This window comes from Podarcis filfolensis (genome assembly GCF_964270895.1).
Source record: "Podarcis filfolensis genome assembly, chromosome: 2".
Classification (NCBI taxonomy): Eukaryota; Metazoa; Chordata; class Lepidosauria; order Squamata; family Lacertidae; genus Podarcis; species Podarcis filfolensis.
Window position 1 is genome coordinate 80,275,460 of NC_139605.1, and position 238,229 is coordinate 80,513,688.

At 44.6% G+C, this 238,229-nt stretch overlaps 11 protein-coding genes and 3 long non-coding RNA genes across 26 annotated transcripts; 7 read left to right on the forward strand and 7 right to left on the reverse strand.

The window, feature by feature from the left end:
• Window positions 1–2,564: 2,564 nt before the first annotated feature.
• On the reverse strand, window positions 2,565–4,547 carry FABP6 (fatty acid binding protein 6). Its single transcript, XM_083597514.1, has 4 exons — window positions 4,203–4,547; window positions 3,475–3,650; window positions 3,238–3,327; window positions 2,565–2,697 (listed from the first exon to the last, which is right to left on the reverse strand). Exons 1-4 carry the CDS (start codon window positions 4,267–4,269, stop codon window positions 2,644–2,646), a joined length of 387 nt encoding a protein of 128 aa, XP_083453640.1. The 5' UTR covers window positions 4,270–4,547; the 3' UTR covers window positions 2,565–2,643.
• Window positions 4,548–31,281: 26,734 nt separating this feature from the next.
• Window positions 31,282–58,212, forward strand: PWWP2A (PWWP domain containing 2A). Of its 6 annotated transcripts, none has more exons than XR_014543978.1 (4): window positions 31,282–32,047; window positions 44,725–45,689; window positions 54,192–54,249; window positions 57,075–58,212. XR_014543978.1 is itself a non-coding variant. In XM_083596906.1 (3 exons), the coding sequence occupies exons 1-3, from the start codon at window positions 31,374–31,376 to the stop codon at window positions 57,086–57,088; spliced, it is 1,653 nt and encodes a 550-aa protein (XP_083453032.1). In that variant the 5' UTR covers window positions 31,282–31,373; the 3' UTR covers window positions 57,089–58,212. The 6 variants fall into 6 exon arrangements, 4 of the variants coding, with proteins under 4 accessions (XP_083453032.1, XP_083453031.1, XP_083453030.1 ...); XR_014543979.1 differs by having other exon boundaries at window positions 31,286–32,047; window positions 44,725–46,419; XM_083596906.1 differs by lacking the exon at window positions 54,192–54,249.
• Window positions 58,213–60,382: 2,170 nt separating this feature from the next.
• Window positions 60,383–72,451, reverse strand: TTC1 (tetratricopeptide repeat domain 1). Of its 2 annotated transcripts, none has more exons than XM_083597487.1 (8): window positions 72,344–72,451; window positions 70,906–71,247; window positions 67,634–67,694; window positions 66,318–66,430; window positions 65,232–65,268; window positions 63,659–63,807; window positions 62,655–62,709; window positions 60,383–60,951 (listed from the first exon to the last, which is right to left on the reverse strand). In XM_083597487.1, exons 2-8 carry the CDS (start codon window positions 71,218–71,220, stop codon window positions 60,815–60,817), a joined length of 867 nt encoding a protein of 288 aa, XP_083453613.1. In that variant the 5' UTR covers window positions 71,221–71,247; window positions 72,344–72,451; the 3' UTR covers window positions 60,383–60,814. The 2 variants fall into 2 exon arrangements, with proteins under 2 accessions (XP_083453613.1, XP_083453614.1); XM_083597488.1 differs by lacking the exon at window positions 72,344–72,451 and adding an exon at window positions 72,171–72,341.
• An 8,344-nt stretch (window positions 72,452–80,795) lies between these two features.
• On the forward strand, window positions 80,796–97,519 carry RTBDN (retbindin). The gene is made up of 6 exons (XM_083596203.1): window positions 80,796–81,215; window positions 89,101–89,275; window positions 90,831–90,915; window positions 91,210–91,338; window positions 92,170–92,278; window positions 95,761–97,519. Exons 2-6 carry the CDS (start codon window positions 89,110–89,112, stop codon window positions 96,061–96,063), a joined length of 792 nt encoding a protein of 263 aa, XP_083452329.1. The 5' UTR covers window positions 80,796–81,215; window positions 89,101–89,109; the 3' UTR covers window positions 96,064–97,519.
• A 2,825-nt stretch (window positions 97,520–100,344) lies between these two features.
• RNASEH2A (ribonuclease H2 subunit A) lies at window positions 100,345–106,470 on the reverse strand. The gene is made up of 8 exons (XM_083597484.1): window positions 106,138–106,470; window positions 104,927–104,998; window positions 104,592–104,718; window positions 103,579–103,666; window positions 103,357–103,494; window positions 102,968–103,055; window positions 101,613–101,736; window positions 100,345–100,741 (listed from the first exon to the last, which is right to left on the reverse strand). The coding sequence occupies exons 1-8, from the start codon at window positions 106,262–106,264 to the stop codon at window positions 100,603–100,605; spliced, it is 903 nt and encodes a 300-aa protein (XP_083453610.1). The 5' UTR covers window positions 106,265–106,470; the 3' UTR covers window positions 100,345–100,602.
• Window positions 106,471–107,296: 826 nt separating this feature from the next.
• Window positions 107,297–117,557, forward strand: PRDX2 (peroxiredoxin 2). Its single transcript, XM_083597511.1, has 6 exons — window positions 107,297–107,441; window positions 112,942–113,050; window positions 113,571–113,724; window positions 114,508–114,630; window positions 115,885–116,015; window positions 117,263–117,557. The coding sequence occupies exons 2-6, from the start codon at window positions 112,948–112,950 to the stop codon at window positions 117,346–117,348; spliced, it is 597 nt and encodes a 198-aa protein (XP_083453637.1). The 5' UTR covers window positions 107,297–107,441; window positions 112,942–112,947; the 3' UTR covers window positions 117,349–117,557.
• On the reverse strand, window positions 107,451–167,408 carry LOC310755161. Of its 3 annotated transcripts, none has more exons than XR_014544193.1 (3): window positions 166,960–167,408; window positions 165,683–165,877; window positions 107,451–108,413 (listed from the first exon to the last, which is right to left on the reverse strand). It is a non-coding gene; the product is annotated as an uncharacterized lncRNA (long non-coding RNA). The 3 variants fall into 3 exon arrangements; XR_014544194.1 differs by lacking the exon at window positions 107,451–108,413 and adding an exon at window positions 143,856–143,954; XR_014544195.1 differs by lacking the exon at window positions 107,451–108,413 and adding an exon at window positions 158,058–161,745.
• JUNB (JunB proto-oncogene, AP-1 transcription factor subunit) lies at window positions 127,776–129,911 on the reverse strand. The gene is given in 3 exon segments (XM_083597478.1): window positions 127,776–129,352; window positions 129,757–129,792; window positions 129,795–129,911. Coding segments are annotated over 3 exon segments (1,044 nt in total). The 5' UTR covers window positions 129,897–129,911; the 3' UTR covers window positions 127,776–128,446.
• LOC310755172 lies at window positions 134,602–149,289 on the forward strand. Its single transcript, XR_014544207.1, has 3 exons — window positions 134,602–135,005; window positions 138,720–138,778; window positions 144,633–149,289. It is a non-coding gene; the product is annotated as an uncharacterized lncRNA (long non-coding RNA).
• A 94-nt stretch (window positions 167,409–167,502) lies between the features above and the next one.
• On the forward strand, window positions 167,503–188,958 carry HOOK2 (hook microtubule tethering protein 2). Its single transcript, XM_083597058.1, has 22 exons — window positions 167,503–167,716; window positions 171,931–172,016; window positions 172,448–172,520; window positions 172,978–173,028; window positions 174,039–174,171; window positions 174,723–174,790; window positions 175,131–175,193; window positions 175,445–175,525; window positions 177,575–177,732; window positions 177,851–177,991; window positions 179,240–179,441; window positions 179,793–179,903; window positions 180,478–180,565; window positions 182,018–182,087; window positions 182,700–182,837; window positions 183,375–183,462; window positions 185,471–185,505; window positions 185,753–185,835; window positions 186,043–186,146; window positions 186,351–186,458; window positions 187,213–187,284; window positions 187,674–188,958. The coding sequence occupies exons 1-22, from the start codon at window positions 167,669–167,671 to the stop codon at window positions 187,842–187,844; spliced, it is 2,172 nt and encodes a 723-aa protein (XP_083453184.1). The 5' UTR covers window positions 167,503–167,668; the 3' UTR covers window positions 187,845–188,958.
• A 1,834-nt stretch (window positions 188,959–190,792) lies between these two features.
• Window positions 190,793–216,019, reverse strand: BEST2 (bestrophin 2). 5 transcript variants are annotated; one of them, XM_083597551.1, is made up of 10 exons: window positions 215,458–216,019; window positions 199,785–199,966; window positions 198,585–198,679; window positions 197,349–197,582; window positions 196,275–196,429; window positions 194,597–194,674; window positions 193,564–193,716; window positions 193,216–193,296; window positions 192,336–192,490; window positions 190,793–191,951 (listed from the first exon to the last, which is right to left on the reverse strand). In XM_083597551.1, the coding sequence occupies exons 1-10, from the start codon at window positions 215,536–215,538 to the stop codon at window positions 191,339–191,341; spliced, it is 1,827 nt and encodes a 608-aa protein (XP_083453677.1). In that variant the 5' UTR covers window positions 215,539–216,019; the 3' UTR covers window positions 190,793–191,338. The 5 variants fall into 5 exon arrangements, with proteins under 5 accessions (XP_083453677.1, XP_083453681.1, XP_083453680.1 ...); XM_083597555.1 differs by lacking the exon at window positions 215,458–216,019 and adding an exon at window positions 215,412–215,432; XM_083597554.1 differs by lacking the exon at window positions 215,458–216,019 and adding an exon at window positions 209,561–209,813.
• Window positions 192,457–216,560, forward strand: LOC310755190. The gene is made up of 2 exons (XR_014544219.1): window positions 192,457–192,528; window positions 216,013–216,560. It is a non-coding gene; the product is annotated as an uncharacterized lncRNA (long non-coding RNA).
• A 102-nt stretch (window positions 216,561–216,662) lies between these two features.
• On the reverse strand, window positions 216,663–229,252 carry GET3 (guided entry of tail-anchored proteins factor 3, ATPase; the record flags this gene model as incomplete). The annotated part of the gene is made up of 7 exons (XM_083597567.1): window positions 216,663–218,136; window positions 219,345–219,542; window positions 224,449–224,556; window positions 224,906–225,056; window positions 226,294–226,442; window positions 227,716–227,863; window positions 229,089–229,252. The coding sequence occupies 7 exons, from the start codon at window positions 229,250–229,252 to the stop codon at window positions 218,005–218,007; spliced, it is 1,050 nt and encodes a 349-aa protein (XP_083453693.1). The 3' UTR covers window positions 216,663–218,004.
• A 365-nt stretch (window positions 229,253–229,617) lies between these two features.
• TRIR (telomerase RNA component interacting RNase) lies at window positions 229,618–235,754 on the forward strand (the record flags this gene model as incomplete). Its single annotated transcript, XM_083597568.1, has 3 exons — window positions 229,618–230,133; window positions 232,430–232,507; window positions 233,500–235,754. The coding sequence occupies 3 exons, from the start codon at window positions 229,618–229,620 to the stop codon at window positions 233,605–233,607; spliced, it is 702 nt and encodes a 233-aa protein (XP_083453694.1). The 3' UTR covers window positions 233,608–235,754.
• Between the last annotated feature and the right edge of the window lie 2,475 nt (window positions 235,755–238,229).

A 238,229-nucleotide genomic window follows, 5' to 3' on the forward strand; every position in this document is an offset into this window, starting at 1 on the left:
GACAGCAGAGTGGTTTCATTTAACTATAGTTGCACATGGCAGTTACGTATGACTTGAGAAACCTGTTTGTGGAATGATTGCTCTGAGTTCTGCGTACATCCTTTGCATAGACTGATGGCAGCAGGATTCCGCAAGGGCCTCTTCCGATGATGCTCCCGCCTATTAATTGTTGAAGTGTGTGAGAGCCTTGGATCTGTGTGCATGTTCCTAGCCCCCGTCAACTCTACTGCCAATGTTAACCAAATGGTTAGCAAGGTACTATAATGTAGAATTTCACACTGGGCAGCCAACTCATTACAGAAGGTGATTATATATGTAGGGTTAGGGGAGACTGTTCAAATATTGGTAGGATCAGCTGGCATAGGTCTTGCTGTCTGTATGCAATGTGCCCTTTGTCATGGCAAGAAGTCAGAACAGCCTGTATCTGTATTTTTTATGATAGCTTAAGACACTTAAAGTGGAGCTCAGCTCAGCAGCTTGGGAAACATGAATGGGAAGAGCAATGTGTCACATTTACTGACTACTTTTAGCTTGCCATATGTTTAGAAGGCACTTGGAGTGGGGGTTATTGCTGATCATCCCCTCTATGTCCCTGAAAATGTAACTCCAGAGGATTTGGGGTTCTCCAAAGTGGGCTTGTGGAAGAGCGGGAAGCAGGAAATACATTACTCTCCTCTTGCCTTCCATTTGCAAGCTGTTTGGCTCTAAGCCCTCTTCTGTGCCATGTCTAAAAAGAGCCCCTGAATGAGCAACTGCTGTCTCGGTGGCTTGTGACAAACTAAATTCAAAGCTGTGTGACTTCTAGAGCTATGGACACTTGGAAGTTGAACATAATTCAGTATCTTGGGACACTCAGCTGTCATGGATTTTAAAATCAGTTACTCTTAATGTTGCAATTGTTTACCTTGCAAAGTTGCAAATGCGATTTGAAAGTGTGATGATGCATGATGAATTATCACATGCTGGCCATCTTTTTTTGCATGCACACAAATATAAAATGCCCTGTTTAAAGACTCGGAAATGGGACTTTGAGACATTTTTAACTGAATGAGCAGCTACACATAAGAAAATCTAGTCATGTGAAGTTGTATTTATTTTTAAACCACCCATTCTAAAATTAATGCTGAAGTGAGTTGTGAATACCATTGTTTGGGGAAGTTTTTAATGTTTAATGCTGTATTGTGTTTTTAATATTCAGTTGGGAGCCACCCAGAGTGGCTGGGGAAACCCAGCTGATGGGCGGGGTATCATCATCATCAGAGTGAATACTTGATGTAAAAAGAGGGAACCTTCTTTCCTATAGAGAAAATATCACTGCTGAATTTTTCTGGCATAGAAGTTGAAGGCTTCTGAGCAAATGCTAAGCAAACTCCTTTTTGGCTTTCAAGTTACTCATATTGAATTGGTGAAGTCCTAGGAAAAGAAGTTCAAATAATATTTTCATCCTCGGTTGCTTTATAATGCCAGGCAGTAGAGATAGTAGATCCAAATTAAATAAAGTGTGCCTTAACCTTAGTCTTTTTGGCTCAGTTGGCCTCAAACTCTGAATAAATTTGTCTCGGTGCCCTTCTGCAGACTGTTTTTCTATTGTACTCATTAGGAAGCTTCCCTTTGGCTGGATGGTGTCTAGACAGTGAGAGCCAGACAAAGGTACTTATTTCTTGTCTGAAATTCAGTGCCATTTCCAAGGAAGGGCAAATTGGTGTGGGTGGGAGGAGGGGTAGCAGCTGTGCAAAGGTGCAGCAGAGCAAACATCTGTGCTTAAGTTTTGGGGGATGAAAGTTCAGCCCCTGATTTCAGATGGAAATGTGGCATCATCTCCCATCAGTCAGCAAGCAGGAGCCTTAAAGGATTTGTGCATTGTGAGCTCTGACTTTGGAACACATGCTCGGGGCTGGTTGCTAAGTGACTGTGCAAGACCGAGCCCCAACACATGGCTTCCCTGTAATGGAGAGCGCAGCATCTGAACATGTGTTCTCTTGTTTTTCCTCCGTGAGAGCTTAAAGAACAGTAGAATATTGTTGCCTGATCCTTCTAACTAATGAGCTTATCTCTTGTTCAAGGAATTGTGTTTGCCATGTGGGAAGAAACAAGCCAAATAAATTCAGCACTTGCAAAATGCAAACATTTGTGAGTGCTCTGAGGAGCAGGAGCCCAGTAACAAAAATATGAAGTTGTCCCCGTAATAATTGAGGGAGGTTTTGCATCACATGCTCGGAAGGCTGGATCATAGGGTATCAACAGACTACTTTTTTCTTGCGGTTGCAACCATTACCCAGTGTGGAAATGTCCCCTGTTTGGTGGTGTTGCCCTGGATAGCAACACTGAGAGCTGCTCTGCATGTCGTAGAATTATAAATAATACCTTCTTTAACACATTATAAAAAATAAGACACATAAAGCTATCAGGTGAGAGTGGCAATTGGCCCTATACTATGCACTGTTGGAAAGTTAAAAATTCTAGCAAGGTAGGAACATAGGAAGTTGCTTTATATTTAGACCCATTCTGCCTATTGCACTTGCTTCCAATCAATAAATAAATACAGAAATAAAGTTCTTAAGTTCGTTACTTTATATTGGTTTTTTTTATTGCTCACTTTTCAAGTATCAGTAAGGCCACAATTATTCCTCCTCCAACGGCTTCTTAGACCAGTCTCTTGCTGATTCTTTTGAAAGTTTCATCACCAATTGTAGAAATCTGCAGTAAAGGATAAAGCAAACATTGCTGATGAAGCTGGAAGCTGGGATTGAAAATATAGCTGTTAACATCCTGGAATGCTTTGTGAATTCCCTTCTTTACAATTGCTAATGATTCAGGAGTACTGTGCCATGAATTTAAGGGAGGAGGGGAGACACAAAAGAGGAAACTTCCAATTCACAATTATAAAATAATCATTAATGTAGCCGAAAGAGTTATTTTTTTCCTAGAGGGCACTACTGAACAACAATTTCAACCTAGTGTGTCTCTGCAACACTGCTTGCAAAGTATTGTGTTTCCTTCTCCCCTGTTATACTTTCAAATGCTTCATAGTAGTGAGTTAGTTTTAGAATTATTTTGTATTTTGAATTGATCAAGTGACGTACCCAGTACGTGGATATTGGTGGCCATTAAAATCATCATGCCTTCCGTCCATTCTTCAGCTAACATTTTGCTTTAATGCTGTAAACACCATTTTACAAGTTTTTTGGGGGGGGGCATCACACATTCAATCTTCAAGGAAAGTTTTTAGGAAATTACCTCAACGAGTTTGCCCCCAGCAATCTCTGCAGTATGATGATAATTAGGGAAGTCAGCAACCACTTTTCCACCTTCCATTTTAACAGTTGTCTGCAACAGATTTACATACATTAGTTGCCGCCTTGGCTGAATACAATTAAGGATTTCATTTCAGTAAAGTGTTGCTAGTGTGCCAACCCAGCCACACCCCTTTGAATCCCAGCTAGTCCTTTGAGAGCAGTAGCTACAATCATTTACCTTGAATTTTTTACCACCCATTGTCTCCATTTCGGATTCCTTGCCAATAACAAACTTATTTGTCATGGAATGCCCGCTTGGGTAAATCTGGGACCAGGTGAATTCATCTCCATTCTGTACCACTTCAGTAACAATCTTGAAATTTTTTCCTTTTTCAATTGTGTCGGCAGGAAAACCTAGCCCAATGAAAAGACAACATTAATGTAAACCTCCTCCAATGTATTTGTTTAAAAGCATTTCTAAATTGCTGTGGTATACAGATTTTCTAAGAGGCGTACAAAAATACAAACCCCAAAGGAGTGGTATAAAAACCAAAAGATTAATAAAAGAATGCAGGAATCTGAGTTGCAATGTCATTCTATCAAGCAGAATACCACTGTACGGCAATCTGCCGGAATGCAGTGGTTTTTATTCTGCTTGCCAAATAATGTTGTGTAAGTCTGAAAGACTGCAGAGTTTCACCAGGAGATCCCAACTGAAGATGCCATAATTCCCATGTTGAGGCTGTTTTCTGAAACCAGCAGCTGACAATCTAAGCAATTCTCTAAGTCAGCTTTCCATAACCTGGTATCCTCCAAATGATTTGGATTGCATCTTCCATTGCCTCTGACTACTGGCTGTGCCACCAGAAGAACTGATGGAAGCTAAAATCCAAAACAACTGCAGGGCAGTCAATTGGGGAATACTGATCTGAGTGCAGCAAACGAGAAGTCTTAATAGATACATACCCATGCGCTTCATAAAACTCTCATAGTTTTCCTCACTTTCCACTTCGTATTTGCCGGAGAAAGCCATGCTGTAGTCTGTGGCACAGGAAAGAGCCTTGCAGAGGAGGGTGTTTGTAGTTTGGCTTGGTAGGTTCAGGTACTGAAAACTCCTGCCTTATAAAGCTTTCTTAGCTCAGGTTATCCACCCTAAATGCATTGCACTTCTCCATCATACCATCTAATGAGGAAGTTTGTTTTTTTACAACAGGAGGGTAATTTTGTATGAATCACTTAACACTGGTGTCATTGACCCTTACGAAAAGCCCTATTCCAATTCTGGCATGTCTCTTTTTATCAAAGACTTTTCCCAAAGTAAGTTCAGGGTGATAGATGATATAGATATAGATATAGATATAGATATAGATATAGATATAGATATAGATATAGATATAGATTGTTACCCTACAAAGGGGGTCTGGAAATATACCGGTCCACTTTAGCCAAATAAAGACAGCAGTGTCATGGAAAGAGTTCATATTTGTTGCAGGCTGCAGCAAGAATAAATGATCCAGAGGAGTTTTCCAAATTCTGGACCCCGAATACAACATTCAAGACACTTGTATAACAATTACGTGCGTGATCACCTCATACACGATCCTTTCCAGCAATATGATGGGATAACTGAATGCATGGACAGCTTGTGGGCCCCTGAAACCTATTTCATTGGTCAGAACAGCCTGCTCCTAATTGCTATGGCAACAGGTATCTTTAAGCAAAGTTCATACAAAATGTTGCTTTTTTTGTTATCTGCTACATGAAGACTTGTCTGGGTCAGGAAAATTTATTGTTCTCCTAGCTTTGATGCCAGCCTTCTGTCTGCTGCCGAAGGCCAGCGAGCTCTTGGCATGCTTTACTAACCTGATAAGATGAAGCGAGAGGCCCATGGTGGGGGCTATCCCAACAAAAGACAGGAATGCAGCTTCTTTCATAGGTGTGGGGGGGTGTCTCTATAGGCCTCTATAGCAAGGTGGGAAACAATCTCCCCTTCCCGCCATAGCTGAATTCTTTTTAGTGAAAGTGGTTGAGGCCCAAGATGCCCAGTGAGGAGGACCAAAACACACCCACACACAAATGCATTACACACATACTCATTTTCAATATCCCTCTCTCCCCTTGCACTTCTCAATTTGGCTTCTTCACTGTGCACCGGGGAAAGGACACAAAGTGAGCTGGCCATGCAGGAAGATTAAACTCCCACTTCCAAGAGCTGACAGAGGAGGTGAATGAACTCGAAGCGTGCTCTTTCCCGGTTTGTGCTGAACTTGCAACCTTGCTTTTCTAGCAATAATGCCAACGGCCTTGAAAAACTTCATCTCATCCAGCAGGTGAAGAAAAGCTACAGAACTGCAGGGAACCAGGTGGCGGTGCATCTGGGCTCTCATGTTTATGTATGGCTCGGCTCGCTCTGCAGAAATTGTATTATAGCATTCCACTTCTCCATCATTCCATGTACAGAAGTCATGGCAACTGAAACTTATTTCAATGCAGGCACTGGTAAAGTATCCTGTACCGCACCTGAAGGCAATAGGTCTGCAGGTCAGTTTGTATTACACAACTCTGCTTTTCCACCAAACGGTACAGTCAAGAGCTGCTGCTTCTACAGTTGCTGCCCAAGATGGCGGCTTTCTTCTGACTAATGGTAGGGTTGGCCCTTTCTACCAGCACTGGTCTTCACACTGAGAAGCCTCTGATAATTTCAAACCTAGGAACCCCAGTGTTCCTCAGGTCACAGTCTGAAAGCCACTGCCTCATAGCACCATTTGCCTGACTTCTAAATTTCAGTTCAGATGTGTGAAAGACTTGTGCAACTAGATACCAGCTCAAAATAGTCAGTAGGAGTCTTCAAAATATGCTGTTATAACTCCATGAGAAAAGAATGTAGACTTCTTTAGGTTTCATTAATCATCCTTAATGAGAACACCGAACATTTCATATACAGTGGTACCTCGGGTTAAGAACTTAATTCATTCTTAACCTGAAACTGTTCTTAACCTGAAGCACCACTTTAGCTAATGGGGCCTCCTGCTGCCGCTGCGCCGCCGCTACACAATTTCTGTTCTCATCCTGAAGCAAAGTTCTTAACCTGAGGTAATATTTCTGGGTTAGTGGAGTCTGTAACCTGAAGTGTATGTAACCTGAGGTACCACTGTAATTGTTAAAGATTAACAGAAGTGGAAAAGGGTTGAGTAAGGTTCTTTTCATTAAAGGGCTGTACATTCTTGTTCTATCATAAATAAGAAATGGCAGTTATTTCTCCTCTTTGTTATCAAGGTTATTATTTTATGACTTGATTATCTCTTTACACTTTTATTTTCTCATGCATATAGATGGGAATTTAATCTCCACTGTAATCTTACCCATATTCAACTATTTATGAGAGAAGGCTTTAGGATTCTCAGGGAGTTTTTGCCATCTTTAGAAGGACAGATAATTTATGGCAAGAAAATAGTCTATTTGTTCAACATATAGCTGGGTAACATCTGCTAATTGAAGCAGCCTTGAAAGGTAGGGGGAATAGGCAAAAGAATTGTGTGTGAAACTTAACCGCCTTGATAGATGGTATTGGAAAGACACTCTGAAGACTTTTTGAAGACACTGATCCCTTCTGCTTCAACTTTCAAGGCTGCCTGGCTGGCTCAGTCTTTTCCCTGTGGCCTTCGAGTGCAGGCATGGATGTTTCCATGTGGCTTATGTTTTCAAATTGAATCAAAGCTCTTTTGGGGGGAAACACATCAAAATGCAGTACTTCTTAAGATTAACGTGGCTAACGTGGATTACGGCTAATGCCATGTCTGCACAGAGTCACAAACTGGCAGTGGAAGTGCACTCAGCGCAGAGCAAATGGGTGTACCTCTGTAAAACTGTTTTCCACCGCTGTGCTCATATAGATTTTTAGGTCGCTCAATACTTTTCATGAAACGACCGTACCACAGTAGCATTTTAAGAACTACTGTACAAGACTCTCTGCCATTTTATTCTATCTTCAGAGGGCCTTACTTCTTTGCAATTTGTGCCCCCAGCCCCCTAACCACTGGTGTGCACAGACAGCAGGTGACTTAGATACACATCCAACTCTATGGTTATGCAAATGCCTTTCTAGGCCTGGCTCAGAATATTCCATACAGTGTTTTGCCTTCCACTTGTCCACTGCAGACCTGGCTGATGGGAGATGTAGCAGGCTGATCTCAGTCACTCTGACACTCACACCCAGGAGCTCCCTCTTGCACAGAGCCTGGCCGCTTATCGACTTATCTCTAACCTACTACAGTGGTACCTTGGGTTAAGTACTTAATTCGTTCCGGAGGTCTGTACTTAACCTGAAACTGTTCTTAACCTGAAGCACCACTTTAGCTAATGGGGCCTCCTGCTGCTGCCGCGCCGCCGGAGCACAATTTCTGTTCTCATCCTGAAGCAAAGTTCTTAACCTGAAGCACTATTTCTGGGTTAGCGGAGTCTGTAACCTGAAGTGTATGTAACCCGAAGCGTATGTAACCCGAGGTACCACTGTATTTCTAGAAAAGGTTGTTGAAAGCCACTCACTCTGCATCTTCAGACGCACCTAGATTCTGTTTAGAGTAAACCAAACACATGAAAGGGGCAGTGGAGCAAGTGCACTAGCTCTGTTGCCATTCCTGTCACCATCCAACACTTAAATTGTAATGCCTGAAGAAGACTGAAGTCCTTTCCAGTCAGGCTTTCACTCAGTATACGGCACTGACATTGCAATTGGCCTCGGTCGCTGCTCTTTGCCAAGAAGTTGACATAGGAAGTGTGGTGTAGTGGTTAAGAGCGGTAGTCTCGTAATCTGGGGAACCGGGTTCGTGTCTCCGCTCCTCCACATGCAGCTGCTGGGTGACCTTGGGCCAGTCACACTTCTTTGAAGTCTCTCAGCCTCACTCACCTCACAGAGTGTTTGTTGTGGGGGAGGAAGGGAAAGGAGATTGTTAGCCGCTTTGAGACTCCTGAAGGGGAGTGAAAGGCGGGATATCAAGTCCAAACTCTTCTTCTTCTTCTTCTTCTTCTTCTTCTTCTTCTTCTTCTTCTTCTACTCTGTTGTCCCCACTGGATTTTGCAGGAGTCATTGACAGCATTGACCATAAAGCGCTAGCGTCGCACGTGTAGCGACTGATGTTCCTGGGTTAGCCTTTGAGAGGTTTTTACAGGGAATCCCAGAAGATAGTTAATGTGAGTTTGCTCAGTGTTCTCCCTCCACCATCACCCTGGCAAGGACTTATCTGTGATATCTTGCAGGATTCCACCACCATTCCTCACTTGATAACTTATAATTCCTGTAAGGCAAAACAGTACTAGTGGAGGAACCAAGGATTCTTCCATGTGGCATCTTATGGTGGGCTCTTAGTGGTGTTCAGGCACACAAGTTTTGCTCAGCATATGCACAACATCATCCTCATCAAAATATTATTTTTCCTTTCAATTTGGATTTGGTGTTTCTGCAGAAAGTGTGATATGTTAGAAAAGGAAACATTCAAATGGTAAATCCAGATTGGGGGTGGGGGGACAGAGCGGCATTCTGATGAGGGAGATGTCAAGTGGACACTGTGCGAAATCTGCATGTGTGAGCGGTATTGAATCCACCAGGAGATGCTGTGTGGAAGCACTCCAAGATGCAGAGCTAGCAGAGACAACAACTGAAAGCTGCTTATTCATCCTGCTTCATCCTGAGATTACCAAAGTGTCCAGATGTTTTCCATATGGCTTTCTGTAAATGGCATTCAACATCCTTCTGATGAGGCAAAGATACGTCACAGAAAGCTAATATGAATCCTAAAAGAAACAGTTTTGTAGAGCTTAAAAGTGCTACCACATAAATGACATGGATGCTCTATTCCACCACAATACTGCGCTCAGGATGCAATCTTAGCTAGACATATCTGCGAGTAAGTCCCATTGAACTTAAAGGGGCTGGTTTGTGAGTAGACACATATATAGGAGTGTGCTATTAATAGAAGAACAGAGCAGTACTTTAAGTACCGTGTTGTTGTTGTTGTTGTTGTTGTATCTTATCTACCCTGTTTCATCTTATGAGCAAGCAGGAGAAATAGGAACACAACTCAGAAACCCAAGTCACAGGTACCTGAAGCCCACAGGTGTTTTTATTTCATAGATACAGCTCCATGTCCATTTCAAGTCCATTGCATGGTTTAGCATCTTTCAGAAGTGAAATGTCACTTCCAGCTATGATGCAATGCAGGTTTTGAGGATACTGTCTCCCCCAGCCCACTTTATTGCACCATCTTTAAGGATGGCAATTACATGTAGATAGCGAAGCCTTTCTAAGACAAACCTTGATTGCTGCTTTTGGGTTAGTTACTCTGCCTATAAAAGCTTCTGTTGTTCCCCCTCTAGTTTGGATTGCACTTCCCAAAGACACTTCCTCTCCTCCCTTCTGAATGGTTCACTACCCTTAACCCCTGTAATTCACTCGAAGGAGGGGTCATCCAGGGCAGACAACTGTCTTAATGGAGCAGACTGGTCTTTTTCTGCCAAGAAAAGCCAGGATAAAAGGAGAACTGTGTCAAAACAACAGCAGTTTGCACAGCAGAATAAATATGTGCTTGCAGACCTAAATACAATGTGCCAAGTGCTAAAACACTCAGGTGAATTATTACTCTCAGTAGGTCAAAATGTATTTTACAAAGCCCATGTTGCTTTTTCTTCCTCTAGTTGAACAATGCTTGTTTTCCCTCCTGCTAATGGATATCTGCTATCTGTTTCAAGGAACTGTGTGTTTGCACATATTTTACAAGCATGGATGCATGTTGTAAATCCCCATGCAATGATGCCATTTCATGTTACTTTCTCTGTTACCAGATCTTATTTTATGTAGCTCTACTGCCCAACCTACTCTTTACAGCGACATCTGTTTGAGAAAAGGAAATGCTTCTTCACACTGCATGGTGACAGCAGTGTTGGGTGCATTAACATGCAATAATGCTGTTGCAGTGAATCAGCATTCGTTGCTCTTTGATGCCGTAGTTTATTTCTTAGAGCAGCACCTGATGGAACTTTGTTTAGACTGGCAAGAACCCCAAGAGAAAAGGTATGGCTCCCTTTAACATTAGTTCAGTATATGTTGATTGATCATAGAATCAAAAAATTGCAGGGCTGGAAGGGAACTCAATATTCATCTAATTCAACCCCCTGCAATGTGGTGTTATCAGTTGTGGGAGGAAAGAAGAAGTAGTAGTAGTAGAAGTAGGAGGAAGGACTGCCCCAAATCCTAAAAATTAATAAATGCTAAGTTTTAGTCTAGTTCTCCAATATGTTAAGGTCCCATTGAATCATGATTCTATCTTTGGTGGTATTAGCTGCCCCTCCCAGCTTGGTGTCATCTGCAAATTTGACCAGCAGACCCTCAATTCCTTCATCCGAGATATTTATAAAGATGTTGAACAACACAAGGCCCAGGCCAGAACCCTCCCAGATCCCACTTGTAACTATTTTCCAGGATGATAGGGAACCGTTTGTAAGCACTGTTTGGGCTTTTTCAGCAAGTGAACCCAAAGCAGCCTGCTGTGTAAATAAAAGGGTGTAGTGTTAGAGCATTTCTGCATGATCTTTTTTGAAAAGAAAGAATTTTTAATTGATGGCCGGCATGTGTTTTGCCCAGATAGTGCCTCTCTCATGGGCCTACTGTATTTTCTGGAAAGTCAAAGCACTATGCTTTGTACTGTGGAAATGCAAAATTTATTTTTAAAAATTCATTTATAGCCTTTAGAACAGCTTGTGACATTGGGGAGAAGTTAACCTTTCTGCAAAATCCCAGTCAGACATATATTTGCTCCGACAGCTGTGCCATTTTGAGAATTTAAATGAGACATGGATGGTGGGAACTGGGAAACCTTACTTGAAAAGCTAGGTTTTGTGTTGTAGCTGTTCAGCCTACAAATCACTAATATAAATGACAACAGCTATATCTCTATTTCCAGCAGAGGGCATAGTGGGATACCGTATTTACTAGAGTCTAATGCGCCATCGAATCTAATGCGCACATCAGTTTTCAGAACCTTGAAACCAAAAAAAGTATTTGCTGGCAAATGTAAACATGCCATCAAATCTAATGCACACCTTAATTTTCGCAACGTAATTTGGCCAAAAAAGGTGAGCATTAGAGTTGAGTAAATAAGGTATTAGACGAAGGTTTTTTTTTTCTTTTTTGGGATTTTAAAAAAAGTTTAATCACTCTCATTTATTAAGTTAAAAAACACCAATTGAAACCAATGATCAGACATTTCATCAAGGACGACGCACTTCCTCCGTCACTAACTCAAATCTGGTAGCAATTTTTTAAAAGGATCTTGACTTTCTTTTTTTAAAAAAGGGATTTGGCACTTAGGGAATTGCAAGACGTGGAAGAAAGACACTGTTATAAGAATTCTAAGGTCTCAAATATAAATTAAATGTTCATAAATGTACAAGGCAAACACATACATAAGCATATAAACCAGGTGTCTGAAATAGTATGGGAGAACAATCCTGAAACCATTTTGACTCTCCCAAATTGACCTCAAATATTTCTCTGCAAGGAGGAAGGAAATGGGAAAGCCTTCCCATTGTCTTTTTGCTTGCAAATCCTGTCTTAAGGACATATTTGTGTAAATAGGGTGAGCCTGTAACCTGGATTCAGGAACTAAAGTATTAACCAACACACACACACAAATTGGACAGACTGCCCAGGTAATGCAATCAGTGACCACTGTCAGGTATCCTGGCAGGCAGGATTTCTGCTCAAGACCACCTCCTTCTGTGATGTATATATGTTTTAGGGGGTTGGTTTTGGGCTACAGGGTGGGCAATTTCAAAAGTCTAGATGAGGGCTTGCGGACCATTGTTCAGGGTTCTCCTCCCTCCTGCGTGTGGGGAGTGGGGACCCTGTTGCAACAGTTTCTTGAATAAAGATCAGGCTTAATAGCTGCTTTGCTTCTCAATATACTCTGGTTGGCCTCTGTTTTCTCCTACCGATAGGGAACCCACTTAAGGACTCTATACGTGCTCTGGAATACCCCATAAAGGGAAAGGGAGCAGTTTTTATTATAACCATATATAAGTACAGTATATAGTGGTGGCTTGTGCCCATTGGGACTGGTGGGGCAGTAGGCAGCAAGTCCAACGGTAGGTGGAGCCAGAGCCAATGACAGGCAGAGCCAAGTAATTCTGGATTTTGGCTCCATCTTTCTGCCTGCTGAGGACTAAGGAAGAGGAAAGTGAGAAGCAGTGCCACCTCTTGACTGATTGTAAGTAGGAAAGAATGTAGGCAGACAGATGCTGGCTGAGGGCACACTGAGGTTGGTGGGGCAGCAGCCCGTCAATATTCTCTGGTTGGCCTCTGTTATTTTTTTCTACCAATAGGAGACCCACTTAAGGACTCTATACGAGCTCTTGAATAAGGGGAAAGGAGCAGTTTTTTCTTATAACAACACATTCAGGGTGGGCCAAAGACCCCCAAGAGATCCCACTCTGACATTTGGTAGATCTGCTCTCTCTCCTAGAGTTTCCTGCTAGCCTAAGAGGGGGAATGAGGTGCAGGGGTGGCAGCCCCAGCACTGGGAGAGAAGGTGCACCTGATGATGGGCTGGGCGTGTCAGGGGACCACGGTGATCCAGCCGAGGATGGGGAGGTAACCACCGTAGGGCACTGCCTTGGTCAGGACCGGGTCCCCTGTCACCGCGTGTTAATACTGGGTGCCAGAGAACAGCCCCAGGGACAGGCTGCTGCCATCATGGGATAGTGCCAGTGGGGCACAGCCAAGAGTGCCAGTCTGTGGAGGAAGTGGTATTTGTTGGCCGTCTCATTAAGAAGTCACTTCAGTCACTTTGACAGAAACCATGAGGCCATGGCACTGTGGTCTAAACCACTGAGCCTCTCGGGCTTGCCGATCAGGAGGTCAGTGGTTCAAATCCCCACGACGGGGTGAGCTCCCATTGTTCGGTCCCAGCTCCTGCCCACCTAGCAGTTCGGAAGCACGTCAAAGTGCAAGTAGATAAATAGGTACCACTCCAGCAGGAAGGTAAACGGCGTTTCCATGCGCTGCTCTGGTTTGCCAGAAGTGGCCTAGTCATGCTGGCCACATGACCCAGAAGCTGTCTGTGGACAAACGCCATCTCCCTCGGCCTATAGAGCGAGATGAGCGCCACAACTCCAGAGTTGTCCGCGACTGGACCTAGCGGTCAGAGGTACCTTTATCTTTACCTATGAGGCCAATAGGCGGCTGCCCCGACTCAGAGCCATTGGGTCCAGCTGCTGCTTGGGAACTGAGGCTTAGTGCTGGGTCCAGAAGAAGAACCTTCAAACTGTGAGCCTGATCTTTGCAGTGAAGCGCAATCCCAGCAAGATTTCTCCAGCTAACTGGTCCAACAAGTACCCTGCTAACATCAGCTTTCTTATCAAGATTAAGTTTCCGTTTATTTGCCACCATCCAGTCCATTGTTATGGCTGCCACTTAGGGACATCCGCGTTTCGCCCAGATTTAAAGAAAAGAAGACATTGGATAGGGATGATGCTGTAAGACATATGTCATGACTACCGTACCAGTGATTTCATGCAGAGGTTGCAAACAGCAATAACAAACATGGGTTATGTGGAAGGCAAAATAGAACCCTGAGATAGCTCCCAGGGCAGTCTCTGTGAGGAGGAAGAGTAGCTTCTCAGCACTGGACCATAGAGCCTTACACTGAGTCAAACATCTAGCTCACTATGGTCTAGACTAGGAGAGGCTTTCCAGGGTTTCAGGGAAGGAGTCTCCCCCATACCTGCCCGGAGATGCCATGAATTCGAAGCTTTGGGCACTTTCAAAGCTCATGTATGCATTCAGCAATTAAAATAAGCGTGTGCTATGTGAAATGGTGCCACCTGGTGGGAAAGCACAAAAACTGAATGGTAAGCTTTAAAAGCAGGCTTCCTTTCTCCCATTCTATCTAAATTTTGAAGTAACTGTTTGGGATCACTGCTTCAGTGTGATTACTCTGGCTTCCTGTGCATGCTCTTGGCTCTGAGAACCTATAGTGAGCTACAAAGCTGAAGGCCTTTACATGCATTTTCATACAATTTAGAAGCTTAGGCTGCCTCTACATAGTAAACCTACACATAAATGCACTTTAATCAGCGACACACACTTGGTTATGTGGTGCAGGATTTCAGATGAGACTGAGTCCACACAACAGGCAATTTTAAGAGTACCATGCATAGGGTGGTAGGAGCCTGCATGTCTAGACTGCCATTCTGGCCACGATTAATGCCCTTTGGTAGATTCCTTGCCTCCTCCTAACTAAAGATAGAACACAATTTACTCATTTCTTTTTATGCTTGCTTCATGTCCCCATCTCTCTGATGAAATTAAGTAACTGGTCAGCTAGGATTGGATGGTTCTTTACCCCTGGCCTCAGTTTGGCTCTTGAAACAAATGTCCAGCTTTCTAACTAAATAGATCCGCATTGATAAGGACTTATGAAGATAGATAAGGGCTTATGAAGACAGCTTTTGGCCCTCCAGTTGTTGTTGAATTACAGCTCCCGCCATCCCCGGCCATTGGCCCTACTTGCTAGGGCTGATAGGCTGTAGTTCAGAAACATCTGGAGAGCCAAATGTTCCCCACACCTGCCTTAAAAGATATATGAGCACAGATCTGTGTACCGCAATCTGCCTTTATTTTATTCTTTTTTTAAAAAAAAGGAAGGAAGGAAGGAAGGAAGGAAGGAAGGAAGGAAGGAAGGAAGGAAGGTCTGAATAAACCACAAGAGTTGCAAGTACTGGCTCCTGCTCTCTTGTTAATAGGAACCAGAGAGGATGGCTTCTCCGTGGTATCCAGAGTCGAATAGAAGATGGGTAATTAAATAATAAAAAGGAATGAATGATAATGATGGAGCTATAATGAGTGCCTGGTGAAATGAACAGCTGAAGCTGGCTCTGAGATGAGTTCTTTCTACCCACACAGAGAGGAGTCTGAGCTGGGGTTTGGTAGTGTGGAGGGCAGCCAACGCTGGGAAGCCAGGAAGAGGAGCCTTTTGTATACAACGTCAGGCTCCCTCTGCATTTGATGAATGAGGGTATTTTGTGATGTAGGCGGCTGGGCTGAGCCAGAAACTGCAAAGTCCTGAGGACTAACCCGTCTTCCTGAAATCCGCAACAAAGAACTTCCAGCAGTCATGGTTTCATCATCAATCTTCCAACCGTTTTCAGTTGCTAACCAAACTCATTCTCCTCTCTCACACAGGGCGGTGGACTGTTTTACTATTGTACGCTGCAACTGGGGCTGGATAATGGGTTTGGCTTTTTGAGACTGAAGAAAAGTGTTTGCAAGGGCAAAGCGGGCACATGTTTGTAGAGATTCACTGGCTATTTCTTTCTTGACCATTTTGTTTCCTGTGACTGACATATAGGAAAAGGAATGCATTGTTTCCAGCACTAAGTTTGCCCGTCTCTTTACGTTAAAACAAACACCTGCACTTTGTACCTGGCCTGTTTCAAAAGGTTTACTTTTGCTTGGGCATTGCCAGTGCTGCATTGCTTTGAGTCACTGTGACCTACATACAGGGATAATCCAAGCTAACCCCTCTCTCTCTCTCTCTCTCTCTCTCTCTCTCTCTCTCTCTCACTCTCTTTTTTGCTCTTAATTTTTCATACCAGCACTGGTGCTTAAGCTAATTTCAGCCCTTTGGTGGCCTCCATTTTAGCTCTTCCTGTGGGGATTCAGGAGATTACATTTGGGTTTTTAACCTGAGGAAATAAAATGAGAACAATTTTTAAAAATCAGTTGATGCTTTGCTTGGAAAATTAGAATACAGGATTTTTTTTTTTTTTTGTGAGCTGCTGTTGATCTCATACAAACAGAGAAAAATGAAGAGCACACTTTTTTCCGTCATAAAAATACAACATACAGGGACTGAAAAGACTTGGGCGGAAAAGGAGATTATTTACAAAATCATTTTTCAATAAGGGCCAACGTGTTCTTTTGACTTGAATTTTATGGAACAGCAAAAGGAGATGCAATAAGAAATAGCATCAGAGGACACAAAGCTTTGGGGAAAATGGGCTCTACCTTCCCCTTCCTCTTCGCAGCTATACAAAAAGTCAGCTTGAAAACTAGGACCACATTATGCATGTTTGGTGGCCTGGCCTGGCTGGAACTACAACGAAAGATCAGTTTGAGAACTATAAAGAGTTTCAGCACATATTGGGAGGAATTCAATATTGCTCTATGTTGCACATCCCACCAGCACAAGAGCGATTCCCCTTCTCACCTGTATGCTGTTCTGGGAGGTTCTTCCAAACCCACACAAAATCATTTTGGGGAGACCAGAGAGAAATACATGATGCACTGGCAGAAGTCTTTGTGAGGGATTCTGCTGATGGGCCTTATTGGTTAAAATCCCTACCACTGTCCATAGGGATTTCAATTTGGAATTTTCTCAATTGGGAAGGGCCATATTATTATTGGAAAGGGCCATATTATTTCAGCTCTGGTTCCAATATAATAGGCCACTCAGGTACAATCAGATCCTGATTTGTAGGTAGCCCTTAAACCAGTTTCCAGACTTGGATGGCACTGGAAACTGATTAAAAAATCATAAAGTCTCATCCACAACCAAGCATGTATGAGGAGGAAGAGACAGGGAGAAGTAGAGTAAACTGGACTTTCTCATTCAATCATGGGGAGGGGGGGGACCTGTGGTTTGTTGAAATGGTCCTGCTGTACCTGAATGAGGCCTTTTGTCTGCTTTGTGTTCATTTTACGAGAGATATAATCTGCTGTATTGTATCTGCTATATTTACCTTTCTGCTATATTCAACTTTGAAACAGAAAAGGCAGGATATGTGTTCTCAGTAAAATGAATTACACTTGGGTCTAGGTAATTCATTTTGATTAAATTGACCATCCATTTGCCTAGGCCAGCCATAACCTGTTGAACAAGAGGAACCTCATTAAAACTGGCAATTCCTCTAATATTCTTTGACATCTTCATTCCCAGACACTTAAGTTGCACTGACTGCAATTTAAATGACCAATTCAAAACCTGCTGCTGAGAGATCAATTGGTCTAATCCCAGGAATTCTAGTTTTGACCAACTGATCCTGCATTTTAGCAGCATGTACACCCTGAAAGCTTTAATTGCTAAGAGCTTTGAGACGGATTGTATACTATGAAGAAGACACTGCCCACACACAACTGAATTTTACATTCTTAGACTTTTGTCTTTATACCCAAAATCTCAAGATCCTGCATAGGTATACAAGTATAGAGCTCCAAAATGATGCCAGTCAAAACTAGGAATAACAGACAACTTTGCCTGTACCTCTTTGTATGTTAAGCACTGAGTTTTTGCCGATCAAGCAACCGTGAAAGGCAAAGCACCTGCACCAAGAAGAAACAAAAGTTTTGTCTTTCTGGCCCTGCAACTCAGACCACAATGCAGAAGAGGAATCTGCAAACAAGGTGCAAGAAGGCTCCGAGAGGCACTGCTGGCACACAGAACTGTTCCATAATAGGATCATAGGATTGTAGAGTTGGAAGGGACCACAAGGGTCATCTAGTCTGTTAAGTATTGAAGTTCTCACCCTGGCCACCAGGGGGTATTGTATATATAATTTTCACTAAGGTCCACTAAGCTAATTTAGGCAGGAAACCCTGGGTTGTTGCTGTTACAATGTAAAATATAAAATATAAAAGCAGGCCGGCTGAGCTGTTCAGTTCAGTTCAGCTCCAGCTTACTATAAAGAACCACTTGGAGAAATCTCTGTGTTGTCTGCTATGTCCACTCACAACTTAATATAGTCCAACCAACCACAATGCAGGAATCTTTTGCCCAACATGGGACTCGAACACATGAGCCTGAGATTCAGAGTCTCATGCTTTAGCAACTGAGCTATCCCTGGTCCAGTATCAAGTCTCTTGAAGAAGCTTTGTGTACATCCAACAGGTTCTAGAAATTACGGTGGTGTGTGGTTGCCTGCCGATTAAAAAGTGCTGCCTAAAGAAGTAATGGAGAAACTGTTGCCTTCCAGATGTTGTTGGACTACAGCTCCCACCATCCTCAATAATTTGCCACTCTGGACGGGGCTGAGGGAAATACGAGGCCTACAATATCTTCTGGAGCATCACCAGTTCCCCATCTCTGACTTATGGTTGCCAGGTGGTAAGCTCAACCCTGAGTATCGAAGAGGGTTGGGTTCCAGTTTTAAACAAACTTCCTGTGTGTCTGACTCTTGCTTATACAGTGGTAGAATCATAGAATCATAGAATCATAGAGTTGGAAGAGACCACAAGGGCCATCGAGTCCAACCCCCTGCCAAGCAGGAAACACCATCAGAGCACTCCTGACATATGGTTGTCAAGCCTCTGCTTAAAGACCTCCAAAGAAGGAGACTCCACCACACTCCTTGGCAGCAAATTCCACTGTCGAACAGCTCTTACTGTCAGGAAGTTCTTCCTAATGTTTAGGTGGAATCTTCTTTCTTGTAGTTTGGATCCATTGCTCCGTGTCCGCTTCTCTGGAGCAGCAGAAAACAACCTTTCTCCCTCCTCTATGTGACATCCTTTTATATATTTGAACATGGTACCTCAGGTTAAGTACTTAATTCGTTCCGGAGGTCCGTTCTTAACCTGAAACTGTTCTTAACCTGAAGCACTTTAGATAATGGGGCCTGCCGCCACGCCTCCGGAGCACGATTTCTGTTCTCATCCTGAAGCAAAGTTCTTAACCTGAAGCACTATTTCTGGGTTAGCAGAGTCTGTAACCTGAAGCGTATGTAACTTGAAGTGTATGTAACCCGAGGTACCACTGTAGTGGCTTGTCACCTTTTCTCAATACAACGCCTTACACGGAAGTATACTCCACACCCCCACATTCAAAAGTGGTCCCTGAAGTTGTGAAGGGGGAGAGACTTGCTGAAGCAGCCATGTAGCAGCCATGTGCTCATAGGGCTCTGAGGCTTCCTCTCTGCTTGCTTTGTGAATTTAACTAGAGAGGCTCCTTTCCCACTGTCAGTCTGACACCTCTTGCCAACAATACATTACTCAGCAATTAGCAGAGAGGAAACAGCAAACATTTCAGCACTACAACTGAGAAGCGGATATTTGCAAAATAAAAGGGAAGGCCAGGGAGTGGTTAACATCACTATGGTAACCATGCTGGCTCACATCCTTCTTTTTTTTTTGTGCTGGGGGAAAGCTGTATCCCTGTATCCTTTTGCAAATGATCACGCTTTGTGCCCTTCAGAATTGTTCCACTGATTCCTCTGTCAGAAAATTCCCCTAAACTGTAATATGATTGTGCTTTATTATTTTCCCTCTCTTATTTTTTTAGCCCTGAACAGGATGTCCTCTACGTCAGAAATGAAAATGTAAGCTGGCAGCAGTGTTTCTTCAAACTGCAGCACCTAGAAAAAGAGGAGGTGACTGAAGTACCATAAAGTAAAACAGATCTCAAAAGCTTGTTTGTTTGTTTGTTTGTTTGTTTGTTTGTTTGTTTGTTTGTTTGTTTGTTTGTTTGTTTTAAGGAAAATAACTCTTTGCACTTCATTTTTTTACACACAAAAATCAAGAGTTTAAAATGGCTGATTTCCTGCTGGGAAGGATAAGAGCTGCCTTGTTGTATCTGACTCATCCCAGTACTTGTGTAGAAAGATGTTTCAAAGTACACAGTGTTAACATGAAAGACTGCCCGCCAGTCTACTGCTTGACAAGTACAGGACGTGAACTCATATTTCTCCGTGAGGCACAGACCGGAATGAGGCATCCTCTAAACAAACTGATCTCCTGCCAACCCCTCCCCTTAGCACCCACAATTCAGGTTTCAGCTCTGTATCGGGGCTGCCCATTGACTCTGCTGTACTTTGCACCCATCTCTCAAACGTGGCAGCTGTTTACACATTGTACTTATTAAAACGCAAAACTTCCAATCCAGGGAAGGCACTAGACTAGGTCATCTCTAATTCTTGACTGCTGTACGGCCGTTTTGACATTTTTGTGAAGTCAATAATTCTTGAAATACTATTTTGTTAGGGACGCGGGTGGCGCTGTGGGTTAAACCACAGAACCTAGGACTTGCCGATCAGAGGGTCGGCAGTTCGAATCCCTGCAATGGGGTGAGCTCCCGTTGCTCAGTCCCTGCTCCTGCCAACCTAGCAGTTCGAAAGCACGCCAAAGTGCAAGTAGATAAATAGGTACCGCTCCGGCGGGAAGGTAAATGGCGTTTCCATGCGCTGCTCTGGTTTGCCAGAAGCGGCTTAGTCATGCTAGCCACATGACCCCGAAGCTGTACTCCGGCTCCCTCAGCCAATAAAGCGAGATGAGCGCCGCAACCCCAGAGTCGGCCACGACTGGACCTAATGGTCAGGGGTCCCTTTACCTTTACCTACTATTTTGTTGGCACATGTAAGGCATAGGAAAATGCCTTGCACTGAGTTAGGCCATTGGTCCATCGAGCTCAGTATTGTCAACACTGAGTGGCAGCAGCTGGACAGACTTCCAAGCAAGGGACTTTCACAGTCCTACCTGGAGATGCCAGAGATGGAAGCTGGAGCCTTTTGCATGCACAGTACGTGTTCTGCCACTGCTACAGCCATCCAGATGCGGAGGCAAAGGGCACATGGAATTTCCTTATATGTTGGTATGGGAGGTACCGACATTCTGACATTAAATTATCATGGTCAACATATACACAGGAGGTTTGCCTCTCTTTTTTTGCAAATCTGCTTTGCCTTTAACAGCTGTGTGGTTTGCAAAACAGAAAGAACAAGTGAACCTTTTTCTGTTGTTTTTTATTGGTTTTCGGAACACAGAACAGGTCCCCTCCCCAAATGCAGATGAAGTTTTTTTCACTACTGCATCTCCATGCTATTGAAATCTCCACCTGTTGAACTTCTTTGCCTCTGGTGTGCTGTTAGAGGCACACAGCTCTGCTTAAAAACTTATTCAGATACAGTTCTTCAGGCTCTGCCTGTCATTGGCTCTGGCTCCACCTACCATTGGGCTTGCTGCCCACTGCCTCACCTGTCCCAATGGGCACAAGCCACCACTATATACTGTACTTATATATTGTTATAAGAAAAACTACTCCCTTTCCCTTATGGGGTATTCCAGAGTCTGTATAGAGTCCTTAAGTGGGTTCCCTATCGGTAGGAGAAAACAGAGGCCAACCAGAGTATAATGAGAAGCAAAGCAGCTAGTAAGCCTGATCTTTATTCAAGGAACTGTTGCAACACGGTCCCCACTCCCCACACGCAGGAGGGAGGAGAACCCTGAACAATGGTCCGCAAGCCCTCATCTAGACTTTTGAAATTGCCCACCCTGTAGCCCAAAACCACCCCCATAAAACATACATACATCACAGAAGGAGGCAGTCTTGAGTAGAATTCCTGCCTGCCAGGATACCTGACAGTGGTCACTGATTGCATTACCTGGGCAGTCTGAGAGAGAGAGAGATGGTTAATACTTTAGTTCCTGAATCCAGGTTACAGGCTCATCCTATTCATATACAAATACGCCCTTAAGGCAGAATTTGCAAGCAAAAAGACAATGAGAAGGCTTTCCCCATTTACCTCCCTTCCTGCAGGGGAATATTTGACATTATTGGGAGAGTCAAAATGGCTTCAGGGTTGCTCTCCCATACTATTTCAGACACATGGTTCATATATTTAGATATGTGTGCATTTATCAATATTTATTCTATATATGAGATCTTAAAATTCTTATAACAATATATATAGTAACCAATTTTAATCTATGACTAAAATATATGCTCCTGAAATAGAGGGCTGCATGGTGAGCTCCCAACAGACATTGGAGGAGGTATCTAATGCACTTGTTCCGACAGCAGAATGGAATAGAATTTCTGCCTCCTCTTCCCGAATCTGCTACGGAAGTTTGGGGGATTCTCCAGAACAGATCTTAGAGGCATGTGGAGAGAGAAGGAGGGGGAGTTTCATTGCCCAGCCTTGTCCTGACAGAACAAATATGTTGTATACTGCACAAGGTTTCTAATGCCCACTTTCCAGAAACAGCACCCCCTCTGCCGCAATCTTGAGACAGAAGAATAGTGTCAACTCATGAGCCTCTGAAGATGCATAAAGGACTCTTTGGCTCACACCTGTGGCTGTAATCTTATCTTGAACAGAATATTAGCCAAGTTTTTTCTTCTTATTTAACTCAAATGCAGTGATCTAAAATTTGTAACAGAAAACCTTGGGTCCAGCAATATGTTTGAGCTATAGCTCACATCTTCCCTGACTAAAGGCTAAACTGGCTGGGGATTATGGGAGTTGTAGTAATCTCCAAACCCAGTAAGGATGCTAATTGGGAAAAATAAGCCTAAACGGAAATGTTCTGCATATGATAGATAACATTCCCCTCCGTTAAAACACTTAGTGGGAGAAATGGAGAAACTTTGTAGATCTTTGTACATCTTACAACCCATCAACCTGAGTTCAGCTCCATAGGTGTGTGAGACCCTATTTTCTGCCAGTCACAGACAGGCAGCAAAAGCAGGGGACAAATTGAGTCCCCAGTGGTGAACTACAGTGGTACCTCAGGTTAAGTACTTAATTTGTTCCAGAGGTCTGTTCTTAACCTGAAACTGTTCTTAACCTGAAGCACCACTTTAGCTAATGGGGCCTCCTACTGCCGCTGCGCCGCCGGAGCACGATTTCTGTTCTTATCCTGAAGCAATGTTCTTAACCTGAAGCACTAATTCTGGCTTAGTGGAGTGTGTAACCTGAAGCGTATGTAACCTGAAGCGTATGTAACCCGAGGTACCACTGTACCACACATAGCTGGCAATGTGCATCTAGGACTACATTAAAAGAATAGGAGTTCTGTGGGGCCTCTGGTACTGGTATCCTAGATGCATTATTTTGTATGGAGCAATGTGATCATTTTTGCGCTTATAACTGACATCCTCTCTGCCTTCTTGGTTTACAGAATGTTCTCACTCCCAACAAACTCCCACGTTAAGAGAGTTTTCCCAGATTTTTAATGTGGAACAGTTGTTCTGCCCCATACTGCTGCCAGCTGACAAGGGTGGGTGGTGGGGATAGCCCCCTAATCAAACCTGGCCAACTCTTCTACAGAAATGTGCAAGGGAAACTCTTCGCTGCATGGAGATAATAAACATCACCTGCCAACATGTGTACATCCAAGCTTCTGTTAAAAGCACAGCTTTGTTGGCTGCCTAGGTGAAAAGTTGGCCTGTGCTGTCTGCATCCTATTAGGCTGGAGAAGCATCCAAGGCCATCAAGCATTCAGGTAATTTACATGTCTGAAAGTACTTGTCAGCCATTAGCTGCAAAATTACATCAGAGACAGGAGGGCGCATCCCATTTGTTATCCTTCTTGAGTGATCAATTGAGGCCTTTCTAGGTAAAGTATAAGAGGGATATGGCTCCAGGCTCTGTCACTGTCATACAGCAGAGTAAAGGTCTTTTGAAAAGGGGAGTCAGACTACATAACACTCCATCTCTCATTCTCTGTCTATCAGCCCTTTGGCTGCCCACCCACCTACTCCTGAATCCTTACAGTGCAAAGCAGGGTTCTCATTAAGCTATGTAAATACGATGTACGTTAAGATATGCAAATATATACTAACAACACTTTGAGACTGTGTGTGCCCACCCTCCTGCAAATGATACATGACTAGCTTCTCTACACTGAACAAAAATACCTCTGGAGATGCTGAGAGATTATGGTGTGAGTGAATTAGCTTTGCTAGCCACACAGTGTCTTTTGCACAGCAAAACTGGTTGGGTTTTCAGTGATATATGAGTGGATCTACAGAGCTGTTAATGATAATTCACAGAACATTCTGGAATGCTGACAGATAAAATGTTTGGGTAATAGCATTGGAAGGCTGAAGGTGCTATACCAGGCATAGGCAAATTTGGCCCTCCAGATGTTTTGGGACTACAATTCCCATGATCCCTAGCTAACAGGACCAGTGGTCAGGGATGATGGGAATTGTAGTCCCAAAACATCTGGAGGGCCGAGTTTGCCTATGCCTGTGCTGTACAGTCAAAAAGTGAGATACTAACTAAGGCAGTCTTGGCCAAAATGGTGATGTTCTGATGTTCTTGGACTCCATCAGACCCAACTGGAGATCTTTTGGGTGACCAGAGGTATGGAAATATGCCTGTAGTCTCTGCTCCTGTTTACTATCTGACACTTTATTATCATTTTACAAGTGAGGCTGAGAAACAGTGGTCCCATTTATATGCCACATTCTAGGGCTTTCCCCCTTTCTCTTCCCTGCCATGAACCTCCTGAAATTGGTTTGGAGGGTTTCAGGAGAACCCCCAGAACAGTGTGAGGGTGGGGGGAGACATGGAGGCGTCATTCCATCAGCACAAGCTGAAATGTTTGAGCTGATGGAACTGGAAGAACACAATGTTGAATTTCTCCCTACCCAATCTAGTCTGAGTAGAACTTTGTTGGGTACAACCCTTTATTTCTAATTTTGCATATAAACTAGCCTGTACAAATTGTATGTAATTCTATGCCTGCTTCCTCTTTTTTGGCAATGTATAAGTGGCCAACCTTTGTGAAGCCCACAGCACAGCACCCTTTCATGCACTACAGTAATATAGGTCAGAATCCAAAGAACAATTTTAGGCAAGGCCATGTTTTGGGCATACTCAGTAGGACTGCTGACCTTTTCTCTTCTTCTCTGAACCACAAGCCCATATCCATATGGCTATGCTATATGGCAAGATGCTTTTGAATCAGCTTCAAAAACATGGCTTGCCATATGGCATGGAGGGCTGCAGTTTGAGAAACGGGAACTCAAAGCTGCCTTGAGTGTGTGGAGCCAATTGCAGACTTTGTTACAACCTGGCCATCACACATCCGTTTAACCTTACAATTTTTCAAATTCATTTAGAGATTCTGGCATATGTGAGGCTAAATTTTACAGTTTCATGAATAAAGTGCAACCTTAGCAAAACAACGAAGGGAAACTGAACACAACACAGGCCTGGGGTTATCAGCAGGTGCCATGGCACACTTGAAGACTTTGCCTGGCACCCGTGAAGCCTCTGAGCCCTTTCCCTTCTCTTTGTCCGCTTATTATCATGTGGAAAGAGCCATTCCCTTCCCCAGCTCCTGAAAAGCTGATAAAGGTGAAAGAGGAAGTGGAAAGAGCATCTTTCTCTCTCTGCCACTTCCTCTTTTAGCTCAATGTGCTATTCAAGACACATCCGCACCTGAGAAGCTAAACAGAAAATGGAGCAACAGTAGGAAGGAAAGAGGGGAGGAAGGGAAAGGGGGAGGAGGGAAAGGCAAGTGGTGAGTGGAGGGAGGGAAACAGAATTGCCAGAGGGGAACCAGTGGGATGCCACAAAACTCAGGGGGGAGGGGGAGAGAGAGAATGGACTAACTCAGGCTTCCTCAACCTCGGCCCTCCAGATGTTTTGAGACTACAATTTCCATCATCCCGGACCACTGGTCCTGTAGGCCAAAAACATCTGGAGGGCCGAGGCTGAGGAATCCTGGACTAACTCCATCAGGTGTATCTCTGTGAATGCAATAAATATTACTGTGAAGGCCGGCCACACTGCTTATTCATCTGATTTTCGTAAATAAGAGAAGGTGTTCAAGATCTTCCTGCAGAAGGAAAGAGATAATAACAGATTACTAAATTAAAAAATAAATAAATACCTGTGTGTGTGTGTGTGAGAGAGAGAGAGAGAGAGAGAGAGGGAGAGAGAGAGCGCGCTAGAGGGAAGAGAAACAGCCTTGCAGATGTTTGCCGCTTTAAAAAAGAAGTGTGACTTCAGCATGCTCAGTCCCCCAGGTGCACCTTAGTGGGGAATCACTCAGGCTACAAAGATGAAAAAGATGTGAGGCACCTTGAGCAAACAAAGAAGTGGGATAAAAGGACTTAGATAAATAGAATTTTATAAAATGTAACATTTTTTGAAAGTTTTTAACATAATGGCACTATCATGGAATGGGAAGGATTTGTGTCGTTCATCAACAGTGGTGAGAAAGGCATTGTCCAGTAAATGCCTCCCACTCGCACAGTCACATTCCAAAGTGCACTCAGGCTTGCAATAAACTCACACCTTAAGAGGGAGGAAAACATTTTGCCAAGGATAAAATTAGTGATGTCCTCATAACTGAAGTACAGCCTTGGGGAAAGGCATTAAGATCCCATGTAAAGCTGATTAACAACTGCATAGTTATTAAACAAGGTAACAAGATACATTGAACTAGACTAGATGAACCTTGGGGTCCCTTCCAATTCTACAATTCTATGATTCTAACTCCATCGTCTGGAAGAACTTTAGTATGTATTGGCCCCTGCTCTGTCATGGCACTACAATCTTGTTTTTCTTTGGCTTTCAAATTACACAGATACCCTTTCCTGGACACAAAAACATCTTGCCTGCCTTAAACTACCAAAATGTAGAATATAATCCCTTAATTCTGCAATGAAGAACAGCAAAAGAGGCTTGAGCGAAGGAGTCAACCTCTTTTCTTTTGGCCTTAGGCCCACCCCCGGCCAGCCGTCCATTGTCCTCCCTGGCTGAGGGCGGGTCAAAGGCCAGCTCAAGCAGGTGAGTAGCATCCGCCCAGGTGAGCCCCGCTTGGTGCCGCAAACCCCTCCCACCTGTGGGGAAGGGAGGGCGGATATTGTTATGCTAAACACAGGTGTTACATCTGGGTCTATGGGTCATTGACAGTCAATTAGGATCTTTTCATTATAACAGAGTCAGCATTCTGAAAAGAATTAGTCCTTTATCAATCATGATTTAAAGGACCACAGTCAAAGTATAATCTGAATTTTTTGAAAAGCTTGCAATACTTTTTTGACAAAATGTAAACAAAATAAATAAAAGGGTAAAGGTACCCCTTCCTGTACGGGCCAGTCGTGTCCGACTCTGGGGTTGCGTGCTCATCTCGCTCTAGAGGCCGTGACCCGGCGCCGTCCGAAGACACTTCCGGGTCACGTGGCCAGCGTGACGAAGCTGCAGCTGGCGAGCCAGCACCAGCTCAGCACACGGAAATGCCGTTTACCTTCCCGCTATAAAGCGGTCCCTATTTATCTACTTGCACTTAAGAGTGCTTTCGAACTGCTAGGTGGGCAGGAGCTGGGACCAAACAACGGGAGCTCACCCCGCTGCGGGGATTTGAACCGCCGACCATACGATCGGCAAGTCCTAGGCACTGAGGTTTTACCCACAGCGCCACCCGCGTCCCATTACGATCCCTTAATAGTCATAGGAAAGCAAAAGCTTTAGAAGCTTTGTGGAGATTAATAGTTTTGTTTTAATATTTGTCTATTGCGAAGAAGTAAAGATTAAAAGAAAGGGAGCCACAGGAATGCTACATCCAGTAGCCAGTGGAGTGCAGTGGCTCTTTCTACTCAGACAGCTTCTTGTGGACTCAAAATGGATGGTCTTCCCTGGCTAGCTATGAGAGCAATTCACCAAGCACTACTGCCATGAATCCCACCTGCATGTCTGTGGTACTAAAAACAGCATTTTAAGGATATATACAATAAGGCCTTGTCTACACAAAGATGAATTTTAATACCAGTGAAATATCTCCAAGGCAGTAAATGCTGTTAGACCAAGACACATCACTGCAGCTGAAAATTTTAAATCGCTCACTGAAAAAATCTGTCTCCTAAAACAATTTAAATCAAAAATCCTAACTACTTATCCCATGGCCAAGAAAGCTGCATATGTTCCCCATATATATGATCCAAAACAAGGAAGGGTATATTTCTTAGTATACAAATGTGGTCTTAAATTCAGTCTGAAGTTCAGAGTCAGGCATCTCACATAAGGTGATATATACCTACCATATGGTTCCTAGCCAAAGGGCAGAACAGTTGGATAAACAAGGGCACAGCAGCTGCAAAAAAAGACAGGTACTCCATTGGAAATATTGAATCACTCCTTTTCTCCATGTATCAAATAGCTGATCTGATGATTAAGAAAAAAATACAAGCAAAAATCATGATAGTCATTAGAGGCACATATCTTGCCATCTAGTGCTTATTTCTTGATTGACCCAGAGATTAAGCAATGTAACAAATGTTCTCTCTGATGTTTGTTTACTTTTGTCATGAAAGATGCACCAGTGATGCATATATAAGCTCTTGCTGGTGCTGTCTTCAAGGGGGATGGGATAATAGCAGAAACTTTGCAGGTTGGAAGCTATGAGACTGTTATTGTATTGTAGCTCTATTACAACTGGAGTACTTAGATAGTATTAAGAAATATGGCATTGAGTTGATATTATGCTTCCTGAACATTTTAGTGTGTTATATTAAACTGTCACCAACCATTACATGGCAACAGCCATTCCATCAGGCTGTCGCAGACGAGAGAAGATAAGAAATGCAGTCAGAGCCACCATCTGCTCTGCTGAGAAGCCAGGCTCTTCCCCTCCATTAACTGTCATCTAGTAGCAACCATTACAGAAGGCTGCAGTTGGGAGAGGGAAGAGAAGGGATGCATGAGCCCTCCATGGAGACACAGCTGAGAGACCAGCAACATTTGGTGCCTCCTCTCCTTGAACCTTTCCACTACAACGGGTCATTTGAAGAATTTGTAACTCGGAAGTATCCAAGTTTGTTCCCCGACTTCCTGCCTCCCGAGTCCTCCCACCCCCATCATAATCTTCCAAGCAAGTCTTATAAAGTACATCCACCATCTGATTACATTGCATGCTCTTGCCATTATGTAGGGTGGTGTTGGTAGCTGCTTGTCCATCTTATCTATGCAATGTCATCAGGTAATGCTCTTTTGCAAATGCCATGATGTGTAAGAACAATAATCTCAAAGGGCAACATCTCTAATGTCTTCATCTATTTCGAGACAGCTAAGTAACCTGGATCAGCAGGGGCTCCTTACAGGCTGAACACAGTGAGACCACAGTATTCTCTCCCTCTGTTTAACACACAAGCCTATGGCATTTTGATTCCAGTTGTCTGAATTCATTTTCTTTGGTTGATACAAGTTCTTTCAGTGAAACATGTGAAAGCATTACATGCGTTAATTTTGTTGTGGGTTAGTGAGGGCCCTTTGATGTGTGCTATTGCGGGAACGGTATATGTGCCTTTTATTTCATTCTTGTGTTCCCATTTATTAGGCTAACCAAAATGTCATAAAATAGTAGCTAGACCACGAGTAGCCAGGATGGTGCCCTCCAGACATTGCTGGACTACAACTCTCATCAGCCTCAGCCAAGCATGGCCATTTGTGAGGGCCAATGGGAGTTATAGATTGGGACACACTGGCTGCCCCAAACTACCGATAGATGTTAAAAAGGATGGGGAGACTGTTGGTGTTACAAGTCTGTATATTGAAGCATGTGAGCAGCTAGCAGATACTCAGAAAGGAATCTTTTGGATAGCTTATTATCTACCTTTCTCCTCAGTGGGTGAGAGGAAACAAAAGGGAAAGAGGAAGGGAAGAGGAGGAGCTGATAAAACAATTACATAAGAGTGATCAGGGTAACAAAGGAAGAATGTAAGCAAATGCAGCATCAAAATGCCATGCTGGGTACAAGAGGATTAGCAGGAACAGAGTTTGGTTTCTAGTATATCACATGGAGATTCTTTTAGGAATGGAGAATCAGGACATTGTTGTGCAAAGTATCCTCATCAGCTTCAGCTTCTTTCAGGCAGAAGGGGGTCTGGTTATGAGCAAATTGCTCCCAAAATTTTGGCAGTAGGGCAGGAGTATTTGTGTTAACTTTTCCCTCATCTGTCTCACTCCACCTCTTCAAACATTTTTATGAACATGAACAGACAACCCATTTATACCCTTGTTCATAATGTGGATGCTGTTCTGCAGGCAGTTGTAATGGTTTAGGAGGCATAGCAGTGTTTTCATGAGAACTATTTAATCCCTCAACTTTGGAGAAGCAGAGGAAAAAGCAGTTGCATTAGGATTCAAAAAACGTAAGAGAGTACCCCACAAAATGAAGCAGCGGACCAGAATATCACTATTAGACCTGAAGATGTGTGTGGGTATGAAGGAATATACCTACCTGCAAATACTCATGTGACCTAAAAGGCTTTTATTTTAACTAACCCCCCTACCCACCCCAGTTCCTGTAGCCAACCTTTCAAACTGCAGATTCTAGGAAAAGCTTGAAAGCTGGCCCTTACAAAATGACATTTTGAAGGGGGCAAGAAAAGGAACGCTGCTTGCGTTTTATGCTTAAAACTTAAAATTTTTGAACGTGATTATTTTTTTAAAGGATTTTATTATTGACAGGTTGCCTTCCTTTCTGCATAAATACCACAGAATTTAGAGTAAGATCTTTCCGTTTTCACTTTCTCCCAGAACCAGCTTTCCCCAGTTCCAGGCAGCCTTCCTCGAGGAGGCATGGGCAATTTATGAAGACCAAGATTTTATCTCACTTTTCTTTCTTTTGCCATACTGGTTGCTGGGAAGCTGACGCTACATGGCAAGCCCCTTTCCAATTAACTGGTTGGTTTTTGCCAGCACCGAGGATAGATAGCACAAATTCATGATTATTATTATTTTTTATGGTTTCGGGGTTTCTCTGCTCCCCTTTCAGTCTCAAGTCACGTTGCGTGTTCCCTTTCCCTATTGCGCTGTACTTTTGTTAAAAAAAAAACAAGAAAAATCCTGCCTGCTCCAGGGACAAAAATAGGCACCGTCAACTGAGCGAGTGGACGGGAGGCTCACCTCTATTACCTCCCCCGAGCTCCTTAAGATGCCCCACCAAGCCCCTAAACCCACGACTTCTACCTCGCTCCTAACCAGCATTTCACCAGACATTCTCCAGAACCAATGAGCAGCTTCAGCGAAGTGGGAGGGCCTATATTCTACCCCCCGCCCCCACGAATACGCGAAGAGCTGCTCATTAACCTGCCCCTTTTGATCTTTGTCGACACAGATACCAGTAGCCCCACCCCTAATTCCTCTTCCTGCCCTCGAGATCAACGTCCCCTTCTCGCGGCCAATGGGAAGTTCCTCCTGCCCTTGATGGACACCCCCTGCTTCCAATAAGCGCTTTCGAGCGGCAAGGTCCTCGCCCCCCGGTAGGCGGCGTCCCCCTCCCTTGCCAGGCGGGCGAAGAAGGCCGCGGTTATCGATCCCGCTGCTGACTAGAGGGAGGAGGAAGCATCAGCAGAGAAAATGGCGGCCGTGGCTGCGACTGCGGCGGTGCCGGGTGATGGTGGAGCCGGCGAGGCCGAGCCCATCCCGGGCAGCGAGGCCGGCGCAGACCCGCTCCCGGCTGGCACTCAGGCCGCCGTGGAGTCGGCGGTGCTCGACGCCCGGGAGGAGCCCGAGCCAGCCCCGGGGGGAGAGGCCGAGGAGCCGCCGCCGCCGCCGCCCGGGAGCCCAGCGGGGACCCGAGACCTGCCGCAGGCCCAGCCCAGCCCGGAGCCCGTCGGAGGGTCGCCTCAGCCGCCCTGCCCGCTCACCGCGGAGCTCTCCGAGCTCCCCCCCGGCGAGGAGGCGGAGGGACAAGGCGGAGGGGAGCAGCCGCCCTGCTTGCCGCTGTCGCCGCCGCCGCCTGCAGCTGGGGGCCCCGCGGGGCCGGAGCCCGGAGAGGAACCGCCCCGGCCGGAGGAGGAGGAGCCGGATGCTGCCGCCACGGCCGTTGCGAAGCAGCCGGAGCTCGCTGCGCCCGCGGAGCAGGCGGTGGCCGCTGGAGGAGAGGAGGAGGAAGCAGCGGCGGCGGCGGTGCTGCTGCCCGGCTCGGAGGTGCTGGTCACCCTGGATCACATCATCGAGGACGCGCTGGTGGTGTCTTTCCGATTCGGGAAGAAGCTTTTTTCCGGGGTCCTCATGGATCTTTCCAAGAGGTGAGAGAGAGCCTGTCCCGTCTTTTACAGGAGGGAGACCCACCCTCCGCCGCCCTTCTCAGTCTCTCCTCCCAACTTTCTTTCTGAAGGTGCTGCCCTCTCGGCATCTGGGGGGTGGCTACGTTAGATGAGGAGATGGGTGAGCCACGAGGTGTTTGGTTTTATGGCTCCGCCAAGAGGGCGAAAGTGCCCTGTTGCAAATGGCCTCGTGGTCTGCTTCAGAGCCCTGCCTTCCTCCCTCTGATCCATGCAAGCAGGGAAGAGGTTTTCCCTCTCCCTTGTATTCCAGCGTGATCTAAAGCCTACCACTACAATATTCTTTGTCTTTATTTAGGTGCCCCCCCATTTTGATTCCTCACGAAGTTTAGAAGGTGGGTTGGGAGGGGAACAGGCTGACCCGTCTGGACAGGGATAAAAAATTGGGGAGATGTATCCTTCTTGGTAGCAAAAAGTTGGACCATAGTTCCTATTAGTTTGCTACCGATGCATAAATATGCAGTGATTTTATTTATACAGTACTGTAATGTGAAAATTTCAAGACAATGTGGTCCTATCCATAATGGCTTGGGGCTCATATTTGTTTTCCAGTTACTTTAGATATTTGAATTCACCTTCACCTTATTCTTCTAACTTCAGAAGCAGTCAGCCTTCATGCTGGAAAAAAGTTGTGTGACAAGGTTGTATGTTGCTACAGCTTCACATATTGGGAAGTCACAGTGAGAATTGGCTAAATGCTGCATGGTTCCATGCTTTAAAATAGTCACCCTATTCATAAGTTAAAAGGCACACTTTTTCCCACTACATACTGTGTATTGATTTTCCTTCTGGGCATAGAGAGAGGCCATGTAGAACAGGCTTTATGTAGAGGTTGTATCATAGTTTACAATCTTGGAGTGAATTTCTAGACACATCTTCATTATGGCTTTCCTGAGGGTGAATTAGGACAGGGGAAATGAATGTCCAGCCTATAGATGGTGTACTTGCTCGTAGAGAATGTGCTAAAAGTAAACCTAAGTAAACCTCAGCATACAAAGGGGGGGGTGTAATTCTTCGTATTCTACTTCTGTGAGAGGATAATATTTGGGTGTGGCCTGGCCAGGGGGCTGACCTGCTGAACTGGGACTTTAACTTGGTTCCAAATCTAGCTTTGCCCATTCAAATACATGTCCTTACCTTAAAACAGAAACTCTAGAATTGCCTTACCCAACATTATGCTCTTCAGGTGTTCTGAACTACAATTCCTATCAACTCCAGCCATCATGTTTAATGGTCAGAGATGATTGCAGTTGTAGACCAAGCATTTGGAGAGTAGGTTGCAGGAGGCTGTTCTAGAGCAGTGTTCCTAACCTTGGGTCTCCAGCTATTTTTGGACTACAACTCCCATCATCCCTAGCTAGCAAGACCAGTGACCAGGAAGGATGGGAATTGTAGCCTGAAAACAGCTGGAGACCCAAGGTTGGGAAACACTGTTCTAGAGTGTATGTTTTAAAGTAAGGATAAGCATATGAGAATGTTGTGAAACATGAAGTAACTAACTACCTGTACAGAATTTCATATATAGATTAGATAAAACTTTCTTGGATTTCATAGAATTTTTTGCTGCTGGTTAGTAGGCTGTTTTGGTGTAGAATTTACCCGTTTTTATCATCTTCATATAAATAATGATACAGTGTGTGCACTTAACTGCTTCTTGAGTAGATAAAGGGGGCAATTTACAGTAGCTCTAGCTCAAAACATGAGGAGGGCACCATTTGGCAAAGGCATGGTGGCTGCTTGTACACCAGTTATGGGATACATGCAGCCATATGGAGGACTAGTTGCACGTAGTGTTTGGCTGTGGGGGTGTAATCTCCTCTCCACTGTGCACATTGCCAATAGTTTACAGGGTGTCTTTAAAAACATATTTGCTGTGGAAAATGTGCCATGCCTTGCTACAGATAACCAGGTTGCCATATGGCTTTATGTGTTTCATGATGAATTTGCTGCATGGTGCTTGCTTGTAAACAGTCTGTTTTATCCAGTCTACCTTGGTAGAGATGATGTGCTTGCTCATAGTGAATAAGCTAAAGGTATCAGTCCTCTAATGCTTTAATTTGTTTATTCTTGGACTTTGAATATGTGGTTGGGTGTCTTACCTTACATTTTCTTTTTCAGGTATGGAGTCCTGATATGCTGAAAGAGTCAAGTAGGGGTGGAAAACAAAGCAACATCTATGTTGGCTTAGTTTAGATGGAAAGAGCAAAACACAAACCTATAAAAGCAAGAAGCTGAAATTGTCAGCAGGTTATTTCACAGTAATTGTATATTGTTTACGTAGTATTTTGATTGCCAGCTTGTTTACTCTGGTATATTTCTTCAAGTACTATTGACATTTTGTTTATTATTTTAACAACGAAATAGAATAGTTTGCTCTTTGTTGTGGAGAGCAAACTAAAGTGGTATGTTGGGTGGGTTATAATAAAGAGTAGAGGTTCAGAATAGATTTGGTAGGGATGATTAGTTCATTCAGCCCTTTCTAAAATTTATTCTCTTACAAGTTAAAAAGACCTATAATAGTTAGAATTGTAATGAAACTTTGACCCAGTTTGCATGTGACACTAGAACAAAGTTGTAACAGTACTGTACGTGCACAAGCCTCCATGAGTTCAGGCAAAGCATGGAGCTAATTTCTCTCTTTCTCCACCCCACACAGCTATGGAGATGGCTTCTGCAAATTTGGTTTCATGGTTAGTGTTACATAAGAACCAGGAATCCTGGGTTGTTGTTTTTTTACAAACAATGGTTAGTTTCTAAACAAGCCAACTTCAAACCATAGGTTAAGAATATAGTTTGTTTGTTAGTTAGTTTGTTTAATTAACTATCCATTGTTTGTTGTAAAACCAGCATCCCTGGTTCTCTGAAAGATTATTTGAAAGTAAAACTAAACTTAGCAGATGCCTGCCAACCCTATCCCAGGCTTCATCTGTGGAATACATGAGTACTGTACTCACTTGGTTTAGCGTTATCTGTGAATGCAGCCATTAACTCTGCATACAGTTATGGAAGATGGTGTAATGAAACTCAAACTTTATTCATAGTGCATCTTTCAAAGCTAACATTGTGCATCGCTTATCAGTGCATTTATTTATTTTTATTCCACTTTTTGGACTGTTGTCTTCTAAAACCACTCACATGGTTATTTTTTTTTTAAAAAATGGGTCCATCTATCAGGCTTATAAACTAAAAAGACAAGATACAGAAGGGAAGGGGAGTAGAAGAAAAAGGTACAGGAGAGATCAGTCTTCAAGGCCAGAACAAAGTGCAGAGCTATGAGCATTTAGATGTAATCCAGGGCAGGCTGATCTTCTCTTGCTGGTGTTCTTGCTTGAAAGCAGCTGGTGGATCTTGTTCCTTTGACCAGAGGATGGGAGGGAGAGTCCTTTTCCCTTACTCTGCATTCCATTAACAGCAGGCAGTTGAAGCAAAGTGTTCTTTCTGAGAGGAGGAAGCAAGCAGGCAAGCTCCCTGCAGCTGCTCCTTCTCTGGTTAGTGCCTAAGAATTGACCAGGTATATTTGGTTATCTTGATCTGGCACTTTACTGCTTTTGTGGGTTTGAGATACAAAAAACAAAACAAAAACTGCACAGCAACTAAAACAGTTGAATATTCTGGACTTATTCAAATCTCTTTGTTTTTAGTGTTGCCTCCTAAAATTAATAGATTTAGAGTTGCCCTCCCTTCTTTCCTATGTATGGTTCAGCAGTTTAGAATAATGCAGATAAATCATTTTCCACCATAACTTTAAGGGTGCATAAAACCATTGTGTGGGGAAATCAAAATGGGTAATAAGGGACAACCTTACCCTCAAAAAATACTGTGGTATCTACTTTTATGATCAGGGTGAGACCTGAACATAATTTGAATTTAAGAAATAATGTTCCAAAGTACAATTAACTCAGAATTTACATGTGTTTGTTGAAATCACACAAATTAAATTCATGGAAGGCATACAGGTTAAAAGTTCTTTTTGTACAGGATTTTTCTGGCACAGAAATTGCTTTTAAGCTGTCTGCCTTGCTTACCAGGCTCTGCGAGGCTCTTGCGAGATCTCAGACAATCCTGCAAGATCTGTGCAGGGGGTAGCAGCCGAGTACACTTCCACTGGGCCTCAGAGAGCTAAGCTGGCTAGCGTGCCCCACCAGGGTCCAGCTGCCTTTTTGTTTATAACTTCATTCTAACAAGACTCCCACCCCAGGCCTCAAACAAGCTCTGCACAGTTCTGGGGGTAAGACCTGTTTGGCATGCTGAGTTTGGAAGGTAAGATTGCTCGCGCAGTGGCAGTTTCAAGGGATGGTTCAAGTATACAAGTCTCTGCGTATTCACACCATCCCTGAAACATAACCTCCGCGAAAGATGGGAGTTACTTGTATATAGTTTACATATAATCATGCAGATTAAATAATTCTGATTTGCAGGGGACGCGGGTGGCGCTGTGGTCTAAACCACAGAGCCTAGGGCTTGCTGATCGGAAGGTTGGTGGTTCGAATCCCTGCTACGGGGTGAGCTCCTGTTGCTCAGTCCCAGCTCCTGCCAACCTAGCAGTTCAAAAGCACATCAAAGTGCAAGTAGATAAATAGGTACCGTTCTGGCAGGAAGGTAAACGGCATTTTCGTGCGCTGCTCTGATTTCGCCAGAAGCGACTTAGTCATGCTAGCCACATGACCCGGAAAAACTGTCTGCAGACCAACGTCGGGTCCCTCGGCCAGTAAGGCAAGGTGAGCGCCGCAGCCCCAGAGTCGTTCGTGACTAGACTTAACTGTCAGGGGTCTTTTACCTTTTTTTAGCTGCATGCAGAGTTAGCTTGTGACGGTTATGCTCAATTTTAATGGTGTATCCCTTTGTAATCATAGATAGCATCAAACGAATTAACTGGTTCATAAAGGAAGCTCAGCTTCCACCATTGGGCATCAGAAATACATAGTGGTTTTAAATGGAAGGCTCGTTCTCACTTATGAAAGTGATGCAAGTCTTCAAGTCAGCGCATCAAGGATGAGAGATGTTGTTAGTCACCATCCGTGGCCATTAGTCATGTTGGCTGAAGCTGATGGGAGTTGTACTCTCAACAACATCTGGAGGGCCACAGGTTCACCTTTCGTGCTGCACTTCATGATTTTCTTCAACAATAACTTATCTAGATACACCATTCATAAGCTTACACTTAGCTGTGTTCATTATGTCTGAAAAAAGAATCACCGCACAAGTGGGGAGCATGGGGCATTGCTTCATTCCCTCCCACATGAGTCCCAATCTGACCTCTTTTTGAGTGGGAAAGCTTGAAGGGGAATTCTGAGCATGTGTGGTTGAAAGTGTTTAGAAACTTCTTTGCTACTGGGAACCCTAAGGGGGTTCAAGGATGCCTTGACTGAAAGCTTTCAGAGCTCACCTTCAGACCCAGCTGCTCAGTGGGGCAGCATAGAGAAGGGAGCAGGGAGTCTGGCATATGTAGGAGCATTAGGGTGTGGGGCTGTCATGCACAACTCCATTTTCTCTGTTTATGGTTTTTTCCTTTTCAAGAGTAACGCCTCAACGGTGCTAAGATGGATGCCCCTGTGACAGCAATATGGAGCCGTTCCAGTATTGCTATCTTCTTGAGCTATTATGAAACTAAGGGATTCGTGTTGGCGCTTATCTCTCAATAATGATTAATACCTGCTTGACCGCCCCTGGTCTTTAGCATCCTTCACTCTTACTTCTTCCTTCCTTTCATATGTTGTTTCTTTGCAGTTGTGTGAGGCTTTTAAGCTGGGGTGGTCAATTTGTGACGTTCCACATGTTGGCCTACACTCCCACCCGCATGGCCTGTAGTCAGGGCTGATATCTGGATGGCCATAGGTTAGCCCACCCCAGCTTTAAGCCTTAAGTAGAGCAACTAGGGCATGAGATTTACATAGGACGGGAACTGAAAGCAGGCTACAGATTAGCAACAACCCTACAAGCTTATGGCTTACTTTCCTGTGTGTTATATTTCCTAAAGCATCCAGTTTCTAGCATTGCTGGAACATTGGTTCTGGTTGTCATGGCTCCTAGCTTGAGAAGCTTAATTCATTTTACGTAAATTGAAGGATAGAGGAAAAGATTGGATATTTTAAAAAATCAGACTGCATTTGACGAAGTTTGCTTCTGTCAAAGCACAGAACTACATAGTAAAGCTGAAAGATATGTCAAATATAATTTAGTCTGGTTGCTGGCAACTAATGTTTCCCATAACTAAATCACTGCAAATGGATGCTTATTGTTTCCCATATTTATTAACCAAAAATAAATAAATAAATAAATAAATAAATAAATAAATAAATAAATATCAACTTGCTAAACAGCCTGTTCAGATCCTCTTAATTTTGAGTGGCTTCCATTGTATCTGGCTTAAGTCTGCTATGATACAGCTGAATTGCTGCTTCCTGCCTTTCACTCGGTGATCCTGGTGAAGGATTATTTATTAAAACAAAAAGCTGACATTTAGATGCTTCCTTATTCTCAGACCTTTCTGCTAGGCCAAACATGTTAACTTCCTTTAGTTATATATGTGTATTTCAGATACATTTATTAGTTCTCTGAAACCTTTCTTTAAAAGTATGTTTGCCCTTCAAACATGATGAGACACATAATACAATTCAAAAAATCAAGAGTTAGAATTTAACCCACATTCAGTCTTTGGCTAGTGATTTCCAGGCATCAGGTCCTGCTGCTGCTAACCCTGCCCTGTGCAACAAATGTGCTGGTGCCAAGTGTAAGCCATAATCCTTAGCTTCTCTTATTGGAGAAGTTGGGAGTTCCCTACTAGATTTTTACAGTATGCATTCCTGTCAGAAGCTGTGGAGGAGAAATAGTCATGTCAGAATTGGCTGACATGTACAAATCTGATTAAAGGTTGGGTGTGTGCATTTTACCTTCCTGAACTTAAAAAAAAACCTGTATATCTGCTGAAGGGACTGTTGGCACCATTACACTTATGTAGCCATACAAGAATGCCACCAGGGCCACATGGGACCAATAGAGAATTCCACAAGGGAAAAATGAATTCTGTTGCATCATTTGGTCCAGCAAACCTGTGTTCTGCAGTGGCAGGCAGATTCTTTTGAGAAGTCCCATGAGTAGAGCGTAAAGGCAGTGATAGCCATCAGTAGACTTGTTTCTTCAGAGCTTCTCTCGGTTCCCTTTAAAAGCTATCAGTCATCATCACATATACAGTGAATTTATAAGCTAAGAATATGAAGTAATTTTTGGTCTAATCAATATTGACGGCCACCCTGGATTGGTTACTTGCTGGAAAGAGAGGAAAAACATCCCTCCATACGATTCATAATTTTATAAACATTAATCACCATCACCATTTATTATTGAAAAAGACTGAAATATAATTACTCTCTCCCTGTTGAGGTAAAGTGCTGCAATCCTTGGATTTTGTAAATGTAGCTCCATTTCTGCACCTGTTATTGTATGTGGTAAATGGAGGCCTCAAGGCCACTGTTTGAATATTCAGGGGAAATGTGTTGCTTCCTCCCCCTCACAATAGAAAGCCACAAGGGTTCAGTGTACTGCAGACCAGTATGATGCAACCTGTCAAGTCACAGTGTGTTTATATGTGGTTGAGAACTGATGTGTCGGCCTTGAACAAGTCGTTCTCAGGTAGTTGCCTCTGTACCCTAGAACAGTGTTCCTTAAGATGTTATATAGTAGGGTATTGTGTGTTTGTGTAGGCTTAACTGTAGGGAGGTTATGAAGCCAAAATGTCTGTCTTGAACTCCTAGGTGAGAGCTGAAGGACATGACTAGAGTGAATTCTCTTAATATGTTTGTGAAATTTGGATTTGCCCTGGACTTTTCGTTAATGGTGCTTAACAACCAGTTTGGGTTGCAGCCAACGAAGTTGTCCTGTTAGTACAAAGACTTCTTCCTGTGCAACAGGACTTCCTCTCCCTCATGCCTCCCAAATCCATTATGGGGGTTCCCTCAACCTTCTGGAGCATACCACTCATTGTTAAAACCGTGTTTATACAAGACAATCTACGAGTGATCGCCAAAGAAGAAGAAGATGGGAAAGGAAGAACCTTTGCACAAAAATAAGACATTGCGCTGATTGGACGACTTTGTTGGATACAACCATCTGTCTGTTTACAACATACTCTTTGACTTGTAGCATGCATGTACAAGAATCTTGTTTTTGGTCCTTGCATGACCCACTGGTGGTCTTGATCCACAGTCTCAAGATCTGTGACATAAGCCACAGATACCCAGGATATGCCTTAAGAGTAGATTTGGTACCTTCATGGTGATTTTGCAGAAGTGGCCACTTAAATAGCACACATGCCACGATTTTTAGTTTTCTTACTGAATACCATATTGCTGTACAGTGGCACCTTGGGTTACAGATGCTTCAGGTTACAGACGCTTCAGGTTACAGGCTCCGCTAACCCAGAAATAGTACCACGGGTTTAGAACTTTGCTTCAGAATGAGAACAGAAATCACACGGCGGCAGTGGGAGGCCCCATTAGCTAAAGTGGTGTCTCAGGTTAAGAACAGTTTCAGGTTAAGAACAGACCTCCGGAATGAATTAAGTTCTTAACCCGAGGTACCACACTGCTGTTAAATAGAAAGTAAGTAAGGTATGCCCATTTTGTGTTTAGCTTCTCTGAAACAGACCTTGGTCAGAGCTAGATCATTCCTATTTTGACTGCAAGAGTAGGACTCCCAAGGAAATGGAGTCTATTGAAACACAGTGGTACCTCAGTTTACGAACTTCAATCTGTTCTGGAAGTCCGTTCTTAAACCGAAACTGTTCTTAAACTGAGGGGCACTTTCCCTAATGAGGCCTGCCAGTGCCCTTCCTCCGTTGAGATTGTGTTCTTAGACCGAGGTAAAGTTCTAAAACCAAGACACTATTTCTGGTTTTGCGGAGTTTGTAAACCAAATCGTTCTTAAACGGGACTGTTCTTAAACCAAGGTACCACTGTACTATGTTTGTTGCATAATCTCTCCAGGTATATAATAAATTGTAAAGTCTGTGAAGGTGTTCTAAATAAAGCACTGCTGAGGGTTCAGAGCTCAGTATAGGCACATCTAGTATATTGATTTAAGTTTTTATATATTTCTGTTGCTGGTTAAAATTGCAGTGGTCTGGTTAGCATAAAATAATGTCAGAAGTGGGTGCTAGACATAGGCTTCCATTTTACCTTCGTATTCTGTTTCATTTAAGATAAGAGTTGAGCTAATATTACTGCTTTCTTGCTAGTTGGTATAAGACAGAGCTTTCCAAACTGTGTGTCGGCTGCATGCCTCATGAACGCTCCCGGAGCTCCTCCCTAGGTTGGAAAGGGGTTAGTTTAACCCCTGGTTTGCTAGTAAAACCGATTTACTGTGTCACGAAATGATACATGTCTAAAAAGTGTGTCACCGAAATGAAAAGTTTGGAAAGCTCTGGTATATCTTTACTTTGTTTGGGTCATCTTTCGTGCAACACAATTGTCCACCATTGGGAATTGTGCAGCTGTTCATAAGCTGAACTGTCAATACTCTTGTAAATATGGTGAGATCATACTAAGAACCTGTTGTTCCTTTTATGCTATTCAGTTAAGCCCAAACCTTCCCCCAAACTCACAGTGAATTATGGCTTGAGTACATTGCATATTTTATCTTGCTCAAACTAACATGGCAGTATTGCAAATGTAACATTGTTTTATAGAAACCACTGTAGCTAGTTCATATTTACTGGATGAGCATTGTTTATATGTGAAGTCTGAGTCAGTACTTAATTGTTGGCAAATGTGATTATAGTTCAGTCTGATTTATGAAAAACATGATTACATTTGCAAAGTGAATTTAAGACTATTAGGGATATGGGGAGTAAGTTGCTGGTAAATATTAAATTGGTGGGGTATGCCATCTAGAAATCTGAATTTCTAATCTTGGAAGGCTGCTGAATTTCTGTTTTTAGAAGGCACAAGCTAGGCAAAATGAAGCACTACTAAGTCTGGTTCACTTCAGTGGGAGTGGTAAGCACATACCTGCATATCTTTCCTTTGAATCATTGGGACTTGATGTGCTGAACTTTGTCTGGATTGTTCCCAGAGTTTTTGGTGTAATTTCTAAAGATTAGTTTTGAGATACTCTCTGTCAGCAGAACAGTGTCTTATTGTTGAAGGAAGTATACTTTTTTATAATAAAAAAAGATAAAAGTTGGACCTGGTTTATGGTGCTTTGGGCTAAGGATTTGATAGTAGGTATAAACTTTGATAGTCTTTTGGAGTTGTTAAAATCAGCAGCTGGGGAGTATTGGAAGCAAGAGTCCACGAACAGTGTCAGTAGAGACATTTGCCAGGAGGCAAAGCTGTGCTAAATACTTTTAAGTAGCCATAACCAGGCTGCCTAAAATTGTTGCAAAATTGCAACAAAATCCCCTACTGAATAGGGAGTTTAAAAGGGAAAGCTGTGCAAGTTGTGTGGAGCTCAGGAACTGGAAGGTGTCTTGATCTCTCATTGTGCAGTTAGAAAGCTCCAGAATCTGAAACCCCAGGACTTTACAATAATTCACATTATGCACAATGAAGTTATTGGGAGGTCCGTGCAAGCTAGAATGGAACAAGCTGGCTCACTGTAGAACAATAACATGTTTCTGTAGATTCTTGGTGAAGCAAGAGGTGCTGCTAAGTATACAGCCATCCTTTAGGTATTTCATTCATTCATGCCCACGATTGTATGCCTAAGTAGGGAGTAAATAAGCTTGCCTACTTATCCTTAATAATGTGATCCTCATCTTTGTTTAATTCTAAGGACTTACTGTACAGATTAAGAAAAATAGATCAGCCTACGTTCATTTTGTTTGCAAAACAACACCCACCCACACCCCATGTCTTATAGTTGAGGGTAGCCAGAAAAATGCGTGGGCGAGGTGGATCTGGTGGACTTTTTCCTTTCCTTACCCCCAGCAGTAGAAGCATACAGTTTACCCTGATCGATGGGCACCTTCAGGCAGAAGTTTAAAGTCTGTTTAATGAAGTGGAAGGGATTGGGGAGGAGGAATGATTTGGTGTATGTACCATTTCTTACACATAACTGATGTCTGTGTAGAAAAACACCTTTATATGTGGCATAAAGTTACTCTTTAGCAGGCAGGAGGAATGACAACAGTGTGAATCCAAGCTTTTTGAATTGAGCAGCCTGGTCCCACACTTAGACTTATGTTTGTAATATATAGTGGGGTAAGGCTGTAGAAGCAGGTAACATGCTACCCATTTGAGCCCTTGCTTTCACCTAGTCATAGCCATGCTGAACGATGCAAGGCCTATGATGCAGGGCATCATGGACAGCACTTACTTATGCTGAAATGCTTGCTGCTGAATGTGTACAAAAAAGCCTTCAGCCTTTTTTGTGTAAGATTGCCAACTCTAGGCAATAAGACCCTCTCACTTTGAAATTGATAGATTACCTCTTCAGGCTGTTTAAATAGGAAATGCTAGCCAAAGACTGCATTGACTGTTAATCACATCACATGTATCTTCAGCGATACAGTTAACAGAATTGGCTGTGATTAAGATGTCTGTACTCTGCACCTGAGCTATCTAGCTGGGAGGATTTGAAAGTTCTAAAGGTGACCTGTTCATACAAGGTCTTGATTTCCCTGACTAGTTGGAGCTAGCCAATACTTAAAAGATTATAAGATTAGCCCAGTCTAAAAATTATGGGGACATGCACAGATGAAGTGTGGTCTGCACAATTTGGCTGGCTGCGCACTCTTTTTGGTCACCTCGGCCATCTGGCACAGCAGAAAATTTTGCAGAGGAGAAGGCAACGGGCCTTTCAATTTGCACAAAGCCTTGTTCAGATGCAGCTGAGTCTTTCTCATACCTTCTGACTTGGCCTGGGAGACTGACTCCTCCTCTGTACATGTCAGGTGATGGGTGGGTATGCTTGGTCTCTTCTCCCCAAATGGCGAGGCCCTTCCAAGTTCTCTGTGCAGAGAGCTCCAGGAGAAGGAGGGTTAACGTGTCATGCTGGAATTAGGAAGACGGTTGCCAGGGAGAGATTCGTGGTTGCCATTCAGGAAACCTTGGCACCAAGCTCCCCTAAAACCAGAACAGCTAGGCGATTACAGTTCTCTACCTTCCGATAGCCAGGTATGCACTGTATCTTCTACAAGATTAGCCTCCCTAGACCATTTGTTTCTAGAACATTTCTGGAGAAACATGGGGTTCCTCAAGAGAAAGAGGGGTAATAGGAGGCACAACAGCCTGCCCATTTCCAGTGCACTCTCAGCTTACATGGCTATAATAAAGCCCAACAAGCTTAGGAAGTATCCTCTGCCAACTGAGTATTTGCCTCCAGAATATTTTAGGAATTCCATGGCAGGTGAGTCACTGTGGACAAAGTCTTGAAACCACTGCACTGCCATAGAGGAGATTCTAAATGTGTCTGAGAACAGCAATGAAAGGGAAAGAAACCATTTTGCTGCTGGCACACAATTCTTGTGACCCTTGGTAGATTGCTTTCTAGTCAGTGCTGAAATTTTCTAATTCACGTGATTGTGTATTCTGAAATGATAAGCTTGTTTTCATGTGGTGTGAAATGTTAGCTACTTATGATACTGAGAAATCTCAATTAAGCAAAGATTTGCAGTTAACTCTGTGTTTTTCTCTCTCATTAAGGTTTGGACCGCACGGAATCCCTGTGACCATATTTCCCAAAAGGGAGTACAAGGATAATCCTGAAGCGATGGAGCTCCAAAGTAAATCATTCCAAGATGAGACCCAAGTGAAGTGTGAAGCCAATGGTGTAGTCACAGACTCTTCTCCCATCCAGCCATCAGAGCCTAGCCTGGCTAAAAGCCTATGGACTTCCAAGCCACCTCCCCTTTTTCATGAGGGAGCACCATATCCTCCTCCTTTGTTTATCAGGGACACATATAACCAGTCAATACCTCAGCCTCCGCCTCGGAAAATTAAACGGCCCAAGCGGAAAATGTACAGGGAGGAACCCACTTCTATTATGAATGCTATCAAACTACGACCCAGACAGGTCTTGTGTGACAAGTGTAAGAACAGTATTGTTGCAGAAAAGAAAGAAATTAAGAAGGGCAGCAGTACAAGTGATTCCTCAAGGTATGAGGATAATAGAAAGCGAAGACATGAGAGCGTAACTACTGTGAATAAAAAAATTAAAACTGATCATAAAGTTGATGGGAAAAGCCAAAATGAAAGCCAGAAAAGGAATTCCGTGGTCAAAGTTGCAAATATTGCTCATAGCAGAAGTAGAGTAGTCAAAGTTACCACTCAAGCAAATACTTCAAAAACGCAGTTAAATACTAAAAAGGTTCTCCAGAGCAAAAACATGGATCATGCAAAAGCTCGGGAAGTTTTGAAAATAGCCAAAGAGAAGGCACAAAAGAAACAGAGTGCAACCTCTACTTCCAAAAATGCACATTCAAAGGTCCACTTCACACGGCGTCTTCAAAACACCAGCTCAGGTTCCCTGCCCCCACGATTGCGTCTAAAGCCACAAAGGTACCGAAATGAAGAAAACGACTCCTCTCTCAAGACAGGGCTTGAGAAATTGCAGAGTGGCAAGATGGCAGCTAAGCCTCAGTCTCGCTGCTCCTCTACCCGCTCAGCAGGTGAGGCCCCTTCAGAAAATCAGAGCCCCTCAGAAGGCCCTGAAGAGGCCAGCAGTGAGGTTCAGGACACAAATGAAGTGCATGTACCTGTTGATCAGGATGAACAGCAGACACTGGGCAAGAAAGGCAGCAAAAGCAATATAACGGTTTACATGACCCTTAATAAAAAGAAATCTGACTCTTCCAGTGCATCAGTGTGTAGTAGTGATAGCACAGATGACTTGAAGTCCACCAACTCTGAGTGTAGCACTACTGAAAGCTTTGATTTTCCTCCAGGCAGCATGCATGCACCTTCCTCCTCCTCCTCGTCCTCTTCAAAGGAAGAGAAAAAGCTCAGTAATTCCTTGAAAATGAAAGTCTTTTCAAAAAATGTCACTAAATGTGTCACACCAGATGGCAGGACCATATGTGTAGGAGACATTGTTTGGGCCAAGATATATGGCTTCCCATGGTGGCCAGCCCGTATTCTTTCTATAACTGTGAGCCGAAAAGATAACGGCCTCTTAGTCCGACAGGAAGCTCGTATTTCATGGTTTGGGTCCCCAACAACATCTTTCCTTGCTCTTTCACAGCTCTCCCCTTTTTTAGAAAACTTTCAGTCGCGATTTAATAAGAAGAGAAAAGGTCTTTACCGCAAGGCCATTACAGAAGCAGCCAAGGCTGCTAAGCAGCTAACTCCTGAAGTTCGGGCCCTGCTGACACAGTTTGAAACATGAACATGAGAAGTAAGGTAGGCAAGAAATGTGGAGGCTCCTTGAAATGTCTAGCCTAGTTAAATGCTATGAAGGACTTAGCCAATTAAACACAAAAATTGCACTCAGTTGGCTGCTTTTTTTATATACTGAAATTTCCATTTGTAGCAATGTCTTGACTGAAAGTTATACTTAACAAATTGTACATGCAATCAAATTAACCTAAAGCGAGATCTCAGTATTTTTCAAGAGGACTCTTACATTTTTTTGGTAAAAGTAAAAAATTCCTCTGACCACCCCATGCACAGGAGCCATAACCTCAGCTGAAGAGCAGTTTATTTGCAGGGAATTTTTACTAGTTTCTACCCACTATATATACCATTTCAGTGTATGTGGGGGGAGGGGGGAGGGAACAAATGAAATGGAAGTTTTAAACATGACTTGTATGGTCCACCTTAAATGCAGAACCCTAGGCCCTCTCTGAGCCTCAAACTTGATTTCAGTGTTTCCCCTTCCTCGTCCCCTGCCCAGAAAACCTAATTTACAATAGTGTGATGGGCCCAAAGAGTTCAGCCTTTGCCTAAAAACACTTTCTCACTGGCCACTTTAAATCCTTTTAGAAACCAATTTTAATCTGAATTCAGTTAGAAAGGTTTTATCATTTGTTAGATAGGTCTTGTTGGTCACCTTTTCCCAAATGCTTAGTTATGCTATGCACCCAGGGACAGCAGCATGAACTTCAGGTTTTGGCAAGTTAAGAGGAAGCCAGTTGCTCACAGGCGGGTCTGGATAGTACCCCAGCATTTGGGATCAGAGGCTGTTAATGCTGCATAGGTGTGAATCATAACTTCCAAGGAGGGTGGGGTGGGATGCTCCTAGGACAATTGTCTTGAGGGTTTAGCTTGAGAGAGTTTGTGTTGTATAAATAATTGGTCAGATTTCTCCCCCCTGACTACTTGTTCTTAAATTCTTAGGATGCGTCCTAGTAAATTACACTTTGTGAACTGTCAGATGTGTAATTATTGCATTTGGATGTACCAAGCGGCATATTTTTTTTAAACTATTTCCATTTAAGGTATCTGTTTGCAGGTCAGAAAATATGGAAAATGTAATTGTGTAATGCTCTGAAATGTACAAAAAAACTGTAAATAAAATTGACTAAATCTAATTATTTGTGTGTGTTTCTCAAAAAGCTTTGAAATAAAATCAGGAAACAGGACTGTTTTCTGTTTACACAATATTTAGGAAATAATTTTCTTGCTCGACACTCTCTAAATTAGTATCACTAACTGCGTATCAAAATAACATTGGTGTTGAAAATATAAATAAGGTTCTAATTTTGGCAAATTATTCAGCTATTTATTTCCCCATAGCAAATCCTTGTCAGTGCTTTAAAAAACCACACGCCTTTCCAGTGTAATTATTTCCCCCCACCATTTTATGTTACTTTATCCCTCATGTCCATTTGCTCCTAGATCTTCTGCAAGTCTGATGCTCTGCATTGGACCTTTTTATGCAGTTGATTTGCTTAGACATTACACTTTCTAATGGACTCATATAATTTGTACTTGGTTTAAGTTTGCAATGTCGTAAAAGGTGCCTAATTTCATTCTCCCCCAAAACACATTACAATTTTAGGAGTAGGCATTTAGGAAAAAGGGGAAAAAGCTTGAAGCTAAATTAATTGTGTGTATCAATTCTCAAAGAATTAATGACCAAAGGCTCTGTTGTGACAGTTTGATTCTAAGGTATGCTTTTTCATAATACTCAAACTTCATTTTATTCCCAAACATTTTACTTTAAATCTGGTATCTCTGATGCTTTATAAGTGGGCTTGAAATCGGCTCCAAATAGTTTTCATCCTTCCTTGATGTAACACTAGATAAGCATAAATTTCTAAACGTGTAGACAAATAAACTTGCATTCAGTCTGTCAATGCTTTTTGAAATTACAAAACACACAACATTAATAGCATGCAATTCTGTTTCACTCCTGTGCTGTGTACAGTATTCTCTTTCCTGCAAACAGAAACAAATGCAGTGTTGAACTATTTTGTTTTGTTTTTTTCAGGCAGGCTGTGCCTAAGGTTTTTAAAAACAAAAATTCGCAATGAAACAGACAACTTTCAGTGCTTTCTGCAAAGTTAAAAGCTCAGCTTGGGGCTAGTGTACACATTATGAGATTGATAGGTATACCTGAGTGTACCTGCTGATTTCCTAATTCATGACCCTACCTTCAAGGGAGCCTGTGATGAGTGCTTGATTGGGCACGTCTTCTAGGGTTTTGCCATTTTGAATAGACAGTCTTCTACATTTGAATTCTACCAAGAGTATAATTTGATTCTGGAGCCTTTGCTCCAGTTTGAAATAAATATAATTGAGTCTTGTCTTCAGTATCATGCTTTTTACAACACCGTGGAACAGTTCTGTTCCCTACTCAGGCCATAGTTTGCAATCGGGCATGCCATACATGACATTAAAAGTGTTGAGTAGAAATTACTCTCACTTTAAATTTAATTACTACTTTTCTCTGCTTGCCTTGATGAGAAATCTTCTCTTTGCTTCCCTTTTGAAAATACTTGTTTGATTTTTTTTAATCTCTTTAATTTTGGAGTTCCTTAGTGACATTTTGATGTCACAGGCAATGACTTAATGTCGTTCATTTCTGTGTAGAGCCTTACTGCAGTTTGATTTTTCAGTTCAAAGCATGGAGATGTCATGATATAATCCATTTGCTGCAAGGCATTCAAGAGATTTTGGATGTTGTATCCAGGCTTGGAGGCAAAAGCAGCTGTTCAAGAGGCACTAAACTACAAAGCAAATATTGGCTTAGATTCCAGGGCCTTCTGCCTGAGCAGGAAGCGCTTCTAGTGCTGTGGGGGTGCATTTGCTGACTCATCCATCTGCACTTTCCTGTGTCTTTCTCCAAAATAAATGACTTGGGATTACTGAACCCACCGGCATAGGTTTTTGGGGGGAAGGTGAGGGGTGGATGATGAGGGTTTGATGGAAATTGGTGACACACCCAGCCTACGTGAGCAGGATGTTTGTATCCAAGCTGTTGAATTTTGGACAGAATACACAAATTGTTTGTCAAACTTTAGGCAAAGGTTTTCACCAAACACCTAGGTTTCGTATATTTTCTTTCAAGTAGTTTATTATTCCACTTCAACCAGCTGTCTCTTCAGTGAAAGACACCGAGAATGCCCTGGTGCATGTAGCTAACCCTGAGTTGCCTTAAAACTAAACAGAATACTTCATTTAAAATCATCATGAATTGCATCCAATTAAACAATTGCATGCACAGAACTTCTGCAAGCATAACAAAACTCTCCCCTCCAGATGGTCTCTGAAGGGTTGAGGGGAACTCCAGAGCAAATTTGGTAGATGCACAGGAGTAGTCCTAGGGAGGTAAGGGAAATTAGGTAAGCACAATAATTTAGTTGAATACATCCCTGTTGGTTATTAATAATAATAATAATAATAATAATAATAATAATAATAATAATAATAATATACCCCCTATACCCGGGGGTCTCAGGGCATTACATTCAATGCTTCATACCTCAAAGGAAAATGATGGTATAAATTTTATCCTGTCGTGGAATGAAATTGGTGAAAGAACAGGTGACTTATTTCCACAAGCAAAACAATTCCAAATAAAAAGCTAGTAAACCGTCATGCCTTACTAACATGTTCTACCTAATCTGTTTCCATTGTTATAGCCCTGCACAAGTTGTGTGCTCCCATTTCCATGGTAATCAATTACACCGACCTGTGTTGAACTGCAGTTAGGATTTCAGAATGGCTGTCGTGATAATTTTGCTTTAGAAAATGCATTCTTTGTAGCAAGAGTAGTCTTAGAAGAGCCATGACCCTCTTTCTTGCATAAAAGGAAATGCCTCTTTTAAGATAGGACTTGCCACTTGTAATTTTTAATAAGTGCAGTGTTAGTCTGTCTTGCAAAAACAGCAGTCTTGAAGGTGCTACAAATGCATTATGTCAAAAGCTTTCCTGGGCAAAAGTTCCAAGTTCACAAAGGCTTTTGCTATAATGAAATGTTAGTCTTAATTGCTGACACCTTTTTCAGTCTTATCTATGTTGTATTGTGTTGCTGCAGCACATCTTAGCACTATTCAGATCTAGCACTATTAGTAGCGTGTGCTAAGGTCTAAGTAAATGATTCTTTCTGCATGACCAGCACAGGAAATTCAGAATGAACAGTTAAAATGAGATGCATACATGGAACATAGGTACATGCCCCAGTGGATTGCATCCAGTGAATCTGCCCACAGAAACATTTTAACAAGGACTGAGTAGCATGTTATTTTATCATCCTTCTAGTATGCGTTACTCTGTTCTGAGACAAGTCCCCCTGCAGTATGGTAATGAGCCAAGTGCATGTGTTTGAGAGAGATGGGCAGTACTTTAAATGATATATCATAGTTTCAAGGAAGTGAGAAATCTCTGCTACTTCCAAGCTCATAAGGCAGTGAAAAGAATGTTCTGCATTGCAAAATAATCTACATAAGCCTTGGCTGTGCTGGCTGGGGCTAATGGGAGTTGTAGTCCAAAACATCTTGGGGGGGGGAAGGTAGCAGGTTGAGGAAGGCTAGGCTACAGGCAGGTGGGCAAGAAGTCACAAGGCAAAAAATATTTACCGTATGTAGCACAGGAAGGGTTGCTGCAGCTGTTTGAGCTGAATTCACACATGCTCCTCCACTGGTGACTTAGGGCAGAATCTAACCTCACAACAGGACTCTTCCTCTCTTGTACCAGAAGGGTCCTTGGCCCTCCTGCACACATTTCAGCTTGTCAATATCCTTAAATTGTGGTGCCCAGAACTGGACACAGTACTCCAGGTATGGTATGGTCTGGCCAAGGCAGAATAGGGTGGCACTATAACTTCCCTGATTGGGACACTTCACTCCTGGTGACAGCCTACAATAGCATAAGCTTCTATCTTTCTTTTGCATCTTATGCACTACTAAGATCCCTAGATCCTTTTCTACATGTACTACTGGCAATCCAGGTATTCCCCATCTTCTATTTGTTCAGGTGGTTCTTCTAGCCTAAGTGTAGAACCTTACATTTGTCCCTATTGAAATTCATTTTATTAGCTTTGGCTCAGCTCTGCAATCTGTTTAGGTCATATTGAATCCCAATTCTGTCATCAGTGGCACTGGCTACTCCTGCCAGTTTGATGTCACCTACAAACTTCCCCCTAATCTCCATCCTTGAGACTGGGTGCTCTGTCCATCACATAGAGGGATCCTGCAGGAGGTTGAAATGTGTGTTTGTTGCACAGAGCACTGCATCCCTCAGGGGTCTTGAAGAATACATCATTCTCTGCCCATACATCCCATCCACCACTAGTCCATGGTAAGCAAATTCCAAAGATAGATGCTGATAGTATATTTTGCTAGTGTTCATGTCTTGCATATTGATTTCATGGGCTGGTTCATACCTCAGCTTTTATTCAGTGTAGTTAAATATTACCGTATCAGAATTGATATGGCTTATTTGCTCACAAAGACTCTTCAGGTGATACATTTACTGAATTGCAAAGCAGGCGCTGTATAATATGAAAACATCCATTTTGCTTGGTTTCAGTTTATAACTTTATACGTGGAGATTACAGAGATGATGAAAAAAACAATGTCCATCAAATCGAACAATAATAAGAAGGACTAGACTTGCAACACTAGCTAGAAAAATTAAAATCAAATATCTATTCCCTATGTGGTTTTTGGTTTTCAAGTTTCATAGTGCTTTGACATCAGACTTGAAAAACGTTTCCTTTTATATTCAAGGGTATTGTGTACAGCAGTGATAAGAGTAACATGGAAAGCAATTGTAATAAATATATTTTAAGATTTAAATTTGTAGCTTTAAAAGAAATTAATAAAAGTATTAAAAATACTTTAAAATGTATTTTCAAAAAATAGATAAAAACCACTGTTCAAAAGAAGAAAGCACCAGAGATTTACATATATTTTCATAGCTACTTTCAATACAAACGTTTATAAGAAAGTAGTTGTAAGTATGTTGCCTGCGTGTCCTTCTAGGCATCCTCTATGTATAGCTAGCTATGCAGGGTGAAAGCTAGCCTCACTTTGCAGCAAGGATGGGAAACTTAGCCTTCACAGTGCTGCAGGACTCCCATTGACCATTGGTTATGCTGACCAGAGCTGATGTGAGTTGAGAGGACCACAACCGTTGGAGGGCCACAGGTTCTCCATCTCTGTTCTGCAGCTTATTTTCTCAAACCCATCAACTTTGTAGTATCAGATAATTATAAACCTAATGGATTCCGTTTGGTTCATCCTTCCCTTTTCGTTCTGGAACTCAAGTTCTGGTGACTTTGATATGCTTTTGGCCTGTGGATTCTTTTATTAATTCCCACATGTCCACACCCTTCCTTTAGTTTTCCATTTTTCTTTTCCAGCTGACACTTAACATTCCTTGGCTACTGAGCATGCTCAAACCTCATTATGTTGTTTGTTTTTACACCATGTGTGCGTTTAAAAGATTTTCTGTACTTTTGGAAACCTCGGCATTTCCCCCAAGCACGTCAATCAATACCTCCTCATTTGTCAGTGGTTCTGTTTTGGCTGCAGCTCTGTCAGCACTCATCACATGAGTTGGCTCTTAGAGGGAGTGATAAACAAATGGTGAAATAAGTGGTCAATAAATTGCTAGGACCCAAAGAGCTACCTGGTAGGATTTTCAAGAGCTCATGCCCAGTGGGATTTTCAGCTTTCATTGTTTCAACAGTAGCTTTCCGTGCCATATTAAATTGCTCTGAAAGGTAAGTTGAAATGCTGTTTGGCCATGCGACGGGATGACAGGGAGCTGCTTTTCAAGAGAAACCATTCTCACCTGCCCTTGATCTGCTGAAACAGCTGTCACTTATTGGATAATGGGTATAATTCAGCAGAAATATGTTGCACGGCCAAGTCCTATTGAAAACAATTAATTACAGTTAATGCCACATAGATTTCAATAAGATTTAGTTGTGACTAACATTTGCTGGGTTGTGCCAGGCATTATAATTAAGCTATGTTTTTTCTATCTTCACGAACTGGATCTTCTGACATCTTTCTTGTTACTTTTCACCAAATAAAAATGTCTAAAGATCCAGTCACTGAGTTGGATCATGTTAGCTCTGTGTCTTACCAAAGGACTGTTAGCTGATATTCTTGATGTTTTCCTGTTGCTTTTTGGATATCCGTGGGTCTGTTTTGTATCGCGAACAAGAAAATCCCAAGTAGGGGAAGTGAGTAATTGGTTGTACATTTGTTTCTTGTAAGGGAAGTTTGCTGACAGGATTATAAATACGTTCCGTGTAACTTCTTAAACTAAGGCAGCAGTCCTGTACCAACTTTCCTCAGAACAAGCCCCATTGAATTCAGTGGAATATACTTATGAGTAGACCTGTATGCTGTTAAACATACACAAGAACAAGAAAGTTTTAGCTCCTGCTGCCTTTTGAAAATATTCCCAGTTTGGGAGCTTCATGGGTGAACTATAGTTTGAGGCTGGGAAATTTAAACTGTCAGATGGGATTCCTTTCACAACTGAGCTCCTTAAAAGATGGTGTTGGTATCCATGAATCGAATGGTAGATAGTACCAGTACAAGACACCCCAAAGGTGGGTACTAAAAATTGTGATTGGATGCCCCGAACCGTCTACTCATTGCTCATCAGCATCCTGTCATTTCACCACTATTTGCTGTGGAGGGTATCTTGCTGGATTCTTAGGTATATTGTCTTATGGGCTGGTCTTCTAACACCCTCTGTGTTTGCAGCCTAGGTTTTCCTCATTTTCATGGCTTCAGTCCCTTGGAGCTGTGGTGCTTCCAGAAGGTACGAAGAACCTCTGCCTGAATTTGTGATACTTCATGTCATTCGGAGCTCTACTCTTGGTTCCACACCTGATCCCTGAGCCTGACCTCCTTTTGCAGGGGGCAAGACAGAGTGCATAAAAAGTATAGGAGTCCTTGAGTCTGTGGCTAATGGGGAGCAAAGTAAACATAGCTGTTTTTCCCACATTGAGCAGCATGGTGGTGGCATGCATGCAGTGATAACAGCTGCTGAAGGATCCCTAGAATATACTGTCTTTGCTCTTGACAGTTCCCTGCATGGAGTGCTCATGCCCATTGTCCCCCCAAGATAAGATTCTCGGGAACCTGCCTTTCAGTTGTTTGTTTCCAGCCCACCCTTCCTTGGCTGATAGTGGTGTTGTAGCTTAGTAGCTCATTAGCTGTGGCTCACTGAATGCAGCGTGTTATGGGAATCTTCTCTTTATGTTGCACAAGTCCAAGGCACAGGTCTCCGTGGTTTTTCTAGAATAATAATAATAATTATTATTATTATTATACCATCATATACTTGCAGATCTAAGGGTGGTTCACAGAATAAAATCAGAATATAAAACCACAAAATACAGTGGTGCCCCGCAAGACGAATGCCTCGCAAGACGAAAAACTCGCTAGACGAAAGGGTTTTCCGTTTTTCGAGCTGCTTCGCAAGACGAATTTCCCTATGGGCTTGCTTCGCAAGACGAAAACGTCTTGCAAGTTTGTTTCCTTTTTCTTAAAACCGTCAATACTGTACAGTTGCGACTTGACTTCGAGGAGCAACTCATAGCAAGTGGTGTGGTAGCCTTTTTTGAGGTTTTTGAAGACTTTGGTGATTTTTGAAGCTTTTCCAAAACTTCTTTTGCAGCCATTTGGTAAGTTAAACTTCTAAAACTTTTTTTGGGGTTTTTGGATTTTGGGTTGGGGTGTTTGGAATTCAAGGACTTGGTGTTGGGGAGGGGTTTGCAAGAATCTGGAAGCTTGTGTGGTTTTTTCCTGCATTTTTATGATTTTCTGTGACCATTGGGCCACTCTGCTGTTTTTTTTAAAAAAAAAATCTGGGTTTGAATTTCTGTGTGCTGGGTGACTGGGGGAACAGTTGGGGAGGGGTTTGCAAGAATCTGGAAGCTTGTGTGGTTTTTTTCCTGCATTTTTATGATTTTCTGTGACCATTGGGCCACTTTGCTGTTTTTTAAAAAAAAATCTGGGTTTGAATTTTGAAATGCTCTTTACAGTATGTGTGACTTTAAAGAGCACTTAATAAACTCTTGTTGTACCAAATTTGGCTTTGTTTGGACTTTTTTTGACCATAGGAACGCATTAATTGAATTTCAATGCATTCCTATGGGATTTTGTGCTTCGCAAGACGAAAAATTCGCTAGACGAAAAAACTCGCGGAACGAATTCATTTCGTCTTGCGAGGCACCACTGTACATAATCAAAATGAAAAGAACAACCCAATAACCCATCCCAACACATTTTAAAAGAGCAAAGGGCTACTAATAGCCCTGTTCCAAGACTTAGGATGGGATACCTCAGGAGCGATAGTGTTATAGGGACAACATGAAAACATTCCAAGCAGTTTCTGGCGCAAGTAATTAAAAATATAAGTCTGTTAGAGATGGTGTTTTCCTAGCACGTTTGTGGTCTGCAGTAGCTTTCCTCTTTTCTGAGCTCTTCATTTGAGCAGTTTGATACTGGGAATACTGGATTTGGTCCCAAGACTCACAAATGGGAGTTCTGCTCAAGCAGCAGAGCTTCCCAGCTCCTTTCTCCACAAATCCTCAAAAATCTGTTCCTGAGTGGTAGAAGGATGGGAGATGGAGAGCATGTGCATGTAACAGAAAGTGCAAGTCTCAAATACGGGGGAAATGGAAATGCCTTTCCATCACACAAGCCCCCTGTGGGACCCAACCCAGTTTGGTTCATGGGCAGTGGCCAACATTTTCTCCCATCCGTGTTGCCCTAGCCCTGCTTTCTCTGCTGTTAGAAATGATTGGGTAGGGGTGTCCCTATATAACATGATTGTGCTTACCTGTCTTGTGCTAACGTCTGATCCTTCCCATAGAGATGGGTTAGTGGAAGAGGCCTCTGCTGAGTAAGCAAATGCTGCTGTCCATTGAATGTTAGCTTCTATCCTTGTCCACCCCACCAGCATTTTGTCCCCTGCCCTGCCTAGAGCAAAATTCTCCAAAAGCACGGTATTTTCAAGTCATTGAGTTGTATCCAGCTAAAGCTAAGCTATATGTACAGTAGACCCACTGAACTTGATAGACACGAGTCCTATGCAGAGAACACCCACTGAGATGAATGAATGCAACCCTTTGTCTTCCTTTCCCCTACCTCCTGCTTGTGTCATTTGAAGATGTTAGCTCTACTCACTACTTGTGGCCTTTAGGTAGAGAGAGTTGGAGTAGGCGGCATTTGGGTATACTTTTAAACTGTGGCAGTAATAAAGCTGACAAACATCAGCTGGTGTAGCATATGGTTAAGAGACTGTTGTGTATGCATGAGGAAGTCAGATGTGCCATGAATTCACAAGGTGGTCTTGGATAAGGCAGACCCTAGTATGCATTATGGGGATAATAGTAACCAACATTACAAGGTTCTTGGAAGGATGATGTTGAAAATAATTGATATACTGTTTCGGGCTTGCTGCGTGTTAACCATCACATTTATCTGTATGGGCTTGCTAAGACTTTCTCCTCAACTACTTATTTTCCCCATTAAAGATTGTCTGATTAACCCCCCCCCATATTAACTGTTCTAAAGTCTTTTAAGGACAATTATGCATTCACTGCTAACTCAGAATTTTTTTCCTCTCTTTTTCAGCACAGAGACATTAATCGCCTGCTGTATTTATGGAACCTCCCTACACTGCCATGAAGAAGGTCAGCTGGCCAGGCATGATATACAACTGAAATCTAGATTGCAGTGTATACTGGGAGAGAACTTTTTACAAAAACCACCACACCCCTTTTCCAGGGCATCTGTACTTACTGTAAATTTACTTTGGAATTTGAAGTGTTAGAAATATTTTATAAACTTTTTTTGCAATAAATAAGGCATGAGCCAAGGAGCCTGTTCAAGATGAACTTGCAAGGAACCACTTGAATTACTAGTATGAAGAATCACAAAGTGTACTCTTACTCTTCAAATGTGATAGTCTGAATAGGCCCTAGCAGTGGAGTCAAGACCTCTGGAAAGTTGGCTGTAAACTTCTGAACATTTACTTTTGTTCTTACTGTGTGTTATTTCACATCTTAACAAACTTTAGTATTTGGTGCAGGTGTTAGCAGAGCTGCAACCTATTTCTGGAAGCACGTCCACATTCAGCTGTGGTGTTAAGTACTGACAGTCCTGTTTGGAGGCAAAGGTTTCCCCTAGAGATGGTGGTAAGGGCAGCGACAGTGAACTCCATGTAATTCTTGAATAATTATGGCAAATCTTTGCTGTTGTGGGAAATGTTTCTTGGATGGCCACGAAGATCATTCTGTAAAATGCAGGAATCACTGACAATACACAAATGTCTGTGTCCTTGTGATTCTCTAGCAGTAGTCACCCTAAAGGACAGCTACAGCTAAGATAGGGTAGTAACTGGTATCCAAAGTCATGTTTCCTTTCTAATGAAGGAACATATTGCACATTAAATTAGTCCTGACTTGGTTGTGACTAACTTATTCATAACAGCCCGCTGTTAGATTGGGGTTTTAGCATTTCTAAAGTTAGTTGGTTTACAAGCCCTCTCCAATAAAACAAGTCTTAACTCTTATCTGCAGGACTTGAGTATTTAACTGCCAGATGGTTCCACATTTCAATGGAATTCAACCTAGTTTCCCACAGGATTGCACTCTATTAAAATCTGCTTTTCATATTACCCAGGTATAAAACCTTAACTTGCATTTAGTTTATTAACAGCAGATCAGGATTCCCCAGGAAGGCTGATGGGGTTAATAAACACAAGTCAAAATGAATGCACAATCTGATGAAGTACAAATATCAAGTTCTTTTTAAACTATGACAATGCCATCTACACAAGAGTTAACAAAATATCTCTCTTTTCCAAAGTTACCCATACCAGCAAATACAAGCTGAAGTCTTGGCTTCATAATTTCCATGCATGTTGTAATTATACAAGATTTTCCCTTGGCTTTGACAGATTTATATTTTTAAATAGCATTCTAAACATGGGAAAGATGTATGAGTTAGTATATTACAATGCAATTCTATATTAAATATTTACTAAAAATGTCTGTGAAAACATTTAAAATTTTATTTATAAAAACAGTTCATAGCACCTTTTTAAGAGGTTCAACTGTACCAGTTTTCTTCAGAAATTAGAGAGGATGTTTAAAGGACAACAAGCAATTGCTTTGCGGTAGTCTTTCTACAATAGTCAAAGCAAAAGAGAAATAAAGTATACTCTACAATTTTCCAGCAAGATTAGAAGCTTATTTGGGCAAGGTAAAAAGGTACTGCAGCGAGTCAGTGCAGTGTAGTTAGACAAAAATAAGCATCCTTTTTATTTAAAAGCAGGGTTGGGTGACTTCACTGGAGAAGGTGCACATACCTTAGGAGGTAACCATGGCACAAAATGATAGTTTTGACTCAGGAAAATGGTGTTGGCTGTACAAATAAGGGTACATATCTGGATTGATGATGGGTGGAGCCAGTAGTGCCTGCATAGACATCTTACTTTTAGCCTGTGCTCCTATTCCTTCTCCTTCAAGAGCACAACCGCTGCCCATTTACATCCATAACACTGTACGAAGTGGTAGAACTACAGGTTTATGGGCAAAATAAAGACAGCCAGGTTGGAAAATGGACAAAATGGCTAGTTGGTACTTACTCATGAAGAATTGAGAAACTACAGCCACCTTGTTTTTCACTTTGAAATGATTGTCAGGGAAAAATTGTAGTGGTAGAAGTAACGTATTGCTTTTCACCCTTTTGCTTTAGTTGCTTAATATTTAAGCTTTGCTCCATGTTACCTTTTTGTCTGTTTGCTATGTCACTACGCCTCCTTCATTTGGTAGACTTGAATGAGGAAAAACGATTCAACTTTTAAGGGTCACTTGAAATTAATTGTTCAAGAATATTGTGTACCATCTATTCAATAAAGCCTTGATTTTTTTCCTGCACTTTTAAAAAAGATAAACAAGCAGTCGGTTTCTGCCTCTTCCTCTGGTTGCTTATTTGACAGTAAAAGGCTAATTAATATACTCAAGCTGCAATCCTAGACATACTCACCTGGACATAACTATGCCTTCTGTGTAATCACACATAGGATTGCAGGTTGATAAACAGCTAACACTGCAATCCTATGTGTGATTACAATGTTTCTGTTGCTAGCACAAAGGACTGGGCCTTCATTTTGGTGTCCCCTGCTTCTGGAATGTTCCTCTACAGCCAGCGCTAACTTTTCAGCACTAAATGGAGAATTTGTAAGTGTTTTTTAAATTATCATGGTGTTTATATCTGCTTTCTTTATTTCGAATATAGATTTTTAATATGTTTAGTTAACTACCTTGAAAACTCTTGTGAAAGGTGGGTGGAACATTCTGAAATAAAAACAGAACACACACTTGTGCTGCAGGATATTTCCAACCAAATAGGCTACAAGGTTTCTTCCTCCCCCTTGCAGCAGGCTCATTCTGTACCAGGTTTGCAAATCTGCTACTTCATTAGCAGCTGTAATACTGCCAACAGCTGAACTGTTGTTTATGTTATGGAGAATTAAGTATAGAGCTTCTTTGCCTGCCTTAGGAGCTCGGACATGATTATCTCAAAGTGGTGCTGGGATACGAACAAGCTGTAGAAAATGGTATTGTAAGTACAGCAGATGCACAGTCAAGAACTTGTGCCAGCATTTTTTGTATTGATATTGCCACAGGTTGTTATAGTTTGCCAACTGCCTCTGTCACTGCCCCCTCCCAAAAAAAAAACAAAAAAAAAAACCCCAAGCACTAAATGGATAGAATTATCAAGTCCTTGATTCATTTACAGAGATAAACACCAACACAATTGCAGCTTTTGATAGCTGCAATTACACCCAGGCTATTTTATACAGTATACTACATTTATAGGAAAAGGATTCATATGTTCCTTTGAATAAGAAGGCAACAGAATGCAGACCACAATACCATCAATGCTTTATTACACTTAGCAAAAGTGTCCTCTCTGAATAGAAAGGGATCAGCCCTCTCATTCACGCACATAGGCTGCAAACTCCATGAACACACAAAATGGTTGTACTTTAGTTACAGGTATGGGAACACTGGATTCTTCTATTTAGCAAAGCCAAACACTCCTCCCCCTTCATCACAAGGGAGGATAAAGAGTGCCCAAATAAAGTGCATCTAAGATGGCAGCGGAAGTCAGACCACTTCACTCTATTCACCCACACCTGTAAAAAGTACCTTATAGAAGAGAAATGCATGAGACTATGTTCAAATCTTCATATTTAGATAAAGATGTTAGGCCTTAAAAGTTTTAATTCACCCTCTTTCTGCATTCATTGAAACGCCACAATTCCAATGCCACACTTTTTACCAGGAGTGGGTTGGCTTATGTTATCGGTTGTTGTTATTTGGATTTTGAACAAAGTTGATAGAGTACGAGCCAGTTGAGGAATCCTGTTTCACCTGGAAGTTCTCTGTTGATAGGCCAAAAGGGCGCAGAACCAAGTTGCCAAGATCTTTCAGTTTGCCTGCAATACACACACAAAAAGAAATGTACTTCCCAACATGTACAAGGTCAGTAATGAAGCAATGTTCCTTGCTGCTTGAACACTCCACAATGAATTGGCTGCAAGCATTCCATTGTTCAAGAATGCTAACACAGGAGTGATTATGTTCTGTACAGCACCTGCCTCATGACACTTAAGCAACAGTAGATGGTCTGTCATTTGGAAAGATTGGCTCCACATGCTTGAAACCTTGTTTAGTCCTCTGTCACAAGTTACCTACATTAGTGTTAAGCACTGTGCCTATTCAAAGCTTATCTAGTGTGCATGTATGATCATTTTGTCTCCAAAAGTAATTAATCTTTGAGAACAGTGTTTTCCTTATAGCTAATAAAGTAACTTTCAAACTTGCTAAGAAGTTGTAGTAACCCTAAAAAAAGTGCTGAAACCAAATGGTTCTTAGGCAGAAGTTACAGAGCAAGTAAAAAAAACCCCAAAACCTAAATAAAGCCTGCCTGAAGACCATGAACTATCAACATGAAACAAAACACATGGGTAAGAGATAAGAAGGCACATAAAAGTTTGTATAAACTGAACACACTGGCCCGGGACCAGAGGCTTAAGAACTGGTTCAAATGAACAGCTCTTGTAGATGCAACTTTTGAAGAAGCAGCACAAAACATTTTCCTTCTGTCATATTCAAATGTCAGCTTTACTGCTAAAACTGAAAGAATAGTTGTATGGCATTTTGGGGTTCAGTATTATGTTCAGAAACTTGCTGCCTTTCAACTGCTGTGCTACAGATAGTGAAGCAAATGTTAGCCATGGCAGTTGAAATGTAGGAGAGACTAATTCATATTTCTGTTTGCTTTGCCTTTCATTCTAATAAGCATTATCATCTACACCCTACTGCCTCTGATCAGAATTTTAGATTATAAATCGACATAATTTCAAACTGAGCATGCAGCATAGTGTGTAAACATTGGTGTTGAGGCACAGCATCTTACTAAAAAGGAGATTGTGACCAGAACCACATGACCAATCAGGTCAGACTCCTGGGGACAGGAATTCTTCACTGACTGCCCTTTCTTCTCGCCAGCACAAGAGGGAAGGGAGATTCTGCACTCAGTATCCTGCTCAGCTACGAGAGTGTGGCAGAAATGAACCTGTCAACTGTTTCTCTGATTCTGGATGGTGGTCACTGTGCAATCCAGAGGGGTACTCTCTAATATGAATCTATTGGGAGTTTGCCTCTCAGAATGCGTCTCCCCCACACACCCATTACCCACAACCTGCATACCTACTGCGACATTCATGAGCAGCTGCCACTGCTTCCCCTGTTGGGCTCAAGAAGGCCCAGTGCAGACACTCCCATCCCAAAAATCGGGGGGGGGGGAATGATCCATACATACTACAACACCCATAGATGTCTAGATCAGAACAAATATATCTGATTGCCCATTTTCAACAACAGTTGTCAAATCAGCAGCTTAAAAGTAACATTCAATAAGCCTTGATGTTTGTGGAGATGGGATGGTCTGAGATGGGGCATCAGTGTTGTGAAAAATGAGGATCTCTGAAACCCAGAGATTTCAGGGGTAAGTCTGTCCTAGAGTAGTAAGAGAAGTCATTAATTTGTCTGCAGGGATGGTTGTGTAAGAAATTCATGTTTTATACCAATGTATGGAAGCTACCACACAACCAAGCTGGATACCAGTGCCACTTACCCAACATCTCTTCCTTAAGCTTCTCATTGCGTTCTTCTATTTGTCTTGGCAATCGCTAAGAAAAACAAACAAGAGAATCAATTCTTCAAAGTTGGCTTTGACAACCTGTTTTTTCACCCATGACACATACTATGCATGGCTTGAGGCACAACTTTGCATGAAAAATCACAGGGGACACACTCATAGCCAGAACTCACTGGAGCGCTGCAATGCTACTTTATACCTGAAGAACTACTTTGTAAGTCATTTTATGGTGCAGAAGTGTTTGGTTGAGTAAATGCTTCCAAACTGGAAACCATCCAAAATTTCTTTTGGAGATCACTCTTGAACTTCCCACATGGAACTCCTATCGTCATTGTGAGATTTGAGGTTATTTTCTATACTGTCCACAGTTCACTGTGTCTTGCTTCTGTACTGGCTAAAATTACAGCACATGCCAGACACAAGGTTGCCCCTAAAAACATTACTTTGGAGCAAATTTCTGATAGATCAACGTTGGGTCAATACATGTGAAACCCTTATTAATGCATGGTCTGATTGTTGCTGTCCTCAGGGTTACAAAGTAGTGTACTGAAAGTTGCAAAGTAGTGTACTAAAAATAAACTCAAAGAGCAGTACCTTCTGTTAGAAGGTGTCACCTCTGAACTAGACAATTTTCATTGTTTTATTACTCCCTGAAATGTTATTATGGTCTTCTAGATTACTCTCTTGAATTATCTGTTGAAGCAATGAGGAAGGGGTTTACAGCTTTGAGATTTTAAACTATGATCAATGGTTCCAACTCAAAAAGCTTACTGTAGGTCAGTTCTTCCTTCTTAGAAATGAAGTTTCATTTTGGACTTAAATATGGGAATAAAGTAATCTGATCATACTTTTTCCAGTTTTAAAAGTATGGTAGGCTGTCATCCTGGTAATGCATGCCTTTACCTTTAAGATTTAATACTTATGTCCAACAGTTACCAGGAGCTATTCACTCCATTATTTGGGGAGGGAAAGACGCTTACCACACAAGCTTCTCTTGCTTGATGGATTGATGGGTCTTTTTCCAACAAGTTTTTGTAGTCTTCTAAAGCTTCATCCAGCTTTTCTGTTTTTTCATATAGTTCTGCTCTCCTGAGCAGTGCCTTGATATAGTTTGGATTTAATTCCAGGGCTATAAAACAGAATTAAAGAAACAGCAGAAAAACTGAGGTAGGAAACTTTTTACTTCAAAGCCTAGGGCATCTGCAGCATGTTCTAGTTTAGCTAGCCTCAGGCTATAGGATAGTGCTGGCAGTAGAAGCTATGATCTAGTGTTAACCATACGCAAATGGGTTAATAATCATTTTATTGTTTGCTTCAATGTACAGTTATAGCAAATATAAGTGATCAAAACCCTTTGTGGACCATCTTGAACTTGATTTACTTTCTAAGTGCAAGATCAAGCCATATACACAGCATGATTTCATGCTACACATGCATGTCCATGGGGATCTTAAAGGAAAAACAAGCAGCTCTGCTCTAGCAGAAGTGAGGCTAGCTGGATACTCCATCACTTAGGACAATACCTGATGACCAGCTAATCGTTGGCACTTTGCACGCTGTGCCTTTGACTGTATGGTCTGATTTCAAACCATGCTGGCAAAAATGGGTCGTCTGCCATCTTAAGACACCAGTTAATTAACAGGTGGGCAGCACCCACCCATCTATCAAATTTGGCCTGCAGGGGTCAGCCAAATGCAGCTCCCCAACCTCACTCATTCCATGGGCCAGGAACCACCTGTTGGTCTCAATCTGCTTTCAAGTGGGTCTTAGTTCCACAAGCTACCCAGTCTCTCTGCCTCACATCTCTGTACATGTGATAGCTCTTTGGTTAGACCAATGCTAGTGCCAGCTGAATAAAGGTGGTTGGAAAACCACTGGAGACCCCTCCAGTGGCGGGGGGGGGGCTCCTTCCAAGAGGAAAGGGGTACAGGAGATGTTGAAGAAAACTAGAAAGTGATAAAAGGTGAATAATTTAAGAGAGAAAACAAACAAATTTGGAATAAGAAGACAGGAGGTAAGAGAGGAATGTTGTTCTAGGAGGGAGAAGGACATGTAAAAGGAGCAGGGAGGAGGAATGAAGGAAACTGACCATTTTAGGGGTGATAAAGTACAAGTGTGAAAGGAGGACAGAAGAAATCACACGACATGAACAAAAGCATTCTGAGAGACATGTGGGCAGGGAGGCCGGATATAATATACAGTAAAAGCTTCACACAAAAAGCCTCCAGATAATAAACTTTTACCTAAAATAAAAGTGGGAATGCTGAATCAATAGTTCCAGAAGCAAAAACCTGTATTTGGCTAGTGGAAAACTGAATTATGGAACTCCACAGAAAATTGCTATGACAAAGAACACAGCAACTTCCAAAGAGATATTAGATGTCAATAAAAGAATGTCAGTAACTGCCAACTGTTTAGAGCAAATTCCACCTCCATCACCATTTTTAACTGGGTTCATCTCTATACCTCCGCTGGTGGGGTGCCTCTCAAGTAGATAACAGTCTTACCAAGACAACATGCTTTTAACAGAGCACAAGAACAGGAAAACAGTACCTTTGCTGCAGTCACTTATGGCAATTTCCCTCTTGTCCTGTAAAAGAAGAGGTGGCATTAACATTTAACACCAAATAGTATTTTTATAGAAATGCTAAATACTTATTCTTTGTGATAGTTATTCACATATTTTAATGTTTGCAGTGTAACAGAATATTCTGGATGACTTATTCTAAAGCTGTGAGGGGACTAATTTGGCTAAACTACTTAGAGGCTAAGAAAAGTATGATCAGCATTTGTTGGCGAGCTCTTCCACAAGGGGACTTACGGCATGCAAATGTACCAAACTGCTGTACATGCTGCTGTACATTCAGCAATAAGTAAAATAAAAGCATACTAGGAATACAATCAAAATTGTTGATGCAATAGACCGTGTTAACATTGATTTACTCTCTTGATTTAAATAGTTGGTATGGTAGAGTTTTTGGCTGGCTGGCCTTGCTGGTCATGCCAAATATTGCAGTTTCCAGTGAACATCCTTGCTTAGCAAGCCCCACCACCCCAGCATCAGCATCCAACACCCCCTTCTCAATGGAAGGACCAAGGAGGAACGCATCAGGTTGTTCACTGCTGCTTGAAAGCATCCCAAACACCTTCAAGCAGAAGCATGGACCACCTCCCTGCCCAGCTCACTGAAGAGAAGAGCCATTAGGAAGCACGCCTGGTTGAGCAGCAGCATTCAACCTTCCTTGCCTGCCTTTCTTGCCCTGGGGGCCGAGCTTGGATGAGGATCTCCAGGCAGCCACAACTCTGGAGCTGGCAGGGACTGCTGTGCAACTGCCCAAGCCCCATCCATCTCTACCGCTTCCCCAAGTGAGGAAAAGACTGGTCACTCATGAGTCATGACATGTGCCAAAGGTCAGAGGAAACCTCTTAAGTCTGGAAGTAAGACTGTGCTGATCTGCCTGCTTAACAGAGGTCCCAGTTTTACTTTTTCTACTCAGCACTGTTCCCGTGTTCTCCCACAGTGAGAAAAAAGTCTAAGAAAACAAAATGCCTTCAGCTGTCAAGTTTATAGCTGAAAGGGAAGATGAAAACAATAATCACATTCATTCATTCTTGCTACTTCACTGTCTTGGGCATTACCTGTTTCATTCTTGCTGCAGCTCTGTTTGAATACAAAATGGATCTGTCTGTGTTACAGCAGGCTGGACAAACCTGCAGAGCTCTTGCATAAGCATCTTCAGCTTCTTTATATTCTGCAGTTTAAATGAAATGTCAAGATCGAAGACAGTAAGTGCACACACAAGAATTGATGCCTTGAAGGCATGCCTAGCATCACATCCCGCCCCCGCCCCCAATTTAATTTTTCAGAAAAAATACACTGCTAAAATAAACAAAAAAGCAATGTATCCCAGTCCGAGCAACAGTCATCAAGGATAACTAGAAGGATTAACTAGAAGCGTTCCCAAATGTTCAGACTCTCATACCAACCCTTTCAAGGGCTTAGGGGCCAGTAATAGCACATTACAACACCTTTAACAAAGGTGAGGAGCTGCTCATGGTAGACAGGACTACCCCAAGGCAATTAGGAGACATCATTAAGGAAGAGGAGTTAAGAGTAGGGCAAGGCTCCACAAATACACTTTGTTTTAGTTGCTAAGGCAACTAAAATATAATTCTGGCAACCTGGAATACAGATACTGGTAGACAAGGTCTATTCTCCTGACACCGAGCCTTGGAGATACTGGAGAGGCAAGAAGACCTTTCTCCTTTTGGACAAGCACTGTGATTCAGCAGAAGTAGTATGGCTCCTTACCCTGCTTCCCAGCACTGAGCCAGGGAAGTGCGCAAGGGATTCCCCCCACCATCAAGTCACTGGGCCTAGAGCATGGTGTGATGTATTTCTTCAGAATAAAACAGAGTGATGGCAAGCCCATCTATTAAGGTCAAACAAAATGTGAAGACCCTTGCTGAAAGTGCACTCATTCTCTGAGTGCCAACCTTTTTGCGCCCCAAAATGGCACCATCCAAAGACAACAAGAAGACTTTCAGCAGGATATGGGGAATCCCGAGGTTTGCAGAAGTACTAAACATATTTAAGAAAATGTCAACAACTCGCTCAGAGCTGTTTTCCAAAGACTGATTGAAGGGGGGCGGGGAATCAATGGCACAGTTGCCTCAAAATCTACAATGGATTTAATCCCAAGTAAGCACAAGTATGACTGCAGTTCTGGGATCTTAACTCCCAGAACCCTTAAAAGAGAATTCCCAAATACAATGGTAAGGTATAATATGAAGTCTTCTCCAGGGGTATGTATTCCAAATATGGCTGGTCATAAGAAGACTACATAAACACCTATAAGGACCGCATCAATCACCTGCACAGATGACAAATTCTACATAGCATTTGTCTTTAGACTGACCACAATTTGGGTATTACATAGTTGTAATTCACCCACCTCCTTTCTTGAACTGTTCATTTCCTTCTTCTTTTAATTTTGTGCTCTCATTTCTTCTCCTCTGTAATACAAAGAAGACCACATAATAAATATCTGAAGCAAGTAAGCAAAATAGCTTATTATTTGATATCACAATGGAAACTGCAACCTGAAATATGGAAATAGCTATCCAAAAACCCATCTATTATTTAGTATTTTGCCTAGCTATTTTGTACATACTTTTTAATGTTCTGATTTCTAAAAAGGAGACATGTTTCAAAATTTGAGTGAAGTCTTCTCCCCGCCAAAAAGGCCCAAGAGTTCTTGAGGCTTGGCTATCCACAAATGCAAACAGTAGGCAAACCATAACCATAGCAAATTTCATTTTCCTAGCTTAAATGGTAGGAGGCTCTTAGGCAAGGAGAACCTACCAAGTGCTTGTTTATGACAAATCCTTTACATTAAAAATAAAATAAAATTATTTCTTGATCTCTGAATCCTGTGAAATAGAGGTCACTTTGCATTTTACAGATGAGGCACTAAGGCCAATAGAGACTTCCCCAAACCAAGGCTGGAGTTGTTTGTAGTTCCAACCACAAAAACTATTCACCCACTTGGGAGGGGAAAAAAGTGAATGAAGAATTGACCTAAGGTACATAGAAATTGTTTATTGTTTATAATTATTTCTGCTATATGTTCTTTGGTAAAACAAGGAACAGTCAACTTTTGTGGAAGAATAAGCTTTCAAGAATTACAGCCCTCCATCTCTTTTCACTAACTACCACATGCTCTTCTGTTCCCAAATCCCATTTAAGACTTTCCACCCTGGACTACCCTGTGACATAGGAGCTCAACCAATGTCTTGTGGAGGCAGGAAGATGTCTAGCCACCAACACCTTCTACCTCTTTTACTAATTTCTCAACTTTTTCAAACCTCTGCCTCTCTATCCATTCCTTCCCTTGGCCCCCTCCTCCCCCCTTAATCCTCTTTTCACTAGTCTCTAGTTCCTCATCTTTTCTGCCCTCTCCCCATTCCCTAAGGCCCCCCCGCCCCACAATAGTTCTTTCATCCTCACATCCATGACAGCCAGCATACTACTTTCCTGGCCGCTGAGCCAATTTCTGCTTCCTAGTTCAGGTCCTGTGACATCATAAGAGCTCAGCCAATAAATAGAGGGCTTGAAAGGCAACAGACCCTGCATTTAACTTGAAATCAAGTGTAGCAACACACACACCTACCTCTTTTTGTTCATTCTCTGCTTTAATGCATACTACTTAAAACTGATTGCCCAACACACTCAGGATTTAGCTTGCTACCACAGTACAGAAAGGAACTGTCGTAAGATAAATTTCATTTTATTCTCTGGATTTTTTGAAGTGCCTTACCATGGAGGTTTTCCAATTTTTTACTGTGGGAAAAAACTTCCTTTTTAAAGAAAGGAAAGTTATAATCTTTCAAATATATACAGCCAAAAAATGCAGAAATCAGGGCCAACAACATTTTCTACTACCCAGCCATACACCTCCAAATTTTAGTAAGCATTCATTCGATGAAAATAAAATGTGTTTTGTGGTTTTGCTGGTAATTGATGGGAACTAAAAATTTGAATGTAAGGGAAAATATTACAGGTTAGGAAACATACATTTGAACAGGAATGCACTTCCTTGATAATATTTTTCTGTCATTAACCATGGCTGAAAGCTAAAAAGATACAGTACATGGAGCAAGCAGTCCAGCAGTAAGCGTGTAAGTACAAGCAACCTTGCTCATCTAATGACTAGCAGAAAGATAACTCTGCAAAGTAAATATTTACACAATTTTAATATAATAGAGAATTTAGCTTTACTAGACACGAGTTGTATGTTACCCAGTGAAGAATCTGATTTTGTTTTTAAATGCAAACAGAGGCCTCGTTGTTTATATACTGCTGAGTCACTGTTGCACATCTTTCTTGATATAAAAGGAGAAATGACTGTGTCTGAACCCTAAAAAGCAGCCTTGCTTGAGGAATGCATTTTAATCCCTTTATTAACCTTAGTTATCCAGTCTTAGAATTCCCCAACCTACCCTTTGTTCATTGCACATAAACTGATTGACAAAACCACTGTTGCTTTTGTTGAATGATAAACATAACAAAATAATTAAAAGATTAACTTTTATTTTAGATGAATATTCTTGCTACTGAATAAGCATTGCTTGCAAAGGTGAAAAGCCCAAATCCAGACAATCATGTCACAAACAAGCAAGATCATATGTGTCTTCTAGCAGTTCTGACATTAGGAATAATCTCACCCACCACCAACAAGCACAGCTTTTTAAACTTTTAACAGTTGCCTTTTCTAAATCCTGAAATGAATCAGACAACTCAGATAAGTCAAACGACACTTAAAAATCTAGAAGAGTCTAACACAAGATTTTTTTTTTAAAGTACAGCCTGCACACAATTGTCCCGCAGGCACACACTGCACATTTCTGTTTTAAGATGACAGAGAGCAAGTGGAACAGAATAATCAGAAGACAAACAAAAACACAACAAAGGAGTGGTAAGGGAAAAGTCGGTGTCTCTGACAAATATGGATAACGCAGACAAAAATGAGCAAATAATGAGTCTGCTTGCAATCACATGTAGCAACATTCCCTAACTTGGTGCTGTGATGGCTAGGGCTGATGGGAGGAGTAGTCCAAAATATCTGGAAGGCATCAGGTTGGGGAAGGCTGACATATAGGAAAACAAGAAATGTCTCTGTGGATTCCTTTATCTTGACAAATGACACTTATGCTGTGGGTGGGGAGAGTCACAGTGCTGGAATTTAATCACAAACCCTCCAAACCTCAACCATAAAACGGGGTGGGGGGTGAACCTGTGCCCTGAAAAGATTGCAATCCAACTAAATCATTGTGTGCATGGAATGACTTCCAAGAGCACAATGGATTCATTTAAGTAGTTCTGCATGCACAATGATTTCATTGCACACTTGCCAATAAGCCCCACTAAGCTGAAAAGGATTTACTTCCGAAAAAGGATGAACAGGAATTGGCTGCTGTAGGTGGCAGTAAATTTGACTGAAATCAACAAATGCTATTTCCAATTAAAAAAAGAGCAGGACTATGTTGAAAGATTTCATTTTTTTAAACATACAGTGAATACTAGAAAAGCTAAAATTCAAAACATACTCCTTGGAACTTTGTTGCACTGAAATCAATGGGACATATTTCCAAAGAAATATCATTAAAATCAGAGTGCTAATCAACACAATGTTAAAGAAACATTTGTAGTTTCATTAAAGCATACCTGTTTTTCTTCCTCAGACATATTTTTCTCTAGTTCTAATAAGTCCTTTTCATCTAGCTCGATTTCATTTTCTAAAGGATCTGCCTTATTATTGTGATTGTCTTCTGCAACTCCTGCTTCAAAAGAGTCATTACAGTCATGGAAGAGGTCTTCGTCTTCTCTGGACTCAGAGTGAGGCAGCTGACTCACTCCTTCTTTGGCAATTCTGGGGACATGCACATTATTACAATCTGGCTGTGAAGGACTGCTTTGTTCCTCTGAGAGTTTCAAACCCTCAACTAATTTTTCAGGAGAAATTGAATCTTCAGATTCCATGTTGAGCTTACAAAGTTGATTTTCTGCCTTCAACAAACAAACACAGAAAGAAAAATTACATATGCCAACAGATATGAAATCTTTATACAATGCTGGCAAAATCTTAACACATCTAATCACAGAATCAGCTATAAACTGATAGTTGTATCTAGAGATACTTCCCCTCCACCATTTTAGCTTCATCATTCTCAAAGCAGTACTTTCCCAAAGCAAGCTAAACTATAAAATGGGATTTGGTACAAATTTATGCTATTGTAGTTTGAACAAGATTATAATGTATTTCAACAGTAATCCAGTGCCTTTAGCAGCAACATGAGAAACTGTTCCCAGATGCAACTCCACTAGTTATTGAACCTACTAAAATATTGACACATGAAACTGCCTTATTATTTAAAGTCAGATCATGAGCCTACATAGTCCACCACTGTCTTCTCTGACTCTCCCCAGGGTGAGCCTTGCTACCTCAATTTTGTATTTTAACTGGAGACACGAGGGATTAAACCCTGGACTTCAATGTGCAAAAAAATGTGCCCTCCCAATCGATTATGGCTCTTACCCCAATATTCCCATTTATTTGTTTTACAGGTTTATGTCATGCCTTTAAAATATTAATAATAATAAAGCAACTGAAAGAAATTTCAAAAAACCGTGCAACCTCCCCCTCCCTTCCTCTTCTCCCACCCGCGAGAACAGGCTTGGCTTTTGAAGTAATCCCGGCAACTCCTCACATTCAAATCATGCCCGTAGACACCCAAGCCTCAAACGTGACTGGCAACTGAACCCACGACCGCCCCACCAGGAACAGCAGCTATGGGCTGCCAGACCAGTGAAGCTATAGAGACATTTTGCAAATTCCTCCTCGCAGAGCTGCTAAAGCCGCACACCAAAAAAACCCCACACCACGTCCTTATTTCACGAATTCGAGGCGGTCCCTCCTCGGTCCTCTTCACCCTTAGTGCTGACAGGAGCCAGTGATCAAGAATTGGGGGCCCTTGGATAAGCAAGGTCGCTCCCCGTAGCTTCCCCGCCCCTGAAGCATATCCTAAGGCAGGTAACCCAGGAGCTACACCCCCGAAGCCCCACTTCACCCACTGCCCCGTTTCTTTCCCTCAGAGGCCCGTACCTATCACGTCTCTACCCGCAACTCCACTACTTCCTGACGCCGCGTTGTTCACGCGCCGCGCTCCCCCTTACGTCACTTCCTGTTTCCTTTGCAGGAGCGAAGCCAAGACGCTTGGAGAAAGGAGCGTCGGTGACGTCACGCCCTCGTCTCGGAGGGGTGGACGTCGAGCCTCCCCGGCCAATCAGCGTGGCCGTGGCGCCAAGGGAGGCGGGCGGGAAGGCATTGGCGCTGTAGGGTTGGGGTTTGCGTAGAGCGGTGTTAAGGCGAAGGGGTTCCGCGTGCTTGTTGGCGGGGGCAGTGGCGTAGCGTGGGGGGTGCAGGGGGGGGGGGCGGCCGCATCGGGCGCAACATCTGGGGTTAGGGCAAATCCACGGGTTAGGGGGCGCAAATCCACGGGTTAGGGGGCGCAAATTACTTGCCTTGCCCCCGGTGCTGACAACCCACGCTACGCCACTGGGCGGGGGAGAGGGATCCCTTACGTTGCCATGTAAGGCAGTCTTATGGCTGATTGCTTAGAAGTCATTGTCACTGTTTCTCCGTAGCAAGTGGCTTTGTGGCTGCAGGCAAAGAGCCCTGCAGGGATGGAGCGTGGCGCTTCTACTGCAGCGCGTAGACTAGGGCAGTTCCTGATGAAATAAAGGGGGACAGAAGTTGCCACCCTAAACTTTTACTTTCCTGTTAAGTGATTGAGGAACTGGAATAATTACAGAGCAGGAAGAAATTCAGAGCACCATCTTTTATTTTTTTAAAAAATGTAATCTGGATTGCATGTCCTCGAATATGGGCAAGGTTTCTCTCCATGGACAAGAACAAAAATAAGAATAAACCTCCTGCAGTGTGTGCTTTTTCAGGAAGGAAATGTTCTGGTTGGCGAAAGATGGTCCTGCATACATTAGAACCAGGATCTCCGAGCTTCCTTCTATATTGCCTAGAGGGCTGCAGTAACCCCATAAGTACAGTACTGATCTAGGGGCTGGCGAGGCCGCCATTTTTAAATAAATCTTTAAAAAATAGAATTTTATACTGCAGCAAGTTGAGAGGAAGTCAGGAATATGCCCAATATCGGTTTTCGCAATTCCAGAAAGCAAAGCTCAAAATAGATTCCACTAGAGGGCCCAAAATGCTTACTGATAGGCCCACTCATCAGTTCCCAAACTACCTTAAAAAGACTTAAAGCTGCTTAGAATTATGTCAACACACATGAATAAGCTTTAAAAAATCTGAAATGCAAGAAATAAATTTGATAGGACATACAGAAAGGAGGCTTGCTATTTATTTGTGTACCTAGGAAAAATTACTACTTACAGGATAACTGGTATTCTGAGCCGAAGCACTTTTAGAAAATCCTTTTGGTTTTAATCCCTTTGATTGAAATAAAACTTTTCAAATAGGTGACCCTAAGCATGCTTACTAGGAAGGAAGTTCCACTGAACTACACGGGATATGTTTAAATTCAGGCTGAAAACTAGTAAAGGTATGCAAAATAAATAGGGTGCCTTTAAGCCACAGCTATATGCTATATAGGGATGCGGGTGGCGCTGTGAGTTAAACCACAGAGCCTAGGGCTTGCCGATCAGAAGGTCAGTGGTTTGAATCCCCATGACGGGGTGAGCTCCCATTGCTCGGTCCCTGCTCCTGTCAACCTAGCAGTTCGAAAGCACATCAAAGTGCAAGTAGATAAATAGGTACCGCTCCGGCGGGAAGGTAAACGGTGTTTCTGTGCGCTGCTCTGGTTCACCAGAAGTGGCTTAGTCATGCTGGCCACGACCTGGAAGCTGTATGCCGCTTCCCTCGGCCAATAAAGCAAGATGAGCACCGCAACCCCAGAGTCGGTCACGACTGGACCTAATGGTCAGGGGTCCCTTTACCTTTTATATGCTATATATCAGTTGGAATGTGAACTTTATTAAAAGATCCCTCGGTAAACTTTCAGGGCACAGGAGCTCTCACAAAGCAGTGTATAAAAATAAAGACTAAACATAATAACATTAAAAACAACAGTATCAATAAATTCCAACAATTAAGAAAATTTAGTTTGAAATGAAAAACAAGTAGTTGCTGGAACCATGTCCTGAAAGTAGTGCTAAAGAGATGCTAGTTTTAGCTGAGGGCCCAGTCTTCAGTGCCTTCTCTTGATAAGCAAAGGGGGGGGAAATCAAATGGAACTAATTTCTCATAAGCAATAAGTCCTTTGTTGCTGCACTTTTCACTTTTGAAAAGGTATAATGACAGACAAAGCCATGCAAGCTTGCATATGTTCAGACAATGCCTAGAGACTTGCAGATGTATGGCCACAGAGTACCATTTTCAGCCCCCTGTATTTGAAGATACTCATTGGTGCCCTTTCGTTATGGAACTTGTTCACCTTTGTTAATAGGGGGGAAAGGACATGAAAGGCACCAGTGTCTAAACTTCAGCTTCAAAATCATAACACACAGGAGAGCATCGTTGGCAGAGATACAAGTGCCTTCGTCTGAATCAAATACAGCCAGCTTTTGTTGTCAGCTGTACTACCAATGTCCTAGGCTCAGGCTAGGACTGTGAAGCAAATTGCAATCCCAATGGTTTAAATCAGATTAAGATTTACAGCCTGAGCAATACCTTTGCTACGTGCTGCCTCAGACTGCTCTGTGAAGTCATATGTCAGGAAATTTTCCACTAAGGACATTGAGATTCCTGCATTGCAGGGGGTTGGACTAGATAACCCTCAGGGGTCCTTCCAGCTCTACAGTTCTATGCTTCTATGACTTTGCAAGTCATACACTTAACAGTGATACTATGCCAGCTCTCATTTAAGGACATTTACTTCACAATTTCAGCACAATTGGAGGCTAGCCTCAGCTAACAGCTGGCAAATTTAAGGCAGGGATAGGCAACCTCAGGTGCAGGGCCCAAATTTAGGCCTCTAGGCATCTCTGTCTGGGCCTCAGAATTCTCTACAGGCCAGAGTTGGAAGGGACCACAAGGGTCACCTACATAGCTGTCAACGTTTCCCTTTTTTTTAAGGGAAATTTCCTTATTCCGAATAGGATTCCTTGCAAGAAAAGGGAAAAGTTGACAGCTATGGTCATCTAGCCCAACCCCCTGCAATGCAGGAATCTTTTGCCTAATGTGGGGCTCAAACCCACAACCCTGAAATATGCAGCCCATGGTTGAAAATGGTTCCCACTTCTGATTTAAGGCATGGATAGTGCCAAAGAAAAAAAGCATTTGCATTTCCACTATTCTGATCCCAGTTCTCCCAGAAAGGGGGTCCATTTTTTCCAGGTGCTTCTCACACATAAGGGAATGCAGGGGTGCCAACTTAAATAAAATATTAGGGGGGGAAGCATTCCCCACCCCACCTAATCAGTCACGAGACACAGCACACACATTATTTGAGTGGCAATGCCCATCGACTTTGGGGGGCAGCCCCCTCCAATATTTTATTCGGGGGCCCAAGGGACCTGAGCCCCTAGGAGTTGGATCCTATGAAAGGAAGGTAGGTGAAAAAGAGGCCAGCGTAACTGACATCGTGAGGATTAGCCAGGACTGCAGTTTAGCTAACAAGCTTGTCTCTTCCCCAGCCTGTTTAGCTATTTAAAGCATTGTAAACAAAATAATCAATGTGACAGGGGAGAGTCTGAATCAGACACTTTCTGCTCTGATATCCCAAATATAGAAAAGCTGCTTTCTCGGGCTATCAAGTAGCATGCAAAACATTAACATGTCAAATAGCAAGGAAGATAAATAATGTTTCATCTTTGGAGAAGGGAGAGGGAGAACATTGCCCTACAGTGCAGCTTGTCAAAAGGCATAGGTGGCACAAACACCCAAACCAGGAGCTTCCCCCTACCTGCGTCTCCCCAATGCTGGATTCCTGTCATTAAAATAGATTGTTATTTTTCTTTCAGGGAGCTTAATACATGGGACACACCTCACCCACATAGAAGTATATTTTGCCTCTTCTGTGCCCTCCTCCAATCTGGTCAAAATATAAGGAAGGAACTTTCTTCTAAGCTACCTGGTGGGCACAGAATACTAAGCACAAGTCTCTAGTGGTTTATGCAAAATTTCTAGCTAAACCTGCAAAATCTACATGGCACCACTGCAGGTCCTGCCTACAAAGTATCACTGAGCAGCTCCCTACATGAAGGAGTCTCGCATGCGTCTTCACTAATTATGTACTTAAGAGGTACATAACAGGCCCATCATGCCATTGGCTGGATTATGGAGCAAATCCTTTATTCCAAGCTAATTCTAGTGCTCTGCGAACTCCCTGGCCCCAATAGTGGCCTCTCACCCTCTTGGCACATTGACACCAACCTAGATTCTGTCACCTGTTTGTACCTTCTAAGCAACACTCAAGCCAGCCTGTGCTTATGAAAGGCAGCGGGAAAACATTTGGTATCCACACACAAAATGGGCAACACAACTGCACACTCATTTCAATGTAGATTAATTGTCCAGAAAGGCTCTTTGCATGTACAGAAGCCCAATGACCTTGGATGCTTGAGCCCAATGGTTGCCATTAATCTGATTGGAATTAATTTTATAATGAAATGATTTTAGAATGTTTTATCATTTTACTGTTGTTAGCCGCTCTGAGCCCGGCTTCGGCTGGGGAGGGCGGGATATAAATAAAATTTATTATTATTATTATTAATGGAATAAAGTCAGAGAGAACACTAAATAGACTTTACCAAAAAGGAAATGAAAGGAAAAAAGTAATAGTAATACTATAGAAGCTGAAATGCAAGGGTGTCATAAACTAGCTGACTTAAGAATCTGAAGAAGTGACAAACAAATCAGGACTGGTTTCAGACCCTTTTTTCCAAACTCTCTCCAAAATAATACCTTCCATCATGATTGAATGAGGGCATGCGTCCAGAAAGCCCAGGCACAAAGACTGGCTCAAGTTCCCACCAATCCAACCTTCTTCAGTTGCACATTATAACCGCCTCCCTTTTCTTGCCTCTGAAGGACTGAAAGGATGAAAATAGAACGTGGTCCTTGCTTCCTGTTCATCGCTTCTGCATTTTCTAAAGACATGCAGTCCTTGCTGTTTTTATCTGCACAGTTCAACAATGCAATAAGAAACTACTGCGCTTTATGCAATGGTTATTTTTAGAAGACTGCTTGGTTTGGCTTAAGGCAGGTTTTGCACGTGGAGTAGAGGAGGGAAGGGTCTGTTTGCATCTTTATGTCTTTTGTTTGAGGGATGTTGTTGTTATTGTTGTTTTATCATTGTTGATTCCTTGGCCCCAGGAACAAACACGCTTTGCAAATCAGACTCAGAAGCAGTCAGGTGCCATCACCTCTCTGGCACCAAGGAGGAAGCAGTACAGTGGACTTCCTCTAAAGATGGAGCGAGAGAGAGCAGGGATGGCTTCACTCCATAATAGATTGCAAAGAGAGGAAGCAAATTTAAGGATGGTCACTCCATTAGGAGCCTCAGAATAGAACAGAACCAGGCCTCCAGTGTGGCCAATCAATAGAATTTGATAGTTTAAAAATATCCTTACTATTTATATTACACTAGCAGCCTCGTACGTAGTACAGTACTGCTCAGGAATTCTAAGGAAACTCAGAAATCAGTGCAGTTTTGAAAACAGCAGTTAAAATTAGTGCAGTTTTGAAAGGTTCAGTCTGGCATCTTGATTCAAAAATGGCATCCAATTTTATCCAAAAATAGATGAGAACCTGCTCTTTGACCTCAGGAACTGTCATGCAAAATGTGGTTACAATATTTTCAGAGGGGGTCCAAATGTGCACAAACAACTTTCAAAGCTATATAGTAAAGGTAAAGGGACCCCTGACCATTAGGTCAGGCGTGGACAACTCTGGGATTGCAGCACTCATCTCACTTTACTGGCCGAGGGAGCCAGCGTACAGCTTCCGGGTCATGTGGCCGGCATGACTAAGCCGCTTTTGGCGAACCAGAGCAGCACACAGAAATACTGTTTACCTTCCCGTTGGAGCAGTACCTATTTATCTACTTGCACTTTGACGTGCTTTCAAACTGCTATGTTGGCAGGAGCAGGGACCGAGCAACGCGGGAATTCGAACCGCCAACCTTCTGATTGGCAAGCCCTAGGCTCTGTGGTTTAGGCCACAGCGCCACCCGTGTCCCTTTGACCTCAGGAACTGTCATGCAAAATGTGGTTCCAGTATCTTAAGAGGGGTCGAAATATGCACAAACAACTTTCCAAACTATATAGCAGAGTTTACAAATTATTTTCCATCTTTATTGTGTTTCACATCAACGCTGTGAGGCAGACCACTGTTGCTAACATTTTATAGAAGGATAAATGAAACAAAGCAAATATCGGTGTCCAACACCACACAATAAGCCTTGTTGGAGGTGGGACTTTCACTGCCCATCGTCTTCTGTCTTGTTTCGTTACTCCTAGTTTCTTCTGCCAGACTTCAGCTCCCACTGCCAGCAGCTTGAAAACACAACTCATCCACATAAAATTCCAAGGATCCGTGAGTCCTTACGCAGCTCAGAATCACCACCCTAGAGTTCATAGAAGATAGAAGCATCCTGAGAATTTGAATATAAGAGCCCTGCTGGATCAGGTTAATGCTTCATGTAGTCCAGCACTGTGCTTTCTACAGAGAGCCCCAGGTTCAGTCTTTGGCACCTTCAGATAGGACTGAGAGAGACTCTTGCCTGAAACCCCAGAGAGCTGTTGCTGGTCAGTGTAGACCAGGGATAGGCAAACTAAGGCCAGGGGGCGGGATGTGGCCCAATCGCCTTCTCAATCCAGCCCGCGGACAGTCCAGGAATCAGTGTGTTTTTACATGAGTAGAATGTGTGCTTTTATTTGAAATGCATCTCTGGGTTATTTGTGGGGCATAGGAGTTCGTTCTCCCCCCAAAAAAATATAGTCCATCCCACCACATGGTCTGAGGGACGGTGGGCCAGCCCACAGCTGAAAAAGGTTGCTGACCCCTGGTGTAGACAGTACTGAGCTAGATGGGTCAAGAGTCTGACTTAATATATAAGGCAGCTTCCTCTGGTTCCTTATGATATGAGAGCAATAGCCCTCTCCTGCTTGTAATCCCCAGCAACTGATATTCAGAAGCATAAATTATTCCAGTACTGGGGGTAGCAAACAGCCATAATGACTTGTAGCCATTGATAGCTCCATCCTCCACAAATTTCTCGAATCCTCTTTTAAATCTGTCCAAGTTTGTTGACATCCTCAAATCTCATAGAAGTGAATTCCATAGTTAAGCTATATACTGTGCGGATACTTTTTTTTTGTCTGTCCTGAATCTACCATAGTTCAGCTTATTTTAGTGCCAAATGTGGCAACAAAATTGGACTGGCATTCTGGGCAAATTGTGTTTGAAAAGCAGGGGTCACAAAAATTATGGGGCAAGTGTATGATCGCGTGTGGACAATCATCTCACTTTCAGGCTGAGGGAGCTGGCATTTGTCCACAGACAGCTTTCCAGGTCATGTGGCCAGCATAACTAAACCATTTCTGGCACAACGGGACACTGTGAAGAAAGCCAGAGCGCACGGAAACGGTGTTTACCTTCCTGCCACAGCGGTACCTATTTTTCTACTTGCACTGGTATGCTTTCAAACTGCTAGGTTGGTAGAAGCTGGGACAGAGCAACAGGAGCTCACTCCATCAGGCTGATTTGAACTGCCGATCTTCTGACCAGCAAGCCCAAGAGGCTCAGTGGTTTAGACCACAGCGCCACCCACGTTCCTGCTGAGTAACCACAACTAGGACACACACATTTGTGACTCAGAAAAGTAGCTTCCTAGCCTTAGGGCAGGGCAGGATTTCCTTGTAGGCTTGAGCTGTGTGTCACTCCTTTTAGAAATCAATCACATAGTGAAGGCTTATTATTTTCAATAAATATACTGCTGATTGAGCAAGTGTGTTTACTTTGACCCACTTTCATGCATTTCTCATTTTCCAATAACAACTGAATTTATGTCCCAAAGCTGAGAAAAACTCCGTCCACCGTGGAGAGGAGTGTCTTGTAGAGTAGCAAAGCCCTTCCTTCCATCCTCTCTCTCCAGTAATCCAGTGGAACTGAATGGCAGTAAATACAGATGAATGGGAACCTGAAATACTTCCACACTACATAATCCGCACTCATGTGGAACACATTTCCAGGACATGTTCTGATGACCACCATGAATTAAAAACAAAACAAAACTGGATTAGACAAAATTATGGAACACAGCTCTCAGTCTCTAAACTGAGCCTCTGTATTAAGGAATAGTATACCGCTCTCTAGTATACCTCGTATACCTTGCAAATCACAAAGACCGGTTATCTCTTCCCTGGCCTGTTTGTGAGCGTGTTGGGGAGAAGGCACGAACTGTGGGTCTTCTAAACATTCCACAGGGAAAGTCACCATCAGTTTGCCCTGCCCCGTGCCTAGCCGCTCAGTGTGGCTAGATGGCCGGTCGCTTTCCCCGTACAGCGCCTTGCACCTTCCTCTGATGCGCTGCAAATGCGACCTAAGCCTCTGCAGCAGTGGCCGGGAGAGCAGGCGACCCCCTTGCCCGGCTGGCCCCGCTCTCCTCCCGCATCTCCCTCTGGGCGGTCCCGCTCTTTCCCCCCCAGCAGACCCGACGGCTGGCTGGCTGGCGTCCTGCGCACCTTGGGGAGGGGTGGGGGAAGAGAGCGAGCGAGAGGACCCGCGTTATTTGCTGCAGCGGCAAGAGGAGGCAGCGACTCCTCAGCTCCATTCCTCCGGAGCAGCGCGTGGTGGAGACAGCGACTGCGCCGCCAGCTCGCCCCAGAGTCCTCCCAATCCGGGATCGGGGCACGCTTGCCTGAAGCCGCCAGACTAGCCGATCCGGACAGCCCTCGTCCTGCAACGCCTCTGCCGACTGCAGCCTCGCCGCTTGCAGGTAGGCGTCTTCCCCAAGCCCCAGCCGTGCACAGCAATGTTGCTGCGGCTGCAGCCTGTCTGCAGGCGGGATGCTCGGAGACGCGGGGTGAAAAGCGGGTCAGAGGCAGTGGCCCCGGCCACGCGTCTTCTTGCAGACAAAACAAGGCGACGGTGGGTGGGCGCCTCGGGACACCCTCGGGGCAGTAAAGAATCACTTCTATCTCGGAGTAAGGAACCTCCCGACGTGCTTCAGCCTTATACTCCCCTTGCAATCCGGGTGAATTAAATTGATTTCACTCCCGCGCCTTTTGTGATTGCAACACGGGGGAGGGGAGAGGGTTAATTGGTGTTTGCGGGTTGTGAGGATAGAAACGGGTGCAGCTTCTTCCGCGGTCATTATTCCGGAGTAGAAGGACGGGATATTTCCTCTTAGCCTCAGGAGACGTGAGGGATTTCAGGGAACAGAAAACGAGAAGCTCTTGTTTTTCTTGTCGTCGTTGGGTACCAGGCGTCTTGTTTTTAATTCTGCCGAGCTCCGGTTCAACTTGTTCACATTTTGGGTAGCGGGACTGGGGGAAAGAACGGCGTCGCAGAGTCCACGGTTTTCCTTTATGGTAATTGTAACCAAGGTTAGGAGGGCTGCTCATGGGTGTAATAGTCCTTCAATAGGAAAACACACAGAGAGAAAGATTCGCTAGTATTTGTAACGTGTGAATGCTGTTGTGCAGTAGTTCCATCATTTGGCATATAGAGTACTACTAAAGTGGAATCCAACTATTAATTGTATCTGCAGTTTTTAGTGAATTGATTAGCTTAACTGAGTAGACACCTCTTGATCAACCAATTAATTAATTACTTTTTTTAAAAAAACACCTTGCTATTGTAAATTGAGGTCTGCACCTTTTTAAGCCTAGCTTTGTATTAGCTTTACCCCTCAAAACTCTCCTTTATTGCTCTTGTGGAAATGCACTAGGGTTGGATAAAAGAGGATGCTTCTGCAATTATGTGAATTGAGAAGAGAGGTTCTGGAGGGGTTGGGGCATACGTAAAAATTAACTCTTTGGTGACCTGGCCCCTCCTTCAACACACTGGGTGCCTGCTGTCACTCCGATACCTAGCCACCTGAAGACAGACTCTTGGAATGTGCTCATTATTTGAACCATTTCGTTGAACAGCATAATCGCAAGATACAGATGGACAGGTGTCTCCCTGTTTTTAGTTGCAAAGAATAAGAGTAACAAGGAGAATTCTGCAATCCATATTTGGGTAGTACCTTTATTTGGCCAACCAAAATGCCAGAAAATAGTGTGCAAACTTTCAAGTTCTGCAGAATTTCTCATCAGGCTAGAAGATGGTAAGCAAAGCAAATTAGGGGAAGAGGAAGAAGAAATAGCTGTGGGTGAAGTGTCTTAAGCTAGATGCAAATCCATGGCTTCTTCTCCACCAGTCATTTTTCTCTCCCTTCTGTATTTATCATCAAGCCTGATTAGGAGTTCTGGAGAATTAAAGAGTTTGCATACTGTTCTGCCATACCTTGGTTGACCTAATAAAGGCATTGCCCTAATATGGATTGTGGAATTTTCTTTGTGGGATATCATGCTTTTTGTTAGAATCAGCACAATTTCATTTTATTGGATCAACTTCTGATCATGTCAATAGTGTGCAAGCTTTTCAAAGTAGCATTGAATTCTTAATTCATTCTGCATATTACATATTCTTACACACAGTTGGTTCATTCACAGGGCAAGCCATTATTTGTCTACACAGAAGTATGTCCCTTTGAGTTATTTTCTATGTACCACACATGAATATTTACCAGTACATATATAGGAACAGAGTTGTGGTTTCCAGATGCATTGATACATACAATTTGAAAGGGTATGTACTGCAGTCACATTTTGTATAGTTTTGCTGAGTATACACATGTGAAGCTGTCTTGAGTGAGAATAAAATATCACACCCTTAAAAAAATACTGGGTTTTATGCTGGGATGAAGGCAGTTGAGAGTCAAGCCTGCTCCATAATCCTAAATATTTATGGAATTATTCTGGTTACCCAATATGCAGGAAAGCCAGGGCTGTATTCTGATACTAAAAGTGGCTTCTGGAGTTGAGTCTCAGCTGAAGTTGAGCCCTGTCTTCTCCTTTCCAAAGCTGTGGATAGAACTCACTGAGGTCCAGTTAATTTTGTTTTGTTTTGTAAAAGGCTAGTGGTAATTTGTTCCCAATACACTCCATAAAGAGAAGAATTTTAGACTCATAGGATTGTAGAGTTGAAAGGGACCCTGAGGATCATCTAGACCTAGTGCCGGATTTACGTATAAGCTAAACAAGCTATAGCTTAGGGCCCCACTCTCTTGGGGGGCCCCAAAAAATGTAAACAAAAAAACTGGATGTACATTTCCAAAATATAAGATAAATTCAACAATTACTTTGATAAAATACATATTTTGTTATGTGCAAATGGCTTTAGGTCCATAAATTTCCATATAGCATATATTCAACACAAAAACCAGCGACAATTTGTTGTTGACAAAGGACAGTTGGAGATATAAAGGGCCCCGTTACCTTCAGTAGCTTAGGGCCTCATCAAACCTCAATCTGGCCCTGTCTAGACCAACCTTCTGCAATGCAGGAATATGCAACTGTCCCATATGGAGATCGAACCTGCAACTCTGGCGTTATCAGCACCACCAACTAAGAGTCTCATGCTATTATTCTTGAGATGTGTGTACTGGGTGATTTTATACATAGCAGTTGCATTCTTCTGCTCTACAGACTAGAACTAATTATGGCAGGGAGGGGAGGACAGGAAGCTACTTTCTTTGGGGCCTGTCCCTAATCTGCTAGGATTGAGGCCACCAGTATTTTCCAGGCAGCTAGCCAGAGAATCACAAGGATAAAACAGAGTGAGGCCACCTGAAAGTCACCATTCAATGTCAGTCAATTAACACCGGATGAGACCTTTATGCTGAAGGATTCACTAAGTGTTCAGGAGTCTAACGCAAAATTGGGCTGGGGTTTCTAGAACAGAGCTTGAGAAAGGCAGAGGCTTTGGGCCAATGGACACAATGTTGACATAGACCTGAAATAACTACCTTCAAACTGATGACCTGCTAAACAAAATAAATATTGCACATTATAGGTGTTGTTAATTTATATTTTACGGAGCGAGGCTCATTGGGCAGGCTCTGAGCAGGGAGATGAATGGGTACTATAAATACAATCTGCAAGGAATGAGCAAAGCTCTCTTTGAAGCTACCAAGTTCATCTGAGGTGGTTCCATACTAAAGCATTTTCTCTGAAATTGACATCACGCATTTTCATAGTTATTACACAGAATCCAGATGACGTTGCTGCCAGACTGTTGTGTTCCAGGATTTCTCCCATCTTCTCTGTGTTATTGTGCCCCCCCCCCCAGGTGCAGCCCATTCCTAACAAATTCCAATGCAATTTCAGCTCCCGACTTTCAAATGTGAACTTGCAAGATATTACGGTGTAAGATATTATGGATGAACCTTGTGGAAGCAGCAGTCAGTGATGAGACAGCTGGTGAAACCTTCCTATGTTACTTGCCTTGCATACCCAGCAGAACCACCACCATTACAGTACTAGTCTTGCCCCCACAGAGCACTTTTGCAAAAGTTAACATTCCACAGTTATCTGCTTGGGAAAGAGAACAGATAATGTGATTTGTCCTCCTCCCACACTCCTCTCCCATCCCAGCCAAACAGCTTATCAGTGGTGTTTTTTGCTTAAACAGATATTAATCTGCCACCGTTTCATATTTTGCAATACAATTTCTTCCTCCCATTCCTTTTCCACAGCTTGCATTTGAGTTTTTCTTCAATTTTTTAAAGGGGTCTTTTTTTGTGCTAAAGTGCAAGTGCACTAATAAAACTTAAAACACAGTATTGAGAAAATGTTCACACTTTCTTGTTCAATTTTTGCTTGATTTTTCCAATGGTTGGTGCAGTGACACACTGCCCACTTTCGCCTTTGTTATGGGAATGGGCATTGCAGGATGAGGGGTGATATGGCGCTTGATTATGAGTGCTGTGTGGAACCCTGAGGTGGATCTGCTTCCAGCTGGTCCGAAATGCTTCATTAACACTAATTAGCCTTTGTAGTGTAGCACTAAGAGTATACGTAGCTTCTTTTATTTTGCCACCACAAAATAACATTAACTCGGTTCCAATGAGTTCCGGCTGAAGTCTGAGTGAAATGTTTTCTTATTAGAACTACAGATGAACCTTTCCAGATGAACAAGATTTTAAATTCTGCTTGATTGGCACTTTGTGGGGTTTTTTTAGGGCAGGGATGGGGTATGTGTTACCCTCTAGATAATGTTGGACTCTAATTCCGATCAGTTCCAGCCAGCATGGCCAACAGTCAGGGATGATGGGAGTTGTAGTCCAACATTATCCGAAGGGCAATCCCTGCCTTAGGGGCTTGAAGGAATATGTGCAGAGTTTAATGCAACACTGTTTTGACTAGTTTTTTTCTGGGAATATGACCTTTGCATGTCAGGAATTCTCCCCCTTAAAAAAGAAAATGGAAAAATTGCACGCGTGCTCCCCACATTTGGACACAGGTGAGACTACACTGATGGAGCCACTCTGTTGGGGGAAATGTTGACTGTGTGAACTGGGGCAATGGTTTATCTGATCTGCAAGCAAGGAGAAGAGAATACACCCTGCAGCCTCCAGCTATTTGGACAGGCCTGTTAGCATAACATAAAACGGGAACATTGATTCACTTGACCGTTTTGTGCAGAAGAAGATACAAAAAAGACACTTACCTGGAGAGTGGAGCTCTGTGTTCATTTTGTTTACTTATTAATATTCCTTATTATTTGTTTTGCATTACTGTGAGTTTTTGAAACTAACTAGCTAACTAACTAAATATAAACATTTTAAAAACCAAAAATGTTAAGTAAAACTGCAGAGCGAAGCAAAATCATATGAGTTTGAAGAATATTGGGTGATAACTAAGATTTGATATTGGATTCGGCTTACAAGCCTGAGAGAATAAAGTGAATTTAGTCCTAGAGACCATGTTACATAACGACTGGGCCATTTCTCTTTACCCTTCTATATAAATGTAATTTCCCCACCCCTCAGAAACCTGCAACATGCATGAGGGAAGACTTTACCTGTCCCAGACTAGAGGCATTAAGGAGCATAGCTCCATTGATTGGTCCCAAATTGATTTTGAGAGGAAGGTCTGCTGTCAAATTTCACTTGGCTACCTGCCTCCTAGGACCCAAGGTGACTCCCTCCTCTAGGGACCAGATGATTTAGTCCTGCATCTTGCTTCATATTGTTGCAAATGAGGCCGCATCACTGAAATTAGACACAGCAAAGGAAAAGGAGGGGTGTCACCTTGCCCTGAAAGTACTTTCTGTGGTGAGATTTTGCCCTCTGGTACATTTTGCTCAAAGGCACAGCAGTGAAGGCAGCCGTTTGCCTGGATCAAACGTATTTCACTCTCCATCATTTCCTTCTCTAATAGAAATCCAATATCTTCCCTTGCACTGCCGGGATTCTTTGCACCCACAATTTACAATAAAAAATAAGGTCCTCAATTCTTATTGTTTAGAGGGGATTAAACCCCCCTCTTGGTGGCTACAATGCTGGGACTGTAGGAAGCACAAGAGAGATTTGAGGGAGGGGTCTGGAAGGTTTGTTTTTGAAGCCAAATCTGAAGGACAACAACAACAACAACAACTTTTTATTTATACCCCGCACATCTGGCTGGGTTGCCCCAGCAACTCTGGCCAGCTTACTAAATACTCACCCATCCACCCACCCCAGACTATGCAGGGAGTTAGAAGCCAGGACGGATGTGCTCATTCTACCAACCATTAAAGCATCTTCCTTTCAATCCCTTCCCTTTTTCTTAGTCTGTAATACAGCCTTCCCCCAACCTGGTAACCTCCATATGTTTTTTTGGACTCCAACTCCCATAATCCCCAGCCAGCATGGTCAATGGACAGAGATGATGGGGATTGTCGTCCAACATCAACTGGAGGACACCAGATGGGGTAAAGCTGGACTACCCTATAAAGCAATCTGACCTAGCTTCTATAAGCTTCCATACACTTATCTACCCACCTACCCTTTGTCTAGATTACTGTACCAGTTCCAGGCAGCCAGCCAAGCTGGTTCCACAGTGGTGATGTAGGGTAGCCAGGCCTCACTGATGCTCACAATTAGTGCCAAGCTTATTGAGTTACCCTAGTTCTTTCCAACCTTCTCTCTCTCTCTCTCTGCTGAGCTGCTAATGACCTTTTTGTTCTTGCTGGTGTAGGAGCATTCAAGCTTCTGAGCTGCACAGGATCCTTCATGGGAATGGAAAGGTCCAGTGCATTCTGGAGGAGGTGGAATAGCCAAAGTGCAAGAGATGTCATGTGAAAAGCTAGGGTTGCCCACTCTCATTCTGAAGAAAAAAGCAACTGTGGAGTCCTGATCTGGAATGTGCTCTCTGATCCAGATTGGGGCCTCCTGACACTTTTCTGCTGAAAATGAGTCAAGAGGGCTTGGTTTTCTGTGCATGTGCATGCACACACACATACACACAGAGGGACCTTATCCTGATTGGAATAATATCCTGGATCAGGGCCCCAAGGCTGCTTTTTCTCCAAGCTAACAGTATATTCACATTAGCAGCTTAAAATGCAGAAAGGTAACCTTCTGCTAAATTTCCCAGCTGCATTTACACAGTTCTGCTCACCTCCAAAAGGGGATGGAGATGTCTTAACCCAGCACACATGGCCTTGTTGGTTTCCCTGCCCCTGCAACTCCCCAGGAAACTCCAATTCGTGAAATTCAACTGCACATTTGTGATGGCTGTTAGGGTATATTCTCATTACTGCTTACCATTTTCTACTTGGATTAAAGTTTGTTTGAGGAAAACGTATCAAACGGCAGTGTTTGTGAAGCAACTACAGGATCAATATGGATTGTGGCTATCGTCATGTGAAAACAGCTTCGGGAAACTAGGGGCAGGAGTCAGTGGTAATGTGAACATACCCTCAAAGTGGCCAGTTTAAGCTTGTTTAAACACATGACATTCCTGTGAGGCTTGGTTCTTAAATACTGGCTTGGTGTGCAGCAATTAAGTATGGAGATTTGTCATCTACTAATTGCTGCGGACTGAGCCACTGAGAAAGGCTGGCTGAGAACTTTTGACACCCTTATACAAATCTTACCTGTCTGCAGGTGCATTCTACCCCCCCCCCCCCGGTACTCTTCTTGGTTATAAAAAGGAAGATTGGTATACAGATTTTCAAATTGTTACATAATTGGCATGGATCAATCAATTCCTCTGTTTCATGGGGGGGGGGTTCAGCCGGAACTCACTGGAACTCATTTCCAGCCCCCCTCAGGTGGGCACCACTGCATTATAAGAGAACAAAGGAGGCGTTCATGGTGAGTTCTGGCACCTCTTGTTCTAGAAAAATAGCACTGGTTTCATGAATGAAGCCCTAAGTTTAATCAGGGAGCGTAGGAGCTGCTTGTGTTTCTCAGGCTAGAGTTGACCCTAAACTGAGGTGTTGGAAGAGTTGCCTGCAGCTGGCTTGCCTTGAATTACCTGTGGTGATGGGGAGATAAGAGCAGTTGCTGGACATTTTCTCCTCACTCGAGTCAAACAACGAACAAAGGGAAGGGTCCAACTCTACAGTGGATTATCAAAGCAGACGGGGGGGGGGGGGCGGAATAAGGACATTGTTGGAGTGGAACAGAGATGAAAGCATGCTGTGCATAGGAACACACTGGGGAGAGGGGAGCTAGGACTAGGTGGGAGTCCATTTTGTGTAATCTAACTGGCATGCTTCAAGGCGGCAGTGAAGCTAGGCAATCCAAACTGATTTAGTAATCCTTTCCCTTCCTCTTTTTTCAGATAGTCAAAATGAGCAGCGGTGGTGGCACTGTCTGGATAATGGGTATAGCTTGGGCACTGGTCGTGTCATGGACCAGTGCTACAGGCATGGAGGTTCGCTGCTTGCCTGGAGGAAAACACAAAGCCAGCCCAAGCCCAGAAGGACAGCTTGGCATTTGCCAGATCTATGCAGAAAGTGAGTATTGGTTAAGGGCACGAAGGCAGCAGGAGGGAGAAGCTACAAGGCTTGAAGAGCTTTGGGCAAGCAGGAAGTGGAGCTCTGAAGCCAAGGTTCCTCTCAGCATTTCCCCACAGGTTTGAGGAGAGATGAGCAAACCTCCTTATGGTGGTTGATGAAATAAATGAGATGATCAGATGCAAAGTAGACCTGTACCTTTAACAAGAATTGGCATAGAAGAGTTGTCTAGAAGCTGGTAATACTTATCTCTGCCCTATATTCTGGGCACTAACCTGTAGGCCTCCAGATGTTATTGGACTCCAGCTCCCATCAGCCTCTGCCAGTATGGCCAATGGTCAGGGAAGGTGGGAGATGAAGTCCAGCAGCATCTAGAGGGCCTGGGCTTCCCCACACCTGACACAGTGTCATCACTTCCTCTAATAGTGAATGAGCGGTCTAGTTAGCCTTGCCCCTTGCCCTATACGAATAGCTGCATCTAAACATGTAATGGGAAAGTTTGACCCATTGATTCAGTGGCATTTTATTCCACATGGGATTGTTTTATTTTTCTTTTAAAAAACACACAATCTCAGACAAGGGAAATTGAGTTAACCTTTATATTGTCCTATAAAGGGTGGTCTTGCTTTAATTTAGTATAGGAATTTACCAGCTTGATATTTTGTCTTGTACTAATAAGGTCATATTTTGCATAATACAGTGCTGTCAATCAATCACAAAAATACACGAAGAAAGCTGAAATAGCAGCCCCCAGCTAACTATGTTCAAGGAAATCAATGTTGTATGATTATTTTACTATATAACAAAAATGTCTATGCAAACACATTTGATATGGACCATCAATTTTTTACCTCAAAAATCTTGGGAATACTGCTACCAGGCAGAACTTACACATGACTCTGCTGAACAAAAGAGCCATATGATGGCCCTTCAACTTCATGTTCCTCAAATCTTTCACTTCAGAGTCCAGGACCTGGACTTTCTCTTGGTTCAGGACCGTATCTCAGGAGGGCAATGCTCCAGACAAACAGATCAAAAGATTCACTTTTTTAAAGTTAACAGATCTTTCTTCTACATTTTCAGCCTCGGTTGTTTTTCAAGAAAAGAGGAAGGCTAGTGAGAATAATATGTACTGTATTTCATTTTGAGGCTGCAATGATCTCATAGCCCTGGCTGATCAAAATTTAATGTGTGTGAGTAGCATGCACTGCTATGCACAGGGTGCAAAGGAACTCAGCAGAGGCAACCCCTGGTGCCTGGGGGAAACTTTGGAGGGTTGTACACAGAGGCCACAGAGACTGTAGGGAGCGGGTGGGGAATGGGACATGGGTATAGGAGTATAGGGTTCTTATCATGCCCAGAATACCTGCTAGGGAATTTATGTATGCATTGGCTCATCACATGGTAACTGGTGGCAATTTGCATACTTCCAGCTTGTTAGGCAATACCTGCAGCTGTTGCAATCAGACGGCAACATGCAGGGTTGCCGGAATAACAACTGGTTCATCTCAACACAAAGGAAGGGGCTGCTGACAGAAGGATTCTTTTCCCACAGATGCCTGTTGCTCACCGGAGGTCACCCAGGACCTTTCCAAAGCCAATGACATCTACTGGAACCGCTGTGGGAGCCTTAGCAGCAGGTCAGACAGAGAGGCAGCCATGCCTACTCCAGTCTTTTGTGTGTGTGTGTGTGTGTGTGTGTGTGTGTGTGTGTGTTTCCTTTCCTACAAGCTGGGCCTACCAAGAGGTAGGAGTTCCTGCTAAAACTAGTCTTGGAAGTTACCAGACAACTGGGATGGGGAAGATCTGCTCCTTGGCACGACCTTTCTTCACATTTTTTTATTGTTCCCCCCCCCACCATGGGTAGCCTTTTGCTTGCCATTTTAGGCCTGCTCCGCCATCTTTATGCCCTAGTGCTTCTTTCTCCTATGCAGATGTGAGGGCTATCTACAGCAGCTGGAATGTTTTTACCGTTGCTCCCCCATCGCTGCCCAGTGGCCTCATCCTCAGCGCCCCACAGCTGTGCTGGCTGTGCCCCTCTGCCAGAGTTTCTGTGACCAATGGTGAGTGAAGTCTCCTTGTCCCAACTGGGGAAGGAGGGGACCCTGTAGGAGATGAAGAAACAGGGAAAGAGCATCGTCTCCTGGAGATAGCAGAAGAGGAGAAAGTCATCACATTGCTAGTGTCCTGTTTAAATGAAATGCCCTGCCATTTTAAGACAGACAAGCAGTGAAAGGCATACCAGGTTGTTGTTGTTTTACACTTAAAGGCCCTTTATAAGTCATTTCCCCGCAGAGATTCAACATGCTTGGGGACACTGTATCTATGACACCTGCATCTCGCTTTCGGCACACCCAGCTCAATTTTGGAATAAGTCAGCTGGATGTGGGGAAGCTGAGTCAAGTGCAGGAGCTAACCTGGATATTGAGGGAAATCCACAAGCTTTTTAAAGGGCATCTCCACCCAACACAAACATACTTCCATTTCTTGGGCCTCAGGCAGTGGACTGGTGGAAATAAATGTATGTAATTCTATTGGCAAAAAACGTTGAATTGGGTAAAGGTGGGGGAAAGGAGGAAGTGCTTAGTGAGTATTGACCCTCCATTGGGACTGAAAAAGATAGAGAAACTTGGGTTCATATCTCCATAAAACTTAGTCATGAAACTAACAGAGTGACTTTGAGCTGGGGATTGTTATTCAGCCTAATATACCTCACAGGGTTGTCTGTCGTAAGGATCAAAATGGTGTGTGGACCTTGTGCACCAACTTGAGCTCCTTGGAGGTCTGATATAACAAAAATAAAAGGTCTGGTCTGATATAATAAAAATGGTCTGATATAATAACAATTAAAGTTCAACTGCTTTCCTTATTGCCACACCTTCTTATCACCTCAGGTATGATGCTTGCAAGGAAGACCTGACGTGTGCTCGCAACTGGCTCACTGACTGGCATTGGGGCCCTGAGGGAAATAACTGCAGCCAGGACTGCCTGTCGTATGGCCAGGTGAGGACACTAAAAGCCCCCAGATGGATGCAGCCCTCAGCCCCAGAAATCACATGAGTCATGAAGAGATGCCTGTACTGAGTCATGTTTGGGAAAAGCAGTTATTGGAGGAGAAAGAGGAATTACACCATTCCTAGGAGGCCTCAGCTTTAGCACAAACCAAGCCAAGTCTTTCAGTATTCCTGAAATCACATAAATTATGTGAAAGGGCTTTGTCAACAACTTAAGGTCTTTATTTCAACTTGTGATGCCTTTTTAGAATAAGGTTCCCACTCTTCAAGGGGGAAAAGCTTAAAAGTGAATGTGCCTCCAACTTTAGGTGGAAGTTGTTGGGGTTTGTATTCTTCTCTTAAAACAAATAGACCTAGCTTATGTGACTACTCACTCATGGTTCATCTTTTCAAGGACCACTGTTCCACAGAGGGATGGTAATCTGAGTTGATGTTAGGCTGGGACATTTTCAGAACTATTGTAGGAGCCATGAGTATAAATGCTGACATAATATGCTCTTTGGCATTTTTTAAAACTGTTGTGCCACCAGCATTCTCTGTCAGAAACTGCAAGTCAAAGACAAAGAAAATGCCTGAAGAGATCGGTGCTTTTAATATTTCTTTGTAGCTGCCTCTGTATTGCCAGTTACACAATGAGGAATTGTTTCCCACAAGCTTAGCTGAATAGGCAAGGGGTTTCCTCCCATCTCTTAAAACCAGGTGACAGACATCAAGAGAGCACAGTGCTTCCCAAATACCCAACTTTATCTCTCATCATGAGGACTAAAAGCCTAATTGTTGGAGGAGGGAATTGTTTGTACTCTTAATGTTAGCAAGAGGCCAGAGACTTCAAACGTCTTAAGGTCAATCCGATAGTAAATGCTCCAACATCTCCAAGGTTTAACAAAACAGAAACATCTCCAAGGTTTTCCTTGGATGTACAGGGCACCCAAGGGGCGATCTTGGTCAATGAAGCCTCTTCTGTGTCTTGCTTTAAAAAACCACACACACATACAAAATCCCAGCTGCAGTTCAAAAGGCAGGTGCTACATTACCCTGAAGGTCGGCAGAAATTGAAACCCCTCATATTATCTAACTCTATATGACATGTTTCAGCCTTTCCACTGGAGGTGAAGCTAATTCCTGCTGACTGCTGGTCGGCTTGCACTGAGACAGTCATTTGAACCTTCGGGCAGCTAGCAGAGTTTGTGTCCAGTGACAGGCAGGCAGGCAGGCAGAGAGCAACAGCTTGGCAGGATGCCTGTCAGAAGAAATGGGCAGTATATGACTGACAGTGTAATAACGTCAGCACCATACAGCTCGTCCCTTCTTCCCCTGCAGTGTTTGCCCAACAAAGATGACAGACAGGATTGCTAGTAATGTGTGGTGGCTGCTGCCCTTTTGAATTGGTGGAGTTGTCATTTGAGACCCACTCTCTCCCCAAACTGAGTTTTTTTTACTGTATTTTAGAAAGCAAAATAGTGCATCTAATTGTTATGTACTGAGTTGCATAGGATCCAAAATGCAGCAGTCTGATTGGTCCTAGAAAAATAGGATTCAGAATGCAGCAGTCTGATTGGTCCTAGAACAATAGGATCCAGAATGCAGCAGTCTGATTGGTCGGCAGGAGCCACCCAATCCAACTCCGGGTTGGAAGTGAATCCGCAACCTGATTGGCCTACAGGAGAATCCCAGAATTAGCCAATCACATGGGACCCATTGTGTAAATAATGTATATAAAGCAGACATTTTGGGGGAACTTCCATTCCTCACTACTCTGAGCTGAATAAAGAGCATGAAATCCACACTCGACTCAGAGTATATTTCACTAATCATGCGCAGAACACAATGGTATCCCCACAGAAAAATATCAACCATTATCTCAAAGCATCAAAGGATAGGGGGAATGGTGTGCAAGGCCCTGAGCATGATATCCTGACAAAGTTCTTGTTTAGAAATCAAGCCACATCAAATGGCATAAGCAAGCAGCAGGCCCAGTTAGTCTGCCTTTCTGCCATGTGGTAGCTATTGTGTTGGTCTTTTGGGAGAGGCAGGAGCTAACAAGCAGCTGGGATTCTATGAAGCAAGCCCCTCTCACCCCATGCGGGAGGGACTGTGCTGGTGACACAGCTCAAGTCATCAAGATACTCACTCTGCTGCAGGCCCCCCAAAATGTTGTCTGTCTTCGGCTTCCTCCAGCCCCAGCCAGCATGGCCAATGGTCAGGGTTCATGGGCGCTGGAAGTTCCAACAACAGTCTCTCACCCACTTTGGGTATCTTGAGTCTGCTGAGTGACAGATTAGTTTGGAAAACTAAAGCAAAACAAGGTAATGCATTTGTCTTTCATATTGTGCTGCTCCTTCTTCTCTTCCCACCCATCCCCTTGCTCAGTGGCGGACTTACATTTGGGGGGGGCACTGTCGCCCCCCTCCTTTACAGCCAGCAATGAGGTCTGAGTAACCAGTATTCTGTTTTTCAATGGGGTTGTTCCACAACAGATCACCACACCTTTATAATGTCTTTGTGGGATGGTTGAAATATAGGCAACAAAAAACTAATCAATTCGAGTCACGTGACTCAAATTGGGTCTACTAGACCCAAAATGTTTAAGCAATGTGGACTGAAGTTGCTTCTGGGGTCCCTCTGGGATGAAGGGCCCTTAAGCTTCATTGGTTTCCTAGTAGATCTGCCCCTGCCCTCACCCCAGATTGGTTTGTTTGGATGGTACTCTACCCTTCTGCTCATAAAGACACAGCCACCCCTGCTGAAAGTCTCTTGACATCCCTCTGCCTCGGCCCAGTATACCTGAAGGAGCGTCTCCATCCCCATCGTCCGGCCCAGAAACTGAGGTCCAGCTCCAAGGGCTTTATGGCGGTTCCCTCACTGCGAGAAGTGAAGCTACAGCGAACCAGACAGAGGGCCTTCTCGGTAGTGGCGCCCGCCCTGTGAAACACCCTCCCTTCAGATGTCAAGGAAATACAGTGGTACCTCAGGTTACAAATGCTTTGGGTTACAAACTCCGCTAACCTGGAAGTAGTTACCTCGGGTTGCGAACTTTGCCCCAGGATGAGAACAGAAATTGCGTGCCAGCGGCATGGCGGCAGCAGGAGGCCCCATTAGCGAAAGTGCACCTCAGGTTAAGAATGGTTTCGGGTTAAGAATGGACCTCTGGAATGAATTAAGTTCATAACCTGAGGTACCACTGTACAGTAAACAACTATCTGACTTTTAGAAGACATCTGAAGGCAGCCCTGTTTAGGGAAGTTTTTAATGTTTGATGTTGTTGCTTTTTTATTATTGTTATTGGTGTTCTGTTGGGAGCTGCCCAGAGTGGCTGGGGAAACCCAGCCAGATGGGCAGGGTATAAATAATAAATTATTACTATGATGATGATGATGATGGAGTATTGTTCAAGCCTTAACTTCTGCACTGAGGCTTCTCAGAGCAAGAGCGCTTCACATTCTCAGCTCCCCACCTCTCTCTCCCCCTCAGATGTACAAGGACGGCAAAGAGCTCTGTGAAACCATCTGGGATGATTCCTTCGTAGCCAGCACTGATCCTTGCGAGTGCCTGACGCTGACGGCCTCCGACTCAGCCCTCTCTGCCTCTTATTTGCGTCTTGAAGACAGTGACAGCATCGAGGAGCCAGACACCACCAAGGAAGGCATTGAAAGAGGCCGCGCCAGCCCTGGAGGGCCCTGCCCAGGCAACCCCCTGCTCCGTCGCCTGCGGAGAAACATGCAGAAGCGCTCGGTCTTCATGGAAGATGTGGAGGGTAGTGGGAGCGGGTTCTGATTGGAGACAGCCAGCCTCCCAGGGGAAAATAACCCCCTCCCCTGTGATTTTCTGAGGCTTGGGGGGGATCGCTTGTGATCTATGCAAATCCTTCATGTCCCGTGTCACCAGCTTCTTGCCATCCTGTATAGCTCTGTGCAACCTGGGTGTGGCCGTGGCAGAGGAAGCAGGTGTGGCAATTTAGCCGAGCACTCTGATTCCCCATGCCCTAGAAGCAGAGTTTACCCCACCAGAGCACCACCTTCTACTCCCGGTATGCCTGCCTGTGGCCGCTGCTTCCCCTACACATGTCTTGTACATCGAATCATAGAATTGTAGTGTTGGAAGGGACCACGAGGGTCATCTAGTCCAACCCCCTGCAATGCAGGAATCATTTTGCCCAGTGTGGTCAATGGTAGTTTCTTCACTCTCAACACCCTGCCTTCCCTCCCAATGACTAAAACACCCATTCCCACACACCCCCAGTGGTCCTCAAATCTGTCTCCTCTAGCACTATGGGGGAGGGAGCGATGTCTGTCTTTCAAAGGCTCTGGCCTGAAAGAGTGAGAGGTTGCATAGACTAAGAATAAATAAGTTAATGAGATCATTCTGCACTTACTATTAACCCCAGCTACTAATAATAAGGCTTTAGGTATGTTTGCCTGTAGAACTGAGCCAAAATGAAATAGCCTTCGCTGTTTGCGCTTGACACAGGCAGCAGAAAAAACCACTACCTAGGAAGTAGGATCTGAGAGTTAAAAGGCCGGTTACAGTTCTGTAGCAAGGAAACTGCAGATCTTTGTAAACCAGTAGCTGCTGCTGCAGTATTAAAATGGCCAGTGCTTCATAGTTAGCTTAAATTTGTATACAACCAAACACAGAAGGGGAAGGAGAAAGAGATTGTGCCACTGATGTGGCTAGATTTAGATTGGTTATCATTGTAATAATTCAATGTGTGTATCATGGAAAAGTTTAAAACATCCATTTTAAAAAATATACAGAGCCTCCAGTCTGAACTGGTCAGTGCCATGTACTAGTTTGTCCTAGGCAGAAAAGTAGTTTGTGAACCAAAAAAAGAAAACAGCATCTCATCTTGAGTGGGTGAGTGGACAGAATAGTAAGATCCCTGGAGTTAGAATCATAGAATTCAGTGCAGGAATCCAGCCCTCAGCCGTCCCTGGGGGGGCTGAAACCACCAACCTTCTGGTTAAAAGCCGGTTCTTACCTGTGTCCTCCATATCTTATGCAGCACTCCTTGAATTTCACCACATCAATCCCTGTATTACCATGTGCAAACTTCCTTTATAATATTGTCCACCTTCTGTCCAAAGCAGATCTTGTGTCACAAACATGCACTGCTTTATCAGCTGCCTTGTCATGCTCTTGCTTGTTCACCCTTGTCCATGTTTGTTGCAAACTGCACACTATGTATTGGTTCAAACCTATTACTTGTGGAGAAATTAAACAACAACAACGACTTGCGTGGGTCGGCATTTGTGGAAAGAATCTGGGGGGGGGGGCCAGAGTAGGTATCTCTGCAAAGAACAGTCCCTTTCTTAGCTTTCGACACGTCAGGCTGAATGGCAAAATGAACTTGGACGAAAAGGGAGAGAGCCCACTTAGACAGAAATTTTCTGTTAGTGGCTCAAGCTGCCTGATTTACTTGTTTGGTTTGTGTTTAGAGTATTATGTATATGGTGTTATGGGTGTTAGTTGCCAAATCGCAAGACAATACAGTGGTACCTCAGGTTACATATGCTTCAGGTTACATACGCTTCAGGTTACAGACTCCGCTAACCCAGAAATAGTGCTTCAGGTTAAGAACTTTGCTTCAGGATGAGAACAGAAATTGTGCTCCGGCAGCACGAGGCCCCATTAGCTAAAGTGGTGCTTCAGGTTAAGAACAGTTTCAGGTTAAGTACGGACCTCTGGAACGAATTAAGTACTTAACCTGAGGTACCACTGTACTTGTGATCAGTGAGGACCGCTGGCTTGCTTTCTCCAAAACAAGAGACCTCTTTAGGCACTGTTGCATTTGAACCCTTCCTTGGTTCAGGATTTTAATATAAAAGTACTCATTAGCCTTACTGAGTGCTGCTTACCAAACAACCATCTAACACTGTTAAACAGTGCTGAAGCAAAAGTGACCTGGCCCAAAGGACAGGTGTGGTGGGGAGTCTGTTAGATGAGGATAGTATAGTGGGAAAGCAGGTAAGGTAACGCTGAGCTGGAGAGGGATTGGTAAAGAAGCATTTCTTGAGGAAGCTCTTGAAGGAAAAGGAAATTGGCTTGATAGAGTGGAGAGGCTCTTCTTAAGAGAGCATGCTACATTAGGCAGGAAGATGGGAGAGAGATGAATGGATGGAGTTGGAGCTGACTATAAAGCAGCATGAGGAAATGAGAAGGGGCATGAGAGCCAGAGGAGGGGCACAGCTGAGAGAAAGAGAGAGCTAACTTTGTTAAAAGCTGTAATGGTTATATGGGGTTGCTCATGCGTAAGTTGCCGCCACTCCTGGCTAGGTTGCCTGGTTAAACCTTTTCCTGGCTGGACAGCCCTTCACTTCGTGGCTGTTTCAGTCGCTAGCAGAATCCGTCAGTGGGCGTTTCTTGAACTTCTTCCAGCAAAGAAGTTCTTTGACGCCAAGTCTACGCCTACTTTCCCTGCGCGGAAGTCTTCTGCGCAGGGTGGGTGTGGGTAGCGGAGGACCTGTGCTCTCCCCGCTGGTCTCCGGCGAAGAGTCCTGGAGCCCCCTCTCCGATTCCCCCATCCGCCCCCCTTTATCCCTGGTGTTACGCTGATTTCCTTCCCCAGCTGATGAGTTCCCTCTCTCCCTGCTGTGCCCTTCTCCAGCATCGCTTGGGAGCCTTGCCTCCACTTCTGGCTCCGATGTCAGTTCCCTGACAAAAGCATTTGCTAAAAGAAATAAGACTCTTCTCCACAGAGGCTGCTTCATCCCTCTGTCAAGCAACAGCAACTGCAAAGTTTTACATTTATTATTATCCCTTTGATTATTCCAAATGTCTCACACATATTCTCTCAGTAATCTTTGCATCAATGCAGAAAGTAGGTAAATATAATTCCCACAGTACAGTGGTACCTCGGTTTAAGTACTTAATTCGTTCCGGAGTTGCGTTCTTAACCTGAAACTGTTCTTAACCTGAAGCACCACTTTAGCTAATGGGGCCTCCTGCTGCCGCTGCGCCACTGGAGCACAATTTCTGTTCTCATCCTGAAGCAAAGTTCTTAACCTGAAGCACTATTTCTGGGTTAGCGGAGTCTGTAACCTGAAGCGTATGTAACCCGAGGTACCACTGTATAGATAAAGGACTGGCTAAGAGGCCAACTGAAAAGTTAATGACTGAAGAGAGATTTCAGTCAGGGATTTTCCAGGACCCTCACTCTCTCAGCCACTACATTTGTGCACTAGATTGCTATTTAACCATCTAGTCCTGCCCTAAAGGTGAAGAAATTCTCCCACCCCCATTTCTTCCTGACACATGAGAAACACTTGCAGCTAAAGGTGGAACACCGAGGGCACTGGTCAGAATGGACTGAAGTGAATGGAGACAATAGAAAATCCTGATGTGAGGACGCATTACTGACAGCACTTTAATGAAAGCTCCAGACCAGTCTGAAATGTGCAGACACACATGTGGACAGGACTAGAGCCCATTCCATGGCAACAGCACAGAACTGCTTCCCTACCTGGCTTGATTTCTCCAGCTACTGACATTCACTGGGATTGCCACACTGGAGTAGATAAGAAGTTCTCTGACTCAGCCAGGAGCTCAGGTTGGTGTTGGGGAGATTTTGCCTGGCTCTGTGTGGCCCCATTCATTACTCAAGCTGCCAACTCACTAAAAAAAAGTAACCCTTCAGTTGCAGACACTATCCCTTTTTGGCCTGCTTTTTTATTTTATTTTATTTTATTTTATTTTTTGGGGTTGGCCTAGGGTGTGGTTATTCATTTGTGGTTGGCTGTGGTGGTCTTTGTTTTCATGTGTGACTGGGGTGGGTGGGTGGGTGTTTTGGATCAGGTTAGCCATATTGATTAGCTGTTGGTGGATTTTTGTCATTGTCTTATTGGGCTGTGTAAGTGATAAAGGGGAGCGAAGGTGTCTTCTTCTATTTGTCCCCATGTCAGTTTCAGTTTATTGGTTATTTTTTCTAGTAGGGCTGTTTCCCATACTATTTGGTACCATTGGTCCATGCTTACTCCTGACAGGTCTCTCCAGTGTCTGGCTATGATGCTTTTGGCCTGCTTTTATGATGCCCCATCGGTCAATTCACACACCACAGAATTGTTGGTTGTTGTTGTTTTAAATTTATTAGCAAAAAAAGGCGGGGAATATACAAAGGCTTCCAGAAAGAGAGGGATTTGATCAGACCCTTTCTCTTGACAGATCCTGCGCCTGCTTCTGCTCCAATGTTCTCTTTGCAGCTGGGACTCAAAAGGATTTACAACCTCCAACGAAAAAACAAGCTTGACAAAATTAGAAAAGTTTCTTGTGTAGATAAAGCAAGATAATCCCACCGAGAAGGGAATAATCTGCTGCCCCCTACAGGCTGGTCACGGTCTTAAGCTTTCGTTCATGAAAGAAACGGTGGGGAGGGCGCTTGCTGGAAGTTTCCTTCCTGGCAAAGTAGCTCAGCAAGGACTGAGCGTTTTTCTGGGCTGCGTCGTCTTCCGTGTCATCCCTGTAGAGAGGAAGGTAAAAGATAAGGGGAAATGAGGGATCTGGGTACAGCATTGTTCCTCCGCTGGCAAGCTATGCTCGACTTCTACTTCTCCTTGAGAGTTGCGCCCACTTATCTTGGATTCAGACTTCTTCTACCTGCTACAACCACTGACCTTCACTGCCTTCCAAGAGCCGAGATAGAAAACAGGTGCCCTGGCAGGCAGCCCTTCTTCCCTCAACAGAGACAGTACCGGATTCCTGCCCCATCTATCCAGGGGAAAGTTAACTGGCTGCCTCTCAAGCTCCTCCTGCGGCATTTGCCATAACTGCCAAGGTCAGCCTGAGATGGGAGGCAGCGGAGAATCAGCCAACTCCCTAGACTCAAGCGGAGGAGCTGCTCCCTGGATTGAGCTGGGTTCCAGAAAGCTGTGGATATCAGGGAAGGCAGCCACAAGCATCTTTGGGCATCAGCAATTCAGCAACTCTGTGCAGTACTCTGCACGGCCCACATAAGCACAGAGCAAGGCACAGGGGAGTTAGCAGAGCAAGCCAGCCACAAAAGGGGGGACCCTCCTTACAGCTGATAAATGAATTTAAGGGAAAGGGTCCCATAAACACTCAGCAGGCCCATTCAGCTCCAACGATTGCCCTCCCCAGTGCCACTATTTAAAAAGCATCCTGGACTGCCAATCCACTATCTTCCTATATAATATTTGTGTAGGGAAGTCATCATGCTGCATCGCATGTGCAAAACCATCAGAAGGAATCTCTCACATGCCTTTATCAGCAGCAGCTTTTTCCTCCTATGCTCCACAGTTCCCTCAATATCCCTTCTGAAGGTGCATCTACCGGTCCCGGATCCATCCAACAGTTCTTCCGTCCCCACTTACCAGCAAACGGGCACAGCTTTGCTCTCCAAGATGACCTGAGCTGTACTCCAGCTGAACCGTACAAACTGTGGGTAGCCAAAGACAGGGTCCAGATTTTGGGTGAGCCACTCTTTAGTCTTGGGATCTGGGCCGGGGAAGGGGTAGAGAGATTAGAGGATAGATGGCCAAGTATCCTGGCATATTAGTGCTCAGTATTATCTCTACTTCTAAGACTGAGCCGTAGCCTGGAGAATAGTGGATGGGAAACATGACACAATAGGGGTTTGCAAATCTCCTAAGTACGGTACTGTCTCCACCAACTCTGCTGCTTTCTCGGTGTGTAGTATCTTAGAGGTCATTTTACACATATACACACACAGACACTCCCCTTTCATTTCAACTTAATGCAAGGACATGGCATTCTGTCCTAGAGGTCAACCCGAGCACAAAAGCCAATAAGGTCCTACTCACCCTAAGAGAGGGGAGATGGGAGGTATAGACTCTATACTATACTATAGAGGATCTAGGACAGCTAATGGCATCTAGTGAGGGCTGGGAAAAGCCCACATTGTTGCCAAGTAAACTAAATGTGTAATTCAAAGATGAGAGTGGGGAAGAACATTCACAAATAATAAATGTGGTTCTTAGTCACTGCCAAAGTAATGACTTGGCTTATTCATCTGAATGAAGCACTGCACTCTTTGTGTGCCTCCACAGAAACGCAAGAGCCAAAGGTCCATCTTGCCTACCCTTTTGTTTCCCACATTAAGGCAACAGCCCTCTTCCAGTGTTATCCTCAGCAGCTGACATATTGCCTTACAACATGGAGTTTGCCTATTTCCATCCTATATGCTAATAGTTAAGACGTTATCAAGGTGCGACACCTTATTCAGAAAAACAGCACCGTACATGGGCAAGAAAGAATGGAAGAAGGCGGCTTGGGGGCACTCCCAAGTACAAACAATATCGGGGGGGGGGGGAGAAACCTAACTGGGGGTGAGGGGAACCAGAAACAGATCCGTGAGAACTGAAAATGATCAATGGACACAAAATGCCGACTGTTGTGGGAGGAGGGGGACAGAAAACCAGGGAGGAAAAAGGGCGAATGGGAAAAAGGGCAAAGAGCCTGGCAGGCTGGCACCCTTGACATTTTGTTGCAGGTCCCTCTGATTTTGACTACCCTCTCATCCATGTGTTCATTTTCTTTTAAATCCACCTAAGCTAGAAGAAGAAGAAGAAGAGTTTGGATTTGATAAACCGCTTTATCACTACCCGAAAGAGTCTCAAAGCGGCTAACATTCTCAGCCACCACATCTTGTGGTGGAAATTCATGTGGCTGGTTCTGTGCCCAAGCTGAGGAGAAATACTGGGATTACCATTAGGATAGCCAGAGCCATAATCCAAGTCCGCATCTTCCAGATCCTCCAAGAACCTCCAGTTCTTTACCACCCGGTCCCTTGCCACCTATGGAAAATGAGAGATAACCAACAATGGAATTGCCTTCCTGCATCATTCCCATCTATGTCCTGATCCATCTAGCCTAGTGGTCTCGAATAGTAGCCAGCCCCTGTCCTAATGAATGATGGCAATAGTCACCCCCTATTGTTTGGCCCCAGCATCCAGTATTCTGCTCCAGCACATGAAAGCTTATTTAGCTGTTTCACGGTGGAAGCGGTTAGAGCTTCACAGTTTAATCGTACATCTCTCCAGATACCAGAGAGCACAGTGAGCCAGGAAACAAAGAGATCCTATGTCTCGCATTCACCTTGGCACAGATGCTGGCTGCACTGACAACAGGGAAGAGGGAGTCTGCTTTGGGTTTCACTGTAACCTCCAGGTCTGGGAAGTGCTGCTTGAGTTTTTCTTGGTACTTCTCTGCTGGTCCCACAGTATCCACAAAGACCTGAAGGAGGGAGGAACCATAAAGCACTGAAGAGGTGGGATTTCTTGCCACTTGCTACAGGTATGGGATGCTGAGCTGGCTCACCTTTGCAACCTGCACTCCAGAGTCCAACGCCCTCTGGATTAACCCAATGGCCGTATCATGCGAAAGCGCATTCAGGTTGTACTTAGCTCTGCAACAGAAAGGAAGCTATGTTTTTCACTCACAAAAAAACCTTGGCTCTGAGGCCCAAATGTCAGAAAAGGGCTGGTTGGAAAAGGTGTTGTGGAGACTGCACCCTGGACCAGCTTATGCCACCACCAGCCAGAACAGAAAGGTGTCTCCGCCAGTACATTACCAATAGAACAGCTGCCCTGTCCACACAGCAAATAGGAGCTCAAATCTCACATAGTGTTAAGAGTGCAGTGGGCTGTTTGTGCCACAGCCAGTTAACACAGCAAACAACATCACAGCAGTAAGCATCATTCTCAAGGATGAGCTGGCATGAAGGATGAAAACAGCTCAGGGGGAGAGACACGGCCTCCCTTCTCTGAAAGAGGTCTGTCTAACTTTTCTGATAAACTCCAAGGTGAGAGGCCTCGTGTTCCAATTCCCTTCCCCTTGCTCTGTCCTCTTTAGCCTGCAGCCACTACACAACACATCCAGTGTCAGCAGCACTTTTTCATTTGCCAGGTCGAAGTGATTTTATTGAAAACTGTGATTTTTTTCTGCCATGTCAGTCTCTGTTATGATTTTATCATTGCAGTTGTGTTTGGCTATTGTGGCTTTAATGATAGTTAGCCACCTTTGGAAACACGTATGCATTAGAAAGGCAGGGTATTAATCTTTCTAACAAGTACACGAATAAACAAAACACAACGATTCCAGGCAGAGAAGCGATCTTGGGAGAAAAACCGCCACCCACTCAAAGCTGTGGTTCTAGCGCAGGGGTGGAGAACCTGCGGCCTTCCAGGCGTGGCTAAACTACAACTCCCACCACCCCTGACCACTCTTGCTGGGACTGATGGGAGCTGGAGCCCAGCAACATCTCGGGGTGGGGGGGGGGAAGAGGTTCCCCAACCCTGTTGCAGCGACTTCATCTAATATTGTCTGCTTACCGTCTCTGCATGCTGGTGGAGATGTAATTGGGTGAGAGGATGTGCAGGGCCCACCCAACAAAATCCTTCGCTGCACCCAGTTTCTCAAAGAGCTGTTCCCGCTGGGCCTCCGTCAGAGTCTTGGAATCTGTGAAGGGAAAGCAAGCAGGGAGAGGAGGACACAAACTCAAAAAAGATGTGACCTAGGATGAATACAAGCTGGGCAGTGCTTTGACAGCGGTTAGGGGAAACACTCCAAGAGGTACAGCATTGCCCCCTTTAGTCCAGATCCCATTTCCTGCCACGCCAGCATTACATCACAGTCCCAGTCAAGCACACCTTTCTTTCCTTTTTACCTGCTACCTTCAGTGCCTCTAGGTCTCCCTGCCGATCCACAGGACAGTAACAGATTCCATAAACCATGGGACCTGGGAAGAAAGCAGAAGCCAATGCAAGCTACTCTTTCAAGACTCAGAGCTCCACCTACAGATACAATACTGCAGGTGTTTTTATAACAACATTGTCATGTGAGAAATGCTCTGAACTAGCAACACTAAGTATAGTTATAATTACCGTATTTTTTGCACCATAACACCCACTTTTTTCCTCCTAGAAAGTAAGGGGAAATGTCTGTGCGTGTTATGGAGGGAATGCCTACGGGTGGCATGCCTACGGATTTTCCTCCTCTAAAAACTACGTGCGTGTTATGGTCGGGTGCGTGTTATAGAGCGAAAAATACGGTACAGCCCCAGGACAAAACTGGTCCTGCAATCAGGAATCCTCCACAAAAGACTCCCCTCCAGCCACCATCACAGGACATTATTCTATTTTAAGGGTGGGGAAGTTCTGCTCGGCAGCAGGGGTGGGGTAGGGGAAGTAAAAAGCAGTCGTGGGACTGAACAAACTTATTGGCACAGAACTGGAACAACGTTATTTGCAAATCAGGACTGGATTAATTGTCAATTCTACAAGAGAGTCATTGTGGTGTAGTGTCCGACTAGGGCCTGGAAGACCAAGGTTGAAATGCCCACTCAGTCACTCTCTTGCAGCCTATTCTACCTCACAGGGTTGTTGTGAGGATAAATTGGGAAGAGGGTCATGTACGCCACTTTGAGCTCCTTGGAGAAAAGGTGGCATACAAATGAAATACTACTACTACAAAAATGCTCTATATCCTCACAATTTATCCTCATAATCACCCCTCCTGGCGTTATTAAAGTAGGTTGGCCGATAGCAATAGGAATCCTCTAGCGTCTAGGCCACCTGGCAAGTCCACGGATCACCCCCAAGGCAGGCGAATATTAAGGATCAGCATGTGATTTGGGACTCCCCTTCTGATGCTTTCAGGCAGTGCTTTTTTCTGGGGGGACGCATACCCCTAAACATTTTGTGAATCTAAGTTTGACCTCATTGAGGGACAGTATTTCAATATGAGCAAGAAAATGAGAGTACCCCTAAACATTTTTTTAAAGAAAAAAAGCACTGCTTTTAGAACTCGATTCCTCGCTGGAGCAAAAAGTACCCCAAGGATTCCTCGCTCCCGCCGGTTTCACCCTCAGGCACGTACCCAGCACCGGACCCCGGCCTGCTTCATCGATGCCCAGGCTGCAAGGTTCGCTCCGGCAAGCGGCGGGCACCGCGGAGTCCAGCAAACAATTCACGGCGTTGTCCCGCTCGAAAGCGCTCAGGTCCATTTTCGCGCGTCCCCGGCAAGCGCCGTAAAAACTCGGTACAGGAAACGAAAGGGAAGGGAATCCCAGAGAGTGCGCGGCTTGCTGGGTATTGTAGTTCGCAGAACAGATCAGACTTGCGCACCAACTTCTCTAACAGTATCGTGGAGGATCCCATCTGGTTGTAAATCAGGACGGTAAAAGTAGCGGAGAGGAATAGTCAAGACTCCTGGTTTCTGTCCTGTTTCGTAAGGGCTTCATTGCACTTTTGGCACAACATCTGTCCCTGTTGGATTACGTCTGATGAATGTATGGGACTGCTAAACAGAGCCAGGTATTACTATGCTCTGGCTAGCTAGCACCCAGCTGATGCTACAGTGTTCCCTGAGATCCTTATAGAACTTCGGATCTTTTTCATACAGTACTAGAAAGCATTTGTTCGGCCGGTCATCTATGTCCACTCTATGAGCATATTTTACACACTAACAGTGTAACGCTATAATGGGTGGACTTCAGGTGGGTGGATTGCATATAACGCTGCCCGTTTTTCCCCTGGCAAAGCTCCTGCGCATTTAACATGTGTGCAAAAGGCAGGCATCGAGCAGGCGATTCACCAGCTGGATGCCTACCTGTGTCTTGCAGCTGATAAACGGGAGCGTGTTTTCCACGAGCAGAGCGTGTGTACGCAGCAACTGTGAATGAAGACCGCGAGTGGGCTTGCCATCTTTTGTCTCTGGCAGGAGTCGGGACGTGACGGACAAACATCCAGCAAGGGGTGATAAAAAGATTGACCTGTTGAACGTCTGCCTGCCGTGCAGTTGTTTAAAAAAAAAAAAAAACAGGAGCAGAGAAAGAAAGCCAGCAAGCGCCCTTTAGTGGAGTTGTTCGCCGCATTGCAATCAGAATCGCATTTTGGAGCGGAATGTCTTTGGTTCCCAATTCAATTCCCTTTTTCTGAGTCCAAAGGGAGAAAAAGGGGGGAGGGGTAGCCGGGGTGGGGGTGACCCGCGCGCGCACATGTTCTCATTGTGAGTCGAATCCGGATTACACCGCCCCCTCCTGCACCTTTGCCCCGCCCTCTCCCAGCACGCTGCACATAAAACCCGGCAGCCGCTGCGGCTTGTTCTGCTGGTGTCACGCCTCCTCCTCGCTTCGAGAAGCGCTCGGCTTAGCTTTGGGACGGCAGCGCGCGGACCAGGAGGTACGGAGGGAGCGAGGGGTGGGCGCCTCGAGGGCATTTCTGGAGCTTTTGCAGCGCTTGTGCATGGAGGCAAATGCGGGCGCGTTGCTCGGGGTTTGCAGTTCGAGCCTGGCGAGGCCTGCTATGGGGTGGGGGCCTGCAGCGCTTTCTCTCTCCTCCATCCTAGCAGGTTCGAAGGGTCGTCATTTTCTGGGGTCTGTATGTGGAGGCGAAGGGCTTCTGGAAGGTTTCGAGGCTTGCAATCCGTGCATCTCCTCGTGTCTTCCAAAGGCGTGATTTTGGGAAGGGGGGCACCTGCATTGGAATAAAGTGGGCTGGAAGCTGCGCTGCTCCTCGGTTCTCCTCTGGTCCTTTTTCCCCAAAGCGGAGAGGAGGCGGTGTGAATGCTGCCCATTGTGTCCTCGGCAAGCGAGTCATAGGGATCTCCTTTGTGTTCTGAGCGGTACAGGGAGGGGGCTGGAAGCAGTGCGGGCTGCCTTGCATTGTCACTGGAATTCAACTCCAGGGGTCGATCTTGGCTTCCTCTAACTCTCCTCCTCCTGCTTCCCCCGCCCCCAACCCTGGAAAGCGGCGAGGCTTTCCAGTCTCTTCTCAGCTTGCATAGCGCTCCTAGCCTTGCTCGGGGTCTACTCGAGTGAAAATTCATGAAATGGAGCCAGTGACTAAGTGCTCTTGCCTTAAAAATTGGGTCATGGAAACTGTGCTTTTTAAACAGGACTTTAGTATGGATACAAGAGGTGACGACAGTGCAATAAGTTTAAGCTCTGATTCTTACTAGAGGGGGGAACGAGACAAATGGAGTAAGATCTGTGCGCTTTTGTTTCAAGTAGTGTATATAGCAGGGGGAAGATGTAATGTTTGCAGAACTTGCACAGAAGTAAACCTACAACGTCGTGCTTCTGGGATGTTCTCACCTGTGCGGAGGTAACAAGGCCTCTAAATTCCAATCGGTTACCATTTTAAGCGTTCATTCTGTAAACCAAAAAATGTCCAGGTTAATAAAGTCCCTCCTAAAATGTATTGGGCTTTTTATTTGGTTCCTAAAATGCAGTTGAAACACTGGAAGATAAGCAACAGACAGTTTTAAAAATGGTTTTGTAAAGGTTTGGGTAAATAAAAAGGTTTTAAGCATGATTATGAAATAATAGATTGTTGGAGCCTGCCTTACCTAAAGTGTAATGAATGCCACCATTTTTGCCATTGTGGTGGTGGTTCTATTGTCCTAGCTAATGTTAATATATGAGGTAAAAACACAGTTTTTCAAGCAAAGACTGACCCAGAGAAGCAAATCAAAGTGCGCTTTTGACATGCTGCATATGGCTTTATGCTGGGACATTTTATCACCAAACAGGCACCTGTATTCAGCTTGGGGTGGAAAAATACCTCCCCCAGCTGTCATTTTTTTGTTTAAGAATTAAAGAATCAAATATGGTAATATAAGTCCCGCATAACTTTTAGCCGCTTTCTTCAGTTTTTGCTTGAACTGTAATCTTCTCCTGTCACGTGTCTTTTGGACATTCCATCATCCCAAATTACTTTGGAAGTCAGCCTGGCGTAGAAAACTATCCCAACTGCCTGCACCAATAGCAACAGATCCTTATTAAGCAAACAATGGCTTGGCATTGTCCTTGTACACAACACCGCTCATTCTAAGCCAAAGACACTAATCACCAAATTCAAGGCTGGGTACCCATACTGTAACATCTCATGCTTGGCCCAGGAAACTCTGATAAAGCCTTTTAGCTTCTGCAAAAACTCTTGTTTTGTCTTGCTGCCTCCACCACATGCTGGACCTGAAGTAAGACAAGAATGTAGCAGAGGTCATCATTTCTAGGGCTCAAACTTGCCTGGGTAGTGTAACTTTTTTTCATATGTGGTGGACATGTAAAAAAGTTAAAGAATATTGGGAAATGATTTATATTAAGTTGTAAAGATTGTTTAAAACAACATTCCCAAAAAGACCAGGGGACTTTCTGTCAGGAATAGTTCAGACTGAAGTTCCCAGGTGTCAGAAAAAATGATTTATGTATGCAACAATGGCTGCTTGAGTTTTGTTAGCTCAAAGATGGAAAGTGAGGGAGGTCCCAAGTAAGGAGGACTGGCAACTTAAGATGATAGAATTTGCAGAACTAGCAGGTTTAACATATAGAATAAGAGAGCATCTATTTAAAGAGGAGTAGAAAATATTTGCTGAGTACAGTGGTACCTCGGTTTAAGAAAAGCCCAGTTTACGAACTCCACAAAACCGGAAGTAGTGTCCCGGTTTGCAAACTTTACCTTGGTCTAAGAACGGAAGCCAAATGGTGGAAGGGCACTGGCGGCGGGAGGCCTCATTAGGGAAAGTGTGCCTTGGCTTAAGAACAGACCTCCGGAACGGATTAAGTTCGTAAACTGAGGTACCACTGTATTTGGAAAATAACTGTACAGCTGAATACACTGGCAGCATTAAGCTAAATTCAGCAGTGTGGTTAATATTTGAATGATGTAAATTGGAGAATGACTTAAATGGTTGCAGAAAAATAGGCAGGAATGATAGACAAGTAAAATGAACCATGGAAGGAGAAGGAGGGAAGTCATTGGATATATGGTACTATGTAAAATGCTTATTTTGAGACATATAACTGGAAAACTTAATAAAAACTATTCAAAACAAAGCAGACTTGCCTGGTAGTGAAGGGAGGAGGCCTTCTCAGTAGTGGCTCCCACCCTGTGGAATGCCCTTCCATCAGATGTCAAGGAAATAAGTATCTGACTTTTAGAAGATATCTCAAGGGAGCCCTGTATAGGGAAGTTTTTAATGTTTAATGCCTCACTGTGTTTTTAAATATTTTGTTGGGAGCCACCCAGAGTGACTCGGACAACCCAGTCAGATGGGTGGCATATTATTATTATTATTATGATTATTCAGGGTTTGGTGGATCACTAAAGTTGGTGCTGTCAGTATTGGAGTTGATGGAGGAAAGTATCTCATCATTGATTTTGGCTTGCCCAAGCAGGCTTTTTTTCTCCCTTCTTGTTCATTATAAGCAGTGTGCATCTCAAAGCCTTCACTTTGAGTGAAGCGTTGAGTGACCGTTCCATTCTCCTCTGTCACATACCACCAGAACAATGGCAAATGTATGCACTAGTTCAAAATGCACTGTATTCTGCTGGCTTCACTCCAGAAACTAGCAATCAGTGTTTGTGATGTCAGGGGCAGCAGACCATCATCACGTAGTTAATTCACTGTCGTTAACCATAGCCTGCTCATGTTTGCCAAAGCATATTGTAATAGGGCTATCTTCCTGAACATGGAGCTTACTGGTAAGTGTCCCACCCAACAGCTACCAGCTCCTTATCAGGAAGGTATCATGTCGCCCAGTTTGTGTTTGGGACACACTTCTGGAAGGGAAGTATTTGTCAGCTAGAGCTGCCATAGGGCCTATCGGCTACCAAGTGGAATATGGTGGATGAGAGTCATGGGCTAACGTAGCAGATGCATCTCTTCCCCACTCCATATCTCCAGCAACAGATGGCGCCAGGTTTTCTGTGCTCGACCAGGCCCTGGCAGATGCCTCAGTATCTGAAGAGCCTTTCAGTGGATGAACATTACTTTAATGGCTCTGTTCAGACACCATGATAAACTCAGGGCTAGGGAACTTATGACTCCAGTGTTTCCCATCATCCCCTGAGTATTGGTTGTGTTGGGTGACATTTATCTTTCTGAAGTCAGAATACCAATTGTGGCCTTTTTGAAGATTCAGCAGTTGGCTTTATTAAATTGTGCAGAAGGAGTAAGTAGCCAAGCAGGCTCTGGCAGGAACAATATGAAGCTGGAATAGTAAAATGCAAACATCCCATCTCCTCTCTGCCATGCAATCAGCATAATAAAACAGCACTTGTCTTCTGATGAATTTGAATTGTAAACTACTTTGGGAGCCAGTCGGCTGGCAAGTGGGATATAAGTATGTTCAGCTTCACCTTCTATTGGTTGCTGAGACAGCACCAAGAATATATTGATCTGACCCAAATTACAGTGCTAGGAGAATGAGCTATTTATCTGCTCCTGAAGCCTTTGCCCTTTCTTTCTCTGCTAGAGCTGGTTTTAGATAGTTTTCCACAGCGGTGGCAGCTTGCTTCTACCTGGGCCAGAGAAAACTACTTAATTAAGTACTACTGTACTTAATTAATAGATTAGTGCCTATCCTTATCTGTCACCATTGTAGTTATGAATGGCAGAGACTTAATCTCCTGGTTATGTTGTCAAGTATCTGTTGTGTTTGCTTCCAGATTTGGCCTTTCATAACCTAGTATTAAACTTCGTGTTCATACATGCAGCTTCTTGAAAGGAACTCAGGTTTGATTTTATACATGCTACATCTAAATCCCAGGGTTGTTTTCTTGATGCCAAAAAGCATCCGGAGCTTTGAAGTAGTTATGAAATATTGAGACTTTGCTTATGCAAAAAGGAGCCAAACCCAAATTGGCAAGGTTTAACATGAAGGGGTGTAATGGGGCAAATTCTTTATAAAGAGAGCCTCTTATGGGATGGGGGTGGAGACAGGGCTGGCCCCACACAGGAGGCAAGGTGAAGCAGCCATCTTGGGTGGTGGAAGCCCCTGAGGGGGTGCATTGGTGGGTGCCCCACTGGCAGAGTATCAGAGCTGATTTCCAGCAGGATTTTTGCCAGAACCTGCTCTGCTTCATGCTGCCACCATGCAGCCTAGGGATGCTTTGGCGGCAGCAGCAGGGTCGGGAAGCACTTCCCACTTAGCCTCAAGCAACACAATGGGATGCGCCGTCCCTGGTTGGAGAGGAAGAGGCACATCAGACCTCCAAATCACCTAAAAATTATATACACACACACACACACACACACACACAAACAAACTGCTAGAGCCAAGCAATAAGAAGCAGTGTTCAAAAGTACTGTACACAGCACACTACCACCTCATGTTTTTATGTAATGGATTAGTGAAATTGCTTGTTGAGCTCCAAGGCAAATAGTGCACATGGTAACTCAAATGCATTGAAGGTGGTAAAATTTCAATTAGCCAGAAAGTTGTCTAGGAGCACTTGCTCACGCCTAGCTAAAATGGAATGAGGCTAATAAAAATATCCTGCTGAACCAAGAGGCCACTGACTCAAACCCTCTGCAGTCTTCCTCAAAGGAATGAGGGTGCAAGACTCCCTGATCTTGCATTCCTCAGGGATTGCCTTGCGTCACCCTCCACAGTTGTAATCCTTTACAACTCATGTGACTGGGGCTCTGTACAGCACTATGCAGAATTGGAAGAGGCTTCTTGTTTCCTCTGAAGTGCATCTTAATTGTTTGGGCACTACAAAAGTTGGGCTTGACGTTGGGGAAGAGTAGCAAGCCAAAACAGAGCTGCTTTGTTTACAATCCTTCAGAAGGTAAGAAAATGCCTCTCCTGGGATATGTACTCAGTAGCAGACCTCTTGGTTGAAAGAGGCTCAACTTGGTCGTCTACCTAAGCCTTTACACTGTTTGATATTTCAGAAAGAAATGGCTTCCGGTAAAGCTCATATTGGTAAACCAGTTCCAGACTTCAAGGCCACAGCAGTGGTGGATGGAGCCATTAAGGAAATAAAGTTGTCGGACTACAAAGGTAAGAGAGAGTACCACTTTCAGTTGTTTTAAACAACATTTTCAGTCAGTCTTAATGTCGTAAGGTGCCTTGAGCTCATGAATATGCAGGACATAAATACCCTAATTAAAGAGTTTCCCAGACCCACCATGATAAGAGAGACTGGGTATGGATCACTTAAGAACTATTTTCCTGCTATGCAGCATTGGAGCACATAAGCGCCAAGAAAGAGGATCTTGCATTATCCGTCTGTTTATCAAGAGGTAATCAGTCCCCAGGCACTGAATCAGATTGCTGTGGGGATCATGGTGTGTAGTGCAAATACTATATTTTGTTAGCAGGTGCAGATAATGGACCTTGGGTTTGCCATATCCCAAAGGAAGGATGAATGTTATTGTGGTCAAGGCATGACATTTGTTTTGAGTACATTGTGCTGGTGCCTTCAGGTGTTGTCTCCTTCCATAAACTTCAGATAGTAGCCAGGCAAGGTTTCTGGCTCAAAGTATTCTGCTGATGATGAGCTTTCCCCCTCTCTACACAGGCAAATATGTGGTTCTCTTCTTCTACCCCCTGGATTTCACCTTCGTCTGTCCCACAGAGATCATAGCTTTCAGTGATCGAGTTGAGGAGTTCCGCAAGATCAACTGTGAGGTTATTGCTGCCTCGGTTGACTCTCAGTTCACCCATTTGGCCTGGTGAGTCTCCTGGTGTTCAAGATCTAGCGCAATGTTTCCATCCATGCTAGAAAGCAAATACTGTGAAGACTTATGGTTATGTTGTTGTTTCTTAAGGCTGGCTTAGCTGAAGGAAACTGAGTGACAGGAATAACAGCACATCCCTATTTTGTGTGTTGCTTAGTAAGAGGGTTAGAATTGAAACATCATTAAGAATGTTCTAGGGATCTGACACTGGGAGGGAGCCAAGCAGAAGTTAACTGACAGAAGGGTGTAGAAGGTCCCCATCAGCCTTATCTAGCCAAACCTAGCTGCTGTTAGTTTTATCAGCCACCTCAGTAGACTAACTGCAGTTGTGTTCAGAGTTGATTTGAGCTCCTAAATGGGTGTAAAGAACATTTCACTCTTCTGTGGGTCAGAGAATCCGACTTGTATCTAATTGGAGAATATTTCCAGTTTGTCTTCAGAATTAGGTTTCTGATGAGAAAGAAGATACTTGCCCAGTTTTTAGACCCAGCTTTGGTCTGGGAGCCCCATGTCAAGTTTGGAACAAAAAGTTAGGGGCAATCTATTCCATGTGAAATATTTGGTTCAACCGTTTCTAAATAGTAAATGGCTAGAGTAGTAGCTTGCAGATGTTCAAGATATGTGGGAGATATGAGGCCCTCCAGCTGTTGGACTCCCAACTCCCATCAGCCCTTGCCCAATATAGCCAGTGATTAGGGTTGAGGTGGACATCGGTTCACAGGTTCTCTACCTCTGCTCTAAATGATATTGCAGATGTTAACGGCCATTTCCCTGCAGGATCAATACAGCAAGAAAGGAAGGGGGCTTGGGATCTGCAAATATTCCACTTGTGGCAGACATCAACCACAATATTTGCAAGGACTATGGAGTGCTCAAGGAGGAGGATGGCATTGCATACAGGTATGGAGATCTTGAGGTCTAACCTTAATTCTAGATGACAGTTCAAAGGGCTGTGGCTGGTGGCATCTTGGCAAATGCCAGTCCTCTTGCGTTCACTAGCAAAGCCTCAGCATGGCTGACTCAAGTACCACTTAGCTCCTCTCTCCAGTGCTGTAACACAGGGGTAGCTAACCTGGGGGTCTCCAGGTGTTCTTGAACTAGAGCTGCCAGCTGCAGCCAGCATGGCCAGTGGTCAGGAATGATGGAAGCTGCAAAATTTGGCAGCATCTGGAGAACAATAGATTAGTCCCTCCTGCTCTTAAGTACTGTGATCTGTTGAAGAGGTTAGTCATCTTTGATGCTGCTGGACTGTTCAATCCTCTATTCATCAGCTTGGTCCCACCCATCAAGTCCATGTACGTAATCCAAATGGTAATAGCCTGGCTGGAATATAAAAAGCTATTAACACTAGCTAGGTCCTAGAACCCTGGTCCTTGGATGTATGGACTTGGACTTCAGAGAATTAGCTGTAGCTGGAACTTAATTGAGTCTGTCTCTGCTTTTGCCCCAACCTCTTTTAGTTGATCTCTCTTAACTTGGAGAAAGGTATCTGCATAGGCATAGATTCAGAATTCCCCCACTCTTAACTTTGACCCTGGTACTGCTGATGAAGGCAGTAAGCCAGTGTGGTGTAGTGGTTAAGAGCGGTAGTCTTGTAATCTGGGGAACCGGGTTCGCGTCTCCGCTCCTCCACATGCAGCTGCTAGGTGACCTTGGGCTAGTCACACTTCTCTGAAGTCTCTCAGCCGCACTCACCTCACAGAGTGTTTGTTGTGGGGGAGGAAGGGAAAGGAGAATGTTAGCCGCTTTGAGACTCCTTAAAAGGGAGTGAAAGGCGGGATATCAAATACAAACTCTTCTTCTTCTAAAAGTGCCACGTAGATTCCAGAAGGTTCCAATACAGGGTAGAATTCCCCTTGTCTGCTCTTGTCCTGTCTCTCTACTAAGGCTGCATACACACCATACCTTTTAAAGAACCTTCTCCAAAGAACCCAGGCAATTGTAGCTTGCCCCTCACTGAACTACAGTTTCTTGTACCATTAAACTATAGTTCCCAGGATTCTTGGGCGGGAAGACATGTGCTTTAAATGCATCTTAGGCTGTGTACACACCATACAAGCTTGAATCTCTCTCTCTCTCACCCTCACCCACACCCACACATATATGCATGCTCTTAATTGCCCTTCTTTCTCCCCCCTCCCCACAACTATCCAGAGGCCTGTTCATAATTGATGACAAAGGCATCCTGCGTCAGATCACAGTGAATGACTTGCCTGTGGGGCGTTCTGTGGATGAGACACTTCGCCTGGTACAGGCTTTCCAGTTCACAGACCAGCATGGTGAAGGTAAGGGGTGGGGATTGGGATAATAGAGCTAACACAGAAGGGTGAGGTCAGTATTGCTTTAGAAATTGTGGCTGTTACCTCTTCATGGGGCAAGTAAGGGCCTCTCTCTGCCCATGAACAGTGCATAACAGCTTCCCAAACACCTTTGTAGCAAATGGTATCATATATGAAGTTGGCATGATGTACTGCTAGCAACATTTCTTAGAGCCTTCCGTAGCGCAGTTCATGCCATATCCTGTCTTGCCCAACATCTTCAGCATCACAGAAGTGTGGCGTGGTACAAAGTAGACCCAAGACAACTGTAAAGGTAAAGGGGACCTCTGACCATTAGGTCCAGTCGTGGCAGACACTGGGGTTGTGGCGCTCATCTCGCTTTATTGGCCGAGGGAGCCGGCGTGCAGCTCATGTGGCCAGCATGACTAAGCCGCTTCTGGCGAACCAGATCAGCGCACAGAAACGCTGTTTACCTTCCCGCTGGAGTGGTACCTATTTGTCTACTTGCACTTTGATGTGCTTTCGAACTGCTAGGTTGGCAGGAGCAGGGACCGAGCAATGGTCGTGGGGATTCTAACCGCTGACCTTTTGATCGGCAAGTCCTAGGCTCTGTGGTTTAACCCACAGCGCCACCCGCATATGCAGCTCTTAATAACGGAAGAGCCCTGCTGGTTCAGTCCATTTGCCCATCTAGCCAGCATCCTGTTCCCACAGTGGCCAACCAGATGCCCATGGGAAGCCTGCAAGCACACTCTTCACTTGTGAGTCCCAGAAAGTGGTACGCGGAGATAGACTGCCTCCAGCTTAACCATTGTGGCTATTAGCCAGTGACAGCTGTCCTCCTGGACATATGTAAACACACTAGTCTCCTGTTATGGACCATGAAACCCCAAAAGGAGCATACTGGGATGGGAGAGGTTGTGGCATTTTGCCCCTCTCCAGTGCTGCTTTTTTATAAATAAATAAAGGGAAAAGGGTGTGGGTAGTTGTTACAGTAAGTGCCACATTTTTAGCATTTGGAAGAAAATGGTACTGCATACCCTTGAGTATCCCCAGAAAAAAGGCACAGCTCCAATCTAGATTGTGCTTGTTGATGGAGTAAGTTCTGACTTTTTAATAAGTGATGTCTCCAAAGCTTCCTTCTACTGCTTCTGGGGGTACCTTGTTGCCCTAAGCCTGCTCCATGTGGACCTATGTGCTTTGAGTGCTGTTTGACATATTCTAACCCCACACTTCTGTACATTTTGCTACAGTGTGCCCAGCTGGCTGGCAACCTGGCGGTGACACCATCAAGCCCACAGTGAAGGACAGCAAGGCCTTCTTTGCCAAGCAGCAGTAGAGGTGTCTTGCTGAACAAATCTGGCCTAATGTGAAGGGATTATTCATACTGAATCTTTCCCGTTGAGATCTCTAGAAGTAACTCTCTGGGGAGAGCTGGGCTACGAAAGCCTCTCCCATGAGTAGTAGTTCATAGAAGTAGCTTGAATGTAATTTTTTTAGTAGGGCATCTTTATGTTCATGCTTCAATAAAAGTGGAGATTAAAATAAGCTTGCTGGTGATGTCTGGTGCTGCTGAAGGTCATTCGGAACGAGCAAATGACAAGGAGAATCAAAAGTGGAGAATGTGATCCTGGACTTGCTCCTCAGATGCAAAGAGAAGAGTTCTTTCCTGCCTTTGGAAGGATATACTTTTACTAAATGGGTTTGCATTGGGGTATAATTACTATGCCCACCCTTTGGTTTTATGTGCAAAGTAAGAACCCCCCCCCCCAGTCCCTGTAGAGGTAACATTCCATGGACACCTTGAAGTTAAGAGATGTAGACATGGTGTTATAAATGGCTTGTCCAAGAAAACAGGAAAGCAAGCATGCAGTTCTAGTATGTCCATGCTGTCAGTGAGTACATAAGAGCCTGAGATCAAGCACTTTTGAAACTTATGTCCTTGGCTGGGACCTTTTCCGAAGGCAAGCTGAGATTTGATACAGCTGTTGCATGAAGTAATTAAGGTTTTGATGATGATATTCAAAGCAAGCAGCATTAGCTTGCTGTAGGCTTTTCGTAGCTGGAATGAAAAGCAGGGAGTATCAAAGGCCTGGTGTGAGCTGGAATTATGTAGGCTTTAGATAGCTAGGAACAGAATCTCCTAGGTATTAGCTGAGACCTTTTGCAAGGAATGCAGTGGCCTTCCTAAGAAGCTGAACAAACCTCTGGCATAACAAAGTAGCTTCAACGAAGTGTCCTGCCTGGATCAGCACTTGGTTCCTGAATCATTATCCAGATTCAAAGTGATGGATTTACTCTGATGACAGGTTGAATGGATAAAATCTTGCGGCAGAAGAAAAAGGACTGATTAGCAAGTATAATCAGGATCATTATCTTCCTATATTGTAGTGATATCAAGGCCTAAACAAAGCTCACCCCCCAACTCCTTCACACTGCTAATTTTGTGCTTCTGAAGAGTCCTAAAGCACCTAGAGAATTCCAGGGTTACAGTGGTGAAGCTGGCTATGCAGATTGCATGAGTGACACTAGTCTCAAGAAATACGATTCATTCACATATTTACACCTGAATTTAGATGGAGGGCGTCCCAATCTTACAGCATGGTCATCTCAAGTGGGGCTTGTTCCCCACAGCAGTGCAGCACTGGAGTCCACGGCATCTCCAGCAGTGTCCCGCCAGCTAGCCAAAACGGTTCTGCCTCTTTCTCATTCCAAGCCACCTCCAAAGGCCACAAACTTTTCCTGTGCCATCACACTCAGTTACCCTGGCAGCCTTCCTCTCAATGGATGTCATTTAGGTGAATAGGTCGAGGAATTAAAACAGACCTGGCTGTTGGGTGCAATGGACGCTGCTAGTTCTCAATCACTCTGAGATCTTAATTTCTTTTAAAGCCCATAATGGGCAGTTTTATCGCCAAACAATTTTGCAACAGGAGATGTTGCAAAGGTGTTTGTGGAAAATGTTTGCATGCTGCTTTGGAATAGTGATGGTTGTTGGGTTGCTCCAGACTGCCTGTTCATAATTTTCCACCTATTGTCCTCCAAATGTTGTTACTCCCCTCTCCACATCAAGCCTGACTGCCAGTAATTCTGGCTGGGGTGATGGTATTGGGAGTCCAACATCATTTGAAGAGCCCCAAGTTTCTTATCCCTCACGTAAGATGCTGGCTGCACTTTAAGGGTTATATGGAAATTGACGTTCTTGTATCAGAGGCATCGCTGCCTGCGTAGGCACTGGTAAGTTTAGACTTCAGACGACAGTTTCCAGGCTTAATTCATGGGACAGCATTTGTTTCTAATACTGAACTGCCATACATCTGCCAGTAGAGGATGCTGTAACTTCATGGAACGCTCTGATTCCAAACATGCGAATGCCCAAGGCTTGAATACAACACTGGAAGGCATGGCGTCCGACTGTGCTGAACGATATTCCGCCACTGTTATCCAATTCTGTTTTCTGCTAGACTTCATATGAAAAGGGGCCTTTAGACAGTGCTTTGTAATCTGTCTTCCCATGTGAGTATTAAGCACAAAAAGCAATCTCAAAACAATACCACAGACAGGGCTCTTTTGCACAGCAAGGTATAATTTATACCTTATAAGTATACCTCTGACTTCTGTCAAACTTCCTGCTACTCTTAACTAGGTGGGTGTGCTGTTTGCCGTTTAACTAGTGCTCTCCACTTTGTAATATTGAAACTGGCACCAAGAAGAACTTAATCTTCACGCTGTTGAAGCTGTTTCACCCTTGCCAGAGCATAAACCACGGGAATATTCATGTTTTAAGTGCCTGTTTTGAGATTAGGGTAGAAAAGATGCATTAGATACGTGATGATACAACCCTTTGATATGCTATAATGTATTTGTTACCCAGCCCTGATTTAATTTTGGGTCCTTGGGTTTAAGAAAAATGTCACTTAGAGCATGACTGTAGCATAATCTGGACAGGAGCGTGTGAAATGGAGGAGTGTGCATCAGGAGAAATGATGAGCTACCATCCTCTGTGCAAACATGGTCTCTCTGTGGATTTTCTCCCCTTGAATGTGATGGTAGAACACAAAAATCTGAATATCAGATCCACAATATGGGGGACTCTTACTGTGAGTACTTCCCAAATTGTTGGGTGGCCTCCATCTAGTCTCACCTACGCTTCCAACTCTCCGTTGTTCTCTCAGTAAAGCAGGAGCAATTAATAATCATTTTATTATTTATACCCCGTCCATATGTCTGGGTTTTCCCAGCCACCCTGGGTGGCTTACAGAATACATAAAATATAATAAAGCATCAAATGTAAAGAAACTTGCTAATTATCAGTTGAAGGACACATTCAAGCCAGGGAAAAACACTTGGGAAGAGGGCCAGGGGCTAAACAGAATAGCCTGGAGGGCTGCATTGAGTCCCACAACTTGAGTGGCTTCTTTGCTGCTCTAGGAGTTCAGGTAGGAGTCCTTCCTAGCCCTACCTGAAGACGCCAGGGGTTAGGCTAGGGATTTTCAGAATGCAAAGCAGATGTGCCCAAACTGAGCCCATCCCTAAAATACTTGCAATAGTCAGCATTGATGGATTCTAATAAGAGGTATTGTCTTGCTGTCCTTGTGGGTTTTACTCTGTGTGGATATGGTTACTTGTTTTTGATCCATGAAGGAGAACAAGCTGGCAGACTCTTAGGTGCGGAAGAATGAATATGACTGCAGTTGTGTGGTTATGGTGTTGGACCTACCTAGGAGTGAGGAGCCCAGAGTTCAACTCCCAACTCAGTCATACTGTTGGAGGTATTTGCAGATGGGGAGAGTACTATTGCACTCAGGTCCTGCTTTCAGGCATCTGGCTGGCCTATGTGAGAAAGAGATGCTGGATTAGGTGGGCCAGTGGCTGAATCCACCAGATGGTTCTTATGTTTATGATGTTTGCTGGGTGGCCAGCCAGCCTCTCTGTCTATCTAACCTAGCTCACCTGGCGGCTGTAAGAATTAAATGGAGAGCTGGAGACTTGTGTATACCACCTTAAGCTCCTTGCCGGAAAGGTGGGATATAAATAAATCTGACAGAGGCAGAACACTATGAAGGATGAGTTGCCATAGTGAAGGCAAAAGTAGGCTAATGGTTGTGCCAGCAGAGAGCGCCACTGGGCACCTCAGGAGCACCGAGGCTGTTTTAAACAGAAAGACGTAACAGCTCAGATATTTGCACTGCAGGACAAGGCTGAGTAGCTCCCATGGGTGAACCTGACACAGCTCTGCAAATTCTCAGACAGTCTTGGCACATACTAGGTTCACCCAGGAGAGGGTTTGGTTTGCATACATCACTTCATTTGTATTATTGTGGATGGGGCTCGAAAAACAGCTCTCTTTCTCGTCCAAAACCTATGCACTGTACTCATCCTGGTTGGAACGGTTTTCCGCTTCACACATCCCACTGCTTGGGCTTTACAAGATAGCACGAATGTGCCCCTGCTGAAGCTAGAATGAGAAGTCACAACTCTTTCCTTCTCACACCCACCTACACAACATGAAAGACTCTGAAACTTAGAGTGGGCCAGATAGATGGTTTAGTGAAATTGCTACCCTCTAAGCAGGCTACCTTATCCCTAAGAAAATGCCCAACGGTTATCTGTCTAAAAGACTTATTGGAAGCCCTTAGAGGAGGAAAATTCATTATCTTTCTATGCAACTTTTTAACTTTCATTATTGAAAAGCTTTCCCTTTTGAATACCTCCTCCCAACAAAACACAATGTTTATTGTGCACGTACTTACTTGTGGTTTAAACCCATTGGTCACCTTATCTAATCCTTGGAGCACAGAGTGAATAATTGTCCACATGTATAACAGTTGAGATTTCTCCTTGCTGAATTTAATCTGCCTGCCTGATTTGTCAATTATTGGGTGATTTGTTTTTAAAATGTTTTAGCTTATCCTTTGAATGCTATGTATTTCCTGCCAATTCTTTTATCATCTGCAAATTTGGCAAGCGTAACTGACCGCTCACTCATCCAAATAATTAATGAATATATTAAATGCTGGCTTCCAACCAAGCAAATGCTGATTTTACATTATTTTCTTCAGTCCTTATTCCAAAAGCCTCCTTAGGAGGATATAATGTTAAATAGCGGATTTGGTGAAAAGCCTTGGAAGTCCCTATTACCAACTGAGGTCTCGCTACTAAACTATCATATCAAAAACAGAAAATAAACTGGTGCTGTAGTTGTCTTTTACAAAGGCAAGTTGATTATGAAGTTTTCTCTCTAATCTTGTAAATGAATGGTTTTGTTTGTACCAATATTCCCCCAAGTAAATAAATCAGATTCTATGCATCCTTGGATCTTTTTCAGTGGCTGTCTGGACACAGTTCAAGGAAGCTGCCGACCTTATAAAGCCCTTAATGCAGAGGTGGGGAAACATTTTCAGCTCAAGGCTCACACGTCTTTTGGGTGGAGCAAAATATGCGACTCTTTTCTTTGTACAGTCCAGTCCCACAGTCAGGTCTCTACACTTGCATCTCTCTAGCCCAAGCAGGCAAGAGACATTATCACAGTTGAACGACATTCCAACCAGCAAAAGAGATGAAGGTGTGGAGTGCGGCTGGGGGAGAATCCTAAGGGCCAGTTAGAGATATCTAGAGGGCCACATCTGGCCTCCAAACATAAGGCTTCCTACCCCTACCTTAATGCCTTAGTCCAAGGGTAGTCAATGTGATGTTCTCCAGATCGTAGAAGGGTCATCTAGTTCAACCCCATGTTGCTGGGCTGCAAGTCCCATCATCTCTGTTGGCCCTACTGGCTGGGGCTGATGGAACTTGGAGCCCACCAGCTTCTGGAGGTCACCTTGTTGGCTACCCCTGGCTTAGATGCTACATATATCAAAGGCTTCTTTCTTGTCAGTTTTGCCATGAAAGAGCACTTTCTTACATTGGGCATGAACAGGAAAGGAACACAGAGGCATTCACAGTGGAATTCCTGTCCGGTAGAAGTCCATGCCAGGAGGCTTTGCAAAAGAGTGGTCAAAACCTTCCTCTTTGAGCTGGACTGGCATTCAACAGCCGGAGGTCAAGCAGGCATGGGTATTTATAACTAGCTGGGTTTTGAAAGGAAAAAAAAAGTTATTTTTCACTGTTGTTACCTGCACTTAGCCGTTCCTGAAAAAGGGCAGGATAAATAATGCTGCAATAAATAATTTTTCTGAGACTGTGCCAGTTTTCAGCAATTAGGACAGCTGGCTGTTCAGAGGTTTGCCCCACTAGCTCCTTCCGTAAATGCCACCAACATCAGTTCAGATTGCCCAAGTGAACTGTTTTCCTAGCCTTTGGCCTTTCCCCATCCTTGTTTTTGTCAGCACTGAATGTCTCATCACCATTTCCTTCTTGGTGAAGCAGAAATACATATTGAGCAATTCTGCCTTAAAAGCACAAACAAGCAACACTCCACCTTTCTTGTTTGGAGCTGAGCCACAAATCCACTGTACCTCCCTCTGTTGCTTTGGCTACTAGTATCGATCCACGCTTCTCCCCAACCCCATAACTATAGCTTGGTCTGTGCCCGTCCTTTTCTGATTTTCTCCCATTATCTTTATGCTACACAGGTCCTGGCGAACCTGTTTTCCCTTCTGCTATAATTTCATCTTGCGACGTTAGACTGCTAAAACATATCCTTAGCACATTACTTTACCTTCACATCCCATTTCAACAAGCTGGATGTGAGCTGGAAGGTGACACAGCACCCTTCTACCCCTCCCCCTCTTTTGCCCAGAGGGATGACATGAGGGCAAAGTGCCTCTTGCTTCTTACACATGCCCTTCTGGGAGGCCTTCAGCTCTGGCATGCACTGTGGCCACATTCCATTCCGCGTCAGCTTCTCGTGCTTCCGGGGACATCAGGTTGTTGTTGATGGTAACCCCAGGCTGGTTCTGCAAGGAACTTGCCCCACCCCCTGGATGACAGCAACAAGTCGTGTCATTCTCACTAAGCCCACGAGAAGGCAACGGGTAGAAAGAGGATGGTATAGAATACAATGAGTGTGGTAGTAGCTCTCTGGTTCCCAACTTTCCCTTTAATGCCATGCCATGCCACACACACACACACACACACACACACACACAGTGGGACTGCACTCCCCTCCCATGTCTGGAAATAGAATCCAGGAAACTTGAATGCTGCTCCCCATCACCCAGCTAGACGTCTCGGCTCCCTGACTCACAGACCCATTTAGAGCTCCTTCCACCTGCTGTTTTCCTGGCTCCCTGTCCCCATCATCACTGGGCTCTGCCTTGGCTTCCTGATATGGGATGGGAGCTTATTGCCTGTATCCCAGTCTCATTCATCCCCAACTAAGCAAAAGTTAGATTATGAAATGAAAAAGTCTCCTTTTTCTCCCAGTCCCTGACTATTCACCTGTCTTAAAATACACCTTCCCCATTCCCGCAATGATCCGCCATTTGCAATGATACAGGGCAATTTATCACTTCTTTTTTAGGAACATGAGAAGTATAAAACTAAAACTGACCTTTTAATATTTTAAATGAAAGTATTTGAGATGCAACAACTGAAATGGACAGGGCAAATCTTTCTTCATGTCTTGATCCTTAATGCATGCAGCCATACACCACAGCATCTGGACTTTTTCTTTTGCCAATGCATTTTACTAGTTTGCATAAAGAACTTGATTTCCCCGCTCTAAGTGTCTCTTTCACTGAAACGCCTTTGAAGAAGCTACATGCAAAAATGAAGAATGCCAGCCAGCAATTCTACTTTCTTCACCAGACCCTTGATGATAAGAGAAAAAATTCCCCCTGTTCAAAACCCTTTTCTCTGTGCCACCTCTTATATTGCATCTCAGTCCACAGGGCTGATGCAGAGATTCTGTTGGTCATTTGAGTTCAATTGTGACCATTTGCACATGGTCCCATTCTAATCCAAACACTCCCTTTCTTCCTTATAATCAACTCCTACTGACCAGGGCAGGGAATAAGGGCTCTCTATAGCCCACTTTCTTCTGAGTCACCTTGACCTTTTCAACTGTGGCTGAACGGTTGAGGGCCAGCATTCTTCAGAGAAAAAGTTGAATCCCACATCCTGCTCCCATGAGCTCCCTTGTTTGGCTTGCCTACAGTTTTACTCTCATTATGTCCAGTCTGAAGTATCCACTAGAACCCCAGCAAGGCCAGAACCCACATACAGAATGCTTGGAGTTTCACAGCCCACATAGTGACAGCTGTATTGTGAGCAGCTGGCAACAGCAGCAATGTTCAGTGGCCTGGGCCCTTCTACTGGCTCTTGCTTGGTAGGCCATCCTATTTTCTCCCTTATTCACACTCCTGTATGCCATATCAGCTTGATGCCTCCAGGAGAAAGTCAAAACAAACACACAAGCTAACAAAATTGTTTTTTCTGTATCACAGATCTGGGGCAGCAAAAGATGTCAACAGACTCTTAATTTATCGACAGGTCCCTGGGACTGTAGAGCTCAAGGGAGGCAAACTATGGCTCCTGCTAAGAGACCCAGGGCCACTGCACTCTTGCCTCCCATGAAGAACATCATGGCGAGGAGACCAGCCTGGCCCCATCCACTGGCCTGCACAACAGCTGCTCCATTGCTTGTTTTCCTCTTCCCTTCCCATTCCTTTTTCCTTTTGCATCATGACATTGTGAGTCTACAGGCAGGGACTGTAATATTCTTATAGATACACAAGCACACATATGCATAGTGCTTAGAAAAATCTTAAGCATTATGGTTTAATTATTCAGAACAACTAAACCAAGTGAGCAAGAATTTTTCCCATTTTTTAGAGTCACTAAAATAGTAGCCGCTTATAGATTAGGATTTAAATCCAAGCAACAGAGCAGAGGGATAAAGAGACGACAGCAGCACTATGATTTGTTGGCTACGGGAGGTTATTGCTTGTAACTCACACAGCTTTCTCCCTTCAATTTCTCCACAAATTAACATATATGCAAAGGGGGAAAACCCTCTTAAAAACTCCCGAAAGAAAAAATGTTCATCCACACAGATTTTTATATCTGTTAGTATCACCTTAATGACCTCAAATCTATGTTCTCTCAAGAATGGTGCAATTCATTTAGCACCCTCCTGCTACAGAAGTTGCATGTGGGACTAATTCAATTTCTGTTGGGGGAGGTTTAGAGATTTGTTGTTTTTTATCTAACAGCTTTCTTCATCTCCCCCCTTTACACTTGTTTCCAGTGGGAAATCCCTTTTCTCAAATTAGGGGGTGGGGGACTTGGGGCTTTCCAGATGTTTTTTCCACTAACTCCCATCAGCTATAGACAGTGTGGCCAGTGGCCACAAATGATGGTAGTTGCAGTCCAGCAACAGTGCCAAAGTGACTTGCATTGGCATTGAGAAAGGGAAGCCTAAGTTGGTCCCCTGTTCAGCTATGGGGCTCACTAGGCGGCCACGGACAAGGCACTATCGCTCAGCTGCTTCAAACATTTCACAGGCCTGTTGTCCCGTGAAAGGAAAGGAAAAATCAGTTGTATAGCAGCAGCCAACAGTTGCTGTACATAAGCTTATCCATCCTTTGTACAAAACTCTGTAACAAAAGGAACCTTTGAAAAACAGGATAATAAATTATCCTTTCAACACCAGACAACGGGAACATGGAGGTGTTGAGGTTGGAAAACAAGCCAAAAAATAGTTTCATTGCGACTGGCAGAGCTCCGTCTGCAATAGTTTCAGTTACCGGCAGCGATAACCGTTGTGGAAAAGTTAACCTTATTTTTTTTTACCAAACCCCAGAGTCCTGTAACATGTTATGTGTCTCACATTCCCCCGCAGGACATGTGGGTTGCTCTCACGGGCCAACCCCGTCCGACCTCGGCCCGCTGGGTTTTGCGGATCTGCTGCACCCTGGGACATTCCCAGCCCCAAAGCATCACCCCCTTCCTTCTTTGGCTGGAAATCGACACCGTCCAAGGCCCTTTGCCTGGTAACGTGGGCGGGGGTTCCCGGAATGGAGCCCTACCAGAAACGCGTCACTAGGCAGAAACTGACCATATATGGCCATCTTCCTCTGCGTCAGCGCGAAAAGCCCCCTCCTTTTTACCCCGGAGGCTCCACCCACTGGAGCTGAAGTCAGAACTTGTGAGATCAAGGAAATGAAGCTCGGCGTGTGGGAGGCCGCCCCTCGGGGCTTTTGGGCGCACGCCCTCCCCTTCCCGTCCCTCGCTATAGGGAAAGGGAAAGAGGCTCAAGCTGGTTTTCTGAGCACCAGCGCTTTCGCATCAAGGCTCCGAGTCTGACATCAAAGGAAAGTGGGGCGCGGCGAGGGAGGGGCGGGAGAACAGTCCCCCAAACCCGGGAAATGACGTGAAGCGGAGAGGGGAACAAGGCACAACAGTAGCGCAGCACATTCAAAAGGCCTAGATCCGATTGGTTAGGGAAAACATCGGAGGGGGGGGGTCGCAGTTAGAGACAACAGAGATGACGTGCCTAAATTATCGTAGGTTTATAGGGAAATAACCCAGTAAGGAGTTAAAGACACACGCAGGGAAGGCGAAGGGCCAGCTACCGGTAGGAGGGCTATTAGGTTTGGTTACATCTTGGCAACAACTTTCCTCTCCCATCCCTCTAAACTTTAACTTCAAGAAAAGAAGAGCAAGCGAGTTAAAACTGCCCCTAAAGAAACTGAGAGGCTGTTAAAAAAAACAACAGCTACAAATAAAAGTCTGATTTTCCCGATATAACCCCCCCCCCAAACAACTTGTAAAATAATCTCTAGGAGAGGAGACAGCAGATTAAGAGGCACACAACGGAAATTAGTTAGAACATGTTTACTTAAATAGCTTCAATAAAAAGTCAAAAACACAAATACAATCTTTTGAAGAAAAAAAAAACTGAATTTGAGGACTCAAAAGAAATTAAGAGCACAAGTAGTAAACAATCCTCTCCCGCTCCCCTTTCCCCCAGTGACCCCTTTTGTCCGTACAGTGGCCTCCTGGGAGGGAGAGAGGTGCTGAGGTTTCATCCCTTCCCTGCCATCCTCTGTTCTGGTCCCTTTTGTTTCAATTATAAATTAAGCGATCATCTCCTTTTTCTACTGGCACAAGGAAGAGATCAGAAGGCCAGTTTCTGGCTCTGTCCAGAGTACCTCCAGTTCCACTGCACCAGCCAGCGACGCAGCAGAAGGGGTGGAAAAAAGGCTTTTGTTTTTTCTTTTAAATACACTCACGCACGAAATCACTCTCACATACAGATATATATAAAAAAAACCTCTTACACACACTCAGCACAGACCGGAGTTCTGGATCCACCAGACTGAGAGTCACAGACATAACAACTTGGAAAACAGGACTTCAGGAACAGAAGAGTTGGGAACTGGGCTCGTCAGTCCGGTTCCGTGTAAACTTTTGCATTACAAGTCCCCTCTTTCTCTTCTCCCCACCCCACCCGCCAAAAAGGTCTTTGAGACGGCAGGGATCGCCGCCCATCAGAAGGACTGTTGCATCTTGGCCGTCAAGAGGAGCTGGCAGCCGTTGTTCACGTGGTTCATGACTTTCTGCTTGAGTTGCGCTACCTGGTCCCGCAGCGCGCTGGCCGTGTTGGACAGTCCCGCGTTCTCGCTCTTCAAGGTCTTCACCTTGTCCTCCAGCCTAGCGATGCGCTCCAGCTTCCTCTTCCTGCACTTGGTGGCGGCCAGGCGGTTGCGCAGCCGCTTCCGCTCCACCTTGATGCGCTCCTGATCTTCCATGTTGATGGGCGACACGGGCGGGCTCTGCATATCCGGCACCGTCTGGGGCTCCTCTTTGAAGCCTCGCGAAGGGTGCGGCAAGGCCAGGCCGTGCGGCTGCGGCATGTAGCTGAGGTTGGCGCTGGGGTAGCTGGACGTGGTGCTCAGCGTGGCCGAGGGGTTGTAGCTGGTCAGGTTGGTGTAGACGGGAGGCGGCTCCTGCGGGAGGGAGGCCCCGTAGCCGCTGCTGGCCGACGAGGCCGCCGCCGCTGCTGCCGCCGCCGCCGCCACCGCTCCGATGGAGACATTGGGCGGCGGCATGTGGTTCATCTTGTGCAGGTCGTCCAGCGCCTTGACGAAGCCGTCGGCGAAGCCTTCTTGCTCCTCGGTGGCCCCGCGCGGGTAGTAGTACTGGCCCGGCGGCGTCGGGGTGGTGGTGATCACCCCGTTGCTGTTCTGGACGATCAGGCGCTCCAACTCCGGGGCGGCTAGTTTGAGCGACGAGCTCCCGGTGTCGGCCTGTTGCTGCGGCGGCAGCGAGCCCGGGAAGTACCCGGCGGGGCCGTCCTCTGGGGCGCGGAGGTGGTGCGGCAGCTGGGACTTCAGGCCGCGGAAGGGCTCCGCGGACAGGTTCAGAGCCATGCCCGACTTCAGCGTCTTGTAGTCCTGCCCGTAGCCGGAGAGAAAGGAGTCAGGGTAGAAAGGCTGCTCCATCTTCGTGCACATCAGCCGCGCGCTGGGAAGGGGTCGCGAACCCGGGCTGGGACCGTCCGGGATCGAGCCTTTTCCCTAGCTGCCTCTGCCTAGGGGGCGCCGCGGGTCGAGTCTCTCGCTCCCCGAAACGAGGGCAGCAGCGCGCTTCCTTCCGCCTCCCTCCCTGAGCTTCACTTCCAGATTTCGGAGAGACACTCACAAGGAAGGAAGGGAGCTCGTCTTTCCGGCGGCTTCTCCAACCACCCGCCCTGACTAAGCTCGGCTAGCGGGGATGGTTCACGCGTTGTCTGTCCCCCACCAGAAGGCGCGCCGGCTTCGAGCCCTCCCCGAGAAGCAAAAAGGAGCAGGTACCGTACCGGCGAAGGGAGAGCGAGAGAGAGCCTCCGGCGCGCGCGCTGGCGATTGCAGGTTTGCGAGTTATCTCAGCTGCAGCGTGCGCTTCCCGGAGCCTTTTATTGCGGGCAGGCGCTCGGCGGCGGCGGAAGCGAGCCGCCATTGGCTAAGGAGCCCAGAGCGCCTCCGCCCACCGCGGCGCACGCGAAGGGGGAACTGAGCTCATTGCTCGGCAGCTCGTGCTCCAGTAAACAGCCCCGGGGAGGGGGGAGTTGTAAAGGCGCCCGCGTCAGAGGCTGGGCGGGAGGGAGCCCGGGAGCGAGAGAGAGAGAAGGACGCACGCGGGCCCCGGGGGAAGAGAGGGGGGAAGAGCGCGCCACGCACCAAGCCCTCCAGTGCCACAGCCCCCCCCACAGGGGCAAGGTTAACATTCAGCCACCGGAAAGGTGGTAAAACAGGCCATGGGCATATAGACGAGCGGTTTTTGACAGCTGGAAGGGCTGGAGGCGGGAGAGGCCGCTCCAGATTCCCTCTCACAGGTTAAACTCGCAGGGTTGTTGTGAGGGGGTGAAATTCACATAAAGCCCCAGAAGTCAAGCGCAGCTCCCTGGAAGATACGTGTCAGATAAATATGCCACATTCAGTTGGGATGTCAGCTTCACCTTCCAGGTGAGAGAAGCCCCATCTGATGGTGAGGCAATAGGAGGGCTTTCTTCATTATCAAATCACAGGGAAGGGCATTTCTTTGGAAGAACTTGTATTATGTTGTATGTATGGCAGTCGCACACATGTAGAAAGGTAATCATTTGAAACGCCTTCCAGGTAGAAGTTTTTAAACCCAGAACAGTAGCGTCTGACTAGACATATGTACAATAACACACAACCTCTGGACACAGAGTGCTCTTTCTTATAAGGTCTAACTGCACACATGACATTGACTCAATGTCAGTAACTAAATAAATGTGCAGCCTGAGATGGATTCATGCATAAGTACACAAATACTATAGAAATATGTACAGAAGAATCTCATTCCAAATGGAGAAGCTGTTTTCACAAACTGCAAACACTTAAATGCCACATTAAGACTTAACCCAAACATAAAGCTGCACCCTGCCATCTTCAAAATAAACATACATACAACCTTAAAGAGACTTGTATACTACATTCAAATTCCAGAGGAGAAAAACACCAAAGGCCAGATGTACACCCAAAGTTCAGAACTGTAAAATTACTCTTATATAAAATCATTAATTACAAGACAACACATCACTTATGTTTATGGCACTTAGCAGAGTTTCAGAAACACAGTTTCCTGCCCCCAATAATCTTCCAGTCTAAATTTTGACAGCGTGGAAGAAAAGAAGATAGGGGAAGAAAGGCAGGAGGGAGAGGCACCGGTAGCCAAAGGTGTATGAAAGCAAATGAAGTTACACCTGGTTACAGTTGTTGGGCATGAGAATTAAGGAGTTAAAGACTTAATGGAAAAGGTGAGTTCTGAGGAGGGGCCCCACAAATACATACACCTAAAGACTCTGATTTGCACAGGTAAACCAATCCTGACCCAACCCATTCACCCACAGTTAGAAGTACAAGGTGCAAAGTGATAATCAAGCCCAGTGGCCATACTTTGGGTGGGTCTCGCTTCTTCTACAAACATGAGTATGTATTACATACAGTTCTCTAGCTTCATCTCCTTGCACGTATACACAATCACCCAGACGTCTGGGAGAAGCTTCATCACATTCTTCTCCCAGGGTTTAATATATTTAACAAACGATCCATCTCCCTGCAAATATCAGGTATTAGCTTTAGCTGATCTTTATACATTTTCAAGGGGATGTGAATTGTAAAGAGAGAGAGGTTTATTAATAAGTTATGAGTTGTTTCAGCAACCATAAGTGTGTAAGGGGAGGGGAGAGAACTTCAGGCATGGGGGCCAAATGCAGCTCTCCAGGCCTCCCTATCTGGCCCTCAGGACTCTCCGCAGACCATGCACCCTCCACACCTACATCTCTTCTCCCCAGACCATTCTCTCACTGGCACTGCTTCACACCCTTCTGGAGCATTTTTGCTTGGCTGCCTCTGGTCATTATTGGCATGTGCCCCCCATAACATTGCCCAGAAGGGATTGTGGCCCTTGGTGACTGCAACTTGACATTCTGGTAGTCCTAATACATTTCATTTTTGGGACAGTTGCCTTGAATGGAATTTACTTTCAGATAAGGATGTAGAAGATTGCACTTCCTCTCAGTAATAGTAATGGTAGAGGGCTAATCATTTTGTCTGATAATTAAACAGCTGTTTCTAATAAACGAAACCTCTCTCCCTCCCCCCGTATATAGAGTAAGGAATTCAGTGTCACACTACAGCAATTGTTTCGCCAGCGCAAGCATTTGAGCTTGCTAGACGGAATGATTTCCCCTCTTCTTCCCATGCACACTATTCGGGGTGGGGGGAGACCTGATCCACTGGCAGATATCCTTGCATGGGCTTCTGTTAATGGGACTCATTAGTTGAATCCCACCCACATATTAATATAAGTTCCTCTCTCTTGTCTCTGAAAACTATGAGTCATTTGCCCGATTCTCATGCACAGTATAATAAAATATTCTAGCATGAAATAAAACAACGTATGGGGCTCTTCAAATATAACTTGGACAAAACAAAGAGTAGAAACAATGGTACTGTCAAGCAGTGTTAGAAACTGAGATATGAAAGCTAGGAGCTAAATGGCACCTTAAACCTAGGTTATGGGCACAACAACGGAATGTCTAGGCACACTTTTTAATAACAAAAATAAAAGCTGAAAATGAATGAACGACAGCTAAAACATTATATTCATTTTTCACAGGGTCTAGTCCTTCCCCTGCCCACCCCCCTAATATTCTTAAGAGGGTCTCTTCTCCAGTCTTCAGAGAGTAGCTGGAAGTAGGGAGGCAGAAAAAGGTCCTCCTTTCCTTCCACCCTGCAGTTTTAATCTGAAATCTTAGGCGCTGTACTGCGCCCAGAGCTCAGAAACTGCTCGTGCTAATGAAATTCCCTGTTGCAAAATTCACCCAGAACAACGGGAGTTTCGAACACTGCTGTTGGGGCAAGAATTTGTAGCAGAAGAGTAAGGTCCTGCTCAGTAAAAGAACAGCAGGACCTCCAAATGCAATTATGGCCAGCTTGCCACATTTTGAAATAGGTGAAATAATATACATTATCATCCGTCGAGCTCCCCCACATACAATTATTAAGTCCAGAGTCTAAAATTACCTAATTGCACCACTGCCTAGAAATGTCCACTGTTCTGCCTGGTCCATGATCTTTCAAGCGGTACAAAGAAAAAGGCTAGAGTGAGGGTCACAGAGGACTGTGGCATGTATTAAGCAGCACCTATTTCTTAAAATTAGAGGTGATGGGGCCCAGGCTCTCCTGGAAGTCCTTCCTCCTAGCCTATGATGTGTAACGGCTGATAATTATTACTTAGTAGTAAAGGAAAACTCTTTCCACGTGATCATGTCTTTACTTATATTTCACATGTCCCAAAGCTGGCTGGCCCTGGTAAAAGCTTGTGAGCTAAACACCTGGTGAGTTTTGCTCAAATGAAGTCAAACTTTAAGATGCCTAAAGAAGAACCATGGAGAAGCAAAAAGATAATGAAAAGAGGGAGTACCATTTTCGCTTTGCCCAGGAACACTGTTAACAAATGGGCAAAATCTACCATTCGGAAGTAGGCTGGGCATAGCAGGTTTCCCTTCCTGGCTCAATGTATACAACAGAACGTTGTCTAGGAGGGCTTTGCAGCTTGTCCACTTGACCTATGGGTCCTTGGTTTAGCTTGTCTCATATTTTGATAGCCTTATACTAGAATGTGGCAGTACATTCTCCCTAGACAAATACAACTCTGGGTTTTCCTGAAAGTCCCAGAACTTTCTATCTGCCATCTTGATGTAAATCCAAACTCTACCGTATTTGCAGGGACTAATGAAATGAGGGGTGGGAAGCTGCATGAAACTAAATAATGGTGAAATTGCACAAAGGGAGAAGCATACGTCTGGGGAACAGTCAGAAGCTACAGTGCCACAGGTGAGTAATTAATACAGAAATCATATGTGATGAAAGGAGGCGATCCAGGAGTCCCTTGCCACAGTGGGGAAATGTAGCAGATTCCATCTGGCTGGGATGAAGGTCAGTCCTGGATCTTGCTCTCCTCCTTCCAGGCACCACAGGAGGAAGTGCCAGCCCCTGGCATTGCCCATTAATCGCTGCCTTTGTTTGCCTGCTTAACTCGGGCATCATGCGGGAGGGTGAAGGTTAGGGTGCGGCAGGCAACACACCCTTGCATAGCAAGCGTTTAAAAGCTCTCCCGGCCTTGGAGAGCTTGCATAACGAGGGCAGGGAGAAGGAGACAGGCAGCACAGCATGCAAAGGAACTCTTCTGCCGCTTACCAATAAAAGTCAGAAATATCCGACTAGTGACGCCACATCAGGTCCTTTGCAGTTCTATAATACATCGCTATTTTTCTCATAATTTGGAACCATTTTTAATTGATTATAACTCCATTCAGCAGAAACCCCAGGCTAGATGTTCGTGACATGGAATCATAGATTTGTGGTTGGAAGGGACCCCGAGGGTCATCCATGCAGAAGTATAATTTACCTTTTCTGCATTTCTAATAAAACAAAAGCATTCAAAAGTCCCTATTCAAAGGGTCAATAGGGACAAATGTAATTTCCTTAGAACCACATATAAACTGAGTACAAATAAAAGGTAAGGACTATGCATTTTCTGTATGACTAAGATTGTACTCTCTGGGTTTTGTTTTGAGCTGTACTTTATCTTGTAAAGCACAGGAATAAAAGATTACAGATCCACAGTGTGATACAATTGTAAAAAAAGTATTACAGGGCATCAAATAGTGCTTTGCGGGGGGGGGGGGTTGGGGGGAAGAGGAGTGGTTTTAGGCAGAGGGAGAAATTAGGGGCCAAAAGGGAGACTGGATGAAGCACTGATATAGTCTTTATAATGTGTAGGGTTCACAGACTTTGCGATTTCAGGCTCCACTCGTCAAGGCTGTCTTGGTTTGGAGGTACATTTCTATAAATCAAGGCTAGTGCAACAGGCCAGGCTGAGGAAAACACTCCAAGAAACCCAGAGTGGAGTCTGAGTTTAAGGCCAAAACACAGATCATAACCAATAATACAGTCCAAAGTACATGAAGAACTGGAACAAAGAAGGTGGGGCAAAGGAAATCAGGAACAGGAACAGAGGATGGAACAGCTCAAGGTAAGGATCCAGGAAGAGCTGCAACACCTACTAAAAAAGTTGGAGTCATTGAAATACTGCACTGTTGACCGAGAAGAACACACAAGGATTCTGCTTTTTTATATATAGTGTGCATAGCTATTTCACTCCTGAAGAGTCCTATGAACTGCCTATCAGAGGGAGTGATGTTTAGAATTCCTTTTTCCTGAAAGGGTCTTCCAACATCCTGGGCAAATCTAACCTTGGACAGCTCCTCATGCTAGATCCCAGCCTTAGCTTTTGGGACCTTTCGTGCACCCTTGAATCCACTGAAACCTCTTTTCCACACAAGGGACAAGCTGGACCTGGGCAGATTATGCAGCCGCACAACTGGTTGCTTGGTATTGTTGGCATGGAGATATTTGGGGGCGGGGGGGGGGAGGTGGATGAATGAAGTGGCATCATCATTTAACTGCATTTTATATTTGTGCACTTTTGGAGATTACATCAGGTTTGGAAAAAATGTCTATCTGAACTTACCACATGAATGTGCTAGAGCTGTCTGTCTGAATGCACAATCAATAAGGGCAGGAGGGAGCACAATTAAAATGATGAAATGTGGGTGGCTGAGTAGCGGTGCGGATCTGAGGAGGTTTGGTTAGTGGCAGCTTTCCAGGCAGTATGGGTTTCTCTTCTGTTTTCCTCTCAGGTTTTTAATAATGAGATTCTCAGAAGCAACCTATTTCAAATATTGCAATGTATGCTTGAATCAAATATCAACCCAACACTTTTATACCACCACACCCAAGTTACAAATTCCGTCTTCTCCCTGAGCTATCCAAAAGAAAGGCACAATTCCTCTCCCATTGCAGTCAGTGGCCAAAAACCCGCTGCTTTCAGACGAGCTGGACTCAATCCAATGCATGCAAGACAAAACCGCAGTTGAACTTTTTCTGCGTTAGTGACCGAGTATAGGTTAACTTGTCAACTTCATTTGTGTGCTAATCTGGCATTCAGTACATTAATTACATTGCTAAATTGCTCTTCATTAGGGCTTCAAGCCTTTAAAAATTACAATCGATAGGAATGACTCTACAGTGCACTTAAGACGACAGCCTAAAAACTAACTATGCATTATATATTTTGTGATTGATTATGTTTCACCAGTAAGTCATTCCACAGGGTGCTAGCTTTTCAGAGAATTGGAATTTGGTTCTTTATTTTGCCATTTGTACTCTGCTACATGGCTCCATTTAACCTATGGCCACCAAGATAAGGGTGCAGGTGGTACATTTGTACCAGGAGCAGAGCCAGAGGGTGGGGCCTGCAGCTGAGTTTTCTTTTCTTTTTAAAATTTAGCCTCTCAGCATTTTGGAACAAACACTATGAAGCAAAATTTACAGGCACCATTCAAAACAACTGCACTATGAGGAAAAAGCCTGCTCTCATCTCTCAGTGTTTTTAGCCAATGGGTGAAGTCAGAGATGTGATTGACTAGTGATAGAGAGAAATTTAGAGTGATACAAGCCTGAATAAGGTCCAAAAATGACTTCAAAAATGACCCAGGACATCCATTATCCAGACAATGGAGAAGACACTTCCTGGTTCATTCTGAAACTGTATTTTTCCATCTTCCCTGGTAGAGAAGTGACTGTTGCCCAGAAAAAAATAATTGAGAAATCCAAGAGTTAAATATAGCTGTGCATGTCCATCCAAAAACAAAAAAGCAGGAAAGAGAGCATGCCTTTTCACTCTTAAAAACTGTGTGTGCGCGCGCTTTCTGAGTAAACATTATTTTAAAATTACTCTGCTAGTGCAAATAAAAATAAAACCCATCATTAGTATATCTGTATGGCAGGACTGTGGCTATTATGGCTGAGAAAACATGGGTTATATCAGCCCTGCAAAGTAACCCAGTGCTGCTGTATTAATATTGCTGGGGCAGGGGTGATGAGAAAGAGAGCAGGATATGGCAACCCTGCAGTGTAGTCTAGTGTTGTTATCCTGTCTCTTGATATAATGGGTTTGTTTTCAATTCTAGGAAATGCAGGGGTTTTGTGGGGGAATAAGGTGATTGTAGGAACAACATGTTGGGTAGGGGTAGTTTGTTACTTTACAGCCATGGAGGGATTCCTGGGGATGGATTATTGATGCTGGTATAACACTAAAATACAGTGGTACCTCGGGTTACAGACGCTTCAGGTTACAGACACTTCAGGTTACAGACTCCGCTAACCCAGAAATAATACCTCAGGTTAAGAACTTTGCTTCAGGATGAAAACAGAAATCGCGCAGGGGCGGCAACAAGAGGCCCCATTAGCTAAAGTGGTACCTCAGGTTAAGAACAGTTTCAGGTTAAGAACGGACCTCCAGAACGAATTAAGTTCTTAACCCGAGGTACCACTGTGGATATATTCATGTTAAAAACTTAAATCCTTTTTACTTAAAGGAAAAAGGGAGAGAGAAAAGAGTGGCTGTTTGACCTGTGCTGTAAACCCTAGTGTAGTGATTATGAGGTATAAAAATAATCACAACAAATGCTCTTAGAATACACTACATGCTTTTTGACAATTTAATCTGGAATTTATAGAAGCATGGGCACATGAACTTTTGATTACTGTAAATGTTAAATCTCTTTTAACCTCCCCTTGGCCTCTCCTAACTGCCATCAGAAGTATACCTGGTTTTGGACTGAATGTAGTATTGCCAGCCCAGTAACAATTGATGGGGAAAAGATACAATAACTTGAATTGTTTGCGTGCTTTAGGGTTTGCACTGGGGGAGCGCAGGGCTCTTCTGCATTTTAGAGCTGTGTGGCAGGCAGGAATCCAACAAGTTGTTTTTTTCTAGTATCAAAATAAAATGATGGGGAAAGTTTCACCTGATTACATTCTGTTTATCAGACATCTTTTCAGTTCCACATGGCCCCCTTTTTATTTTTGAGCTCTCCACCCCACTTGGAAAGGAGGATGCAAGCTGCCATACACAGGAAGCATGTGAAAATGTTATGCAAATTTGTATCCTCTTTCACAACTGGGCCAGAGGTCTCAATCAGTGCCGGATTTACGTATAGACTAAACAAGCTATAGCTGAGGGCCTTACTCTCTTGGGGGCCCCCCAAAAAAACTAAAGCAAAAACACTGGATTTACATTTCCAAAATATAAGATAAAAAACAAATAAAATAAAACCTACATACAGCAACAGTGTTTTGTTTTGTGTTATGTAGGCTCCTATGATGTAAGTAATGGGCCCTGCCTGCTAGCCTGCTCCCTAAAATATCACTGGTTTGCTATTAATATACTTCTTCTTAATTGTATTTCAGTTCAACAATTACTTTGATAAAATACATATTTTGTTATGTGCAAATGGCTTTAGATACCTATTAGGTCCATAAATTACCATATAGCATATATTCAACATAAAAAACAGTGACAATTTGTTGTTGACAAAGGACAGCTGGACATATAAAGGGCCCAATTACCTTCAGTAGCTTAGGGCTCATCAAACCTACCGTAAATCTGGCCCTGGTCTGAATCCTCATCTAGTGTGCTTGGCCTAGAAAATGCTATTGGTATCCCTGACTGAGCCATTGGGATGGTTTACCATTACTCACTCAAACCTTTTTTCTATCGAAAAGTAGTGGTTCTTGGTATAGCCCACAATTATCCAAGGCACAATTGAAAGGGATGACTCTGAACTTGAAAGCTGTAAAGTGGCTGGGCCTGAGTTAACTCAAGAACTCTTTATCCCTATAGGAACCATGCATATCTACTCAGAAGACAGACCCATTGAGTTCCATTGGCTTTACTATCAGGTAAACAGTCTGGTCCTACCCATTGAAATTAATGGGCATGACTAACTTCAAAAGCTGCAATGGATCTCCTCTAAGCAGAACTCAGCTGGATACAACCCTAAGAATAGGACCACTCCTTTAGTTTGACCCTAAATATGTTTGCTCAAATGTAGGTCCTATTAAGTTCAATTAGACTAACTTCCATAAAAGTATGTGTATGGTTGTCTCCCAATCCTTAATGCAGTTGGTATAATAAACGCTATGGTTGTGTCCACACATTTAAAGAGCTCCCCCCGCCCCCGAATCCTGAGAACTGTAGTTTATACCAACAGAGCTACAATTCCCAGGATTCATTGGGGAAAGTTGTGCACTTTAAATGTATGGTATGCAGGATATCTATGGGAGAAGAAAAGGATGAGTAAACCCTACATAAATCTGGAGAGGAGTCCCTAAGACAGTTGGATGGCGCCTTGTATACTTCCTTCCAGCAACTCCTGCAGCCAAACTGGTGCAAAATGGATTGCTCTGCTTTCCTTTGGATCACATCAGTGAGGCCAAGACTGGGGTCCTGTTATCTGGGCAGTCCAGGACCTCCATACACACTGCCCAGGCTTGCACCCTGGGGGGGGGGGAGGTCACTTCAGTGCTTCTTATGCAATGGTTTGACTTCTCTTCCAGTGGTGCAGTCTATGTATCTCAGGACAGACAGATGCCTACAATACAGCCTAATAGACCCCCAACCCCCATTTAAATCTGTAGGATTCAAAGCATACATCATAAAAACCAAATTCAGCTAGACTTTAATGTATGCCTGCATGCAGTTCAATCCTATGTTTGTTTACTCAGTAAACTCCACTTTGTATAGTTGGAGCTACTACAAAGTAAGCAGACAGAGGAACACGGCCTTAAGCAATCTCATACTGGCTTACTTGTGAGCGAGCCCCATTTGAGACTTCCTTCTGAAAACGGAAAACCACACATAGGAACAGATTAAAGCATTTGCAATCTCTGATAAAGGAATGAGACCATCCAGATTTTGGGAGGAGTTTGGTGTCAGGACTCTTGGGTTCTATTCCTGGGCCTATTACTGATTCAGCATCTGAAGCTGAGTGACTCACTTCCCCACTGTGGCCTCAGCTTCCCCATCTGTGGAAAGCCCTTTGGGATCATTGGATAGGAAGCACTAAATATAACACCCACCTCCGCCCCCGCTGAATTATCCAAAGGAGGAAGGTGAAATAATCAGGACTGGGACAGCTCTGCCATCCAGAGAGGCACAGCAGGTGCCAATGAACTGCCGTATCAGAACCCTCAAAATTCTTCTACACAAAGAACAAAATCCAGAAGAAACTTTAAGTGACTACTGGAAATACCCATGTAGCTTTTTGACCCTGAAATAGCTTTCCTTTAACTTTACTGTAAGAGAGCATATCTTGTGAATATACTTCCCCCGTCGTATTTTTTTATATATATCTTGTCCCAAATGACATTTTACCTCAGCTAGGATGAATCCCCAAGCGAGGATAGAACATTCCCTGATGATAACTGGAATATAACGCCGGCACCAGAACACAGAGAGGAACCTGAGCACTTTGATAGCGCTTTCCAGCCTAGGACTCAACAGGCAGGTCACTTTGGAACTCCAGACACACCCAACAGCAACCCATGCTCCACTCCAACCACAAGGGGGGCCAGGCACCCCACACATGTAAACTAGAGAAGGGGGCAGCAATGCTATACAGCTGAAATGCTGTGACTCACCCTTGGCTCTCACTCCTGCCCCCCTCCCAGCCTTTATTACATGTGGATGCTGTGTCCTGTCTGAACTGAATTGCCCTAACACACTGTTCTTCGGACAGCAGGGAGTGGTGTCTCCCAAACACAAGGCAAGCACTCGTCTCCAACTAAGCTCTCTGTTCAAAAAGGCCAGGTACTCCACTTCAGTCATTGTTGCTGCTGGCCGAACACTAATCTTGTTGGGACCTGAGCCAAAAGCAGGCCGAGTTCTCCTTCCCCCTCCCCCTTCCCCTTCCCCTCCTTGTTACTCATGTAAAATTAAGTCAAGGCTGCAGGTAACCCTTCACTGCCATATACACTTAACCTGGGAGTAACTCCCATTGAATACAATGCATAAGACTGCACAGTTAATCAGACACTGTGTAGTAAAATGGTGGTTTTTCCAGTATGACCTTATGAGTGAAGTAGGGATTTGAATCCACTTTTAGAAAGAAAATAAAAAACACAGAGATCAACTGAAGACTTATGTTGCTGGCAAACAGCTGCAAAACAGCAGGGTGTGTGTTTTTACCCACAATGCAACTAACACATGCCTGCAACCCCAGCTTGGAAGACTGAAAGTTCAGAACTAGAGAGAGAGGAGTTTTTATTCCACGATTACTGTAACAGAGCAGCCTCTACACAGATGCTCATGTGCTGTCAGAGGGAGAGAGGAATGTAGCAGCCTCTTCTGCCTTTGGGGAGTGTCTGAAATGGGGAAGGTTATGGCTGGCACCTGTACATGGATGAATGCACTACAAAAGGATCAACTGTGCTCACGCACGGGCTCCGGCACAGCCAGCAGCCCTTAGCTGCCCTCTCCAAATGGGACATGCATATGGAGACTCCCACTTGAACGGTCTCTGACAGAAATAAACAAACCTGGTCTGGACTAAACGCCAGACAGTCATAAAAACAGAGACAGAGGTAGGGCTCTTATCAGGGGAGAGGCCGTAACACAGCCAGGCCTGGCCACAGGGCACAGAGTCCCAGAAGAATGTACTTGCGGCACTGGGTGTAGCCAGCAGCATGCTACCTTTATGTTGCCAGCCAGCTGGAAATCTGAAAGATGGATATTAAGCTGGTTCCAATTTGCTCAAAACCAGACCCAACTCACTCCACAGGATCCTAGTTCTCAATTTTCAACCAGGCTCAGAAATCCGAAGCCAAATGTAAGAAATGTTCCTTTGTTCTCTAGCTCTCTAATCAGCAGACCCCACTGCTCATCCAGTCCTGGTTTCTACACCTCCTTTCTATGTCCCTCTCCATCAGCCAGATACAGCTTTTCCAACCCAATCTCAGCCTGGTTCTTTTTGGTTCTGTTTGACTCCAACCACCTCAAGCCATTTCTTTACAGATCTGCATATGCCCCTCCCCACATAACATACAAAAAACCAAACCACCCCTTTTTACTTGTGTTCAGAGACTCAGGGTAGGAGGAGGGTGGGTGGGTGAAGAAGGGGCTTGGCCAAGCTATGGCTTCTCTGAACAGTTAGGGATTAGTGCCAAGGGCAGGGAGTTTCTAATCCTGGCATTTCGTGTCTCTGCCCATCCCAGGGCTGTGCCCGTCTGCCTCCTACTCAGCCTGTGCAGCAATGCATGCCTCTGCCCTTCCCCCTAAAAAAGCAAGTGGGATACTGTCGAGGCAGAGAAAAATGAAAACCTGTTTGTGGGAAGCCCTCCACCCAAAGTCTATATGAGAATGCATGCTTGTTTTTCTTCCTGCTGAGGAGTTTTTAAGTGGTTTCAGTGGGATGCTGTATATGAGATAGATCCCAAGTGTTAACTGTACAGTCCCATTGCCAGAATGTAAGCTTTCCTCACCCGTCTCTTTCATTCATGGCACTTCTCTTCTGATTAAATAGATAGGACACCTGGGGTTTTATTTTATTTTTAAAGCATCTAGGTTTCTAGAACTTAGTGTTGTCAGGAAAATACTCTTCCATGATTAAACTGTGTATTGCACTCTTAGAAGATAAGAGTTGCAGCTGCAGCTCCATAGCTTCCAACACTCCTCCTTTCCCTGGCACAAAGATTTCAATGGGGAATCTGCAAATGGCCAAACTTGAGGGTGAGACTCCAGGATCAAGATCTCGTCCTTCAAGATTGGATTTCTACGGCCGCCTTCGAACCCACAAATGTGTTGATATGAAAATTGCCTGCTGAACCTGAACAATGCAATCCAACTCTGCCACCTCCAACATGTCCTGCCAAATTCTATCTGATCCCATTCGACAGCTGTCAGTGGCAACAAAAGCTGAAGCGACTGAACATATATTTACAAAAAGGAGGGGGGGAACATAACAAATACAAGTCAGCCATACAAAATATATATATATCATCTATCATCAAGATGATTTCCAAGCCAGTCAATAAATGGGATATTTGGAATTATCCCAGGCAAGTCCTGAGAAGCAGGGTGGGCCAAGCAACAGTGTCTTTGCAGGAGAGAAACTAGAACAGCCACTCACACAGACTCATGCTGCTAAGGACTCCAGGCTCGTATCAATAATGCAATACTTCTCGGAGATAAAAACTTCTTCCCACTAGTATTAAAGAAATAGCTGAGAGTAACTGGCATAGAAGGATTTAGTATTTCACCCAGGATCTGGAAACCTCATATTGCTTAGATCATGCCATGCAATCATAGTGCGGAGGACGTTTGGTGGTGCTTCCCCCACCCCTCTCTGCCGCTTGACACAGCCACCTTACTATGGCTTACAATAGGTCTGGCCCTGCCTGTGCTTGACTCACACAGCAATGAGGCATGGGTTCATGTTGCAAGAGCCATTCCCACCAGCCCTTCAAACTGGGCAGTAGGCAGAGCAGAACCACCACCACCTCAACATCCTCCTGTGATTTATCCAGAATTTTAAAAGCACATTTCAGGTGGAGGGGGCAGTGCTGAAAGGGATGTAGAACAGGGTTTCCCAAACTTGGGTCTCTAGCTGTTTTTGGACTACAATACCCACCATCCTTGACCACTGGCTCTGCTAGCTAGGGATGATGGGAGTTGTAGTCCAACAACAGCTGGAGACCCAAGTTTAGGAAACCACGATGTAGAAACTGGAGTGGAGGATCTCTAGGGTCCTACCACATTCTCATGAAATTCCAAGTCTTCACTGGAAGACAATAATTTTTATCTGCCATGCATCTATTAAAGGCACAGGAGCTCTGTCCAGGGGGCGGGGGGTGGGGGGTGGGATTGGCAAACCCACACATGCACAAGCAAACAATGTAGTAAGGCAGTTGTTTGAACATACAAGGCTACTGTCATTCTTTTCTTTTTTGTAAACATTCTTTAATTCCTGTATTGTTCATACTGCCTGTTAAACACCTACATTTGTACATGGTAGATTTGGCGATATCCTGAGGTTGCAGGTAAGTCCAATACAGTAAAACAGGGAAGAAGCAGTCATCCCTAAAGCAGAGAGAGAAAGGAAAAAAACATTGCACGCACACAATGCAGAAAAGGTACAATATGACAGCCAGTGTGTTGCAGTGTGGGATTGGGATCTATAATGCTAGGATTCAAATCCCCCCCCCCCCCCGCTATGAAACTCACCGGGTGACCCCAGGACAGTCACTATGTCTTGGCTTAACCTTCCTCTCAGGGCTGTTGTGACAACAAAAAATGGGCAAGGGGAAGGATCACGTATGCTCTTTGGAAGCAAGGTGGGCTATTTATTCATTCATTATTACATTTGTATCTCACCTTTCCTCCAAGGAGCTCAAGATAGTGTCCACAGTACTGCTACTCCCCATTCTATTCTCACTACAATCCTATAAGGTAGGCCAGGCCAAGAATGAAAACTGGCCCCAAATCACTCTGCAAGCCACCTGACTCCACTCACCATGGCCCCCTCCACCTCTTTCCCCCTCTTCTTCTTAATGTAACACTAACGTCTCAACAAATGAAACTGATCTGTAGAAAATGTAACTTGAAAAAAAGAGACATTGCACATACTTTTGTAAACCAAGAAATCTTTAATTAAAAATATAGTTAGATGTAATTCACCATAAATTATATTGTGATTCACTAATGATATTTCTTATGTCACAATCACAAATGTTTGTTTACTGTCATTCTTTTTAACAGGACCCTGTGCCTTTAACAGCTTCTGTAGGTGCGGCTTCACCTAGCAATGTGATCCAACAGTGGGGAAGCTTCCCTTGCTGAACCTATGCCTGTAGCCTCTGTTGTTAAAGGCGCAAGATCTCAGCAGAGGCAGACTGCAGAGCAGAATGAAGACCTGCTGACAGATGTGAGCATAAGCTCACAGAGAAAGCCGTTTAGGGATGCTGGTCAGGTCCAAAGGGAATGGGCCTTCACAGCTTGTTCACTGGGAGGCAACTCACTCTACCAAGGTGCTGAGAGAAGCCGGTGGGTATGCAAAATACTTCCCAAGAGGAGGATCCATCTCGCCAGGTCTCCAGCCCAGCCTCACTCCACACAGGCACGTTCCACCCTGGAGAAACCTGCCCCTGCAGGAGCATCTGGGCCAGAGCCGCCTCCCTGCTAGCCAGGGCTGGGCAGAGCACGGCGCCAGGTTGGCGTCGTCTCCAAGCTTTGCTACAATAGGAGGCCTGGCACCCAGACTGGCCAGACCAGTGCATCTCGGGGACAGAAAGGGGGAGGGGGTGGCAAAGCCTGAGTCAGCACTTAAAGCCCTTTAACTGGCCACACCTGGAGCTTTCTCAATGCACAAGAACAGTTGGCTAATTATAGGGGAAACAAACACTATAAAAGGTAAACCCTCAAGCCTGGACTGAGTCCCATGCAGTCCTGCCACCATCCCCTACTCCAGTGGTTCCCCATTGTTTTGCACTGCGGCTTCCTATAATCTGCTTAGCCACAAAATTCTTTATCCTCATTCTGTTATGCACCCCACACTTGCCAACTCCTTCCCCAAGACACAAGGATTCAGCCCCCCCTCAAAGATGAAGATTTACAGTATGTACCTAGGTTGCTGTCGTTTAGAACTGCATAGCCGTGTCTGAATTGCAGTGATGTCACAAAAGCAAGGATGTCAAAGCAATTAGCCCCCTTTGCTATTGGCTGAGTTGACGGAAGAGTCACAGAATAGTCAAGAACACTCTAACTGCTAAGGAGTTGAACTATCAGCAGAAAGGGCCAGAAATAGCTTGTGTGAGCTTCTGGGTGCAGATAAGTTCTCATCATTCTGATCACTTTTAAGTCTGAGTACTGTGGTACCTCTAGTTACAAATTTAATTCGTTCCGGAGGTCCATTCTTAACCTGAGGTAACACTTTAGCTAATCAGGCCTCCTGCTGCCGCCGCACTGCCGCTGCACGATTTCTGTTCTCATTCTGGGGCAAAGTTCTTAACCCGAGGTACTACTTCCGGGTTAGCGGAGTTTGTAACCTGAGGTGTTTGTAACTCAAGGTACCAGTGTATGTGAATGGTGTGTTTGAATATGAGGCTCATTAATTGGCATAGCCCAGAAATTGACAATAAAAATTTAAAATCTTGTATTTCCAACCTAGTCTCTACTTCTTACTATTGCTTTGAAGCACCAACCACAACCCAGTTCTTTTAATCTTTGTATGCCTCTCCACCCCCAAACCCCTTTTTTATCCCAAGTTTTGACTTCCATGCTTGAGAGCCCAGTGTCCTGGGCTTGCCATGTCCATCTGTTCTGCTCTGCATTTTTAAAAATCATTTTTATTAAAGATTTTCTGCTCTGCATTTTTAGGGCAGGGTGCCAATTCCTCCCAACCCCCAGAAACTGAGGACTTCCCTTCTTGTTGCTTTGCTGCTTCTACAAGCCTCCCTTTTCTTTTACAGCACAATCCTGACCATGTTTACTTGGAAATGTCCCATTGCGTTGAATGGGGGTTACTCCTTGAAGGTGTTAAATGGAGAACTTTTCCAAGTGCACGTAATACCAAAGCTTTAACCAAAAGAAGGAGTGAAAGGATAACAGGATTTATTAGGGCTTAGCTTGGGAACCTGTTTCCAGTGCCAAAGCCCTGGCTTTGTTTGGAGTACATAGCTATAGAATATCTCATTGTAGCATATGTAACCACAACCAGATGTTGGGTATCTGTGATAAAGAGTACAGGGGTGGGGGTAGGAAGACTTCCAGATAGGAATGAATCCCAACACCTCCTTTTAGAAATTTAAAACCAGATATATGAAAACTGTAGCACTGGTTTTTTGCTAGGCTATGGCAAGAATCCAAGGGTGGATCGACAACTCTCATGTTCAAGGTCAGATTTAACACACATTATTTCCCCTTGGGTGTCCCGTATTTGCAGTAAATGAATTATGAATTATTAGTGAACTTTGTCAGCTGCTCTGGGAACCCTTTTGGCTGAAGAGCTGGCTGAAAAATGTGTTTTTAAGAGAGAGAGATAGGCAGATAGATATAGAATAGCCGCAATACAACTTTTAGAGCATCTCTCTCTCTCTCTCTCTCTCTCTCTCTCTCTCTGTGTGTGTGTGTGTGTGTGTGTATACAATTCATATTTTTGATTGTGAAGTTCCAGGAAAACAGTAGTTACTCCAGAATTTTTTTAAAATTGGGGTTAATTAATTAATTAGGAGGCAAGGGCCGCTGCAAGTCATTTTATTCTGTTGCCAGATCCCTGGCTCTGAATGTTCTTTTCTTCCTCCTGTTTTTTCTCTTCCTCTGCTTGACCGACACCCATGAATTTTAGGGACTTTAAGGCTGCTCAACTTCTCCTTCCTATAAATATACTCCTTTACACAGCTGGGAGACAGCTGCGTGGGATGGCACAGGCTGGGATGGAAAGAGCAATTGGGCTTTCTTTCTTTCTTTCTTTTTTGGCAATCTCCTCCTCCCATGAGTGAATTGAACCCTAAACGTTTGCAAAATACTGCTAAACATCACAACTCTCTCCAAAGAATCACCCAATTGTCTCCCAGTGTTTTGATCTCCGGGTTCAGAAGATTCACATGGCCCAGTAAACTGACGCTGGCTCTAATTCAGGGATGCTGTGGCCCTCCAGATGTTGTTGGACTCTTAACTCCCATTAGCCCAAGACAACAGGGATGCTGGGAGTTATAGCACAACAACATAGGAAGAGGCAAAGGATCCCCACTTCTTCTCTCATCCATCCCTTCCCACACTGTGTTACCCCAAAGGGAGAGGTTCATCCAAACCCAGCTGGGAAATATATTCTAGACAAAGTCAGTTCCACTCAGTTCTATTGATCCTCAGTTCTAGATGTCTTCCCCAGGCACAAAGTCGTGATTCAGATAACCTGTATCAGAAGGCCCTAGGGAGCAGGGATGACATTTACAAGTGAGTCACTCTGTAAAATTGGAATTGCTTTTGGAAAAACTAGGGGGACACAGCTATTTGAGAGAACGTGTTAGATTTTTCTAACAATCACACGATCCTGCCTAGAAATATAGGGAACCTGCAATGTCTGAAGGAGTTTCGCTGGTAGTTTCTGTGGTTGCTACCACAACAGCAGCCTGATAAACATGCTGGTAGAGAAATGGAGAAGAACATAAACACATGGTGAGAATCTCAGTCAGAAAGGGGATGTGCTTCAGTCAGGGTAGGACACTTGAAAGGGATGGCATAGCCTTGTTAGAACATGACAAACCACAGGCCCAGACAGGTTATGTGAGGACAGGTTGACAGTTCAGACAATCCAGAAGGGGTATTCTAGTCAGGTCAGCTTTGCAGAGTAGCTTCTAGCCCAGGTATGAGTCAGAGCCAGCCTTGAACCACAAAGAATGGGTTCCCCTCAGCAATCCCCCACCCCTCCTTCAGAATCAAGAGCCTCTGCCAATGTTTTCCTGCGTCTCTTCCAGACAGTTCTAGGAGGCAAGCACTGAACACCTGGGTACCCAAGAGCTATAGGGCTAAAGGGTCTGGCAGTTGTCCCTAGTACATCACCTCCGCTTCAAAACCTAGAATCCTGCCATGTTCATTAAGGATCCTAATGATAAAATCATTAAAACCTCCCTGCCCTAAACGTGTCAGAGATCAAATGGGTGGTTCCAAGCCTTTTTTTATTGTTATTCTTATTGAGCTAATGGGGAAAAGAGCTAGGGAGTGTCAGGGACTTTCCCAAGGAACTCAAGGGAGTCAGTAGCAGAGCCGAGAGAGAACTCCAGCTTCCAGACTTCCTGCTGCTGTGGGGGAGGGAGGCTGAGACTGCGAGCACTGGAGTGCAAGTGAACTCTTATTTCCAAGTTTTACATTTCAGGGTAGAAAATCAGGAGAGGTTATGCAGCAAAACCAACCCACCATTCCCTTGCCATGTGCTTGCAAGCATGTATTCCCTCCCCCCATGCCCGGTCTCTACTTTGCAGTCGACCAGCAGAAAATAATGCGCTGCTGCTCAGGAAGTGGTTGAGAGTGAGAGGAAGTGTCTGATGTCAGAGACAGAGGCTGTTGCTCCAAAAGATCCTTCAACTCCCCTCCTCCACTGACTCTCCCAGTGCTCTTGCCCCCAGAGAATGGGGCAGAGAGAAGAGGTTATAGGTGCTAGATGTCTTATGATTTGAGGGAATACCCCTTATTTTAAAGTTCTTTCATTCTGAAATACCCAGTTTCAGAGGCTACAGAGACCAAACCACCCAAGTATCCCTTATATTTTTTTTTTCATCTCTAGCATGGACCACCAAAGCCCTGCTCCTCCTGATCTTACGAGTTCCCCCTTAGACCCAAGTTAATGGTGTTCGTCATAAACTGGACACCAACACTAGTAGATAGAATGATGAACCTGAAGGAGCAGGAATCCTAGCCATGGATTAAGAGTGGAGCATAAATAAAATGGACGTGGGTGGTGCTGTGGGTAAAAGCCTCAGTGCCTAGGACTTGCCGATCGAAAGGTTGGCGGTTCGAATCCCTGCGGCGGGGTGCGCTTCCGTCGCTTGGTCCCAGCGCCTGCCAACCTAGCAGTTCGAAAGCACCCCTGGGTGCAAGTAGATAAATAGGGACCGCTTACTGGCGGGAAGGTAAACGGCGTTCCGTGTGCTGCGCTGGCTCGCCATATGCAGCTTGTCACGCTGGCCACGTGACCCAGAAGTGTCTGCGGACAGCGCTGGCTCCCGGCCTCTAGAGTGAGATGAGCACACAAGCCTAGAGTCTGTCAAGACTGGCCCGTTCAGGCAGGGGTACCTTTACCTTTACCTTTACAAATAAAATGTACTCCAGTCTTGAAGCTACCAGCATGAGTTTGACCAAACTGCGGGAGGCAGTGGGAGACAGGAGTGCCTGGTGTGCTCTGGTCCATGGGGTCACGAAGAGTTGGACACGACTAAACAACAACACAAATAAAATACTTTAAGTGTTTGTTTGTTTGTTTGTTTGTTTAAAAAATACAAGGCATGTTTGCAACAAGCTTTGTATGCAAAAGCATATATTATAGGGGTACTATTGCCAGGGAAGTGAAGCTGACTGTGGCTCCCTACTTCTCACAGCAGATGAGATAGTAAACTGGTGTCAGGATGGTGCCATGTCACATGACTGAATTACACCTACACACACCAAATTCCCTGTACAGAGAAAGGAAGGGATCTTGCCAACACACTAGCTTTCAACACTTAGTAGCGTGTGAGCATTCCATCATGTGAGCCCCTTCTTGAAACCTGAAGGGTACTATCTGGAAACAGGTTTACATCTCATCTGTTCTTGAGAACTGGGCCCCACGTCAAAGAAGGGGTTTGCTGCGCGGCACAATGCGTGACGGAGCCTTGCGTGAGTCATGATTTCTCAGCCTCAGTTTCTCCTCCTGTAAAGTGGGAGCGTGGTGATGGCAAAATAAGAAGGTAAAGCACGGAATTCCTGAAGAAACGGGCGAGACCCCAGAAACTTTAACAAGCCAAGTTATCATGAAGCATAAACGAGCTGTTTGGTCAATTAGAAAGCGTGTGTGTGTGTGAAATGGCATACACCGGTCCCTTCAAAGTTCCCTGCCTGCAGCTGCCCATCTTTCCCACCCAACGAAGCCCGGGACAAGGAGCCGCTGGGTCTGGCAGCGGGCCAGCCCGTTGGGAAGAGGTTGTGGCTCCCGGGTCCGGCCTGCTCAGCGCCAGGGAATGAGGTTCCGGGGCCTCCAGGCGGGGACCGGCCCAACGGGTTCAACCTCATTCCTGGAACCCTGCTCACATCCTGGAGGGGAGAGGGCAGGGCGAGGCGCGCGCGCGCACGCAGCCCGGCTGAACCCGCTGCCCTTTTGCGGGGGCAGAGCCTGTTCCGACGCATTCGCCGGGGAGCGGCGTCAGGGATCCCCGAAAGCCCCAAGTCAGCAGCACAGAAAGTGCCGAGTCAGGGGCGGGGAGCTGCCCTTGTCCCCTCCTCCGCTCAGGCTCCACGTCCCTTGGGGTCGGGCACTCCGGGGTTAACAATACGGCCGGAAGGAGGGGCGGCAAAGCGGGCCGTTCCCTTCTCCTCCCCGGTCCTAGTTTTAAGACTGAGCCGCGGATCCAACGCGGAGCAGAGGCCTCCCCCCCCCCAACGCCGAAACGACCCTAACCACGTTGCCTGGCTGCTAAGAGTCAACACACACAAACACACCCTCGCCTTGCGACCGGCCGAGCTTTCAGAACAAGCTTTTCAGAGCGTAACCCCGGAGCCCGCGAGCAATTCCGACGTGCACGTGCAGAGTGCCTCTCGCACCGGAGAGTAACGCCGCGCGCTCCTGGGCAAAAGACTTCAGCGGAGGGGGGGAAAACAACCCCCGTGGGCTCCTAAGGAGGGAAATCTGCGGGCGCGTCCCCGACTCCCTCCTCCTCACCGTCAATGTTTTGTGTGTACATGAACATAAGGGAAAGATGACATGACTTGGAGACCGCATTGACTCGTATCGGGAAACGGGGAGGAAGGTGCGCTTGCAGTCTGTACATACATCAAGGAGGAGCAGGAGTGAGGTTAGGGTTTCCTTTGCTAAGAATCAAAACGAACTTTTATGCCCCCCCCCCCAATTTACAGAAATGTCAATGCAAAAACGAGAACAAGAGGCGTGTGTAGTCACAGGGCTTTCCCACACCATGATGGACAGAGCCAGAGGACAATAGTCCGGCCAGTCTGGGCCTTCTGAGGCAGGATCTGCCTATGAACGTGCACTACCGTATTTTTCGCCCTATAGGACGCACTTTTTCCCCTCCAAAAATGAAGGGGAAATCTGGGTGCGTCCTATGGGGCGAATGCAGGCTTTCGCTGAAGCTTGAAGAGCGAGAGGGGTCAGTGTGCACCGACCCCTCTCACTCTCCAGGCTTCAGGAACACATCCGCAGCCTAGGCAGCCCTGCGGGAGGTCCCGCAGGGCTCCCTACGCTGTGGATAGCAGCCTGCCGCCCGGTGCGAGGAACGCCCTGAAGCAGAGCGCCCCGCCTGCCGGACAGACATCCGCAGCGTGTTGGAGCCCTGCGGGAGTTCCCCGCAGGGCTCCCCACACTGCGGATAGCAGCCTGCCGCCTTGCGCGATGGGCACCCTGAAGCAGAGTGCCCCGCACGCCGGGCAGACATCCCCAGTGTGTTCCCCGCAGGGGCGCCCTGAAGCAGAGCCGACAGACATCGGCCAGCCCCACAAGCTCGGGGGACAGCAAGGAGGCGCAGCGCCACCATCCCGCTGTTCCTCGAGCTGGTTCGGTTTCCCCGACCTGGTTTTGGGGGGGGAAATAAAGGGGGGGGGATTTCCTTTATTTCCCCCTCAAAAAACTTGGTGTGTCGTATGGGACGAAAAATACGGTATATACAGCCGGGCGTACAGCAGGGTGTTCCCATTGGTTGGTTTCCAGTGCATTTGGAACAGTACAGTAAGCCCACAACTTATGTGGGGGTTACGTCTCGGGGATTGCTTCTAAAGCCAAAATCGTGTATAGTCAAAACAACAACAACATTGAGTTCAATGGCAGGTGGGATTGCCAAAGTCATTTTCCCCCAGATCCCTACCTACTTTATTTATTTTTTCGTATCCTCCCCCATGTGTAAAACTGAACGCGCACAAGTTGAATGTGCATAAATTGTGAGCTTGCTACAACACAAATACTTGACACTTGCATTGGGATTTCAAGTCTTCAAAGTGCTTCACATGCAGTTAAGGTGCTTCCACAGAATGGTTTACTGTGGTCTGGGGCTGCTCATGCGTGGATATTTTTTTTACAGTTTCAATTTTTTTATTTTATTTTATCAGCTGTTCCATTACTTTGGTGTTTGCCACCCTAGTCTCCTTTGGGAGGAATGGATGGATATAAACTTAATAGATACAAATTGTCAAAGGTCCTCATATAAATGCCATCCTGCATTATTTCCCCATTTAAACTGGATTTACAGTTTATGCAGCAATCCAGTAAGTAAATAAAATCCCACAGAAACGGTAAATGTAGTTTAATGGGGGGGGGGCGGATATTGGATGGCATTTTGATGAGGATGTTGTGTGGACTGTACCAAAAAAGAGAGACCTTTGCATGGATGGGCAGCACTGAGTCCACAATAAACTGCTGTATGGAAATACAGTAGCTGTAATCCATTAAAAAATATATCAGTGTCATTATCCCCCATTCTGCAAATGGGAAGGGAGAGACAAGCTAAGAAATAACGGCTTGTGTAAGACCACCTAGTGAGCACAGGTCATATTCATACTTGCGCACAGAGGCAAAACATAATTTAATTCCCCTATCTCACATCCACAAATGATTTATATAGCCCAGTACTGGAGTCCTGTGTCCAACAGCTAGGCACTCAGCCTCACATAGAGTGTGCTTCAATAATCCTACCTAGATGTGACTAAGGCATGTGCTGCTGTAGCCAGGTCTGACCTCAGGATGCAACTGGCACAGCAGCCTCAGCTGACCAAAGGCACTTCTGGCCGCAGCTGCCACTTCAAAACACTTTGAATTCCTATTCCAGAATTCATCTCCTTTCTAACTAGGAGCACCACTGTCTTGTCTGAGTTAAGCTTCAGTTACTGAAAGCCCTCATCCACTCACTGATTTTAGAACATCAAGAGCTTTCATTTTGTTAGATGAAAAGGAGAAGTGAGGTTGGAAGTAATCTAAATATTGGTAGCAGTGCACCCTGAATTCATGTATGATCTCTATCAGTGGCTTCATGTAGATTTATATAATCAGGAGGACAAGATCTAACCCTACATGTCACCATAACCCAGTGGCCAAGGCACCAAGTCCTCCAACTCTACCTTTTCGAACTGACTTTCAAGGAAGGAGTGGAACTGCTGCAAAATGGTTCCTCCTAAACTCAAGACTTCATCAGTCATTCCAGAAGGATATTATGGTCATGGATGGACATCACTGAGAGGTCCAGCAGATCCAATGGAGACATACTCTGCCTGTCAAATTCTTGACAAATATTGCCTACCAATGCAACCAAAGCTGTCTCAGTCCCCAAACCAGGCCTGAAATCAGATAGAAAGGGGTCTAAATAATCAATTTCATCAAAAACAAACAACCCCTTACCAAAACTGAGGTGCTACTTGGAAACTTGCCCAATAATGGCAAATCTGAGACTGGTGGGTAGTCATCCAATACAGAGGGATCTAAAGAATGTGTTTGTTTTTTCAGTTGTAGTCTTTTCACAGTGATCCTAAGGTTAGATAGAACTATGTCTTTCTCTAAGGAGGCATTTACCATTCTCCTCACCCATTCCCCTGGCTGCTTTAATCAGCCTAAATGGACAAGAATCAAGTGAGCACATGGCTGGTCTCACACTGCCAATAATCTTGAACCATGGAGTCATTGTTCATCTATACTTTCCTACAGGATACTGATTCTGGCTCAGGGCACACAGAGCAAAGAGAGGAAGAACACACTGAAGTTTCATTCCACAGACCGTTTATTCTGGAGTGGCCCTATTAAAAGCAACTGGATGGTCTAGAATAACTGGATTGCGGCCTGAGTCACTGACAGAGTTAGGAAACCCAGAACCCCTTCCTTTCCCGAACAGGACATACAGAACCCAGACATTCTGGTTCTCCCTGCTTCCTCCTGCTCTAGGAATCAGATCTCAACCCCAGAAATGGAGTTCAAGGGATTTCACACTCCGGGTCCTATTCCTGAATAAGCACAAGAGGCCAAATACTTTTCTGATTCAATCTAAAGATACTCTGCGCTTTGACATGACGAAGCACATTTGAGCCACTTTTTGTGTGTGCATGTGTAGATGCTGTTGGTACAAGAGAGAAAGTGGAAGTGAGATGCTTTAAAACTAAATGAATGCTCCAGCTCAGGGTGGGGTTCACGGGGTCCAACTGCGGCTCTCCAGGACTCTCTTTCTAGCCTTCAGGACTTTCCCCAGGCCACACACCCCTCTGCCCAGGTCATATGTCCCCCGCTGCCCTCTTTTGCTTCTGGCACAGCCCGCCACTGGCATGTGGTCTCTGGAAGTTTGCCCATAGGGGAATGTAGCCCCTGGCCTGAAATGGTTCCTCATCCCAATTGAATTGTAGAATGTGAGAACGCCCTTTCTTGGCATGGCATAACACAAAAATGTTACCAATGTACATGGGAAGGAGAGTCTCCAAGGACCCTAATAGGAGAATGAGGAATGGGTGGAGGTGAGAATTAGTGTGTCTGAAGGAGGCCTACCAGCACTATGATTCAGGTCTGTACCCCTTTTGTCCAAGACAAGAAAACCTGGTTCCCATTGATTCCTACACTATTCTGTGGGAAACGGATGGTAAAACCCACCTTTCCAGATCTGTGTGCAATGAAATCCTTGAGGATACTGAACTCCCTCCCATCAGATGTCAAGGAGATAAAGAACTATACAACTTTAAGAAGAGATCTGAAGGCAGCACTGTATTGGGAAGTTTTTTATGTTTGATGTTTTATTATGTAGCCACCCAGAGTGGCTGGGGCAACCCAGACAGATGGGCGGGGTATTATTATTATTATTATTATTATTATTATTATTATTATTATTATTGCGATGGTTGGCAATAATCTCCAAAGAGACGAAAACAGAGACTGGGGATAGGTATGAGATGAAAAGAAAATAATTTAGGACAATTCTGGCTTGCCCCAGAGAGGACAGAGTGAAGTTCTGTGTGTGCAAGCAGGAACCAGGCAACAATGTCCGGTATCATTTCCGCCAGAAGACATTAAAGAGCTTTACTGAGTTAAACACTGATGCCTTCCTTGCCCAGAGCTGAGTTTACAGTTCTCTCTAGGGCATGAGCAGCTGTTTATAAAGGGATCTCTGCGATGCAGCTGCCTCTGGGGCGGAGAGCAGCTTGCTCTCTAATTGCCACACAACAATCCTGCTGGGCAATTTAGGAGAGGAAGTGAAGGAGGTGGCTGGAATTACTCAAACTGAATGGCTGCGAATGCCTACGTTTCAGTGCTGTCTGGAGCAGGCACCTCTCGCCAGAGCGCTACACCCTGCTGCCGCCTTAAGTCAACTGGGGGCGCACTGCTTGCAAAAGGGAAAGCTTTGATTGAGCCAGCTATTACAAAAGGCATAGCCTCGTGACCCCAATAATTACAGTGCTTCCTGGCACTGGAATAGCACGGCTATGGAGGCTTTGACGCTGAAGGGAGTGCCCTTGCAGCACCCTAGTTTTCCCCCAGGGCTGTCGCTTCCACATTTTCTCCTGGCCTGACCTTGCTTAGTTTGCAAAATCCAAATGGCTCCAAGCCGGAGGCGACACAGCTGCAAAGGGCGGGGAGGGGGCCCTGCAGGGAGGTGCAGACGGAGCCAGATGGAGCTGGATAGGGCACAAGAAGCTGGATCGACTCAGTGGGAAGCTTCCCCATCCCCACACCCACCCCGTGCTATCCAAAAAGTTATGCCTCTCATTCCCTGCCGCTGCCCTGCCACAAAATCTACATCCATTCTCAATTGCCTCTTCCCGTTTGGGCCGCTTCACACATTATGTTTCTTCCACATACATGTAAAGACACAGAGTTTGCATGCGTGTGACAAATAGCTCGGCTGGTAGAGCACAAGACTCTTAATTTCAGGGCTGTGGGTTCAAGTCCCACATTGGGCAAAAGATTCCTGCATTGCAGGAAGTTGGACTAGATGACCCTTGCGGTCTCTTCCCACTCTACAAATCTAGGATTCTATGACAAATGCATGTATTACACAGGCACATGCTTTAGGATTGCCTGTGGCTTTCCACTACCTATGCACCCAACGGCAAACAAATACAGTGGTACCTCGGGTTACATACGCTTCAGGTTACAGACTCCACTAACCCAGAAATATTACCTCGGGTTAAGAACTTTGCTTCAGGATGAGAACAGAAATCGTGCTCCGGCGGCGTGGCAGCAGCAGGAGGCCCCATTAGCTAAAGTGGTGCTTCAGGTTAAGAACAGTTTCAGGTTAAGAACGGACCTCCGGAACGAATTATTTAACCCGAGGTACCACTGTATGCTGCTATTTGCTTTTCCAGCTGGGCAAAAAAGTCTCTGCCTTAGATGTTCATTTTGCATTGTTTTTACACCTATATCCGGGGTGTAGGTGTACCGTGTGTACTGTTTTTAAAACTATTTCTAGCATGTGTGTGAGTGTGAGTGTGTGTGTGTTTGTAAATCACTTTGACAGGCATTAAAAACATGATTCATGAATTAATATATAATAAAAATAACATTCAGCCGGGAAACTGAAGAGGATTCTGGGGGCCTTGTGGCTCTTTCTAGCCTCTTGTTTGGAATACACAAGGAAAGAGTAGGATCACAAACACAAGGCCTGCCCCCCACAACAGCCTCTGAATTTGCAAAAACACACAACTGTTGCTATTTTCCACGTAAGGCAACACCACAGGTTTCCAAATTCTTGCACAGAAGGTGTGCAGCAGAGTACATGCTTTAAGATCCTCTCAGATTACTGTCTACATGCGGAGTTCACCTTTCTTCGCTTACGTGTAGGAATCTGGTTTGGCACCTCTTGAAATAATATTTTTTAAAAATCTGGCATCCAGAACTCCATAATGATTCCAGGACTGAATACATGAGGCAGGGCAGGGTTCAGCATCTTTGGGTGAGTGCTGAGGCAGAGCCTAGTGTGTTTTTGCAGCTTCAGGACAAAATCTGTTGAAATTCATTTTCAATTATTTAAAATATTTTGAGGAGTGTGAGTGAAACCCTCCCAATGTTGTTTACAGAAGAGAAGGTACAGAAACCTGCTCATGAATAAAAGCCAGTGATTGTAATAAACCAACAATCCAGCCACCAGCCCTCCAATACAGCCACAGCTCAAAAGAAAGCCAAAGAGAACAAATAGGTCTTTAAGGCTTTCCCAAGGCCTGTTATGACAGGATCTGATAAACCCCAGATGGTATTCTTCTTTTCTTTAAGAGCCAAGAGGAAAATAAGCTAGTCTTGGCCCTTAGTTCTTAGGCAAGGGGTCTGAAAGCAAAAAAATACTCTCAGGAGGTTTTTTGTTTGTTTATCTCTCTTGTCCCCTGATTGGACAACCACACAACAATCTGCCATGCTTGTCCACCTTGCATTTTTAAAATAACAATATTTCATGATGATTTGCTGGTTTTAATTGTTGCATGCTTCCTTGATTAATAGCTTTTGTACCAAACCTGGGGCAGATATGGATCCAATAAATCAGTTTCCTCCCACTGAGCAGACTTACTCTCAGGTAATCGGGCACAGGATTTTAGCATTAGTGTTATATTTGCACTAGCATGCATTAGGCGTCAGTATCACAATACAGTATTCTGCTCCTACCTAAGAGAAAGGAGGGGATACCTGTAGCAGGGAAGGCAGTCATATTCCTGTTTGTGATGTTAAAGAAAAACAGGGGAGATTCATGCTCTGGGGCTGAAAATAAAGTCCACAGACTTCCAAGCACTAAATAAAAACATTCATGAAATGACAGGGCTATGACAGGGAATCCTTGCTAGTATTTTATTTTAAAACCTCGGTTCACACGCGTGCTCTATTCTTTAGTGGTACAGCGAAGAAAAAAACAGACGATTTTGTAAAGATTCAGGCACGATCCATTTGGTGCCTGCCACACTTAATGATATCCCACACACCACTTACAATCACAATGGGTGGGCTGGAATAATATTTCCCAAGTGGCAAAATATTGCAAGTTGACTGCTGGGAAAATCATGCTCCTGCAACAGAAATGCTACTTTGAGAGATAATAGATTTTAGCTTACGGCAGCACTAAATTAAAATAATAAAAATAAAAATACTGGGGGAGCGAGGAAAATCTCTGTGTGGATGGGTTTGTCTTGCATGTGTGAACTGTTAGGAAACTACTGGTCTGAAGCATTTCCTTTTGTTGAAATGCCATTTATGCCTGGATCTTGTGCAACACATGAACAATAGCTGTGCATAAACAGTGTGCATAAACAGGCCCTTAGTTGCTGAAGTACAAGCCCCATCAATTAGGGTCATTGGCTATGCTTGCTAATGCTGATGGGAGTTGTAGTTCAGCAACATCTGGAGGTCAATGGTTCCCCAGACCTGATTTAAGGAGCATTCGTTCTGATTTGTTCATAGGGAGGTTACATAATGTTGCATCAAGGCAAGTGTCATCCAACACTTCCAAGTGCATTTCCCCATTACTTTCTTTATCGCAAAAAAATATGATCTTTTGGGAAAGCAGGTGAGTTGCGCAAGACAACCCCCTGCTCAATCAACTATAATTACTCAACCTGAATAATTACTAGAATGTGGTCAAATCCCACCTGAAAACAGCAACAACTTGGAAGTGCCCTGTGTACATATTGATTCAATTCCAGACCACAGCTAGGAGAGCTGGCTGATGTGGGAGAAGGTGGGACACGAGGGCTTGAAAACTGGATAGAACACCTCTTTCCCCTCTAAATCATCTTAGATCCATGTCAAATATGTGCCTAGTAAGTAAGCAAAGAGATGTGGAAGTCTTCTCTCTTTAGGAAGTACTATGCTTCTCATTCAGTTTCTATTTACTTGCCTTTGCCCCATTCTTTTGCCCCCTTGGTGGCGTACTCCTTGCTCCCCATTGAGATGGCACACAGCTGGGGATCCTGTATGGTGGGTGGGTGGATCCTGTGGTGAATCACTGCCATTTGCCCACAGAGCTGGAAGCAAGTGCTGCCTCCCCCACAGATTGGCACATCCTGCATTGGTGCTCAGGGAAGGGTTAACTCAAACTGGGCTGCACTCCAAGGCCTGGGAGCTGCTCCCCACACACTATCCCTGCGTCAGCTCAGCTCCGCTCCCTTTCCCAGCAGCTGTGCTAGACCAAGCCCAGTTAAGAGAGGGAAGCTGGGAGTGGGGGGTATGTTCTCAAATATCAAGCTCCACACTGGCACCAGGCCTGCCCCCTGCAGGGAGGCAACCTATAAAGACATAAGGGTCCGGACTTTGGGGCTATCCAAAACAACAAGGAACACCACACTGAGGATAAGCCATGTACATGTTGTGTTATTGGCAGAAGAAAAGTGATTGGGGGTGGGAAACGGCTAGAATTTGAGGAGTGGATCTTGTGCTGGCAGTGGATCTTGTTTGGTACATGGTTTATGCAGCTGGCTGAACCCAAAGCCCTCTAGGTAGAAAGGCCTCAGGTCCTAGCAGTCACCTTTGCCCCTTCCCTTTCCACCCCCAGCTGGGAAGCTCCTTCCCTCCCATGACAGGAAGTTCATTGTTGAGGTCCCGGGATCTGCCAGACAATAAAGGAAGCAGCTGCTACCATGGCAATGGTGTGTGACATAAGCAAAAACTTGCGCCATAATGGGTGTGGGGATATGTCCCAATTCACGGTCTCCTTGCTGTCATGGGAACGGGGAACTGTGCTAGCCGGGCTCCTCTCTCTGTTCTCCTCCCACTGCAAGTCCCGACTGCTTCCCTTCGCATGCCACAGCAAGGGGTGAAGGAAACAAGGTCACTGGGTACACCACCTGCCTTTACCTGTAGCGAAGCCTCAGATGCACTTAGCCCGACAGCCACAGAGGCACAACCACACAAAACAACACTTCCCAGAAAGACACACGGTCACAGAACATACGTGACACACTGCACTGGAGGTAACGCATAGCCAATTAACAAAACCAAGGAAATAGTTATCCTAAATGATGTACAGGGCAAAATGGACAGAAGTTTGTGGTACTACATACAGCAAAACTCATAAATCCAAGTGGTTGCACAGTTTTCAGAAATGTATACACGTGTACACAGCCTGAGAACTTGGGGATCCAAGTCCACAAGCACAAAACATAGGGCTGCAGTAACAGAGCGCCATTCACAAACCCAAGGTGTGTGTGTGTGTACACCCAGAGACACACTATATGCAACCCAGCCATAACACACACACTACTTGCCATGTTACAGAAAAAGGATGCATTAAAAAATAAAACACAACACTTGTATGCCACACCTCTTCTGTAACACATACACACCACATATGCATGCAAGGCCAGATGCTCTGTATACATGCACGCAGGCACACACAGAACTAAACAGGCATTTGTATGTGCACATTAGAAAGTAGTGTACAGCTCTTATGGCAAACACACTGCCTGCAACACATGGGGATTTTAGGGGAGCCATCCAAGTATACAGAGAGAAAGAGGGAAGGATTGAGTTGAGCTCTCTTGTGTGTGCGTGCGTGCATGCGTGCTGTGTTTCACCTCCCTCCTCCCCGCTGCTATCTGGACTACAGCCTGGTGGTGGCTGCGGTCACGAAGGGAGGGGGGATTGCCTCGCCCAGTGCATGAGTCACAGAGAGCAGACTTCCCTTCCCAGCAGGGCCCTGGGCTCAGCCACTTGCCTGCCGGGAAAGGCTCTGTATGCTAGCCGGGGTCAGAGCCGTGGCTGCTCTGAAGTGGGCATTGGCAAGGGTGGGAGAGGGGTCTCTGGTGAGAACATCTGCTGGGTGAGGAGGAGGAGGAGGAGGAGGAGGCGGAGAGAGATGCGTGGAAGAGTTTTGATCCCAGTCCAAGAACTCTTGTTTTTTGGACAGCCCAAAGACATATTTTACTGTCTCTTGGCTGCAACTAATTTCACTGCGAATGCTCTCCCACTTCACAGCAGCCAAACAGTTATGGATTTCTTGGCTCTAAGGAAGGAGCAATTCGGGAAGACATCTCCATCTCATCCTCACCCATGTGTAGTATAGTGGTTAGAGCCAGTGTCGGACTAGGACTTCAGAGACCAGGGTACAAATCCCCACTCATCCAGGAAGCTCCCTGGGGGTCCTTGGGTCATTCCCTGCCTCTTAGCCTAACCTACCTTACAACATTGTTGTGAGGTGTAAATGAGGCAAGGGAGAACCATGTACGTCACCTTCAGTTCCTCGGGGGGAGGAAAAACAGTGGGGTATAAATGCAATAAACAGATAACGGTGCATCCTAGAGGTGCTCCAAAAGTAGATATGACAGATTGACAGAATAACAACCCTGTTCAAAATAAGGGAAAGTAGTCCATGCCTCATTGCCTCAGTCCTCTTCTCCTTCCCCCAACACCTGCTAATCTCAGACTACAAGATCCTGCCTTATGCAGATCCCAACCTAAACAGGGGCCAGAAATGGGGTGGGTGACTTTATTGCTGGATCATTTATGTAGTTCCCTGTTCTGACCTTGGGGACAGCCCCAAATTGACTCTCTCTACCCCTCACTGCCAGCTGGGAAATCCCAACTGGAGACTAAAGCAGAGGCCTCGCTGTGCTAGGTTCATTCAGCTGTGCCCTCCTGGGACAGCTGCCTCCAAAGTCAGTCCACCGAGGGACGTAAAAAGATAGGAAGCTGCCTCATACCAGGTTAGACCATTGCTCCATCCAGCTCAATACCATGCTGACAGGCAGCTTTCCAGGCCTTCAGAGAGGGACTTCTCCCTGCCCTACCTGGAGATTGAAACTGGGACCTTCTACCACTGAGGTACAGCCCTTCCCCAACTCACACATTCTCCACCTCTCTCTTTCTCCTTTGGGTCTGCTTCTTCCCTTCCCACCCTCTCCGGCCCTACAGCATCCCTTGCCCCTAAACATGCTCTGGATCTCTCTGATCTGGACACTGGCACCTGGCTGTGTCCCTCCCTTGCCCAGGCTGTAATTAGCAGCTATTAAAGGTCATTAGCAAACTGGGAGTTAATGACCAGGTAGGAGCAACTTGGCTTCAGCACTGGGGTGTTGGCTTGTCTACCTGCCTGTTTACAGCTTTGCCAGCTGCTGGAATACCACCGCTAAGCGGAGACCAGACGGAACAGATGACGCCTTGAGTTGGTTGGGAGAGAGGGAGGGATGCTTGAGAGGCAGTTTTGTAAGGAGCCAGGGCTGGCTGCAGACTTCTGAGGCTCAAGCAGTAGGCACAGAAAAGAGAGTGGATTTGGGGGGATCTTGGGCTGCGGGTGCCTATGTCCACTTAGAACCAGCCCTCACCCTAGCATCCTACTGTGGCACAAAGGGAGTGGAGTATCTTGCTTCTCAAAAGTCATGTAACCCCCAAGCCCAAACACATTGGCTGGGAGCTGGGGTACAAGCCCCAGAATTCTGGCTCATTGCCCAGACAGCCGTTTCTGCTCTTCCTGCTCCCTAAAATTCCCTGGCTGCTCTTCATGGAATTAATCACTTCCTGTTCCAGAGCTGGGTGTTGTTCCGTTCTGTCCGAATGGGTAATGCACCACACTTCAGAGGCAATTGTACACCAGTGCTAAGCAATGAATTGCTATATAAATATATTCTAAGACATCCAACCTCTTCTCTTGTTTTCCCATTCCCCACAACCAGAGAGATTGCTTCAAAGCAGCCAAAGTATCTAAACAATGACAGCTAAGGACCCTTTTCCTGACCTCTGACTCCCATTCCTAAATATTCTTCCTCCCCTGTTGTGCCTCCCCTGTTTGCTTTTCTGTGAAATCATCTGTTTTTAAGTGTGGGCGGCTTCTCCAACTAGGACGTGCCTAGAGCAGAACAGCTGCCAAGGAACCGCACGCCAGAGACAGGGTGTGTGTATATGTGCACAGAGAGGGTGATATACGTGGTGTGGGGTTTGTGATAGGGTGAATTGTCAAAGCCTGCAGAGGGTAGGTGGGAGTATGTAGGGGTATACTAACTACAGCCTGTGGGTGTGTTTGTGGGGGGTGAGGAACACTAAACATATGTTTGGCTGAAAACAGTGTTGCTTTTATGTTCTGCAAATGTGCAGAGAGTGGTGGTGCATTGCAAGTAACTGATGCAGAATGTGGAAGGTCTTGTCTTTGGGTAGTATGTGGGAAAGTGCATCTGTGTATGTACAGTGGTACCTCGGGTTACATACGCTTCAGGTTACATACGCTTCAGGTTACACACTCTGCTAACCCAGAAATAGTGCTTCAGGTTAAGAACTTTGCTTCAAGATAAGAACAGAAATTGTGCTCCAGCGGCGTGGTGGCAGCGGGAGGCCCCATTAGCTAAAGTGGTGCTTCAGGTTAAGAACAGTTTCAGGTTAAGAACAGACCTCCGGAACGAATTAAGTACTTAACCCGAGGTACCACTGTACTGTCTATAACATGCTATAAAATATGAGCATCGTCAGAGCTGTCACAAAGCATGTTTGTTTACATGGTGTCTGAAGAAAGATGAGAGCAAAAGTGTGTGCGCAAGTGAACATGCACAGAAGATGTGTGAGAATGTCTGAGGAGGAGCAGTAATAATACGATTCTGTGCTCGCTTGTAAATACTCATTCACCTGGTTCCTTGCGGTAAAAAATGCTTCCAGGCAACTAGCAAGGGATGTTTACAGCACTTGTTTCTTTTACACCACAAATCACTAATCCAGTAACTCTCTGGTCAGGTGGGCAAGTAAAAAAAAAATGTTACGGATTAATAATTTTAGTTGACTAGAATTTGCAAGGCTGAATAAAGCATGCTGTGCAAGTTTCATCTCCCTTGCGTACAAGGAAATCCCTGCCAGAAAGTCCCACTCTAGACACTCCATTTGTGGATTTGGGCAGATTTCCTTGTCAACATAAAGCCCTGAAGGATGCCAAGACTTGCCTGAACAGTAAGGAGTATTACAGTGTGGTTAGGAAAGGGAGAGAGGAAGACAGAGAAATGCCAGTTCTACAGGGGGGTGGGGAAAGGCCCAAAGATAAATGCCATATTAAAAATGCCATATAAAAACAAATTAAACTTAGAATTAAAAAAACAACTAAATGTCATATAAAAACAAATTAGACTGAGAATTAAAAAAAAAAAAGCTGGTGGCAATCCTGTTGGGGTTGAATACTGTAAAGAAACACAAAGAATGGGGTTGAGGAATGGGATCAAGAATCTGCTGAGGCCCTGGTTTGTGACTGAGGAGGGATTCAAACTGGGGATTAATTAATTTATTACATTTCAATCCCACATTTTTTTTCCTCTGAGGAGCTCAGCATGGAGTAAGTACATGGTTCTCCCACTCCATTTTATCCTCACAACAACCCTGTGAGGTAGGTTAAGCTGAGGATCCATGATTGATCCAAGCTCACCTAGTGAGCTTCATGGCCGAGTGGGGATTTGAAGAACCTAGGTCTACTAGGTCTTAGTCCAACATACTAACCACCACACAGGCTCTGGGTCACGTTCACACTCCTCCTTGCCAGTCTACTACATCAACTCTCAGAGAGCAGTGGTGAGGCTCAAGACTGAAAGCCACCCCAAGCCAGCCGAAGCACGACATGGACAAAAACAGCCCATGTTCCTTCCTTACAGCCTCAGGGCAAGCTTGTTGAAGCAGAACTGACCTCCTGCTAGCCCTGGATGGGTTAATACCAGGCCATCCCAGGAAGGGAAGCTGGGAGCAGACGGTGTCTGAGTTGCTCCTGAGTCACATAGGCCGATAACACGTTTCCACCCAAGGCAGCCAAAATAACCCGGCTGGGAACTTTCCCACATGGAGTTTGTTTTTCATCTCCGCGGTTGCATGAGGCGGGGGATGTGAGAGAATAAAACACAAGGCTCCTGTTGAGGAGGCATACATTTGCCAAATGCTCCTCGGCAGCTAGTGTGGCACAATAGGCAGGAGTGTTGGACTGGGGTGTGAGAAGCAAAAAGTCTCATCGCTACTTAATGATGAAGCAAACTGGGTGGCCATAAGAGAACGGCAATCTTTCAGCCTATCCTACCTCACAGGGCTGCTTTAGGATAAAAACACAGTGCTGTGCGCCTTGGAAAGGTGATATGCACATGTAACAAATAAATGTTTCACGCACCCAAGATGGTTTCCCTTAAATAAGAACTTAAAACACCAAACAAGCTCCAAACCCAGGACTTACCTAAAATGTGAGGATTTCCTGATAGCTGGCAAGTCTGTCTGGGTCAGGTGGGAGAACCTTAGGCCTGGAGGTCAAATGTGGCCCTTTATCAGTCTTCTGAACTGTCCCCAAGCCATGCCCCTCCTCCACACTCTCTTCAAAAGTTTTTGTCTGGCTGGAAAGTGCTCTTGAACTGTAAAAATGGCCCTTGCTTGCCTGGATTGAGAGAGATGTGTGGTGTGTATATAAATCTCTGCCTTTGGCATGCCTAGAATGTGGCTTACTGTACAAAGGCAAAGAATCACACCCATAACCTTACCTACTTGCCTCTGGCCCCTCTCAGCAATGCAAGTGGCCCCAAGAAATTTGTCCGTGAGAGAATGTGGCCCCCAGGCTAATAAAAGTCCTCCGACCCCGACCCATTTGGTTAGTTTTTGTTCTGCGGTACTTTGTGGTGTTTGATGGGCTGTGCTGGCTAATCCTATGCAGGAATTAGTCCAACCCATTTCAATGGGACTTAGTAAAGGTAAAGGGGCCCCTGACCATTAGGTCCAGTCATGACCGACTCTGGGGTTGCGGTGCTCATCTCGCTTTATTGGCCAAGGGAGCCGGCATACAGCTTCCAGGTCATGTGGCCAGCATGACTAAGCCGCTTCTGGTGAACCAGAGCATCACATGGAAATGCCATTTACCTTCCTGCCAGAGCGGTACCTATTTATCTACTTGCACTTTGACATGCTTTCGAACTGCTAGGTTGGCAGGAGCAGGGACCAAGCAACGGGAGCTTACCCCGTTGCGGGGATTCAAGCCGCCAACCTTCTGATTGGCAAATCCTAGGCTCTGTGGTTTAACCCACAGCGCCACCCGCGCCCCTTTCAATGGGACTTACTCTCCAGTAAAACAGTAGCCCTGTGCTCTCTGTACACCACAGTTGTGGGTCGTGACTGAGTAGATCAGCAAATAAGTTTGGATGTCAAAGAGGGAATCTTTAAAAACAAAACTATACAGCAGAAAGAGTGTGGCTTTTGGAACCACAGGTAAATAAATGCTACCTAGCAGCCTTGTGTGGCCCACCAGGGGCTAAGAAATAGACGAGGCAAGGAGTGTGAATAAAGAGTAAGATAGGATTTGAGTCCTTTTCCTTAGACTGCAACACTCTCGATTCAGCCTCAGCAGCTGGGATATGAAACAGGCAATGTTCTTCCGCCTTCTTCTTGCCCATATAAAATGAAACTCCTTGGCAGCAGTAGGCATGAAAGTTATTCCTTCGAATCACAGACACACACACACAAACATACACAAGCTTTGCATAGCTGGCATCGCCCATGTCGTTTCCTCTACGGGAGCAGCCTCAAATGAAGGCACATTGCTGTCCCCCGGCGGGGGCTCGTGGTCCTGCAGCGCCGGGTGCTGAAACATGTTCCCTCATAGCGCCCCCTTTCATTTTGCATCAATCCAGTTTAAAAAATCTTCTTCCCCTGTTAAGAAAGTCGGCTGTTTGTTGTCACACACACTACTACAGAGTCTTCGGCGTGTATGCTGCGTCTCGGTGTGGGGCTGGAACGTCCCGGAAACCTGAGAATTCCTGGAATACCTTTTCAACACGTGTAGGACAAGTCATAGAGAAACGTGACCATGAGCATGTGCAGAGTTCATTTCCACCGAGCGGCCCACACGCTTAGAAAGCAAGGCAGCTGGCATGCCTCCCAGGTGGCCCTGAACCTCCTCGGTTTCTGTCCACCCCCCCGCGCCCCAGGAGTGAAGCACCGACCCCACCCACGAGCGATCCCCTTCGCCATATACAGTCATAAGCGCTCGCCTGACGCCCCCTCGCTTGTCCTAGAGCGTCTCGGTGCCTCGCGGGCGGGGCTGAGCCTCTCCGGTTCCGCCCCAGCTGCCAACGGCGGGGCGCGGGCGGCTGACGTCACGCGCGGGCTGCGCAAGGGGCCGCTCTAGGCCAGCAGGGGGCGTGGCGCTCGGAGTACCGCGGCTTGCAGCGCCGGAGCCATGAGCGAGACGGGCCCGGCCGGGCGCTGCGGGGCGCTTCTCACTTGGGTAAGCCCGGGAGCTGGAGCGCGGGGGGTCGCCCGCCGCCGCCGCTCGGCTGATTCCCGCCACCACCTTCGTCTGGCGCCCCCCCCCAGTTACCCCCGCTGCCACTGCCGCCCCCCCCCACTGTCTTCAACAGGTGCCTTCCCGCCCGGCTTCCTCGCCCAGCCGCCTGGGATAACCCTTCCTTGGGGAAGGGGAAGAATGGCCTACAAGGCCACACGCGCCCCTCTTTTTTTATTATTCCGGGTTAGTTTAACCCGGGGTTGCCGCTCACGTTTCTGCATTCTCACGGACGTGCTTTACACCCGCTGTTCCACCCATAAGCATTATGCACCGACAGAGGATGCGTGTGTGGGGGGTGTATGAATGTATCGTGTGCATGGACACCTGTAATAACCACCTGGTTTGGTGAACACGGGCGGGAGGGACGTCGGTTAAAGTCCGCGGCGAAGGCCTGAACTTAGCAGCACCGGTTGCTCAGCCCCTGGAGTTTTTTCCAGGAAAGTCTTGAGGCCTCCCGGCTACCTCCCAACTCCGCTCCTCAACTCCCAAATCCTCTTAAAAACCTCCCGGTGCCGCAAGTCTGCCTTAAAGCCTCGGGCTATTTTTGTAGGCTCCACTCGACACACAGTGACTCTGCATTTGCGCTCTTTGCCCCCTGGCGCTGTGGATTTTCTCCGTTCCCTCCACCCGCTCCTTTAAACTAGCTTTTTCTTTCGTGTCCAAAACTGGAATGATTAGGGCTTCCAACTATTGGCTGCTGTTCCTTGAGATTCTCTGTCTCCGTCCTTCCTTTGGAAGAATCTTTCCCCACCACCTGCTGTGCCCAGCACCAAATGCTGAACAAAGAAGGGTATCAAATTAATTCCCATCTTGCCAAACTCCCCAAGGAGTAACATAATGACAGTGAGGTTGAGAATCTAGTTCAGCCTGCTTAAAAATGTGTAGAACAAGACATAGAGGTTTGTAGTTCATCAGAGGAACAAACTTAAAACAACTTGGAATGTTAAAAAAAGAAAGAAGGCAACACTTGCTCAATCTATAGTTCAGACCAGTCTAATTGGTGAGGTTAAATATATGAGAGAGCCAGAGACTGGATTATTAAAAATATATTTATATGCTACTTAACTGGGGCCCAGTTCCAAACTGGACCATTTCATCCCAATCCTGAAATAAGGAAAAGAATTTATTTGTGTTGATTTACTTATTCTTGAGAGAACCCTTGTGGAAGCTGCTATTTGTCCATTAATTTGATTCAGTGTTTTGAGTAGAAGATTCAGGGGTCTGACAAATGTTCATGCTTTTGGGCCACATGTGTAATAAAGTCTACAATGTGAAAACTACTGAATTGTTAAGTTCAGTTGTGTCACCTGTGAGCCAAATCAAGGTAACAGGGTTTTGTCCTATTGCGTGCGTTGAAGTAGCTTACGAATGTCAGGATGCTTTTATGATAATCAACCATGCTTTGTGAATTGTTACTGTGACAACTTTAAGCATTACTGTAATTGCCACAGTCTGTATCCTTTGCATTGCATTTCTTTCTACCCCTGCTGCTTACCTCACTGCTGACTTTCTCCTTCACTCACTCCCCCCACACCGTGTGTATCTGCTAACTTGGGTTAACAATTCATGCATCCGATGCAGTAGTCCACAAAAGCTTATGCCATAGTAAATTTGTTAGGGTTGTATTCAGAGTACCCCTAAATACCTCTATGTGTGAGAAGAACAACTTCTGTTTGTGCAACGATACTCCCCCCCCCCAATGTACTTCCTAAATCTGTTCTGGGGGTTCCCTCAACTCTCCAGAGCAGATCTGAGGATAGCGTGGGAGAGGTTCAGGGGGGCAGAGGAGGGAAATCATTTTTGCACAAGTGGAAGTCATTCCCCTCTCACAATTATTTAATTGAATACCATCCTCCTACTTTAAAGTACCACAAGACTTTTTGTTTTTTTTTTGCATTAAGATGGTGAAGAATAAGTGGATTTTGACTCAGAAACTTCACCAACTTGCTCAAGGAAAATATTTCTGGAAAACTTTTTCTTTTGCAATTAGAGCCAACCGGAGGGTTCTTTGAAGTATTATATTTGTGTGATATTTGTATTTGTGTACTTCCATTATTGTCATATTTTAGATTTAAATGATTTTTAGTTTTTACTGGAAAAACTAGTGTTTGAACAACTAGAGCAGCACATACCTCTGTGCCTGACTTAAAGAATGGCTGCTTGGCTTATTAAGAGTGGCTGCTGCTCTGCCCTCTAACAGCTTCCTGGTTAGATTGCCCTATGTCCTGTTTATCACTAATAGCTGTAATGAGAAGACTTTGTTCTTCCAGTGCTAATCACCTTCTCCCTAACCCACCATGCCAAAGATGCCGGATGCTTCTATCTCTGCCCAGGGCAGAAAATACTGGAGTTGTTGTTTTTAGATTCTATATGCAACAGCTGTCATACAAGGAAGGATTTTAGTATGATCAGCCTTTCGTAGCACTGCAGCAGTAAGAGAGGAGGAGCTGAACCTGTCAAGCTTGTCTCTCCTGCACAAGTATTAAAAACACAGGAGTCTTTGTTTACGCTGAATTGAGCAGCCCTAACACTGTTTTTCCTCAATACCCCCGTGCCTGAGTCCGCAGATGCTGTTGGGGACTCTTGGCTAACAAGGAAGGGTATTTTGTTTATGAGACCTGGATATTTAGGAAATAATTTACTAATGCAAGATGGCTGGTATTTCTGCCAGATTCAGAATGGAATGCTGATTTCTCCAGTAAGAATCAGGCATCTGTCAGCCTTGTGTGAGAAGGCTGGAGTTGGTACCCAAGCGAGATCTGATGGGAAGGTGGATGCCCATGTGCTGTAATCTTATTAGCCAGAGCTCTAAGATGGACCACTTTAGGATGATTTCACATGGCAAGACCTGTAAAGACTGCCCCCAGCAGGAGAGACCCTTCTACTCTTAGGCACGCTGAGGTCAAATGGCAGTCACTGATACTAAAGGAGGCCTGATACTTGTGTTTATGTGGGATGCAGTACTGTATCTCAGGAAAAACACCAGTACTTTACCTCATCCAGGTAGTTGATGGGACTTCTATTAAGAAGGGTAAACAATTTGGAGAAGGTAGGCACACATGGTTTCCTAAAATGTAAATTTGGTCTAAACATGTTGATTCCAGTGAATAAGAGAGCTATGGGATCTGATTTCTGCACGACTGAGAGTTCAGTGTAACTTGAGAGGCTGATCATTTGACACAAATAGGACCTAATCCAATTTAAGGTATTGTCACTTAGCTGTTTCAGTTGAGAACCATAAGAATTAGGAGATCAACCAAATGAAATTTTAAGGGGGAGGTACCCAAAATACAGAGGAAGGTGGGGTGTTCGTGGCATTCACTGGATGTAGTGTAGCCACCATCTTCCAAACAGGGCACATTAACAATCAAAAGGAGAGTGTTGTTTAATAGTGAGGTAGGTAAGAGAAATATCTGACCCTGTAGAAAACCCCAAATTGGACTAGATAATTCAAAGACGGAAAGCTTACTTGTTTTGGTAATCTTTTTGGTTTATATGAAAACCTTAATGTGTTGTTTCAGCCTTTTAGTTGCAATTGAGGAAGCAAGGTTAAAATCATGGGAAAACAAGCAGGGATGACTGTGTGCATATTGGAGGAGAGGACCAAGGCCACTCCTAATCCTAGGTGTAAATCCTGTAGCTGCTCTCGAGGCAGGAGGTAGCTTGGAAGACTTCTATTTCATTATACTCAAGGATGCCCTGACTGTGAGCGTGACAGCTGGGCTGCCTCTGCTTAGTGATTCATTGTGTATATCAGCGCCTTGCAGGCATGTGGGAGTACTCGTGCGGAGCTCATTGTGTGGGGGGTGCATGTGTGTGGCAGGCACTGTTGTCTTGCAGCAGCAGACTTATCTATTGGCATAGATTTTCAAGTTTGGTTTTAAAGATTTCGGTGTCTAATCATGGAGCCTAAGGGCACCTAAACCTACATAGGGTTGCCACCTTCAGCCAAGATTCTTTGTAACTCCACAGTTTTCATTCTTATGGATATATTTCTTCTTTGATATTGACACTGTCACCAGCAGCCCGGATAGATTTTAGGTTATGTCCCTCTGTAGGCTGGTTCAGAATGGGCTTCCTCTGTTCCCAGATCCAATAATTCACTATTTTTTCACCTAAAGTGTTCACTTGCTGATTTGATTTGTTTCCTCCAGCTGCAGACGTTTCATGTTCCATCTCCATGTGCCAAAGAACAGGATTTGGCCAGCGGGGTCACGATTGCCCAGGTGCTGCACAAAATGTGAGTGTTGTGGTGGTTATCTTAATGAGTGTTCACAAGAGTTATCATGGTCAGAATGGCCAAATTCTCCCCTCACTCCCCTACAAATCTCTCTTTGATCTCTGCCCCTGGTTAGCAAGTTGACCGTTGAAGTTTGTGCTGCCAGAAATCAGAATTCCCTCCCTAATGAGTTAATTTGACAGTTTGATACTAGAGACGGAAAGACAACAGCTTAGCAGCAGGAAAGCTCCTGTGGTTGCCTTCATTGTCACATTGGGACAATGTGAATGTAGCTGTCTGTGAGACAGAAGACAGCAGAGCTTGACTCTAGACTGGTGAAAAGCCACTATGGAATCTGTTTCGCAAAGCTTATGTGCAAGATCACAAAGCTGCTGAGAGTTTGCTTTCCACCCCTGAACCAAAGGTAACAGCTTTATGGTTTCCATTTCCAGAGACCCATCTTGGTTCAATGAAACCTGGCTCCTGAGAATTAAAGATGATGCCGGTGACAACTGGAGGCTGAAGGTATGAAGTGAGAATGGGGTGAGTGGTGGTCTCTAAGACCTAGATGCTTAGCAATACCAAATACTGCCAAGAAATGAACTCCAGAAGTCATGAGACTCTGACTTAGCAATACCTTGAAAGCAGAGTTGTTCAATTTTCAGGGTTTCTTGGCTGGCTTAGGTTGATCAGCCAGCTTTGTGATTTGAAGATGAGGTTGGGTTTTGGTAGGAAGGGCTTTTCACCCCAATTGGATGCCTGTCCTGCATCAACCCTGGACTCTTCTCTCCCATCAGAGTAGTTCTGAAGACGACTGAGCATGACCAGCTTTTTTTTTATTTCCATACCAGCATGGAAATAGCGGAGTCTTGCTCGTTGGCTGTATGGCCTTTGGAAAGGGGAAATATAGTGGGAATGACAGGTCTCCATACTCTGACAAACCTGCACATTTATGTTCATTCATCCTCTATCTTGCCTCCAGGTGAGCAACTTGAAGAAGGTCCTGCAGAGTGTGGTTGAATACTCCCAGGATGTGAGTACCTTTTCTGGTTTGGCTTTGCTGGCATGGTGGTGATGTATTTCAGGGCATGGCCCAAGCCTCCAATGAAAGTTAAGGGTCTCTGCTTAGGCAGTAGAGCAGCAGGTGAATGCCAAGGGACAAAACTCTGACAATCACTCAGCCTGGATGTATTGAAGCCATCACTGAAAGACAGAGCTCATGGTTCCAATCTAACATTATTTTTTTCCAGGACCCACCTATCCCTTTGATGGTAATTAGTTTTAGCTGGTTTTAATACTGAATTTTAGATTGTTGTAGTCAGCCCAGGGACCTGCTGGTGAAGGGTGGGTAATAAATTGAATAATGATAATAAATAATAATAATAGAAAAAGCTCTGCTCTAGAAAGGCTGGGTAAATGTTATTGGTTTTCTATGGATGTGCCTTTCTCTATGTACAGAACTCCCAAGACACAGTTGATAGCCAGTGGAATGGAGTGGCAAGTGAGACTTAGACTGGGGAGATTTTGTTTCAAATTCCTGATTAACTCCAACCTTCCTGGGTGGCGACTTTGGGTCTATCTCTTAGCCTAATCTATACACTCACAGGGATAAAACAGTGGGGAAACTATATATGCTACCCTGAGCTGTTTGGAGGAAGAATGGGATTGAAGTGTAGTAGTAGTAGTAAATGCTCCTTAGCACAGGCAGTCTTGCTAACAAGTCCACCCAAGTTACTAGCCCATAACTTAAAAAAAAAAAATATTCACCTTTCCTCACATGCCTGTGCAAGTCACTTATTGCCCACTGACAGAGGCTGTTGCAGTTTTGAAAGCTCCATTGTTTGGTCACTTGGAGGCTTGCCACAGACTAGTGCTGGACAAGTGGCAGATTTCAAACCTAAGATAAAGATACTGAAAAGTAACCTGTCCTCTCCCAGGCAAATTGCTGTCACAGACGCAGTGAGATAGGTGAAATAGGTAGGTGGCAGCAACAGTGAAAGGTGTGCCGGCTGTCAGAAGCTATATCCGCTGCTGTCTTCTCAGGTCCTGGGCCACCAAGTCCCGGAGCAGCTGCTGCCTGATGTAGCTCTGGTTGGAGAACTGTCTGACACAGCTGAGCTGGGCAAGCTACTGCAGCTGGTGCTGGGCTGTGCCATCAGCTGTGAGAGGAAGCAAGGTATATGTGTGCGAATGACAATTACGATGGGGGGATGTCACAGTGGAGCTTTATGGGCATCTGTGCCATGAGGATGACTCTGCAATGGCTGCTTTAAATACCTGCCGTGTGTGGGTGGGGTCTAGGAAGCAGGTGCCCTATTTGTTGTGGCATTGCTGTCCTGCTTACAGGGACTTACAGTTTCCCTTCATTAGTCCTCTCTATTCAGGTGGCTCCTGCCTCATCCATATAACTTCAGGATCTCCTTAAGCTGGAGCTTCCAATCTTTCTCCTTGGGTTTTCTCCTCTTGGTTTTCTTCACCCGTGATACTAGTTGGGATATCAGCCTCTTAAATCAGTTTGAGACAGAAGGAGGGTGCAGTGAGAGACAGACAGACAGATCTGACATTCTGCCACACCCACAAAAATACTTCATCGAAATTTGGGCCCCACTCCTGGAGGCTGTACCAACCCTCATGGCTGCATGATTTGGGGCAGGGGAGGGAATCTGGCCAGAGGAGGAACGAACTAGTTGGAAAGTAACTTGAGTGCCCAGCCTCATCTGTTTGCAGATCACATCCAGCAGATCATGACCCTGGAGGAATCTGTGCAGCATGTTGTTATGACAGCAATACAGGAGGTGAGTGCGACTGTGTCCTTCAGCCTAGTGTGAAGCCATTAGGCTCCGGAACTGGATGCTTGCTTTGTGTTGCTAATGATCTCCCTGGTCAGGAAGTGCCCCTCATTCTCAACCTACAATCTTGCGTCTTCCCAGGTAATGATGCTACTTTTGTGCTAGTCCCTGCCCCCGCCCCCCGCCAAGTCCTGCCCACTCCCTGCTGCCAGGCCTGGTGCTCATTAGATGAAAGTTCTGAAAGATGTTCTAGTTAACCTATGCCTGCTTCCTGGAATACAGGGCTTAGAAAGTTCTGTGAGTCACCTCTATGTGACCAGTTACCAAACCTCTTTGTCTTTTGCAGCTCTTAAACAAAGATTCATCGGACACGCTGAGCTCAGAGACTTATGGGAACTTTGACAGCCAGGTACTTGTGATATATATTAAGAGTGGCTGGGCGGCATTAGCCCTAATGGTGCAAATTCAATAGATGTAGGCTGAGCAGGAATGGAGAAAGAGGTCCTTTTTTTTTGGTGGGGCCAGATGAGGTAATTCAAAGGAAGAAGGCTAGGCTTGGGCTACTATTCGTGGCTTGCCTTGCTCAGTGTCTGTAGTACCATATAGACTTTTATTGACTGACTGGCTGACTCCTTGTACCTTTCCGGTTTTCCCTTGTAGTCCAGGAAGTATTACTTTCTCAGTGATGACCTAGAGGAGACAGATGACATGCGCCAGCGCTGCCATGACCTAGAACAGCAGGTGAGTGCCTCTTGGGAGCCAAGAAAATTGGAGGTGGAAACCAGCTCTGTTTGCTGTGGACTTAAAAGAATGTGCATCAGATGATGGAAGCCAGGAGACTATTCATAGGAACAATGGAAAAATACTGAGCACCATCAGGTCTCCAATGGGTTCTGCCCTTCCTCAGAAGTTATGGGGAGGTATATATCAGGGGTAAGGAACCTGTTGTCTCGTAACGTTTGATTGACTGCATTGTCTGTCACCTCTGAGCATTAGCCATGCTGTCTGGGGTTGATGAGAGATAGGATTCCCAATAACAACTGGAGGGCCACAGGCTCCCCACCCCTGGTATATATTCTGTGCTGGAATTTTGCAGGAGTCCTGACATGCCATTTTCTGAACTGCTATCTTGATTACCATCCTTTCTCTCCCCTTCTCCCCTGCCTGTCTCTCCATATTGCACAGCTCTATGTGCACTGAGTTGGTGGTGTTTGGGGACCGGGCCTATTCTGGTCATTTGGATATTCTGTCTTTCCTTATATGAAGGCAAGGTGAGGGCCTGCCTTCCTTTCCTCCCTCATGCAGTCCAGTTTCCGGGGTGGGGTGGGAAGTGCAGTTCTTTGTGGATGGTGTGAGCTTGCTGGGCTGCATGGAGACAGCTGGGCTTGGCTGCAGTGTGGTGTGCGAGTCCGTGTCCCTCCTCCTAATGCACAGCTGTCCTTTCCCTCATTGTTTTTGAGATTGCTGTGAACGAAGAACAAGACCAGCTTGGTAGTTCTGGGGCTGACCTTGGATTCAGTGGTCCTGGGCTTTATGCCTCTTTTTACCTGTTAAAGCCATATGAACGAGACTGGTGTGCGGCAGAGGGGCTAAATTTAAAGAGCAGACAGTGCAACTGTGGAGATTTTGGATATTTCAGGAAGGGTGGGTTGTGGGGGACCTGAGAAAGGATAGGCTGATCTCGCTCCCTTTACAAAAACAAACCCTTTACTCCTCCAAGGTGCTAAAGTGCCCCTGGAGATGCAGCCCCCTTCAAGAAGGTGAGTGTCTTCCCTCTTCCCATGCTCTTGCCTATGATAACAGACCTGCTCACCCAGCAGTTGGAGCCCCATGCCTGGTGGGGCCAGCCTAACCTCCTTGCATGAGCATGTGCCATGTTGACAAGTTAACAACTGCTTGAGAGTGTTGGAGGAGTTGCTTGCACCCAGTACAGAAGCAGGGTTGGGCCTGGCCTGAGTTAAAAGTGCTTTCAGACTCTGTACTAATACAGCTACAAATCCACATTTCCGCATTCTAGGTTCTAAACTGCATATGAAGATTCTGGAATCACTTAGGTTTAGGGGATGTATATACAGGCTGAGGGGGTTTTGTGGCCTCTTCATTTGGCAGCATTGAATCTTCGTAGCAATTCTGGATCCCTGCAGCAGGTCGGTAGGTGCCTGTAATGAAGTTTTCGCTTCCATTCAGGGAGCATAGGTCCTTGGCAAAAAGTCTGCCAGATTTGCAGAGAGAGGAAGTGAACTTGCTTGCTAGCAGTTCCTTTCAGTAGCTCACACATGCTTTAGTAGTGCCTGTGTGGATGATAATTCCTTCCCGCCAAATGAGCTGGTGCAAGAGGAGTCCTGATGAGGCTAATTTCAATGGCTGCTGTGCGTGTTGGGGCAGGAGGCCAGCTGTAGACATTATTTTGCACATGCATGCAAATGTCTGTTAAACCTACTCTGTTACTCACTGTATGGTTCCATAGTTTTGCAAAATCTGGGGACAAGTCTGCTAGAGCAGCAAAAGGAACCGATTGCTTGTGGCTACATGTAGCAATTTGATAGAGAGTGGGAGAGCAGGGTTCTCCTCAGCCTGCTTAAAGCCAAGGAAAGAAGTGAACAGCCAAGACTTAAGGAGCTATGCTTCCGCTCCCCCCTTTTTCTAGGGCACTAGTAGAATGAGGTTGAATGTCACAGGCTGGTTGGGCTCACGAAGGACCTGGTAGAATCCGCAAAGTTCTTAGCTGGACTTAGAGCTCCATTACTTGGCCACCTCCTAGAAACTAGTCTTCCTCCTCCCTTCTCTCAGATCTCCATCCTGGTGGAAGAAAAGAATACTTTGTCTCTAGAGAACAAGAGTCTCCGGGAGCAGAAAAGCTCCCTTGAGTCAGATGCTGCTGGGCTCACTGGCAAGAAGTTGCTTCTGCTTCAAACCCAGATAGAGCAGCTGCAAGAGGAGAACTTCCGGTAAGGCAGATATTGGGGTGGGGAGGTTATATTGCCCTCAGGACAATGTGCCCAAAGGCAGTGGAGTCCAGAGAATAATTAGAAGAAAAGTCTAGCTAACTAGATGTATTTTGGCCAGGCTGGAAAGCAGCAGAGATGACTTCCGAGTGCGCTGTGAAGATCTCGAAAAGGAAGTGCTAGAACTTCAACACCGCAATGAGGAGCTGACCAGCCTGGCTGAGGAAGCCCAAGCACTGAAAGACGAGATGGATGTGCTGCGGTAAGTGTGCCTCAGCTGCAAGAACTGTGGATATACCCTTTTATTTTGGGGGGTTATGTGTTACGGCTTGTGAAGCAGCCCATGGTCCAGCCTGGGCCTGCTGTGTGTCAAAACTCCACATTTGTGAACCTTGGGCCTCGGGTGTGCTGTGTTGCCGTATAGGCAAACCTCCCACTGCAGCTGCTGACTAACAGAGGTCTGCTTCTCTGCAGGTAGACAGTCCATTTTTTGTACACATCCTTAAGTTTAACATGGTAATCTTTGCCACTGAAAAGGCAGAGCAACAGGTTCCCAAACAGCCGCTGATGGTTAAATGCAGCTATGGAGAAGAGTTGACAGTCCCACCAGAGGGTTTGTGGGTGGCTCATGCCTATACACTGGAGCCCTGATGAATGCTGTCTCTCTTCCAATGCTTGAAGTTCTGGAAAAGCAGAAGCAAATTAGTCCAGGAGTTTTGAGTGAATATGTGGAATGTGGCTTCTTACTTGGAATCCAATTAGTTCTGCTGAATAATCAAAATCTCTGCTATCTGGAATTTGGTGGAAGTGGGGCAGCTTGTGTGTAAATAATTTGGTTTAATTGAGAATGTTAGTAGCTCTAGGGGGATGGGTTTCTGTGCTGGAACAGCATTCATTGCAGCCTCTCACTATTACCAGTCTTCCTTTTCCTGTGTTTGTGAGTTTTGTACAAAGCATGCTGTCAGGTAACTTCACACAGATTTCTTTTTTCGCTATACATTAAAGCAAACTCAAGTTTTGTTGTAACTTGCCAATTTTTGGACTGTTTCACACAGAAATGTAGACATAGTGCTTCAGTTCTAGAATAGATGCACTGACCCATAACTTCATGTGATGTAAAAGAGTGTCAGCAAGCCTTGGGCTTTCATGCGTCCTTTTCTACCACATCCCAGTGGCTAGAAGCAGAAGTGGGGAATCAAATGCTTTACTATTTGTTTGTTGTGTCCAAACCAACGAAGGACAGTTACCATTTGACTATAATTTGTTTGCAACAATCCAACTTGGAATGTTTGCCTTAAAATGCATGGGATACTTGTTGCTTATCCATTATTGTTTCAGTTTTTGGCACCCTTTGACCTTGCTGCAGCAATTCCTGCTTACACAGTAGTTTTCTATAGCTAGTAGAGTTACTTTCTGTCCCTCCACTTTTTATCCAATAAAGTCAGAGTTACCTGACATTAAAAGCTGTAAAAAATACCTATACTTATACCTATATCCTGCTGTTCTGCAGTCACTCCTCAGACAAGGTAGGACGGCTGGAGGCTATGGTGGACTCCTACAAGAAGAAGCTAGAAGACCTGGGTGACCTTCGGCGGCAAGTTCGGCTGCTTGAGGAAAGAAACACCGTCTACATGCAGCGCACTTGTGAGCTGGAGGAGGAGCTTCGGCGTGCAAATGCTGTCCGTGTGCAGCTGGAGGCACATAAGAGACAGGTGAGTTGGTGTTAATAAGAGAATGCGTTTGAGCAGACTGCAGCCTTCAGAATGCACTTGCAATAATACTCTGTCCTGAAGGAATCCTAAAGACAGATTGGAGCACCATTGGAGCCAGAAAGGCAAAACCCATTTGACCAGGATTGACCTGGTAGCTGTAGCTGTGCTGTGGCTTTGCAGGCAGAACTGTTGTCTCAAACAGTCTTGTACTCTTGGTGTTTGGGAGGACTTCAATACTAAACATAGATTCAAGACAACCTGTAATGAAAAGCAGCGTTGCTGATTGCTTTTCAGCAGGAGAGGAGGGCAAAGATCATAAGCACAGCAAACCCCTACTCTTCCCTCTTCCAGGTGCAAGAGCTCCACAGCAAACATGCAGATGAGGCTTTGAAGGCGGAGAAATGGCAGTTTGAGTTCAAGAACCTCAAGGAGAAGTTTGAGGCCCTGGTAAAAGAAAAAGAGGTAATGCAGAACTTGTACCACAAGAGGATGATGAGTGTTTCCTTTGGCTTGCAGGTGAAGGCCTAATCCAGGAGTGAGGGAGCTTTTTCAGCTTGAGGGCCACATCCTCTCATGGGCAGCCTTGGGGAGGTTGCATGCAAGTGTGGGTGGAGCAATGGATGTGACTTCTCTCTTCATTGAAAGGGCTACATTCTGGCCGTGCAAAAGCTCGAGCTTGGTGGTGGGTGGGTGTGTATAGATATAGGTATGTCCATACAGATTTTTTATATATGCACACAAATGCACCACCTATCTACTCATCCGTTATCACAGTTCAATGGCTCATTCCAGCCTGGTAAAGGAGGGCACAGAGCAGGCCTGGAGAGCATGTGGGGCGAGTCCCAAATGTCAGAGAGCCTTGAAGGCTGCATTTGGCCTGAGATTCTCTACTCCTAGTCTTGTGGCAAGAATAGGGAAATCTGGCAGGAGTAGCATCTAGTTTCTGTTACTTGGACAATGTAGTACAATAAGGCATCAGCCCACCATAGCTTAAGTGGTCCTTTTCCTGGAGTGATTCCTGACCCTTTTTCCTTAGAGGCTGATTGAAGAGCGGGATGCCTTACGGGAAGCCAATGAAGAACTGCGATGTGCTCAGGTGCAGCAGAAATTCCTAAACCAAGCAGGTGAGTATCAGAAGTCTTCCCCACCCCAATGAAATCCAATAAAGTCTGCCTCAGAACAAAGATTGGAAGTTAAGGAGAAAAGGAACACGTCTTTGTGTTGACAGGGCCAAGTGCACTCGAGTTACAGTGAACTAGCAGTCAACTACATTTAACATTTGTTAATACCCGAAGAGCCACAGTGAGCTGCCTACTTGCTGCAATCATTAGAGGAGATTTGTTCCATCTGAAATGAACCGGGGGGGGGGGCTAGGGCCACCTCAGTGTTGGTGCCCATAATTTTTTGTTGCAGGAAAACCAACTAGACCCTTCTTTGTGCATTTAGGTGTTGATTTAAGAGCATATTGTTTGGACATTTATTTTATTGAAATGTCCTTTAATTTGATTTAGTTGCTGATTGAGCGTTGTGCTTCTATTTTTGTGATTCCTTTTTGGTTGTTACGGCTGTTTTTTGCAAATGTATTTTATATTTTTTATTTACACCTGAAGACTCCATTTGGGATGGAAGGGTGCATTAAAAATAAATGAATTAAATGCTGTCATTTTCATTTTCAAGAACTTTCTACAGGCATGTCCTGGGGGATTCCCTTATCTGTTAGCTTACTTGGAAGCCACAGGAGGGCTGAGAGGGTAGGATTTTAATGGATTGGACTGTTTTTATAAGCTGAATGGATAGCTCAGTTGGTAGAGCATGAGACTCTTAATCTCAGGGTCATGAGTTTGAGCCCTACGTTGGGCAAAAGATTCCTGCATTGCAGGGGGTTGAACTGGATGACCCTTGTGGTCCCTTCCAACTCTACAGTTCTATGAGCAGCTATACGGAACAATTTCTTTACTGTTTTATTTTAATTAATGTTTATTATGTGATTTGTGATCTTAATTGTTCTGATATGTAAATCACCCTAGGATTTCTTTTAATGAAGGGTGGTAAAGAAATTATATAAATTAAATTTTAGGCTAAGCCTGATAGGATCTCACACACCTGTCTCCAAGAGCTTTGCCTACAGCCGGTGTGTGTGCTTGGTCTGTCATTCGGTTGCCTGAACCTGCTTGTAGGGGAAGACCTTGTATTATGGTTGGCTGCTGCCTGAAGTGAGGTTACCGGTTTCACCTCCCATCTCTGTGTGGCTTTTCTCAGCCTTCATTCTTCTCCTGTTTAAATGTATTTCTCTTGATGTGATAGATGCCAGTGTGGACCATGTTTTGCTTAATACTGCTGGGACCCATAACTGCACTTTTATTGCTCCAACTCAGGGTAGATGAGTTGTCCGGCCCTGGCTAGGTCAAGTGACACCAAAAGCTTGAGTGATCCCATCTTAGAGGGTTGTGCTTTATAGCAAGGTTGTATTTGGGAACGATCGGCTCCTCCCCTCCAACAACACCTGCACCTTCGGGTAGAAAGCCAGAGTAAAAATAAATGTATCTTCTGTTTCTCCCCCCCCCCCCCCCTTGCAGATACCATCCTAGAAGAAATTGCTTCTCCTGTGGATAACTTAGCAGCTGAGATCATGCCAGCAGAACTCAAGTAAAGTTTGCCCCCTTGGGGATCCTGTCTTGGGAGGCAGAAGGGCAAAAGCCTATGAGGCCTATTTGAAATTGGGGACTTGCTGTTATTCATAATTATACTTGATTACTTCCATCAGCCAGAGGTTGGAGTCAGTGTTACCCTGGTGTCCTTTTGGTGATAAAGAGAAAGTGGTGTGGGGGGGGGGAGTGCTATCCTGGATTTATTTTTCTGATATTGTAGATGAAACAGGTGTCATCCCAAGATCACCTTCAGCTTGTTTGCTTAAGCTTAAGAAAACTGGAGTACAGTTTTCTGCTTCATACAGTCATGACATAACTTCTTTAAAAGGTCAGGCTCTAAGGGAATGCTCCTAATGTATATTGCTAGATAATACAGCACGGTAATCTCTGTGAATACTGTCTATCCCAATATGCATTGCTCTGGTTTGGCCCCCAATTCTAGAGATTGCATCCTCTCTATGAGCTGTTCTGCCTTTTAGTACAGCTTTTAGGGTTGGGAGTTGGGCCCACATGAAGCGGGGGGGGGGGGCGGCTGGGAAGTGGTGGTGGTCCACATCATTGGATAATGCCCCAGCTAATAATTGTAACATTCTGTGTTTCTTGCGGCCAGGGAGACAATTGTGCGGCTGCAGCATGAGAACAAGATGTTATGTGCACAAGAGCTGTCCTATCGGCTGCAGCAGACTGAATTGCAGGGGCTGCTGGAGGAATCTAACCGTACTAAGAACCAGCTAGAGGCACAGCAAAGGTATCCAATAAGCTGAAAAGTTTGCAGTTTGTCCCCACTGGTCTTAGAAGATCCAACCTGCCTTCTCCAGTCCCTCTTAACCTTTGACCAGCTATTAAATTTGCAATTCTAATTTAGAATTATTTTTATTCACTGTTCTTCCTCTTATCTGGTAGGCAATAGTCTACCTCCTGTTCTAAAAACCAGTGGGGAAACTCTTACTGTTGGCCCATCAAGTGAAACCATGTTTGCAAGGTCAACTGGCGAGTGTCCTTGAGCTCAAACACTGTTTGCATGATCTACTAGGAATGTTAAACTAACATTTTTTTTAATAGAATTTTGTCCTAGCTTATCTTTGTTAACTAGTGAGGGGCAAGCTCCCTTCTCCTCTCATTGCCCTGGCTCAGAAATAAACAGAGCCATTTGAATGTGTACTATTTATCAGAGCAGCTTTTAGCTAGGCGCCATCTGTACTGACAGTCCTGTGGGCTTTGTTGCTGCTTGCAGCTGGCCTTTCTCTTGCCTGTTTTAATTTGATTTGCCCTTCTCTCTATCCAGACTGAGCCAGCAACAGATCACTGAGCTCAAGGTGCAAGTAGAGGAGCTGCAACGGGCCCTCCAGGAGCAAGGAAGCAAAGCAGAAGATGTGAGTTTGCTTGAGAAAAGAGGGTTCTGTGAGGCCTTGTCAGAGTCAGGCTCACAGGGAAGTTTTGAAGGAGATTTTCACAGGTGGTCTCTACTCTCAGCCTGCATCCAGACCTTCTTACAGGGTGGCAGTAAAGGGAGCTGGTGGCATAAACCCACCTGTCCGTTTCTCAATGGAGACTTAAAACCAAGACAAAACAAAGGAGCTGGGCCGTATGAGATCTTTGTTGCAACATCTAGTCTAGGATTGTGTGCTCTCTGTGTACCAAGGGGGGAACTCTGCCTGTGTATTGGCAGTTTTTAGCCTCCCAAATTACCTTGGGGCTCAAAACAATGAAAAAGGAGTGGGGCTAATCCTCAGATACTGACTACTGCTTGAGAGGGTTGCTATAATGTGGGTGGTAGAGATTCCTTGAACATACAAATTCCACGATAAAGCTACACTTGTGGGTCTTAGGAGCTGCAAAATTGCAGTTTATGGTAGCTACGCTGGACAAAGGTGTGCTATTTGGCTAAGAACCTTTTTTCTCAGGTTTACGGGCTTGTTGCCTATTGGGGGAGGGAGGGCAAGAACTCGCAGGCTGTAAGTGTAGTTTTGCCCCAGTTTGAGAGCCTTGTGTCCCCTCTCCTGTGGCCTGTTCTAATGATCACCATTACCTTCTGCCCAGACCCCTTTTCCTCCTCACTTCCCTAATCTCACTATGCTAACAGCCCTCTCTTTCTCCCTTCTGCCTTGCTGGCTATCCTACCCAGGCCATTGTAAGTACTTTCACATTCTGTGTTGCTTCCACCATCTAACCTACTCCGCTGCCAACTCATTGTTGCTTCTCTTCTGTCTTTTGCTTGATTCTTGGTGTGTCAAAGATAAGGGGCTGCTCTGGGTTCACCTGCCAAGAGCTGCTAAGGGGCCTGCATATTCTGAAGTTTTAAAGGAGCACAAGTTCAGTTTTCTTAGTGCAGAAGGGAAGCTGGGAAGCATAGGTGCTGTTTTGAATTGGTAACTTCTGTTCCAAACGTCATTCTGATAATCTGAAAAGGTAGGAGCAGTCTAGATTTGTTTCTGAATTCGTGCAAAGTAGTTAACTGTACCAACATCTCTTAGGAGATGTGCTGTCTCCTACACAATCAGTAACTGTTCATGTTACTGCCCTGTGAGTCTTGTATATTAATAAGTCCGTAAACAATTATGGTTCAGCATTTTCCAAAGGGAGGTTGCTTCCCTACTGGGATAATTGAAAAGGAAGTAAAAACTTCCTAATGGTTGAGAGCCTTTAGGCTGGAGGTGAAAGAGAAATGCTGTTGATGTGACATTGAGCAATGTAAACCAACATTTGCACACCTAGTAAAAGCTGTAGTAAACCTTGAAAAGTAAATGCTTTTGCATTGCCCACATCTATTGATGCTACTTGAGTGACAGACCCTGAATGGTCTCAGGTGGAGGGAGGAGACTTTGGCTTTTACTGCCAGAGATGGGAGTGAGGTTTGAATGCATGAATGGATTAGTAACTAGTATAGAAAGACCTTTTGTTTTTTATACTGCAGCCTTGTTAATTGACAGTAGGATTGACCGTAGAGTTGAGGCACTGGCTGTGTTTAGTTCACTTACTGTATACTGGATATTTTTATCTCCCCCGTCATGCCAGCATAGACAGCCATGTTTGCAGAACTGAATGGAATTCTCTGTTCCATTTTAAGAGTGCTTCTGAGTCAGCAGCATCCCAGTTTAACTTTCCTAGCTCATGAAGACAAATCTGAACTGAAACCTTGAACTCCTAGTGCCCCCAGGATGAATCCTTCAAAGCCAGCAAATTTATGCATAACCTGAGTGCAGGAGGTCTTCAGGAGTACAGGGTACACTACAACTACACAGGTTTTAGTATTTTGTGTAAGATATACTGAACATGGCACCAGCTCACTCTAGTGGTCAGATGATGACAACAACAGCAGCTTAGCTAATTGATCTGCAAACAAAATAAAAATCCTAAACAGTCATTTCTCTCTCTTTTTAGTCTTCTCTCCTACAAAAGAAGCTGGAGGAGCACCTGTAAGTGATTCAATTCAGTTTGAGGGACAGGGTTGGAAAGGGCTAAAGCTCACTTGGTTTTCTTTGTTGCATTTGATGAATACATATCTGGGGTTGTTATGGGTCCAGCTGTGCTACTTACCAACATATTGATGCTGTCACACAAAACACAGCAGGGCTTTGGTTCCACGCCCTTCAGGTTTCTGGTCCTTATTCTTCAAGACACCTGCATGCCTAGCTTCTGTTTCTCTTTCTGTTTCCTGGTCAGAGAGAAATTGCATGAGGCCCATGCAGAGCTTCAGAAGAAGAAGGAATGCCTTGATGAATTGGAGCCAAAAGTGGACAGCAACAGTAAGTGGGTGGATGACAGATCCATTGCTTTAGGAGTCTCAACTAAGCCCAACCTTTGCTGGGTACCACAATGGGATGGGATGGGATGGGCTACCCAGAAATCAGAAGACCTTGTAGAGCATAGAGTGAAGATTCTTGCTACTCCATCTGTCCCCTGTCCACATTTTGGGGTCAGGACAGCATTGATGTCCCCGCCTTTCTCAACAGCTGCCAAGAAGATTGATGAACTGCAGCAATCTTTGAAGAAGAAAGATGAAGATATGAGAGCCATGGAGGAACGATACAAGCGTTATATGGACAAAGCCTGCACAGTAAGTCAAGTCTTTTCAGTGCCTTTTGCCACTGCACAGGCATACATTGGCGAAGCCTCACTAAATGGCTTTGTAGATCATACACGCTTCCCTGCGGTCAGTGTGATTCAGACAGCAATGTTGCTTCAGGACCTTTCTAGTAGCTAAATGGTCTTGGCCTCCCAAAGCTAAGTGATTATGGAAGATCTCTTTATCCTTTCACAGGTCATCAAGAAACTGGATCCCAAGCAGCAGCCTCATGGAGTTCCACTGGAGATCCAGGCTTTGAAAAACCAGCTGCAGGAAAAGGATAAGAAAATCAACCACCTGGAGGTGAGCTCCTCTTCCGAGAATGAGGGTTGCAGCTTCTCTTACATAAGAGCCTGCCTGATTAGGCCAAAGGCCCCTCTAGTTAAACAATGGCATTTGCTCCCTTGAGAGGCAGTGATGGCCACCAAACAGTGATGGCTTTAAATGAGGACTAGGCTATCAGAGGTTACTAACCATGATGGCTATGTATTACTTCCATTGTTGGAAGGAATGTACATCTAAATACCAGTTGCAGGAAACTGCAGGAAGGGACACTGATGTTGTGCTCTGGTCCTGCTCACAGCTTCCCAAGGGCATCTGGTGGGCCACTGGCCTGATCCAGCAGGGCAATACTTATTATAACAAGTTTCCAAAATTAACAAGGATCTGCGCACTGCAGCCCTCTTACCCATAAGCTACAGGTGTCTTGAGTATAATGCATTAATTCCTTATCTTCCCAAAGTCAATATAAATTATTTCAGATGAGTGGTTTGCCATGCATTGCCTGTTTCGACCACCCTGTTAGCAGCTCAGGTAGTTTCTTTCTGTTGTCCTTACTTTGCTTTCACTTGGGATCAAATTGGTAGACTGAGGTCCTGCACATCTATAAAAGGAAGAGGTACACTTCTCATCTCCCCTCTGTTTTGGTTGGCCTTGGCAGCATAAGCTTGGGGTTTTCCATAATCCCCCCAACACACACACACACACACACAGAGCCTTGGGGTTTACCAGCATGACCACTTACCTCCTTTTTCCTCTCTGTGCTTCATCTCATTAGTCGGATTTTGAGAAGACAAAATCTCAACAAGAACAAGAAGAGAAACTCATCATCACTGCTTGGTATAACATGGTGAGTTTGAATTGGACTAGGCATAAATAGAGGTGCATGTACTGATGCAGGGGTGTGGCACATTGCTTTGCAGGAGAACAGTATGCATAACTGCTGTGGAGCTTAACATCCTGAGAATCTCTTACTTTTTCTAACTATTTTGGTACTAGACACGTTTTGCAGCTGCTAAACACTGCTGAGTAAAATGTCTGAAGTTGGGCTCTTTACAGTAGATCATTTTGATGATCCTGTATATGTCTGGATCACAGAACATGGCCTTTTTGAATTCAGACCCTCGTGTCTTCTGACACATACTGTCCTGGTCAGAGCCCTATGGAGGAAGAACCCTCCATCTCCATCCAAGAGTCTGCTGGCACAAGCCAAATGTTTCTCCCCCCCCCCCACTGCAGGGCCTGGCGCTGCACCAGCGGGCTACAGAGGAGCGGTCATCCACCTCTACACCAGTCCAGTCCTTCTTGGCCCAGCAAAGATTGGCCACCAATACTCGACGGGGCCACCTGAGCCGAGCTCAACCCTTGCTGCTTCGATATGTTGGTACAGACAAACCTCAGTTGTCCTGATCTGGAAAAGCTGTCCTGTGGATCTTCTAGAGAATGCTCACTTCCCGGGGGGAGTGAAATCGGAATACCTGTTATGCAGTGGTACTTCCTCTTGAAACCCCCGTTTTATCCCTATCGTTGAAATTCATTCTCTGATACTAAAGATTATTCCTATGCCCAACTGTAGTGCTTGTTTTTTAAAAAATGAGGAATCTTGAGCAGCAAGGAGCTGGATCTTCCCTATTCATTGCAGACCTACATGTTCCCTCTTCCACTGCAGTTGGGAGCTGTTGCATGGCAGTACCCTGGGTGATGGAGAGGTATCCTTCAACCATGTTCCTTACCCACCTTTCCTCTTAAAATTCTGCTTTTGTACATAGTTTCTGTATAGCCCTGTTCCCCACCAATTAAAAATGTTCTTTACCTAATGATGTCATCTGCAGAGGGTATGGAGGGAATATTTTTACTGCCATTCACATCTCCCCTTATGGTATCGGCCTCAGTCTTGGGTATTTTTTGTGGTGATGAATGCAAAAGCATGAGATGGCTGCTTTGATAGTGGCCCTGCATTTGGAGTTTGACTCCTTTAAAAAGCTAGCATCGGTTCCTCAGGAGCCAGATTGCATTGCCTGAGGCACATTATGGCACAGCTTTTCTTAGTGACTTAAGAATCCCTTCTAAGAAGGGGCAGGGCCTTGGTACAAAAAAGCCCCATTTGAAAACGTATGAACACTAAATTGACTTTAGACCCTAGGGGTGAAGAGAGCCTGCAGTCCTGCCCAACAGTAATTTGTGTGCACATCTGTAACTGTGTTGTCTTCACAGCAATATTTAGTGCCTGGTGTTTTTGGGGTTTTTTTTTGAAAAGTGCTACTCTTTTTCTCCCCTCCCTGTTAGTATCATATTCAGAGACATTGCAAGATGCAGTATCCTTTTAAAAATATGTTCTCCAAATTTTGATTCTTTTTTTTAAAAGTAAAGTTCATAGTTTTAATGCTGTAAATTATACATTTTGTAAAGCTATCTTGTATCTCTGCCTCTTTATTTTTCTATTGGACAGAAGCCTGACATGCAATGTGGGAGGATGGGATGTGTCTATAGAATCTTTACACTACAAATAAAATATTATAAAATCTTTTCTGTATCCTTATTCCTCTAGTAGCAACAACTATTACTGTTGGGCAGTAGCCTTCATCTGGGAGGACCAGCTGTAGCTGTTAGTAGTTCTTTGCAGTACCTTTGTACTGCTGTAGTTCAGGCTTCCCATTAATTCTGAGATGGGATTTTTCTCTCTTGGAAGTTTAGTAGACCAATCAACTGCAGTTCCCTATTGGGCCTTGGAAGAAGTCCTTAGTTGATTTGTCATTGTCCTTAGTTGATTTGACCTACTTCAGAATCTGGTGGTGGGCTGATAGCAGTTAAAACTCAAAGAAAATTATTGATGGTCAAGAGTAAAGTGGTACCTTGGTTTACAAACTAATCCATTGCAGAAGTCAGTTCTTAAACCGAGGCATGCTTTCCCTATTGGGGCCTCTTGCCACCGGTGCCCTTCTACCGTTCGGATTCCGTTCTTAGAGGTAAAATTCACAAACCGGGACACTACTTCCAGTTTTGCGGAGTTCGTAAACTGAATCATTCATAAACAGGACTGTTCTTAAACCGAGGTACCACTGTACTTTGCATTTAGGATTGCTACAAAGGCTGGCACAGTGGCAGTTGATTTATTTATCAAAAGGGAGCATTTTCAATTGGGAAGCAATCATAGGAGCAGCAATAGAGCATCTGTTAAAGAAGCACATCCTCCGTACATCGTTGTGTGGTTGTCCCTGTTGCTGATGGAGTTTTTAGAGTTAGAGTTCCCCTTTGGCTTCACAGCAAGCATCCAGCCTTAAGGGGAATGTCTCCTGTTGCTCCTAGCTCCTAGCTAAATACTAGCATAAAAGATGGTTTAAAGGTTCTTAGAATGTGATCCACCATTAAATTTAGTCTCACTATCCTCTGCAGTACTTAATGAAGGCTTGAACTACAAGTAACTTTCTTCCCTAGTATACTGAGGTACCAGTTAACACAACACAGAATCAGGTAGGATAACAATACACGGCATATAAGCCCTTTTTCTCTGTGCACTAAGAGGAATCCAAAGGATCTGATGCTATGGACAGACTGATATCTTGACTGAATCGGCAGCTCCCAACATTGCCCTCCAGGCCCATGTACAGTTTGTCTGAGGCTCTCCCCAGTTGACTGGGAGACCCAGGGCATTCTTGGCATGACAGCACCTGCCATGACCCCCCCCCCCCGCCGACTAGCCCTCCGAGGCCTGGAGCAAGTATACCCGGCTCCCCCACCCCACCCACAGACCTGTTTCCATCTCTATTCATTTGAAGGGAGCAGGTACTTTTTTAGTGCACAGAGAATCACTGGAGCAGCTTCTCTTTGTCACTGCAACTCTCTTCTGAGCAGCTTAGTTGTGCAGTGGGTGGGGAAATTTCAGAGAGGTTTTCATTTCCTTTCCCCATTATCCCTTTTTCTCCCTGCTGCTCCAAGTGTGCAAGCAGTGGCAAAGAGGTAGCTGCTCAGTCAGGTTCCCTTGCCTTTTATGGGCTTCAGAGAGGATGTGAGGACTGTGACTGGAGCCCTAACCAGCATGGTCATAGTTAACCAGGGGTTCCCCAATCTAGTTTCCAGAAGCTATTGGAATGCATTTCCTATCTGCTCTTGCCTTGTACAATTTGTTGGCTGGGTGAGTATTTCGGGTGGAGTGGCTGAACAAAGCATGGCTGAGGAAGGATGCTGGGTTCACATGTAACACCAAAACATACATATAATCAGCCAGATGGAACATTGGTCTGATCCAGGCAAGTTAATTTGTGCCTATCGGAATTCACTTCTAGACCTACAGAACTCTTAATAGTATTCAGTATGACTGGACATACACATTGGAGGTTTAAAGGGCAGGCCACAAAACATTACTCTAGACAAAATACCATTTAATAAAATACTATAAAAGCATGAATTTTAAAAAATAGTAGATCCACACTGAGGCATTTGGGTAGTAGTAAGCGCAGAAGTGATTACCGGTACCTCCTTCCATGTTCACCATCTGATGATTACAGAAAGGAATGAGATGCAATAACCAGCTGCAGCTTTGGGTAAATATAGGACAGGATAGTACCTTCAGGAGTAGCTCAGTGCCCATGATTGCCCCTGCATGTTCAGTTAGGGGCTGCAGATGCAAGTCAAGAACACGGGGGGGGGGGAAGGGGAGGTGGGGGGGGCAAAAACATAGGCCTGATTAACAGAATCCTCCTGACTCCTTATGAAGTGGCCCCACATTACAATGTGTCATTAAAAACCAGGTGTCTAGCAGGGGCCACCAATTCAAATTTCCCTTTAGCAGCTGCAAGGACTATCAGTCTTCACTGATTTCCTGTCCTGAGGCCTAAGATTGAACCGTGCCATGGGCCACCCTTTGTAATGGTTCCACTCAACCCTGTGGAGGCTGAAGTAATAGCTTATGCCACATTCTCCTCCTCGATAGGGCTCTGCAGCCAGTGGGGGTAATTGGCTGGCGGAAGACCCTTGCTGGAGGCCTCCTTTGAGCTGTGAAAGAAGGGGGCATCTGAAGAGCCGTGGTCTAGGAGAGGCTGAGACGAGTCAGTATCTGTTGCTGCAGGGACAGACATGTCCACAAGGGGCACTGGATCCTGGGGGTTGGCCACAGCACTGTCATGGCCTAGCGAGGTCTGAGCTGGGCCACTGGGCTCGCCGGCGGGATCCTCAGAGAGGTCCTTGTGTGTCTCCGTGCCCAGGCCAGTGGCATCAGGCCCAAGGTCTCCCTCCCCCTCAGAGCTGAAGTGAATGCTATTGATGGGCACAGACTGCCCAGAAGGCCCACAGGTACAGTCCGTGGTCTGTGTATCCTGACAGAGGCAGCTGTAGGTAGTGGATGCTTCGGAAACACAGCTGTTCTTGCGCCTCAGCAAAGACAGCCGACGTCCAAAGCCGCCAGGCGCGGGGGCTGTGGATAGCAGGCGGTTCAAGAGGTGTGCAGGGACATGGCGGCTGTGTTCATAGCCCTCTGCGATGTCCTCTAGGGGCTGGAACTGCATGTCTTCCTTGGCTAGGCTGGAAATCAAGGAGGGGAGTAGTTAAAGGGAGTAGCTTCACCACCGCAAGTTGCAGAAGAGCTTGCTTTGTGGCGCAGGGATCTTCCTTATTGCCCTCAGACACCACACTAGTGCTCTGGAATGAGAGGGGATATCTATGGCGTAGTATAAATGGGGATCTGAATTTGTGCAACCAACAGGGGCTCCATGTGCGCCGGAAGAAGAGCCCTCGCCCTACCCCAAATGAGCAGGGAGGAATGGCCAAAAGGAGAAAGCAAGCTCCAGTTTCACGGACTGAAAACTGCTCCCACCGACGGAATCCCTCCTTCTCTCCCCAACCCTCTACCCAACCAGGACCACCGTCATTCCCTTTCCTTGCCACAGAATGAGAAGTTTGGCTTACGTCATATCAAAAGTGGAACCCTGGAACGACGGCTGTTGCAAGAGGAAAACAGTGGCTGCAGTATATGGGGCTCGGGGGTTGGAGGCATCCCAGTACCGGTCCTTCTCCAGAAGAGGCAGGTCCCCATACATCTCGTCCACTGCCATCATGGAGACCTGCAAAGGAAGGGAGGACTTCAGGAGTCACCACCAAAGTAAGTGAATACTAGCCTAGGTGTATGCATGCTTGTTGTTTAGTTGTTTAGTTGTGTCCGACTCTTCATAACCCCATGAACCAGAGCACGCCAGGCACTCCTGTTTTCCACTCCCGCAGTTTTGTCAAACTCATGCTGGTAGCTTCGAGAACACTGTCCAACCATCTCATCCTCTGTCGTCCCCTTCTCCTTGTGCCCTCAATCTTTCCCAACATCAGGGTCTTTTCCAGGGAGTCGTCTCTTCTTATGAGGTGGCCAAAATATTGGAGCCTCAGCTTCAGGATCTGTCCTTCCAGTGAGCACTCAGGGCTGATTTCCTTAAGAAAGAATAGGTTTGATCTTCTTGCAGTCCATGAGACTCTCAAGAGTCTCCTCCAGCACCAGTATGGAAATCTGACATTTAGGGCCTAGTTTTAGATTTCCAACTGGAAGGTAATCCTTCACATGATTGGGAGTTCAGTGAGGGCAAGGGAATGTTTAACCAGTAAAAAAAAATATTGTTCCAACATCTGAATCCACGAGGAAGGCAGAATGCCCACGTACTAGGTGTCTAAATGCTGATTTGCTATTCAATTCCCACTACAAAAGCAATAATCGGGTGCTGCTAAGTTGCCCAATTCTGGAAGCATCCTTGATCTGTTTTAGAAGTGTTGCTTTATTCAGCAGAAAAGGGGAGGGCAGAGTTACCTGGAAATTCCTGTCAATCAGCAGGTTGGTTTCAAAGTCATCATCGTCCTCCCCGAAAGGGTTGATGAGCTGCTCAGCCACCTGTAAGGTATTTAGAGGCACAGTAAAAAAAGGGGCACACGTGTGCCCAGCCTCCTTATTTGTTGCCATCAATATGGTAACAGACATGGCAAAGGTGTGCAGTATTAAACATTCTCTCTTCCTTCCTTCCTTCCAGACACTTGTTAAATCACCCAGCAGCTGATTCATGGACCATCCCTCTGCCCCTGATTTATTTCCTAATCTGTAGGAAAGTGTCCCAATAATGACTGTCCTTACACATCTTAAACTACCTCCTGTCTGCCATACCTTTAGCCACCCAACATAGAAGAAGAATTGCAGCAGGGTGAAAACAGGGACCCACAGATCCAGGTCATGTCCTTTGTAGCCCTGGCCTGGGTCAAGGAACTGCCGCCCAATCAGACAAGAAACGAAGAAGCTGTACACAGCAATGGTAACCACCTGTCAGAGCAGAGCAAGAAAAAGCAGGTAGAGAGGCTGAAGGGGGGTGAGTTGCAGAATTTAGGAGCCCTGTTTTTTAGCCCTAGTTCAATCTTATGGGCTGTTTACTGAGGACCAAACAATTCATCTGTGATTTAATTCCTAATAATTTATCCTCTGTGCATGGAATCAGGGATGCTAAGCAGCAGTAATATAAGAGGTTCAACCTTGTCCTAATGTATGTTTGTATTAAATAGGGTAGAGTTTCTAATTTTCAGCAGCTTTTCATTCTTGAATAAATAGGAATGAGTTAAGATCCTTCACACCATACTCAGTTGCTAGTGCGAATTAGTACCACTACTTCCCATATAAACATACTGAAGGAGAAGAAACATGTTATTCCTCTTTAATCACCCTAAATGTGACTATATAAAGGCATTTAGTGTGTGTCAAAGCTAGATAACTGGGTTTTTGTTTTAATGATCCTGAGTACATTCCTTGAAATAGTGATTGTAAGCACACAACTAGAGGCTGCTCTGGATTAATCTAGCATGAGATCCTCAAAATGTGCTTTAGAATAGCTAAACCTCAGCTGTCCTCATATAACATTAGGATCTGTGCGTTGCTGCTCTACATATAAGGCTTGCTCCATAGTGTGATGAATTTTCTGGAGTGGGGCTGGGCTCACTGCTGGGCTAGATGTGCCGTTTTGGGCTGTGTTAAACTTAGCTGGGATGCAAATTCCCTGATATATGATGTGCTTGTTCAGTGGCTTCAGTGCTTTTGACTCTATGCATGCCTTTGGGTGAAATAACTACCAATGTTTGGAAGCAGGTGGTTCATCATATGAGCCCAAATGGATGTAGTTGGGCTTGCTGACTGCTTTGGGTCCTTAACTCACCTGAGTGTAGACTAGTGGTACACTGATCCAATCATAGTGGTAGAGCATGCTGCAGTTTCCACGAAAAAGGTTGAGTTCCTGAAAGAAGAAAACAGCCATCTCTAAGGGCTAAGCACTGAAACATCTGCCTAACTAGAAGTTTTCAGCCCATCTCCAGACCTGGTTTCAGCTCAGAAACAGCTTTGGTTGTCCTGATGGATGATCTATGCTGGGAGAAGCACAGAAGGAATGCGACCCTGTTAATTCTCCTGGACCTTTGATACCATTGACTATGGTATCCTTCTGAATAGGTTATCAGGGTTGGGACTGGAAATATGATGTCCCAGTGGTTCCACTCCTACTCGGAAGGCCACTTACAGAAGGTGATGCTGAGAGACCCCATGGCATTTATGTTGTAAGGTCCCCAAGAATTCCACCTTGTATACCATGCTTTTCACCATCTGTATGAAGCTATTGGGAGAGGTCGTATGAAGATTATGGGTGGGGTGTCATCAATATGCAGATGACACCCAACTCTAGTCTAATTTTCACCTGAGTCACATGAAGCAGTGAAAGTGCTGAACTGGCGTCTTGAATTGGTAATGGGCTGAGCGAAGGCCAATAAACTGAAATTTAGGCTGCAGTCACAAGAGAGTTTATTATGCAATTGGTACTGCTCATGCACATATGTTTTTCACTGGGTCCATAAGATGTCCACCACCATCAAAATGCAAGCCCATCCTTTTTTTAAATTTAATCTGGATTTTCCCTTCATGCAGAAAATCCTTTAGGCAATAATAACCAATTATATATCCACAGTCACCCCTGGTGAGAAACTCATTAATTTTTAGGGTGGTGTGGGGCATAGTTTGTCACATGAGTGATGTTGTTTCAATAGGTGGCCTCTATCACAGCACCCATATATTATCCTGCTCCTCAACTGAACACAACCTAGTCATTTTTTTTCCTGGCAGCAGAAATGACATGTGTGTGCTTATTTCCAGTTGCCACATGATGAAGGCATATTCCAAATTCAGCAACGGTAGCTGTTCTCAAGATCTCCACCCAGTACATATGAGGGATTACCTTGGAGACTAATCACAGTACACGTACCAAGCTTCTTTTAAATATATACAAACACATATGCAACACCTACTATATATTGCGTAAGTTTTATAAATTCAAGTAAATATTACTCTTGCACAATAGCCTAGTATTAAACATTAGAACAAAATGATTCAATTGCCACATATGCAATGCAAGCCTCCATTTTGCCTGTTGCGAAACATGATAGCTAAAACTGGTAATGTTTGCTCTTGAACACTTCTTGGAATTTTTTTCTTTTTTAGGTGACTGAGCTCTCCAGTATAGAAATCCATTTCTAAATTTTAATAAAACAATTAGAGAAGCCAGGCTTGACAGGAAGGGTAAGATTTTTATGTAAGCTAACAGGGAGCATGGGTCACAAAAGAAACCTTGCACTAAAGGATCTTGTTCTGGAGGTGCTCCTATTATCATCATCAAATTTATAACCCACCCTTGACTTGCAGGTGAACAGCTTAAAATTAAAAACAGTTAAATCATATTAAGATCACAGGAATAGGATGGGCCCTGAAAACACACATCTCAGGTGTCAAAGGTATAAATACAGAATAACTATTACATCTATAGTCTGGGGGACAAGGATTTACCACCTCACCTCCATGAGTAACTTGAGAGCACAGTTATCACGGATGCGGCCTTCTTTGCGTGCCTGTGCAGCTAAGTTGGTAAACCAGACACAGGGGACCCAGTATCTGTTGTAGGAAGTGTTCAGGTTCTCGTATTTCTTGCGCTCCTCACGAGTCATGAACCCTGTTAGATGCAACAGAGGTTATGCAGCCAATAGTACTCTATTTAGAAGGTCCATAGTGCGATCTTATACTGAAGAACTGCACTCTGAAAGGCTATATGCTTTTGAAGAAGCCTTGAAGAAGGACACAAGATATTTAGTAAAACTCACACTAAATTTAATATGCTCTGCTTACAGGCAGTCCACTTTATATGCAGCATAATCCTGGCATTCCAAAATAACATATTCTAGATTAAAAGTTATGCCTATCTTTGCTTTTTTTAAAAAACAACTTTAAAATTTCCCAATTTCATTCTAACAAATGAGCAAGGGCAGGGGGACACCTACTTCTTGCAGGCTTTCCCACAGTGTTCTCATCCTTATAAGGTTTATAAGCTTAGTGCAGAGGCTTTCAACCTTTTTGAGTCCACGAGTCCCTTAACCAACTACATTATTTCTGTGGCTCCCCTGTCGGGCTCAGGAGCCTAGTTATGTCACACCTTGCTTGCAGAGCTGGTAGCCGCTCATCCTTTTTCAAAAACCTTCCCTTGTGGAGTGTTCCCTCAGCCTCCTCTCCCGTCTCCTTGGGAGTCCTCTGGGCAGCTGCTGCTGCCGTCCCTGGTCTCTGAGCTGCCCCCTCTGCCCCAAAGAGAGGTGCCTCCTCCCATTGCCCCTCAGGGGCCTGGAGAGCTCCCCCTGGCCAGCCCCAGAGGCACCATGCGCCTGAGGAGCTTGTAGACAGGGCTGCTGCAATAAACGGCTGTGAAAGCCTTTGGGCAGAAACGGAAGAGGGCACCAGAAGAGGGAGGGAAGGAAAGAGGGAGGGATGCCAGTATTGCCCACAGCACCCTTGACCATCATTCAAGGCACCCCAGGGTGCCATGGCACACTGGTTGAAAACCACTGGCTTAGTGGGAAAGAAGGTCTCCCTTCTCCACTCACCTGCCTCCACCACATGGTCTATGGTGGGGAAACGCTTGAACACAGCAATGCTGACTGAGCGAAGAATCAAGACGGCAGAAAGGCTGCAGTACCGCATGAGAGTTCGCCGGTAAAGGCGCCCCTTCTCATCAGTGCCGTGCACGTTCCCAGAGATGGCACACATCAGGCGGTCTGGCATAGGCATGCAGGTGTACTGACTCCACCAGCGGTTCACCACCAGTGTCACATAGAACCCTAAATGAACCCCGGAGATGGGGAGGGATTGCATTAGAATTCTGCCCCATGACATGCTGCTAAGTCAGGCAGCCTCACTCTGAGATAAAACACGAATGCTTCACTTGAACCAGGACTGAGGACGCCCCCTGCCCACACATTATGAAAGACAGAGCTCGGTTCTGGCAACAGTAAATGCAAGAGAAACTGGCCACAAAACATTGCAGTATGGAATGCCTCTGTTCAGCTTTCCAGTCCCTCCATTCTATTCTCCCCACTGATCTTCTTATCTCCCCACCCCCCCCCAAAAATGCCCCAAAACAGACAGTCAGCATTCCGGGGGCCCTGTGTCATTTTTGGATCCCCCTCAGCATTCAATACCCACTGGGCATGCTCAGTCTTCACTGGGCCATTTTGGGATGCCCCCTCCTCTGAGGTTTCCATTCTATACTTCAGCATGCCTGCTTGATATCTCCCCTTTTCTGTGTATGGGTCGTGCCATTTTGGCTACATATAAGGACTATTGCTCAGAGAAGGGAGTTTGCTTGCTGCCAGTACACATGACATTACCCTGAGCATGTGCAGAGTTCCTTTCTCTCATTGCCAATATGTTCAGGATCAAGTGCATGGAGTGTCCTGGGCTGCTCTTCCTGGCTTTCAGAGAGCTCTGAGCTCCACCACGCCTAATTGTGGAAGTTAGCTGCTGAGTATAACATGCACAAGTCACCCATACTCTACCCAGTTTCCAGATGAAGTAATTAAAGCCCATAATACCCTATTATCACCATACTCTTACTTTGATAGACTGGGGGGGGGGGGTCACACCCAAGTCTAAACCAGAAGCATATCTATTGCTGAGCCTGTATTATAGTCTGACACCCTAGCAGTACACAAAGGGCAAGCAGTAAATTGGATTAGGCATGGAAGAAGGTTCTGCCCTGGAAGCCAGTGTTGGGATGGGCACATGGATAAGGAAAGAGCATGTGCTCCTTTAGGAAAGGAGCTGGCGTTCAAGCATCTCACCCAGGACAAAGGAGACAGGGATGAGATTGGCATAGTTGTCACAGTAAATCACCACCTTTTCGAAGTCCCTTTTCTGAGTCTCACTTAAGACGAAGCTAGAGGTGGGAATAAGAATGAGAAAAGGATTAAGAAGGATGCATATTTCCCAAGGGGGTTGGCAGCACATTTGCTGAGAGCCACCTGCTTGCACTCTTGTAAGGGGAGAATCTAAATGCATTCTGAAGGGCAAGTGAGGGCTGTTTTAAAAAACAGGACATAAATCCTGCGGCAACTTTATACATCAGAGCAGCCTTCGTCAACCTGGTTGTCTCCAAAACATTTGGAGTCTGCAACTTCCATCAGCTCCAGCTCGTCTCAAACATATGGGGACAACCGGGTTGGCAAAGACTGCACTAGAGTGCTAGAATCACACAACTGCTGGAAGCTGAGGGCTTCTGTATCATACATAATATATGCAAAGAGCTAGGCTGACTCACATAAATGGGTGGTTGTATATCACAGACACAAACACACACATATATATACACACACACTTCTGCTATAAGTGAGTGGTGTGTGTGATAAGGTGACTGCCCAAACTGCGCGTTGAATTGATGCCACTCCAGATCTGCTGCTCACAGGAGGTCCTCTCTAGTCGTCAGCAGGATAGCAAAGTGCCCAAAACTAAGCAAGGGTTTCAAAAGTAGCAAATCAGTCACCCTGATCTGGGGTTGAGAAGTGGAGAAGTGCAATTTGAACTCGGAGAGGAGGCAGTGTGCAGCCAGCAGAACCCAGAAAGAGTGGGTTCTACAGCATAATTACAGTTGTGAAAGGGGGTGAGGCTGGGCAATGCCATATTTATATATGTCCTGCCCATCCCACTCCAGTGTGTTAAGTTTCAACTTTGGCTGGTTAGACCAAGTTTGTTACAAGGGCTGTGCAAAATTTTAAAAAACCCCACCAAAACAGGTTGCCAATCAAAATGCCAAACACTGTCCTCCATCCCACCAAATAAAGGCATGCTCCTGAACAAACAATTCTTCTATGAGGTTTCTAATTTAAAGACACCACTAAGGGAAAACTATGCCTTGTCTTAGGAAATTAGTGAATTTCTAGAGAGTGGATCCAAGTGGTAACTATTTGAATTTTGGTGGCGCGAGTTTGACACACCAAAGGTCATTTAGGGTAGATATGAGACTGTTCTTCCATGTTCCGACTTACCGATATGTAACACTAAGTCCCAGGTACGAAAGAGAGAATACCAAGAACTCCTTGTAGAGCAACTTGTAGATGCTTCCACGCCAAAGGGTCAGTAGTTTGTAGAAGCCACCGAAGCGAGCGTTGGCCACGCGGGCTGTGTATGTGACAGTCATGGTGCAGCCAGGCAGAGAGACACAGTGGGTCTGCAGTGTGGGGAGGTGCAGAATTAGAGTTTCAATCATTTCAAATATCTACATCAGCAGCACCATCTCTGGCTGCGAACACACCATATATTTAAAGCAATACCCCCCCAAGAATCCTGGAAACCATAGTTTGATAAGGATGCCAAGAATTGTAGCTCTGTGGGTGATAAGCTACAGTTCCCAGGATTCTGGGGGGGATGTCATGTGCTTTAAATGCAGTGTACATATGTAGCCTCACAGCTTGCCTTGTAGAAAGCTTATGGGTGCTTCAACGACCCCAGGAGTGAGATCATGCATGAACTCCCTCTTCATCCAGCACTCCTTCCCACAGATAAGGGGGTCATCAATCTTGTATGTTCTTCACAAAAGGTAGTGGGGCAGTTAGGTAATCTTAGACTTTGGACTTAATGTTCTTGCGTGTGTGCATGCGGCTTTAAGATGATAATGTGTACTACTTGATTTACTTCAAAACGTGGTAAACTGGACGTGCTGCACTAGGGCAGGGGGAGCTCCCCTTCATTCTGCTGCATGAAGCTCTAGACATCCACCTCAAAGTGCTGCCTTGACAGCACTACTGACAAAAGGGAACTCTTGTCTCCTGTGGATTCTCTGTCTCTGTATCTGTGTGTGTGTGTGTGTGCGTGCGTGCGTGCGTGCGTGCACGCACGCGCGCTTCTATTCCATGGTTGGGTGACCGTGGTAGGGGCCAGGTGCTGCCTCAAAATTTGCAAAAAAAACCCCCATACTGCATGTAGCATACCTAGCCTCTAAACCAGGCATAGGCAAACTCCGCCCTCCAGATGTTTGTGACTACAACTCCCACCACCCCTGACCACTGGTCCTGTTAGCTAGGTATGATGGGAGTTGTAGTCCCAAAACATCTGGAGGGCCGAGTTTGCCTATGCCTGCCATCAACTGACTCTCAAACATGTTGTATTATTCCAGCCCTCCTGCACAACAGTGTAAGTACTGGAATGACCTCCGTTTTAGAGTTTGAGAACTTTCACAGTCAAAATATAACTGTAAGTGCTGTAATGCGTTGTTACAACACTAAACATTCCCTTCAAAGAGCAGATTACCAAGTTACAAAGTAAGTAGTTATTATATTAAACGTTATCATATTGAATGTCCCAAGATCCATATTAGCCAACTGATATGCCACAACATAGTGGCCAGCCTTTGAGTTCTCTGGCTAAATGGTAAAGTTTGCACAATGCTCTGTGACATTTTGGTTCGCCTAAGAAAACTATTGCCCTAACATAGATTTTTAATTTCTTTCTTATGGGTCAACAAAGCTACCTTCACTTTTTGTGGGACTTTGAGAATACTGAAACTTTAGGAGTGTTTGATGAAACGTTTCCCACACTCCTGGTTGTATGATTAGGACTCGGCTGAATGAACGGAAAGCAGTACAGCTATACACACAAAAAGTGTATAACTGTGGAGTCTTCCATAACAGACCCTTGTTTTGACTGTGGGGACCCTGCCAATTTTTCAGCTTCTGCTTCAGATCAGAGGGATCAAGTGTGCAGCTAGCTGGTAGTGGGTCAGCATGCTTCTAAGAAATCTTCTAAATTGATTTAAGTATCTTGCATGGCTTATTGTAGTATGAGTTTTTGCCAATAACAGTGTTACATCTCATAAAATAAGCTGCAGTCAAGCAAATCTTATGCAAAAGCTTTGAGTCGCAGTATCTCTCAAAGGCATTTGCTGTAGTTTCCACAGATATAAGGAAAGGGCTGTTGTTCAGTGACAGAGCATGTGTGGAAGATACCAGATTCAATCCCGGGTATCTTCATGTAAGGCTGGGAAAGACTGCTGGTTAGAAATATTGGGGAGTCATTCCCCAGTCAATAGTGTAGACACTATTAAGCTAGATGGGCCAATGGGTTTGACTCAGTACAGTGGTACCTCGGATTAAGTATTTAATTCGTTCTGGAAGTCCGTTCTTAACCTGAAACTGTTCTTAACCTGAAGCACCACTTTAGCTAATGGGGCCTCCCACTGCTGCCGCGCCGCTGGAGCACGATTTCTGTTTTCATCCTGAAGCAAAGTTCTTAACCCGAGGTACTATTTCTGGGTTGGCAGAGTCTGTAACCTGAAGCGTATGTAACCTGAAGCGTATGTAACCCAAGGTACCACTGTATAGGGAAACTTCATATGTTCCTAACTACCAACCCATTTTGAATGGTAATTGAGACTTCAGAAGAATGTTATTGTTGTGACACGTTCTTGTTTTTTTTGAGGGGGGTAGTCTGTATGCCTGAATCCCTTCTAATTCTTGAATCCAACAAGGATCTAAATGCTGGAATAGCTGGACAAGTTTATGGGTAATGGCCCTTGGTAATGGGTCCTAAAGGGACATGGGTGGCGCAGTGGTCTAAACCACAGAGCCTAGGACTTGCCGATCAGAAGGTTGGAGGTTTGAATCCCTGCGACGGGGTGAGCTCCTATTGCTCGGTCCCTGCTCCTGCCAACCTAGCAGTTTGAAAGCACGTCAAAGTGCAAGTAGATAAATAGGTACTGCTCTGGCAGGAAGATAAACTGTGTTTCTATGCGCTGTCTGGTTCGCCAGAACTGGATTAGTCATGCTGGCCACATGACCCAGAAGCTGTTTGCGGACAAACGCCGGCTCCCTCGACCTATAGAGCGAGATGAACGCACAACCCCAGAGTCAGCCATGACTGGACCTAATGGTCAGGGGTACCTTTACCTTTTAATGGATCCTAAAGGCAGCAAAGGAAATGGCTCTGTGCCAGATAGAAGATGGGTGGGGCCCCCTCCCTTAACTGTCTGTTAGTTAGAAAGACAAAAGTCAGAGTTGTGTGTGTGAGCTAGAAGCTAGAATGAGGAAGCAGGCTGGGCAGCTGAGAGACAGAGCCATGCCTGATTTCTGCTGGGATCCAAGGCTGTGGCTATGGGAAAAGCATGACCCTCTTGGGGTATTAATGCTATGAGCTCCTCCATCATAGGCTCAGGTTGTATATATGAGTAAATAAACCATATATCATAAAGACACTAAAGTCTCTGCTATCCCTCATTCCAAGGAAACTGAGCTCTGTGTAAGTGCCTGGAACCCCTGGAATGTTGCACTGCTTGGAGACTGGGATGGTGGGCAACATTAGATTAGAGGCATTGCCTCTTTGCTTTATTTCCTGGGGAAACTAGTCACTCCTTGGAGATTGCACAACAGTCCACTCGACCATTAAGGGCTTGCCAAAATGTACTTTAATGGAGGCCAACCATTCCCAAACACCCACCCACACCGTAATCCAGTTAGTGGCATATCCTCACCAGGCATGGCCTAGTAACAATTTTTAATCTGGTGCATTCCATTGAGAGATTCTTTGCTGCTGCTTATTTTTCCAAGGTGAATTGAGAAATCAAATCCCCCGCTGTGCAAACTGCAATCAAACTCTCCTGGCTTAACAATGCTAGGCAAGGCCTTTGAAAGAGACCCACTTCCCAGGCTATCTAAATGAGCTCTTTCATTAATGAGTAATGCTGGGAGCCCCTCCCCCCCTTCCAAGATCTAAGGCTGGCTGTGAACACTGACAGAGGTTCGGCTGACAACAAATGCCCAAATATTTTGTTTGACTTTCCGTGCAAGCAGAGCAACTACCAGGGGGAAGAAGAAGAAAAATAAGGAGGGTGTGTGTGAAGGAGAATACAGTATAACTATGTGTGGGAGAAAAGTGTCTTCGAGCCAAAACACTACTTTTAGAAGATGAGATGGCCCTTAAGTACTTAGAGCTGGAACTGAGGTAGCACTTCAGCCAACAGGCTTGCTTGTCAAGCAATCATGTTGGAGTCCCAAAACTTTCTCAGGAGAAGAGACTCCAGATGATTCTAGGACTCGAATCAGAGTGAAAACAGCATCCTAGCTGCAGGTAAGAGTTCTGTATAGAACATCAGAGAATGGGAGATCCAAATTGATATGCAATGCACATGTTTTAAAAAAGTGATCACACATTGTTGTTTAGTTGTGACCCCGTGAACCAGAGCATGGCTTGGAAACTCTCACTTTCTTCTCAAAGCATCTCCTTTTTTATGTCCATGGAGTTTTCTTGGCAAAAAACTGGAGTGGTTTGCCAGTTCCTTCTCTAGGTGGGTCACATTTAGTCTAATCACACATACATAGCGTTAAAAAAAGACCCACAATTGTGGGAAGTCATTTTTTTTTTAAGACATGTTCCTGCTAAGGAACTATTAGTCTCTCTTTGCTTCCCTGAAAGTCTCCTCGCAAAGCCAGTAGCAGAGCCTTGGCCCTCTATCCACCCTAGTAACCATCTTTTAAAAAGTTCAGATTCCCACACCCAGTTTCAACACATTCAGGTTTTAAATAAAAAGTTTAGTTTATTAACCAGTTTGCTGTTACATAACATTAAAAGCAACTGTTAAAGGATTACAGCTGTTAATGCCTGGCTTCTGTTACAAAGGTCTGTCCACCTGGGACAAAGTTTATACATGTTCCCATATTGTTACAAAAGAGTCATAATTTACTGAACAAAGCCCTGTGGAGTACCTGTGCCAAGTCTGTTATAGCACGAACAACAGGGGGCTATGTGAGAGACTCCAAGATGCCGCAGAACTGATTAAATAATTACTTATTAAATAACAAGTTATAAGGCAGTAATCCTATATACATTTAACAAGGATTTTCTGTATAGGCATGTTTAAGATTGCACTGTAAATATATGATTGCACTGCTCATGTATAGAATTGGGTTGCAAATCATCATTTACACCCCTACCAGTCCAGGGTAGTTATTCTATCTACTTTCATATTTTTAAATTTGTAAAAAAGATTACAGTACAATCTTGATTAAATTATGCCTGCCCATTTATAGGGTGGATTTTATTATTTCATTCATCACAACATCCCAGAGGTGGCTATAAATATTTCATTGTATGACTAGCCAGCTAAGGGCGGAGAGAGGATGACACTCATGGTTATCTAGCAAGTCCATTGATGAGATAGGATTTCGGACCAGATTTCTGTTTGGTGGACTGCAATGACAGAGAAAGCCTACAACTCCAAACAATTCACTGGGGCAAAACACCTCTGGTTTTCTGTCACCTTGATCACATACTAGTCTTTAAGAAGGAGAAAGCAAGTTCCGCTTCTCCTTTCGAGACCTTCATGCAGGCAAACTGCAGATCTCACTGTAAGCAAAACATTTCTGATTGTCTGTTTTCATAGGAAAGAATAGTTAAAGAAGACACAGTTTTGCAACATCCATGAAACCAAAATTTCACAAGCAGAACAGAAAGTGGATGCAGGAGCAGGGCACAATTTAACCGGTTTTAACACTAACCTGTGCAAAAGGTTATCAGCTGATTTGGCTTCGCCCTCAGTGAGGGCAATTGCAGGGGAGAAGCAATCCAAAGAGCACAGACTCCCTTAGCAATTATCCCCAAATTCCACCTGGGAAGCAGCTCTTAGGCAAGGTGAAGAGAAGAGAAGAGAAGGCTGCTCTGACAGCCCCCTCAGGTTTCTAAATACCTAAGTGCCTCTGTGCTGACCTTTTACATCTCTCCTAAAGGTAGACGCTTCTTTGATTGCTTGGCATCAGAAGCTGGAGGGAGGGGTGAGATGGGAGGGGTGAGAGGCTGGGCTGGCTGAAGGGTGCTTGCAGTTGCATTCCCTCCTAATTGTCAGGGGAAAGGAATTAAATTTAACATGCAGCATGGCAACTCAAAGGACCTGAGATAGAACAGTCCGGGAAAGTGATTGAAATAATGTAGAAGCAGAAGAAGTGCAGATGAAAGGTAAAATGTGAAAGGTTGGGAAACAAAAAGGGAAGGTTTGGAAGCCCTTGCAGCATAACCCTGTATGTTGTGCCTGCTCAGAAATAAGTCCAAATGAGTTAAATGAAATTTACCCCATTCCCATATAAGCATGTATATATATAGGCATTTCAGCTTTGCAAGAGCATTGGGGTGTCACTCAAGCTTGTGAGAAGAAAAAGGGTTTATTTCAGTAGGGAATTTGTAGAGAGGTGGGCAGAAAATGTCCTACACAAAAATGAGAGGAGTGTCCTGGAGGAGGGAGCTCTAAAGCCTGACTGCTGCGCTAAGGCCTCCCCAAAAGGCCTTGCCCTATGTCATCCACCCACCCAACCCCCCACCTGATGGTGGCAGGACATGGTGCAGCGTCTCTGCTGAGGATCTCACTGGTTGAACAAATTCAAGCGGGTGGTGCTTTAAATTCCCTGGTCCAATGACCAGCACTTACCACTGAGCACAGAAACAAACCAAACACAATGCTGTAACCAGGAATGGCCAAACTTGGCCCTCCAGATGTTTTGGGACTACATTTCCCATCATCTCTGACCACTGGTCCTGTTAGCTAGGGATGATGGGAGTTGTAGTCCCAAAACATCTGGAGGGCCAAGTTTGGCCAAAGGAACCTAAAGATAAGAGCTCATGTACAGAAAGTGGGGGCTCCTTGTCAGGACAGGAGTCAGGAGTCTGATTAGTCATCATTTGTTTTTCTAGCCTACCCACCCCAGGGGCTCAATGCAGGTTACAATTTTTAAACGCACACCATACCAAATATCCAAAACTAATGTGTGCCTTCAAGGCTTGGCTTGGGAACTGCAGCCTAATTATGAGTTTGGTACATGAATTTGTGATATTCAGGACCTGCTCCCTTCTGTGCAGCTTCTTACTTTGCTAGCTCTTGCACCTCTTCAAGAAATCCTGTGCTGAATCCAAATCCTTAAAAACACACACACTAAAAAACAAACAAAACAGCCCTTCTTCTCTGGAAACCTGATGGAACCACTCTCCTCACTGGGCCTAGTTCTCTTCCAATGTTTGACAAGTCAACACCCACAGGGTTTGCCTTCTGGAACAATGATGAACCAAGCAAACAGCCTTGATGCAGAAGAAACTAGTTGAGAGGGGAGAGAGAGAGAAAGAGAAAGGGAAGGATAACTTTTCTTTCCCCCACCAGTCTCAAACTGAGGAACTGCCAGGGTCTACACACATGAAAGGCTGAGTTCTTTCCTCAGCTCTAAAATGGAGGGTGTGCGTACCTTGTGATTAGAAAGGGATGATCGAGGAAACCACAATTTCCGCCTTCTCCCTGACCAGCTGCTGGATACAGAGCTGCAACCAACCACGCTCCTTGGTGGTAATCAATCCACCATATTAAATCGTATTTCTACCCAGCTCGTACTGATGACAAACACACCACATACTTGTATAAGGAGCTGGCACCCACCCATGCTGCCCACAAATAGCCCCTTTGAGAAGCAAGATGCCATGGGTGAGAGCCTGGAAAGAGGGACAAAGCAAGAAAAGCATGGCTGCCTACATGAAGCCACACTTTGGACGTGGCTCCCTGTTGCCTAAGTTCTCTGTTGGCAAGAGGGCAGAAGGCCACTGCACACCAGGCTGAGGAGGAGGAGGAGGATCACAGCAAGCCTTTCCCTGAGATTCTAGGGACTAACTAAGGGTAGTTAACATGGTGCCCTCCAGAAGTTGTTCATTTTCATAATCCCTGACCACTGGGATTTGGAGTCTACAACACCTGCAGAACACCACATTAGTTTCCACTGGCCTATAGGGAAGTGTAATTCATAGTATCTGAAATCCTTATTTATTCTCCTCTACCGTTAGTGATAAATCACTGTTATTCCCGTTTTGAAAACAAGGAACTGAAGCATAGAGGGAGTGGTTGGCTTGGTCAGGAGGATGCAAAATTCCCCCACAGGTGAGTTAGAGCTTGCATTTGCAGCAATGTAAAGTGAATTCTCTTTTCCTTGCATCTCACCAACATCAATCCATTACTTTCTTGACATGATTGTGACACTCCCAGCTGCACCTCCTATTTGATCAAGACCTACCACTTAAGTGCCTCAATTCAGCATCCATATCTATCTAGGCAACAGTAAGCAACAGCCCAGACCCTTCCTACTACCCTGCAGCCCCCTTGAACCCAATGCACACCCCAGAGTCCATTCCAAACCTTGCAGAAACTCCTAGAGATGCATCTGCATGCAGCGACTCCTGCTTTCCGTCTGCTGTGAGAACCTATGCTGCTTAAACTGGGTGTACTATAAATTGGGCAGATACCTGCTAGAGCCCAACCCTAGCTGCTAAGTGGATGCAAACTCCAGATAAGTACTCTTTTAAGTGATCAAGCCAGCATGACAACCTTTCATTTTTGAGGCTGGGCACTAGGATTTGACCTTAAAAAAATGCATGCAAGATTTTAAAGATGCTTATAACAAGTCCATTGCATGTATTTCTAACCCACAGTAAGAAAGAACTGTGCTAGGAGAGAACCAATAAAAGGAGAACTATCTGGCAAGAATTACAAAGAAAATTAGGAGAGAAGAACAAGGGTAAAATCCACTTATGTTGTTTAGGACATGTTCATGTTACTGGCTTAAAATGAGCTAGGTTCCCCTCTTTTCTGAATTGAGATAAAAGCTGGTTTACAGGGAGATAGATCAAAATGCACTGTTTCCTAAGTAACATCATGATAGATAAAGGATAGATACGGATTGTGACTAATGTTGTGTGTACAATGCTTCACAAACCAATGGTAGGAGCACACTGGATGCAGAGTAAACATGAGTGTGTACACAGCCCAAGTCTTGGTGGGTTACACAAGGGGTGGGCAGACTTCAAGCTTGCAGAATCTACTGGTTTCTCCAGGAACCCTGAAGCCCACCAAACTGGGTGCTTCCAGACTGTCACTTTTTAATGGGAATGATTCATATCCGTATTGGAACTTTAGATTTATGTGGTTAGTGGGTTAAAGGACTCTGTTGCCTTAGCACAATATATCAACTTTTAAAAGGAATATAACTTATTAAAGTTTGTAATATTGACAAGAAAATGCATTGGAAAGTGTGGGGTGAACAAATGACTAACAGGAAGATGTATAAACACTCCATAAGCAAATCAGAATGAATGCAAGACAAATGCTCATTATCGTATAACTGTGCTTCCTGACAAACAAATCAGAAGGAACACTCGGTAAAGCTAGGATGCGGTTTCACCTGTGTCAGCTTGCACAAGCAAATTGGGATAAATATTCAATAAACAGGTAATATGGAGGGGCACTCAGAGGCAAGTGCAAACTTAATAATTTGTGATCAGTACTGGAATCAAGCTCAAAGTGCCTTCAAACAAAAATCCACTCCTGATGTTCCCCCATTCTTACAGGAAACCTAATTTGAAGCACAACAGCTTTTTAATGGTTGCTATTGTTAGACAATTGAGAGTCAGAGAGACTTGCCGAAATCTGCCTCCTGCCCAGCCCTGGCTTAGTTCTGCTAGGCACTCAACTGTACAGGCTTTTCCTGGCAAGTCAGAAGTCATATCAAGAACAATACAGAGTGAGTGAGTGGAAGTAGAAAGTAGTGGGTTTTTACACAGCACCTGCAGTTACAACCACTAGGACAAGATAAGATTTTGCTTGACATCATCCATTACTAAGCTTCTATACCTTGATCTGTGTAAACTTTGGGGTTAGAGTTCAGCCAGTGTACTACATAAATGATGGCAACATAGGAAACTGCTTTATCCTGAGTCAGACCATTGGTCCACCCAGCTCAGTATCATCCACACTTACTGGTGGTAGCTGTCCAGGGTTTCAAACGAGGTTCTCTCCCAGTCCTATGTGAAGGTCCCAGGCATCTTCTGCATTCAAGGCAGGTGCTCTACCACTGATTTTTTTCTCAGCCAAAGTTTGCCATCTAAGTCAGCAGTTTTGGCTTTGGGCTGCCTGTTCTAGCTTGTTAGCCCACTCTCCTCCTGGAGCAAAACATGGCTTGGAGTCAATCTCAGGTTAAGTGCCAAGGTTTTCCATTTCACAATAAGATGCTCTCTTCTGTCATCGCCAGATCTGTTTGAATCCTCACATGACTTGTCCTTGATGGGCCTGAAACTAGGCAACATCACAACCTATCAACAGTGTGTGTTTGTGTGAACACATGTACAATTATGTGTGTGGAAATGCCTATAGGTGTGTGTGCTTATGTGTTGTGAATCTGCATTATCCAGATGGCAGCCCAATACATATTTCTGTGCTGGAAGGACCATTGTTGAAGCCCAGTTCTGATACTCTCAATGACATGTCCATATTAGCAGAGTGTACATCTGGATAAAGAATGCATTGCCTATTCAATTATAGCATGGTTTCAGGGTCCAAGACAAATAGGTTTAGAATATGAATCTTTGACACAGATGCGGGATATTACAAACCATTTTTTTCTACAGAACACAAATGAAATAACTTATGGCACTTTCTTCTCCTGTTCAAATATTTTTCACTCCCTTTGGTAGATTAATGAACTAGTGATCGATTTTAGCCTGCCTTTGATATATTGTGATGTTTTTTCTACACTTTGTGACTATCTATAATTGCTTCTTGCTTTGCATTTTATATTAGAACTATTGCTTTACCCCAAACTGCCCCAAGCTACCAGCCTGTGTCCCGTACTTTCAAACTTTTTACATGAGAGGCTAACCTGAGGCCATCCACCTGTTGCTGGCTGTTGACCACTGGCTTCGGCCAATGCGAGTTGGAGTCCAACAACATTTGGATAGCCACAGGTTTGTCACTTCTGATTTAAAGTAAACTGTTGGGTGAAATTATTTGGAGCTTTGGACAAAGGTGTCACTGAATGCAGAACACAAAGCTTTACTGCTTGTTTCCATCAATTAATTGCAGGGATGCAGTGGAAATGATGAGCATATACCTGGGAACAGTTCCAGGATGAATGAGAGGAAACAAGTGGAAACTTAATCCTGGTATGGCCCAAGTAAAGTTGCTTGGGAAGATTGCTTCTTTGGATGGAGGTTTGTAACTGCTTTTAGAGAGGGCTGAAGAATCCGATGCATATTGGAGTACTCCCTGACTCAGTATTTTCAATGGAACTGCAGGCGACAACAATCACTAGTGCCTTTTAGCAGTTTAGGCAAATTATATACATATACTGTACATACTTCAGCATGTGCAAAATCCCAGTTGCTGAAATACTTCTGGGGCCTAGCAGCAATTCTGCATCAGCTACAATGGCCACCCATTTGTACAGTGGTACTTCGGTTTACGAACAGTCCTGTTAATGAACTATTTCGTTTACGAACTCCACAAAATCGGTAGTAGTGTTCCAGTTTGCGAACTTTACCTCAGTCTAAGAACGAAATCCGAATGGTGGAAGGGCACTGGCGGCGGGAGGCCTCATTAGGGAAAGCGTGCCTCGGTTTAAGAACGGATTTGGTTTAAGAACGGACTTCAGGAACGGATTAAGTTCACAAACCAAGGTACCACTATATCTCTAAAGTTTAAAGTTATGAACAGTTTAAGACACGGTTACTTGAATGACCACTTACACCCCAATGAACCTGCACCAGCTCAATAATTGCCTTCAATGTATCACTCTCTGGCTTGGCACTAACTTCAACCAGGTTTCTAGGTAGCAGAATAGGATAGCTGACTGGTGCCTATGCATAAAATTTGCTTTTCTTTCTGTGTTTAACAAAATACCCCAACTATAAATTCTAAGAAAGCTGCCATGTGCATTTCATGTTCAAAATTCCAGTCATGGCTGCTGGGAGTTACACCACTTTTAAGTGTCCTCAGCAGAATTCCTTCAAGACTTGTGGTCTGTACTTACCATATATTTGTCACTGATTAAATTTTAAAGCAACTGTGGGAAAAAGCCGTATGGCCTCCAGCTGTTGCTGGACTACAACTCCCACCATCCCTGACCTGGCCTGGCTGGGGCCGACAGGAGTTGAGGTTTCAGTAACAGGAGGGCAACAGGCTTCTCACTCTGTTTTAAAGGCTACCATGCCAAATGACCAGAAAACATGTTTCAGAGTACAGTAATAAAGGAGTCCCCAAATAATGAACTCAGGCCAATTATTCTGATAAAATCTTACATCTCTGCATATTATTTTGAGACAAGGCTTCAAGACCTGCCTGTTTAAAATTTCTGCAGATGGAAGTTAAAGATCCTCACCTGCTGTTTTTACAAGGTGTGGGACACATCACTTGGTGTATCCAAAATCAAATTTTGTTTGAAGAAAGACAACATGAGCTACTGATTATATTATACATTTATCATCACACATGTAATCCTAGACTTCTTCCAAAAATCTTAGGAGATGGAATTATTCCCATTTCATCGTCAGAACAAACACTTTGAGGGAGGTTTGGCAGAGATACAATGATTTGCCCAACACCACATGCCCAAGCAGGAATCCAAAACGGAGGTCTTCACAATTCAACCCTGGCTTTTTATGGAAAAGAAACAGCTCTAATTTTTTTGTGGGTTGTATTCTTCTGCATATTTTTGGGTGGGGGAAGGATGAAGGAAATTAACAATAAATAATGGGAAAGTCACTCATTTTCCCACAGTGGTGGTGGTGGTGGGGGAAAGTTTGAATGATGCTATCAGTATAGTTACATAACATATATAACCATCTTATTTAACAATTAAAACCACAGTTGACTCCAATTATGAAGATGCTCAAGAATGTTGAGCCTCAGGTTTAGGAGTCAACATGTTTGTTCACCTAAGCCATACACACAGAGACAGACAGAGACAGAGACAGACAGGCAGAGACACACACACACACACTGCAATGTGGTCATTGACAAATCTGTAGTGTTTTTGCTTGATGGAAGGCAGCATTTCTCTCTCAGAGTACAGCTGCGGCCATGCTGGGATGTTTTCGGTCGCTTGGCTAAGCAGCTGGTGCTAATGAGCTCCCCAACCTCTTGCTGGGGCAGACGCCTAGTTCTAGACAGGACCAAAGGAGCAGCTTACATAATGCTGCTGCTGCCACCACCACCACCCCGGGCATCCGTCTGAGCTGAACAACACACATATAAAGCCGTTGCACACACCTACAAGACGCTATGTTTCATAATGTGGTTCACATACTAATGGCAGCCAGTTCCGGGAGAGGGTGGGGAAGGAACAGGGCTAAGCTGGCACACAGTACTGAAGGGGGAAAGAAATGAATCTGCAGCCGCTGCCAAACATTGTGGTTACCCAAGAAGGGAGGGAGGGAGGGAGGCTTACCCCCTGGGCTTTGAGGTTTAAAAACAACCCTTGAAAAAAATTGTCCTTGTTCACCTGCCGATGCATATTATCATTATCTAGCATTTGCCAGATTAAAAATAGGAACAGCTGCTTTTACTTATGCAAGAGAGCAAGAAGATAAAAGCAATTCCAAAGGAATTCACTTCCTTAGTCTCCCATTCCAGAAATACTTTTTTCTACATTTTGGGACCCACACAAATTTGTACATTCTTCAATGTGTCATACAGGAATACTTCTAAGTCCACTTTTATAAAGTTTCAGATCCTGCTGTATAACTAGCAAATTTGTTAGCTTCATAAAAAGGGATAAAAAAAAACAACCCAATCAGACAGGTGATTCTGGAGAATATGCAAGGTATGATTTTAACACATTTTGAGAAGATTAAATATAGAGGGCAAGGGCAGGGTGTGGGTGCTACGTATCTAGATTTCGAGCCCTTCTGTTGTTGCCAGAAGCCCAGCACTTTTTTCCAGTTTTGGGGTAGAATGTTTCATCCCTTGGCTCTACCCTTTTGGGGGAGGGGGGATATTTCTGGTCTCAGTATGGCTTGACTGCTTTAAAGTGAGCTTGAGAACCAGGAGGTTTTAAGAGCCAGCTCCCTATCCAGATGTGGAAACTAGAAGGCTACAGAAAAGGAGTATCAGCCTCAAGACTTCAAGCAGGACAGTTCCGTCCGTAAGCATTCTACAGAACAGACAGACCAATAAATCTTACTCCACAAATGCTACAGTGGCTGGTGCTATTTTATCTACATTTTCACCCAGACTGAAATTTGAATACTCCAGCCTCCTGGAAGTTTTATGGGGAAGGGCTGTAGCGCAGTGGAGGAGCATCTGCTTTGCACACAGAAGGTCTCAGATTCGGCACCTCCAGATAGGACTGGAAAAGATTCACAGCCTAAAAATCCTGGAGAGCTGCTGTCATTCAGTGTGGACAATACTAAGCTAGAGATTGACCAAAGGTATAAGGCAGCTTCCTGGATTCACTGACGCCTCCAAGCCTTTCTCCAGCACCTATTTCAACAGTGTAGGGAAGTAGAATACTTAGTAGTTTATGGAAAAAACACAAGGCTTTCTAAACATCTGGACTTCCCAGTTAGATCCAAAGCAGGAAAGCAAACAAAAGGTATCTCTCAGTGACACCCACTTTTTAACTTAATACCACACTCTAGAACAAGGACTTGCATCCCACTCCTGCTCAGCTCCTGTCCTTGGCTGGGGCTTCCAGTGAGATCCTGTTGGCAGAAGCAAAAGCTGGCTGGCTGGCTGTCATTTTAAAATATATTACTGGTGTCCTTGCTATAAATGATGATCCCATTTCAGTCCTCTGGCAAGAATGGGGCAGGAGGAAAAAGGGCAGGTCTGTATCCCGCATCAAGTTGTTAATGGTTATTGGGACATTAGTAAACGAAAGTCAGTTAGCCAGGATGTTATGAAAACACAAGTCAACTGAATTACCTAATGCTTGAAATGTTTACATTACTAAAACATTTGAGAAACATTTCTACTTTGGATAGGATGTATGATTTATGGAAGACTGGCTAGAGTATCCTGCCCCAGAGACATACTAGCTTGCATGCCAAAATGGCATGCCTTTAATATCCAATATCAAGCTACTCCTCCTTTTGTAGTTTTCTGCCTCGTTGTTGGACAGTGTTCTCGAAGCTACTAACATGAGTTTGACCAAACTGCGGGAGGCAGTGGAAGACAGGAGTGCCTGGCATGCTCTGGTCCATGGGGTCACGAAGTGTCGGACACGACTAAACGGCTAAACAGCAAACAACAACAAATCATGACAGCATTGGGTGACATTGTAGGTTCCCCACCTCCCTATTCTGTCTTAAATTCAGGAAAAATATAGCCCTGAAATATCAAACATAAGAAGACTCTAACAGTCCAGCTCCTCTGCCAAACTCTGGCCAGCTACCTTTCAAGGTATGGAAACCTGAGAGTTTATGTACATCGTCTGCCTGCTCACTTTAACATCCTACTGTTTTAAGAATGTGCAGTTGTGGAAGGGTCCATATACCTTCTTGGAGACGCAACTTCACATTAGTTCTTAGTATATACATGGAGGAAAACATGTAAACTGTGTCTTGGTAGAACAGTAAACTAGACACACTTGTGCTAATATGCAATTGACATTATAGCCAACATATTCCACCAAGGAAGCTGCCTTGAACCAGGTCAGACTATTTGCTCACCTAGCCAAATATTGCCCACTCTGACTCTCCAGGGTCTTTAGGCAAGAAGTTTTTCCCATTATCAGCTGCCTGATCCTTCTAAATGGGCATGCCAGGTTTAACTAGGGACCTTATGCAAGCAAGCTAATCATGCAGTCTACCTCTGAGCTATGGTACAACCCTACTTTTCAAAGTTTTATTTCCCAGAATATTAAAGTTGTTTCCACTCACCAGACAAAGTTCTGTACTCGGTAAATTACATGCTTCTAGGATCCCGCCTTCATACAAACTGTTAATTTCTCCAGACTGCATGTGATGCAGCCCTCAAGTACTGTGCAGAATTGCGAATTCATTCATGCCTTGGTTTACAGTAGGACTGAAAGACCTGCAAGGATTTCGGCGGTGTTTTTGACATGCTCTTCCAGCTGTTCTGTCTGCACAAGCATTGCAGTTTGCCAGATGGAACAGTCTCCTCTCTGCCCCCCATGGGCTGTTCTGTGGGTTATGCCAACCCTCCTCCCAATAGCCAATTGTGGGGGACACGTGGGGGGAGCAAAGGAAGCCCTGTGGCACAATCTGAAGTGCAGGGCTGTTCTGACTGGGCTGGTTAGGCAGATCCTGCCATCCAGAGAGACTTTGGGTTTATTCAGTAACCATAACTCTCATTCTACAAGCTATTTTTTTTCATGTATTAGCTATGCAACAAGCATTTGTTCCACAACTCCTACAATTACAAAGCAGAGACACTGTCAATGAAAAGTGCTTCTATGCTCATCCCTCCCACAGGCAAAGAAATAAAGGCAGAGAGAACCAGATGCTGCTGCTGAGGTTCTGTGGGAAAACTGGGACTCTCTCTAGACCTTCCAATTTCACTGTCATACCCTGATTAATAAAAAAGGGAGCCAGAAAATGAATAATAGGCCTAATTAAAATAGGTATCCTTTTTTATAATACTGGTTTACACACTTTCAATGTTGGATTTTTGTATACTGCTTAGAGATTTTTTAAATATTTAATTGGTTTAGAAATGCTTTTACATAAATTAAAACAAAGTATCTTTAAACACCTGCACCAGTTTCCTAATTCCCTGGCATTTTGAAAACCACACATAATACAAAGTCAGTGCAGCACAGTCGATGTACCCACATATGCCATTTCCCACGAAAGACTTACAGTACCAAAGAATTCAGCTGCCTCTACATGTTGTGATTTTTTAAGATTCCTAGAATGTTGAGATGCAGAGTTGAAAAGCTTTTACTTATCTGGTAATCAATTTACTCTGAGTTCAGCCATGCTAAGGAAGGCCTAATATTCAAGGGTGCAATGGGAGCCTGCCACCCCAAGCACCAAAGTAGTTATGGTGGATCATGCCCATGCTTTGCTAGCTCACCCACCTCATTGCCCATGGTCATATAATACTCCCATTAAATGGTCCATTGCATTTTTAAGTCAAGTTTATTTTCCAGTTTCCTCTAAAATGAGAACAGGCAGTCAGGCTTGCTCCCATCCATTTGATCATACAATGGGATACAGTTTTACCTTGGTTTTCGAACAGCTTAGTTCTCCAACATTTCGGCTCCCAAACGCAGCAAACCTGGAAGTGAGTGTTCTGGTTTGCGAACTATTTTTGGAAGCCGAACATCCAACGGGGCTTCTGATTGGCTGCAGGAAGCTCCTGCAGCCAATCAGAAGCTGAGCTTTGGTTTCTGAATATTCTGGAAGTCGAACAGACTTCCGGAACGGATTCTGTTCAACTTCCAAGGTACGATTGTACTTTTGAAAAAAGAAAACCCAACAACAGTTCAATGAGCAGCAGTTGGGAACACAGGAAGCTGCCTTATACTGAGTCAGACTATTGGCCCATCTAGCTCAGGACTGTCCACACTGACAGGCAGTGGCTCTCTAGGATTTCAGAGAGATCTTCCAACCCAACCTGGGGATTATGGGGAACGAACCTAGTACTTTCTCCATGCAAAAATGATGGTCTACTATTGAGTCAGTCCTTCCCCTAGGAGAATTTTGTCTCTGCCATAGACTGCTCTATATACACACATACACAGACTTTGGACCATATATGCTATGATAGTACTGACACTCCAGGGGACTAGAATGTATATATATGCTCAGAAAGCATAGAGGGGCATATTTTTCAACCGCCACATCTCTATTCCAATCCTGTTTGTGAGACAGTATCTTCATTCTGGACCCATTTCACAACCTTAAGCATCTCAGATGCTTCCGAGATTCCCTTGCAGAACTTGAAATTGTCCCCTGCTGAAAATTCCCCAACATAAATTAAAGTGGCAGCCTGATAGACGAAAAACAGCAAACTACTTTCCCTTACAGTTTATTTACATACTTCCCATTAGCACGGATGGCCTTAGTGCTGCAAGAATGTCAGTCTCTGTGTCATCATAGCACCTGACTTAGGACTCCAGCCAGAATGGCTGGAGACATGATCCAAGGAGAAGTCAGAGTGGAAGAGAAACAAAAAGTGACCCAAGTTTAATTTAGCTAGCTGGTTAAGTGAGGAGAAGGGATGTAAGGTGTAGATCACTTTTGGGATGTTCCAAGATGTTAAGTAACAGGATTAGGGCAGAAACAAGTGGGAACACCAAATTCTGCCTCTTCCAACCCCACCACAAGCCTCTCAACCACACAATTTCTGTAGAAGAGATGCTGCTGGAAGAGGAGGAGTTCCAGCAGATAAGGGGTGGGAAAGGGGAAGCATGGAATGGTATCAGAGGGGATATCAGTGGAAGTCAGTCCATAGGGGTTTCATTTTGCACTGGGTGGCTTGTAGGGCTCCAGTAGCAGACTTGAAAAGGTGTTGACTTTATCAGCCCCTCGCACTTCATGGGGCAAGAGTGGCAGCTTTACAATGTGAAAGTCTTCATAGAGGTCTTCCATCTGGAGGAGGAAAAGAAAGACAAATCAAAAGGAGCATCTAACAATTACAAACTTCTTATTGGGAATCAAGATGGAAGAATCTCAGCAGCAGTTCCCTACTTGGTTGGAAAGTGTGCTCTGTTGACTTTGGAGGACCCTCTTCACAACAGCACTATGAAAAGTAATCCTCTTGCAGTCTAATGGCAATCTTAAACTAATTTTGAACAGCTTTACTGCTGGGCCCTTGGAAGACCTGGTATAGATTAACTATCCCTTGGTTTACTGAGTGAAGAAAGGAAGGACACATGGAAAAGGCACAAGTGGCAGAAAGAAAAACAGAGTACATAGTACTGAAGAGGCAATAGGACAACTGGAGTGGGAAATGGAGGTTTTGGCCCAAGAAAAATGTATAAAACATCCCCACAACTTTTCAGGCTGAGTAATGAATGAAGAGATAGCAAGGGTGGAAGTCACAGAAAAAGGATACCATGATTAGAAAGAGGTGGGTGGATACAAAGGCTGCAAAGATCATTCAAAGGGAAAGAAAAGGAGAGTGTAGAAAAAGCAAAATGGAATACAGAAGAAGCAGAAGGAACAAAATGGCAGAGAAAAGTGAAGCCTGTCTGTGGAGGCATTGGGGAAGGTCTGCATATTTTCCCTGGACAAAAACTACTCAGTTTACTAGTAAACATTCCCTTTCATTTTCAAAGAATAATAATAGTGAGGTTGGACTGAACAGAGATAAAAGTTATAGAAGAGAAAAATTCCACATTTCCACCTGAAGGCCAGATTCCACAAAGAGCAGCACATATGGAGGAGACCCGCTTCCTGCCTTCTACAGCAAGCCAGTTGCAGGACCCATTTCTTAAACTGCCAGTGGCTACTGTTCGCTTGGATATTTGCACCTCTCTAGAAAAGCTAAACACTTGCCGTGGCAATGGAAAGGGGAATGCTGGGAGACAGGAATTCTGAAGCTGAAGGTAAAAGTAGAATAGCAAACTTCAACCATTCAGAAGTTTAAAGTAATATTGACCAAAAGGGCTGGGAGTTATAAAGTTAGGTATGCAACTCAGAGACCTTAACAGTCCAAGTAGACAATATTAGGACCAGACAAGATGGACCAGTGGGCTAAATCAATATAAAGCAGATCCCCAGGCTTAGATTGGTGCCTGACTGCTGCCACTTCCCCAAAATGGACACTGAAAAATCTGAACAGTCTCTAGCCATACCTGGTCAAGGTATTTGGACTGGATTTTGTGCCGGGCCTCACACATCTTGCAGGGCTTCTCTGGGTCTGGGAAGACCAACTGATTGACTATGATATTGTGGGTGTCGATCTTGCACTTGGCCAACTCCTGGATGAGCCGCTCTGTTTCATACAGGGACAGGAACTCGGCAATACAAACACAGATGAATGTTGTTTGTTCCTGGGGAGGGGATAAAGTGCCATTAGTTCACAAATGCAAATAAAATTGTAGGAGCTGGTCTCCCATCCCTGGGAGTCACCTGTGTGCTGCTGTCTCCCCCACAGTCCCTGTTTCCACCTTAAATTCTCAGCTTCTACATTCCTTCCACCACCATGGTTTTTTTAGAGGAATAAGGCCAGAGGGCAAAGCAACAAAAGCTGTTGCCCCTCAGGAAGCAATATGGCCACTTGTCCTCAGGTTATCTGCCACCTGAACACCTGCTCACATAGTCCACACCATGTGTCACGTCTATCTCTGGGTACAGGGGATCAGCCATTGCAATCCCATCTTTTCCAGTTAAGTTCAGAAGGCACACAGATCACGTCTACAGAATCTGGAACTATCCTTTCACCAGCATGGTCGAGAAGAATGGCTGCAGTGTCTAGTGTAGGGCACTTGGGCAGCTGGTAACTTCCTTGCTTATCTAGGATAGGCACAGAAAAAGGAGACACAGCACTTATGCACCCTGTCTTGTGTCTTAGCTCAGATAATAATAATAATAACAACAACTTTTTATTTGTACCCCGCCCTCCCCGGCTAGAGCCGGGCTCAGAGCAGCTAACATCATATAAATAATACAATATGCATAAAAACAAGCAATCAATTGATTAAAATGCATCCCAAAATTAATTCAAATAAATTAAAATTAAATCTGGACAAATGACAATCCTCAGGTTAAAATTGAAAGCAGTTAATACGCGCCAGGACCAACTGTTTCCACTGATATTATAAGGACCTGTGAGCGGGCTGGGAAACCTCCTTCGTGCTTGTTCTTATACAAAGAGAAAATGAGTCAGACTGAACCCTGACCAAAGGCCTGGTGGAACAGCTCCATCTTGCAGGCCCTGCGGAAGGATGTCAAATCTTGCAGGGCCCTGCTCTCTTGTGAGAGCGTCCCACTAGGCTGGGGCCACAGCCCAAAAGGCCCTGGCTCTGGTCGAGGCCAGTCTAATCTCCCTGGGGCCCAGAATCTTCAGGGTGTTGTTATTTACAGACCTCTGTGGGACATACCAGGAAAGATGGTCCCGTAGGTACGAGGGTCCTAGGCCATATAGGGCTTTAAGGGTTAAAACCAGCACCTTAAACCTGATCCTGTACTCCACCGAGAGCCAGTGCAGCTCCACCAGGAGCCAGACAAAGGGGGAAAGCACCCAAAGAGGCTGCTAGTCCCCATATTCTTTCAGTTCCTCCACCTGCTAGGACAGAAAGGAACGAAGAGTGACTAGAATATGTTTATGAGGCTGCCTCTTCTTCCAGCCTTAAGAGTTTTAGCTTAAAGGCAGGAGCAACCCATAGCATACAGGGAGGAATTCAACGCAGCTCTATGGCAAATGTTTTGCCAGCTCAGGCATTTCAGCCTGCCAGACAGAACAATCCCCTCTCTCTCCACCCCATGTGCAATTCTGGGGCTGCAAAGGGGGGGGGGAGCCCTGTTGAATTAGGGCAAATATTTGTTAGGGCTTCCACTTGTGGGACTTATTAGCTGAATCCTGCCCCCAGTCTCCAGTAGAAGACTGGAAATTCACCTGGCCATTTATGGCAATCACTCACTTGAGGTGACCAGCGAAGTGGCTAGTTGCACGGTTAAATTCTTTGTCTCTGCCCGATTGTTGCTAGACTTGGTCATGATACTTTGCCTAAGGAACACCCACACTCGCGTAATTAATAGCAAAATGGACAATTAAATGCAGAAACCCAGCCTTTAACTACTCTAAAATGCAAACAATACAAAGGACAAGGCTGACATGGCCACCTCAGTGCCCTACAAATAGCTCCCTAAAGTCATGTCCCATCCCGTTTCCTTCAAAACCCTTGCCCATCTTTACAAGATACATTCCAAGCAATTAGAAACAGGGTGGGTGGCAGGCAAAAGTCCTGACAATTATAGCCACACCTGGATTTGCAAATAATGTTTTCAAAAGTTAAGGAACGCTTCTATTACTAGAGATGCCTGCTGGCCTATTCTATCCTTCAGTCAAAACATGAAGATCCAATGCAGCATTCCTGCATCAAATAACTCATCTGTTGTCGACAACTCCCTACCTGCCCATATGGCCAATGGTGAAAGTTTGTTCAGCTAACAGCTGAGAGACAAAGCTTTATTATTATTATTCCTCTAAGCTAGAAAAAATGTGAGCTGGTGGGACCCCGCTACCCACCGCTTCTCATTTTGTCCCGATTTTTACTTCACTTCCTTTATTAAATGTTATAAAGTTTAATTTAAAAAAAAATTACTCTGAGCAAGAGTCTAGTAAGAAAGTGTAATGTTCACAGGGGTATAACTAGAGCAGTTTACAACACAATGAGATTTGCAACATTTTGCAAGAGAAACACAATGTTCTTCTATGCCTTTGGGGCAAAAAGAGAGCCAGAAGGCGTGCAATCCCTTCATTCCTGCTCCTTTACCATATCAGCTGTTATAGCAGCCGTGGAGCACATTGGTCACACAAGAATGCACAAGAACCAGTGTAGTAATAGTATGCAATAGCTTCCACTAGCTGAGATTCACAAGTTGAACAATTGTTTAAGATTTATGTTTCTATCTCTTTAGGCTTCCCGCTGAAACTACAGCCAATACTCAGCAACCCAAAGCCAGAAAACAAAGCACATACCCTGCAAAAAAAAAAAAAAAACCCCACCAGGGTGACTGACTGGCTTAGACATATTACTTGGTCTCCCAGGATCTGAATGAAGCAGACTGTGGGCTTAATAAAGAATAAACTAATATGCTAATACAGTCGTACCTTGGAAGTCAAACGGAATCCGTTCCGGAAGTCCGCTTGACTTTCAAAATGTTCTGGAATCAAGGTACAGCTTCTAATTGGCTGCAGGAAGCTCCTGCAGCCAATCAGAAGCCGTGACAGACGTTTGGGTTCCAAAGAACATTCGCAAACTGAAACAATCACTTCTGGGTTTGCAGAGTTCGGGAGCCAAAATGTTAATCTCGCAAGGCGTTCGACCTCTGAGGTACGACTGTACCAAAGTTGAACTCCTCACCCCCAGCAATTCCAAAAATCACTCCAGCCAGTACCAGCTGTTTCCTGTCAGTGTAAATGCACATTAGCAGAGGAGCTGCCATGAATGGAAAACACTTGCAAAATGTAGACTTGTCAGTGCTATGGAGACTTGTGTATGTGACATGCTCCCCCCCCCCCCCGAAGGTCTTCCTGATCCAGCCCCAATCCAAGTTGGGTCAGAAAATCCCCACTTCAGGTCTCATTCTTTTCGCCACGTAGCAACTTCACTCTAACTGGAAGATTCTATTTTCAAATAGATTGCTGCTACAATTGGAAAGATCAGGAAAAGTATCTGGATGCCCTGGCCTAGTTTGAACATTATATCAGAACAAACTATGGTTTAATCAAAATATGCAGCATGCATATTTATTGCTCCACACCTTCCCTGTTCCTGCTGCAAAATAAGCCAGAACCTAGGTTATTGTGACAGCTGAACTTTGGAGGCAAGCAAACTACACGTCAAATGGACAATGACAGTAAATAAGGATTACCAAGCGATAACCCTGCTCTACAAATAAAACTTAAGTTTACTACATTTGCTTGCAGTCATGCACGGACTCCCCCTACTGTCAAAATTGTATTATAAGCTCCTTGCAGGAAGAGCCAAGATTTGTGAGCTTAAAGAGAGAGCATATGTGTTGTTGGCATAATGGAAACCTGGTTGAATGGACACAACCAGTGAGATGTGGTTATCTTAGAATTCAAATTCTATAAGGAGGACAGGAAAGGGTATACTGGAAGTGGTCATGCTCTGCACATTAAAGAGGGTATAGAGTCCAAAAAGCCGGAAAGGGGCAAACTCTCCCACAGAATAGTTGTGGGTGGCAACACAGAGGCCTCTAGATAAATTTAGCACCAGAGACATACTACCATATATCATAATATCATTTACATCTTCAAATATGTAAAGGGCTGTCACATGGAAGATGGAGCAAGGGATTCAAGTTACAAGAAAGGAGATTCCGACTAAACATCAGGAAGAACTTTCCACTGGAAGGTGGTGGACTCTCCTTCACTGGAGGTTTTAAAACAGAGGCTGGACAGTCATCTGTCATGGATGCTTTAGCAGAAATTCCTGTATTGCAGGACGTTGGACTGGATGACTCGGGATCCCTTCCAGCTCTACAATTCTATGATTCTATAAATACAAAGGATGAGATTCTGTAGTAATGGGTGAACTCTGTTTGTTTGTTTGTTACCTTGTTGTCACGACTGGAACACAAATATGCCCAGCCTATGTGAGAGAAACTCAAGTCACCCTATCATGGAACATAGTTTGTTGCTGACTTGCTGATCATGGCTTATTAGAGAGCAACAAACCATGATTCCTGGTTCAGATGTAGGAAGGAAGCCAAGTCTTCAATCTGTTTATCATGCGCACAAAATGGAAGAAAGTCTGGCTTATCATTACATGCAAACATGGCCTCTGTCTAGATTTAAACAACATTCATTTTGACCTGACCTTGTTGCCGTTTCATGGAATGAACTAAGCAGAAATTGATCTTTGGCTATTTCCAAACATTAACCAGCTACATTTCAGTGTTCTTTTTCATTACTTGATAGAATATTATGCTATGAGAGAAGTCATCTTTAGCCTGATCATTCTAATGAAGACTGCAACTATTGAATGGACTGAAAATGAATATTACATTTGAGAAGACAATTTAAAAAGTTTTGCAAAATTATAAAAAACAAGTATATAAAAATAGCTAACTGAATTAATTAATGTTAAATCTAATGAAGCAGTCACAAATGTAAGCATGTTTCATCTTACTATACATTCCAAATTCACCTTTGCCAAGGGTGAAGCATCACCCCCCCAAAACCCCTCATCTTTGCAGAATACTTGCCGGATCCTTGAACTGCTCACTGACTGAGCGGATGACAGGGAGGGTCTCCTCCAGCTTGGAGGCCAGCTGGTCAGCATTCATGTCCCCCAGGCCAAGCATGTTGCACATCTAGTGAATAACAGAGAGGGAGTTGCAATGAGAGATTTCTATTAACAGACAACAAGTCACCCCTACATGTCCTGCAAGCAACAGAGGAGGGAATAAGCAAAACCTGCTTATCAGCTCAACTCAGAGTGACAAAGCCCAATACTCCAAGAGCAATAAGTGCAACTGTGTCCTGCAAGCAACCCAACAAATCAAATAGATTATTTCATGTTGCTCCTGAGTGTTGCAAGAATAATACTGGGGTCCATGCAAAAGCTTGCAAAGTGCCACATGGTGGAAATTTTTAAAAAGATGTCTGGCATGGTCTTTTTTCCAGGAACGCCTCATTTTTCTGGCTCCTCTCCCATTTTACCTGTGATATGAAGGGACTGATCTGGTTCTTTATCTGCATCAAGCGGCCTAGCCCCCGCTCCACGATGGTGGGGAAATTGAGCAACCGTAGTGTGTGCCCAGTGGGTGCTGTGTCAAACACTACCACGGAGAAATTCATCCCTTTCACCAACCTGTGCAGGCCAGAGAAAGAACCATCAGCTGGAGCAGTTAGAAATAGTCACCTCTTCCTTTATACTGACCTTCCCCAGCATACATATACACTCTAAGGTTCACTTAATGCTAGTGCTTTCTTTGCTCTGTGAACGAAAACTTTGTATGTGGAATCCATATCGTGCAACAATGGATGTTATGGAACTTTGGTGCACAAATTTGTCCAGTGCAAAAAATGATGCATAAATCACAAAAGGTTGAATCCAACATTAGCCATACTCACGATTAGAGTCATTTAAATTAATGGTCATGGCTAACTTAGGTGAGCCTACTTATTTAAACAACAACTGAAGTCAGCCCCGTACAGTGTTCAAAACTCCCATTGTTCTAGGCACATTTTGCGACAGGGATTTCATTAGGGTGAGCAGTTTCTGAGCTCTGGGCGCAATACTGCGCCTAAGATTTCAGATTAAAACTAAAGAGTAGAAGGAAAGGAGGACCTTTTTCAGCCTTCCCACTTCCAGCTACTCTTCGAAGACTGGAGAAAAGACCCTCTTAAGAATATTAGGGGGGTGGGCAGGGGAAGGACTAGACCCTGTGAAAAATGAATATGTTTTAGCTGTCGTTCATTCATTTTCAGATTTGTATTTCTGTTATTTAAAAAGTGTAGTATTATTATTATTTATTTTCTATACCGCCCTATACCCGAAGGTATCACACATTCTGTTGTTGTGCCCATAACCTAGTTTTAAGGTGCCATTTAGCTCCCAGCTTTCGTATCTCTGTTTCTAACACTGGCCCTGTATAGTAAAGTATTTAATGTTTTATTGCGCTTTTATATTTGTTGGAAGCCACCCAGAGTGGCTGGGGTAAGCCAAGTCAGATGGACAGCATATAAATAAATTAAATTATTATTACTATTATTACAGGGAGCCTACTTAGTTGGATACAAACCACAAATAATATAATAACTCTGGCCTTGTGCAAAGCATACTCAGTTACTATGCTGGACTATCCTAATGGCTAAACCATTAGGCTTGGGATACCTCTGGCTAACCCAAACTTCATAATGGTGAACACAGTAAAATACCTTTGAAGTCTGGTCTTCTGCTTCTCAACCCAAAAACCGCTTTGAGGTTTGTTTGTTTTTTAACCCACAATCAAGCGGTGTATAAATTTTATGAAATAATAAATAAATAAGCCTCCCACAGGCTAGAAAAGGTTAGAAGGCTTGATGATCCAGGCCACAGTTCTTACCGCATAACTTCTGCGTAGCTCATGGCCTCATCAATGCCAGGAAAGGCACTCATAGCCTCTTGCATCATCTTCTTGCCCATACTCAGCATGTTATCCTCCTCAAAGAACTCATCTGGAAGTTCAGCCACACCTAGGCTGGGATCAATCTCCTGAGAAATAAATAGAAGGATCAGCACCACTTTTCGTAAAACAAAAGCAGAGTCATTCAGCCATTCAAAAAGAAACATGATGTTTAAAACAGAGCTAAAACCCCCGATTTGTAGAACAATTCTTTCAATGTCCACTCAAAGAGGCTTTCAAACTAATGCTCACTATGTCAACTCACAGTTAAAAGTAACACCACAAATAACTGATTTCTTTGTAATTTGAGGCTATTTTTATGCTTGTCATTGTGGAATACATGGAGGAAAAAGAAAATAACCTCAAGATGTTTGAAAATGTAAATCCAGCAAAAGGCATACAATCAGCACTATTTGTTGTCAACATTGGACAATTTAGGGTACTTCCCTAAATTTAGGGTACTTCCGGGTTTTGCCACTTGCGCATGCGCAGACACGCAAAACAATGTCATGCACATGCACAGAAGCGGCGAATTGCAACCCGCGCATGTGCAGACTCGCCGCTGCGGGTTGAGTTTTTTTCATGTTGCGAATGGGCCTCCAGAACGGATCCCGTTCGCAACCAGAAATACCACTATATAGTAATTGCATATAAAATCCTTTTTAAAAAAGGTCGGGGAGATTTCCCTGACATTTGTCTTCCCTGAAGATTATGATAAATGTTGGTTTGAAAAGAAACAAATAATTAGGGTGTTCTCATAGCCCAGTGTGAATTCCTGTGGACATTACAACTTCCCACACAGACTTAGTGCTAACCTGCAACTTACAGATACAAAGTGTCATATGCAGAGGGTCTTGTTTTGGAAGCATTTATTTGTATGTGTCAATGTATTGTCACATGTTATGCTGATCACAGGTTATTTGATAGAAAATATTTTTTCAACTGTTTCTACTAAAGGCTGCTGTAAGTTTGATACTTGCCCATGAAACACTAGCTGTTTATGTATATTGCTGCTGATGGAATTTATTTCATTCATAATTTTATAGAATGCAAGTCTAAGTTACAGATAAATTCTCAAGGTTACAAACCATTACATTAGTCACATCACTTAAAATACAACGAAGAGAAACCAGTTAGACAAAATATACGATCATCTCCTCACAGTCCAAGACACAGACATTTTGGAGGAAAACTTCAGTTGGTTTACTTGCCTTATTGCTACATATCATAATCTATTCAGTGTGAAAGAGCAAGATCAGAAAAAAGAATGTTTTCACCCCCTGCCTGATCTTTTCCTATATGTAGTAAGAACCTTTTTTTTTTTTGCTCAATACTACCCAGTCCCTTCAGAGGAACACTCACCATGGCAAAAAGGTTATCATAGCCCTTTACTTTGGTGGGGACTTTTGAAAATTTCTGGTCGAAAGCATCTGATATGTTATGAGCAGGATCGGTGGAGATGATGAGGACACTCTCCCGCACTTTGGACAGCTGCACAGCCAGGCTGCAGCTAGATTCAGGAAGTAAAGCAATGTGCAGTTATTAACATCACAAAAGGAAATACATACAAACATAGAACATAAGCTCTTCAGCTATCACAGTCTTAGTAGGTCTGTTTGGATTTGTCCACCCTAAGAGATTATGATCCAAAGACTTGCAACTTTGCTTCTCTATGGAGGTGCTTACTTGGCACAGACAAGTAGCTACTCAGAAGCAGCCAAATCATATGCACATTGGCTTAGCAAAACAGCTCACTCCTGAGTAAGTGTGCACAGAATGACAGCTTCAGCTATTTAACTTGTGATACCCCCTCTTTCAAGACAGGTTACCTCCCCCCCCCAAAAAAAACCAGGCCAAATAATGTATTACTGAGTTTATTATGAGTCACCACAAAGTAAATCTAGAATATATTGAAAGCCCACACTTTAAAAGGTTTAACCCTAGACATCAAAATCCAACACACACACACAGACCAGCCAAAATTTAATAGCCTCTAATACTTGTATTCTAAGTTCTGATCTACAATTTTAAAAATCTTTTTGAAGAAAAGGCATTGCACAATGGGAAACCTACCACTACAAGGTTATTCCACAACAGCAATGCTAATATAATCAAGAAGGTATTGTTGGCAGAGTTGCACAAGGAAATAGGCAAGCTACAAATTAAGTCAATCCAAGCCATTTGGGGGTTTACAAGATAAAGCTATGCCTAGAAGGCAGTGAGGGTTCAGTCCAAGTACCAGAACAATTACATTCTTCAGAATTTGTCTGAAAATGCATTCTGCTCTAAATGAAGTTTTCAGTCATCAAGGACAACCACACATAAAAGCAGCTTCAAATACTTAGTCTTGAGATTAAGAAGGCGTAAATGACCACTGTCAAAATATGAATCTGAAAAAGGAAGGCACCCAACCCCTATGCTTCTGCTCAGTTTCATCCAGTCTCGCATCTGAAGCAGGGTGCCCCAAATCCCATGATATTTACATACAGTGGCATGAAGGTGCATACAATTCGCTTGCCTAATAAGACACTATTCTCCATAGCTTAATGAGATGCGGACGTTCAACAGGTAGAGCTTTTGCCAGCAGAGGTTCAGGGGCATGAAAGCTGCGCTTGCTGGGTTTCTGCCTGTCACACAGCTCCTGAAAAGGCACAGCAGCAGCTGCCAAGGAGAGAGAAAGGCGGAGGCAGCAATGTCTGCCATCCTTCCCAACGACATCTCCCTGACCAACCCACCTGCAGGTGGTCTTGCCAACGCCACCCTTCCCTCCGACGAAAATCCATTTCAGGCTCCGCTGCTCGATGATGTTACTCAGTGTCGGTTCCAGCGGCTCCACGTCTGGTGCGTCCTCGAACTCATCCGCCTCAGTCGCCAACCCAGATGCCGCCGCCGTCGCCATCTTGAAACCAAAATCACGTGACAAGACGCAGAGCTACACCATCTTGTAGGGAGATTCAGGTTGGTTGTCCCCGCTCAGCGCCTTCGCTCATTAACAGGAAGCAAGGCGCGCAAGTACTCTTCCCGACCTCGCCCTGCTCTTCAGATCCTTCAATCACACAAGATGCTCAAACCGGTGCGTCACAAAAAGGTTGAGTAACACAGTAATCGCACCCCTTCCTAGTCGGCTGATATGGTCTTGCCCACACTTGTCTTATCTCAGCCTATAGGCCGGCAGCTTCCTTTCTTGATTGGCTCCTGAACCGCTTTCTGAAGGAGCTCCCACCCACCCCAAACGCCCGCCTCCCGCTGTTTCTGATTGGTAAAATGCTCACTCCATCATCGATTTCCCCCCCCCCCCGAAGGCTGCGGCCCGTTGCCTTTTTTGATTGGCTCAGAAGGCCTGTCAGTATCCCGCAGGGCGGACGCGCCCTGTCGGTCTGCGATACTTCTCCTTTTTTTTTTTTTGACGTGCGTGGGCAGCCTAGCAACGTCGCCTCTCCCGTCGTGCTTTGCGGCGCCGGCGTCGTCACCGCTCCCCACCGTGCGCCAGGGCGCGTACGCTCAAGGCAGGGAGGGCGGCGCAAGATGGCGGCGGCGCAAGGCAGGGGCCCAGGCTCCGAGGCGGCCGGGCCGGGCGGAGTGAACGTGTTCGCCAACGACGGCTCCTTCCTAGAGCTCTTCAAGCGGCGCATGGAAGAGGCCGCCGCCGCGGGAGGGAGGAGCGGACCGGGAGCGGGGAAAGCGGGGGCCGAAAAGCAGAGAGAGACCGAGTCTCGGCCGGAGCCGCCCGGGGAACAGGAGCCGCCGGAAAAGAAGCGGAGCGGGAGCGCCCTCAGCTTCGTAAGGGATCCGGGCCCTGACACCCCCTCCTCCCCTTTCCCTTGGCTTACTCCTCTTCGCTTTCTGCCTCCGCCCTCCCCAGACCCCAAAGGACCGAGGCGTTGGCTGTCGCCTTCTGCCTGCCAGTTTTCATCTCCTTTCCTGACATGGTCGCGTGTGTCCTTAATAGGTGCTTGGCAGGCAGAAGTTCAACGGGTGAAGCACTTCCTCACCCCTGTAAAATGTTCTCTCTTCCCCTCCCCCCAGTATTTCTGTTACGGTAGCGGAATAATGTTACTAGGAGCACTGTTAAATTCTCTTCCTCCTCCGAGCTCTCGACAAAGTTTTTCAAAGCTCACTTTAATTCACGTTATAAATTTAGTGCTGATCCCCCTCGCCCCGGTAATATATAGCATAGGAGTATGCAGCAAGCAATTTTTTTAAAATATCTGTTGACAGTGGTTGCATACTATAGTCGACATCTGTCATTGCTGTGCAAGTTAATGTTTTACTGGGTTTGTTCATATTGATTTTAAGTAGGCAGTTCTAGAATAAGTGCTGTCCCCAATAAATGTTGGGAGGCTATTTTTACTTAACTAGTCCTGATCTCAGTCTATAAAGTAAACATCAAAATCCCTTTTATTCTCTGACCATAAACATATTTGCTCAGAAACTCATTAATTTCAGCGTGCCTTATTTCCAAGTGGGTGAACTTTAAGTTCCAAGCTTGCCTTTTGGGGTTCTTAATAATCCTGCCCCATGATGGAACTACCTGCTGCTGTGCATTTCTAAAAATCAAAGCCATTCAGTAGCCACAGCCAAAATACTCCAACAAAATTATGACAATTTTTTTTTAAAAAAACCTACTGAATCTTAACTTGGGACAGATAAAAGTGCAAGGTGCAAAATAAATAATTGGAGAAACATTCTCTTTTCTGCCTCCTTCTGAGAAACTTAAAGTGTCAATCCTGATGTGTGGAATATAGATTCAAATTGGAAGTAGGAGATCTAGAAGGCCATCCTGTGAACTGCAAGTAAAATACCACCACATAATGCTTTGATTTAGCTGTGTTTTGGAGAACCACCTGATAGAGACTGATACAGGCCTTATATGAAAACAAAGGAACTGAGGTGTATTAAGATAAACTAGGCCTTTTTTCTTAAAGCAAACCAGGAGTTTTCCCTGCTTTAAACAGCTGTTGGCAAGTAAATGGATTTTTTGTCTAGCATATGGAAGTTTTTCTGCACAGATAGTATCATTCTTACAACAGAATGAAATCCGTTCAACATCCGTATTGGTGTGATAATTCTGAAATAAGCTGCTATTTGGTTCCCAGCTGGATAGAGAAGAATGCAAATGTGACTGTATTCTCTATTGGTTTAGCATTAATAACATAGCCTGTTATAGAAAAGGGGAGGCTACTCAGAATGGAATAACAACACGGTGCTCTGTGTTTACTAAAAAATAAGCTGTTGAGTTCAGTGGGAATTAATACCAGATTATTGTGTATGGAATTGCAGGCTAAGAGTAACAAAATTAGTATTTTTTCCCTTTCAGTCTTATGAAACCTGGAGTCTCTAGATAGAGGATTCTTGGAGATGGAGCATATGTTTGGGCATATGGCATTAGTGGTGCTGTGAATAGGAAGAGCATAGGGGGCATGTACTGCAGGAATTTCAGGATGTGAGCAGGGTTCTGATAGTGGACATTGAAACCCTGCTCTTGTTCCTTAGATTTTAGCGGAAGGACCCCATCTATTTTCAAGCTTGTTTTTTTTCAAAATGAAAGCTGAAATTTCATATCTTAAGCCTCGAGCTGCTCTTAGAAATCCATTTTTTGTTTTATGGAGATTATACAGATTTATAGAATGACAGTAGCACACACAGCCCCTCCCTAGACAGGAATAAGACTGACTGTGCCAACTTGATTGTCCTTGTAATTATTAGGAAATCAAACAGTTTCATGTATGTTTTGATGTTTTAGGGGAATGTGAGTGGAAGTTCAGTGTTGATCCTATTTTCTAATGGACATTGAGCCTGGAAAGCATTCAAAATACTTCATTTTCTTATAAAATGTGTCTTTTAATGTTTGGGCTAATCTGTACAGATGTATTGGTGAACACTGCTAAGGTGCCCTTTTACCCTCCTAGCACAACGGTGTAGGTAACGCTCGGCAGCTCTGTACTGACTGACAGGTGTGATGGCGAGCTAAGATGATCTAATTGAAGGACTCCCTATACCGTTATATAGTGGGCAACATTCCCCTTGCAGCTCCCAGGCTCGTATAACGGTTGCAGTCTTCTGTCCCTTCACCCAGGTGGGCAAGCGGAGAGGGGGCAGCAAGCTAGCCCTGAAGACAGGAGTGGTAGCCAAGAAACAAAAGACAGAGGATGAGGTAAGTTAGCATGAACCTCATTTATGTCAGCTTGACAGCCCATGGGGCAGCAATGCTTTTGCTTCCATTTCAGCAGGAATGGAAGTTGAAGCTAATATTCTTCTCCCTCATGCTATCTAAGTTTGGCACTGATGTTGACCTTCCATCTTTAGGGAAATGGCCATCTTTGGAGTGCGAGAAAATTTGTAGGAGAACTGAAGAATGATTTTTGGCCTCTGCTAGAATCTCAGGGGCAGGTTGCTTTAATTTGTGTATGTGAGGGGAGGGAGAGAGAAAGAGACAACCCACAGAAAGAATATGAACTCTGCAATAACGGCAGTGGCAGCCCTTCAATGAAAAACTGCTATATAGGTCTACAGGAGCAGCAGAAGAGTACTTTATTTCTTGTTCCTGCTTCAGTTGTGATAATAGCAATGAAGCTGGAAGCTTGTGTTCTTCCTTAGTAGGAAAGGTGCTTGTCAAGTGAACTGAAGAACTGATATTTCCTAGTTAAGTGTTACGCTTCCCTGTCTATTTCATTTTTGTAAAGAGGGTTGTTTCAAATGCTGCATTTACAGAGTTCCTCTTGCATAATAGGACTCCCATCCTCGCATGCACCTTCAAAATCTGCTGCAGAGGGTCCTTGTGAGGACTGGAAAGGAGAAGATAGGAACGTCTGTTACAGCAGCACTGACTATGACCCAGTTCTTTTAATTCCAATGAGATAATGGCAGATCAAGTAGCTGGGGTTATCCTCCTTTTGTCTTCACAATATTATGTGGTAGGTTAGACTAAAGAGATGTTGACTACCCCAGTGTCATACTGTGAGGTTTATAGCTGAGCAAGAATTTGAACCTGGGGCTTCCTAGTACAACCCACAGATTCCTAGTTAGATGGTTAGGTTTATGCCATTGTTTTTTGAGTGTTAATGTTTTCTGTATATGGTGTGCTTCTGAATAAAATAATTTGAGATATGTAACATGTCATTTTTGCCTCTCCTGTTTTGTTTGTAGGTTTTGACAAGTAAAGGTGATGCGTGGGCCAAATATATGGCTGAAGTGAAAAAATACAAAGCCCACCAGTGCAGTGATGATGATAAAACCCGACCTTTGGTGAAATAACTCTCATCTCCAGCTTGGACTTTCTCTGATGTACATAATTATTTAAAACGTCAAAGGAGAGTAGCTCTGCCCCACAGACTGACTGCTGCCACGGCAGCAGGTGACTTGCCATGCTTTTATATCTGGGAATTTAGAGCCTCCTTCATTGGTTCATTTATTGTTATCTTCTTTCTTCTGAGAACTAAGAACTTTGACTTAGTTGCAGGATTTTTTAATTTGTAATCCCCAAAATAGTGGAATTGGTCTGATATGTCTTTCCCTGAATCACCAGGCAACATACCATGCCCACAAAATCTTTAGCATTAAACCTTTGCTTAACACTTCCAGTACTCCTCAAGTTTCCACAATGGGATAAGCTAAATGGATCCGTTTTGCCAAATGCGTTATCTGTTTCTGTTGAAGATGAACTTAACATGTGGTCACAATTTCCAAATCCGCATTGCAGACAACAGTAATTCCAGAACACTTTGATGAAAAGGTGACCAGTGCTGAGTTCCTTGGTATGCTTAGTATATGACAATTCTGTGAGTGCATTTCTGCTTCTGTTTTTTCCTCTCCATTTCACTGTACAATACAGTGTGTTATGTGGTTTTATTCTGAATTCCAGTTGCTGCTGATTAAGCTCATTCCTTGCCTTCTGCTATGCATGCTCCAATTTAGCACTGCAGATTATGTTGTGCCTATCTGCTAGCTAAGAAGGTAGAAACTTGGTCTGCACTTAAACCCAATATTAGGAGAAAAATTGGCTAAAATTACAACAAACGTGCTCTGGAACAAATGGAATTTCCAGATATTATGATTCTAGCCTTTGACTAGCCCCTCTGTTCCAGTCCTGGGCTTTGTGGCCAGAGTTCTTTGAGAAAGGCTGTTTGTCTAGCAGTTGTTTGCTGTGTGCATGGGAGCCTATGTTTCTCTTTTTTTATTTTCCATTTAGACTCCTTATACTTTCAGTGAAGTAGTGTACTAAAGCTGAAACTCAGATAGTTTCTGCAGTGATGTGAGTTCTGTCACTGAGAGTAACTGGGGATGACAACTTCATAGAAAGGCCTCGGGTACATTCTTAGCAGTTGAAATGTCAAGAAATGAGAATACAAACAAGACCTTTTCTAGGATAATTTATAGCCCCCAATTTTTGTGTTGAGGGTGCAGTTGGGCTTATGTTTGAATCTTACTCTATTTGTGCCATTTCCTTTTCATGGAACAGGCGCTTTGTGTCAGAGAACAGATATGAAATACCCAACTTCTGCTCAATGCAAAACATACTTGCAGAAGATTTTTAAGCTGAAGGAAAACCAGCTGAAGTTTTATATTCTCATCTAGGAGAGGCCTAAAGGGTGTGTGTTATGTTATTGAACAGCCTTTAGGCCAAATGTTTTATATATAAATGCCCTCTCTGCGGAAAAGGTCACTGCTTTCTACCAATCAGAATACTCTGACAGTTGTGTAGGACATGGGAAGTGGAGGAAATACTGGATTGAATCCTGTCTGCAACCCCCAAATCTGCTTTGGATGTTTGGGGGAAATCCCAAAGCAGATTTTGGAAGGGAGGTAGAGGCAGGAAAGGGAGTGGAAGTTCCATGGTGTGAGCAGAAGTCATTCTGCTAATTCAGTGATTCTGTTGGGTACAACTCAACACTCTTGTTTAATTAGTTATGTACACTTGCTGGAATCTCAGCCGACTTGAGTCCTGTTCAGATCTTTATTCAGCAGAAGATCTAGGAGGGGTGTGTACATCTATATGTGTGTAGGCTCTTCAGTGTGATTAGGAAACCTAATCATGTGGCAGAAACTTTCATACATATGACCGTATGCATGTCAAACACTATTTCAGACCTGAATAGGTAGAGATTGGGGAAAGGGCTGGAAGACATCACCACTTGCTGTATTCAGTTTGAGGTAGTGTCTGAAAGGGGCTCGGGGTGGTCATATATGAGACTTTACTGTTTAAAGCCTGAAGCAACTTGGAAGGGTTAAATATTTCACTGGTATCTGGTTACACACCTGTTATAAAGTGGTGGCAGTTTGCTTCCTTGTTCTACACTAGAGCAGACTCCTTTATTGCTTTTGACCTCCACAACCTGGCTTAGAGCACTGATAATCATTCTTACTACTAGCTTTTTAAAATAAAATTCTGTTGTGGATATTGATTCGCTAGCTTTGTCTTGTTTCCTTTCTATTTCTTTTTTATGATAAAAGGTATTTTTACTTATACAGGTAGTGACCATTTTGCGTGTGGTCAGTTGAAAAGTGACGGCCAGCAGATGGGTTGTTTTGGACCCAGTGGAGGGTGGAATGGGGACAGGGTGGGCTTATGTGCACTTCTCTGAAGAGTGCAAATGTCAAGAATGCAACCCCTGTGCAAATGGGGAGTTGCCTGTATAACCTATGGCTGGGTAAGTACCTTTCAGAGGTAATCATGCTACTCTGTTGCAGCAAAAACAGTAAATATGTGGCACCTTGAAGACTTAAATATATTAGTGGTATGTGCATTTGTGGACTAAAGTACTTGATCATATGCAAGAAGTGTTATCTTTTTAATTTTATACACAGACATTGGTAGTGGGTTTAGGATATAAAATGCAAGAAACGTTAAAAATTATGTTAAAACTTAATATATGTAAAATCATTAGTGATTCAACACTGTTTTGAGAATATTCACTAATGATTTTATGTATTTAAGTTTTAACATAGGAGGAAATTCTAAAAGGCACAAACTAGACTAACTACACTGTTAATAGTTCTCCCTCTCCTATCACATGCATGTGGAATCCAATGTGATGTAGTGGTTGAGAGTGCTGGACCTGGAGCTTGGAAGATGAACATTCAAATCCCCATTTGACCATGAAGCTCATTGGATGACCATGGGCCAATCACTTTCTTTCAGCTTAATGGGCTACAAGGATAAAATGGGGGAAAGGCAAACAATGTACACTCTTTAAACTCTTCACAGTAAGTACAGGATATAAACATGCTTTTTAGCTTAGGATAACTTTATGCATCTGGTGAAGGTGTAATTGCACTTTGCTAAGGAACATTTCCAGAGGGCAAGAGTCATAGACTGTTCATTCTCTATTCTGGAAAATATGTGGTTAAAGAATGAGCTAATAGCAGGGGTATGAAAACATAGCTTCACATTCATTGCAGTTACAACAGTTGCTTGATATATTCATCTTTATTTCTAGGTGTTGCTGCTTGTTCTTTTCAAAACACAATGATAGATAACCCATACAGTATATTTTTGTTCACTGTGAAATTTATTTGAAAGTATCATTTCTGCTAGTTGTTGTTCTGACCTGGTTATATTGCCCCAGCCAGAGCTTTGATCACTTACCTCTTTTCAGTTGCTTGAGGCCCTATACCTAATTGCCAGCAGAACAACTTTGTTTCCACTCCAGCCAGTCTTCAGATGTGCATTAGACATCCTTTTGATTGATGCTAATGTGTGTATCAGGCCAAATGGAACTCAGGATGCTGTTGCTCACTCCACAGTGAACCATCTTTACATATGAAGCTGCCTTATACAGTCGGGCTAGTAGCATGTCTTGTTCAGTACTGTCTGACTGATGGTGGCTCCTCAGAGCTTTGGGCAGAGGTCTTCACCAGTACTTGATACTTTTCATTAGTGTAGTGGTGCTGCTCCAGGAGGATTTTGGGGCAGGAATCTTGGGGCCTATTCAGCAGGAGAGCACCCAAATGTAGTACAGCTGGCTTGCCACATTTTTAAATAGGTAAGTAATGTGTTTTACCATCTAAAGAGTGGAGCCCCCATAAGACTATTAAGTTCAGAATCTAAAATTACGTAACTGTACCACTGGATGCGGGTGGCACTGTGGTCTAAACCACAGAGCCTAGGGCCTGCCAATCAGAAGGTCGGCGGTTCGAATCCCCACGACGGGATGAGCTCCCGTTGCTCGGTCCCAGCTCCTGCCAACCTAGCAGTTCGAAAGCATGTCAAAGTGCAAGTAGATAAATAGGTACTGCTCCAATGAGAAGGTAAATGGCGTTTCCGTGCGCTGCTCTGGTTTGCCAGAAGCGGCTTAGTCATGCTGGCCACATGACCCGGAAGCTGTCTGCGGACAAATGCCAGCTCCCTCGGCCAGTAAAGCGAGATGAGCGCCGCAACCCCAAAGTCGTTCGCGACTGGAGTTTACGGTGAGGGGTCCCTTTACCTTTACCATTGAATTAGAAATGGCTCTCCACCTTTGGGGAGACAATATGAGTTTTTAAAAATGTCATCCCTGCCATTATTATTTTTTCTACTTCTACATTCCTCTCTCCCCTGCTATTTGGTGCAAGCATGTGTTGAAAGTATTGCAAAGGTAAACATGAAACTTGTAGCAAACCAGCTACAAATCAGGCCCTGATGTGACTGCTGGAGAAGCAGCCTTCAGGAACATAGTTTGAATTTTATCTACTGCTCTACTCCATTTCCCATCTCCTGTCATCCCTTTAAGACAACAACTACACTGCTCCTTATTAGTTGTTGCTGTTCCTTCAAGGCAAGAAAGCTCTCTAGGGAACTGGGCTGCAGCTGCTTCTCTGCTCACCACCCTTGGGATCCTGCTATTGAAAAGTGGTTTGTATGTAGCTTAGAAAGCAGCTGCTGCTATTCCTTTCCTGGG

Bases quoted from the DNA above. Each gene is read 5' to 3' on its own strand.
- FABP6 (XM_083597514.1), bottom strand. From the start codon at position 4,269: ATGGCTTTCTCCGGCAAATACGAAGTGGAAAGTGAGGAAAACTATGAG. The intron at 3,651-4,202 runs GTATGTATCTAT...TCATTGGGCTAG, and splicing joins GAGTTTTATGAAGCGCATGG to GTTTTCCTGCCGACACAATT. The intron at 3,328-3,474 runs GTAAATGATTGT...AATCTGTTGCAG, and splicing joins TGGGTGGTAAAAAATTCAAG to ACAACTGTTAAAATGGAAGG.
- HOOK2 (XM_083597058.1), top strand. From the start codon at position 167,669: ATGAGCGAGACGGGCCCGGCCGGGCGCTGCGGGGCGCTTCTCACTTGG. The intron at 174,791-175,130 runs GTGAGTGCGACT...TGTCTTTTGCAG, and splicing joins TTATGACAGCAATACAGGAG to CTCTTAAACAAAGATTCATC. The intron at 182,088-182,699 runs GTAAAGTTTGCC...TCTTGCGGCCAG, and splicing joins ATCATGCCAGCAGAACTCAA to GGAGACAATTGTGCGGCTGC.
- PWWP2A (XM_083596905.1), top strand. From the start codon at position 31,374: ATGGCGGCCGTGGCTGCGACTGCGGCGGTGCCGGGTGATGGTGGAGCC. The intron at 32,048-44,724 runs GTGAGAGAGAGC...TCTCTCATTAAG, and splicing joins CTCATGGATCTTTCCAAGAG to GTTTGGACCGCACGGAATCC.
- TTC1 (XM_083597487.1), bottom strand. From the start codon at position 71,220: ATGGAATCTGAAGATTCAATTTCTCCTGAAAAATTAGTTGAGGGTTTG. The intron at 66,431-67,633 runs GTGGGTGAATTA...TTTAAACTGCAG, and splicing joins TGAACAGTTCAAGAAAGGAG to AATATAAAGAAGCTGAAGAT. The intron at 63,808-65,231 runs GTACTGTTTTCC...TCTGTTTTATAG, and splicing joins CATAAGTGACTGCAGCAAAG to CCCTGGAATTAAATCCAAAC.
- RNASEH2A (XM_083597484.1), bottom strand. From the start codon at position 106,264: ATGGACCTGAGCGCTTTCGAGCGGGACAACGCCGTGAATTGTTTGCTG. The intron at 103,667-104,591 runs GTAAGCAGACAA...TTTCTGTTGCAG, and splicing joins TCCACCAGCATGCAGAGACG to AGCTAAGTACAACCTGAATG. The intron at 100,742-101,612 runs GTAAGTGGGGAC...TCCTCTCTACAG, and splicing joins AAAGCTGTGCCCGTTTGCTG to GGATGACACGGAAGACGACG.
- BEST2 (XM_083597551.1), bottom strand. From the start codon at position 215,538: ATGCAGTCTGGAGAAATTAACAGTTTGTATGAAGGCGGGATCCTAGAA. The intron at 197,583-198,584 runs GTGAGATGCTTG...GGGTTCATTTAG, and splicing joins CCCTGTCTCCTTTGTCCTGG to GGTTCTATGTGACACTGGTG. The intron at 193,297-193,563 runs GTATGGCAGACA...AATACCTTACAG, and splicing joins TCTATGTTGGGTGGCTAAAG to GTGGCTGAGCAGCTCATCAA.
- PRDX2 (XM_083597511.1), top strand. From the start codon at position 112,948: ATGGCTTCCGGTAAAGCTCATATTGGTAAACCAGTTCCAGACTTCAAG. The intron at 113,051-113,570 runs GTAAGAGAGAGT...CTCTCTACACAG, and splicing joins AAAGTTGTCGGACTACAAAG to GCAAATATGTGGTTCTCTTC. The intron at 116,016-117,262 runs GTAAGGGGTGGG...ATTTTGCTACAG, and splicing joins CACAGACCAGCATGGTGAAG to TGTGCCCAGCTGGCTGGCAA.
- RTBDN (XM_083596203.1), top strand. From the start codon at position 89,110: ATGAGCAGCGGTGGTGGCACTGTCTGGATAATGGGTATAGCTTGGGCA. The intron at 90,916-91,209 runs GTCAGACAGAGA...TCTCCTATGCAG, and splicing joins TGTGGGAGCCTTAGCAGCAG to ATGTGAGGGCTATCTACAGC. The intron at 92,279-95,760 runs GTGAGGACACTA...TCTCCCCCTCAG, and splicing joins ACTGCCTGTCGTATGGCCAG to ATGTACAAGGACGGCAAAGA.